This window comes from Salvelinus fontinalis, chromosome 23, assembly GCF_029448725.1.
Source record: "Salvelinus fontinalis isolate EN_2023a chromosome 23, ASM2944872v1, whole genome shotgun sequence".
NCBI lineage: Eukaryota > Metazoa > Chordata > Actinopteri > Salmoniformes > Salmonidae > Salvelinus > Salvelinus fontinalis.
The window spans coordinates 48,549,355-48,837,712 of NC_074687.1; the positions used below are offsets into that span (position 1 = coordinate 48,549,355).

Here is a 288,358-nt window from a genome sequence, read left to right on the forward strand (position 1 = left end):
GCGAAAACACAATAAATCGTTATATTAGCATACCACATATGCAAACGTTACCAGAGCATTGATTCAAGCCAAAGAGAGCGATAACGTAATCATCGCCAAAATATATAAATTTTTTCACTAACCTTCTCAGAATTCTTCCGATGACACTCCTGTAACATCATATTACAACATACATATAGAGTTTGTTCGAAAATGTGCATATTTAGCCACCAAAATCATGGTTAGACAATGACAAAAGTAGCCCAGCTGGTCAGAAAATGTCGTGCGCCATATTAGACAGTGATCTAGTCTTATACATAAATACTCATAAACGTGACTAAAAAAATATAGGGTGGACAGCGATTGATAGACAATTTAATTCTTAATACAATCGCTGAATTACATTTTTTAAATTATCCTTACTTTTCAATACAGGTTGCGCCAAGGAAGCTACATCTAAAGAAAATGGCGGCATAAGCGATTAACATTTTTCGACAGAAACACGATTTATCATAATAAATTGTTCTTACTTTGAGCTGTTCTTCCATCAGAATCTTGGGTCTAATCGTCTTTTGGTCGAAAGCTGTCCTCTTGCCATGTGGAAATGCCCACTGCGTTCGGCATGAACTGGAAACGTGCCCAGAGGTTCAAAGTGTCTCAGAAAGCAATGCCTCAAAATCGCACTAAACGGATATAAATTGCTATAAAACGGTTTAAATTAACTACCTTATGATGTTTTTAACACCTATAACGAGCAAAAACATGACCGGAGAAATATTACTGGCTAAACTAAAGCTTGGAAAAAGAGCAGGTCCGTGTCCACCTTGCATCAGGCGCAGCTGGAAAAGGGACACTACCTACACGTTGTGCTGTTTTATAGAGGCTCTGATTGCGCAATCGACTCCATTCAAAGCGTCACCACGTAATGACATCCAGGGGAAGACGTAAGCAGTGTTTGTATCCTCATAGCATTCACAGGGACCTTTAAACTGACTCCAGATCAGGGGCCAAGATGTCTGAAATCTGACTCCATGTCAGGGAAAGTGCTGTAGAATGAGTTCTGTTCCACTCAGAGACAACATTTCAACATCTATAGAAACTAGAGAGTGTTTTCTATCCAATAATAACAATAATATGCATATTGTACGAGCAAGAATTGAGTACGAGGCCGTTTGAAATGGGCACCTATTATCTGGCTACTCAATACTGCCCCTGCAGCCATAAAAAGTTAAACCATTTAAGCAATCAATGCCAAGCTAACATCAAGATGTTCAGACTGACCCAACCTATATTGCTTGCATTCACATGTTTGTTACAATACCGTACAATACAATAAATGTGCATTCGGAAAGTATTTAGACCCCTTCCCTTTCCCACATTTTCTTACAATACAGCCTTATTCTAAAATTGATTAAATAAAATATTTTCCTCATCAATCTACACACAGGTGCATCCTGTTCCCCATAATGACAATAACATTTTTTGCAAATGTTTTAAAAATAAAAACAGAAATACCTCATTTACATAAGTATTCAGACCCTTTGCTATGAGGCTCGAAATTGTGCTCAGGTGCAACCTGTTTCCATTGATCATCCTTGAGTGTCACACCCTGGCCTCTGTTGTATTGATTTTCTTTATTAGTTTAGTTAGATCAGGGTGTGACATGGGATGTTTGTGTGTTTTGTCTAGTTTAGGGTGTGTGTATTGTTTAGGGGGTTGTGTATAGTGTATGGGGTTGTGTTCAGTAGAGAGGTTTAGGAAAGTCTATGGTTGCCTGGTTTGGTTCTCAATCAGAGACAGCTGTTTATTGTTGTCTCTGATTGGGAGCCATATTTAAGGCAGCGATAGGCTTTAGGTGATTGACTTAGTTCGTTTTAGCTTCACGATCGTTTGTTTTTGTTCGTTTAATAAGTGTTTGTTTTTCTTCATTAAAAGAAGATGTCTTTTTTCCACGCTGCGCCTTGGTCCACTCATTCGTCTCATAACGATCGTGACAGAATTACCCACCAAAAAAGGACCAAGCAGCGTGTCAAGCAGCAGCAGGAGCTTTATACACAGGATTCTTGGACTTGGGAGGAGATACTGGATGGTAAGGGACCTTGGGCACAACCGGGAGAATATCGCCTCCCTCGTGAAGAGCTGGAGGCAGCTAAAGCCGAGAGGAGGTGATATGAGGAGGCAGCACGGAAGCAAGGCTGGAAGCCCGTGAGTAAAACCCAAAAATTTCACGGGGGGGCTACAAGGGAGTGTGGCGAAGTCAGATAGGAGACCTGTGCCAACTCCCTATGCTTACCGTGGAGTGCGAGAGTACGGGCAGACACCGTGTTATGCGGTAGAGCGCATGGTGTCTCCTGTACGTGTGCATAGCCCGGTGCGGGTTATTCCACCTCCCCGCACTGGCAGGGCTAGATTGAGTATTGAGCCAGGTGCCATGAAGCCGGCTCAACGCGTCTGGTCTCCAGTGCGTCTCCTCGGGCCGGCATACATGGCACCAGCCTTACGCATTGTGTCCCCGGTTCGCCTACACAGCCCAGTGCGGGTTATTCCACCTCCCCGCATTGGTCGGGCGACGGGGAGCATACAACCAGGTAAGGTTGGGCAGGCTCAGTGCTCAAGGGAGCCAGTACGCCTGCATGGTCCGGTATATCCGGCGCCACCTCCCCGCCCCAGCCCAGTACCACCAGTGCCAACACCACGCACCAGGCTTCCAGTGTGTCTCCAGAGCCCTGTTCCTCCTCCACGCACTCGCCCTATGGTGCGTGTCTCCAGCCCGGTACCACAAGTTCCGGCACCACGCACCAAGCCTCCTGTGCGTCTCCAGAGTCCTGTGCGTCCTGTTGCTGCTCCCCGCACTAGCCTTGAGGTGCGTGTCCCCAGCCCGGTACCACCAGTTCCGGCACCACGCACTAGGCCTAATGTGCGTCTCCAGGGTCCAGTATGCCCTGTTCCTTTCTCCCCGCACTAGCCCTGAGAGGCGTGTCCCCAGCCCGGTACCACCAGTTCCGGCACCACACACTAGGCCTAATGTACGTCTCCAGGGTCCAGTATGCCCTGTTCCTTCGCCCCGCACTAGCCTTGAGGTGCGTGTCTCCAGTCCGGTACCACCAGTTCCGGCACTACGCACCAGGCCTACTGTGCGCCTCAGCAGGTCAGAGTCGGCCGTCTGCCCAACGCCGCCTGCACTGCTCGTCTGCCCAGCGCCATCTGAGCCATCCGTCTGCCCAGCGCCATCTGAGCCATCCGTCTGCCCAGCGCCATCTGAGCCATCCGTCTGCCCAGCGCCATCTGAGCCATCCGTCTGCCCAGCGCCATCTGAGCCATCCGTCTGCCCAGCGCCATCTGAGCCATCCGTCTGCGCAGCGCCATCTGAGCCATCCGTCTGTCCCGAGCCATTAGAGCCGCCCGTCTGTCCCGAGCCGTCAGAGTCGTTCGTCAGTCAGGAGCCGCTAGAGCCGCCAGTCAGCCAGGATCCGCCAGAGCCGCCAGTCAGCCAGGATCTTCCAGAGCCGCCAGTCAGCCAGGATCTGCCAGAGCCGCCAGCCAGCCAGGATCTGCCAGAGTCGCCAGCCAGCCAGGATCTGCCAGAGTCGCCAGCCAGCCAGCCATGAGCAGGCAGAGTCGCCAGCCAGCCAGCCATGAGCAGCCAGAGTCGCCAGCCAGCCATGAGCAGCCAGAGTCGCCAGCCAGCCATGAGCAGCCAGAGTCGCCAGCCAGCCATGAGCAGCCAGAGTCGCCAGCCAGCCAGAATCCGCCAGAGCGGGTAGTGACTATGGTGGAGGGGGGTCCACGTCCCGCACCCGAGCCGCCGCCATAGGAAGGCCCACCCGGACCCTCCCCTTCTGTGTCAGGTTTTGCGGACGGTTTTAAGGTCCCCAAAAAGACAGTGGCCTCCATCATTCTTAAATGGAAGAAGTTTGGAACCACGAAGACTCTTCCTAGAGCTGGCCCGCCCGGCCAGACTGAGCAATCAGGGGAGAAGGGGCTTGGTCAAGGAGGTGAACAAGAACCCGATGGTCACTCTGACAGAGCTCCAGAGTTCCTCTGTGGAAATGGGAGAACCCATTTGGGTGGCCACTCCTCAGTAAAAGGCACTTGACACCCCCGCTTGGAGTATGCCAAAAGGCATAAAGGAATCTCAGACCATGAGAAACAAGATTCGCTGGTATGGTGAAACAAGGAATGAATTATTTGGCCTGAATGCCAAGCTTCACATCTGTAAGAAACCTGGCACCATCCCTACGGTAAAGCATAGTGGTGGCTGCATCATGCTAGGGGATGTTTGTCAGTGGCAGGGACTGGGTGACTAGTCAGGATCAAGGGAAAGATGAACTTCCAACAGGACAACGACCCTAAGCACACAACCAAGACGAAAGATGCAAGATGGCACCGACAGAGATGGTCGCCTAGCTTCAGGTCCTTAGGAAACTATGCAGATATTTGTTTTTTTATGTATTGTTTTTTTGTATTATTTCTCACATTGTTGGCCCAGGAAATTTCAAGTGTTAATACATACAGCCGCGAATATGACCCCTCCTGTCTCAGCCTCCAGTATTTATGCTAGTTTATGTGTCGGGGGGCTAGGGTCAGTTGGTTATATCTGGAGTACTTCTCCTGTCTTATCCAGTGTCCTGTGTGAATTTAAGTATGCTCTCTCTAATTCTCTCCTTCTCTCGTTCTTTCTCTCTCTCGGAGGACCTGAGCCCTAGGACCATGCGTCAGGACGACCGGGCATGATGACTCCTTGCTGTCCCCAGTCCACCTGGCCTTGCTGCTGTTCCAGTTTCAACTGTTCTGCCTGCGGTTATGGAACCCTGACCTGTCCACCGGACGTGCTACCTGTCCTAGACCTGCTGTTTTCAACTCTTAATGATCGGCTATGAAAAGCCAACTGACATTTATTCCTGATTATTATTTGACCATGCTGGTCATTTCTGAACATTTTGAACATCTTGGCCATGTTCTGTTATAATCTCCAACCGGCACAGCCAGAAGAGGACTGGCCACCCCTCATAGACTGGTTCCTCTCTAGGTTTCTTCCTAGGTTTTGGCCTTTCTAGCGAGTTTTTCCAGCCACCGTGCTTCTACACCTGCATTGCTTGCTGTTTGGGGTTTTAGGCTGGGTTTCTGTACAGCACTTCGAGATATTAGCTGATGTATGAAGGGCTATATAAAATAAACTTGATTTGAAACTTGATTTGAATAACTATTGGATATAAAAGCGATGACAACTTACCAACATTACGATCAGGAATACGTCTTTCCCGAAGCGGATCCTTTGTTCGGACCTCCACCCTGGACATCCGATCCAAAACAACGCGCCGCAGGAGAGGTAGACGGAGCGGCCTAGTGGTCAGACTCAGAACGCGAGCACACCATCCACCGCTTCCGAGCATATTACTCACCAATGTCCAATCTCTCGATAACAAGGTGGACGAAATTAGGGAACGAGTTGCCACCCAGAGAGACATCAGAGATTGTAACATTCTCTGTTTCACGGAAACATGACTCACTCGGGATAAAGCTAACCTGAGAACGAGACTTCCTAAATTCTATCACCATATCGAATGCACGACACGGGCTGCTGGCATTCTGGATCATTGCTACTCTAACTTCCCTCCCCCGCCAAAACTGACCATGACTCCATTTTGTTTCTCCCAGCCTATAAACAGAAACAGGAAACACCCATGCTCAGGTCTGTCCAATGCTGGTCTGACCAATCAGATTCCACGATACAGGAAGATGAACCATTGGATATAAAAGCATTGACAACTTACCAACAGGAATGCATGGACCAGGATATATTCCAGATAGCCTCAGACAACAACATTGATATATACACTGACTCGGTGAGCAAGTTTATTAGCAAGTGCATCAGAGATTTATACATTTTTTACCTTTATTTAACTAGGCAAATCAGTTAAGAACAAATTCTTATTTTTAATGACGGCAGCTCGGGGATTCGATCTTGCAACCTTTCGGTTACAAGTCCAACACTCTAACCACTAGGCTACCTGCCGCCCCACAGTCATACCAACTGTGACTATTAAAACATTTCCTTACCAGAAATGGCAGCGTTCGCGTAAAACTAAAAGTGTGAACCACCTTTTTTAATCATGGCAAGGTAATTTGAAACATGACCAAATACAAACAGTGCAGCAATTCCCTCCATAAGGCAATCAAACAAGCAAAACGTCAGTATAGAGACAAATTATAGTCGCAATTCAATGGCTCAGACACGAGACGTATATGGCAGGGTCTACAGCCAATCACGGATTACAAAAAGAAAACCAGCCACGTCGCGGACATCGATGTCTTGCTCCCAGACAAATTAAACTACTTCTTTGCTCGCTTTGAGGACAATACAGTGCCACTGACATGGCCCGCTACCAAAGCCTGTGGGCTCTCCTTCTCTTTGGCCAAAGTGAGTAAAACATTTAAATGTGTTAACCCTCGCAAGGCTGCCGGCCCAGACGGCATCCCTAGCCGCGTCCTCAGAGCATGCGCAGACCAGCTGGCTGGTGTATTTACGGACATATTCAATCAATCCTATTCCCAGTCTCTTGTCCCCACATTCTTCAAGATGGCCACCATTGTTCCTGTTCCCAAGAAAGCTAAGGTAACTGAACTAAATGACTATCGCCCTGTTGCACTCACTTCTGTCATCATGAAGTGCTTTGAGAGACTAGTTAAGGAGTATATCACCTTCACCCTACCTGATACCCTAGAACCACTACAATTTGCTTCCCGCCCCTATAAGTCCACTGACGATGCAGTCACCATCACATTGTACACTGCCCTATCCCATCTGGACAAGAGGAACACCTATGTAAGAATGCTGTTCATTGACTACAGCCAAGCTTGTAGCATCATACCCAAGAAGACTCGAGGCTGTAATCGCTGCCAAAGGTGCTTCAACACAGTACTGAGTAAAGGGTCTGAATACTTATGTAAATGTTGTATTTCCGTTTACATTTTTTCATAAATTAGCAAAAATATAATAACACTTGTTTTTGCTTTATCATTATGGAGTTATTGTGTGTTGTGATTGATGAGGGAAAAAAACTATTGAATCCATTTTAGAATAAGGCTGTAACCAAACAAAATTTGGAAAAAGTCAAGGGGTCTGAATATTTTCCAAATGCACTGTATATATTTTAAACTATAAGCATTTAAAAATGTGCCGAAATTAACATGCGTTTGAATTAGAACCACAGTAATACAGTGGTAGCTATTTAAAATGTTCCCGCTCCATATAAGCTACAAAACCATTCAGGCTAACTTCAAATTCTTTAAGATCTCTCTCAACTATAACTATACTGAACAAAAATATAAGTGCAATATGCAACAATTTCAATGATTTTACTGAGTTACAGTTCAAATAAGGAAATCAGTAAATTGAAATAAATTCATTAGGCCCTAATCTGTTTCACCTGTCTTGTGCTTGTCTCGTCAAGCCTACCAGCGTGTTTTTCCATACTCCTGTTCTCTTTAGTCCCTGTTCTCTAGTTCTTACGGTTTTGACCATTCTGTCTGCCCTGACAGGTGGCGCCCCTAGGGGGGGCGGGGGTAACTGTCACGTCTGCTCCTGCTCCCCCGCTCTGGAACTCGAGGTCGCCCGGCTGCTCATCATTACTCACACCTGTCACCATTGTTATGCGCACCAGTGCTTCATCGGACTCACCTGGACTCCATCACGTCATTGATTGCGTCCCCTATATCTGTCACTTCCTCAGTTTCATTCCCCTGTCTGCATTGATGTTGTTATGTTTCTCTTGGCCAGACTCTGTTCTTGTTTAGTTTCATGTCTATTTATTATTAAACCCTCACCCTGTATTTGCTTCCCGTCTCTCGGTGTCTGTAGTTATCGAACCGTTACAGATGTTTAGACTGATCCAATTTAGATAGCTTGCGTTCAAAATTTGGATAATATTTATGATTTAAAAATTATAACCATTTTAAATGTGCATAAATTAACATGGGTTTGAAGTATATACATAGGAATTCAGTGGTAGATATTAAAAATGATCCTACTCCTTGGCCAATTAAGCGATCAGACCAACTTTAAAACATTCAGGCTATCCTAACCTCCAAATTCTTAAACTTTTAGCAACTATAATTATATAAATTAACTATCATTATATAAATGTGCACACATTTGCATAAAATAACCAACCCATAATAGCTCTTGATCCGTTCAAGCTAGAGACAACTTTCACATGTTCAGACTATTTTAGCTTCCAATAAAAAAAAATACCTCTATATATTTGCATACACTTGCATAGAATAATCTACCAATAGTAATTCTTAAACCGTTCAAGCTAGACACCAAACAAGTTCAGGCTATCCATAACTATATATATTTGCATAAAAAAACGTATCTTCAAAACTTCCAATTCTTAAAAGTGTTTATCAGTTACACTGAACAAAAATATGAACGTAACATGTAATTTCATGAGTTGAAATTAAAGATTCCAGAGTTCCATATGCACAAAAAGCATATTTCTCTCAAATTGTGTGCACAGATTTGTTTACATCCCTGTTAGTGAGCATTTCTCCTTTGCCAAGATAATCCATCCCCCTGACAGGTGTGGCATATCAAGAAGCTGATTAATTTGAACAGCATGATCAATACACAGGTACACCTTGTGCTGTCACAAAACACATATAGTTTTGAGGGAGTGTGCAGTTGGCATGCTGCCTGCGGGAATGTCCACCACAACTGTTGCCAGAGAATTGAATGTTCATTTCTCTAACATGTCGTTTTAGAGTTCAAATAAGGAAATCGTCCAACTGGCCTCACAACCGCAAACCACGTGTAACCATATCAGCCCAGGACCTCGACATCCGGGTTCTTCACATGTGGGATCGTCTAAGAAACTAGCCACCCGGACAGCTGATGAAACTGTGGGTTTGCAAAACTGAAGAATTTCTGCACAAACTGTCAGAAACCGTCTCAGCTCATCTGCATGCTCGTTATCCTCACCATGGTCTTGACCTGACTGCAATTTGGCCTTCATGGGGTTATGGCATTGTTATGCATAAGCTACGGACAACGAACAAAATTGCATTTTATCGATGGCAATTTGAATGCACAGCAATACCTTCACGAGATCCTGAGGCCCATTGTCGTGCCATTCGTGCCATTTATTTACACAATTCCTGGAAGCTGAAGATGTCCCAATTCTTCCATGGCCTACATACACACCAGACATGTCACCCATTGAGCATGTTTGGGATGCTCTGGATCGATGTGTACAACAGCGTGTTCCAGTTCCCGCCAATATTGAGCAACTTTGCACAGCCATCAAAGAGGAGTGGGACAACATTCCACAGGCCACAATCAACAGCCTGTTCAACTCTATGTGAAGGAGATGTGTTGTGCTGCATTAGGCAAATGGTGGTCACACCAGATAGTGACTGGTTTTCTGATCCACGCCACTACCGTTCACCACTGTTCAAGATAGAGACCCCAAACCAACTTTCACGTGTTATTCTATTCTTCATGGAAATTTACTTCTCTCATTTAAATTATCTTTCTCCAATACATTTGTAAATTGTCCCATACAATAATCTGTACTGTACATTTTTTCTATAATTTAAAAAAAAAATATATATATTTTTTTAATATATTTGGCATTCCCACTGCAATCCTGCCTCGAACCCGACCCCGACTTTGAATACAACTGCCTATGTGGACACTTGGACAGATGATTGAATGCCCAACAAAGACCATGGCCCATTTTATCATTACATTCAAGGACATACTGTATTACAATTTTGACGATAAAATTAGCTCTGATAGCTGTGCACAACTTTTTATAGCTATCATTCGGGAATGACTCTCCTAATACTGAACTTAGGTTTCTGAATGCCAGCAAAGGTGAGTAGCGCACTCAAATGTCCTAGCGAAATCAACACCACCCGCTAACCACAACACAGCCTCAAGTCTAAATGAGTTCTGATACGACCGTGTTACATACAAAATGTAACTTTATTAACCTTCATGCCTCCATTCATATTAATAAACATTATGTTGGAACTCGGTTTCATTTCACAGCTCCGTCCATATGAAGACTATTGACAGAATATTTAGACAACTTTTGAAGAACAGAAAATAATAAAACAGAAGAAAGAAAAAGAAATGAGAAAAACACTTGTTATTTCTACCTTTGAAAAACATTGGGTTTCCGAATCTGTTCATAGAATTCCTTGAGCTAGGGTCTCCCTTTGAAACATTGCAGGGCAATATCACAACTTTACTGTAAGAATGAAAAACTCTGAATAAATGTACAATACAGGCACTATACATAAATACAGGAACAACAATTACTGTACATAATAGCAGTAAGCTTGAAACAAAGGCATTCGCATCACTAAATAATTATTCAAAAGCAGAGATAAAAGAAACGCATAATTTAAAACAGAAATTAAATTAATATTGAACGGATACAGATATAAGTGTAATCAAATTGATTTCACAGGGTGCTCCCCAAGGGTTGGTATTCTGGCTTTTACACATTCAATAGAGCTTTCCCTGTGAACCACAATACATTCAACACTGTGTAAAATCAGTTATATCAAATGGCTCTTCTGTGCTTTTGTATGCAGAAATATGATTATGAAAAATGAAAGTATTTGCACAAATAACCAGTATCGGAGAGGTCAAAACCCAAATGATACGATGACGATAAAACAATTAAATTATTTTAAGCGAAGTTTTCAGCAAAATACATCCATGCAAATCATATTCAGCTTCCATGGGAGATTCATACAGCATGTAAAAGGCTGGTATGAGGATACTGTATTGAAACAATGTGGTAAGGCTCAGTGCATTGAATATAAACTGAAAAATGGGAGGTGGCCTGTTTGCATAATGATTTCAGAGTTGATGTGCTTTTATTTTTTTACGAATACTTCTCTGGCTGAGTATCAATTCAAAAGTCTATTATTTTGAATTAATGTGATACATGTTAGTTGTGAAATAGTTTAAGTGGATGCTTTTCAGAGATTTGCTGTGATAGGAGGCACTATTCATTATTGCATAAGTTTGACCCTGCTTACCATTACTTGGATGCTTGTAAAAAGTTTTCATAATGCTAAAGGGGAATGATAATGCATGCATACAATAAGCCTATGTGTACACATGCAAAATATTAGTTAACTTTCAAGTGAAGTTAAAAAAAATTAACAACAATGCTATTGTGAATGAAACCCTGAATTAAATAGTTTGATATAATGTTGATATGAATCTGCACTTCTACTTGTAAGATTGTTCAATTGAACGTGGGTGGGTGGAGAATAACGTATTTGGGTTTGATCTATACAGCAATTATCTGATCAAATGTTTGACAATATTTATATGGAAACTTTCTCTTGTTTTGAGAAAGAAGACAATCACAAACCAAAATGCTAAATGGCAAATTTTTGACATCACATTTGATCATTTATATGAGTATTTTAGATAACAAATTGTTTATTATCAATAGCTCCATTGTACTGTATATCAAATCAGATAAATGAGTGTCTCTGAAAAAGACTTTACATGTATAAATGTATTTCCTGTTGTCTAATAATTAAAAGGCCTATTTCTTTTATGTATATACAGACTGTAGAACTGAGTAATACTTTTTATTTATTTCCACTATCACATATTTTACAACATTTCAAAATATATATATTTTTTTACAGAAAATTGTTATATGCAAGATGAAGTGCCCCTCATTTCAGAAAAGTACAGTATATGAATAATAAAATATGTTGATAATTATTAATATGTATCAATGGATTTAACATTTCAAATGAATTCATTTAAAAACTATACTTCATAACAAACAAGGTGCTGATGATATGCATGAGCCAAAAAAGGCAATACAATTGGAAATATTCACATGTACACAAACATATACCGTAGCAACATAATATGACATATATTATAATACTTCATAATACCAAAAGGGAAAGAGACAAATTGGGCATGTTTCTGCAAAATATAGTTTTGTTTCAGGTAATGATGTGGTTTTGAACTCTAGTACAGGACCACTACGCTGGTGTGTCTGTGTGTGTTATTAAAGTCACTGAGCATATGCTGGCCTTCTGAAATGTGCTTCTGAAACTGTAAGCGGGGATCCAGCGAAAACCTCTGTGTATAAAATGCAAGTTGTAAAAATACTTTGAACAAATACAGTTATCATACATGTGGGATTCTGTTATGAACGGCTTTGATAATGATAAACACCATCAGATCTGTGTCACATAATTGCAAAAAAGTGAAATCTGATAACTTCGCTGATAGGAAAAGCTTACAATATTGCTTTCATGTGTCTCAGAAAGATTTATGTAGTGTTATTTGTATGTCCATAGGCATCTATTTCCAACCGGCTGGATAAATTGGAAATTTAAAGTTGACGTCAAACAACCTGCAAAACATAAGTGGTTGACGTCATAGCTAAGACTAAATGGAAGTTGAGCCATATTATTATTTTTAGAATAACCCAGTTACAGTGCCTTTCAAAAGTATTGAGATGCCTTGGATTTCTTCACATTTTATTGTGTTACAAAGTGGGATTAAATTTGATTTAATTGTATTTCTTTTCTCAACAATCTACACAAAATACTCTGTATTCAAAAGAAATAAAGGAAATATAGTCGTAGGAAATATAGTCGAGTCCATACATGTTAAAAAACACATTTGACCGCAATTACAGCTGTGAGTCTTCTTGGGTAAGTCTCTAAGAGCTTTGCACACCTTGATTGTGCAATATTTGCCAATTATTATGTTCAAAATGCTAGTCAGAAATTTTCAAGTCATGCCTTACTTTTTCAAGCAGATTAAAGTCAAAACTGTAACTTGGCCACTTATGAACAAACACTATTTTCTTGGTAAGCAACTCCAGTGTAGATTTGGCCTTGTGTTGTAGGTTTTTGTCCTGCTGAAAGATGAATTCCAGTGTCTGGTGTAAAGCAGACTGAAGAAGGTTTTGCTCCAGGAGTTTGACTGTGTATAGCCCTATCCCATTTCTTTTTATCCATTAAAATCTCCCCAGTATTTGCTGATGTCAAGCATCCATGATTCAGCCACCACCAAGCTTGAAAATAAGGAGACCGTTACTCAGTGATGTGTTGTGTTGGATTTGCCCCAAAATAGGGCTTTGCATTTAGGCCAAAAGTAATTAACACAAATATACAAAATAATATAATACTGCAAAAAAACATGGCAAATGAATACACTATTCATTTGCCATGTTTTTTTGCAGTATTATATTATTTTGTATATTTGTGTTATTCTTTTGACTATCATTTAGGTCATTCTTTTGGAGTCACTACAATGTTGGTGATCATCTGCTAAATATGTGTATGTGATCCATCCTTTTTTGAGGATGGATCAATCCTCAGTTCTCTCCCATCACAGCCATTAAACTCCGCAGCTGGTTTAAAATCCTCAGTGGTCTGATGGTTAGATACCTGAGTAGTTTCATTCCCGTCCTGCTGCTCAGTTCAGAAGAACGACTGTTTCTTTGAGGTGCCTAGGTGGTTTAATATATGATGCACAGCATAATTATTAACTAGACCATGCTTAAAGAGATAGTCCATGTCCATGTCTGATTCGAAAATCTCCCTGGACTTTGTAGTTGAATATGTGCTTTAAATACAATACTTGTCTGAGGGACCTTACAGATGTTGTATGGGGGACAGAGGAAGGGTTAGTCCTTTAGAAATCATGTCAAACCCTATTATTTCACATAGAGTGAGTCCATGTACATGTGATTTGTGGGATTTGTTAAGCCAAACTTCACTCCTGAACTAATTTAGGCTTGCCTAAACAAATGGGGCTGAATACTTATGCAATGACTATTTTATTTTATTAATTAAAAAAAATGACATTACAGAGTTTTGTATGTACATGGTTGACAAAAAATGACAATTTAATTCCACTTTGTAACACAATAAATTTGAAAAATTCAAGGGGTCTGAATACTTTTGTAAGGCAGCCTATAGCTGTGAAAACATCTCTATTTTGCCGTAGATCTCTTTTTGATCCATGTACAGAGACTGATCAAAATGTGGTTTTACTGTGTTGAATAACCCTTTACTCTGAGATATGGTAGATGAGACAGTAGAAACCGCAGTATGGATATCTGTCATTGAGGGACATGCAAGACAAATTGCAAGAAAAGGTAGACCTGAAGCTGGATCTGAAGACCTCTGTATGACTAAAAAAGACATCGCTCTCTCGCAAACCCCCAGACAAAGCTACAGGGCCAACTGTCTGTGTGCATCGTGTACTACGATGTAGAAAAGAGAAGGGGAGATTTTGTTCCAAGTTCGACAAACATGTAGGTCTGTTCATGAATACATTTTGAAAAAACCTGTTCCTCCTCAACCACCCATCATTAATGTGACATTTTCCAAACTGTTTACAGTGAGCTTGCCTAGAACCTTGTGCTGTAGCTACAAACCCAGTAGAAATATAGAAATGTGTAGTATAGAGTACGAAGTGGCACTGGTAGAAATATATCTGTAACAGAGGGATTTAGGGTCATTTTGGGTATCAGCAACCAGAACATTTCCCTGTTCTGAACGTATTGCCTTCCAATTGAACTAGAGCAACTGAGTTCCCGGGTTAGCCCTCTGAACTGAAGCCAATATGCTTTACCTATAGACTACTAACACACAAATGATCACAATGCCAATCCCTTCCACTGAAAATACCAGGGATATGAAACAAAATCCTTGAATATTATGGAATCATCATATGTGTGAATCTGTAAGGTGCTTCAAAGTTGTTTTCACATACCGGATATGTTCATTCGATTTTTCATTGTACATTGGGGGTGCGGATTGATGTTTCTTTGTGAAAATGTATCAAAAACAGGCATACACAGCAAGATACAATAAAAGTCTCCATATTAAAACTCTATTTACCCAATGAGATTGCACTTTACTGATTGCTAATCACTGCACAAAATGCACCAATCAAGTTTTTTTTTAAAGAAAAAGTTTAGAAGAGGCTCAAGGTGATGAGCCTCAATGTGGTTGAGTCGATCTCGTGTGTTAACAAGATCCATTGAATGAAAAACAAAACAAATAGCAAAAACAACTCTGCATCTACATCACTGGTCCATTGCGATGCTCCGGATGCTTCTTAATCTAGAACACTGGTACTAGAACTTATTCTACAATACTGATTCTAGAACACTCAAACCAGTTTTTATAGGTACAATCTATGTGTGGATGGCACCCTCTGGTGCCGGGTTGTCCTGAAACACAGAGATTCAGGAAGCTGCTGTACGGCGGGAACTGTGCAACAATACTTTCCATAGGCAAATTGGAATCTGTGTCTTTTTATTCCATTGTCCAATCCAAGGCCCTATACTTCAAAACACATGCATACAGCCCTTCCATCCATTCATCCAGCCATCCAATCCATAGAGTTCTTTCACATTATAGACGCTAGAAAAGCAGCCATTTTGAACAATATAACTAAAACAAAGACAACAAGAACAAAATGGTTGCGATTCAAGTTTCCTTCCAAATGAACGAAGAACATCCCTCCAAAAAAACTCAGAAGTGAAACCATTTAAGAACAGTGCTAGGAAAAAAGACAGATTGTCGTAAAAACTCCAAACTCCAAAATGACAACAAAAGAGCCTTCTCCGGTTCCAACCCTCCTCAGTCAGTGAGGATCCAGAACCGACCCTGTTTTTTTTTTGCTCTGTGGACAGACAAACACCATTCTGTGCTTTTCGCTCTCTTTTCCCACTGCCTCACGGATAGACAACAGTGTGTGTTCAGTCCAGCTGAACCACATTGAGGGAGAGACCCCGCTCCCCCCCTGCGACGATGTGTGTGTGTGTGTGTAAATGTGTGCTTCTGCTTCGTCTGATGACATCATCACCCTGAAACTGTTTCACACCAGCATGTGTCTCCGTCGATGCAGAGCCAGGTGGTCTGAACGGGAGAAGCTGCGGTCACAGTCTGCACACTTGAAGGGCTTGATGCCTGTGTGTTTCCGGTAATGGCGAGTCAGCTCGTCAGAGCGGGCGAACTTCCACGTGCAGCCGTCCCAGGTGCATTTGTATGGCTTCTCACCTGGACAGGTCAACACAAACAGACAGAAACAGAGACTGGGTGAAACAGTGACTTTCACAACATACAATTTGTGTGCATTCGCTAGTGTATTGGCTATTTTTTTCCCCATTTTCTACTTAAACAGTCTTATAATATGCTTGGAAAGTGTAGACATCACAAGCATCAAAAAGTAAACAGTTTTGGAAACAGTTGGCAGGTTTCCATTGACCCAGGTTTATTCAACAAAAGTTTAAAAAAACAACAACATTGAAAGAAGTAATGGACATGGCAGCTATGGGAGAAATGTTCTAATGATTGACAACAATTTTATCTGCTGGACAGGGGTGGATTTTTCTTTTGTCTATCTTTCTTCATCGTGACAAATCATGACGGAAATTGTGTTTTTCAAATCAATGATACTCTCTGAATAATTTTTAAGGTGTATGTCATCACGTAAATAAACCTCCAATCCAAATGTAATTCTAAACGCAACTTCTTGCTAAAAATCTATGTCTTTGCAGGATAAGGATTGTCCTGATTTTCAAGAATGCCTGAATTGCATTGCTTTGCTTTTCTGGTTGGCTTGATGAACTTTTCACCATCCAATTATTTCAGATATACAGGAGTACAAGTTTCACCATGGAAAGGACCATGGTGATACACTGACATGTGAACATGTTTAGAAAATGGCAAATACAAGTAAATACTTGCCTTCTATCCATACTGGCTTCTGGGAGCTATCTCCCTGGTACATGATAGGAGCAAAGGCCTATAGGCTGTCGCACAATTTTTCTAAACTGATAATGGAAAAACTTCAACCACCTAATCTTCTAGTGATTCTTTTTTTTAGGTGTGACCTCCCTACTTCCAGCTGTTTTTATCAACACAAGACAGTTCAATGTAAATCAGTGATGTGTATAAACCCTGGATGACTAACAGGGGGAGCTGTAATGAAGCCACCGCACAGCCATCTTGTTACTTCTCCTCCATTGTAAAAACAGATTTTGGAAGCTGTAGAAATGCAGTTATGAATGTCTAGAATTGGTTTTGACACATTTATTCTATTACAGACACCTTAGTGCATATGTTTAAATTATATTATGTTAGCTAAACATACAAATAGTAAATTAAAGCATTTTCCTTAAAGTGTATATTTTTTGTACTAATGTTATTTTTCACACTACAACCAAAAGAATGCTTAAATACATATAATGCTGTCCTTGAAACGTTTCATTAAAATACTGTGGAATTCCATTCATTCCTATGGATTCCTTCTCTTACTGGGGAGTGGCAATATGGTCGACCAGTGGCTTCAAAGCCTCTCAATGGCCTATACATAGCATCAGCAATCCAAGGTTTGTATACATCATTGATGGAAACTCAACATAGAAGGCAATTGTGACATCTATTTTCTATGCTAAACTACCTAAATGTATTGAAAAAAATCACTGGACAACTTCCCACCTCAGAGGAAGTTGCCGCACCTATTTTGAGTAATTTGGAAATTCTCGTTTAGGTTCCACTTCGAAGACTGGCACAGGCTGCTAATACATATTCAGGAATTGGGGGTGGGAACGTTGTGGTGATTTCCACATTCAGCAGAGAAACAACAACAAATAGGGAACTGACGGACAGCTGTCAGTGTAACTAGCTAGCATGCTAACTTTAGCAAGCTAATGACAGTTATGTATGCACCCTTCCAGTTAAGATAGTCATACTGTAAGAAGTCAGGTGAAAATAATTCTTTCAGAAAAAGACTACCAGCCTACCTGTCAAGAAATGAGTCTCAGCTAAACCGTTTCCATACAAGTTGTTGACATGTTGACGGTTGACATGTGTCTGATTCTTGCTGTTTGATTATTCTATTTGATTCCCGACGCCATTCAATTTTGGACATGCACACTTTCAGCATGCTAGCTAGCTACAGTACATATATATCAATGCATTATCTAAATCGTGGCAGTGAATCTGCTGTAGAAATAGAAAGAATATAAGCTCCGGTAATGTGGATAGCCTAGCTTTTGAACGTTTGGAGCATGTATTGAAATGATGGCCGAGTTTGTTTTGCATTGCCCTGTGCCCTGTGTGTGTGGAGATTTTCTTTAGGATCAATGGAAAGGTTCTAAAATGCAATCATATCATGAAATTTCAACATGTATAAAATATATATACACTGCTCAAAAAAATAAAGGGAACACTTAAACAACACAATGTAACTCCAAGTCAATCACACTTCTGTGAAATCAAACTGTCCACTTAGGACGCAACACTGATTGACAATAAATTGCACATGCTGTTGTGCAAATGGAATAGACAAAAGGTGGAAATTATAGGCAATTAGCAAGACACCCCCAATAAAGGAGTGATTCTGCAGGTGGTGACCACAGACCACTTCTCAGTTCCTATGCTTCCTGGCTGATGTTTTGGTCACTTTTGAATGCTGGCGGTGCTCTCACTCTAGTGGTAGCATGAGATGGAGTCTACAACCCACACAAGTGGCTCAGGTAGTGCAGCTCATCCAGGATGGCACATCAATACGAGCTGTGGCAAGAAGGTTTGCTGTGTCTGTCAGCGTAGTGTCCAGAGCATGGAGGCGCTACCAGGAGACAGGCCAGTACATCAGGAGACGTAGAGGCGGCCATAGGAGGGCAACAACCCAGCAGCAGGACTGCTACCTCCGCCTTTGTGCAAGGAATAGCACTGCCAGAGCGATGCAAAATCACCTCCAGCAGGCCACAAATGCGCATGTGTATGTGCATGTGCATTTTGCAGGGCTCTGGCAGTGCTACTCCTTGCACAAAGGCGGAGGTAGCGGTCCTGCTGCTGGGTTGTTGCCCTCCTATGGCCTCCTCCACGTCTCCTGATGTACTGGCCTGTCTCCTGGTAGCGCCTCCATGACGCTCTGTCTCCATTGTGGTCAAGGAGGGCACCAGCTCCAGCAGTGTCCGGTACGTCCCAACTCGGGATCCACAAGAGCAGCGGGATGGTCACGTGATCTTCCACCTCCTGGGGCAGGTGTGAGTATCCCCTCTTCATCACTGTCTGCCAAACCCTTTTTGGTGTCGATCACAGTAGTTGATTGTCCCTTGTACTGTTTCTACAGCGTGCCAGTGCCGCAGGGAACTTCATTGACAAGAACCTTGCCTCCTCTCTTAACATCACCTCATACCCGCTCTCCTCTTCTTTCCCGGTTCAAGCCCTCGATAATCATTCACCAGGTTCCGGGACCATCACCAACATCACCGAACCACTCACCCTCACCTCACCATCCATCCATCAGAAGAACATTGCATTTTATTTAACCTGTTGAGGATGGGGGCGCTGTTGTGACTATTTATGCTAATCGTGTAATTTTTGAAACGGCTTCCCACAAAATCCTTGATCGTACAATATGCATATTATTATTATTATTGGATAGAAAACAGTCTATAGTTTCTATAGGAGTTGAAATTTTGTCTCTAAGTGGAACAGAGCCCATTCTACAGCAATTTCCCTGACATGGAGTCAGATTTCAGAAATTTTGGCCCCTGATCTGGAGTCAGTTAAAAGGGCACTGTTATTGCTATGAGTATACGGACACTGCTTACGTCTTCCCCTGGATGCCTTTACGTGATGACGATTTCAACGGGGTCGATTGCGCGTTCACAGGCACTACAAATTAAAAAACCCTGAGGCTAGTCACTCTTTTCTTGGTGCGTCATGCGCCTAGAGGACACCGACCCGCACCTGTTCCAAGCATTAGTGGAGGGAGTAATATTACTCGGGTCATGTTTCTACTCGTTATGGGAGTTAAAAACATCCTAAGGTAGTTAATTTAAAGCGTTTTATAGCAATTTATATCCGTTTAGTACGATTTTGGGACATTTATTTCTGAAACGCTGTGAATTGCTGGGCACGCTTCCAGTTCATCCCGAACGCAGTTGGCATTTCCACATGGCAAGAGGACAGCTTTCCACCAAAAGACGATTACTCCCAAGAAAGGATCCTTTGCCCAAGATACTGATGGAAGAACAGCTCAAAGTAGGACATTTTTATTATGATAAATCGTGTTTCTGTCGAAAAATGTTAGTGGCTTAGGACGCCATGTTTTTTGACGTAGCTTCGCTTGGCGCAAACTGTATTGAAAAGTAAGGATAAATTTAAAAAATGTAATTCCGCGATTGTATTAAGAATTAAATTGTCTATCAATCCCTGTCCACCCTATATTTTTTAGTCACGTTTATGAGTATTTATGTATAAGAGTAGATCACTGTCTAAGTGGCGCACGGACATTTTCTCACCAGCTTGGCTACATTTCACATTGTCTAACCATGATTTTGGTGGCTAAATATGCACATTTTCGAACAAACTGTATATGTATGTTGTAATGTGATGTTACAGGGGTGTCATCTGAAGAATTCTGAGAAGGTTAGTGAAAAAAATAATATATTTTGGCGATGTTGACGTTATCGCTCACTTTGGCTAGAATCAATGCTGGGCTGCTATGTGCTATGTGCTATGCTAATATAACGATTTATTGTGTTTTCGCTGTAAGACACTTAGAAAATCTGAAATATTGTCTGTATTCACAGGATCTGTGTCTTTCGATTAGTGTATGCTGTGTATTTTTACGAAATGTTTGATGATTAGTAAGTAGGTAAACACGTTGCTCTATGTAGTTATTCTAGTCCATTTGTGACGGTGGGTGCAATTGTAACCTATGCCATCTACCTGAAATATGCACATTTTTCTAACAAAACCTATCCCATACCATAAATATGTTATCAGACTGTCATCTGATGAGTTTTTTTCTTGGTTAGGGGCTATAAATATCTTAGTTTAGCCGAATTGGTGATAGCTACTGGTGGACAAATAAAAGATGGTGGATTATGCTAATGTGTTTTTAGGTAATAGATGTACATCTTTACATATTGTGTCTTCCCTGTAAAACATTTTAAAAATCGGACATGTTGGCTGGATTCACAAGATCTGTGTCTTTCATTAGCTGTATTGGACTTTAACCTGTCTAGGATCAGCGTGGCGCTAGCGGCACACCCCCCCCCCCCCCACTGAAAAACCAGTGCCGCGAAATTCAAAAAAAATATTTTTTTTAAATATTTAACTTTCACACATTAAAGTCCAATACAGCTAATGAAAGACACAGATCTTATGAATCCAGTCAACATTTCCGATTTTTAAAATGTTTTACAGGGAAGACACAATATGTAAAGATGTACATCTATTACCTAAAAACACATTAGCATAATCCACCATCTTTTATTTGTCCACCAACACCAGTAGCCATCACCAATTCGGCTAAACTAAGATATTTATAGCCCCTAACCAACAAAAAAACTCATTAGATGACAGTCTGATAACATATTTATGGTATGGGATAGGTTTTGTTAGAAAAAAGTGCATATTTCAGGTATATGGCATAGTTTACAATTGCACCCACCATCACAAATGGACTAGAATAATTACAATGAGCAACGTGTTTACCTAACTACTAATCATCAAACATTTCGTAAAAATACACAGCATACACGAATCGAAAGACACAGATCCTGTGAATACAGACAATATTTCAGATTTTCTAAGTGTCTTACAGCGAAAACACAATAAATCGTTATATTAGCTTAGCACATAGCAATTAGCAGCCCAGCATTGATTCTAGCCAAAGTGAGCGATAAAAGTCAACATCGCCAAAAGATATTAATTTTTTCACTAACCTTCTCAGAATTCTTCCGATGACACTCCTGTAACATCACATTACAACATGCATATACAGTTTGATCGAAAATGTTTATATTTAGCCACCAAAATCATGGTTAGACAATGTGAAATGTAGACAAGCTGGTAAAGAAAACGTCCTTGCGCCACTTAGACAGTGATCTACTCTTATACATAAATACTCATAAACGTGACTAAAAAATATAGGGTGGACAGGGATTGATAGACAATTTAATTCTTAATACAATTGCGTTATTACATTTTTTAATTTATCCTTACTTTTCAATACAGTTTGCGCCAAGCGAAGCTACGTCAAAAAACATGGCGTCCTAAGCCACTAAAATGTTTCGACAGAAACACGATTTATCATAATAAAAATGTCCTACCTTGAGCTGTTCTTCCATCAGTATCTTGGGCAAAGGATCCTTTCTTGGGAGAAATCGTCTTTTGGTGGAAAGCTGTCCTCTTGCCATGTGGAAATGTCAACTACGTTCGGGATGAACTGAAAAGCGTGCCCAACTTTTCACATCGTTGCAAAAATAAATGTCCCAAAATCGCACTAAACGGATATAAATTGCTATAAAACGCTTTAAATTAACTACTTTGTGATGTTTGTAACTCCTATAACGAGTGAAAAGATGACCGGAGAAATATAACAGGCTAAACTAACGCTTGGAACAGGAGAGGGTCGGTGTCTTCCACGCGCGTTACGCAGCAAGAAAAGACTTGCTAGCTAAAGGTTTTTTTCATTTGTAGGGCCTGTGAACGAGCAATCGAGCCCGTTGGAATCGTCATCACGTAAAGGCATCCAGGGGAAGACGTAAGAAGTGTCCGTATAGTCATAGCAACGACAGAGCCCTTTTAAATGACTTCAGAAAAGTGGCCAACGTTTCTCAAATCTGACTCCATGTCAGGGAAATTGCTGTAGAATGGGCTCTGTTCCACTTAGAGACAAAATTTCAACTCCTATAGAAACTATAGACTGTTTTCTATCCAATAATAATAATAATATGCATATTGTACGATCAAGGATTTTGTGGGAAGCCGTTTAAAAAATTAGCCACATTAGCATAAATAGTCTAAACAGCGCCCCCATCCCCAACAGGTTAATGTGTGAAAGTTAAATATTTAAAAAAATATTTTTTTTGAATTTCGCGGCTCTGCCTTTACAGTGGGGGGGGGGGGAGTGCCGCTAGCGGCACCCTCATCCTAGACAGGTTAACTAGGCAAGTCAGTTAATTAAGAGCAAATTATTATTTACAATGATATCCTACCCCGGCCAAACCATAACCCGGACGACGCGTCTGTAGTGGCGCCTCTAGCACTGAAATGCATTGCTTTAGACCGTTGCGCCACTCGGGAGCTCATCACCAGTGCACCAACTCACTAGATCATCCTCAGCCTCCCTTGGCTTCAACGCCATAAGTCCAACATCTCAAGGTTAAGAATGAAAATCACGGACTAGGCACCCGAATGCTTGAGGACCTTCTTTCCCGTCCCTTGTGGTTCCACTTCGTTTGAGAGTCCTGTGGTTGCCCTTCAGCCCAACATCCAGGAGGTATACCAGGACCTGCGGGAGGTATTTTCCAATACCTCCCGCAGGAGCGCCACCTGAGCGCCACCTGTCTCCCTCTTCATCGCCCCTGGGACAGTGCCATCGACCTGCTGGCAGGTCCTGCGCCCCTGCGCAGACGCATCTACCCTCTGTCGGTGGCTGAAACCAAGGCCATGGAGGAGTACATCCATGAGGCGCTCCAACAAGGTTTCATCCGCATGTCCACATGTCTCCTGCGTCTGCAGGCTTCTTTGTCGTCAAGGAAGATGGAAGATTACGCCCGTGTATTGATTAGCGAGGACTCAATGAGATGACCACCAAGTACCGTTACCCTCTCCCGTTGGTGTCGGCAGCCATCGAATAGCTCCGCAGGGCCCGGTTCTTTACCAAATCGGACTTGCGGAGTGCATACAATCTCTTCTGAAAGGGGGATGAATGGAAGACAGCTTTTAACACGATGTCTGGTCACTACGAGTACTTGGTGATGCCATTTGGCTTAGCCAATGCTCTGTCAGTATTCCAGGCATTCATCAACAAGGTGTTCCGGGACATGCTCGGATGCCAGGTGGTCATGTATATCGGCGACATCCTGGTCTACTAGGCTACCTTGGAGGATCACATCGCTCATGTTCGAGTAGTCCTGGAATGCCTCCTGGCTAACCAACTGTTTGTCAAGGCAGAGTAGTGCCAGTTTCATCAGGAGGCTGTCTCCTTCCTAGGCTACTGGCATTATGGCCTTTCTGAGGACATTGTCTCCAACCGTGGCCCCCAATCACATCACAAGTATGGAGAGCCTGTAGGGAGAAGCTCGGGGTCACGGTCAGCCTCACTTCCAGGTATAGGCCTCAGTATAACAGGCAGGTGGAGAGGATGAACCAGGAGCTGGGGAGGTTCCAGAGGATTCACTGCCAGGACCGGCAGGGAGAGTGGGCCCGATTCCGTCCATGGGCGGAGAACTCCCATAATTCATTACGTTACTCCTCGACCGGGCTGACTCCCTTCCAATGTGTTCAGCCGGCCATGGCTGTGCCAGACCGAAGCTCCTGCGGTGGATGAGTGGATGAGCACGGAGGAGAATTGTGGAGCGATGCAGACTCCAGCGTACCATCCACCATCAGAAGGAGGAGGCAGACTGCCACCGAAGTGAGACTCCCGTTTTCCATCCTGGGGATTGTGTCTGGCTCTCTACCAGGAAACTCTCACTCCGCCTACCTTGCAAGAAGCTGAGCCTCCGGTTTGTAGGGCCATTCAAGGTTCACCGGAGGGTCAACAAAGTGACGTATAGGTTACAGCTTCCCAATGACTACCGTATCTCATCTTCTTTTCATGTCTTCTTTTTCAGGCCAGTGGTTCCTGGTCCCCTGGCTGATGCTGTCCCCCACGACACCCATCCGCCTCCCTGGACGTCAAAAGGACATCCCACCTATATCGTCAGATCCCTACTCAACTCCCGACGTCATGGAGGTTGGCTCCAGTACCTGGTGGACTGGGAAGGGTACGGACCCGGTGTTGGGGAGCTGTGTTGGGTTCCGGTGGTGGACATTCAGGATCCCAACATCATCCGTGATATCCATCTTCGCCAGGACAGGCCCGCTCCTCATCCTCGGGGCCATCATGTTTTCTCCCATTCCTCCCATTAAATCAAATGAAATCAAATGGTATGGGTCACATACACATGGTTAGCAGATGTTAATCCGAGTTTAGCGAAATGCTTGTGCTTCTAGTTCCGACCGTGCAGTAATATCTAACAAGTAATCTAACAAATTCACAACAACTACCTGATACACACAAGTGTAAAGGAATGAATAAGAATATGTACATATAAATATATGGATGAACGATGGCCGAACGGCATAGGCAAGATGCAGTAGATGATATTGAGCACAGTATAAACATATGAGATGAGTAATGTAGGATATGTAAACATTATATAAAGTAGCATTGTTTAAAGTGATTAGTGATACATTTATTACATCCAATTTTTTATTATTAAAGTGGCTAGAGATTTGAGTCAGTATGTTGGCAGCAGCCACTCAATGTTAGTGATTGCTGTTTAACAGTCTGATGGGATAGGGATTGATTGAATATGTCCGTAAACACACCAGCCAGCTGGTCTGCGCATGCTCTGAGGATTCGGCTAGGGATGCCATCTGGGCCAGCAGCCTTGCGAGGGTTAACACGTTTAAATGTTTTCCTCGTTGGCTGCGGTGAAGGAGAGCCCACAGGTTTTGGTAGCGGGCTGTGCCAGTGGCACCATATTGTCCTCCACCATTATGTCTGGGAGCAAGACATCGGCGTCCGCGACAGGGCTGGTTTTCTTTTTGTAATCCGTGATTGACTGTACAGCCTGCCACATACGTCTCGTGTCTGAGCCGTTGAATTGCGACTCTACTTTGTCTCTATACTGACGCTTAGCTTGTTTGATTGCCTTGCGTAGGGAATAGCTACACTGTTTGTATTCGGTCACCTTGCCATGATTAAAAGCAGTGGTTCGCACTTTCAGTTTTGCGCAAATGCTGCCATCAATCCACGGTTTCTGGTTGGGGAAGGTTTTAATAGTTACCGTTGGTGCAACATCACCGATGTACTTGCTAATAAACTCGCTCACCGAATCAGCATATACGTACATCAGTGTTGTCTGAGGCTATCCGGAACATATCCCAGTCCACATGATCGAAGCAATCTTGAAGCGTGGAATCAGATTGGTCAGACCAGCGTTGAACAGACCAGAGCACAGGCGTTTCCTGTTTTAGTTTCTGTCTATAGGCTGGGAGCAACAACATGGGGTCGTGGTCAGATTTGCCGAAAGGAGGGCGAGGGAGGGCATCATGGAAGTTAGAGTAGCAGTGATCCAGAATTTTTCCAGCCCGGGTCGCGCATTCGATATGCTGATAAAATGTTGGGTTTTCAGATTAGCCTTGTTAAAATCACCAGCTACAATAAATGCAGCCCCAGGATATGTGGTTTCCAGTTTACATAGAGTCCAATGAAGTTATTTCAGGGCTGTCGAGGTGTCTGCTTGGGGAGGATATACACGTCTGTGATTATAATCGAAGAGAATTCTCTTGGTAGATAATGCGGTCAACATTTGATTGTGAGAAATTCTACGTCAGGTGAACAAAAGGACTAGAGTTCCTGTATGTTGTTATGATCACACCACAACTCGTTAATCATAAGGCATACACCCCCGCCCTTCTTTTTACCAGAGAGATGTTTGTTTCGGCGTTCAACTGCGCCAGTTTACTAACCACCGGTCCTGGCAACCATCATTATGTGCACCTGGCATCAATTATTTTGCGCACCTGCGCTTCATCATGAGGCACACCTGGACTCCATTACCTCACTCGTTAATTCCCTTTTATCTGGCACTCCCTTAGGTTCATTCCCCAGGCAGCATTGTTCATGTGTTTCATGTCAAGACGCTACTCCTGCTTCTCGACTCCCAGCGTTTACGTTACAGGTTTAATGAATGATTTGTCCCAAAAACAATGCGTTGAGTTGTAGAAATATTTAGGACAAATCTATTTATTGCCACCTATTCTGAAACTGACTGCAGCTCTTTGATGATTGATTTGACAATACCCAGTGAAATAGCAGCACGCCAAATTCAAAAACAGAAATACTCATAATAATAATTCATAAATCATACCAGTGTTATACATCGTTTTAAAGATGAACTTCTTGTTAAAACCTCTTGAGCCTATGGGGGGTGCTATTTCGATCTTGGAAAAATTGGTCTCCAAATTAAACTGCCTCGTACTCAATTCTTGCTCGTACAATATGCATATTATTATTACTATTGGATAGAAAACAATCTCTAGTTTCTAAAACCGTTTGAATTATGTCTGTGGGTGAACCAGAACTCTTTCTGCAGCGAAATCCATGACAGGAACTGCGAAGGTCTGAAAATTAGGCTCTGTTCTCAGATCAGTTTAAAGCTCTGTATGTATCCTATGGGTCGACATGAACTGCACCCGCCTTCCCCTGGATGTCAGTAACCAATGAGAAGTGGAATGGAGTGTCTACGTAATTCTCAGAGTTTATAAAAGGCCAAGGAACGAGGGGAGCTCTCTTTTCGACGTTCGTCATTGCGCAAAGCAGGACCTCAGAATGGCATTTTAAAACGCTCAGTTATCGACCTTAGATATATCCGTCTGTAATTTAATTCGATATAGGTGTTAGAAACATCATAACGAAGTTATTTTAAACCGAGTTATATCAGTTTATGCGAGTATATTGCTATTTTCGGAATTTCCTTAGTATTGCGTTTTGAGGATTTGGGCATGCTGTGGCCACATAGCTATTGTTAGCTGCTATTTCCCAAGTTGAAGACTACGTTTTACAACCAAGCAACGATTCTTTTGGACAACGGACCACTTGGCCAAGATTCTGATGGAAGCTCGTCCAAAAGTAAGAGCTATTTATGATGTTATTCCGTATTTATGTGGAAAAATGTAAACGGATTTGTCCGCCATTATTGCGGCACTAGTCTGGCTGTAACGCACACTGTACGTCTAGTAACGTTAATTTTAAAAATCTAACTCAGCGGTTGCATTAATAACTAATGCATCTTTCATTTGATGTCCAACCTGTATTTTTTAGTCAAGTTTACGATTATTTATTGATTAGATTAGGTGCCTTTCCAAGATGGCGCCGGCCAGAATGCATGACCTGTTGCCACTGATCACATTGTATAACCACAATTTGTGCTGCTAAATATTCACATTTTCGAACAAAACCTATATGGATTGTGTAATATGATGTTACAGGACTGTCATCTGAAGAATTCTGAGAAGGTTAGTGAAAAATTAATTTATTTTGGTGGTGAATACGTTATCGCTGTGTTTGGCTGGAATCAATGCTGTTGTCTGGTTTGCTATTGTGGTAAGCTAATATAACGATATATTGTGTTTTCGCTGTAAAACACTTAGAAAATCTGAAATATTGTCTTGATTCACAAGATCTGTGTCTTTCAATTGCTGTACGCTGTGTATTTTTAAGAAATGTTTTGTGATGACTAATTAGCTAATACACGATGGTCTCTGTAGTTATTCTAGTCATTTTAGTGAGAGTTGTGATGGGGGCTGCAATTGTAAACTATGATTTATACCTGAAATATGCACATTTTTCTAACAAAACATATGCTATACAATAAATATGTTATCAGACTGTCATCTGATGAAGTTTTTTCTTGGTTAGTGGCTATTTATATCTTTATTTGGTCGAATTGGTGATAGCTACTGGTGGAGTGAAAAAATAGTGGAGTAAGAAAAATGGTGTCTTTTGCTAACGTGGTTAGCTAATAGATTTACATATTGTGTCTTCCCTGTAAAACATTTTAAAAATCAGAAATGGTGGCTAGATTCACAAGAAGTGTATCTTTCATCTGGTGTCTTGGACTTGTGATTTAATGATATTTAGATGCTAGTATTTACTTGTGACGCTATGCTAGGCTATGCTAGTCAGCTTTTTTACTGGTGGGGGTGCTCCCGGATCCGGGTTTGGGAGGAACTAGAAGTTAATCCAGCCAAAGTGTCAGATTTCAAAAAGGCTTTACGGCGAAAGCAAACCATGCTATTATCTGAGGACAGCACCCCATCAAACAAACACTTGAAAATCATAATTCAACCTGCCAGGCACAACACAAAAGTCAGAAATAACGATATAATTCATGCCTTACCTTTGAAGATCTTCTTCTGTTGGCACTACAATTTGTCCATTAAACATCACAAATTGTCCTTTTGTTCGATAAATTCTGTCGTTATATCCCCAAAATGTCCATTTATTTGGCGCGTTTGATTCCGAAAATACACCTGTTACAATCGCACAACATGACTACAAAGTATCTAATATGTTACCTGTAAACTTGCTCCAAACATTTCAAACAACTTTCCTAATCCAACTTTAGTTTTTTTTAAACGTAAATAATCAATTACATTTAAGACGGAATAAACCTTGTTCAATACCGGACGAAAACAAAGTGGAGTGAGCTTCCAGGTCGCGCCCCAACCACAACAGTACACTTGGCTATCCACCCAGAAAGGAAATGGCCACTTCATTTCTCAAAAGGAAAAACATCAACCAATTTCTAAAGACTGTTGACATCTAGTGGACGCGATAGGAATTGCAAGCAAGTGCCTTAGAAATCTAGATCCACATAGAAAACCCATTGAAAAGAGAGTGACCTCAAAAAAAACATTCCTGGATGGTTTGTCCTCGGGGTTTCGCCTGCCAAATATGTTCTGTTATACTCACAGACATAATTTTAACAGTTTTAGAAACTTTAGAGTGTTGTCTATCCAAATCTACTATGCATTTCCTAGCTTCTGGGCCTGAGTAGCAGGCAGTTTACTTTGGGCACACTTTTCATCCGGACGTGAAAATAGTGCCCCCTAGCCTTAAGAAGTGTTGCAGTGATTTCTCTCGCTGTAGAGGCTTACATGTATGGTGTTGAGTCATCTGCATACATAGACACACTGGCTTTACCCAGAGGCAGGTAATTAGTATAGATTTTAAAAAGTAAAAGGCCTAGACAACTGCCCTGGGGAATGTCTGATATCACCTGGATTACGTTAAAGAAGCTTCCATTAAATAACACCCTCTGTATTCTCTTTATTCACAATATATCAGGGGCATTAAGCCAGAATACGTTTTTTCCAGCAGCAGACTATGATTGAAAATGTCAAAATACATTTTTCAAAGCTTTTCCAAAATGTCCAAAATTATGGAATATCTGTCGTGATGGATTTATGGGTCCTTGAGGCAAATTTGTTCATCATGAGGAAAGACACAAGTCTCTAGGTCAAACGGGGCGACAAATATGAGGGTTTAAGTAAGACTGCTTATAACAGCAGTCTCACTTAAGTCTTCTAGGACAATCTGTGCCATTCTTTTTGACCAAGTTACTCATGGCATCTAGTTTCTGTGTGCCAAATTAGTAAAAACGTTACCAATCTATGCTTCAGTTATTTAACCAAGTTAAGATTTTTGGGGGGTGAATTTATAGAATAACAATAGGTAGCAGCATCGTGTATAGTTAAATGTGTTTGTGCATGTGTGATGGTTTGTGTATGTATGTGTGGGGTCAACGTGTGTGTGTGTATGAATATGTGTGTGTGTGCGCGAGAGTAACAGTGTAAGTGGGTGTGAGTGTGTGAATAGAGTTTATGCTGCCTTGTCAATAACATGTCTCAAAAAATGTGCTATTGTGACCAGCAAAGTCACACTAGATCTAAGGCAATATTCAACGTTTGACTAGGTCCCCAGGATGTCGGGAGATGGCTTCAATATCGGTCACTAGAGGCAATGGTGAGTGCTATTACCATCAAGTAGGCTCGCGGCTTGCTATGGCGTAGTGGATGGAGATGGTAGATGGGTATAAGCTCAGAGAATCACAGGTTCAACCCCAGTGCTAGGCACTCTTTTTTGTTATTTTTGTTTTAAACCTATCCCAACCTTAACCCTACCTTAACTATTCAGAACTAATGCCTAAATTTAACAGTCAAATTGAAAGTTTACCGACAAGCGTGAATACTGCAGTCAGACCGTGAGATCTTGTTGATTGTGAAGAGGCTTACATGTGTATTCATTTTCCATGCGTATTAGAGCGAGGGAAATCATTTTATTCAGGAAGAAAGTGAGACATAGACTTTAATTGATGAAGACAACTGTAATGAGTTGGTGAAGCCACACACACACACAGTCTTGTACAGCTAACCTTGTGGGGACATACAATTCAGTCCCATTCAAAATCCTATTTTCCCTAACCCCTAACCCTAAACCTAACCCTAATCCTAACCCGTACTCTTACCCTAACCCTAACCCTAACCTTAACCCTAACCCTAACCCTAACCCAAAAACCTCAACTTTATCCTAACCCTAAACCTAACCCTAGCTCCTAACCCTAACCCTACAACTAACCCTAGCTCCTAACCTTAATATTTAACTTAATTCTAACCCTAAAACTAATTCTAACCTTAAACCTAAACCCCCTAGAAATAGCATTTGACCTTGTGGGGACTAACAAAATGTCCCCAGCTGGTCAACTTTTTGTTTGTTTACTATTCTTGTAGGGACTTCTGGTCCCCACAAGAATAGTTAAACACGTCCACACACACACACACACACACACACACACACACACACACACACACACTGACCTGTGTGCGTCCTCCGGTGTGCTTTTAGATGGGAGCTCTTGGTGTAGACCTTATTGCAGCCCTCAAAGTCACACCTGTGGATGCGTCTCTTCTTGGAGTCGGGCGACTCTGACCTCTGAGGGCGCCGTATGCTCTCAATACTGAATGGTGACATGGAACTGCAACGGGAGAGGAAGAGGTGGCTCATTAGAATTTAGCATCCTTAGCATTTTCAGCATCTTTCATTTACATTATTAGTTTGGATATCAACAACTGTATGGTCCATTCTTAATGAGCAAAACCCAACATGAGACTGTGTATGCATTGACTATTGTAATTCCATCAATGGTGTCATTCATGTATATTAATATTCCTTATAATACATATAGGAGTATATACTCAACATTTGGTGGAGAATGTGGACTCAACCATCTTTTGAAGTATGAAAATCACTAAAATAATATTTAGATTTTTCAAGCTCTTCTTTCTCTTGTAGGCTTCGTCATGTACACTTATACTACAACAGCATTGTACTATTATGTAATGTAATTATGTAACGTATGACATTTCAACATCCCCCAAGCTCCAAGTTCTTCACTAGAAATTCTAGGAAATAGATAAAATTTCACATTTTATGACATGTTCATTCTGAGATATTGTGAAAGAATTTAAATGGCCTTTAGATGGTGCTCTAGCAACATGGTAGAAACCGCTACAAGGCACAGGAAACTGGATGATGTAAGACTGTTATTTTTACCGTTCCCATTGATTTATCAATCATCAGAAGGCAATGTCAAAAAAAAAAATCTTCCATGCAGTTCAATGAACATCATTTCTGTTGAGTTGTTTATATTGTATCAATATAACTGATCATGACATTTCGTTTCAAATTAGTAGTACACGGTGGGGGGGGGGGGGGGGGGATACAGGAAAACGAGGAGCAGCCAAAGTCTATTTGGGGGCTAGGAAAAGGAAGGAGAAAAGGAACAAGAAAAGCAGTCTCAGTGGGATCTGTTTTTTTTCTGGAGGGGTGCATAACAGGGCTCTTTCGAGGTTGGAAATGAGAAGAGGTTACGGGTTGCAGACAGAAGAGAGAGGGGAGGAGAGAGGGGAGCAGCAGTCGTGGCTGCTGTGGACCGGGGTAGGTGTTTTTGGGTGGTGGAGGAGAGAGGAGGCGTGGCCAGAGAGGCCCTCCGGTGAACTGTCTCAACCACCCGCCTCCCACTTCCTGTCTCGCTGATCCACCCACACGCTCGCTCGCACACACAGGGATCACCTGTTGCTCTTGGCTAGTTGCCATGCTGGGGCCGTGGGGCTGAACAGGAAATGAGCGCATGGGTCAGATATGAGACTGAACTCCAGCCTCTCTCTCTCTCTCTCTCTCTCTCTCTCTCTCTCTCTCTCTCTCGCGCGCGCTCTCTCTCTCTCTCTCTCTCTCGCTCTCTCTCTCGCTCTCTCTCTCGCTCTCTCTCTCGCCCTCTCTCTCGCCCTCTCTCTCGCCCTCTCTCTCGCCCTCTCTCTCGCTCTCTCTCGCTTTCTCGCCCTCTCTCGCCCTCTCTCTCTCTCGCTCGCTCTCTTGCTCGCTCTCTTGCTCTCTCTGCACCTTTCTTTCTCATTCTCTCTCAGCCACAGAAGCTCAAACTAACTTCCCCTCGCTCTATTTCTCACTTTAGTTCCTCACCCTCTTTCTTTCTCCCCCAAATGTGCACTTCCTCTGAGCAAAGAGGAGACTCAGTGTAGCAAACAACAGCGCAACTATTGGCACAAATAAGGTTGAGACTTATTGGCAAACATACTGTACAATGTTTAAACTGTACAGTACATAAACATAGTCAACACATACTCAGTCAAAACTGATTAACCTACTCAAAATGATGTACACTGAGTATACTAAACATTAAGAATGCCTGCTCTTTCTATGACATGACCGGGTGAATCCAGGTGAAAGCTATGATACCTTATTTATGTCATTTGCTAAATCAACTTCAATCAGTGTAGATGAAGGGGATGAGACAGGTTGAATAATTATTTTTAAGCCCTGAGACAATTGAGACATGGATTGTGGATGTATGCCATTCAGAGGGTGAATGGGCAAGACAAAATATTTAAGTGCCTTTGAACGTGGTATGGTAGTAGGTGCCAGGTGCACTGGTTTGTGTCAAAAACTGCAACGCTGCTGTATCAAGTTTCCCCATGTGTATCTATAATGGTCCACCACCCAAAGGACATCCAGCCAACTTGACACAACTGTGGGAAGCTTTGGAGTTAACATGGGCCAACATCCCTGTGGATGGCTTTCGACATGTTGTGGAGTCCTTGCCCCGACAAATTGAGGCTGTTCTGAGGGTAAAAGGGAGGGGGGGCGACTCAATATTAGGAAGGTGTTCCTAATGTTCGGTCCACTCAGTGTATATGAACAACCTAAAGGAAAAGCGAGAAGCCTACTGTACTCCAAAAATGACAGCAACTAACGCGTTCAGAAAATACAGAGTGGAAGAGTGGCGAAAGGGAATGGCGATCTAGGGATGAGAGGTAAGAAGAGAAGCGAAGAGAAGGATTTGAGGATTCACAGTGCAAACACTAGGCTCAGGGACATCCAGCAGGAGAGAGGAGGAGGATGTGCACTTTCTGACTTCTTCCCAAAGTGATTCCATGATCATGATGTCATTTAGGACGTCGAATCAAACAGATTCTAAATCAAAAGGATGAAGGATGACTTCAGGTGGATCATAATCCTGTTAGATTACAGATTTTGCGGGAGCTTTCGTAGGCCTACTGCTGCTGCTACTTCCTTGAGTTATGACTGTTACTGATACTTTTATTCTGGTATTACAGTTTGTTTTTCAATCGCTTTGGTGCAATTTCACAAGTATGTGGTCCATTTTCAAAACGCGGAAAAACAGATGAACAAGGCAGCTGTTGCGAAACTCTAAACACATGTTCAATTGACTAAGTCCAGCACACAAAATCGTCACTTTTTCACCAAACTTAATCAGTGTTTCATCTAGAAATACGTGTTTCACATTGCAATTGCTCACATGAAGTGATTGCCTTTCACAATGCATTGCTTTTGATATGATTCTCTTCTAATTTGTTAAAATACATTTAACTGTTACTTAATCTGACATCTCTTAATTGACCCTCACTAAACCTAAAGATTTTAAACTGATCATTTAACTGTGACTGTATTCATGATACAGAACAACCTCGTGTGCCTTATTGCTTTTATTAAACTGTTCCCAACATATTAAAATAAAATAACAATGATTTACATATTTTCATTAAAATGTTATTTCATACAATTTCATTCTTCCGACAGAAGATATAGTCCGGACAGATCTTTTGGTCTAGAGACACGACCCACTCATTAATTATGTTTTCAAATTTGCTTCGCAAAAAGACTGGTCTTTCTTAACAAAATGGTTGATATGCAGCCTGGATAACGTTCTTGTCACTTGCTAGCTAGCTAGCCAACTTCAGCTCTCAGTCACGTCAAACATTGAACCTGGAATGACAGTACTTTCGTTTGTTTGAGTTTTTTTTTCTATTGGTATTTTCTTAGATATGTCCATGATAATGATAATGACGATTTCGACTGTCTCATAAAAAGTTGTCTCGTCTTGTCTGGGCACTGTTCACTCTATGTACTGTTCATTGTTCACTCAGAGATCGAAATTCAAAAGTGAAACATTGTTTCACATCATGCAAGCGGTCAGACAAGTGAAAATATTGGTCACTAAAGAAAACTTTAAGCTCGTCCCTCATTTAAAAAAAAAAACGTGTCAATACTTTGCCCCTTGATAACCAATGCACTTCTGTTTGTTGTAAAAGTGTTACATGGTCGCTGCCCATATCATTGCATAGTGCAGAAAGTCGTCAGGAGCAACTGCTTGCACGCTCGTTACCACTCCACTATGTCTCCCTGTCATGGCGCTTGTGCCATCAGTACACATACCAACATGAACAGCAGCAACGTTTGGCTACATACGAACCGTTAGTGGAATACCCACGAGAGAGAAACGGTTAATGTGATTGGATGTTAATTAGTTGACTTGGCTACCTCTATTTAACATTGTGTTGCTATTTCGCTGAACACTAGCTGGTTTAATTTAATTTTTTGGCAGTGAAACGAGGCTACTCAGGTGATGAGAAAAGAAACTCACCCAAATGTATAGCCCCGTTGGAAAATATAAATGGATTGTTTGAAAATGTGAAGAATGAAAAAAAAAAATATATATATATATATATATACAGTTGAAGTCTGAAGTTTACATACACCTCAGCCAAATACATTTAATCTCAGGTTTTCACAATTCCTGACATATAATCCTAGTAAAAATTAGGTCAGTTAGGTCAGTTAGGATCACCACTTTATTTTAAGAAAGTGAAATGTCAGAACAACAGCAGAGAGAATAATTTATTTCAGCTTTTATTTATTTCATTACATTCCCAGTGGGTCAGAAGTTTACATACACTCAATTAGTATTTGGTAGCATTGCCTTTAAATTGTTTAACTTGGGTCAAATGTTTCGGGAATCCTTCCACAAGCTTCCCACAATAAGTTGGGTGAATTTTGGCCCATTCCTTCTGACGGAGCTGGTGTAACTGAGTCAGGTTTGTAGGCCTCCTTGCTCGCACACACTTTTTCAATTCTGCCCACACATTTTCTATAGGATTGAGGTCAGGGCTTTGTGATGGCCACTCCAATACCTTGACTTTGTTGTCCTTAAGCCATTTTGCAACAACTTTGGAGGTATGCTTGGGGTTGTTGTCCATTTGGAAGACTCATTTGCGACCAAGCTTTAACTTCCTGAATGATGTGTTGAGAAGTTGCTTCAATATATCCACATACTTTTCATGGCGGTTTGGAGCAGTGGCTTGTTCCTTGCTGAGCAGCCTTTCAGGTTATGTCGATATAGGACTCGTTTTACTGTGGAAATAGATACGTTTGTACTTTTTTCCTCCAGCATCTTCACAAGGTCATTTGCTGTTGTTCTGGGATTGATTTGCACTTTTCGTACCAAAGTTCATTCATCTCTAGGAGACAGAACACGTCTCCTTCCTGAGCAGTATGACAGCTGAGTTGTCCCATGGTGTTTATACTTGCGTACTATTGTTTGTACAGATGAACGAGGTACCTTCAGGCATTTGGAAATTGCTCCCAAGGATGAACCAGACATGTGGAGGACTCCAATGTTTTTTCTGAGGTCTTGGCTGATTTCTTTTCATTTTCCCATGATGTCAAGCAAAGAGGCACTGAGTTTGAAGGTAGGCCTTGAAATACACCCATAAGTACACCTCCAATTGACTCAAATGATGTCAATTAGCCTATCAGAAGCTTCTAACACCATAACATAATTTTCTGGAATTTTCCAAGCTGTTTAAAGGCACAGTCAACTTGATGTATGTAAACTTCTGACCCACTGGAATTGTGATACAGTGAATTATAAGTGAAGTAATTTGTCTGTAAACAATTGTTGGAAAAATTACTTGTTTCATGCACAAAGTAGATGTCCTAACCGACTTGCCAAAACTATAGTTTGTTAACAAGAAATTGGTGCAGTGGTTGAAAAACTAGTTTTAATGACTCCAACCTAATTGTATGTAAGCTTCCGACTTCAACTGTATATCAAAATAAATAAATGTGAATCATCAGTTTGGGAACATCTGGTCTACTCTAATTGAAACCGATGCAAGCCTGCTGGCTCCGTGGCTAGCTAAAGGACCAGTGGTGGCACTGAGGTCCATATGAGACACTATGCTCTAGTGCCATCGTGCAGAAATAACAAAGAAAATCACTATTTGATGAGATAGCGGAGTTAGCTAGAAAGTTATACCAGTTATCAAATAGGATACTAGCTAGCTTTTCATGCATGGCAGTACCAGTGTTGTCAAAGCTGGTAGACCGTCTCTGGTGATGTCAACATTACAACCAGGATGGACTGTCAAATTGGATGAAAAAACGCTGTCACATACACAGATGGAGCTCTCATCTATGGGCGAGCATGTTGTTAACTGTAAAGTAGCTAGCTAGATGTGTCTCGATAATCTTGCTATTGCATAAAAAAATGCGTACATCAAAATATCTCTTAATACATATCTCTTAGTCGACAATTTCTCTAACATTTGACTCATGGCTCTTGCACAGGAAAGAGGTGGAGACCGTTTTCAAGGACCTACCAGATCACAAAAAACTGAACAGCAAGGGGGAGACAAAAAATGATGGTTAGGGCGAAATCAACCATATGACCACTAGGTGTCATCGTAAACCCACAGATCAAATTGATTTCAACAGTACGTGATGAAGTCCACTAGCTTGCTTCACTGTTGTAAAATAACACTATTGCATATTATTTGTATATTAACATATCTGGGAAATTTTGGAGAAAACATGGATTTGTTAGACACCAGTGGAGGGTCCTCAGAGGAAGAAGGGGAGGACCATCGTCCTTTGTAAAATTTCTATAAAAAAATAGTAAACACTAAAAAAGTTATCATTTTTAGATGAAAGTATACAAAATATATTCATGTCACCAACTAATTGATTAAAACACACTGTTTTACAATGAAGGTCATTAGTAACTTCAACAGCACTCTCTGAGGTAGCACCATGTTGTAGCCGGAGGACAGCTAGCTTCTGTCCTCCTCTGGGTACATTGACTTCAATACATAACCTAGGCTCGTAGGCCTCACCCACTTTCATAGACCTACATGGTAATTATGACCACTTCTGGAGGATGACCTGCAACCAGTCAAAGCTTTTGCAGTATGAACTGACATGTTGTCCAATCATAGGATTATAATCAGAGAATGAACACAGTGTGTTGTATTGGGGGTGTGCCAAAGAGAAGCTTGATGAGTTGGTGACATTATTGGATCGAGTTTGAAAAGTGATAGTTGAGCATTTTTTGGATATTATTCAATTAAAATTAGTTTAATCAAATTACTGGAGACGGAGGAGGTAAATAGTTTTCCTGGTTTTAGAGTTTTATTTATTTTTATGTCCAGTTAGTCCATTTTATTTCAATTTGCCTTGCTAAATTCAGTAGCAAGTAGCAGTAGCGAGCTAGCTAGCTACCAGCTCGAGTGTGTAGTTTTAACCGTAAATGCTACTGATAATGTTGTTGAATTTTTGTTGAATTTTTGTTGAAGAACCCCATTCTCTGGGAAACGTGGAAAAGGTGTGAAATAAAACCGAGGGTCAACCTCTGCCTGAGATCATTTTCATGAAGAAGGATGAAAAAGTGAGGGTGTTCAAAACCAATTGGTATCAAAAGTATAGCTGGTTAACAGGGAGCCTTTCATCAAGCCGCCTGTATTGCTGGCCTTGCCTGCTTTTTGGAAAGCCTGATTACAGTGACCGACATGGTGACCGATGAAACAAAAGCAGGGAGCATATGAATGCCCACATCAGTTTCAAGCTTCTGGGAAAAAGCTGCATCGATCATGACGAAGGTCTGCGTATTCAAACTACGCAACACAACGAGAAAGTAAGACGAAACCTGGATGTTCTCAAGCGGCTTATGAACACCACTCGGTTTTGGTTCATGCAAGAATGAGCTTTTAGAGGACGTGACGAGAGGGAGGTTCCGCTAAGAAGGGAAACTACAAGGAGCTCGCAGCGATAATTGCATGTGACGATGCTTTACTTGCTGCACATATGGAATTTTCAACTGTCTTTTCTGGCAATGTCAAAATCAATTCAGAATGATTTGATAGCTTCCATCGTCCATTAAAAGTTAGATTCAAGAGAGAGGTTGACGCACCATATTGTTTCGCGCGCGCACTCAAGTAGGCTTTCCACTTTCCACTCCTCCTGTATTTATTTAGCAAAGATGATGACACATAATCACTCCAGACGGACCCAAGCAAAAACTAATTGCATAAATGTTGCAGCAGCCTAGGCTACACCTAAACATGAGAGATCTGACATGCTGTATGGGATGAAAGGGAGACTATTTTTCAGTCTGATCAACTGTAGGCTCCCAATAAGAGCAGCTGCATACCATGTTCCCTGTCCATCTGGTCAGGGTAAACTAGTTGGTAACATTATGTATTCATAGTCCATTTCTGTGTCAGGAGAAAATGTGAATGTGATCAAATTTGGTTAAAATTCTAAATTGGGCTGGGTAGGCTGGATATACATATTCAATCCAAATGTATTAGCTGTAATTAATCAATCAACATAATAGTGATGACAGATGTGAGTACATTTTTTATAAAGCCTAAAGTTGCATGATGCAAACATGCATAAAGCAAGCTCAGCCTCGTGAGTTCTATTGTCTATGAGTTGTTGTCTCTGTGTCTGGGTAGAGGAAATCCCCTCCTAATCATGTCTAAATATAACTCATATGAACAAGTATAAGGTTGCTGCAGGTTGTCAACTCTCTCCTGACATGAACTGAAGCCACGTATCATGTGACCGCTCATCCACTGGCACATTGAATGTTTCCTCTCCAAGCAGTACCCCTATACATTTTCTCTCATTACTGTATGTAGAGTCAATCACACACACACACAAAAACAATCACATTATTACACATCAATGATTTTACTAACTGCGTAGTGTGTTGTTTTATAGTTTTTTTGTCTTCCCAGTCAAATTCTGTCCTGCACTGAAGTCAAGCCTCTGAACACCTCAACTCATGGCTCATAACCTCATTCAATCACTGCTGTGATCCCTTCCCAACACTGTAAGTAGCTCTCTCATTCCCATTCCCCATAACATTGTACTATAAATGTCTTTATTAAATGTTTTAGGTTAAAATAATTTGTCTTTGACGTTTTTGAAACACACTGTCGTCTCCGTGCCTATACCGTGGGTCTCCCATCCTCCTCCGTGTTTCAAGTCACCAGCCCCCACTGTTAGATACATACATACATACATACATACATACATACATACATACATACATACATACATACATACATACATACATACATACATACATACATACATACATACATACATACATACATACATCTATGTATTTTCTCTGTAAACTGATTTGACAACTGATTCTCATTTCTGGGGTGAGGTTGGGCTATTGGAATGAGAAATGGAAAACTGGAAATACAGCGTACTTTGTGATATCAAATGTCTTCTTACACTTTAAGATGGGGCATGCAACCAATCTCACATGAAACCATTCATGAAGATAAACGATCTGAAGTACTTAGGCCCCTAGTATAAAAAAGTATGATTATTACAGATACCCCGAAATATATTGAACGGCGATGTTATTTTATTTGGGATGCAGCATAATTAATCAGTTATACAATTTCAAAACAATACATTTCACTACAGATTTCGCAAAACACATTAAGTATGTTCCCTTCAAATACTTTTAGACTACTCTACTACCATATATCTACAACACAAAATCAATGTGTACTTGTGTGTATTTTATCGTGTGTATGCATGTATCTGTGCCTGTGCGTGTCTACTCAATCTAATTCTACTGCTTGTATTAGTTACCTAATGTGGAATAAAGTTCCACATAGTCATGGAACTATGTAGTAGTGCGCCTCCCATAGTCTGTTCTGGATGCGGGGGCTGTGAAGAGACCTCTGGTGGAATGTTTTGTGGGGTATGCATGGGTGGCCGAGTGGTGTGCTAGTCGTTTAAACAGACAGCTCGGTGCATTCAGCTTGTCAGTACTTCTTACAAAAACAAGTCAATCTCTCCTCTACTTTGGACCAGGAGAGATCGGGATGCATATTACTAATGTCAGCTCTCCGTGTACATTTAAGGGCCAGCTGTGCTTCCCTATTCTTGGCCAATTATAGTTTACCTAAGTCCCTCTTTGTGGCACCTGACCAAACTAGGGCCTGTAAGATCTGCCTGGTTGATGGCTTTGTTAAGAAGGCAGAGCAACACTTTATTATGAGCAGACCTTTCTCCATTTTAGCTACTGTTGCATCACTGTGTTTCATCCATGACAGTTTACAATCCAGGGTTACTCCAAGCAGTTTAGTCATTCACACAGTACTGATGAAAAATCAAGTGCATTTTATATAAATATGGGTATACGCGGGCCCGGCTCCACTACGGGGCTAAAGGGGGCTCAAACTTTAGCCCGCTCGGTTTTATTTTTATGACCTTATATAAAAATAGCTAAACATTTTAAATGATTGGTTGGCACCAAAAAAATCTATCTCCTCTGCGCTGGACAGGGCACACGTGTGTAGGGGGGCTATGGAAAGCCACTGGGTGGTTAGGTTTGGCTCCTTTGGGTGTCCATAAAAAGCAGGAAAAACACTTCTCATCTCTGTCGTAGTCTAAGTGAATAACGCGATATGCCTCCCCCTGTAGTATTTGATTTTGATTTCAAAGTTTACAGGTAAAGCTGCTTTACTCTTAGCTAGATAGCTGTTAAAAAACGTTTGTTATTAGCTTCAGCCTATTTAGCTCGATCGAAGCAGCTAATCTGCCACGATGGATATCAGAAATTGGCTTTGCCAAAGTACCCAAACATTGGAAAAGGAGAGTGATGAGCAGCAGCATCAAACAACAGAGGCCGCCGCCAAGCTCGACAGCGATGATGCTGCCGATCTCCAGCTAGCTCCGTGTGCAGAGCCTACCCACCCTTCCACAAGCGCTGCCAGGATAATGGCTCCACAGCGAACAGCTGAGCCAGCCCAGGTTAGCCTAGAATCCTAGCCTAGCCGTAGTGTTTCTGGAAAATAGCAACTGGTTCATAGGAAGAGAGTGGTTGGAATACTCTAGATGCTGCATTTTGCTTCCCATATCTAAAGTGCTGTGTTGGGTCCAATGCTAACGCAGACAAGGCCTTCACCCAAGCTGGGTATTCTAACTGGAAGAATGATATTGATAGTACCAAAGGATTCGCTAGGTATTCATGCAAAGAGTATTTGAAATGCACTGCACTGTGGGAAGAAAAACTATTTTGAAGTGCTTTGGGATTATCAGTGTCAACTGTTGTTAATGATGGGCAGCTGGCAAGAAATCGCAGGTATTTGTCAGCGATTGTGGACATTATTGAGTTCCTTGTTTCAAACCAGCAACCACTGAGGGGGACATTGTACTCGGTAGAGTCAAGAGGAGAGAAGGGCAGTGGACTCTTTCTGTCTATATAATATAACAGAAAAGGAACGTGCCATGGTGCTTAACACCATACCCCCCAATGCCACATACTGTACACGTCACGCGTATTCCAAATGTAATCATAACGCTCATGGGTGAGATTGTTACTGAGGAAATAGTGAAAGAAATCAGGGAGAATCTTGGTACACACTGAATGTAGACAGGACCAAGGATCCTACTGGATGTGAAAATATATCCATTGTCACTTGTTACCTGGATGAAACAATAATGTGTATGAGCGGTTGCTGCCAATGGAAACCACAATATACTCTGATGCTTTATCATTTTTATCATTGACAAAACTAGTTCTTAACGGGCAAACAAATGTTGGCTTTGGCACAGAAAGGATACTTAATCAATGTTATGATGGTGCTAGTGTCATGTCAGGTGAAAAGGGGGGCATGCAGAAAATATTGCAGGACAAAAAGTAAATAGAGAATTGGCATATGTTCATTGTTTCATGCAATGAGGAAAGGGAAAGGGGGATACCTGGTCAGTTGTACAACTGAATGCCTTCAACTGTGAATGCACCAATTTGTAAGTCGCTCTGGATAAGAGCGTCTGCTAAATGACTTAAATGTAAATGTAACTGATATGTGTCTTCCGCATAAACCCAACCATGTGGTCTGACAATGCGCTTGAGGACTTGTATTAATGTCGGTGACTCACTCTACAAGTTCTTTAAAAAAAACAACAGTGGCTGCCCTGTACACTGGAGAAACCTTGAAAGTCCAGTGGTGGAAAAAGTACTCAATTGTCATACTTGAGTCAAAGTAAAGATACCTTAATAGAAAATGACTCAAGTTTAAAGTGAAAGTCACCCAGTAAAAAATATGTGAGTAAAAGTCGAAAAGTATTTGGTTATCAAATTAGATGAAATTGCTCAAATGTAGTTAAGTATTAAAAGTAAATGTAGAACTCATTTCATATCCCTTATATTAAACAAACCATAATGGCACAATTTTATTTACATTTTCATTGACGGATAGCCAGGGGCACACTCCAACACTCAGGCATAATTTACAAACAAAGCATTTGTTTTTAATGAGTCTGCCAGATCAGAGGCAGTAGGGATGACCAGGGATGTTCTCTTGATAAGTGTGTGAATTGGACCATTTTCCTGTTAAAATGTACAGAGTCCTTTTGGGTGTCAGGGAAAATGTATGGAGTAAAAAGTACATTATTTTCTTTAGGAATGTAGTGAAGTAAAAGTAAAAGCTGGCAAAGATATGAATTAAAAAGTAAATTACAGATAACCCCCCAAAACGACTTAAGTAGTACTTTAAAGTAGTTTTAAGTACTTTACACCATTGGAAAAGGTCACTGGATCAAAGGTGGACCAGACACCTGCCTACTGTGTCAGTGGTTGTTAAAAGTTGGGACAGCACTGTGAAGTTCCTCTCTGACATCGAATGCATGCTGTCCTACAAAACAGAAGTACAATTTAAAGCTACAGGGCTATGATGGATGGAACCCGGCTTAAAGTTTACAGCCACTCTGGTGCACAGGATCCTCAGTTGTCTTGATACTCAAATCAAATGACACCAGGCAAAAGCAATGGATCGTTACACTGGAGTCAACGTGGTCCACAGTGCGTTGGAGTGCATCGAGAAGCTGAGGTGTGACATCGATTTCGAAGCCATTTGGGCACAGTGCAGACCCAGTGGCACTGATGCACCACCATGTTAGTACCACTGTCCAGCAATTGTGGACCACTGTTCAGCAATTGCTGTCCAGCAATACGTGGTGGACAGTACAGTAGGCCAGCAGGACAGAGGAGAACAGACTAAGTGTAAATGACTGTTCTTCAGCACGTTGGATGCTGTCATTGGTGAAAGGTCAAGACGATTGGTGGAGGCCCTGTGTGCTATTGGCCCAGAGAGCTATGACTTTCAATATGTCAAGAAGGTGAAACCACTGCTGGATCTAAGCAAAACAGATTTGATGGAAGCTGAGTTTAATGTGTCGCAAGCCAGTTTTTGCAGACTGAAATCGGCCTCTCTGGTTCCAATGAGGACAGATGGACCCCACTTGATATCCTGCAATGATTCTCTGGTGCGATCTCCACAATGCCGATGATGCCTACAGCACTGAACCATGGGCCACTTTGACTAACGTGTTCAGTCAGCACAGAAGATGCACGCTACACCCGAGGAATGCTCAACTAATCCAACTGGTATTTGAGTGGGATCTTACAATTTCGGGTAAGAATGGAATTATCGATTACTCAGGAAGTTCCACAGAGCATCAAGGAAGCTGCAACGCTTTTGAAAAGGTAAGATCTAGCTGGTTGGTTTTTTATCAAAATATTGCTTTAGTGTGTAGGCCGCTGTCCATAGTGGTGATAGAGCGTGGTGAGATTTTGTGCCACTTTTTGAACCTGTCACTTCTTGGTCAAATTCATTTTTGGAACTTTTATGTTTATTTTGGTATAGTGTGATATAAGAACAATTCACTATAAATCCAATGCAAGACCCCAAATGATTCCCCTGGGTGTACAGCTACATATCAGTATGTTTCATCATAGAAATAGATAACCATAATAGAATGTAGCCTTTCTTGGTAGCCTATAGGTTTCCGTTGCTGTAAATGGAACTGTAAGTATTGGAAACATGTTTATGGTCGGCTGGCATTGCATAATTGATTATTTGGGTTGAAATTGATTCGCATAAGTGTATTGTGCCGTATAACATCGTGTTGCTGAACTCATGAGCGAACGTCATGATTTTTCATGCTTGAAGCAGGCCTGTACAGGCCTATTTATTTGGCAAGACAGCATGTGCATGGCTGCATCTCACTGTAGTCGGCTGTAGGGTATGTTTTGGTTATTTGGCTCTCCATTTCCCTTTTGTTTACTGTTAATGTAACTAGCCTAAATATAGATTGTGTCATGCATTTATTAATCTGATATTTTGTTTACTAGGCCTACTACTTGGTACCGCTGTTTGGTTCCAGAGTGGGCTCTCTGCTAATTCTGAAGGTATGATCAATTTTATGAGCACCTCGAACACAATGAATGGGAAAATGGTTTCACAAAGGGAACTCCCTCTGCTGGTGACTTGCTGAATGTGCAATCCTAAAGGAGGGCTGTGATTGGTTGATGACCTATGACATCATGTCATTACAAGTGCTGGAGATCCCACTCCTGAAATCTGACGTGTTTGAAGTGGGTAGTTTTGAGATATTAATATGAATAACATGTTGAATAAATAAATGTGTACATTTTACAGCTGGATCTGCCAACTTCTGTCTGTAGCGTCCAAACAGTTTGGGATACACAGTAATATGACTCTCGCGAACACGTACATGTTGGTTGTTTTGCTCTAGGACACTCACAGGCCTCACAAGACTCATCTGAATGTCCGCCGGTACCAGTTGAAAAATGTATGGACGAATATATGGAGAATAGTAGCAAAAATAAGGGGTTAAATACTTGTAAAACAAATAACAAATGTTTCCTGATCTTTTCATATCTGTCTTATGTTGAATAAATACATTTGTAAATGTGTATTTCAGAGTACAGACATACTCCATATTTGAGAGAACACTATAAGAAGTATCATGGCACAAAGATTTTGTCTGTATCATGTACGGTTCACAGATCATAGGATCCTACACGAGGCATGTATACATCTAGAAAGGGCCTAAATTAAGTAAAACTACTGTAAAGTACTACTTAAGTTGTTTTTGGGGGGTTATCTGTACTTTACTTCATAATTTAGATCTTTGCCAGCTTTTACTTTTACTTCACTACATTCCTAATGAAAATAATGTACTTTTTACTCCATACATTTTCCCTGACACCCAAAAGTACTCTTTACATTTTAACAGGAAAATGGTCCAATTCACACACTTATCAAGAGAACATCCCTGGTCATCTGACCTGGCAAATTTGCCAATTTCATTGGGATTTTCAAAAAAAATGCTTTGTGATACAAAAAAAGATGTTAAACATCCTTCCTCCCAGTGAAGTTCCTATGTGAGAATTGCTGGAACAATCTGAGATGCCATCAAATATTTTCCACTCGCCTTAAGGTATTTTAATGGGAAATGGCTCGTTGAAAAAAGTGGATTATTATTGTTGATAGTGGATTTACTATACAGGCTGTAATCTGGTGGCCTATTCTGTATACAGTATAGATGTATGAAGCATTATATGGCTTGTTCGAGCCATACCGTTCAGTGTGTGAGTACCAACAGTAGAGGTGAAAGATGGGGGAGAGAGAGTGTCAGTGAGAGGGGAGAGCCTGCAGTTGAGCAGAGGGCTGTGTTTCAACATAAATACATGAGAGAGAGAGAAATTAAGAGAGATAAATAAAGAGGACTAGAGGGAGGGAAAAAGGAAGAGTGGGGGGGTGAAATGGAGAGCGAGCATGGTTAAGTAATGGGCTTCTTGGCCAGCCTCCTCTATATTCATGTGTTTCCTTGGGGAAATGGTGGATGGGCTATTGTTGGAAAGAGAGAATGAGAGAGAGATGGACAGAGGGAAAGAAGGAGGTGGAATATAAGGGAGAAGGGGAGAGAGGATGGAAGGGAGGGAGAGGTTGCAATGCTCTAGTGATTTCTGACCGGTCCCTGAGGGCCTGAGGCCGCAGAGCAGGTGAAGGGAGAGCGGGGAAGTGTGTGCGCGGGGAGACGGTGTGTGTGTGTGTGTGTCCGTACGCAGGCACAGAGATGCCCCTTGGGCTTTTGGAAGTCCTCACTACATTTTGTGTGTGTGTGTGTGTGTGTGTGTGTGTGTGTGTGTGTGTGTGTGTGTGTGTGTGTGTGTGTGTGTGTGTGTGTGTGTGTGTGTGTGTGTGTGTGTGTGTGTGTGTGTGTGTGTGCGTGTGTGTGCGTCTCTACGCTTCCTATGCCTCCATTCCACATGAGGACTTGCTGTTTGTTTTCTGTATCTTGTTGTTATGGTCCCGTTTCCTCTGAGAGATTCAGAACCAGACGAATGCACAGCCTCTGTCCTGCACAGAGAGTGTTCCGCAGAAAGCCCCTGTTACAGGTGACACACACACAGGAATGCACAAACACACCCACATCCCCCTCCCCTCACCCACAACCCCCACACGCGTACATACGGACAGATTAGGGCGAAGGGAAAAGAAGAAACAAAGGAAGAAAATCAGGAGAGCAGAGAGTTGAAACAGATCTCAGTTGTAAAAGTTTCCTCTCTGTCAGTGTGTTGGTGTGGGAAAGACGAACACGGAGTCTTTCACACAGGCAGTGGTGGCAGGGTTACACCGGGTGCAAGGCTGCCGCTCTGCCACGGCCCTCAGGAGATATTATTGCTTCATCTATTATTATTACTACTTCCACAAATACGTTTATAATACTATGATACGTGTAGGGGTAGAGTAGTAGTAATGCTATAAATGTCTTCATACTGTATTTAGTCAGTAGAAATGCAAATGTAGTAAAGGATGTGCTTTTGTAATAGAAGTAAGCCTTGCTTGTGTGACGAGTAGTGGCACCGGTATCGATAATTCAATATGATGCCGATGTCGTTTGATGTTGATATGAGCAAGTGTAACGGATGTGAAATGGCTAGCTAGTTAGCGGGTACGCGCTACTAGCATTTCAATCAGTTACGTCACTTGCTCTGAAACCTAGAAGTAGTGTTGCCCCTTGCTCTGCAAGGGCCGCGGCCTTTGTGGAGCGACGGGTAACGATGCTTCGTGGGCGACCGTTGTTGGTGTGTGCAGAGGGTCCCTGGTTCACGCCCGGGTCGGGGCGAGGGGACGTACTTAAGTTATACTGCTACATTGGTGCCGTGACCCGGATCACTGGTTGCTGCGGAAAAGGAGGAGGTTGAAAGGGGGGTGAGTGTAACGGATGTGAAATGGCTAGCTAGTTAGCGGGTACGCGCTACTAGAATTTCAATCAGTTACGTCACTTGCTCTGAAACCTAGAAGTAGTGTTGCCCCTTGCTCTGCAAGGGCCGTGGCCTTTGTGGAGCGACGGGTAACGATGCTTCATGGGCGACCGTTGTTGATGTGTGCAGCGGGTCCCTGGTTCGCGCCCGGGTCGGGGCGAGGGGACGTACTAAAGTTATACTGTTACACAAGGTATGTCGTGAAATCGGTTTATATAAAATACCATACATGATTTTTCTTGAAGGCACAAAACCCTCGTACAGACTCTAAACAGATCATACTTAACTGCCTGCTGATGTGCCAACAATGGGCTTTCCATTGTATTCAAACTGGCCCAATGGGCAATCAGCAAGCAGCTGTCGGAACTTTTGCAATGTTATTCATTCAGTTGCAATGTTATACTCTCAAACCGATATCAATTAGAACATTTTTAACCAGATTTTCCATATCAATGCTCATCACTAGTGATGAGTAATATTGCCTTAGAGTAATAGAGTCTCAAATACGACCCGGGTTTAACCCAGTTGGTCACATCTACAACTACTCGAACATCCACTGGCATTACCGTTTTGTAACTGCTTTGATGCTCTTTTCACAAGTAAGTGGTGATTTTTCTAAATGCTTAGTATAAAAACTCCAAACTGTTTGACCTTTATTTAAGGAGGGAGTAAAGTGGTTCCTCCTTTAAAAGTTGCGTCATACTGCGGCACACCTTGCGTGCTGCTGCAGCATTCTGTGGCACGTCATTTATTTCTCAACCATTTTTTCTGTTACTGCAAGTTATTGCTAGATTGACCACCAGAGGGCATCTTTGAGAAGCATGTGATAGTATTCAGTATTGGCATTACCAGAGAATTTAAGTTCACAGTTGACACCATCGAGGTGCGGATGTTTACTTTCTACCAAGTGTTTTTTTTTCCCAGTTTCGTCCGACGAACAGATTGTAGTGGTAAAATAAAAAGGTAGAATTTTTTTGTTGCCATGTAGGCTAGTGGGAATTCAAAGCATCACTCCAGTCAAAACAGGCTCTGCGAATGTTCGATTCCATTAATTTGCTATGGGCTCGCACTAGTGTTCCAGCTTAGCCAACGTTCTTAAGTCGTTTTTCAGCCTTGGGTGAATTTTGACTTGTACTATTGTCCAGCCTATAGATAGACAGAGCAAATTTACGAAAGCACCCATTGAGAATGTCCATTGAGAACGCACAACGACTATACCAGTTAGCTAAGCTAAGAATGACGGGAATAACCATGTCACTAAACGTTGGGTAGTTAGAGAGCCTATTGTTAATATACTGGCAAGATTGATGTATAACTACTAACGTTAGGTAGCTAACTAACATTCCGGTACATACTGCTGTAATGATATGCTATGTGGTTCGTAAGGACAGCGGAGCTAACAAATTGTCAGCCAACAGAATGTAAAAGGTAACTTATTTGAAAAGTCATTACTTTATTACATTGAGTAGCAAGCTACCCCTTGGTCGTTAGGGTAAATCTGGTCTGTGATAGGAGAGGGGGGTTTTCACACCTAGCTCGGCTATTAGACTATTCTTTAGTAAAGGTTGAATAGTCTATTGTTCAGCTATTAGTCCCCCTCCCCAACTTGCAACAAATTGTTGTTGTACCCATCTCATTCCTTTCCCTCTTCCACGTGTCATCATTCTGCGCCTGAGTGGCTCGCTTGTGGGCGTGCTGGCAGGATATGGCAGCATCTTCGGTTGTGCGTCAAGAATTCTGCATACAGTAGCACGTTTCTATGAAGGTGTGGTTATTCAGAGGCAAATTGTTAAACGCTATGGAGGTACATTTGTGTTTTTTGTCGAGAGCAAAACTTTTTTTATTTTAATCAATAAGAATTGTTCTGAAAGCAAATTTTTTCCAACACAGAGGAAGTCATAGCGGACAGCTACGAAGAAGGACTGTGTGATGATGTAAGCAGCATCGCAGGGAAGCATCACTGGACGTTCTTCCTGTCATGTTTTGTCTTTGATCTTCTTGTCTTGTCCCTGTGCTTCCCTCTGCTGGTCTTATTAGGTTCTGTCCCTCTTTCTATCCCTCTCTCTCCTCCTCCCTCTCTCCCTCTCCCGCTCTCTATCGTTCCGTTCCTGCTCCCAGCTGTTTCTCATTCTCCTAACGACCTCATTTACTCTTTCACACCTGTCCCCTATTTTGCCCTCTGATTAGAGTCCCTATTTCTCCCTCTGTTTTCCGCTTCTGTCTTTGTCGGATTCTTGTTTGAGGTTTGCTGCTCTGTGTCCTTGTTCCGCCCTGTCGTGTTTTTGCCTTTGTCAGATGCTGCGTGTGAGCAGGTGTCTATGTCAGCTACGGTCTGTGCCTTCCTGAAGCGACCTGCAGTCTGTGGTCGCGTCTCCAGTCGTTCCTCTCTACTGACGAGAGGTTTTCAGTTTCCTGTTTTGGATTTACCTTTGATAATATCCAGGAGAATCATTGTTTGTTTAAAACTGGAATAAAGACTCTGTTTCTATTACGTCGCTTTTGGGTCCTCCTTCATCAGCATAACACTTCCGTCCAACTTTTGCATAGCTAGTAGTTAGCTCCTACGATTCAGTCTCAGTTCATAACATTCTACTATATTACATACATACCGCAGAATGATAAATCATGCAATTATTATTCTAAAGCTAACCAAAAGCATTTAGCGTTCTCGCCATTTTCAGTTGAATGAATCTTACTTTCTTTCATGGCAACTCATAAGCAGGCCAAGTCATATTTGTTCATAGTCGATATATAATAATTTTTCATGACAGTGTAACGGTTAAAAAGAACACAATATGTCTGTCACGAAGAGTTAGGGAGTCTTTGCAGTGTGTAGATGGTGCAGTTATCATTGTGTATTTCCCATCACCTAATGAACAACCACATTACCAGTCTGGTGTTAAGCTTTCTGTGCTGTATTGACGTATCCTGAAAATGACATCTGATGCTTTAGATTGAACGGTCATATCTCAGTAATTGTTTTCATACCTACAAAAAATAAGCTATTTTCTTTACTTTCAGAGAGTGAGCTGATCAATGGGTTGAAAATGTAGATATTGCCAGATGATCAGGGCGTGGAACAGGCTGTGGAAGCTTTATTGCTGGCAAAAGTGTCCATAACCAGAGGTAATTAACTTCACTAGGGTAGGGGGCATTATTCGGAATTTTGGATGAAATGCATGCCCAAATTAAACTGCCTGCTTCTCGGGCCCAGAAGATATGATATGCATGTAACTGGTAAATTTGGATGGGAAAGACTCTAAAGTTTCCAAAACTGTTAAAATAGTGTCTGTGAGTATAACAGAACTGATTTGGCAGGCAAAAACCGGAGAAAAATCCATTCAGGAGTTTTTTTATTTATTCAATGCCATTACAGTATCCATTGACTTAGGACTCAAATTGTAGTTTCTATGCCTTCCACTAGATGTCAACAGTCTTTAGAAATTGTTTCAGGCTTGTATTCTGAAAAATGAAGAAGTAAGAGCAGCCAGAATGAGTGGACCCTAAAGTGTCACTGAGCTTTTTCATGCGCCAGACCGAGAGAGTGTGTTTCTTGTTACCTTGTTACCTTTTAAATTGACGACGTTATTGTCCGGTTGAAATATTATCGATTATTTAGGATAAAAACAACCTGAGGTTTGAATATAAACATCGTTTGACATGTTTCTATGAAATTGACGCATAAAATTTGGATTTTTTGTCTTCCTGTTTTGACTGCGTTTGAGCCTGTGGATTACTGAAGAAAACACGCGAACAAAACGGAGGTTCTTGGATATAAAGAGACTTTATCGAACAAAAGGAACATTCATTGAGTAAATTAATGTCTGCTGAGTGCAACCATATGAAGATCATCAAAGGTAAGGGATTAATTTTATCTCTATTTCTGACATGTGTAACTGTTCTACTTGGCTGGCTACTGTTTGTAATGATTTGTCTAGTGGGCTATGTTCTCAAATAATTGTAAGGTATGCTTTCGCCGTAAAGCATTTTTTAAATCTGACACCGTGGTTGGATTCACAAGAAGTTAATCTTTAAACCTATGTAAAATATATTTTGTTTTATGAATTTTATAATGAGTATTTCTGTATTTGAATTTGGCAACCAGCAGTTTCACTGGCTGTTGAAGAGGTGGGACGCTACCGTCTCACGTGCCCAAGAGAGGTTAAACTGTTCTGTGTTATTTTTCTCTCTTCCTCTCTGCCTGTCTTGTTGTACATGGAATCTGTCTCACATGCATTAATTAAAATGTCAGCTGCTAATTGTCAAATTTACACCACATAAACACAGCCATTTTCACTGGACTATCTGTTTCTATCTGTTGCTATCTGTTGCTGCAAAGTCATTATTTCTCTGGGGGTTAGCCTTGCAATAACCAAGTGGTGAGACATATAGCCCTCTTTATTTTAATGTTTCAGGTATACTCCGATAGGTGTCTGCGTCACATACAGTATCTTCTATTGTTTGTCCTCATGTGTCTGTTAAAGTACTCTGTAGCCACTTGATACCAGGTGAGACCACACACACACACACACACTAACAGTCTCTCTTCTTCACTTCATCCCTCTACCCCTTATCCCTAAATCCTCTAGGTTATATCAGCCATTTTGGTGAACCCCTCCCGCATCTGAACTGGCTGACACAGAGGGCACAGCATGATCACAGGTGAGAGGTCACTTGGTTGGGTCAACACAAAGTATTAATTAAAGATATGCTTTACATTAAAATACAGACAGAGATGTAGTAGTCCCAGAGTTAACGATCCAAGGTCAGTTTTGCATTTCACCTCCTGATGATTTGGATGACTGACCATGATATAATAAAAAAAAAACAGGCCTTAATCATGCTCTCTCTCTATCCATCTGTTTCTCATCTGCAGGTATGTTTTGTTGTGAGAGAGGAAGCCAGTCCTGTCATCGCCACCTCACCCGCTCTTAAGATAATCTTTGGACCAACTGGGGGCCCGAGGCTGGTTAGGAGACACCGCAATTGTGATGGACTTTGTTTCAGCGACAGTCTTAATCTTGCGACAAAACCGCTACTGACATGACTGCCGCTTATAGCTGCTGCTCAGAATCCAGGGGAGGCTGAAGAACTAACAATAATTGCTAATTGCCTAGCAGAGGTGGACAGCACACCTCCCTGTACTAATTGCTGATTGCCTAGGAGAGGTAACCCCCCCCCCCCCCCTTGATCCTGGTTGATGTGTCAAAATAGACTGGTAGGGACATAAAGCTCTCAGCATTTAAACAACATTTTGGCTGTGACTTACTTAGAATTAAATACCAAATTAAATGAAAAATGCCTCATTAGGCTCAGTCTACAGTGCCTTTGAATTCATTTTTAGAAACACAAGTTTGACCAGTCTGTTGCTTCAGGCTCATGCTATGGTGCCTGGAGAGCAGGCCATCCTCTCCACGCTTGCAGAGCCACTGGGGATGCTAAACAAAAGCTCCTTGAAAGTGGGACTAAGCCAGGCCTATTGTCATTTAGGCCAAAATCAAATATGGACTAAATGAAAATAGAACAAAAATGAATGAAACTTTTAAGAGATCATATTTTTTGTTTATAAATACTTTGCTACAATAACACACTGAGCTATCTACCCAACTAGTTTCTTGGCTACAAATGCGTGCTGGGCTGGGCATGCCCTGAGCTCATGAAGTGAGCGCTAATGGAGCGAAATTGGAGTGAGGGAGAAGGCCGACAATCCAGCCTTTGGGAAGGTCGCTCCTTGCTCCGTTCAAATTAGGCACACTCTGCTCCTCGCTCCGCTCCAGCTCCACTCCGCTCCGCTCACATACTCTTTTTTGGGATGCATTCAAAGTGAGGGAACGTTTGTTTGTGTGTGTGTGTGTGTGTGTGTGTGTGTGTGTGTGTGTGTGTGTGTGTGTGTGTGTGTGTGTGTGTGTGTGTGTGTGTGTGTGTGTGTGTGTGTGTGTGTGTGTGTGTGTGTGTGTGTGTGTGTGTGTGTGTGTGTGTGTGTGTGTGTGTGTGTGTGTAGGATGTGCGTCTGTGTGTGTGTGTGGGATATGCTGAGTCTGGAGGTTAAAGTATGAGTACTGGGTCTGGAGGTTTCTAGGTTTAGCGGTGATGAGAGCATACTGAAACCCTGATTCTGATTATATGACTGGGCTAGGATGGATGGGGAAGCCCTGACTCATCTTATTATATGCAGATGGACTAGAAACGTGAATAGGGTGGTATAAGGCTATACACAAGGATACATAATACTTAAACACACACACACACAAACGCACACACACAGAACACACAAAACAAACACGCACACACAGAGAACACACAACACACACGCTGGTACTTTTTTCTGTACGGCATCTGTTAAAGACAGAGTGGTAGATCACACAGACACACACACACTAGTACTTACTCCTGTACGGCGCGTGCTATAGACAGCGCGGTAGATCCGGTCTCGATGACACTGTCCAGGGTGACATTGGGCAGGTCATCATCGTCACTGTCACTCTTGATGTGCCGCGGCGACAAGCTGTTGTGGTCTGTGTATGCTGCCATGGAGACAGACAGAGAAGCGTTAGTCCCATATTCTATATTCTATACTGTAACATGTGATACTGTTGTAAGGTTACATGAAATAGACATATGATAAGGTTTATGTGTGCTGCCGTTAGACACAAACACAGAAGACAAAGACAGAAGTCCCATATTACATGATATACTGTACCATACAGACAAGCCAATGCACCACACAAGCCAAAAAGCTTCATGATACAATTTTTGTGTAACAACAACCACTCCTTAAAAATAAAAATAAATCATGCTAAATATCATATGATTCTACAGTATGTACAGTATCTAATAACAGTCCAAAATATCAGACAGAATCTCTTTGTTTTCTCTATTAGAATGTGTTCTTACTGCACATGGTTTCCAGTTACTGGGGGGGAGAAAAAAAAGATGTTGCTATTTTGGTATTATTCAAATAATATGGCTTCACAGAACACTGGCGCCTCTCATCAGCTGTAGCCCTTTTTTCCCCAAGTTCCTCAAACCACCGATGTCTCAGTCCTAGTCTTATTGATATGACATAACGTGGGGTTGAAATGATTGACACCCTTGATAAAGACGAGCAATAATGACTGTAAAATAATGATCTATATTATATGCTCAAAGAAATTGGGAAATTATATTATTTTATAATACAATTGCTCAGAGAAATAGATTGTGTTTTAACAAGTAATATGTTTTTTTTCTTGAAAAGGTAGGGGTAAAAGTGATCAAAGATCCCCTGTTACGGATTCTGGTGAGAGGTTAGAATGTCTTTGGGCTATGATCTCTCTGTAACTTTCTCACTCATCATTATTCACGATTCATTCAGGATTATCCGTAATCATGGTAGCGTCCACAATAATGTAAAAGTATTTAGAAACATATTTTATTCTTATTTACAATAAAAGTGACTCCGAAATGACACATGCCCTTTCACACCTGGACAAAAGGAACACCTATGTGAGAATGCTATTCATTGACTACAGCTCAGAGTTCAACACCATAGTGCCCTCAAAGCTCATCAATAAGCTAAGGACCATGGGACTAAACACCTCCCTCTGCAACTGGAATCTGGACGGGCCACCGCAGGTGGTAAGGGTAGGTAACAACACATCCGCCACATTGATCCTCAACACAGGGGCCCCTAAAATGTGCCTGCTCAGTCCCCTCCTGTACTCCCTGTTCACTTATGACTGCACAGCCAGGCACGACTCCAACACCATCGTTAAGTTTGCTGACGACGCAACAGTGGTAGGCCTGATCACCAACAACAATGAGACAGCCTATAGGGAGGAGGTCAGAGACCTGACCGTGTGGTGCCAGGGTAACTACCTCTCCCTCAACGTGATTAAGACAAAAGAGATGATTGTGGACTACAGAAAAAGGAGGGCAGAGAACGCCGCCATTCTCATCGACGGGGCTGTAGTGGAGCAGGTTGAGCTAACATGGTCCAAGCACACCAAGACAGTCTGTTACGTCCGTTGTTAAATGAAGACCAAGGTGCAGCGGGGTAGGCGTACATATTCTTTAATATAAATGTTCCACCAAAAACAATTAACAACTCAACGAACGTAAAACTAGGAGTGCAACACCTGCAACACAAAACAAACAAGATCCCACAACTGAAGGTGGGAAAAAGGGCTGCCTAAGTATGATCACCAATCAGAGACAACGACAGACAGCTACCTCTGATTGGGAACCATACACGGCCAACCAAGAAATATAAACATAGATTTCCCACCCTGGTCACACCCTGACCTACCAAATAGGGAATTAAAAGGATCTCTAAGGTCAGGGCGTGACACAGTCATGAAGAGGGCACGACAAAATCGATTTCCCCTCAGGAGAATGAAAAGATTTGGCATGGGTCCTCAGATCCTCAAAAGGTTTTACAGCTGCACCATCAGGGGCATCCTGACGGGTTGCATCACTGCATGGTATGGCAACTGCTCGGCCTCCGACCGCAAGGCACTACAGAGGGTAGTGTGTATGGCCCAGTACATCACCGGGGCCAAGCTTCCTGCCATCCAGGACCTCTATACCAGGCGGTGTCAGAGGAAGACCCTAGAAATTGTCAAGACTCCAGCCACTCTAGTCATAGACTGTTCTCTCTGCTACCGCACGGCAAGCGGTACCGGAACGCCAAGTCTAGATCCAAGAGGCTTCTAAACAACTTCTACCCCCAAGCCATAAGACCCCTGAATATCTAATCAAATTGCTACCCAGACTATTTGCATTGCCCCCCCACCCCCTCTTCTACGCTGCTGCTACTCTCTGTTATCATCTATGCATAGTCAATTTAATAAGTCTACCTACATGTATATAACTCTGTACCGGTACACCCCTGTATATAGCCTCGCTATTGTTATTTTACTGCTGCTCTTTAATTATTTGTTACTTTTATCTCTTATTTTTTTAGGTCATTTTTTGAGACTGCATTGCTGGTTAAGGGCTTGTAAGTAAGAATTTAACTGTAACACCTGTTGTATACGACGCACGTGACAAATACAATCTGAATTGATTGGATTATTTACCATTAATTGACTTTGGTTACAAAAAAATCTGAAACACAACCAAAATAAACTGCAAATGCATCCAACAAGTTTATAGAGTCACAAACTTGATGTAGTTATTATGTTATAGGAATGTGAGACCAAATACTAAACTTTTGACTACTTTATTTATAAGAATCTTTAAGGGTGTCAATAATTTTGTCCCATACCTTTTTAAGAAAAAAAAATATTACTTGTTAAACAAAATCTGTAAAATAATATAAATGGCCCATCTTTTTAAGCATACAATACACCACAGTATTTGAATTATATATTTTTATACAGTCATTTTTGCTCATCTTTATCAAGGGTGTCAATCATTTCAGACTCCACTGTACTTTATTTGAATTTCATTCATACTCATATTCAATACATTAAATTCCATTCATTGAAATTCATTTAAATGAAAGCTAGCTGAATGCCACATCACTTCACTCATAGAAAATGTGATAAATGTTTATCAGAGTCTGAATACTGCATCTAACAGCAATCAAAGCTGTCGCCCTCTTGCCCTCCACCCTGTCTGCAGACCACAATAGATTCTGAAAATACCCAGTACATCCTGTAGGGTAGACACTGTGTGTGTGTGTTTGTGTGTGTGTGTCTGTGTACATGCAAAGTGTCTGTGTCTGTGTACATTTCCGTGCTTATGTCCGTGTGTGTCCGTGTGTGTGTGTGTGTGTGTGTGTGTGTGTGTGTGTGTGTGTGTGTGTGTGTGTGTGTGTGTGTGTGTGTGTGTGTGTGTGTGTGTGTGTGTGTGTGTGTGTGTGTGTGGTAGCTATGCGCGGGTCAGTTGTTTGTTCACCAGCACCTGCCCGCAGTTGTTAATAACCCAGTTAGTAACCCGAAAAACGTATTTCTCTCAAATTCTATGCACAAAGTTGTTTACATCCCTGTTATTGAGCATTTCTCATTTTCCAAGATAATCCATCCACCTGACAGGTGTGGCATATCAAGAACCTGATTAAACAGCATGATCATTACCCAGGTGCATGTTGTGCTGGGGCCAATAAAAGGCCACTCTAAAATGTACAGTTTTGTCACACAACACAATGCCACAGATGTCTCAAGTTGAGGGAGCGTGCAAATGGAATGCTGACTGCAGGAATGTCCACCAGAGGCAAGAATTTAATTTAAATTTAATTAAAAACATTTCTACACAAACTGTCAGAAACCGTCTCAGGGATGCTTATCTGCATGCTTGTCTTCCTCACCAGGGTCTTGGCCTGACTGCCGTTTGGCATTATAACCAACTTCAGTGGGTAAATGCTCACCTTCGATGGCCACTGGCACGCTGGAAAAGTGTTCTCTTCACAGATAAATTTCAGTTTTAACTGTACCTGGCAGATGGTAGATAGCGTGTTTGGTGTCATGTGAGTGTGCGATTTTCTGACGTTAACATTGTGAACAGAGTTCCCCAATGTGGTGGTGAGGTTATGGTATCGGCAGACATAAGCTACGGACAATGAACACAATTACATTTTTTTTTTTTTTTTTTTTTTATCCCATTTTCTCCCCAATTTTCGTGGTATCCAATCGCTAGTAATTACTACCTTGTCTCATCGCTACAACTCCCGTACGGGCTCGGGAGAGACGAAGGTCGAAAGCCATGCGTCCTCCGAAGCACAACCCAACCAGCCGTACTGCTTCTTAACACAGCGCGCCTCCAACCCGGAAGCCAGCCGCACCAATGTGTCGGAGGAAACACCGTGTACCTGGCCCCCTTGGCTGGCGCGCACTGCGCCCGGCCCGCCACAGGAGTCACTGGAGCGCGATGAGACAAGGATATCCCTACCGGCCAAACCCTCCCTACCCCGGACGACGCTATGCCAATTGTGCGTCGCCCCACGGACCTCCCGGTCGCGGCCGGCTGCGACAGAGCCTGGGCGCGAACCCAGAGACTCTGGTGGCGCAGTTAGCACTGCGATGCAGTGCCCTAGACCACTGCGCCACCCGGGAGGCCCCACACAATTACATTTTATCAATGGCAATTTGAATGCACAGAGATACCGCGATGAGATCCTGAGGCCCATTGTCGTGCCATTCATCCGCCGCCTTCACCTCATTTTTCAGCATGATAATGAATGGCCCCATGTCGCAAGGATCTGTACACAATTCCTGGAAGCTGAAAGTGTCCCAGTTCTTCCATGGCCTGCATACTCACTCAACATGTCCCCCATTGAGCATGTTTGGGGTGCCCTGGATCGACATGTACGACAGCTTGCTCCAGTCCCCGCCAATATCCAGCAAATTCGCACAGCCATTGAAGCAGAGTGGGACAACATTCCTGCCTGATCAACTCTATGCAGTGGAGATGTGTCGCGCTGCATGAGGCAAATGGTGGTCACACCAGATACTGACTGGTTTTCTGATCCACACCCCACATTTGTTTTAAGGTATCTGTGACCAAGAGACTAAAGGAACACTTATAATGTCATAAATCAAAAGGAATGAATTCCTCAATCTATTTGACATCGGTAGAGTTTGTTTTCTCTTTCCTAATCTCTGCCTCTCTCACACAGACATTGCTAATACGTAAATGTAAAGACGGGGAGAACATGCAACAACAAAATAATTTACTGGAAAGATTTTCCATGAAAAATGTCCAAATGACATCAGAGTGAAATTAAAAGCTGCTAAAACGAACCAACATGGTTTTGATAAGATTCCAGTTTGCCTTGGATGTATATTTTATGTGGTTTGCGTACTATCAACGTTCATGATTTTGATAAAGATTGCACCTTTATAGACGGTCCCTAAACACACATTCATTCTCTCAAGATGCTAAAATAAATAAATCCTATTTCTCCAGTCCTACCAAATTTGACTCGGGAACAGAACAAAATATAATTTTACTGCAAGAAATGCTTAATTCTGCAGGAGTAAGTATTATGTTAGGCTATGTGAAAAGTTATAGAACTACAGTTAGTGTCCAGATTTCAGTTAGGCTACTATTCCATTTAACCCATCTGAACAGTACAGTTCCCATGACGTACCATTTTGAAGTCCCTGTCTTGTGAGTGTCAAAATTGTATAGTGCCTCACAGTCATCACACATAACATCCTCGTCCTCTTTTACAACTTCACCAAATCTTTTCCAGACATTAGAATACTGTTCTGGCCCTTCCTTCTATTTATTTTCAACTCTCCATTTCACAACTTTTCTCTTATTGAATTAAACTCCGACATTGTCCTTTTTGCCTCAGTGGATCAGGCCCTAAAGCTTAGGCTATGCACTAACGCCAGATACAAATAATGAAAGAAAAACCTCTGTGTAGCCTGTAGATATGAATTGCACAAATAATTCATATTTATGGACTTCATTCAACCCAAGCGACACTGCTCATGCCATGCTACAGGCTGTCTTGCCCTCAGGCCAGTTGTCCGTTTGATTGACAGCTCCTGACAGGAAGCTCCTGTTCGGTCTACAGTGAGGATGGGCCCACCCCAGAGACACACACACACACACACACACACACACACACACACACACACACACACACACACACACACACACACACACACACACACACACCTAATCAGCCACTATCGCCCTCGCCCTGTAGATAAGAAGCTGGGTGGTGCAGTGTATTTTGGCATTGTTGTTGTCTCTGAGCGGTGGGTGGGGCATGTCTTGATAATGATACCCGTCAAGTGTGTGTGTGTGTGTGTGTCAGTGGAGGCTGCTCAGGGGTGGATGGCTCATAATAATTGCTGGAACGGAGCGAATGGAATGGCATCAAACAGGGCTCCTGAGTGGCGCAGTGGTCAAAGGCACTGCATCTCAGTACTAGAGACGTCACTACAGACCCTGGTTTGATCCTGGGCTGTATCACAACCAGCCGTGATCAGGAGTCCCATAGGACGGCGCACAATTGGCCCAGTGTCGTCCGGGTTAAGGGAGGGTTTGGCCGGGGTAGCCCGTCATTGTAAAATAAGAATTTGTTCTTAACTGACTTGCCTAGTTAAATAAAGGTTAAAAATATGGAAACCATTTGATTTATGTTGTTGATACCTTACCGCTCCAGTTATTACCATATGTCCGTCTTCCCCAATTAAGGTGCCATCAACCTCCTGTGATATGTCTGCATATTATAGAGATGGAAACAGGTCTCGTCATTGTATCTGTGATATTATGGTGTCTGTGACAGCATTGGCAGTGCTATTCTCCATTTTAAAGTAGTCCATTTTCTTCTTCTTTTGAGTTTAAAACAAGTGTAAAGCTTATGATGGTTTTTTCCAGCCACCTGCAGTGCTGCACCTCCTGAACCAAATTTTGTGTCACTCAGTTATTGTGGCCACTAGATGGCGGTGTTCAAGCCATTTACAAACCATAACGCCTACATTTGAAAAAGAAGACCTCGAACAATCATGAACCTTAATTTCTATTACTTGTCAGTGTTCTGAACGGGCATTATTTGTCTTTTTACCTAAACATGTAAACACCATCGAATAGAATTCATAGCAAGCAGTGGACTGGGTTAGTCAGATTTGATGAAATATATAGTGATGGGTCGTTCGCGAACGAGTCGACTCTAAGAGCCAGCTCTTGTAGGTGAACGTTGGGAGTCGGCTCGCATATCAGAAGAACCGAATCTATTTATAAAAAATGTTTTAAAAATAAGATATGAATAATCAAACGATTTAAATAAATATAATGAACTAATTCAAAGAATGAAAAAGGAAATAAAATAATATAGGCCTAAATGCTCAGGCTGAGCTGGTGTAAGAATAAGGCCTCTAGTAAGCCGTGGGTAGACAAAGTCATGACAGGGAGACTCGGCATAGTGGCCACATCCGTTTCCTCTGAGAGGGTCTTCTCGAAAACGGGACAAATAATTACTGAGAGAAGAACCAGCCCCTCGTAAGTGAGGGAGCTTGCATTTCTGAATGTAAATCTCTCAAAGCAAAATATGGTCAGCATTGCTGTGTGCTGCTGGTTATAACATGGCAATAAAGAAGAGAGAAAAGAGGGCCAGTTGAATGTTTAAAGTGGGATGCTGCAGTTTTGCACATTGTTATTTATTTTTCTTTGATATGGTGCAATATTCTTTTATGCTGTTCAGACTGTATTCGTTTTGAATGGTTAGAATTATATGCACTTTGTTTATATACATTAAAAAGTTATACTTGAAATGCAAATGTTTAATAGCGTTCTTTTTCATAACAAACCAAGGCATTTTTAAATACATTGTGGTTAAGGTAGAGTATGTTTTCATTTAATCATTTAATTAGAATTGTTTTAACACCAATCATAGACACACTATCGCAAACTGTTTGACTTGAAAAAATACGAAACATATTTTTTTAAAGAGCCGATTGGCAGCCAAAAGAGCCGGCTATTTTTGGTGAGCTGAGCCGAACGAGCCGGCTCACTGAAAAGAGCCGGAGTGCCCATCACTAGAAATATAACATTACAGATAAACTGGAATGACATTCAGGCTCATGGGATGGGTGCCAAAAACAACTAACTGAAAGCGACACGCCCAATATGTCACGAATATGACTTCATTGAGGCATATGTCACTGTACTTTTATGGCTATATGCACCATGCCATTGCCAATTTCATTTAGCTAAAAATACATTTTATAATCCAGTGCCATTATCACACATCTATATTTGAGCTATAATTAGCTTTAAAAATCCGAAATCTTCTTTCAGCCTCATGGCAAGATGTGTAGTATAGCATGAGATGAGCTATCAAATTGCACATTTTTCTCTCTGCCCCATGGCAAAATGTGTAGATTTGCAGGAAATCTGCTTTAAATGGCAATACTTTCTCTTTGCCCCATGGCAAAATGTGTAAAATTGCAGGAAAGGAGCTGTTTTCCCACCAATGTTTCTGCAGGCTGGCTGACGTTCTAACAATGGAAATACATGTCCTCAATGAGTGAAGGCAAGTGAGATCATTCTAGCCAATGAGAAGGCAGATACGTGTGTGCATAATAGGCACAACTAAGTTGTTTTTCTCGAAGTTGCCGGAATGCCACGTGCATGCACTTATATAAGTACATTTGTAACAGCCCTAAATATTACTAAACTTATATTCGATCAAATAAGCCTTGTGTAATTCCATATTGTCTCATAGACCTCCATACAAAAAAGGGCTTCTCTCTCGCAGACAGATTTTGGCTGGAGTAAATCCTCTCACTTCACCTCTTCCTTTCTGTCCCAACCCATAGGAATCACACCCAGTTTACTTTAAAATGGTGGAAGCCCTCAATAACAATTTCCATGCTAGTACAGGTTACATCCAAGTTGAGTCCTCCATCTATCTCTATGGTGTGTCTACGGTACATGCACACAGTCCATGTGCGTTGAGGTTTACATAAAAAACACTGTCTATTTATTTCAAAGCACATCTCTCCGACAGCAGGCATCTCTCATGTTGAGACTGCGGTCTCTTTGCAGATAAACCCTGCATGAACACATCAATAAACAACAATGACACTATACATAGCTACACTGAGTATGCAAAACATTAAGAACAGATGCTCTTTCCATCGGTTTTTAATGCTCAACAGTTTCCCATGTGTATCAAGAATGGTCCACCACCCAAAGGGCATCCAGCGAAATTGACACAACTGTGGTAAGCATTAGAGTCAACATGGGCCAGCATCCCTGTGGAATCTTTTCGACAGTTTCTAGAGTCCATGCACCGATGAAATGAGGCTGTTCTGAGGGCAATGTACACTCATCAATTACACATGAAAAGCAAACATAAAAACACATAAAGCAAAACACAATCATATCAAACAAACACATTCTTCAGTAAAAAAAAAGGCCCTCTGACATCCCCCTGAATTGCCCAAGAGGGACCGACTTCATCAACTTTAAGGAGTTTTTTAAAGATAATTCCACATGAGAGTAGCAAAAAACTTCTATGTCTGAAGGTTAACAATGAGGTAAGGTATGGCGGAAGTTTTACCAAGAGGCCTTTGTAGACAAAAAAGACGGACAGCCTACTTCCTGACACAAAATGCAATGTTATGTACTGAACCGATCACCCGCAATAAAGTGCAACGCGTTATTATAAACTGCGTGCATTCCTATAAATGATATTGCCATCGTCAATAACCAGGATGAATTTTGGCTGAATTATTTGTTTTCTGCCATTTGACAAAAGAACACGGACCTGGGTTCTTTCTTATATTAAAAACAGGCTTACTTTTGAAAACCTGTGCTTTTCTCACTGTATAATCCTGTGGTGTGTAAGAGGGAACACAGTGTGTGCATGTCCTTCATTCTAGACCACGGTTAGTTGTTTTAGGCGCTGGGCTGGAACAAAGGCCTGCACACACTCCCTGCAATAGGAATGAAGTTGACCATCCCTGATCATGCACAGTTTAATTTTTCTCAATTCTATGTGACATCAATTTTCATTGGCCTGGTCAAATGTGACCCTTGACATCCAGCCAATGGGACTAATGCCCTCTTGCTGCTAATTTTCCATTGCTAGTGTCACATCTTCTACTGAAGTTGTCAACTTCTACAATTGGCAACTCATTGGACATATGACCAGGGCCTTCAGCCAATCTCTAGCTAAGCATTCTCCTGCTCGCTTACTAGTACCATAGACCCCTTGACATTTTCCACATTTTGTTACATTACATCCTTACTCTAAAATGGATTAAATAGTTTTTTCCACTCTAATCAATCTACACAAAAGTACCCCATAAAGAAAAAGAAAAAACAGGTTTCGACATTTTTGTAAATGCAAAACTTAAATATCATATTTACATAAGCTCTCAGATGCTTTACTCAGTACTTTGTTGCAGCACTTTTGACAGCGATTACAACCTCGAGTCTTCTTGGGTATGACGCTACATGCATGGCAAACCTGTATTTGGGGACTTTCTCCCATTCTTCTCTGCAGATCCTCTCAAGCTCTCTCAGGTTGGATGGGGAGCATCGCTGCACAGCTATTTTCAGGTCTCTCCGGGCTCTGGCTGGGCCACTCAAAGACTTGTCGCGAAGCCACTCCTGCATTGTCTTGGCTGTGTGCTTAGGGTCGTTGTCCTGTTGGAAGATGAACCTTCTCCCCAGTCTGAGGTCCTGAGCGCTCTGGAGCAGGTTTTCATCAAGGATCTCTCTGTACTTTGCTCTGTTCATCTTTCCCTCGATCCTGACTAGTCTCCCAGTCCCTGCAGCTGAAAAACATCCCCACAGCATGATACTGCCACAATCATGCTTCACATTAGGGATGGTGTCAGCTTTCCTCCAGACATGATGGTTGGCCTTCCCCAGATCTGCTGTCTCGGAGCTTTACAAACAATTCCTTCGACTTCATGGCTTGGCTTTTGCTCTGACATGCACTGTCAACTGTGGGACCTTATATAGACAGGTGTGTGCCTTTCCAAATCATGTCTAATCAATTGAATTTACCACAGGTGGACTCCAATCATGTTGTAAAAACATCTCAAGGATGATCAATGGAAACAGGATGCACCTGATCTCAATTTCGAGTCTCATTGCAAAAGTTCTGAATAGTTACATAAATAAGGAATTTCTGTTTTGTCCAGTGACAAAATGTGGAAAAAGTCAAGGAGTCTGAATACTTTCTAATTGTGCTGTATCTTGATGCTACTCTCTCTACTTCATATACTAGCTCAGCAGCTCTCAGAGCATATCAGACAGTGGCCATAATGGTCTCTAATAACACAGGTCTGGAGGGAGGAGACAGAGCTGGGAAAAAATATTAGTCAAACCATTTCAAATACTTTAACAGAATACTGCAAGAGTTGTTCTACTTACCCAGAGTCAGATTAACTCATGGATAAAAATGTTATGTCTTGGCTTGCAGTTTGGAGATAATTGTTGAAAATAAGTTAGCATATCGTTAGCGTAGCGCAATTTATGTAAGTCTCCAGCTACAATAGCCAGTTCCTCTCAAAAGCAGAGAACTGGACATTCTAACTATTACAAAGCGGGGTGTTTAGCACTTTGTACTCTATTGATACAAAAAACTATGTTTTAATTAAGGATCGTACCATTTTTTTTTTTTTTCACCTAAAATGACATACCCAAATCTCACTGCCTGTAGCTCAGAACCCAAAGCAAGGATATGCATACTCGGATACTATCTGAAAGTAAAAACTTTGACGTTTGTGGAAATGTGAAATTAATGATGGAGAATATTACACGTTAGATCTGGGAAAAGATAATACCAACAAAAAAACATGCTTTTTCTATTTTCTGGCCACCAGATGGCAGCAGTGTGTGTGAAAAGTTTCAGACTGATCCAGTGAAGAATTACATTACCGCAAACTATTTTGTATCAGGTCTGCCAGGAGTTTGTCTAAATGTGCCGAATTGGTCAATTGATACATTTTCAAGTACATAACTATAGAGAACATACAAAAATGCTATGGTAAAAAAAAAGAAAAGTTTACACACTCCAGGAATTTCTTACATGATGGATCATTAGCTCATACACTAACTTTCACATTTCGAAATGGTGGGCGGGATGGGTGCGGAGCCAGAGACACCAGTGGGGTCAAACTGAAGACCCCAGTTCCTACATTTGAACATAAAAATGTATTTTATCAAACAAAACTATGCTACATTTGATCTCTGGGACCCTCATGATGGCAAATCAGAGCAAGATTACTGGGGCGGCAGCGTAGCCTAGTGGTTAGAGCGTTGGACTAGTAACCGGAAGGTTGCAAGTTCAAATCCCCGAGCTGACAAGGTACAAATCTGTCGTTCTGCCCCTGAACAGGCAGTTAACCCACTGTTCCTAGGCCGTCATTGAAAATAAGAATTTGTTCTTAACTGACTTGCCTAGTTAAACTAAGGTAAAAAAATAAAATAAAAAAAATGTAAGCACATTATTTATCTTCAGAGGTGAATGTATCAAACCAGTTGCCGTGATAAATGTTTGTTGTTGAGCACTCTCCTCAAACAGTAGCATGGTATTTTTTTCACTGTAATAGATACAGTTAATTGGACACCACAGTTAGATTAACAATAATGTAAGCTTTCTTCCCATATAAGACATGTCTATGTCCCAGACAATTCCCTGTTGTATATAACGTAATTCCAGTCACATTAGCACATCCCGTCCCGGTTTATGTACACAGATCCCAAAGAGGTTGTTAAGTGAAATATTGGCTTTTGACTTAAACTGAAAAAGACTGGAAATTCAAAAGCTATTTTGACATATATACTAAAGGCTTTTCAGCATAAGCAGCTTGACTATTGTTAGAGAACTGTAGCTTTATTGATCAACTGTCCTTCAACAACAGATATACTTACATTGGATGGTTTGATTAGGATTCAAACCTTCTCTCAAACAGCCTAATACATACTCTTAGAGTAGGTTTACCCCATTAATGTACTTGGTTATGTAAATATGTTTTCATGTAAGACATCATCCCATTTCATTCAAACATTATGTTCAGGTTTCCCCAGACATGGATTAATCCTAGTCCTGGACTAAAAAGCAAGGTCAATGGAAAATCTCCAGCCAAAATGATTTCTAGTCCAGCACTATGTGTAATTTGTGTCCTCAAAACTACTCCTTACCCCTACATTTGACCGAGGCTAACACATAAGCCTAATCAGATGGGAAATAGACAAGGTTGTTGACAGCTTATGAACATATTTTGAAGCAATACATAGTTTTTGTTCCGGTTATGAACAATGGAGTAATGCAACATTATAATTTGGGTTATGATAGGGTAAGACAGTTACGCTATGCTCTTGAAACATTTATAAATGATAGTGTTTAAAAAAACCTTAAAGCGCCAATCCCGTTAGCGGGATAGATTTGACAACATCCGGTGAAATTTCAGAGCGCCAAATTCAAACTACAGAAATATAAATATTCAACATTCACGAAAATATAAGTGTAATACATCAAAATAAAGCTTAACTTCTTGTTAATCCAGCCACTCTGTCAGATTTCAAAAAGGCTTTAGGGTGAAAGCATACCATGCGATTATCTGAGGACAGCGCTCCGCATACAAAAACATGAAAATAATTTTTCAACCAGGCAGGTGCGACACAAAAGTCAGAAATAACGATATAATAAATGCCTTACCTTTGAAGATCTTCATCGTTTTACAATCCCAAATGTCTCAGTGACACAATGAATGGTCGTTTTGTTCGATATAGAAGAACTATTATTTATGACATCACTGCGGGAAACACTTAATTTCCCCTTTTTCGGTTACACAATTAAATGTACAATATCAAACAAGAATAATATAAATCATAAGATAGTTAAGTATATTCTTCTTTATATCCCCAAAATGTCCATTTATTTGGCGCATTTGATTCAGAAATACACCGGTTACAACTCGCCCAACATGACTACAAAGTATCTAATAAGTTACCTGTAAACTTGGTCCAAACATTTCAAACAATATTTTTAATCCAACCTCAGGTACCCTAAAATGTAAATAATCGATAAAATTTAAGACGGGATAAACAGTTTCTAATACCGAAGAAAAACAACACGGCGCAGGCGCTTGTTCACACGCACCAAAAGACTAGAGACCTTCTGAATGACACATGGAATGAATAGGACTACTTCTTCATTTCTCAAAAGAAAAACATCGCACAATTTCTAAAGCCTGTTGACATCTAGTGGAAGCCATAGGAACTGCCATCTGGGCCCTAATAAATCAGGTTTCCCATAGAAAAGCATTGGAATACACAATGACCTCAAACATTTTTTCCCCTTGATGGATTGTGCTCGGGGTTTCACTTGCCAAATCAGTTCTGTTACACTCACAGACATTATTTTAACAGTTTAGAAACGTTAGAGTGTTTTCTATCCAATACTACCATGCATATGCATATCTTAGCTTCTGGGCATAGTAACAGGCAGTTTACTTTGGGCACGCTTTTTATCCGGACACGAAAATACTTCCCCCTATCCCAAAATAAGTTTTAAAGCAGAGGCGGCACCACAGGTTCAAAAATGGTGTGTCAAATTTGAACGCGTCTATCTTGGGGCCTGGAGTTTTTCCTGATCTCATGACCTGGTCAGGTAAAACTCTGGATTCTATTTGTAGGCTATGACAGGGTCCAACGCTAACTTTTTTCACAGGCAAGACCGGGTCAGTTGGCCAAAAATCTACTAGCCCGGACATTGTGTAGTTTTTATTGCATCGGGGTTTTGCAGGGTCTATAGGTTGGCATGCTTTCTCACTATATGCAGATATTAATAGTTTATATTTGTAATAAATAAAAAATGCTTAAATTTGTCCTATTTCCTTTTCAATTCACACACAAGTATTAATACACAGGTGTACTTGTGTGTGAATTGAAAATGTGTTTTTGCATGTCCCAACTCTCCCTGAGACACCCTCGAAGAGCGGGGTCACAGCCAGGGTCTGACATTATTAATGGCAACCCTGTAGCAATTAAGGTTATGTGCCTTGCTCAAGGGCACATCGACAGATGTTTCACCTTGTCGGCTTATGGATTTAAAAAAAAGTAACCTTTTGGTTACTGGCCCAACGCTCTAACTGCTAGGCTACTGTACCTGCTACTACCTTTGCTTCTTCTGAAGCTGTTTAATAGAATTTAGCAATGTAAGTCATTACTCAATCTTAAGAATTGCATTGTACTAATTGCATTCCTTATTGTTTCTAAAGTGCACTATATATGCAAAAGTATGTGGACACCCGTTCAAATGAGTGGATTTGGCTATTTCAGCCACACCCGTTGCTGACAGGTGTGAAAGCTTTAGCACACAGCCATGCCATTTTCATAGACAAACATTCACAGTTGAATGGCCTTACTGAAGAGCTCAGTGACTTTCAACGTGGCACAGTCATAGGATGCCACTTTTCCAACAAGACAGTTCCGCGACTCCTCGACGGACACAGACGATTTATGCATTTCACCACTGGGAAGTGTGGAAATGGACTTGCTAAAGTCGATAAATGATAAACTGGGCATACTTGAAATAGTCAGTAAAGATGTAGAAGTTGAAGGCGAGCCTCGAGTTAAGTGACGAAAATGGATGATCTGTACTGAATGATCAGTTCCCGAAGGAAATTGCAGAATGGCGCAAAGTTCGGTATCCATGAAAAGTGTAACGTGTAGTTCTTGCCGTCGATAAACTGTAAACTGGACTGAATTGAAAAGCAATTGTTCAGAAACACCCTGGCTATTCTAAAAAGTATAAAGTTCCCATAAAGGAGTCAAATAACGGAACACCCAATACTACACAGGGTAGGGGTTGTAATGAAGAAAAAAATAGGAAATCAATATAATACAATAATTGCTAAAGAAATAAACTGCAAATACACTATTCCATTCAAGATAGGGTATGTTGTAAAATAATTAGTATTCGACTTTCTATTTATAGTAATTACAGTACAAATAGACAAGACAGCATTAGAAGAAGGGATCATTATTGAAATACTATATTTTCAAGTATAAGAAACTGGAACAAAAAAGTACTCAAAAGTCTGAAATGAGGTAGGAATCAACATGGTAGGGATAAAAACACAGCAAACAGAGGACATGGAAGGCACAGTATGTGGATTTGTGTGGGTGTATTGCGATGGAAGGTAGGGTGTGTTTTTGTGCTTGGAAAAGCGTCGAGTAAAGTGAGTGAAAAAGGAAAATGGTTGCAAATATCGGAGCCCATGTATCTGCGAGCAGGAGCTGTGACAGAGAGAACATTCATATAAGGAACATATCATTTATTTTAAAATGAAAAATATTGTTTATTTATTGTCCTATCATGATGGAACGGTCCCACAACTCTACACCCTAGACACCCATCTGAGTGACCCATACACTAAGGAGAAGTCCTTATCTTTTTTATAGGCCTACCGCAAGTAGCCTATACACAGCCAAGACATAAAGATAAATGCAATTAGAGACCCACTAAAGCAGCACCACCCAATCAAGATTCTGAGCCTGCCTGGCAGGGTTGGTCTTACAAAGCCAAAGCCCCCGGATGGTTAAGCACAATATACAAGGAATTTCTCAAAGCTGCTAATGAGAACCTTGACGACCTTGTACGTAGCCAGTGGGGATTCCGGTGGGGTGCCCCCACCCAGGTGGTGGGAGTGCTGGCACTGGGGGGGGGGTCACACTCGGACAAAGAGAGGGGGCAAATTATTGTGGCCCTGGTGGCACAAAATAATCAAAGGTCTCACTGCACAGAGATGCTTAGGAAAATGATCACAATGGGGGACCAGCGTGTGTGTGTTTCAGGGGAAACGGGTGTATCTGAGCTCCATCAGCTAGGACTTGACGGTGGATAGGGGGCAGTATTCGGAAGTTTGGATGACTGAGGTGCCCAAAGTAAACTGCCTGCTACTCAGGCCTAGAAGCTAGGATATGCATATAATTGGTCGATTTGGATAGAAAACACTCAGAACTGATATGGCAGGCGAAAACCTGAGGAAAATCTATCCAGGAAGTGCTATTATTTTGAAATGGCTGTTTTTCCATTGAAAGCCTATCCACCATACAAAAACTTATGACGCAGTTCATGATCCCAATGATCCCAGTATTTAGGCATTGTTTCAGGCATTTACTCTGAAAAATGAGGGAGAAACACCACTTTCAATGAGAGGCCAGTGGATGTATGATGTGTAACTATTTGTCATATTAAAGTGTTTTTCATGGTTGCAAAGGATGCCACATGTGTGTGTTGTACGTGCCTATCGCAGTGCCTACAATTTCTATAATATAATGTTTACAAGTATATATGAAACTAGAATATCTGACGCTGGGTAAGTTGAAAAATGACCTAGATCTAAAAAGGTCCCAGTATCCCTTTAACTGTAATTGATTGAGCTTGCTTGGCACAATTAAATCAATGACATAGTCTACCAAAGTGCCAAACCCCACCCATCTGGCACTCCCATTGAAACTCCAGACAGACTCAAGTAAACACTCATAGTATTTTGTAAGATTTCAGTCACTATTTGAAACCAGGTCTGACTATTACAGCAGGAAGAAAACACAGCCAATGCTAAAACTACAACTCTGTCTCTCCTTTATAGGGTCTTCCTTCCCCCAAGACTGATAATCTACATTTTCAGCAAGCCTCCTAATTGCACAGGGTGATTAGTAGAGACGTTAGTTTGAAAATGTGTATTTTGAGCAAGGGAAGGGGACACAAAAGAGGAGTGCATGGTGGAGAGGTGGGCTGAGCCCCAGCGTGTTTCGCCTTTTGTTTCCATGGCAACCTCCTGCTGGAGACAGTGCAGGAGTGCAACTGAAAGAGAATGGCCAACCTGAGTGTGTGAATATATGAGAGAGAGAGAGAGAGAGAGAGAGAGAGAGAGAGAGGCAGATAGAGGCAGAGACTCTGGAGGACTGATCATTTGGTACAAATCCGAACTACAACATCTAATTGACCCCCTCAAAATTGGCAAATATCACATTTGGTTAAAACTGAAAAAAGAACTTGTACTGACAGAAAAAGATGTGTTCCTTTGCGCAATTTATGTCCCCCCCTCAGAATCCCCATATTACTCAGAGGAGATCTTCCCTACCCTTGAGGAAGAGACGTGCCATTTCCAGGCCCAGGGAAATGTGCTCATCTGTGGGGACACAAATGCGCGCACAGGAACACTACCTGATCTAACGAGCACACGAGGGGACAGCTTTATTACAGGCCATACTGTTTCTAACTGCCTTAATCTCCCCCATAGAAACAACAGTGACAGCACCGTCAACAAAAACGGAAGGGATCTTTTGCAGCTCTGTAGAAGCCTGGGTCTGTACTTTGTCAATGGTAGGTTACGGGGGGACTCTTTGGGGAGATTCACCTACTGCTCACCTCTTGGCCACAGTACAGTAGACTATATGATCACAGACATTGACCCTTTCTCTCTCAGCTCATTCACTGTCAAGCCACTAACACCTCTGTCTGATCACAGCCAAATTACATTGTTCCTCAAAAGAACAGACATGGAAACAACCACACATTCACAGCCCAGTAAGCTGTACAACATCAGAAATTCATACAGATGGGCCCAAAACAGCACAGAAGAATACCAGAAAGCAACCTGGAACCAAAATATCCAAACACTCTTAGATAACTTTCTGGATACCACATTCACTCACAGTAAAGAAGGCATCAATCTAGCAGTACAAAACATCAACTATATATTCAGGCAAACGGCAAAAGAAGCACAATTGAAATTGATAAAAAACAAAACAAAAAAGATCACAGATGACAACTGGTTTGATGCAGATTGTAAAATTATAAGAAAAAAAATTAGAACACTATCCAACCAAAAGCACAGAGACCCAAATAATGGTGAATTACGCCTTCATTACTGTGAGACTTTAAAACTCTATAAACGTACACTCAGAACCAAAAAAGCCCAGTACAACAGAAAGCAGCTGATGCTAATTGAGGAGTCCATAAACACAAACAACTTCTGGCAAAATTGGAAAAAATTCAAGAAATCTAAACAAAAGGAATTAGCGATACAAAATGGTGACATATGGACAACCCATTTTAAAACACTCTACAACACCGTTCAAATTGACACAAACGCAGAACAACGCCAAATTCATGAGAAGTTGAATGGATTAGAAAAAGCTATAAAGGACAACCAAAATCCACTGGACTCCCCAATTACTGACCAGGAGCTCTATAAGAAACTTCAGGCTCTCAAATTTAAAAAGGCATGCGGACCTGATGGCATCCTAAATGAGATGCTCAAACTCACTAGTGCAAAATTTCAATTGGCCATATTAAAACTGTTTAATTTGATCCTGAGTGTAGGTTATTTCCCTGACATCTGGAATCAAGGACTCATAACCCCAATCTTTAAAAACGGAGACAAATTTGACCCTAACAATTACAGAGGCATTTGTGTGAACAGTAACCTGGGGAAGGTTTTCTGTAGTATTATAAATGTAAGAGTTCTAAACTTCCTTAATAAGCACAATGTCTTGAGTAAAAGCCAAATTGGATTTATACCAAAACATCGCACGACCGATCATATTTACACCCTACACACCCTGATAGGTAAACATGTCCACCAAAATAATACCAAAATATACGCTTGCTTTATCGACTTCCAAAAAGCATTTGATTCTATTTGGCACACAGGACTGTTCTACAAAGTTATTGAAAGTGGTGTAGGGGGTAAAACATATGACATAATTAAATCAATGTATACTGGCAATACGTGCAGCATTAAAATTGGCAAGAAAAGAACAGAATTCTTTAACCAGGGGCGGGGCCTTCGTCAGGGTTGTAATCTGAGCCCTGCACTCTTCAATATTTACATCAACGAATTGGCCACTATTCTAGATAAATCCTCAGCCCCTGGTGTTAGTCTCCATAATTCAGAGGTTAAATGCCTACTCTTCGCAGATGACCTATGCCTGTTGTCACCCACAGCACATGGCCTACAGCAGAGCCTGGATCTGCTAGAGCAGTACTGCCAGACCTGGGCCCTGGCAGTAAACCCCAAAAAGACTAAAATAATGATTTTCCAGAGAAGATCCAGATCTCAGGGAATTAGACCAAAGTTCTCAATTGGTACAAAATATATAGAGTACTGCACACACTACAATTACTTAGGTTTAAAAATAAGCTCAACTGGACACCTTAATGAGGCAGTGAATGAACTGAGAGAGAAAGCACGCAGGGCATTCTACGCAATTAAAAAGCAATTTCAAATTGAAATACCTATTAAAATCTGGCTAAAACTAATTGAATATGTCATTGAACCAATTGCACTTTATGGCAGCGAGGTGTGGGGTCCACTTGCAAAACAAGATTTCATCAAATGGGACAAACATCCCATTGAAACCCTGCATGCAGAGTTCTGTAAGATTCTCCTACATGTCCAGAGGAAAACTACAAACAATGCATGCAGGGCAGAATTAGGCAAATATCCACTAATAATAAAAACTCAAAAAAGAGCAATTAAGTTTTGGAAACATCTAAAATACAGTGACCCCCTCTCATATCACTACCAAGCCCTGCAATACCAAGAGCTGAGCAAAGAAAAGAGTCCCCTCATCCAGCTGGTCCTGGGGCTGAGTTCACAAACCTGTTCTACTAACACACTGAAGCCTCAGGACCAGAACATCCAATCAATCAGAATAAACCAAATTACAACACAGTCAAAACAAAACTACATTGCTTATTGGGAAACACAAGCACAAGCACAGAGCAAAATGCAGTGCTATCTGGCCCTAAATCGACAGTACACCATGGCTAACTATTTGACTATGGTTACTGATCAAAACCTTAGAAAAACCTTGACAAAGTACAGGCTCAGTGAGCACAGCCTTGCCATTGAGAAGGGTAGACACAGGAAAACCTGGCTCCCTGTAGAGGAAAGGCTGTGCAACCACTGCACAACAGCAGAACTTGAGACGGAGCTGCATTTCCTGACAAAATGTCAAAAATATAAAACAATTAGAGAGTGTCATTTCCCCAAATTTGAAACTCTTATTCAAGGTTTCAAAGACCTCTCTGATGAGGATAGGCTACCCGTCCTGTTGGGGGAGGACGCAGAGAGCTGTGGGTTGGCAGCGCACTACATTGCTGCCTGCCATAAGTTGAGGGACAGTGTCTGACAGACCAATCAACCTGCACATGTACTCTACTGTATGTTTATTGTTATTGTTGAATGTATGGTTATTTTGACACTTAGTTATTGTTGTCCCGTTGACCATTTTGATTCTCATTTTTATATTGTAAATAAGCTTTGGCAATATGTACATTGTTACGTCATGCCAATAAAGCAAATTGAATTGAATTGAATTGAGAGAGAGAGAGAGAGAGAGAGAGAGAGAGAGAGAGAGAGAGAGAGAGAGAGAGAGAGAGAGAGAGAGACACAGAGACAGAGAGACAGAGAGACAGAGAGACACAGAGACACAGAGACACAGAGACACAGAGACACAGAGACACAGAGACACAGAGACACAGAGACACAGAGACACAGAGACACAGAGACACAGAGACAGAGAGACAGAGAGACAGAGAGACAGAGAGAGTTATCCCATCATTCTCCTGATCCTACCCTTCAAGACAGTGTAGTACAGATAATGTATACAGGAATAGATCCCAAAGAGACATTATGAAGAAGACTTCCTGAGCCCATCCATCTACGAACTTGAAGAGCCTAACCAAACCAAGTAAACCAACAAGTATACAAATAAGATCAAGACTAATAATTAATTAAACACATTTCACCTAATACAGTAACACTTAGGTACTTTTATGTCTCTGCAACACAGTATTGATACATAAAGAATAAATGTCACATTCTACAAAGAAGCACAAAAGTGTGGAGCTGTTGTCCAGTGGTAACACTCCAGGCTCTATGCACATGTGTGACCCCTGCAGGAGACTGGTGTTCAATCTACAGTTGCGCTGTGTCTCTTCCTCATCTATCCCCCACTGTTTTTAATCTGTCTGTCAGCAAAGCATAAAAAATACAAAAGGACTGTGACTCTCCATGACAAAAGAAGAACAATAATGAGGTTGTGTAATCCTCCAAAGAATTACAGTTGTAGTCGGAAGTTTACATACACTTAGGTTGGAGTCATTAAAACTCGTTTTTCAACCACTCCACAAATTTCTTGTGAAAAAACTATCGTTTTGGCAAGTCGGTTAGGACATCTACTTTGTGCATGACACAAGTCATGTTAAAATAAAGTGGTGATCCTAACTGACCTAAAACAGGGAATTTATACTGTGATTAAATGTCAGGAATTGTGAAAAACTGCATTTAAATGTATTTGGCTAAGGTGTACGCAAACTTCCGACTTCAACTGTACATGTGTGTGCATTCCACTATATGATAGTGTGCCTGAAGTGAAAGGATAGTACAGTACTTTGGCTTGCTCTGCATTGCTTTTCAAATCAGAAAAAACTGTTTGTTTAGATACTATTGCATAAGTACTACCAAACCCAATGACTCTACATTACAGTGCTGTGTTCTGTCTGTATCACACATAAAACACACACACACACACACACACACACACACACACACACACACACACACACACACACACACACACACACACACACACACACACACACACACACACACACACACACACACACACACACACACACACTACAATGCAATGCTCTGTGTGCCTCATGTTTTGGCTGTATCACTACAGTGACTGTGTCTGCCCCACCCAAAGCTGACCCCGATTCCACTGATCTCTTCTCACACACTGGGTGGAGCTGTTGATGTTGCTGTGTGTGCGCGTGTTCTCAATGTACACTGCCAGCCATTTTCAATATCGGTCTCCACCCTATTACGCAAGCCTTGTTTTTACTCTCATTCGTCCTCTCTCCTCTTCCAGAGAGCAGACACCCAGTGTTTAAAACGTCTGTGTGTGTCTGTGTTTGTGTGTGCGTGCGTGCACCAATCCGAGAGGGAGTGAGAGACAGCCACCTCAGATCAACAAGGTTCTTTGACAAAAAACTGCTCCCCGGTATACAGCTCCAGTCCACTTGACAGAAACACCCAAAGTCACTAGTGGTTTAAACACGCTGACTGTAAAATCACACCCTGTAGCAAGCCTGCCTGCTTCAAAACAGAAGGTTCAGGCAGGGCCAACCACACACATACAAGCATGCACACAGGCATACATGCACGCACGCACCCACTCATGAACATAAATTATACGCAAATGCTCTCTCCCTCTTGCTCTCTTTCCCCCATTTAACCTGAACACATCTCTCCTGCCTCTTTCTCCCTCCTAAACAAAACAATTAGAAGACCACATTTGTTAAACAGCAATAACAGTTGCAAGGTATAAACGTTTCGGTTTTTCATTACGTCCAGCAGGTGATTAGCACAGCATTACAATTCAGTCATTCAACAGACGATCTTATCCAGAGCAACTTACAGTAGTGAGGGCATACATTATCATATTTTCTCGCTCTGGTCCCCTGGGGGACCCCACCACCCTGGCGTAGCAAGTGCCATGCTCAACCAACTGAACCACACGGGACCAACAGCATGTCGCGGGTAGCATTGGACCTTTGGGATGGGGGCGGCCAAGGTGGGGTTGGTGGGGCTACTTAGACCAGCTATGGGTTCAGTCCGACCCGGTAAGGTGCCACTCTGGTCAGCAGAGGATGGACCAGGTTGAGTGAGTGGTTGGGAGACTTGCTTAAAGTGGGAGATGTTCCTTGTCACCATGTGCTGTCCACGTTGTGCTGTGATCATGGTGCCTTTGATTGCAGTTACTTGGTGTGGGTCTGGATGGAAAGGTGACTGGAATTTGTTGGCTGGTCGCAGCTGTCTGAAGAGCACGAAGTGTCCAATGTCAAGTGGCGAGGCATGACAGAAGGATCTTTCATGATGCTCTTTCATTGTTAGCTTTACCTGTGTGTCTGTGGCTCTCAGCAGGTTAGGGTCCATGGAAGGAAGGCTGAATTTGTTGATTGAACACGAGTGTAACGGGAGGTTTTCCAGTGGAGCACTGTGGGGTCGCTCTGTAGGCTCTTAGAGAATGTCTTTGCTCTCGCTGAATGTCTTTGTGGTGCAGCGTAGCAATGCAAAGGGTCTTTTTCAGAGTCTGCATGAATCGTTCCACTTCTGCGTTGGCCTGTGGCCAATGTCGTGTCATTCTTCTGTGATTGAATCCCAGGTAGGTAGGGAAAGAGGAAAAACCCTGGGAATTGAAAGGTGCTCCATTGTTACTCTTAACAACTGCAGGGTTGTCAAGGAAGAGAAGTACTTCTCCAGCTTTGGAATGACTGCCATAGCAGATGTTCCTGACTTCCTGACTGATGTCTGAGATGTTGCTTCAATATATCCAAATAATTTCCTCCCTCATGATGCCATCTAGTTTTGTGAAGTGCACCAGTCACTCCTTCAGAAAAGCACCACCATAACATGATGCTGCCACCCCCGTGCTTCTCGGTTGGGATGGTGTTCTTCGGCTTGCAAGCCTCCCCCTTATTCCTCCAAACATAATGATGGTTAATATGGCCAAACAGTTCTATTTTTGTTTCATCAGACGAGAGGACATTTCTCCAAAAAGTAAAATCTTTGTCCCCATGTGCAGTTGCAAACCGTAGTCTGGCTTTTTTTACGGCGGTTTTGGAGCAGTGGCTTCTTCCTTGCTGAGCGGCCTTTCAGGTTATGTTGATATAGGACTCGTTTTACTGTAGATATAGATACTTTTGTACCTTTTTCCTCCAGGATCTTCACAAGGTCCTTTTCTGTTGTTCTGGGATTGATTTACACAACAGAGTACGTTAATCTCCAGGAGACAGAACGCGTCTCCTTCCTGAGCAGTATGACGGCTGCGTGGTCCCTTGGTGTTTATACTTGCGTACTATTGTTTGTACAGATGAACGAAGTACCTTCAGGTGTTTGGAAATTGCTCTCAAGGATGAACCAGGCTTGTGGAGGTCTACAATATTTTTTCTGAGGTCTTGGCTGATTTCTTTTGATTTTCCCCTGATGTCAAGCAAAGAGGCAGTGAGTTTGAAGGTAGGCCTTGAGATACATCCACAGGTACACCTCCAATTGAGTCAAATTATGTAAATTAGCCTATCAGACGCTTCTAAAGCCATGACATCATTTTCTGGAATTTTCCAAGGTGTTTAAAAGGCACAGTCAACTTAGTGTATGTGACCCACTGGAATAATTTCATTATTAAGTGAAATAATCTGTCTGTAAACACTTGTTGGAAAAATTACTGGTGTCATGCACAAAATAGATGTCCTAACCGACTTGCCAAACGTATAGTTTGTTAACAAGAAATGTGTGGAGTGGTTGAAAAACGAGTTATAATGACTCCAACCTAAGTGTATGTAAACGTCCAACTTCAACTGTAGGTCAGCTGTGTGTTCCAGAAGGGTGTGCCATTGTTCTGTTCTAACACCATTGATTACTCTGAGTAGACATGGTTCAGACTGTGTTGCTGCTTGGATTTCAGCCAGTGCCATAGCACGTGGAACATTGTGATTGACCACATAGCGAACCTGAGCTTCTGCTAGCTCTGAGGCATGAATGTCGTTGGGCCCCTGTTCTGGGACTGAGCGTCTGGAGAAGATATCAGCTGGGTTGCCAGATTCCGCCTTGTAGACAACAGAGAACGTGAAGTTTTGAAGTTTCAGCAACAATATTTCTATTTTTGGTGAAGGGGAGGGTTTCTTGAAAGATACGCACAAGCTGTTTGTTGTCAGTAATCACAGTGAAGATGTGTCCGACTATGTAGAGCTGAAAATGAAGGCAACCCCAGATTATTACCAGTGCCTCCCTATCCATCTGTGAATATCGTTGCTCCACATATGTGCATTTTTCCACCCGAGCCAATCTGGGTTAAGACTGTGCCAAGACCCACTGGGCTGGCATCCACCACCATATCAGTGGTGGCAGCATTGACAGTCCCGTAGCCATGTGAGGACTTTCTCCAAATGCTCATCATGTTCTAGTTTAGTTGAGACAAAAACCAGCATGTCATCGCTAACGTTCAGGACACCTGAGATCATGTTTTGAAATATTTCCGCAATTGAGGATATCCCGAAGTTGAGGTGTTAGTAGCGCCACAGGCCACCATGAGTTGTGAAAGTGGTGATGTAGCAGATCCAGGTCAAGTTGGTGGTACCCCACTGTCAGGTCGAGTTTTGAGGAGACTTTTGCACAATTTAGGTCTGCTATCATGTCGTTAACCATTGGCGTGAGGTGCCTCTCACGTTTGACAGCCTCATTTGGACGTCTCATATCCACACACACACTCTCATTTTGCCAGGATGCTTTGGTTTGGGAACTACAACTATGGGTGAGACCTAGGGCATGGTACCTTCAACCCAATCGATGTCCACTCTTTTGAGCTCCTCCAGTTCCTTCTCCACTAGTTTTCTAATGTGGAATGGGATGCGTCCGTGTTGTCGCACTATAAGTTGCACAGACTTTCAATGTGGAGCTTACCTTTGCGACCCTTTAACTATCCAATGCCATGTAAAACATCAGGGTATGTGTCATAGAAGTGTCTATCTACACTGTTGACCAGGAGTACTAAGTCAGACGCAATTGCAGCCTGGAAATTTATGACAGGAACTGCTGTCTTGTCAGCAACATAGAAAGTATTTGTGAGTGTCTTGCCTCTGAAGCAGATTTGTCTGAAACTGTTCACGCATGGGCAAATCTGTGTTTGAGACATAGGTAAAGATCTTGATTGATGCATTTTGTATAACTGGTGGCCCTGGCAAAGGCTAACATGTGAAAAGGTCCATGACATTCACAGAGGCGCCTGTGTCTTCCAAGACACCCGACAGTGATCCAGTAGGGTTCTGCAGTAGGAACAGCAATGGTTGGATCCACCAGTGTAAATAGTGTAAATAGATAGTTGGGCTTTCATCATCAGGGTTAAGTGTGTTTTTTTGGTATCTTCAGGCACAAGTGAATGTGCAGTTTGTCTGTGGTGCGATCTACTTTTGCAAAATCATTTATTTTCCCACAGTTGTAGCATGTGTGGCCATTTGCAGGGCACTCTCCTTGGTGAGGGAACGAACCGCCACAGTTCAAAGCACGTGCACCAACGTGCAGTAGTGGGTGCAGCCCTGGATTGTTGAGCTTGCTGGCCCTTGCGATCTATTCTGGGTAGTACCAGGATTTTTTTCCATTTCCTGTGCTTGTATTTCCGATACTTCATTTATTCAAGCTATTTCCAGGAGCTTTGTGAGAGTAATTTTATGGTCTGTGAGAGCATGTCTCCTCAGTTTGTTGGATGAGAAACTTTGAACAATCTGCCGTCTAATTTCTGAGTCATTCACCAATCATTTCAGTCTCGGATTGAACAATTTGTCTGAATTTGTAGACCTCAAAATATAAATTTGTCATTGGTGAAAAACATTGAGTCAGCACAGTTTTAGATTTGTCAGACTTATCATCTCCTGTGTCTGGAAGTGTAGAACAAATATAAAAAAGTTGCTCCCCACAATAGTGGAGTAGCATGGCACGTTCCCATGCATTTTATTTGATGTTCAATGCTAACAGGATATTTTCTTAATGTTTCAGCCACTTCTCCCAGTTTGTGGCTAATATGTTATTAGCTTGATAGCTAGCTGGAAAAGTTTGTGGCAAGCTGACATTCCCATAATTTGTCAGAATAAACTCATAGAAAACAATGTAAGGGTTCAAACTAAATCCACAAAATCCTTGTCGCCATTTGTGGTGTAGCTGTTCCTAGTACTAAGAGGGGAATCCTAGTGTAAGGAATATGTAAACCTTGGTCTCATTTATTTTCCTTCTGTCCCGTACTATTACATTGTATATCCTGTTTCTCTCTCTGGGTATCACTCCCATAGCCCATAACTCGTGTGCTCTTAAGGCCAAAATCATATTTTTGCATCTACCTATACCGAGATTTGTTGGTATTTTTGCTCATTAAAATTAGCAATTTTAAAAAAGTAAACATAAACGTGTAAAACTTAACCACTTTAAAATGGACATACATAATTTCAAAGCCTACATTATTTTAAATTACGCTTATTTTAAAATCAATTTCATGAAGAATGTTACAAACTGGACTATATTTATTAACTTATTTTGAAGAGAAGTGGATTGGGTCTATATAGGCATTTGGCAGTCTTGGAACCAGCTGGCCGCCCGGCCAGACTGAGCAATCGGGGGAGAAGGGCCTTGATCAGGGAGGTGACCAAGAACCTGATGGTCACTCTGACAGAGTTCTATAGTTCTTCTGTGGAGATGGGAGAACCTTGAATAAGGACAACCATCTCTGCATCACTCCAATAATCAAGCCTTTATGGTAGACTGGCCAGAAGGAAGCCACCCCTCAGTAAAAGGCACATGACAGCCCGCTTGGAATTTGCCAAAAGGCACCTAAAGGACTTAGACCATGAGAAGCAAGATTATCTGGTCTGATGAAACCAAGATTGAACTCTCTGAATGCCAAGCTACACGTCTGGAGGAAACCTGGCACCATCCCTACGGTGAAGCATGGTGGTGGCAGCATCATGTTGTGGGGATGTTTTTCAGAGGCAGGGACTGGGATAATAGTCAGGATCGAGGCAAAGATGAACAGAGCAAAGTACAGAGAGATCCTTGATGAAAACCTGCCAATAACACTCAGGACCACAGACTGGGGTGAAGTCTCAACTTCCAAACAGGTCAACGACCATTAGTACACAGTCAAGACAACGCAGGAGTGGCTTCGGAACAAGTCTCTGAATGTTCTTGAGTGGCCCAGCCAGAGCCTGGACTTGAACCTGATCAAACATCTCTGGAGAGACCTGAAAACATCTGTGCAGCAACGCTCCCCATTCAATCTGACAGAGCATGAAAGGATCTGCAGAGAGGAATGGGACAAATTCCCCAAATACAGGTGTACCAAGCTTCTAGCGTCATACCCAGGAAGACTCGAGGCTGTATTCGCTGCCAAAGGTGCTTCAACAAAGTACTGAGTAAAGGGTCTGAATACTTATGTAAATGTAATATTTCTGTAGTTTTCTTTATACATTTGCTAAAATATCTAATATGGGGTATTGTGTATAGATTGATGAGGGGGGAAAAAACAATATAATCCATTTTAGAATAAGGGTGTAATGTAACAAAAAGTGGAAAATGTCAAGAGGTCTGAATCCTTTCCGATGGCACTATATATATGTGTATATATGTATATATATATACAGTGCCTTCGGAAAGTATTCAGACCTCTTGACATATATATATTCACGAGTATATAGACAGTGCCAGTCAAATGTTTGGACACACCTACTCATTCAAGGGGTTCCCTTTATTTTTACTATTTTACTATCAAAACTATGAAATAACAGACGGAATCATGTAGCTACTAAAAAAGTGTTAAACAAATCAAAATATATTTTATTTTTGAGATTCTTAAAAGTAGCCTCCCTTTGCTTTGATGACAGCTTTGCAAGAAACACGAGCAATGGACATTAGACCGGCGGAAATCTGTCCTTTGGTCTGATGAGTCCAAATGTGAGATTTCTTTTCCAACCGCCATGTCTTTGTGAGACGCAGAGTAGGTGAACGGATGATCGCTGCATGTGTAGTTCCCACCCTGAAGCATGGAAGAGGAAGTGTGATGGCGGGGAGGTGCTTTTCTGGTGACTCAAGGCACACTTAACCCGAATTTAAGGCACACTTAACCAGCATGGCTTCTACAACGATATGCCATCCCATCTGGTTTGTGCTTAATGGGACTATCATTTGTTTTTCAACAGAACAATGACCCAAAACACCTCCATGCTGTGTTAGGGCTAATTGACCAAGAAGGAGAGTGATGGAGTGCTGCATTAGATGACCTGGCCTCCACAATCGTGAAAAGAGTGGCTACATTGAAGAATATAAAATATATGTGGATTTGTTTAACACTTTCTTGGTTACTACATGACTCCATATGTATTGTTTTGATGTCTTCACTATTATTCTACAATGTAGAAAAGAGTAAAAAATAAACAAGAACCCTTGAATGAGTAGGTGTGTCCAAACCTTTGACTGGTACTGTGTTTGGATTTTTCATCACTGAACAAAAATATAAACGCAACATCTAAAGTGATGGTCCCCATGTTTCATTAGCAGAAATAAAATATCCCAGAAATTGTCCATATGCACAAGAAGCTCATTTCCCTCAAATTCTGTGCACACATTTGATTACATCCCTGTTAGTGAGCATTTCTCCTTTGCCAAGATAATTCATCCACCTGACAGGTGTGGCATATCAAGAAGCTCAAGAAGCTGACACTCAAAAACACAATGCCACAGATATCTCAAGTTTTGAGGGAGCATGCAATATGCATGCTGACTGCAGGAATGTCCACCAGAGCTGTTGTCAGAGAATTGCATGTTACTTGCTCTACAATAAGCTGCCTCCAACGTTGTTTTAGAGAATTTGGCAATACGTCCAACCGGGCTCACAACCGCAGACCCCGTGTAACCACGTCAGGCAAAGACCTCCACATCCGTGTTCTTCACCTACGGGGTGGTGTGAGGCCAGCCACCATCCTTTGGTTTGCACAACCTAAAGAATTTCTGCACAAACTCTCAGAAACCATCTTTGAAAAGCTCATCTGAGTGCTCGTCATCCTCACCAGGGTCTTGACCTGACTGCTGTTCAGCGTCATAACCCACTTCAGTGGGCAAATGCTCACCTCCGATGGTCACTGGCACAGCGTGTATGGCTGTTTGCTGATGTCAACGTTGTGAACAGTGGTGGGTTTTGATATGGGCAGGCATAAGCTACGGACAACGAGCACAGTTGCATTTTATCAATTGCAATTTGAATGCACAGAGATACCGTGACGAGGTCCTGAGGCCCATTGTCGTGCCATTCATCCGCCGCCATCACCTCATGTTTCAGCATGATAATGCACAGCCCATTGTCGCAAGGATATGTACACAAGTCCTGAAAGCTGAAAATATGCCAGTTTTCCCATGGCCTGCATACTCACCAGACATGTCACCCATTGAGCATGTTTGGAATGCTCTGGATGTGTACAGCATCGTGATGCAGTTCCCGACAATATCCAGCAACTTTCACACAGCCATTGAAGAGGTGTGGGAGAACATTCCTCAGGCCACAATCAACAGCCTGATCAACTCTATGTGAAGGAGATGTGCCGCGTTGCATGAGGCAAATGGTGGTCACACCAGATACTGGCTGCTTTTTTTTATTCACGCCCCTACTTTAAAAAAAAAAGTAATCTGTGACCAACAGATGCATATCTGCATTCCCAGTCATGTGATATCCATAGATCAGGGCCTAATGAATTCATTTCAATTGACTGATTTCCTTACAGGAACTGTAACTCAGTAGTCTTTGACATTTTTGCATGTTGCGTTCATAATTTTGTTCAGTGTATGCAGTATAGAAAGAGAGAGAGAAAAGAGGAAAAGACACAGACAGACCAAGCCTGCTTTTTGTCTCACCTTTGCTATGGTGGCTCTTATGATTGTCCAGCAGAGGTAGCATGATGGCATTGTTGTGGAGGCTGGAGGGTGAGCGCACGGCCGTGGTGTACATGAGGGGCAGGGACTGTACCACTACAGGGATACGATGCAGGTGGTGGCCCCCCATCTTTCCCCCTACTCCTCCTCCTATGCCCTGTACCCCTCCCAGGTTCAAGGGGCTGGAGGGTGGCGGCGGCACAGGGTGCAGGATGTGCAAAAACTGCTGCTGATGATGATGATGATGATGATGATGATGACCCTGGACACCGGCTCCAGGGGCCACCAGGGGCCCGGGTGTGAGCACAGATGAGGCAGATGTGATGACAGACGGAGAGGAGGAGGATGATGATAAAGAAGACATGGAGGACGGAGAGAAAGCGGAAGTGACAGGAGAAGCGGTGGAGGTGACGGACGGGGGGGAGGGGCGCGGCTTGTTGATTGACAGGTCGACGGGCTCGGTCTGCGTCTGGAAGTGGGGGTCGTGGGAGAGCAGGTCCTCAGGAGGTTCAGATTTGACTTTGCTCAGGAGGAGGGGGACGGCGTCCATCGTGGGGTAGCGGTGTACTTTGGGGGACTAGAGAGGAGAAGAGAGACACAAATCAGATCAATTATTCAACGTCTATATTAGTCAGGTGATGTCCGTGGCTTTGGCGTGCATACCATAAAACTCTGCCAAGAGACACACTTTTGATCTTTGGGGGATTGAAGGAGGAAAAGAAACCTGTCAAAACATCCATGTTCTCTATGATATACATATCATTATTTTGGATTTGTATATGCAGCAATACACTGCCTTCAGAAAGTATTCATCCCCACGGACTTATTCCACATTTTGTTGTGTTTAGGAATGCACATTTCAGTAAATTCTGCTCCCGACGAAACCAACCCTAATTCACCGGTCATCAAATGGTTACATCTTTTCCAAACAGTAAAATGAAGTGGCCAACAGAAAATACTATTAGAGATCTGTATATAATGACACAATGCTTATTTTTATGCCCGCACAGGGCGGGAAGGCAGGAGGCCAGCTTAGTCCCACAATATGCCCATAGAAATGTATTGAGCTCATTTTGAACAGATTTCGGTGAGAGTGAAACCTCTCGCTTTGCCTACTCCTCTCTGATACTATGCATGCACCGGACATTTTTCATCAAGCGCTTAATGGAAACCTGCACCAATAGCACGCCTATCGTCTTACAGTCCTAAAGTCTACAGCCTATTATTGAACATGCTACTCCTGTTATGAAGCAGCTAATAAAACATCATTTTCAAACATTCGCCGAAATGCAATTCGCGGAAAACACCATTATTAACCTAATGCGAGCAGCTGTGTTCGAAATTTAGAAAGAGGGGGAATCTAATACCAACAACTATGATGGGTGGCGACTATTACAAAGATTGTGCATTTGGCTTGTGGACAACAAAAGAAAGTTGATATGAAAACCAATAGAACAGGAGAGAAATGCTGGTTAATGGCATGAGGAAGTTGTATCAAATAATTGCCTCCGTGTTTCTACAGATATATTTTCGCAAGACTACTTCAAAGCAAGGTAAGACGTGCCTCATTATTTGAAGGTAAAACACTCCTTACGGTGTGTGAAACCATCATTTGACAGCCAGCCAAACTCCAATCAAGAACCAGAGTCAGGGATATGCTTTCCATAAACCTCCAGTTCATAGTTGAAATGGTATAAAACTGTAACGATACAGAAAAATGAAATTATTGGAGCAGCACAGACTGAAAGGCAATATAAATGCACAACTTAACCAATGTTTCATAGTCCATAGTGAACAATACAATACTTGACCAACACTGTACATAGAAAACATACGTATCATGCTTGAATATAGTTCCAAACAGGATTAGTATCGAAATAACATGTATGCTAACTTAAGTGTGAAGAGAAATCACATGTCGAGAGAAGCTAGCTCCAAAACAGCACTTAACAGGCAGGCTAGGCTAGCGAGGGAACATGAAAAACATGACCTGCAGAAAAGACTTACAATACTAAAAGATGAACATCTCAGAAATGATTTGTACTTACAGGCAATGCTTTACGAAGGCTTAACAAGAGGTTTCCAACAAAGAAGACTGAACTGCATAATTTCCTGTTTTACCACCAACAAAGAAGTAGCACAGCATAGCACACGTTAGCTGCAGCTACACAAAACAGCCACTGTATGGCACCAGAAGGCAGAATTCTCCCCGTCTGGCGTCGGAAAGAAGCCACTGTTGATTAACGTTACACACATAACTCAAAGACTAGCAAACCCCCGGTCTTCTTTGGCTAAAAGGAGTATGACCTCAGACGGATCTCAGGAACTTCTTGGTGGTCCCCTGAGCAGTAATCTTGAGTTCCACTTTGCGCACCTGAACGATGCCAACCTCTACATTTGTTCAGCTGGCCCATCGTGTCTGGCTTGAGAGAGCGAGCAACATGAATGAAGAATGCAACAGCTCTCAGTAGGGATTTCCAGGTGGAGAAGAGCTTGAAGGGCTCTGAGGTGAGTGGTTTGTCTTTGACTTGAGTGATGCAGCATGGCACCTGGGGGCGGATTTCAACATCCAAGTCTGGACTGACCAGCTTGAGGGAAACTTGTGTCTCTGGTGAGCTAGGTTAGCTTTGTCCAAGAACGCTGGTCCCGTGAACCATGATGTACTGGTGAGGCGTGGTCGGTGGGATTGTATTCTGTGGGCATGTAGTGCCACTGCTCCGGGTGTGTTGATTGACAGACTATGTTGTGCACATACACATAGAAGTGTTTAGTCTCATTGTATATGTATCCCAAGACTAATTTACTGTCGCAGTAGAAGTTAACAATGTTTGGTTAGAGGTCTATTTCATCGAGGATGAGCTCTGCCATTTCTACTCCCAACACTTCTCCACATAGTTAGAGGCGGGGTATGGTAGGCTCAGATTGGGGGGTTAACATGGCTTTTCCCAAAACAAAGTCCACTTCACTTTGTACATCTTCATCAGCGGCTCTGATGTACGCCACTGCACCGATGGCTTTGCTGGATCTGAAAACATGCACATTGAGAGGGAGTTCTTAGTGTATGTGCGTGGAAAATGCTGCATCAGATCCTGTAGTGAGTTGCTCCATGCTTCCCATTCTTTCAGCTTTTCTTTGGGGAATCCAAATCACAAGTGTCTGAGGAGAGTTCCCGCAGTATGGCTCTGCCCTGCCCAGGCCGAGAGGGTCGAAGAGGCTGTTTACCTTTGACAGGACTCCACGTTGTGTGAATGGTTTGCTGTTCACTGATACATCAAATGTGAAAGTTCCCAGCATAAATCAAGACTGCGTTGCAAGGGCGTGGTTTCTCCTCCGAGGCCTAAATATTTTACGCCCTTGGCGTGGTCTTCTGGGGGAAATGCCTCCATTACAGTCACACTGTTTGATAAAATGTTGGGCAGTTGTAGGTTTGACTACGCGAGTGATGCTTGTGTTCTCTGTAGCAGGTCGATGGGCAGAGACTTGAGCCCATCAGCCACATAGAAATGTCTCTCCACGAACTGTCGAGTGTCTTCTACGTGGTCTTGCTCACCTTCTTGAGCGGCTCACCTGAGCCTGTAGATGGCGACATCAGGAGATGGGATGTTGGCGAAGATGTGGAGCTTCATCCTGTAACGATTACGTATTTTGTGACGTCATTGTCTCTGTACCATATAATCTCAGGTAGATTCTGTGATCTTCACTCACAACGAAACATGAATCATCTGTTGGATATCTGCCATTATTGCTACAGCTTCTATTCTAAAGTGGATGAGAACTCCCAGAGGACTGTTGTTTAGTTCTGGGCCTGTGAGCAACACGTTGTTGAGGGAGAGACCATACTGCTGCGGACTGAAGTCGAAAACCACCATGATCTGACCTGTGTTTTGTGGATGGTAGACCCCTGTCAGTGGAGGTGCTGGCTCTGCATGGTTGTTTACGAATATCTTCCCCATGAAGGTGACAAACTGCTCTTTCATCTATGGCTTATTGTCCAGGCTATGGCGTACAGAGGTGAGACGGGTGAGCGCCTGTGTGGGGTTGTTTGAGAGAGGTGGCCTGGGTACTCTGAACGGGAGACGAGCTACCCAGCTGTGTGTCTTGTATTTGTAGAACTCTTTGTCCATAGTCTTTAAAAAGACTGTGTCCTCAATGTATTTCTCTGTCCTGTCAAACACTGTGAGTCCAAGTTGTCTTCAGATGCTTTGTGAATAGGGCATTTCTTGAATGTATGGGAGAAACGATCCTGTTGATCCGCAATGTAGCTCACCTTTTCTTTTAGATGAATGTAGCTCTGACACAGAGTGAGGGCCGTCTGTTCTCCAACACATTCGTTTTGAAGTTGTTCACGATTGGCTTGTGTGCGTTTCCCAGGCGTATTCACCCACTAGGACCCAGTCGAGTCGAGTCCATTGATTTGTTATCTCTGACGATGTCTGTCCCAAGCAAAAGAAGGATCTGGGCACTTTGATCAAGCTCGGGAATGTGGGTGGCCACAGAATTTGAGGTGGGGGTGGTGAAGGGCTGCCTCTGGGGTTGGTATTTCTGATCTGTTATTGAGGATCTCATTGCATTCGATGAGTGAAAGAAAGTCTTGCGCCTTCATTCACTGCCTCGATCTGGAAGGCGCCCGCCTCTCTTCCTGCAGTTTCCATGACTCCAGCGTAATTCCTCTGAGATTTGGTAGATGGGTTACCCAGAATACTGAGCAGATTGAAGAAGTCTGATATTGCCAATGAGCGGTTGCTCTGGTCGATATAGAGGTTCTCGTGTTCCTCATGGCTGGGTATTCGCTTCTCACAGATCCACTGCCACCACTATTAGAAAGGGCAAAGCTCGGGTCGTTTATAGTTCCTGCTTCTTCGCAAATGAACTATGTGAAGAAGAAGAATGGAGGAATACACTGGTTGTTTTCATTGTTGTACCTTGAACCATGGGAAATCCATCTATCCTGAAGAGAGCTAATACCACGGGCGGTGTCCAGGTAAGTTAGAGCAGGTAAGTCTCCATCTTCTTTTTCAGGCCTTCTATTAGCTTGTAGTCTTTGCTAGAATAGTCTTTGCTAGAAATTCTGGAGAGGCTTTCCAACTTCTTGAAGAGTGCCATTTTTATGACTACTGATGAGCCAAAACACTGCTTCACTCTGTCCCAGGCCTTTTTCAGGGCTGCACTTGGGTCGTTGAGGTGCACTGAGAGGACCCTCTTTACATGTTGTGATGATTCCTTACCCAGCCATTTTGTTAGCAGAGCCAGCTCATCATTGCCATGTTAGGAGCTTGAGTCTGGTCTACTAGAGTTGTGTGTTTCTGAGGGATGTCATTGTCCGATCTAATCGTCCGACATAATCGTACGATGTGGTTTCAATAGGCCTTTGCGTTGCAATGTCGACGAAGGCCCATCTCTCCCGCTCGCCTAGTGTAGTAGCAACTACAAAACGGCTCCCTCACTCACCTATTGCTGCTCATTGGGCCCTATGATCCCTCGCCTACACAGCTGATGCCTGCTGGACTGTTCATTAACACTGCACCTCTTTTTATTAATCTGTCAGCCCCAGCCTCGAACTGTAGGCCCTGTGTGTACCTACAGTTGAAGTCAGAAGTTTACATACATCTTAGCCAAATTCCCTAAGTTTGTTTTATTCACTGCTTTAGCACACTCTGCCAACCCAGATGTCTTAGCCGTGTCTGAATCCTGGCTTAGGAAGACCACCAAAAACCCTGACATTTCCATTCCTAACTATAACATTTGATGACAAGATAGAACTGCCAAATGGGGCGGTGTTGCAAACTACTGCAGAGATCGCCTGCAGAGTTCTGTCTTATTATGCAGGTCTGTACTCAAACAATTCAGCTTCTACTTTAAAAAATCCACCTTTCCAGAAACAAGTCTCTCACCGTTGCCGCCTGCTATAAACCACCCTGTGCCCCAGCTGGGCCTTTGACATCATATGTGAAATGATTGCCCCCCATCTATCTTCAGAGCTCGTGCTGCTAGGTGACCTAAACTGGGACATGCTTAACACCCCGGCCATCCTACAATCTAAGCTTGATGCCCTCAATCTCACACAAATTATCAATGAACCCACCAGGTACAACCCCAAATCCGTAAACACGGGCACCCTCATAGATGTCATCCTAACCAACTTGCTCTCCAAATACACCTCTGCTGTTTTCAACCAATATCTCAGCGATCACTGCCTCATTTCCTGCATCCGTAATGGGACTGCGGTCAAACGACCACTTCAGCGAGCAGGCCTATCTAATTGACCTGGCCTGGGTATCCTGGAAGGATATTGACCTCATCCCGTCAGTAGAGGATGCCTGGTTATTCTTTAAAAGTGGCTTCCTCACCATCTTAAATAAACATGCCCCATTAACCTGACTGCCCTTGACCTGACTGCCCTTGACCAGATCAAAAACATCCTGTAGCATTCTGCATTAGCATCGAATAGCCTCCATGATATGCAACTTTTCAGGGACGTTAGGAACCAATATACAGACACAGTTAGGAAAGCTAAGGCTAGCTTTTTCTAGCAGAAATTTGCATCCTGTAACTCAAACTCAAACTCAATGTAAAGTCCATGGAGAATAAGAGCACCTCCTCCCAGCTGCCCACTGCACTGAGGCTAGGAAACACTGTCACCACCGATAAATCCAATATAATTGAGAATTTCAATAAGCATTTTTCTACGTCTGGCCATGCTTTCCACCTGGCTACCACTACCCCGATCAACAGACCTGCACCCCCCACAGCAACTCACCCATGCCTCCCCCATTTCTCCTTCACCCAAATCCAGATAGATGTTCTGAAAGAGCTGCAACATCTGGACCCCTACAAATCAGCCTGGCAAGACGATCTGGAACTCTCTCTTTCTAAAAAATATCTGCTGAAATTGTTGCAACCACTATTACTAGCTTGTTCAACCTCTTTCGTATCATCTGAGATCCCCAAAGATTGGAAAGCTGCCGCGGTCATCCCCCTCTTCAAAGGGGGAGACACTCTAGACCCAAACTGCTACAGACCTATATCTATCCTACCCTGCCTTTCTAAGGTCTTCGAAAGCAAAGTTAATTAACAGATTACTGAACATTTTGAATCCCACTGTACCTTCTCCGCTATGCAATCTGGTTTCAGAGCTGGTCATGGGTGCACCTCAGCCACGCTCAAGGTCCTAAACGATATCATAACCGCCATCGATAAGAGACATTACTGTGCAGCCGTATTCATCGACCTGGCCAAGGCTTTCGACTCTGTCAATCACCACATTCTTATCGGCAACATCATGAGTTGGGATAATGGTTCATTTTGAACCCAGGTTCAATATGACTTAACAAAAGACTCCACTATGCAAGTAACCATTTGGGGTGTGTTCGTAAATTCAATCTGGCCATCTACTCCAATTTCAGAGCACTCTTGCCTAAGTTTGCCGGAGCGCAGCACAATGGATGAACTTATGAACGCTCAACACCCGTTGAATATGGCCAGTGTCAGTAAAAAATAGTAATTCAATTGTTGCTAGCAGCACAGTTACAGTCACCAATGCCCTGGATAACATGAAAACTGCCTAACCAGCTCTGCTAGGGTGAGTAAAATGGTCAGAGTTTGGGTGGGGGCTAAAGCATAAGTGTGTGTGAATGATGCTGAATGGGTGTAGAGAAAGAAGAGCTCTCCAGTAGGTACCAAAACATTCAAAGGCCCTTTTCTCAAAAGTGATGTTACAAGTTGATCAACTTTCAAAGCAGAATTACTTTCCTTTTCTTCCTCAAATGCAGCGTATGATATACTATTTTGTAACACTTTGTCTCTGCTTTTATCCAAAGTAAAACATATAATTTCAGATGTTTCTACATAAGACCGAATCAAGGCGGTCGGTCACATATGGTGTTGGTCCCCCCTTTCCTGCTATAACAAGTTCCACTCTTCTGGGCTTTCCAATAGATGTTGGGACATTGCTTTGGGGTTTGCTCCATTCAGCCACAAGAGCAATAGTGAGGTCGGGCAGTGATGTTGGGCGATTAGGCCCACCAAACCCAGATTCGTCCGTCGGACTGCAAGATTGTGAAGCGTGATTCATCACTCCAGAGAATGCGTTTCCACTGCTCCAGAGTCCAATGGCGGTGAGATTTACACCACTCCAGCCGACGCTTGGCATTGCGCATGGTGATCTTAGGCTTGTGTGCTGCTGCTCGGCCATGGAACCCATGCTCCCAATGAACAGTTATTGAGCGGACATTGCTTCCAGAGGCAGTTTGGAACTCTTAGTGAGTGAGTAAACTGAGGACAGACGATTTCTACCACTTTTGCGCTCCAGAACTCGGCGGTCCCGTTCTGTGAGCTTGTGTGGCCTACCGCTTCGCGTCTGAGCCGTTGTTGCTCCTAGATGGCCCCCCTTCACAATAACAGCACTTACAGTTGACCGGGGCAGCTCTAGCAGGTCAGAAACTTTACGGACTGACTTATTGGAAAGGTGGCATCCTATGATGTTTCCCTGTTGAAAGTCACTGAGCTCTTCAGTAAGACCATTCTACTGTCAATGTTTGTGTATGGAGATCGCATGGCTGAGCGCTTGATTTTATACAAAAGTCAGCAACGGGTGTGGCTGAAATAGCCAAATCACCTCATTTGAAGAAGTGTCCACAAACACTTTTAGACGTATATAGTGTATGTGTTACAAGCAGTTCGCTACACCCGCAACATCTGCTAAATAAACTCAGCAAAAAAAGAGACGTCCCTTTTTCAGGATGCTGTCTTTCAAAGATATTTCGTAAAATTACTTCACAGATCTTCATTGTAAAGGGTTTAAACACTGTTTCCCATGTTAATGAACATGCACCTGTGGAACGGTCGTTAAGACACTAACAGCTTGCAGACGGTGGGAAATTAAGGTCACAATTATGAAAACTTAGGACACTAGAGGCCTTTCTACTGACTCTGAAAAACACCAAAAGAAAGATGCCCAGGGTCCCTGCTCATCTGCGTGAATGTGCCTTAGGCATGCTGCAAGGAGGCATGAGGACTGCAGATAAATTGCAATGTCCGTACTAAGACAGCGCTACAGGGAGACATGACGGACAGCTGATTGTCCTCGCAGTGGCAGACCACGTGTAACAACACCTGCATGGGATCGGAACATCCAAACATCACACCTGCGGGACAGGTACAGGATGGGAACAACAACTGCCCGAGTTACACCATGAACGCACAATCCCTCCATCAGCACTCAGACTGCCAGCAATAGGCTGAGAGAAGCTGGACTGAGGGCCTGTTGTGAGGCAATCAGAATCAAGGTGATTTGGAGTAGTCCAACCTGAGACCCCCACAACATGATGCTGCCACTCTAGTACTTCACGGTTGGGATGGTGTTCTTCAGCTTGCAAGCCTCCTGTCATGTTCGTTATAGCGATGAGACCAAAGTGTAGCGTGATTTGAATGCATCTTCTTTTAATACAAAAACAACAAAGCGAACGTGAAGCTATATAATCATAGTGCTGTCACAAGCAACTAAACATAGACATAGATAATCACCCACAAAATACTCAAGGAATATGGCTGCCTAAATAAGGTTCCCAATCAGAGACAACGATAAATCTCCCTCTAATTGAGAACCAATCTAGGCAACCATAGACATACAAAACCCCAAGACAGGTAACAACCCCATAAACATACAAAAACCTTAGACAGGAAAAAAACATATAAATCACCCATGTCACACCCTGATCTAACCAAAATAATAAAGAAAACAAAGAATACTAAGGTCAGGGCGTGACACCTCCCCCTTTTCCTCCAAACATAACGATGGTCATTATGGCCATTTTTGTTTCATCAGACAAGAGGACATTTCTCCAAAACGTATGATCTTTGTCCCCATCTGCAGTTGCAAACTGTAGTCTGGCTTTTTTATGGCGGTTGTGGAGCAGTGCCTTCTTCCTTGCTGAGTGGCCTTTCAGGTTATGTCGATATAGAACTTGTTTTACTGTGGGTATAGATACTTTTGTACCTGTTTCCTCCAGTATCTTCACAAGGTCCTTTGCTGTTGTTCTGGGTTTGTTTTGCCCTTTTCGCACCAAAGTACGTTCATCTCTAGGAGACAGAACGCGTATCCTTCCTGAGCGGTATTGCTTGTACAGATGAGCGTGGTACCTTCAGGCATTTGGAAATTGCTCCCAAGGATGAACCAGGCTTGTGGAGGTCTACCATTTTTTTCTGAGGTCTTGGCTGATTTCTTTAGATTTTTCCATGATGTCAAGCAAAGATTTTGAAGGTAGGCCTTGAAATACATCCACTGCTACACCTCCAATTGACTCAAATGATGTCAATTAGCCTATCAGAAGCTTCTAAAGCCTAGACATAATTTTCTGGAATTTTCCAAGCTGTTTAACTTAGGCACAGTCAACTTAGTGAATGTAAACTTCTGAACCACTGGAATTGTGATACAGTGAATCATAAGTGAAATAATCTGTCTATAAACAATTGTTGGAAAAATTACGCGTGTCATGCACAAAGTAGAAGTCCTAACCGACTTGCCCAAACTATAGTTTGTTAACTTCTTTGGGATTGTGGGCGGTATTTTGACATCCGGATGAGAAGCGTGCCCAAAGTAAACTGCCTGTTACTCAGGCCCAGAAGCTAGGATTTGCATATAATTGGTAGATTTGGATAGAAAACACTCTAAAGTTTCTAAAACTGTTATAATAATGTCTGTGAATAAAACCTAACTGAAATGGCAGGCAAAACCTTGAGGACAAACCATCACCCCCCCCCCAAAAATTAATCCTTCCTCTGATTTCAATGGCTGGCACTTTTATAATAGGGCAAAATCGTGCCTGATTGCAGTTCCCACGGCTTCCACTAGATGTCAACAGTCTTTAGAAAGAGGCTGGTTTTTGGAAAAATTAGCCAGAAATTGTAGTTTTTCTAGGTGGCTCCCATTTTGGCTGTAGTATTTCCAAGCTCGTGAATGAGAGCGCGTTCTTTGGTATTTTTCTCCGGTAAAGACAATAAAGATTCTCCGTCTTAAATTTGCGTATTAGGGTACCTAAGGTTTGATTATAAATGTTGATTGACTTGTTTGGATAAGTTTATTGGTAACGTCTGGGATTCATTTTGTATGCATTTTGAAGGAGGGAAACCGAGTGGATTATTGACTGAAGCGCGCCAGCTAAACTGAGTTTTTATGGATATAAAGAAGGACATTATCGAACAAAAGGACCATTTGTAATGTAACTGGGACCTTTTGGAGTGCCAACAGAAGAAGATCTTCAAAGGTAAGGCATATATTATAGCACTATTTCTGACTTTCGTGTTGCAACTCCCTGGTTGAAAATTATTTGTTATGCATTTGTGTGCTGGGCGCTGTCCTCAGATAAATCGCATGGTTTGCTTTCGCCGTAAATTCTTTTTGAAATCTGACATGGCGCCTGGATTAACAACAAGTTAAGCTTTATTTTGATGTATTGCACTTGTGATTTCATGAAAGTTTAATATTTATAGTAATTTAATTAGAATGTAATTTCACCGGAAGTTGTCCGCTATAGACCTGCTATTAACATAGTAATATCCTCTGGCTCATGGAAGCCGTCAACTCCCCAAATGATTAATTTGCTGTAAATATGATGCCATAGACAGAGATGTCTCTTCTCTCTTTTTACTGGCATTTGTCACTTTCTCTCTCTGCCCTGGCTCTTATCGTCTCTTTTTGTGATTATCTCTCATTCGCTCTTCTGGACCCTCTTTCTCCTGACTATTTCCAACACCCCATTCTCTCCCCCTCTTCCTCCACCTTTCCCTCTCACCTAGCGTTTGTGTCTCTCTCCCTCCTGGTTTCTATACCTCCCGCAGCAACACAGCTCTGTTAGCTCCTATCATATCTCTCCTAAAGCTCCTTTTGTGATGGTGGAAAAACAACATATTGGCCCAATTTCCTGCTCTCTCTCTCCCTCTTTCCCTCTGTCCCAGCCCTCTTAAGGCCAATGCTGGTGGTTCAGTGTGTCCCTCCACGCACCCCATACTTAACACATCCCAGGCCTCTAAGACACGCTGTTCTGTTGGTCCAGAAGCATTTCATAACACTGTTTATCTTAACGTAACTATCCATCTCCACTGTCGCCTGCTGCTGTCAATAGACAAGACTCTCTGAACTTGGCTGCATGAAAGGCACTCTTGGATGCATAACTTGTAAAAAAAAAAGTAAATCTACCAAAAAAACATGTGCATGAATAATTTTGATTGTAATTATCAGTCACCTGTTACCAATAAGGTTACACTTTACTGCTCTAAGCTAGTGGTTAGAGCATTGGGCCAGTAACCAAAACGTTGCTGGATCGAATCCCCGAGCTGACAAGGTAAAAATCTGTCGTTCTGCCCCTGAGCAAGGCAGTTAACCCACTGTTCCCCGGGCACCAGAGACGTGGGTGTCGATTAAGGCAGCCTCCCGCACCTCTCTGATTCAGAGAAGTTGGGTTAAATGCGTGAGACACATTTCAGCTGAAGGCATTCAGATGTTCAACTGACCCCTTTCCCTAAAGCATTAATAGAACCTTTATAACAGCTATATAACACATTATAACATTCGTCATTTAAAGTTAGTAATAATTATGATCAACGGCAAATTATGCAGGTGTTAAAAAGGCTTTATGAATGCAAACATAGGACACCAACAGGAAAAAATGATCTCATAAATTAGGCTTGTGTGGATAACATACACTGGTATAGAAGTCTACTTGGTTACACTGTATAATAACTTTAATGAACAAGCTATTATAAATGCTATTTTATTATGTTCATAATTAATCCATTTGTTCACTGAATTTTTCCCGGACATGCCACCATGCAAATCTCATGCCATTAGTAACCCTAACATGTAATCCCTATGACTTTTTAAAAAATATAAAAGATTATGTAAAAAAGTTTTATTTACAGTCACAATTGTGACCGGTGAACATACAGTGCTCTGCCTATAATACAATTAACAGACGTTCCTATTCCTCAGCCCCAATATCTATGTGCCCACTGACACATACACATGTACACACAATTACCCACATACCCCAGCCCTGTTACCCCCATGCCCTAACTTTAACACCCACACCCTAATATTGATAAAATCAAGAACGAGTGCACTCATATCCTAACCCTAAATGCCCTATTCCTTTGTCAATAGACCTCATCCAAGTTCCTTGCCTATCTCAGTCCTGATTTCCTTAGGCCTGTATCCCTCAAGTCACCAACAATATCCTATTTCCAGCTATTCGCTGCACACCCCAACCCTGTTAATTGCTTATCTTAGTCCTGTGACCTCTGGCCTGTGTACACTAATACTTTCATAGATAAACTCATAGTACAGTAGTATTACACATGTGCCCCAGACCCATTCATTTTTGTTCCGACCACAAACTTGCCAGGAAGGAATTTAATTGGCAATATACATCCATTTAGGACACTTTTACCTGTATGAGTCTTGTGCACCCACTCTCCATTACTCATATAAACAAGGTAAATCCATGAGCATACTCATATAAAACAACCCCAGTGCCCAAGCCTCAGAATTCAGACAAACCAGGTTTGTGCTTCAGCTACACTTGTACTTCAGCGAAATATTCTTACAGACCAGGTGTACACCTGCAAGTCTAAGCCAATATTGATACAAAATAAATCAAAATTGTTTTCACCCCCCCTTGGCATTTTTCCTATTTTGTTGCCTTACATATGTTGCCTCTCTGATTAATGCCCTCCTTGCCTGGTCCATGAGTTTTGGTGAGCGGCCCTCTCTTGGCAGGTTTGCTGCGGTGCCATATTCTTTCACTTTTTTTATAATGGATTTAATGGTGCTCTGTGGGATGTTCAAAGTTTCAGATATTTTTTTATAACCCAACCCTGATCTGTACTTCTCTACAACGTTGTACCTGAGCTGTTTGGAGAGCTCCTTGGTCTCATGGTGCCGCTTGCTTGGTGGTGGCCCTTGCTTGGTGGTGTTGCAGACTCTTGGGCCTTTCAGAACAGGTGTATCTATACACTGAGATCATGTGACAGATCATGTGACACTTACATTGCACACAGTTGGACTTTATTTAACTAATTATGTGACTTATGAAGGTAATTGGTTGCACCAAATCTTATTTAGGGGCTTCATAGCAAAGGGGCTGAATACAAATGCATGCACCACTTTTCCGTTTACATTTTTTGGGAAATCTTTTAAACAAGTTATTTTCTTCATTTCACTTCACCAATTTGTCCATTACATGAAATCCCAAAATAAAATACATTTAAATTGCAGGTGGTAATGCAACAAAAAAGAAAAACACCAAGGGAGACGAATACTTTTGCAAGGCTTTGTAAACATTTTGTAATGTAGATATGTACAGTAGTCGTGTAATAATGTTAATGTTATATGATGCACTGTTTTATCTTTTGTTTTATATGTAATGTAAGTGCTTTAATATGTTTGGACCCCTGGAATAGTAGCTGCTGCTTTGGCAGGATGCCTAAAAAATACTAATACAAAGTACAACATAAATTATTTTTCACTTTTGTGACCGATTGGATTAAATGGGTTAATGACCTGTATTATAATTCATATAATTTGTTGTGCATTAATGCATTTTCATGACAGTTATGATTAAACTTGTATTGTATACTTAAATAGATTACTTATGTATAGTAAGTGTGTAAGTATACTGTAGCTTGTCTATGCAACATACACACCAACCAGAGTCCTAATATAGTATACACAACAACAGAGCCAGTCTCTCTGGTAGCTAATTGTATCGTGTTCAGGAGTCTCTGGCTGGGACTCAGCCAATCCATCAGGGGGAGAGGGAACTGCTGGACACGCTCTACTAATCATGAAGAAACAGATCATTAAGTCTGAGGGAAGAGTTGCTCCTCTGCGCTGCACTTCTTTCACTACCTGTAATGTTGTGGATCTATAGTGAATTACTGTTGGGAGGGGAGATGGTAATGTTTTTAATCCAGACTAAGTACAATCATTTTCAGCCCGACAGGAAATGTTACAACCTAGTAAATCAGCAGCAGAGAGGAGCTTCTCCACGTGGAACTCAGCTTGGGGTCAGACAGCAGCCCTCCCCCGAGCCATGAGATACACTGACCTCTGACCTCTCAACTCTGGCAGGGGTCAGCTGGGGGTCAGGAGTGTAAGGTCAGAGTTCAACTATTCAGGGCCAGATGACTACACGTATTGGTGTATTACCATAACGTCTACCAAGCAATTCGGAAAGGAATGTGTACGTCCATGTCTAATAGGGAGCATGACAGTTTAACGTCGATAACCAGTTGTAAACAATGCATTACATCACGTACTGACGTCGATGCATCAAGTCATATCAGGAAGTTCTTGACCTTGCGTGAATCATGACATGAATATTGCCTACACCACAAGACAAAGTCGATGTACTGCAATTTCCAATTAACAGAGGGATTTAACTATGATTATAGTTGACAAATGATCTTACTCTATGAATATGATTACGAGGACAACAGAAAGATATCTGCGGGTCAAACATGAATTAAACTGATGACTGTGGAACATTAGGCTCACCTTTCTCTTCCTTGATAGAATAAAAAATACAGGTATATCTAATACAGCCATCAGGGTTGGGGTCAATTCCTTTTAAATTCAGTCAATTCAGAAAGTAAACAGAAATTCCAAATAAATTCCAATTTTCCTCATTGCCTCCTATGTAGTGCGGGGGGTGACGAGTTACAAAAGTTACGTGTTACACAATCAGATAACTTTTCATGAGTAATTAGTAATATAACACATTACTTTTTAAAACTGGGTAATATAATGTAATATATAGTTACTTTGTCAAGTAACGCGCGCGTTACTTTCAGAATCATGTCTCTACCGGGCGCCTGTTTCCACGATCCAATCTCGACTTGTCTCCTCATTTAGTTGTCGAGCGAGCAGAGAAAGGCTGTTTAGAGAAATGTCATGACAGCTGCTGTCCATAAAAATGGTTAGAGGGCGCACCACTGATCTCTGCCATTGAACGCTTCTGTGGTAGCGAAGCCAATAGAGGGCTTCACCATCTAGTAACAAGTTATTGACCTCTATACATCTCTATGGGTCTGTGCACGTGTGGTATAACCAGAACTGGTGGTACAAGAGAAAGCTTGGCACGCCTGTGTTTGGGGAGTTTCTCCCATTCTTCTCTGCAGATCCTCTCAAGCTCTGACAGGTTGGATGGGGAGCGTCGCAGAACAGTTATTTTCAGGTCTCTCCAGAGATGTTCGATCAGGTTCAAGTCCGGGCTTCTTGCTGGGCCACTCAAGGACATTCAGAGACTTGTCCCGAAGCTACTACTGCATTGTCTTGGCTGTGTGCTTAGGGTCATTGTCCTGTTGGAAGGTGAACCATCGCCACAGTGTAAGATCCTGAGTGCTCTGGAGCAGTCTTTTATCAATGATCTCTCTGTACTTTGCTCTGTTCATCTTTCCCTCAATATTGACTAGTCTCCCAGTCCCACAGCATGATGCTGCCACCACCATGCTTCACTGTAGGGATGGTGCCAGGTTTCCTCCAGACTTGACGCTTTTTCATTCAGGCCAAGAGTTCAATCTTGGTTTCATCAGACCAGAGAATCTTGTTTCCCATGCTCTGATAGTCTTCAGGTGCATTTTAGCAAACTCCCAGTGGCTCTTCCTGTGCTTTTTACTAAGGAGTGGCTTACTTCTGGCCACTCTACCATAAAGGCCTGTTTGGTGGAGTGATGCAGAGATGGTTGTCCTTCTGAAAGGTTTTCCCATCTCTACAGAGGAACTCTCACCTCTCTGACCAAGGCCCTTGTCCCCTGATTGCTCAGTTTGGCCGGGCGGCAAGCTCTAGGAAGAGTCTTGGTGGTTCGAAACCTCTCCCATTTCAGAATGATGGAGGCCACTGTGTTCTTGGGGACCTTCAATGCTGCAGAAATGTTTTGGTATGCTTCCTCAGATCTGTGCCTCGGCACAATCCTGTTTCGGAGCTCTACGGACATTTCCTTCAAGCTCATGGCTTGGTTTTTGCTCTGACATCCATTGTCAACTGTGGGAAAATATATAGACAGGTGTGTGCCTTTCCAAATCATGTCCAGTCAATTGAATTTACCACAGGTGGACTCCAATGAAGTTGTAGAAACAATGGAAACAGGATGCACCTTCAAGTCTCATAACAAAGGGTCTGAATAATTATGTAAATAAGGTATTTCTGTTTTTAATTTTTAATACATTTGCAAAAATTTCTTTACACATGTTTTCACTTTGTCATTATGGGGTATTATGTGTAAGCTGGTGAGGGAATTATTTAAATCCTTTTTTGAATAAGGCTGAAATGTCACAAAATCTTGAAAAAGTCAAGGGGTCTGAATACTTTCCGAAAGCAATATATATATATATATATATATATATATATATATACAAACACAGTGCCTGTCAAAAGAATGGACACACCTACTCATTCCAGGATTTTTCTTTATTTTTACTATTTCATTGTAGAGTAATAGCAAATACAACAAAATTATGAAATAACACATATGGAAACATGTAGTAACCAAAAAAGTGTTAAACAAAAAAATATATATTTTGGATTTTAGATTGTTCAAAGTAGCCACCATTTACCTTGATGATATCTTTGCACACTCTTGGCATTCTCTCAACAAGCTTGATGAGATAGTCACCTGGAATGCATTTCAATTAACAGGTCTTTTTAAATGCCTTGTTAAATGTTAATTTGTGGAATTTCTTTCCTTCTTAATGCGTTTTAGCTAATCAGTTGTGTTGTGACAAGGTAGGGGTGGTATACAGAAGATAGCCGTATTTGGTAAAATACCAAGTCCAAGTTATGGCAAGAACAGGTCAAATAAACAAAGAAACACAACAGTCCATCATTACTTTTAAGACATGAAGGTCAGTCAGTCCGGAACATTTCAAGAACGTTTCAAGTTTCTTCAAGTGCGGTCGCAAAAACATCAAGCGCAATGATGAAACTGGCTCTCATGAAGACCGCCACAGGAAAGGAAGACCCAGAGTTACCTCTGCTGCAGAGGATACGTTTATTAGAGTTACCAGCCTCAGAAATTGCAGCCCAAATAAATGCTTCACAGAGTTCAAGTAACAGGCACATCTCAACATCAACTATTCATAGGAGACTGTGTGAATAAAGCCTTCATGCTCAAATTTCTGCAAAGAAACTACTACTGAAGGAAACCAATAAGAAGAACAGACTTGCTTGGGCCAAGAAACAGGAGCAATGGACATCAGTCCTATGGTCTGTTGAGTCTAAATTTGAGATTTTTGGTTCCAACCTCCGTGTCTTTGTGAGATGCAGAGAAGGTGTACCGATGATCTCCGCATGTGTGGTTCCCACCGTAAAGCATGGAGGAGGAGGTGTGGGGGTGCTATGCTGTTGACACTGTCTGTGATGTATTTAGAATTGAAGGCACACTAAACCAGCATGGCTCCCACAGCATTCAGCAGCGATACGCCATCCCATCTGGTTTGCGCTTAGTGGGACTATCATTTGTTTTTCAAAAGGACAATGACCCAACACACCTCCAGGCTGTGTAAGGGCTATTTGACCAATAAAGAGTGTGATGGAGGGCTGCATCAGATGACCTGGCCTCCACAATGACCCGACCTCAACCCAATTGATATAGTTTTGAATGAGTTGGACCGTAGAGTGAAGGAAAAGCAAAGGCTGGCTGCTTTGAAGAATCTCAAATATAAAATATATTTAGATTTGTTTAACCTGTTGGGGATGGGGGCGCTGTTTAGACTATTTATGCTAATTTGGCTAATTTTTGAAACGGCTTCCCACAAAATCCTTTATCGTACAATATGCATATTATTATTATTATTGGATAGAAAACAGTCTATAGTTTCTATAGGAGTTGAAATTTTGTCTCTAAGTGGAACAGAGCCCATTCTACAGCAATTTCCCTGACATGGATTCAGATTTCAGAAATGTTGGCCACTGTTCTGAAGTCAGTTAAAACGGCACTGATATTGCTATGACTATACGGACACTTCTTACGTCTTCCCCTGGATGCCTTTACGTGATGACGATTCCAATGGGGTCGATTGCGCGTTCACAGGCCCTATAAATCAAAAAACCCTGTAGCTAGCAAGTCTTTCCTTGCTGCGTAACGCGCGTGCTGGACACCGACCCGCTCCTGTTCCAAGCGTTAGTTTAGCCTGTTATATTTCTCCGGTCATCTTTTCACTCGTTATAGGAGTTAAAAACATCATAAGGTAGTTAATTTAAAGCGTTTTATAGCAATTTATATCCGTTTAGTGCGATTTTGGGACATTTATTTCTTTAACGCTGTGAATAGGTGGGCACGCTTTCAGTTCATCCCGAACGCAGTTGGCATTTTCACATGGCAAGAGGACAGCTTTCCACCAAAAGACGATTCCTCCCAAGAAAGGATCCTTTGCCCAAGATACTGATGGAAGAACAGCTCAAGGTAGGACATTTTTATTATGATAAATCGTGTTTCTGTCGAAACATTTTAGTGGCTTAGGACGCCATGTTTTTTGACGTAGCTTCGCTTGGCGCAAACTGTATTGAAAAGTAAGGATAAATTAAAAAATGTAATAACGCAATTGTATTAAGAATTAAATTGTCTATCAATCCCTGTCCACCCTATATTTTTTAGTCACGTTTATGAGTATTTATGTATAAGAGTAGATCACTGTCTAAGTGGCGCAAGGACTTTTTCTTTACCAGCTTGTCTACATTTCACATTGTCTAACCATGATTTTGGTGGCTAAATATAAACATTTTCGATCAAACTGTATATGCATGTTGTAATGTGATGTTACAGGAGTGTCATCGGAAGAATTCTGAGAAGGTTAGTGAGAAAATTAATATCTTTTGGCGATGTTGACTTTTATCGCTCACTTTGGCTAGAATCAATGCTGGGCTGCTAATTGCTATGTGCTAAGCTAATATAACGATTTATTGTGTTTTCGCTGTAAGACACTTAGAAAATCTGAAATATTGTCTGTATTCACAGGATCTGTGTCTTTCGATTCGTGTATGCTGTGTATTTTTACGAAATGTTTGATGATTAGTAAGTAGGTAAACACGTTGCTCTAAGTAGTTTTTCTATTCCATTTGTGACGGTGGGTGCAATTGTAACCTATGCCATCTACCTGAAATATGCACTTTTTTCTAACAAAACCTATCCCATACCATAAATATGTTATCAGACTGTCATCTGATGAGTTTTTTTGTTGGTTAGGGGCTATAAATATCTTAGTTTAGTCGAATTGGTGATGGCTACTGGTGTTGGTGGACAAATAAAAGATGGTGGATTATGCTAATGTGTTTTTAGGTAATAGATGTACATCTTTACATATTGTGTCTTCCCTGTAAAACATTTTAAAAATCGGACAAGTTGACTGGATTCACAAGATCTGTGTCTTTCATTAGCTGTATTGGACTTTAATGTGTGAAAGTTAAATATTTTAAAAAAATATTTTTTTTGAATTTCGCGGCACTGGTTTTTCAGTGGGGGGGGGGGGGGGTGTGCCGCTAGCGCCACGCTGATCCTAGACAGGTTAACACTTTTTTGGTTACTACATGATTCCATATGTGTTATATCATAGTTTTGATGTCTTCGCTATTATTCTAAAGTAAACTTGAAGAAAAACCTTCAAATGAGTAGGTGCACTAAAAGATTTGACTGGTAGAGTATATGGTTTATTACACTTGTGAAAATTGGCCATATAGGGCCACATTTGAATGTTTCTAACAAAATAAATTGTGAAATTATCAGATCACAGGTGAGGACACAACAGTTCACCTGACAGGAAGTAGAAGTTTTCGCCGGTGTATTTCTCCCTGTGTTTCCTGTCTCTGTGCCAGTTAGCCTTGCATGTTTCCAAGTTAACCAGCGTTTTCCCGTTCTCCTGCATTTTGCATTCTTCTTTTTCTAGTCTTCCCGGTTTTGACCCTTGCCTGTTTCTGGACTTTTACCTGCCTGCCTGACCATTCTGCCTGCCTTGACCACGAGCCTGTCTGCAACTTTGTACCTCCTGGACTCTGATCTGGTTTTGACCTTTTTGCCTGTCCACGACCATTCTCTGGCAGCCATTTCCCCATTGTGCTTAGTGGGATCTTGTCTAGGTATAGTTGCCTGCGAACACTACTTTGAGCTTCACGTTTCGGTTTTTTCCTCTTTAATGTTTTTTTCTTTGAGTTTCTATTCCAAAATAAAAGGATGGAAACATTCCACGCTGCATCTTGGTCCACTCCTTATAACGACCGTGACATCTACACACTGAATGACACACAAATACTGCAAATGAGGTAGACTACATTTCAATTTGAAGTACTTTTGGTTTGAAGTGTGAAATGCATCAAAAAGGCAATAATTGTGTCAATGGCAAATAAAAATATGGCAAATAAAAATCCGAAATGGATGATGTTGGAAGATAGATGGGAAAGGTTGAGTGGAGCTGAAGGGTGGGACTAATAACAAGATAAACAATGTAGGGCATACGGGATCTGTGAAATGTGTATAGGTGCGGAGCTATTGTGAAATAGCACAGTTACTAGTGGAAATCAAACTGGATGGACAACAGAAATAGAGGAAGGACTAAGAACAAACAAGAGAGAACTATTATAAAGTAGACTGTGTCTGTAAAATGTGTATAAGATGTATAAATTGAAGGTAAAAACAGAAATGTTTATCAGTTTACTCCAATTGGGGGATCGGTGGTAGGGTTTGCGGGGAATAATAATAAAGGTATACTCTTTAAAAAAAGTATGTATGTCTATGTAGGTATGTGTATGTATATATGTGTATATGTATGCATACGTGAATGGATATATATATTTACCCAAAAAAATATGGGGGATTGGAAATGATGCAGACAATTACATTGGAAGCAACATTCTTTCCGCAATATTAAGCTGATCCACCCCCCCAAAAAAAAAAATAATAATAATAATAATAATAATAATAATTGTTTCTCATTTTTTCTATTGCGTTCCATTAATTTTACCAGACAGCCACCTTGTGCAAATTTGAGCCCAGTGCCGACCTTCCCTTCTAACGAGTCCTGCACGGCCTGTGAGGGAAACAGGGAATTGTGCGTGTTCAGGAGAGACTTAGCTTCTCTAAATGGGGTCATGATAGCTTTCAGCGCACACCATTCAGACTTTATAGCCAAATTCATAAGAACAAGTGCTCTAAAAATTCTTCCTCGTCTTGAAAAAAAAAACACTGTACCTCAACCTCCTTTCACCGCAGCAGCTTATAGCAGGTATAAGCAGATTCAGTGGATGGAGACGGATCCCATCCAAGTAACCCCCCCCCCAAATGCACTGTATAGCCCCTCGGGCTATTGTTGTGTGTTTTCTGAATGACAGAAGCGCCAAAGTACCCTGAGGCATCGGACCTTGAAATCTTGTCTCTCCTCTCTTTCCCAATGCAAGCTAATTCAGCTTTGGATGGCTACTGTGTAAGCATTTGTTCCTTTCAATATTACCATATTTCCTACGAGTGGCCGGACAAAATGAAAATGTGAGATAGCCAAAGATATTCTATTTCAAATGAATAGGAGGTGTTTTGGTTTGAATAATCATTATCATTAATCTGTCAAAGCAATGTACTTTACTACGTTCAGAACAATGTACTTTATGCACATTGGAGCACTGAAAATCAGATCTGGGTTCAAATACTATTTAAAATCATTACTTCAGATGGGATTGATTGAGGTTGCCTGGCACAATGGATAGAACCCATAGAATATTTGCAAAACTGCAAACCAAATCTGTCAATCCAGGCAGACTAAATCAAACGCTGAAAGAATTTAAAAGATTTTAAATAGTATTTGAAGCCACGTCTGCATCGGAGTTGTGAAAACCAATAGTTGCTCCAGTCAAAAGGCAATGACAGGGGTTCCTTCATTATTACTCAGAGAAGGGGAAACATTGCTGTGGTTTAAAAAGGTCAAAATAACAGAGTGGATAAGGTTTCACCGAAGTGAAAAACAGAAACTGAAATATTGATGTAGGCTTTTGTATGGATCTCAACCCAACCCATCTGAGATGGAAAATGTTTGAAAACCTCAGCCACCCCCAGTTTCTCTCACAAAAACACACATAGTTCAACACACACACGCGCGCACACACACACACACACACACACACACACACACACACACACACACACACACACACACACGCACACACACGCACGCACACACACACACGCACACAAAAACACTCCTCCAGGACCCACCTGCTCTGTCCTAATCTCATTGTCTTTATGGGGGATACTGGTTAGGCTGGGCTGATTTTCTTGCCCCTTGCGGGTGAATTCTCTAACGAGGCAGACCATTTCCAGCAAAGCCTTGGCCCCACGCCACCCAAATCAAGACCATGTTTCTGCAGTCTAAATGATCTGCCTGCCTGCCTGCCTGCCTGCCAGCCTGCCTGTTTGTGTTGAATTGTGTGTGTGTGTGTTTACATGTGTGCGTGCGGCCTTGTATGCATATGCCTGAATGATTGAGTTTGTGTGTTAAAAGGGAAGCTCAGTCAGTTAGGGCGAGATATCAGAACATTTCAAAGCCAGTGTGGGTTGTTCACATCCTTGGTTTTTGCTCTGATATGCACTGTCAACTGTGGGACCTTAAATAGACAGGTGTGTGCCTTTCCAAATCAAGTCCAATCAATTGAATTTACCCCAGGTGGACTCCAATCAAGTTGTAGAAACAAAACAAGGATGATCAATGGAAACAGGATGCACCTGAGCTCAATTTCGAGTCTAATAACAAAGGGTCTGTATACTTATGAACAAAAGTATTTTTTTTAACCTGTTTTCGCTTTGTCATTATGGGGTATTGTGTTAGATTAATGAGGAAAATTGATTATTTATCTTTAGAATATGGCTGTAAAGTAACAAAATGTGGAAAAAGGGAAGGGTTCTGAAAACCTTCCAAATGCACTGTAACTCACTCAGATCACTTAGGTACATCCAAGTGATCTGAGTCACAATTGCATATTCCTCACATCCTCTCTCCTCTCTCGTCTCCTTCTCAAATCCCATTGGAGGAGAAGGTCAGAAGGGAGGGATCTCTGGATTTCTCATCCAATGTGTGGAGAGAGGAGAGAGGACATGAGGACTATTACATTGAGATCTTCCCAAAGTCTCTACTAAAGCCCTTTCCTTTATGTATTTCCTCTCGATTGTGATGGACTGGACAGGTGTATGCAACTATGGTTATAGCTTCACTTCACATCCTGGCTAGCTGGATTGTTCGCCTCACTTATCGAATCTGTTCAGATCTATATAAAGCCACAATGGCTAAAGGGGATTGGAGGTTATGTTGGGACAATATTTTAGCTATGCTCATTTTTTCAATTGTTTTTATTGAACCTTTATTTAGCCAGGGGGTCATCCTGAGACCATGGTTTATTTTGCAGAACACATCAACAAACAACAACTACACTATACATATCTATATAAACATCAATCACACAATACATGAAAAGCAAACACAAAACAGGAAAAGCAAAAAAACAAACACATGAAACACATTCTCCATTAAAAAGGCCTGGTGATACCAACTCCACCAAATGTAAGGAGTTTTAGAGATTGAATGGGATCTCCAGGGTTAGCCATCCCTGAGTCCAGGTCTGGTAACTTATACATATGAAGGTTAACAATGAGGTAAGATGGACGTTTATGCAAGAGGGCTTATTTTACAAAAATAGTGCAATGCATCGATAAGTTCATCTTTTTTAAAGGAAAACCAATGTTGTTCATGTAAATAGGGAAAAGAACCAGATCAAGAATCGATCCCTGTGGGACACCTTTTGTTTTGTCCAGATGATCTGATTTAACACCATCAGTAAATACACACTGTGTTCTGCCCTTTATATATTTTTTAAACCAGCTACACGCAGCATAGTCTGAGTACAAGCCTTTTTGGCTAGCATTCCACTCCTTGCCACTCCTGTCATTTGCCAAAGAGACTGGTCAACGTTCAATATGTAGCCGGATTTACTGCTCAGTTGCTGAATGGTATTTGGAAAAACATTCATATTTTCCCATGACAACTTTATGGAACATGGTGTGTTTTTTGCAAATTTGGTTCAATACAGAATTATAAGAACAAAAACAAACAATACAGTTAGGACCTGTTGCGGTAATTTCCTTGTGAGAAGGCAATGTCAATGCAAGATCATATTGTTCAAAGTGGGTAGAGAGGACTCTATAATGAGAGAAATAATGATGTGGAAAATATTAGCCTACTAGATTCAATTAAGTTTGTTTCAGTTGCATCCAAGTAAGGAGAGGAAAGAAAAGCAAAACGACACACATGCTGATCGTCATGTCTTGCTTACATTTTTACATTTACATTTCAGTTATATTATTTGTCCATCCTCTCTTATTAATCTCTAATAGTTTCATATTTGGCCTTGACTTTTTAGCCCATAGAAACGCATTGAATAACACATTCATGAATGGGGAAAAAGACAGTCAAATAATACTTCATAAGGAATACGTTTTTGATGCGTCTGTCCTATATCTAGGAGATGTAAAGAAAGCTCAAGAAATATGTGTTTTTTGGACACATTTAACCCCTTTTTTTTGTTGGCACAAAACTACCTCCATACTTACATACATTTGTATTGGTTAGCTTCAGACATGTCCCGTGACACTTGCGGGGGTCGTAAAGCAAAACGTATAACACCATCCTGTTTTTGAGAGTATCCCCTTTCCATTGAGTGGTTAGTTGGCCAAACTGTTAGGATTCTACAGACATTTTTCGTGAGAATAAGGATTTTCGGGATGTCTCCTGGTCTGACAAACAGCACTGTAGCTCTGCCACTTTCCACCGCAGATGCAGAAGACATAGGCAGATGTGGTGGATTGAGACGCCGCCATAAACTGATGGATGTAGATAGGGATCGTTTTTTTATCACGTTATTTAGATTGACGCACAGGTGCTTCAATAGACTCTTAAGGAGTTTTAAGGAATGGAGTCCAGACAGGCTACTTTAGGAAACTTTCTGCATGGACATATAGAATAAGCAAACTCTCTCACACACACAAACACACACACAAACACCAACACACACACAAAGCCTAGAAAGGCCCATCAATCAAAGCCACCACCGCACCTCAGACACACACGAAACACATTTCTCCTATTTAAAACTGAGACACACCTTCAAATCTTGGCCGTAGTCCATCAGAAAGTAGGCCTAGGCTACATTATAGCATAATGCTAAAATAATGTAGCCTATCAAATGAATTGACCAGGAAGGTTTAAAGGGGGGAGAGAGAGACAGCTATAATATTACTAGAGAAGTTGGTTATGTAATTATTGTCCCAGCAAATGCCTTATTCCAGAGGAAGATATGCACAGCATTAGTTTTCTTTCACACTAAGATTGAAGGTACTTCAACATCATGTCTCGACGATAAAATGCTACAGTGATCACTCATGCTTGGCTGCCAAATGTATCGGTGTCCCCCCTACGGTAGGTCTAAAATGTAAATTGAGGAAATGTGATCATAGTGTTTTGTGCGATCCACTTTAGGCGTCCCTCCAAATTGAAAAGACAACCCCATCCTGCTGTGAGCTGCTGGACAGCACACTTGCACTTGATATGCATTTATTGATGATAAAGTGAACTTGCCATTTCCAAGAAGGAACTCAGTGGGGAATCGGGGATTCCCTGCTTTGTGATCTGTTGCCGACATCAACAGCCAAGGTTTCATTAAATAGACCTAGGCTCTATACTTTTTTGTTGCACATTTAATCAAACTGACCATTTGGCAATGCTCAACTTCAATTCATTGGCACAAGATGTGCATCAGACAAAACTAATTGTTTGTCTCTGGCTTGCTTAGTGGTCGCCTAATTCACTGTAGTAGGCTAGGCCTAATATATAGGCCAGCATACGAATTATGGATTAATATCCCAGCCTATTAATTAACTTCTAACTCACACATCTCTGTCTTCACTGTTCCCTTCTTGTGCAATTCCCTTCTTGAGCAACTGTTCCCTTCTTGCATCTCTGCTGGAATCTAGACTGGCCTCTCTCCCTTCCATCCTCTCTGTATTCCTCTTATAGCTCTTGAACCAGTAGCCTAGCCCAATGTGTGTCCCAGAAGTAGCAATATAGCTTAGTCACTTATTTTGAGCAATTAAAACTGTATACTGAATTAAAATATGAACACAACATGTAAAGTGTTGGTCCCATGTTTCATAAAGTGAAATATAAATCACAGAAAAGTTCCATATGCACAAAAAGCTTATTTCTCTCCAGTTTTGTGCACACATTTGTTTACATCCCTGCCAGTGAGCATTTCTCCTCTGCCAAGATAACCCATCCACCTGACAGGTGTGGCACATCAAGAAGCTGATTAAAGAGCATGGTCATTACACAGGTGCACCTTGTGCTGGGGACAACAAAATGCCACTCTAAAATGTGCAGTTGTCAGGAATGTCCACCAGAGCTGTTGCCAGAGAATTGAATGTTTATTTCTCTCCAGCTCCAATGTCATTTTAGAGAATATGGCAGTATGTTCAACCAGCCTCACAGCTGCAGACCACGTATAGCCACACCAGCCCAGGACCTCCACATCTGGTTTCTTCACCAACTCTTTCTAATTGGCTGGGCCTGGCTTCCCAGTAAGTGGGCCTATGCCCTTGTGCAGTCATGTGAAATCCATAGATTAGGGCCTAATGAATTTATTTCAATTGACTGATTTCCTTATATTAACTAACTCGCCCATTGTTGCATGTTGAATTTGTATTTTTCTTCAGTATATATTCGAGGAAGGAAACACCTTGCTCTTGAATGCACTATATAAAATAGTCTATAGGTTTCGCAATGAATTGGCGGGGAAGTTTGGTGAGAGCTTATCTCGTGTGATCTGATAAAAATGCAATACAAACGGAAATCCTGTTCTCCCACACTCAATGTTTATGTTTACAATGAAATGTTTTACGTCAAAATGCCCAATGCTAGAATGTTTCCAATTAAGTTCATGAATTAAGTTAGAATGTTTGCCTATCAGTTCAATTTACATCCACATTGTGATTATATGATAGCTGTGAGGATTATCGAATCAGGATTATATAATCTGACCTCCTCAATCTCATTAATGATAGAATGTTCATATTTGAAGATTGCCGAAAGGCCCTTCTCTTTGGCAAATGACAGGAGTGACGAGGAGTGTAGCTGAAAAGCTACACGCAGCCTGGTCTAGACCAATTGATGAAAGCCTCTGAATAATTAATGAGTAGTCCACAGTGTAGAATGATTTAGACCGGTGAATATAAACGTGTTTCTTCTTACTGTAAATTTCTAAGAAGTAATCCTTAAAATCTACAGTTTATATATCACACACCAGGGTTTGAGTCAATTCGGAATTTCTGAATTGAATTCAATTGGCCATGCCCAGTGGTGTAAAGTACTTAAGTAAAATACTTTAAAGTACTACGTAAGTAGATTTTTTGGGGTATTTGTAATTTACTTTACTATTTATATTTTTGCCAACTTTTACTTCACTACATTCCCAAAGAAAATAATGTACATTTTCCCTGACACCCAACAGAACTCGTTACATTTTGACAGGAAAATGGTCAAATTCACACTTATCAACAGAACATCCCTGGTCATCCCTACTGCCTCTAATCTGGCGGACGCACTAAACACAAATGCTTTGTTTGTAAATTATGTCTGAAAGTTGGAATGTGCCCCTGGCTATCTGTCCCTCCCCCCAGAAATAAGAAAATTGTGCCATCTGGTTTGCTTAATATACGGAATTTGAAGTGGTTTATACTTTTACTTTTGATACTTAAGTACATTTAAAACCAAATACTTTTAGACTTTTACTCAAGTAGTATTTTACTGGGTGACTTTCACTTGAGTCATTTTCTATCAAGGTATCTTTACTTTTAATCATGTATGACAATTGACTACTTTTTCCACCACTGGCCACACCAGAATTTGAATTGAATTTGAATCAAAGTAAGTAGAATTTAACCATTTCATAGAAATTCAACTGAGACATTAAACATAAGTCTCATTCTTTTGACAAATATTTTTGACTAAAGCATCCACCACATCTTTCTAACGAATCCAGATAAGATTTCAAATATGTCAAATAGTATTTTGTGTGCACGTTTGTCATAATATGTTAGGTTGTTCCCATCCATTCTGGAGTGTTTGATATAATGCTTTCTGGGAAATCAATTTTTTCATCATATTTAATTACATGTTAGTGAACTTAAAATGATTATAGACAAAATACGAAATACATTTTACATTTAAAGTCATTTAGCAGACGCTCTTATCCAGAGCGACTTACAAATTGGAAAGTTCATACATATTCATCCTGGTCCCCCCGTGGGAAATGAACCCACAACCCTGGCGTTGCAAGCGCCATGCTCTACCAACTGCTCTACCAACTGAGCCACACGGGACCTAATAATCTTGCAGTATTTCCAGACCACTGTCATTATTTAAAACTATGTTAAGGAGGATTCATTTTTTTAAATTAACATTTTCAAAACATGGAAGGATCAGACCCTTTTTTTTCAGCTTTCACCTAAAATGACATACCCAAATCTAACTGCCTTTAGCTCAGGACCTGAAGCAAGGACATGCATATTCTTGATACCATTTGAAAGGAAACACTTTGAAGTTTGTGAAAATTTGAAATTAATGTCGGAGAATATCACACATTAGATCGGGTAAAAGATAATACAAACAAAACCTAATGCATCTTTTGGATTTGTTTTGTTCCATCTTTGAAATGCAAGAGAAAGGCCATAATTTATTATTGCAGTTAAGGCGCAATTTAGATTTTGCCCACTAGACGGCAGCAGTGTGTGTGCAAAGTTTCAGATTGATCCAGTGAAGCATTTCAGAAAGGTCTGCCCAAATGTGCCGGATTGGTCAATTGATACATTTTCAAGTACATAACTATAGAAAACATATTATCTGGTAATACAAAATTTAAGTTTACACACTGCCAGGAATGTCATACATGATGGATCATTAGCTTATACACTAACTTTCACACATCTAGATGGCTGGGCGGGGTGGGTGTGGAGCCAGGGACAGCAGGGGTTCAAACTGTGGAACCCAGTTCCTACATTTGAACATAAAAATGTATTTTATCAAACAAAACTATGCTACATATATCTCTGGGACACGGATGGATGACAAATCAGAGCAAGATTACTGAATGTAAGTACATTATTTATCTTCAGAGGTCAATGTATCAAACCAGTTGCCGTGATAAAAATTTTTGATTTTGCACACTCTCCTCAAACAATAGCATGGTCTTTTTTCACTGTAATAGCTACTGTAAACTGGACAGTGCAGTTTGAATCAGAAGAATGTAATCATTCTGCCCTTATAAGACATGTCTATGTCTGGGTAAATGTTCTTGTTACTTACAATTTCATGCTAATCACATTAGCGCACGTTAGCTCAACCTTCTCGGTGGAGGGACACCGATCCCGTAGAGGTTAAACATAACCATAGACAGGTAGGTGCATGATGATGTATGGAATAAATTAGCCATTTGAATGTCAATTAATTTCATTTCATCAATTTCTACTTCCTTGAATTGAAAGTCAATTCCAATTCTGCTTCCTGTGGGGTGTGGCCAATTCAAATTCATGAATTGAATTGGAATTAAAGACCAATTCCCAACCTAATTCAGAATTGACCCCTAACCCTATCACGGACATTATGTCTGCTATTACAAAATGTATTAGAATCAACAAGTTATTGACAACACATGAACGAAAACAAATCATAGCTGGATATACTGACGACAGCCATCACTAAAAATAAAACATGGGCCGGACTCTTATGCACATACACACAGCTGTAACCACTACACAAAGCTCTGTTGTAACCTAGCAACAGCTTCTGCACAGCAGAAGACCAATTCATGTCTCTACTTTAGCGGACTCATTTTTAGACAAAAGAGAATTTAACTTTTGTTTGGGCAAAAACAATAATATAACATAACGTTGGACTCCTGTAGTAGTACACAAAGACTTGACCCAGCGGCCAAAGCGAATTGCAATGACAAAATTACAAACTGCTATGCCTGCTGCAAAGAGGAATGGCACAAGACCACTGTATGTAGGCGTGTGAGAGATGGACAGAGAGATGGAGGGATGATAGTGTGTTTGTATAGGGGAAAGACAGTTGGTTGGTTTTAGGCATAGGGCTGAGAAAGATACATATTCCAGCATACAGCAAATTAGGGAGAGACTGAGACTCAGTGGCGCACTGAAGTTTTGTGGTTTTGCCATAAGGCAAAGAGAAAAATGTGAAGTTTAATAGCTAATCTCATACTATTCTACATGTTTTGCCAGAGGCTGAGAGAATATGCTGCTTTTTTAAAGCTAACTTCCTGCAATTCTACACATATTGCCATGGGGCAGAGAGAAAATGTGCAGTTGTATAGCTAATCTCATGCAATTCTACACATTTTGCATTGAGGCTGAGAGAGTTTGGCAATTTCAAAGCTAGCTTCATGTTATTCTACACATTTTTCCATGAGGCTGAGAGAAAAATGTTGCAGTTTTACAGCAACCGGAGCCCGTGGGCTATGTGGGGTTGCAGGGATTTTAGTACGCAAGTGGTGAGACTGTGGTGTGTGTGTGTGTATGCGTGCATGTGTGTGTTTTGGTTTTCAATTGGAGGGAGAAAGAGAGAGCAAGAGAGAGCAAAACTATGTACATAGTTTTAGGAGTTTTCCTTGTGTCTCTCCCTGAAGCAGTGACTCTGGGAGAATCTTAAATTGCGTCCTCTCTCCTCTCCCCTTGCCTCCTTCTCAAAACCCATTGGAGGAGAAGGTCAGAGGGGAGGGACGTCTGGCCTTCTCATCCAATGGGTTTTGAGAGACGAGGAGAGAGGACAGAGACGTGAGGAGTATGCAATTGAAATCTTCCCTCTGCCCCCCTGTCAACATGGACTCCCTGATGGCTACAGCAACCTCACAGCAAGTCTTCTATACATTCCTACCCCAGCTGCTTTGGCCCTCTCCTCCTCACCACCACACTCTCCAACCACTCCTCCAAGTCCTTGCACTCTCTTCCCTCGTTCTCTTTCTCTACTTCCCTCCCTCTTTCTGTCACTCAATCTCACTCTCCCTCTCCCTCTCTCCCACTCTCCCCCTGTCCCTCCCTCTCTCTCTCTTTCTCTCTCTCTCCCTCTCTGTCTCGCTCTCTCTCCCTCTCTGTCTCTCCCTCGCTCTCCCTCTCTGTCTCTCCCTCGCTCTCCCTCTCTGTCTCTCCCTCGCTCTCCCTCTCAAGCCTGAGAGTAATTATAGGGCTATTGCAGGGAGGGGGAAAGAAAAGAAAAGGAGAAAGGAAAAAAAGGGAATTGTCTGGAAAACAACTGCTCTCTTACCCCTTGTTCCGATTCCAGGGGCTCGGCTTTGACTCGGACTGCAGGCATTCCGTCAAGCATTAACATCCTGTTCTCGGGCCGTCTGTGGAGAAATAGAGGAAGGGGGAGGAGGTGTAAGACAGACGCTGAGTTTGACCATGACTAAGCATCTTAGTTTGACACACATAGAAATACAGTAAAAAGCATGAGCTGACGTACGGTGCTGACCAAAAGAACAGTAAACTGTGTAAAAATAAAGGAAATGGCACACTTACACATGCTTAGGGCTTAAATGCTTACAATTTGATAAATAGTCAGGCATTGTGCTGTACATCCTGTATGTGCACTGACAAACATAAATGTAAGCACAGCGACATATACAAAGAAACAGTCACATATAAGAACACAGACACAGTCCACTCTCGCTCTCTGTCTGAACAAGCCACAGCTTTCTGTTTGTAACTACTGTGTTCACTCACTTGTCTGCATGATTGTTCCGGTATGTTTACAAATAATCCATTTGTAATAGACATACAGTATAGTGACCATATCTATATTCCCATAAAACTCATACACAAAGCACAACCATGGAGATCCTTTTAATTTATATTGGCACAAACATGCAATATGACTGCATTCCAAATAACACCATATCCCATAAATAGTGCACTACTGTTGACTAGAGCGATATACAGTGAGTGTACAAAACATTAGGAACACCTTCCTAATATTGAATTGCTGCCCTTTTGCCCTCAGAACATCCTCAATTCGTCTGGACTCTACAAGTAATTCATGCAGGCAGTAAAATCAGATTTTTTTAAATAAATAAAAATACACCGACACAAAAGAGGGATTGTGGAGAGACGTACACACAGGCGCAGATGTACGCAATATACACACATGTACACATGGATTTTGTGTTGTACGTGGTAGTGGAGTAGTGGCCTGAGGGCACACACTTAATGTGTTTTGAAATGTAATGTCATGTTTTTAATTGTATATACATGGAACTACCTTCATTTTGCTGGACCCCAGGATGGGGATCCATAATAAATAGAAAGTTTTCAGATAAAATCAATTTTTATTTGTCACATGAGTCAAATACAACAGGTAGAGCTTACAGTGAAATGCTTACTTACAAGCCCTTAACCAACAATGCAGTTTTAAGAAAATTAAGTGTTAAGTAAAAAATAGACAACACATTTTTTTTAATAACAAATAACAAAAAATTAAAGAGCAGCAGTAAAATAACAATAGCGAGGCTACATACAGGGGGTACCGGTACAGAGTCAATGTGCGGGGGCACAGGTTAGTCGAGGTAATTGAGGTAATATGTACATGTAGGTGGAGTTTAAGTGACTATGCATAGACAATACACAGAGAGTAGCAGCAGCGTAAAAGAGGGGGGTCTTTTTGAGGATCTTGCCAAATCTTTTCAGTCTCCTGAGGGGGAATAGGCTTTGTCGTGCCCTCTTCACGACTGTCTTGGTGTGTTTGGACCATGAAAGTTTGTTGGTGATGTGGACACCAAGGAACTTGAAGCTCTCAACCTGCTTCACTACAGCCCTGTCGATGAGATTGGGGGTTTGCTCGGTCCTCCTTTCCTGTAGTCCACAATCATCTCCTTTGTCTTGGTCACGTTGAGGGAGAGGTTGGTATCCTGGCACCACACTGCCAGGTCTCTGACCTCCTCCCTATAGGCTGTCTCATCATTGTCGGTAATCAGGCCTACCACTGGTGTGTCGTCGGGAATAGTCGTGCTTGGCCGTGCAGTCATGGGTGACCACGGATTACAGGAGGGGACTGAGCACGCACCCCTGAGGGGCCTCTGTGTTGAGGATCAGTGTGGCAGTTGTGTTGTTACCTACCCTTACCACCTGGGGGCGGCCCATCAGGAAGTCCAGGATTCAGTTGCAGAGGGAGGTGTTTAGTCCCAGGGTACTTAGGTTAGTGATGATATTTCACGGCACTATGGTGTTGAACGCTGAGCTGTAGTCAATGAATAGCATTCTCACGTAGGTGTTAATTTTGTCCAGGTGGGAAAGGGCAGTGTGTAGTACAATAGAGATTGCATCATCTGTGGATCTGTTGGTTAAGGTATGCAAATTGGAGTGGGTCTAGGGTTTCTAGGATAATGGTGTTGATGTGAGCCATGACCAGCCGTTGCACTTCATGGCTACCGACGTGAGTGCTACGGGTTGGTAATCATTTAGGCAGGTTACCTTGGTGTTTTTGGGCATAGGGACTATGGTGGTCTGCTTGAAAAATTGGTATTACAGACTCGGTCAGGGACAGGTTGAAAATGTCAGTGAAGACAATTGGCAGATGGTCAGCGCATGCTCGGAGTACACGTCCTGGTAGTCCGTCAGGCCCTGCCGTCTTGTGAATGTTGACCTGTTTAAAGGTCTAACTCACATCAGCTTTTTATAAAAGGCAATTTTTTTCTCTGACATGCAAATATGATGGTAATTTCATGCAATGCTTTTAACATAAAGGAGATCTTTCCACCCCTACTCTTGTCCATGGTGGTCTGCAAACCCACAAACTTCTGGCCCGTAGTCCTGTGCTCTATCAGAATTCTGGCATTACCATGTAATGCTTACAAGACGAACAGTTTCTAAAAACGGCATATTTAAAGGGCTCTGGTCTGTCCAAGAAGTGAGAGTAAACAGTAGACATGTTCTCTGCTATCCACTTTTTTGTGCATAGGGTTTTATTTTTTATTTTTGCATTCAGGGAGAGTTTAGGTAAAATATGTTTTGCTAAAGGGAGAACCATCCATTTATATTTCAGAGAGGTCTGATGTTCTCAAAGTAACCCTTATTATAAATAATGTTCACTCCCTAAAGCATATTTGAAACAAGAAAGTACTATGTATGTGTTACTAAATCGGAATCGTACTATATCCTTCACAGTCACGTAAGCATACAGTACAAACACACCATACATCCATATCACCAATCAGCCATCCCTCTGCCCCACAGAAACCTCTCACAATAACAGATACACAAAGAACACTCATCCAATAATGTGGGCAGCTCCTCAGCATTAGCAGTAGTATGGAGACGTGTGTGTCTGTGTGTGTGTGTGTGTGTGTGTGTGCGTGCGTGTGTGTGTACATGTGTGTAAAACACCAGGGTAAATTGCTAGTGGCAACACGCCATCAGCGCTCTATTTTGCTCCCCTCTCCTCCTCCTCACATTGCTAAAGGCTGGAGTGAGGCTCCACCCATGATTGCCATAGCAACGCTATCTAGGCCCAAGACCTAAAGCCGAAGGACATCCTGGACAACAATACAATAGCTACAAAGCCAGGACTACTTGGGGGATTCAGACCCACACACACACACACACACACACACACACACACACACACACACACACACACACACACACACACACACACACACACACACACACACACACACACACACACACACACACACACACACACACACACACACACACACACACGTCGTCATGTCTCATGCAAGGTTACTCATGACGTATGAAGCGTGTTTCCGTGTGGTTTGTGTGTGTGCACATACATGCGTGCATGTGGTTATCCGGGTATTCAGGCTGATAGCCTAAAGGCTCAGACTTTTCTGTTTCCGTCTACTGTTCTGGGCCATGGCTTCGGTGGACCTGCTCTAACTTGGGGCCAAGCCCAGGCCACTGGTACTTTTCAGCCTCCATTTACATACTGTTTCAATGGCCAACTGTGAACTTTAATGATCCTGATGGAAACACAATAACACTAGAGCTGACATTAACATAAAACACTGGCGACACCCTAGTGTGAGGGGCTGCCCTAGTGGAAATGTACCATGAGAGAGGTTTTTTCTCTCTTTTCAATTGATCACCTCACAGACCTGCACCATGTTTAACTCTACAGCTGCTAAAGCAGTCATTTTGACTGCTCATGAATAAAACAAATATGTATTACTTCATTGTTAAAGTCATGCCCCCCTCCGTTCTTGACTTGTTCTAAATAAGTCTATATAACACGGTCAGTGTTAGAATCTTAATATCACAAACAGAACTGGAGTTCTAACCAGTTGAAGGTTTTCCCCTGTTAATGGTTTTCCCCTGTTGCACCCTCCTCCCAATCACACCAATAACTGCCTCGAAACTGAACCAAACTATACGGAAATTAATTTGACACATACAGCAACGGATAAGTAAATAAATTAAGTAAAGTATGATGGGGAGAAAGTAGGTGAATGGGTGAGTTGATGAGCGACAGGAAGTGAATGATGCATAATTATGTAATCACCAATCGTGATTAAAGAACAGGAACTCAGTTTTGACTGTATTGATCGGTTCTATTGATTATCTCAAAATGGTATGTACCCTACATCAGTCCATCAAATCCAAAACAGTTTTATCAGTCTACTCTGAGTGCGCATAATTGTACCCGCTGAACGGCTTTCAATATCTGGGAAAATATCCACATCAGGCAACAGGTGAGCGAGTGTCAGAACGTGTGGTAATGAGGCTTGTGGAACCTTACAATGGCAAGGGGAGAAATGTCACCGCGGACAATTTCTTCACTTCACTGTAATTGGCCTGCACCATGAACAAAGTGAGACGGGAGATCCCTCCCTCTGCGCAAAATACCTGCACCTGCACAGCCGTCGTACTCCACAACGGTTCTGAAGAACGACAAGATGACAAGGACACGATAAAATCCAATGAAATTCTATCTGTCACACGCGCCTGAATGCAACAGATGTAGACCTTACCATGAAATGCTTACTTACAAGCCCTTGAACAAAGAAAATGCAGTTTTAAGAAAATAGAGTTAAGAAAATATTTACTAAATATTAAACAAATAAATAACAATAATGAGGCTATATGGAGGGGTCAATGTGCAGGGGTACAGGTTAGTCGAGGTAATTTTGTACATGTAGTTAGGGGTAAAGTGACTCTGCATAGATAATAAACAGTGAGTAGCAGAAGTACAAAAACTAAGTGCGGGGGGTGGGGGGGGGGGTGTCAATGCAAATTTTCCAGGTGGCCATTTGATTAATTGTCAAGCAGGCTTATGGCTTGGGGGTAGGAGCTGTTAAGGATCCTTTTGGACCTAGACTTGGCGCTCCGGTACTGTAGCAGAGAGAACAGTCTATGACTTGGGTGACTGGAGTCTTTGACGATTTTTAGCGCCTTCTTCTGACACAGCCTAATACAGTTGAAGTCACACGTTTACATACACTTAGGTTGGAGTCATTAAAACTCATTTTTCAACCACTCCACACATTTCTTATTAATAACAAACTATAGTTTTGGCAAGTGGGTTACAACATCTACTTTGTGCATGACACAAGTCATTTTTCCAACAATTGTTTACAGACAGATTATTTCACTTATAATTCACTGTATCACAAATCCAGTGGGTCAGAAGTTTATATACACTACGTTGACTGTGCCTTTCAACAGCTTGGAAAGATCCAGAAAATGATGTCATGGCGTGAGAAGCTTCTGATAGGCTTTGTTTGAGTCAATTGGAGGTGTACCTGTGGATGTATTTCAAGGCCTACCTTCAATCTCAGTGCCTCTTTGCTTGACATTGTAGGAAAATCAAAAGAAATCATCCAAGACCTCAGAAAAAAATTGTAGACCTCCACAAGTCTAGTTCATTCTTGGGAGAAATTTACAAATGCCTGAAGGTACCACGTTCATCTGTACAAACAAAAATACGCAAATATAAAAACCATGGGACCACGCAGCCGTCATACCGCTCAGGAAGAAGATGCGTTCTGTCGCCTAGAGATTAACGTACTTTTGTGCGAAAAGTGCGAATCAATCCCAGAACAGCAAAGGACCTTGTGAAGATGCTGGAGGAAACAGGTATCTATTTCTACAGTAAAACGAGTCCTATATCGACATAACCTGAAAGGCCGCTCAGCAAGGAGGAAGCCACTGCTCCAAAACCGCCATAAAAAAGCCAGACTATGTTTTGCAACTGCACATGGGGACAAAGCTTGTACTTTTTGGAGAAATTTCCCCTGGTCTGATGAAACAAACATAGAACTGTTTGGCCATAATGACCATCGTTATGTTTGGAGAAAAATAGGGACGCTTGCAAGCTGAAGAACACCATCCCAACCGTGAAGCAAGGGGTTGGCAGCATCATGTAGTGGGGTGCTTTGCTGCAGGAGGGACTGATGCACTTCACAAAATAGATGGCATCATGAGGAATGTAAAATATGTGGATATTTTGAAGCAACATCTCAAGACAGGAAGTTAAAGCTTGGTCGCAAATGGGTCTTCCAAATTGACAATGACCCCGAGCATACTTTTAAAGTTGTTGCAAAATGGCTTAAGGACAACAAAGTCAAGGTATTGGAGTGTCCATCACAAAGCCCTGACCTCAATCCCATAGAGAATATGTGGGCAGACCTGAAAAAGCAGTGCGGGCATGGAGGCCTACGAACCTGACTCAGTTACACTAGATGTGTCAGGATGAATGTGCCAAAATTCACCCAACTTATTGTGGGAAGCTTGTGGAAGGCTACCTGAAACGTTAACCCAAGTTAAACAATTTAAAGGCAATGCTACCAAATACGACTTGAGTGTATGTATACTTCTGACCCACTGGGAATGTGATGAAAGATATAAAAGCTGTAAAATATATCATTCTCTCTACTATTATTCTGATATTTCACATTCTTAAAATAAAGTGGTGATCCTAACTGACCTAAGAAAGGGATTTTTTTTACAAGGATTAAATGTCAGGAATTGTGAATAACTGAGTTTAAATGAGGACAGGGGGTGCTGTTTTCACTTTTGGGGAAAAACGTGCCCAATTTAAACGGCCTCGTACTCAATTCTTGCTCGTACAATATGCATATTATTATTACTATTGGATAGAAAACACTCTCTAGTTTCTAAAACCGTTTGAATTTTGTCTGTGGGTAAAACAGAACTCATTTGGCAGCACACTTTGTGACCAGGAAGTGGAAAGTCTGAAATCTATGTTCTGTTCAAGTGACTGCCTATAAATGGGCATGATACGTATGACTATACGTGCACGTCATACACCTTCACCCGGATGTCAAGAGGAAGTGAGAGGAAAAATGAGTTGATTATCTCTGTCTGACGTTGAATAAGCCCTCTTGGAACAACGTGTCCCCCATTTTCTGTTTTCTGCAAGGCGCGTGTTGGGACCTGTTATTGCCTACTGGAAACCAGTCGTTATGGACGAATATGATCTCCGGCTTTGATTTTATTTGATACATGTTACAATATCATCCTAAAGTATGTTTTTTCAATATAGTTTCATTAGATTATTGAAATTTATTCGGGACGTTAGTTGTGTTGCGTTGTTTGACTTTGTTGACGTTGGAGAGCTTAGCGCCGCATGGCCAGTGTGCTTGCTAATTCAAGAGGGAAAAAGAACGTTCTGAATCCAAACAAAGACGGTTCTGGACAAAGGACCAAAGGTACAACATTCTGATAGAAGATCAGCAAAAGTAGGAACCATTTTGTGATGTTATTTCATATATCTGTCGAACTGTGTACTAGTAGCTTTGCGCTCAGGTTTTGGTTATTCCCTTACCATAACTAAGTCTTATGTCGTAATGAAGACATTTTTAGAATTCTAACACTGCGATTGCATTAAGAACTAATGGATCTATCATTTCCTATACAACATGTATTTTTTTGTAATGTTTATGAATAGCTATTTGGTCAGAATGGGTGAGAGTCTAATAGAAATATCGGCACATTCTGGGAAAAAGATGCACGTTATGCTACGTTATGCTACGTTGTATAACCACGGATTTCAGCTCTAAATATGCACATTTTCGAACAAAACATAAGTGTATGTATAACCTGATGTTATAGGACTGTCATCTGAGGAAGGTTTATGAAGGTTAGTGAAATTTAATATCTTTTGCTGGTTTATTCGCTAACGCTAACGTGCCTATTGCTATCGCTAACGTGCCTTGATGAATGAATGCGGTACTGTAGTAGGCTATTGTAGTAAGCTAATATAATGCTATATTATGTTTTCGCTGTAAAACACTTACAAAATCGGAAATATTGTCTGTATTCACAAGATCTTTGTCTTTCATTTGCTATACACCATGTATTTTTCATAAATGTTTTATGATGAGTATTTCGGTATGTCACGTTGGTATCTGTAATTATTCTGTCTGCTTTCGGTGCAATTTCTGATTGTAGCCGCAATGTAAACTATGATTTATACCTGAAATATGCACATTTTTCGAACAAAACATAGATTTATTGAATACCATGTTATAAGACTGTCATCTGATGAAGTTGTTTCTTGGTTTCTTTGGTTTGTTCTAGGTTAGTTTGGTTGATTTTGTTCATGCTACCTGTGCTGTGAAAAATGTCTGTGCTTTTTTCTATTTGTTGGTGAGCTAACATAAATATATATTGTGTTTTCCCTGTAAAACATTTTAAAAATCGGACATGTTGGCTGGATTCACAAGATGTGTATCTTTCATTAGCTGTATTGGACTTGTTAATGTGTGAAAGTTAAATATTTCAAAAAAATATTTTTTGAATTTCGCGCTCTGCCTTTTCAGTGGAATGTGGGAGGAGTTCCGCTAGCGGAACCCCGGGGCTAGACAGGTTAATCGCATTAGCCTAGATTAGCTCAACCGTCCCATGGAAGGGACACCGATCCCAAAGAAGTTTTAATGAACTGTCCGAGAGCAGCTTCCCCATAGGAAATCAATTGGCAGAGCAGGGCAATGGTGGTCTATGTAATGACCACCCAGATAACAGCAGAGAGGGAGAGTTAACACTGAGTAATGAAGTGACTATCTCTCTAAAGGAGGTCACATTGGAAAACTTTAACTGGATTTAATTGTGTTGATTGATTCCGCTCTTTTCTTTTGAAAGACTTGTAGCTTTCCCTATGTGTGATCGAATGACAGAATGCATCATAAGATGATGGAACATATCGACTGCCATAACGTAAACTATCATATCACTTTAGCTCAAGGTAAAAAATCATGGATTTAACCACACCCAAAAATAGAATGTTTGGATTGAGGTGACCAGCTAGAATTTGCAGCATGCAACGAAGGGTTGCAAAATGTGACGAAATAATTAGATTACAGAGTTTAATAGTCACATGTACAGGGTTACAGATGTAATTACAGGGTACAATGGCATTCATGAGCTCCGAGCTCCAACAATCAAATCAAAGTTTATTTGTCACGTGCGCCGAATACAACAGTGAAATGCTTACTTACAGGCTCTAACCAATAGTGCAAAAAAAATGTATGTATGTGTGTGTGTGTGTAGGTAAGTAAAGAAATTAAACAACAGTAAAAAGACATTTGAAAATAAGAGTAGCAAGGCTATATACAGAAACCGGTTAGTCAGGCTTATTGAGTTAATATGTACATGTAGGTATGGTTAATAAAGTGACTATGCATATATGATTAACAAAGAGTAGCAGTAGTGTAAAAAGAGGGGTTGGCGGGTGGTGGGACACAATGCAGATAGCCCTGTTAGCCAATGTGCGGGAGCACTGGTTGTTCGGGCCAATTGAGGTAGTATGTACATGAACGTATAGTTAAAGTGACTATGCATATAAGATAAACAGAGAGTAGCAGCAGCGTAAAAGAGGGGTTGGGGGGGGGGGGGGGCACACAATGCAAATAGTCCGGGTACCTGTTCAGGAGTCTTATGGCTTGGGAAATAAAACAATACAAATATAATAAAAATAGACAATGTAAAAATATAAATAATAATATGCACATATTATTAACAAATGTGGCAATGATAAAGGTCCATCGGGGAGGGAGCAGGGTAAAATGTCAATTGAAGTGTGGGGGGGAAATGTCCATAGGGGGAGCAGCATCTGGGGGTGGGGGCAGGTTTTTATTTAAACATTTTTTATTTAACCTTTATTTAACTAGGCAAGTCAGTTAAGAACAAATTCTTATTTACAGTGACGGCCTACCCCGGGTAGAACCCTCCCCTCACCCGGACAATGCTGGGTCAATTGCGCGCACACCCCGGGATCAAACCAGGGTGTGTAGTGACGCCTCTAGCACTGAGATGCAGTGCCTTAGACTGCTGCACCACTCAGGAGCCCCTGAGTGGTGCAGCGGTGGTGGCTATTCAGCAGCCTAATGGTCTGGGGGTAGAAGCTATTGGCCAGTCTAACAGTTTTTGCCATGATGCTCCTATACTGCCCCGTCTGAGTGATGGAAACAAGGAAAACAGGCCATGGCTTTTGCTACTATCTCCAGACTAGGTAAGCCAGTGCTGTTGTAGTCCATCAGCAATATACAACTCTGTGTGTGGGAGAGATGGAAAGATAGGGAGAGATAAAGAAGAGGAGATTAAGATCATCTTTCCATTTGCTCTGCTCCAAAATGAAATGATCATCCCAGGTGTGAGGGAGACTGGGTGGGAGTTGAAGTGGGCTGTGGACTGTGGAGTATTGAGGCATTTACAACCCCCTCCCCCTTCCCTCCCTCCCCCTTCTCTCCCTCCACTTACCCACACTTAATCCCCAGAGAGGAACCAGGCTAGAATAAGGCCAAGTCTACCCTACAAAAATGAAGGGGGTGGGGACAAAGGTATGTCAGAGTGTGTGTGTGTCAGACAGAGAAAGTGTGTGTGTGTGCTCGTGCATGCATGCATGCATGTTTGCATGACTGTGTATGTTTTACTATTTTGCGTGTGTGTGTCCAACTTCCATCCACCACCCTCCTCCCTCCTCCTCTTCCCCTTCCATCTTCCATCTCCCCTCCTAACTCTCTGATGGCTATCAGCTCTATGGTGACTGGGCCAATCAGCTGGTGTAAAGGGATAAGGCCCAACCAGGCACAGCCAGACAGTATGACTAACGGATCAATAGGAAGTGACAGGCCTCCGAAGAAAACACTGAACTTCAGGGACTCATGGTGACCCCATATTCACACACACACACACACGCACACGCACACGCACACGCACACGCACACACACGTCCAGTCCAGTCCAGTCCAGTCCAGTCCAGTCATTGTGCAACTGAAACACTTTTTTTTTTTGTACGTAATTCTTGGGGCTGGGGGGGGTTCTAAGCTGACATATGGAATTGTTTTAAATGGTCACACATTCATTCGGCTATTTGATTTTGAGTTTTAGGACCCCTTTAGATATCGAAATAAAAATAAATATTGACGCCCATAGAAACGCAAAAACGACAGTCAAAAAAATAACTCTTAAGAAACAAGGATTTGAAGTTTCTGCCCTAAATATAGGCGATATTAAAAAAACTCTGGAAATATATATTTTTTAAATTACACATATTTAACCCCTTTTTGGAGTAGATGCAAAACTACCTTCCTACTCCATTCGTTATTTTTTTGAACCTGTACCGGTTACCTTCAGGCGAGTCCCGTGACACCATTGTGTTCGTGAGAATCTCCCCTTTCCAAAGAGGGGTCATAGAAGTGAGCCAAACCATTCGGACGCAACAGACGTTTACAAAACAGAATTTGGCACGTCGACAGTACCGACTTTGGACAAGTCTCCTGACACTTGTGGGGGTCGTAGAGCAAAACGGAGAACACCAGCATGTTCGAGGGTGTCTCCCATTTCCTTAGAGGGGTCATAGTAGTGGGCCATTCAGATGCTACAGACGTTTACCTGAGAACACGGATTTTTAGGATATCTCATGGTCTGATAAACACTACTCTAATTCTGCCACCTTTCATCGCATATGCTGAAGTGCGACACTGGCGGATGCGGTAGATTGAGATGCATCCAATGCAAAAAAATATCTAGCTTAATTAACATCTCATCTCATCATCTTGCTAGTAACCTGTTTTCAGTATATTAAGTATCCAGTCAATAACCAGTGGAGCGTGTGTTTGTGTTTATCCTGTGTTCCCATTGAAGTAGCTACTAAATAAATAATTAAACCAATTTGTGTACTACTGAACCATAAGTAAGGCTCTGTTTTTTTCAGATGCAAGGAGGTTAAGACTGTTCAGAATGGTGATATGATACAATGTTATGATGAATAAGTTGACTGTTTAAAGATGTGATAGGTAAAGACCTTTCTGGAGCTTATTTCGGGAGATGGTAACTTTAAAGAACCACTCTCGTGGTGCCCCAGATTTCGGTTTTGGATTATCGTGGTCAGTCATGACACATGGATGGACGTTTAATACAGACTTGTATCACAGGTGACCTGGCTGGTGGGTGAGCGTGTGCATGTGTGTGCATTACTGCATCATAGTCCGATTGGAAATATTTTCCAAGATCACAATACAAGAAAATGTAGCAACTTAGACTTGAACAATGGGAGCTCTGGCACCTAGTAGATCTGGAATGATGTATATTGGACCTCAACTATTCAGTAGTTTTGGATCTAGAATAGGATGATATCTTAAACCCGAAAGGATATGGAAAATTTTCTCCTATGCTCTCTTTGGTTATCTGCTTAGACAGTATTTTCAGAAGAGGAGTAAACACACACTCTCTCTCGCTTGCTCACTCTCTCTCTATCTCTCAATTCAATTCAAAGTGGCTTTATTGGTATGGGAAACATGTGTGTATATTGCCAAAGAAAAAAAAAGAAAAAGAAAACAACATCACCAATGCTTTGTTCCCATGTTGAGCGCGCCCAAAGCAACTGTGTGTGTGCGTGAGCGCATGCGTGTGTCCGAGAGAGAGAGAGAGAGAGAGAGAGAGAGAGAGAGAGAGAGAGAGAGAGAGAGAGAGAGAGAGAGAGAGAGAGAGAGAGAGAGAGAGAGAGAGAGAGAGAGAGAGGAACAAGGGGGTGAGGGAGGGTGACAGAAGTTTGAATAAGGGAAAGAACAGAGGAGCTGTTTGCTAGGGGGGGTGGTTGGGAAAGCACAGTGGAGAAGTGGAGTAGGAGAGAGGAGGGTGAATGAGGAGAGAGGATGGTAGATTGAAGCCAATGCGCCAGCCAAGCTCAGAGCACAGAGAAGAAGCATGCCAACAGACCCTCCACCACCACAGCCACAGGGGGGGAAGAGAGGGAAAGAGAGAGACAGAGAGACTGCTACGAGACTGCTACCATAGTAAAAAATAACACACTCGACATAAACAGTATTTCAACATCTACGGTATCAAAAGATTTCAGCTACTATTGTGTCATGCTTAAAACCCCAGCTATTACATCCACTGTGTAAAATAAAAGACAAATGAGCTTGATTAGGAATCAGTGCTAAGTGGAAAATTGAAGCACATTAGCTAATAGTTCCAATGAAAATGCAAAACCTGGCCCAAACTGTGCTTGATTATACATTTTTCTGTATCAAAAATAATGATTCTTATGTGTTAATTGAGTTGAAACCACATTTGATGTGTGATCATGACAAAATAACAGAAAGTATATACTGTATATAAAAAAAGTGCTCTGATCTGAGAATGTAACAGTAGCACATTGTGATATGTGAGTAGAGAGAGATAGAGGGCTTCTTGTGCTCTGCTCCTATTATGTCGCTGTTTGTTCTTCACTCTGCGTTTAGTTCCCTTTTCTCAAACAGACCAGTGTGACAAGTCAGCCACCACAAGCTCAGACAGACAGACGAAGGAACAGACATACGGACGGATGGGTGACGGACGGGCGGACGGACTGGCAGATAGGAAACAGACAGTCAGACACTCCACCACCAGACAAGACATTAGCCCTTCAACTGACTAACACGAACCATAAAGTTGCATGACGAAATGGAAGACCTGTTAAATGGAAGTATGGCCACGTCCGAAAAATGGCTTGCCTACTACTTTCTAAAACTACAACTCTGTACTAATTGTAATACAAACCACTTAGAACATACTATTTAGTAAAAACATATGCATTAAGCGAAAAATATCAACATACTAGACTCATCCATTCTGAGAAGCTGTCTTCTAATGTGCAATCACGCTTGTTCCCAGCCGTTCATTCAATTTGGGTCAGCCGGGCCCCATACCTATCAGCTGTTGACCAACACACGTGGGTCTGTAAAAATGATTCTCTTTCTCAATAGTTTGCAGCGAATTCTACTGGTTTGCGATTAAAGCGAACTCATCTATTTACTACGCAACTATGGATATCCAGACAAGTCCTGTCTCAAATCAAATCGTATTTGTCACATGCGCCGAATAAAACAGGTGTAGACCTTCCCATGAAATTCTTACTTACAAGCCCTTAACCAACAATTCAGTTCAAGAAATAGAGTTGAGAAAAGATTGACTAAATAAATAAATAATAATAAATAAAAAGTAACACAATAAATGAACAACAACAATGTTATTTACAAGGGGTACCGGTACCGAGTCAATGTGCGGGGGTACAGTTTAGTCGAGGCAATTTGTACATGTAGGTAGGGTGTCACGCCCTGGCCTTAATATCTTTGTTTTCATTATTATTTTAGTTAGGTCAGGGGGTGACATGGGGAAGTTTGTGTGTTTTTTGTATTGTCTATGTCAGTGTGTAGTGGTCAGTGTCAGCACCATTTTCTGTTTATATAGCTTCACGGTCGTCTGTTTGTTATTTTGTTGGTTTAGTTGTATAGTGTTCATTTCGTGTTTTTTTCCCTCTTCTTAATAAAGAGAAGATGTATTTTTCACACGCCGCGCCTTGGTCCTCTCTCTCTCCTAAAGACGATCGTGACAGAATTACCCACCGATGCGGGATCAAGCGGCGTGTCAAGCGGCAACAGGATCCACCTACACAGGATTCATGGACATGGGAGGAAATACTGGATGGTAAGGGGCCTTGGGCACAACCGGGAGAATATTGCCTCCCTCGTGAAGAGCTGGAGGCAGCTAAAGCCGAGAGGAGGCGATATGAGGAGGCAGCACGGAAACAAGGCTGGAAGCCCGTGAGTGCAACCCAAAAATTTCTTGGGGGGGGCCTTAAAGGGAGTGTGGCGAAGTCAGGTAGGAGACCTGCGCCTACTCCCTGTACTTACCGTGGAGAGCGAGAGTACGGGCAGACACCGTGTTACGCAGTAGAGCGCATGGTGTCTCCTGTACGCGTGCATAGCCCGGTTAGGTACATTCCAGCTCCACGTATCGGCCGGGCTAGATTGAGCGTTGAGCCGGATGTCATGAAGCCGACCCAACGCATCTGGTCACCAGTGCGTCTCCTCGGGCCGGCTTACATGGCACCAGCCTTACGCATGGTGTCCCCGGTTCGCCTACATAGCCCGGTGCGGGTTATTCCACCTCCCCGCACTGGTCGGGCGACGGGGAGCATACAACCAGGTAAGGTTGGGCAGGCTCAGTGCTCAAGGGAGCCAGTACGCCTGGACGGTCCGGTATTTCCGGCGCCACCTCCCCGCCCCAACCCAGTACTACCAGTGCCTCCTCCACGCACTAGCCCTATGGTACGTGTCTCCAGCCCTTTACCACCAGTGCCTAAACCACGCACCAAGCCTCCTGTGTGTTCCCAGAGTACTGTGCGTCCTGTTGCTGCTCCCTGCACTAGCCCTGAGATGCGTGTCCCCAGCCCGGTACCACCAGTTCCGGCACCACGCACTAGGCCTAATGTGCGTCCCCAGGGTCCAGTATGCCCTGTTCCTTCTCCCCGCACTAGCCCTGAGATGCGTGTCCCCAGCCCGGTACCACCAGTTCCGGCACCACGCACCAGGCCACGCACCAGTGCACCTCAGCTGGCCAGAGTCTGCAGTCTGCACAGCAATGCCTGAACTGCCAGTCTACCCAGCGCCATCTGAGCCATCCGTCTACCCAGCGCCATCTGAGCCATCCGTCTACCCAGCGCCATCTGAGCCATCCGTCTACCCAGCGCCATCTGAGCCATCCGTCTACCCAGCGCCATCTGAGCCATCCGTCTACCCAGCGCCATCTGAGCCATCCGTCTACCCAGCGCCATCTGAGCCATCCGTCTACCCAGCGCCATCTGAGCCATCCATCTGCCCCGAGCCATTAGAGCCGCCCGTCTGTCCCGAGCCGTCAGAGCCGTTCGTCAGTCAGGAGCCGCTAGAGCCATTCGTCAGACAGGATCTGCCAGAGCCGCCAACCAGACAGGATCTGCCAGAGCCGCCAACCAGACAGGATCTGCCAGAGCCGCCAACCAGACAGGATCTGCCAGAGCCGCCAACCAGACAGGATCTGCCAGAGCCGCCAACCAGACAGGATCTGCCAGAGCCGCCAACCAGACAGGATCTGCCAGAGCCGCCAACCAGACAGGATCTGCCAGATCCGCCAGCCAGCCATGTGCAGCCAGATCCGTCAGCCAGCCATGAGCAGCCAGATCCGTCAGCCAGCCATGAGCAGCCAGATCCGTCAGCCAGCCCTGAGCAGCCAGATCCGTCAGCCAGCCATGAGCAGCCAGATCCGTCAGCCAGCCATGAGCAGCCAGATCCGTCAGCCAGCCATGAGCAGCCAGATCCGTCAGCCAGCCATGAGCAGCCAGATCCGTCAGCCAGCCATGAGCAGCCAGATCCGTCAGCCAGCCATGAGCAGCCAGATCCGTGAGCCAGCCATGAGCAACCAGATCCGTCAGCCAACCATGAGCCGTCCAGCCAGGTTCCGCCAGAGCCGTCATCCAGCCAGGGTCCGTTCCTCAGTCCGGAGCTGTCGTCCCTCAGTCCGGAGCTGCCCCTTATCCTGGTGCTACCCCTTATCCTGGTGCTGCCCCTTAGTCCGGAGCTGCCCCTTAGTCCGGAGCTGCCCCTTAGTCCGGAGCTGCCCCTTAGTCCGGAGCTGCCCCTTAGTCCGGAGCTGCCCCTTAGTCCGGAGCTGCCCCTTAGTCCGGAACTGCCCCTTAATCCAGTGGGGTTAATGTGGAGAGTAGCCATTTGGAGGAAGCTACGGAGGCGGGTAGTGACTGTGGTGGGGTGGGGACCACGACCAGTGCCGGAGCCGCCACCGTGGACGGAAGCCCACCCAGACCCTTCCCTAGACTGTGTGCTGGTGCGCCCGGAGTTCGCACCTTAAGGGGGGGGGGGGGTTATGTCACGCCCTGGCCTTAATATCTTTGTTTTCATTATTATTTTAGTTAGGTCAGGGGGTGACATGGGGAAGTTTGTGTGTTTTTTGTATTGTCTATGTCAGTGTGTAGTGGTCAGTGTCAGCACCATTTTCTGTTTATATAGCTTCACGGTCGTCTGTTTGTTATTTTGTTGGTTTAGTTGTATAGTGTTCATTTCGTGTTTTTTTCCCTCTTCTTAATAAAGAGAAGATGTATTTTTCACACGCCGCGCCTTGGTCCTCTCTCTCTCCTAAAGACGATCGTGACATAGGGGTAAAGTGACTATGCATAGATAATAAACAGCGAGTAGCAGAAGTGTAAAAAACAAATGCGGGTGGCCATTTCATTAATTATTTAGCATTCTTATGGCTTGGGGGTAGAAGCTGTGAATGAACCTTTTGGACCTAGACTTGGAGCTCCTAATAGTAGCCGTGCGGTAGCAGAGAGAACAGTCTATGACTTGGGTGACAATTTTTGGAGCCTTCCTCTGTCATAGTTCGGTGTCTATGCGATGACTTAATCAATCCCACCTGGTTCTTATTCCAGCCTAAAGTGTCCATCTAACTAGCACCCTGTCGATGATCATATTCCAGGAGTACATCAACATCACCAAAAATGGCTGTCGAAAAGCTCTCTCTATCTATCTTCCATTCTCACACTGGCAAAAAAAACTGAACTCCCAACAACCTGTGTGTGTGTGTGTGGACTCTTTCCTCAGGCCTGGATGTACTCAGAAGAACAGTTTTTTTGGAGTAGGGGGGGGGTAATATTTTTTGGCACTCTGTGAATGGCCTCAGAATTTCCATTTCATAAGGCGTATTTTCCTTGGCAGGCGCGGCCGGCAAAGTCTTTTGGATGCTTCTGGGACATTTTTGAACTGGACTCAAAAAAGTAGAGTGCTGCTGCCTCAATGCCCAGCAGCATCTATTCGATTTTTTTTACCATTTCAGGAGCACAAGCAGCCTTTTTCTTGATGCTATGAAAGCAATTGTCAGGAGCAGAAAACAACAGTCCCAATTTACAATGCATAGTTCTTGTTCCATAGTAATGAATTGAATAACATCCACGATACATAATACAATAATGGTATACACATAGTACGTAGTACTTACAACTGTTATGGATCACCAGGTATCAATACATGACATATTTTCTCTCCTAGTGTACGTCTTTCAATAGATGATATCACAATTGGCTGGTTATCATTTGTGGAATTGTACACTGAGTAAAACAATAAAAGTGATCGCCACAGGCTTCAAATGGAGACTGAGTATTGAGCTATACTGTATGTTAACACCCATTGGGGCGTTAGGGGCGGCAACCCACTTTAGATTGGTAAAAAAACAACACTTGTGATGTCTACAAAAACATAATATTACACACATAAAAGATATTATAAAATGAATGAGTTAGGTTTTAAATGCTCATAAAAGTGTGGTAAATTTGTAAATGATCCTGTCAAAAAAAATATTTTTCTAAACAAGCTGTTCAGTTACTTACTACTCTGCCCCTCATTGACTGGCAGCAGCTCTACCTCCACAGGCGCATAGGCCATGGGAACATTTCTTTGATTGCTTTGCCAGCTATTTGCTATGAGGGGAACTGCCCCAATGAAATCTGTGATTTCATAGCATACATAATAACAGCACATAGGAAAATAACCAACCTGGGGCACTCAAATGTGCATTCAGTTAGAACTTCTGGGTTTGCTCTAGTCTCCCTCCCAACATGTCTCTCTCGCCGTACGGCTGGCTTACTTCTGCATGTGAGACTAGGTCTGCTCTATCAGGTACAGATTGTGCTAAAGCAAAAGGCAAATTGTAATTAACTAGTAAATAAATGATCATAGCAGTTATGAGAGCCTGGGATCTGATAAACCGGATGTCTACATCCAACAAGAGGGATACACTAGCTACAACCTTCTCATCGCGGATCAGGTAGTACAAAAAAGCATGAAGAAACATTGAGAAATTATTTGGTCGATTTTTTTGGGTCAAATTAACCAGTTATCTACCTTTGATAAGCAGCTATCTACTGTAGCTATAGCTAGCTGGTAGCTTGCCAGCAAGTTAACTCCCATGCCAATTTCAAGTCATTCTGACTAACTCGGAAATATTAAGTTATTTCAGAATGAAAGTCAACTGGCTATCACATCATGCTTCCTGACATTACATTAGCTAGGTATCCCCAGTTAGATAGTGCTCTCGCTCTGATTTGTGAGCTGGCTGTTTATTCTCAATGGTATAATCTAATCTGTTCAAAACAGTGGCAGCATGTGCAGCGGTGGTCATTCGGGTTTTTTGACACGCAAAAGTGAATGGTGTATTTATGCTGACATTCAAATGTGCACATCCCTTTATATATCCTCTCAAACTACATGCTGCTTTTGTTGACAACTCCAACCACCTCACGCCCCTGGGTTTTAGCCAATCAGCGGCCGCCACTACTCTCACCATTGGCCTTTACGTCTCCCCTTGGTCCAAGTGTCTGCTTTACCTGAGTTGTTGTTCATTATTGGTAAAAGCTCTCTCACATACCAGAGGAGGACATAGGTGTGAAGACTGTTTCTGATATGCTTCTTTGCTGATTGGAGGCTGGGTAAGTCAGGATGACACTTGAAGTGAGAGTACAGCACATTAACCTAGTCACTTCATATGCACACTCGCTCCGGAATGGGAAAAATATCCTCTCTAATTTATTCAGCTAAGTTCAGTTATAATCTTCTCACTATAAAATAATGGCACGGGACTTATAAGCATATATTGTCAGCTAAATGAACAAGCATACAGCCTATGGCATGGAGCATAGCCAGATACAGTAGGCTAACTCATATTCTGTTCTTCCGAAATACATTTTCTTCATATCATAATATTTCTTTAGACCTGACTAAATTACATCACTAATTCATTGTGATGGTGTATATTAAATAGATGTGTGACTTTTAAAATGTAAATGTTCCAAGGCACACATCAGCAGATTGTTTTTGTGGAGACCTGGAGATGCTAAACACGTTTATGTTAATTACCAGTCAATTACCATGAGACCGGAAAAAAAAGATGACAATAACCGTCTGACAAAATGTCATGACTGCCACAGCTCTACGCTGCCACAGACATGGTGGTGTAGCGACAAGATAGGAATGCCATAAACCAAGAGGTTGTGAGGGAGGTCAGATTTAATAATATTACTGTATAAATGAACACGCACAATGTAATAATGTATGTCAAAGTGTGTCAGATATGTAAGTTTAAAGCACTGTGTGTGGGTGTCCCTAACTTTGCCAACACACAAAGATCTGTGAATGGATCAGTGGTTCATCGATTAAGGCCTTGATGGGCTTGGCCACAGTAACAACGTGTGATGTGTAATGAAACAAGTTTTCGTTTTTTGGAGAACGTTTATTTAGGATTATCAGCAGACATCCTAAAAACGTCTTTAGGGACGTCCCGGAACAAGCTACACAACAACCTCCAGGAGACCATGACATGTTTTAAACATTCTTGGAAACAGAAATTCTGACAATGAAAGGCGTCTAGAACATTAATATCTAATATTCTGAGAACATGGCAACCATGTTCTGTGTATGTTTGGTGTGACGTTGATGGAATATTCTCCAAATCCGCAGAATACTGGACAAATGAATGTTCTTGCAACATCCCATGAAACGTGTCTAGAAAATTATTTTTTATTTATTTATTTTTATTTAACCTTTATTTAAGGCTCCTTTTTTCTCAATTTCCGCCTGACTGAAATGCCCAAAGTAAACTGCCTGTTGCTCAGGCCTTGAAGCCAGGATATGCATATAATTGGTAACATTGGAAAGAAAACACATTGACGTTTGTAGAAATGTTAAGATATTGTAGGAGAATATAACAGATAGTAGATATGGTAGGAGAAAATCCAAAGAAAAAACAACCAGGATTTTTCTTTTTTATTGAGAGACCATCATCTTAGAAAGGCAAGTAAAAGGTCATTTTGAATTTTGATTTTCACTTTTCGCACCAAAGTATGTTCATCTCTAAGAGACAGAATGCGTCTCCTTCCTGAGCGGTATGATGGCTGCGTGGTCCCATGGTGTTTATACTTGCACACTATTGTTTGTACAGATGTACGTGGTACCTTCAGGTGTTTGGAAATTGCTCCCAAGGATGGACCAGACTTGTGGAGGTCTACATTTTTGTTGGAAGTCTACACAATTGTTTTTCTGAGGTCTTGGCTGATTTCTTTTGATTTTCCCATGATATCAAGCAAAGAGGCACTGAGTTTGAAGGTAGGCCTTGAAATACATCCACAGGTACACCTCCAATTGACTCAAAAAATGTCTATTAGCCTATCAGAAACTTAAAAAGCCATGATCATTTTCTGGAATTTTCCAAGCTGTTTAAAGCCACAGTCAACTTAGTATATGTAAACTTCTGACCCACTGGAATTGTGATTGCTCTCCAGTACTACCAAAACATTCAAAGACCATTTACTCAAAAGTGAGTTTAAAAGTTAATCAACTTTCAAAGCAAAATAACTTTCCCATTGTTCTTCAACTGTAGTGTATGGTATACCATTTTGTAGCTCTGAGTCTTTACATTTATCAAATGTAAAAAACACAATTTAAAATGTTTGCTACATAAGAATGATTTGAACCAGTCGGTCACAAATAAAGAAAAACCCTTCAATGAGTAGGTGTGTCCAACCTTTTGACTGGTTCTGTACATACAAAAACACACACACACGCACACACGCACACACACACACACACACACACACACACACACACACACACACACACACACACACACACACACACACAGTGAGAAACTCGTGTCCTCAACGCTCCTTAGTGCCTGGTCTATTTCTGCAAAGGGGATCCTGTGTCAGTAATGCTGCCAGGATGGGGTTGATGAGGTCGCCGGATGCAGCTCAAGTCAAATGAGTGTTCATACAGACAGACACACAACCACACACATGCAGGCACACACAAGCACACACACATACACATGCTTCTAAACATAACTCACATACTGTAAATTCAAGCCAAGGGTCTGCTGTTGCCATTGTTATACAAGTGTAGTAACGTTGTCATCACAATGTAACAACGCATTATCTATAAGCTGTTTTTAAATGTTGATCGCCTTTTCATTGTATGCTACTACTCACAACACCACAGCCGCTGTATTTTCAGCCATATTCTGTCCTTTACTGTCTGCAACATAAGGTATCCATGCATCAAAACACTTACGTGCCTGGTAAGAATAGAATAACACCAATTCTCTTTCACTTTCAAAGGTCAGACTGTTTAGCAGCAGTGCAGCCTTTACAACAGCCTATGGATATCTAACCACCTCTGCCTCTCATGTCTTGTTAGACGGTTGGAAATAGAGAACTCCTCTTCAGATTTGAGGGTAACAGGGTCGTTCCACGAAATGGATGCCTTTTTGGAGAAATCGACTTTCAGCATTCAATTGCATGGAGGATATGTTTAGGGTAAAGGTTAGGGTTAACCATTCGTAACTGTTATTTAAAAGCATGTTTGAGATAAATATAACATTTTCTCGTTGTTTAAGTATCCCTTGTACAAATAAACCCACATACTGTATAATATCAAACAGATCAAGTTTGGGCCCATTGGGCCTCTAACATGGTTGACGCTAACAGGGTTGAGGTTTTAAGTGAAGATCGGCCATTACTCCTCATGTGGTGAAGAGCATTGGACCACATGGTGTTCATGAAATTAGGAATTATACATAATTAGTTCCACACATAATGAAAGTTTAATCAAATTCAAGTGTTGCTAAGATGAATTGAGCGAACATACAAAATTGAGCGAACAATACAAAATAGAACCTGGTTGTTTTCACCCACACTAAAACAGTTTATTTTTTAAACATATCGAGCTCAACAACCTCAGTTAAAGATTTGCAAAAGACCCAAACAATGTCACCTGCCGTGTATCATTTAACTTGGGCAATGGTACATTAATTTGAAAGAGGTAAATTGTTTGCATAACAGGATTGACCTTAAAACCTCTTGAAGCTAGGGGGCAGAATTTTTTTGTTTGGAAAAATAACGTTCCCAATGTAAGCTGCCTATTTCTCAGGCCCAGATGCTAGAATATAGATATAATTGACAGATTAGGATAGAAAACTCTCTAGAGTTTCCAAAACTGTCAAAATATTGTCTGTGAGTATAACAGAACTGATTTTGCAGGCGAAAACCTGAGGAAATCCATCTCGGAAGTGCCTCTTATTTTGAAAAATCCATGTTCCATTGCCTGCCTTTCCTCCATTTAAAGGTATATCAACCAGATTCCTTTTCCAATGGCTTCCACAGGTTGTGAACAGTCTTTAGACATAGTTTCAAGCTTTTATTCTGAAAATTGAGCGAGATTTATCAAATCGCGTCAGTGGATAGCCAGATGTCCTTTGGTTAGTTCCTGCGAGCGAAAGTGGTAGCTCAACATTTTCTTTATCTCTTGTATTGAATAGTTTACCGTCCGGTTGAAATATTATCGATTATTTATGTTAAAAACAACCTGGGGATTGATTATAAAGAATGTTTGACATGTTTCTACGAACTTTACGGATACTATTTGTAATTTTCATCTGCCCTTCATGACCACTCGAGCGTGTGGATATCTGAACATAACGCGCCAACGAAAAGGAGGTTTTTGGATATAAAAATTATCTTTATCGAACAAAAGGAACATTTATTGTGTAACTGGGAGTCTCGTGAGTGCAAACATCCGAAGATCATCAAAGGTAAGCGATTAATTTTATTGCTTTTCTGACTTTCGTGACAAATCTACATTGCTGCTAGCTGTTCGTAATGTTTTGTCTAGTGATCGACAAACTCACAAACGCTTGGATTGCTTTCGCTGTAAAGCATATTTTCCAAATCTGACACGACAGGTGGATTAACAACAAGCTAAGCTGTGTTTTGGTATATTGCACTTGTGATTTCATGAAATTAAATATTTTTTGTAATTTTGGGAGAATTTGGCGCTCTGCAATTCAGCGGATGTTTACGAAAATGATCCCGCTAAAGGGATCTGTGCGCCAAGAGGTGACCTTAACCTGTTGGGGATGGGGGCGCTGTTTAGACTATTTATGCTAATGTGGCTAATTTTTTAAACGGCTTCCCACAAAATCCTTGATCGTACAATATGCATATTATTATTATTATTGGATAGAAAACAGTCTATCGTTTCTATAGGAGTTGAAATTTTGTCTCTAAGTGGAACAGAGCCCATTCTACAGCAATTTCCCTGACATGGAGTCAGATTTGAGAAATGTTGGGCACTTTTCTGAAGTCAGTTAAAAGGGCACTGTCGTTGCTATGACTATACGGACACTTCTTACGTCTTCCCCTGGATGCCTTTACGTGATGACGATTCCAACGGGCTCGATTGCTCGTTCACAGGCCCTACAAATGAAAAAAACCTTTAGCTAGCAAGTCTTTTCTTGCTGCGTAACGCGCGTGGAAGACACCGACCCTCTCCTGTTCCAAGCGTTAGTTTAGCCTGTTATATTTCTCCGGTCATCTTTTCACTCGTTATAGGAGTTACAAACATCACAAAGTAGTTAATTTAAAGCGTTTTATAGCAATTTATATCCGTTTAGTGCGATTTTGGGACATTTATTTTTGCAACGATGTGAAAAGTTGGGCACGCTTTTCAGTTCATCCCGAACGTAGTTGACATTTCCACATGGCAAGAGGACAGCTTTCCACCAAAAGACGATTTCTCCCAAGAAAGGATCCTTTGCCCAAGATACTGATGGAAGAACAGCTCAAGGTAGGACATTTTTATTATGATAAATCGTGTTTCTGTCGAAACATTTTAGTGGCTTAGGACGCCATGTTTTTTGACGTAGCTTCGCTTGGCGCAAACTGTATTGAAAAGTAAGGATAAATTAAAAAATGTAATAACGCAATTGTATTAAGAATTAAATTGTCTATCAATCCCTGTCCACCCTATATTTTTTAGTCACGTTTATGAGTATTTATGTATAAGAGTAGATCACTGTCTAAGTGGCGCAAGGACAAATTCTGACCAGCCGAGTTACATTTCACATTGTCTAACCATGATTTTGGTGGCTAAATATAAACATTTTCGATCAAACTGTATATGCATGTTGTAATGTGATGTTACAGGAGTGTCATCGGAAGAATTCTGAGAAGGTTAGTGAAAAAATTAATATCTTTTGGCGATGTTGACTTTTATCGCTCACTTTGGCTAGAATCAATGCTGGGCTGCTAATTGCTATGTGCTAAGCTAATATAACGATTTATTGTGTTTTCGCTGTAAGACACTTAGAAAATCTGAAATATTGTCTGTATTCACAGGATCTGTGTCTTTCGATTCGTGTATGCTGTGTATTTTTACGAAATGTTTGATGATTAGTAGTTAGGTAAACACGTTGCTCATTGTAATTATTCTAGTCCATTTGTGATGGTGGGTGCAATTGTAAACTATGCCATATACCTGAAATATGCACTTTTTTCTAACAAAACCTATCCCATACCATAAATATGTTATCAGACTGTCATCTAATGAGTTTTTTTGTTGGTTAGGGGCTATAAATATCTTAGTTTAGCCGAATTGGTGATGGCTACTGGTGTTGGTGGACAAATAAAAGATGGTGGATTATGCTAATGTGTTTTTAGGTAATAGATGTACATCTTTACATATTGTGTCTTCCCTGTAAAACATTTTAAAAATCGGAAATGTTGACTGGATTCATAAGATCTGTGTCTTTCATTAGCTGTATTGGACTTTAATGTGTGAAAGTTAAATATTTTAAAAAAATATTTTTTTTGAATTTCGCGGCACTGGTTTTTCAGTGGGGGGGGGGGGGGTGTGCCGCTAGCGCCACGCTGATCCTAGACAGGTTAACATGAGGGAAAGATTTAAATGTCTCACTAATCACATGAATATAAATAATAAAAGAAGCAAATTAACTAGGCCTTCATAATGATGGTGAAATTTAGATCTTTTTTTTTTTTTTTTTAAGTGGGTTGAAATCTTCCTAGAAGTGACATGGGGTTGATGGAGGGACAAGACAAAAGGCTGAATTTTGGCACTTTAGCAAGCCTTTATTCATATTAAAAATCTGATTTATTGATGCTCCATGTGGTATATATGAAAGTGCACTTCATTTAATACAACAGGCTTTTAAAATCAATATTGGTTCATAACTTCTACTTAAAATATCAAAGGGCACCCATTTCATAGAACAACCCAACAAAGTCAGACTGAAAGTAGGAGTCAAGTGTTTTTCTGTCCTGTGTGTGTGTGTGTGTGTGTGTGTGTGTGTGTGTGTGTGTGTGTGTGTGTGTGTGTGTGTGTGTGTGTGTGTGTGTGTGTGTGTGTGTGTGTGTGTGTGTGTGTGTGTGTGTGTGTGTGTGTGTGTGTGTGTGTGTGTGTGTGTGTGTGTGTGTGTGTGTGTGTGTGTGTGTGTGTGTGCGTGTGTGTGTGTGTGTGTGCGTTTGCTGTCACATCTAGATGTATGTGTTGTAGGTTTACCCACTTCTTGTTAAGTCAGTCTGGCTTCCTGGGCCCCACTCTTCAGTTCCCCGTCTAAATCTGTCTGCTACAGTATACACACACTCCTGTGACCTCTGCCTGCACCCACCCTGCCCTGTGCTGCGCTGCACTCATACACATACATGCATGCTGCTGTCTCTAGACATCAGAGTTCCCTGGGTGAGTAGAACAATGTACACTACACTTAACACACACATACACACACGCACATATGCTGTACACACACACACCAAGTAGCACCAAGGGAAACCCCTGTTTAACCACTAAGTGAATACTCTCAACACACAGACACACACACACAGCACTCCTGAAAGAGGTTGCAGCCTGATGTCTGATTGCATCATGTGCCTCAGATCTGGAGGCAAAAAAAACTGTGCTCATGGCAGTGCCGTTTTAAGTGTTCACCATTGGAAAAAGCATACTTAAGATTCACAGACCCAGTCAAAGAAGTATTGAAGTGATTTTGAAAGACTACCGATTTGAGTTGTCATGATTGTAGATGAGATGTGCACAGCTCACAGGTTTCAGTTCCATAGAAAGCATGGAGTTCCGTTTCAATCCTTAACCACGACTGAATGGTCGGACATGTTGAAAAACAGAATAGGATGGCCTCTGTGGAACCCCCCAACACAGACACGCAGACACACACACATGCATACGCACACACACAAAACACACACACACACACACACACACACACACACACACACACACACACACACACACACACACACACGCACACGCACACGCACACACACACAGGCACACACCCTTCCCCCCACATAAACGTGCAGTGGTGTCAGCAGCTGTGTTAAAAAAAATCTATAAAAAAATTACTCAGTTGCTCTGTCTCTCTCTCTCTTCAATTAAAAAAATGCTTTTTTGGCACGAATGAGTGGTTGCCACTGTTGCCAAAGCAATGTATATGAAGTATTATATAAATGAACAATATGTTTGAGCAACAATTATATATATCAACAAAAACAAGGATACATGGAAAATAAGACACAAAAAAGTAAACAAACAGCAACAATTGAGAAATTACATCTAAATGTACTCACGTGTATGACATGGCGGGAGCTATTGTCTCTATTATATTACGGCAGGCCAGGACATCATCTGCAGCAATATCTACTTTCTGTAGGTTTTCTGCTAATAAAATGAAGATTTTCTCTCCACAGGCAGTTCAAGAAATAATGCAATTCTTTCTTAAAATTAGTAGTAGGAAGTGTTGCTCATTCTCTACTTCACCCGACCCACAGTGCTTACATAGACTTTCTTCTCTGACCTTCCATGTTTTTCTATGGCGTCCTGTTTTTATTGCTATTTTGTGTGTTTTTTGTGCTGATCTCAACTTTTTCTGTAGATTTCCTATGACCGAAAAGAGCTTCTGGACATCAGAACAGCCATCACTAACCTCAATTTGGATGAAGATTTCTACTTTAACGAGTCGGTGACGCAGGACATACTGCTCACCCCGGATCAGGCCCTAATCCCAGAGACTACTAAAAATTAAAGACTGCGCAAGAGAGGCCGATAAAATAATCAGAACAAATAATCCGCCTCTACTCTCCGTTACATTGGGGAACATACAATCACTGGAGAACAAACTGGACGAGCATCATCTGAAACTAACCTATCAACGGGGCCTGGAGTATTGTAATATTATATGTTTCATGGAGACGTGGCCGAACAAGGATAATATACATCTAGCTGGTTTATCTACCCATCGGCAGGGTCAAACGGCAGCGTCGGGTAAGATCAAGGGAGGAGGTGTGTTTCTTTGTTAATTAACAACAGCTGGTGCGTGATCTCTAATGTTAAGGAAGTCTCGAGGTTCTGCTCACCTGAGTTAGTACACCTCATGATAAGCTGTGGAACATACTATTTAACACGATTGTGAAGAAAACTGAGGTTGGTGGCAGTTCAACTGGGGAGAATGGGCTCGTGGTAAGGGCTGGAGCGGAATTAGTGGAATGGTATCCATGTGCTTGATGCCATTCCATTGGCTCCATTCTAGCCATTATTATGAGCCATCCTCAGATTTTTCACCTAGTCAGCTCGGGGATTCGAACTAGCGATTTTTCAGTTACCGACCCAAAGCTTTTAACCGCTAGGCTACCTGACACTTAGGGTACTGGGCCATAAGGAAACAAGAAAATGCTCACCTAGTGGCGGCACTACTAGTGGCCGGTGATTTTAACCTCTACCGAGTACCTAACCCGGATTCGGGAGCACCCCCCACCCCCCCCCACACTGATTAGCATCGTTAGCATAGCGTCACAAATAAATAGTAGCATCTAAATATCATTAAATCACAAGTCCAAGACACCCAATGAAAGACACAGATCTTGTGAATAAAGCCACCATTTCAGATTTTTTAAATGTTTTACAGGGAAGACACAATATGTAAATCTATTAGCTAAACACGTTAGCAAAAGACACCATTTTTTTACTCCAACAGTTTTTTCCTGCGTCAGTAGCTATCACTAATTCGACTAAATGAAAATATATATAGCCACTAACCAACAAACAAATTCATAAGATGACAGTCTGATAACATATTTATGGTATAGCATAGTTTTTTTTTTTTAAATGTGCATTTTTCAGGTATAAATCACAGTTCTACATTGCAGCTGCAATCTGATATAGTGCTGATGCAGCCAGAACAATTACAGAGACCAACGTCATATAACTAATTACTTGTCTTAAAACATTTCAGAAAAAATACACAGCGTACAGATATTGAAAGCCCAACATCTGGTGAATCCAAATAATATTTCAGATTTATTAAATGTTTTATAGCGAAAACAAAATGTAGCGCTAAATTAGCATAGCCACGCCAGCCAGAACCAGCTGGGCGCGCCCGACCAGTTCACATGCACGACAGATATATGAAATAACATCGTAAATTGGGTCTTACTATTGCTGATCTTTCATCAGAATGTTGATAAAGGTGTCCTTAGTCCTGATGAGTCGTTCAATCCATTCACAATGGCAACTTTCCCTCTTCATTTAGCATAGGTACTGGTCGACTAGCACGGTTCTGTCCAAAGTTAAAAAACTCACAGAACGGAACACGGCAAAACTCCCGAAAAAATTCAAATAATCTGATTAAACTATATTGAAAAAACATACATTAAGATGATATGGTCACATGTATCAAACAAACTTCGAGACGGAGATAGTTTTCATCCGTAACGGCAGCATAACAAAAGACAATTGCACCTCTAAAACGCGCGTTTCAGAGAACCGGAAGTTGTCGGTCACGCTAAAGAAATAGGTCTTATTTCACGTCAGTACAAGATAAACAAAACATTTCTCCTCTGACGTCTTCCTGACACCCAGAGGAAGACGAATGAAGTGTGTTTCGGGTCATAGGTGGCGTGACCATATATAGGCAGAGCGTTGAAGCGAGCATACACATCTTGCAATCTTCTTCTTGCTCAGGGAAAGTGCTGTCAAATGACTTCTGTTTCACTCAGAGACAAAATTGAAACGGTTTTAGAAACCATAGCTTGTTTTCTATCCAATGGTATATGGTTATATGCATATAGTAACAGCAATAATTGAATAAGAGGCAGTTTAATCTGTAGAGGAAATTATGCTAATGCAAAAACAGCACCCCCTGTATTCTCAAGAAGTTAATGCAGGGCAACTGAACTCCGTCTTAACTCATTTCTACCAGCATGTCACCTGTGCAGCGAGAGTAAACAAAACTCTGATCACCTTTACTCCACACACAGAAACGCATACAAAGCTCTCAATTTTGCCCTCAATTTGGCAAATCTGACCATAACTCTATCCTCATGATTCCTGCTTACATGCAACAACTCAAACAGGAAGTACTGGTGACGTGTTCAATACGGAAGTGGTCCGATGAAGTGAGACTGTTTTGTCCCCAGAGAAGCCATGGATTATAGGAAACAGCCATGAAATGGTTTGAAAGGCTGGCCCTGGACCCACTCCAATTTGCAGACCACACAAACAGATTATGCAATTGCACTCCAAAAACTGCCCTCTCCCACCTGGACAAGATGAACACCTTCATGAGAATGCTGTTCATTTACTTTAGCTCAACATCTTAGTGCCCTCCAAGCTCATCACTAAGCTCAGTAACCTGGGACTGACCATCTCCCTCTGCAACTGGATCCTGGACTTCCTGACAGGCCGCCCCCAGGTGGTGAGGGTAGGAAACAACACATCCGACACGCTGGTCATGAACATGGGGGCCCCTCATGGGTGCATGCTCAGTCCCCTCCTCTACTCCCTGTTCACTCATGACTGCATGGCCAGGCACGACTCCAACACCATCATCAAGTTTGCCGATGACACAACAGTGGTAGGCCTGGTCATTTTTTTATTTATTTTTTCACCTTGATTTAACCAGTTAGGCCAGGCAAAAACAAGTTCTAATTTACAACTGCAACATGGCCAAGATAAAGCAAAGCAGTGCGACAAAAACAACAACACAGAGTTACACATGGTGATAAACAAACGTACAGTCAATAACACAAAATAAAAATATATATACAGTGTGTGCAAATGTAGTTCGATTAGGGAGATAAGACAATAAATTAGCCATAGTGGAGAAAAAATTACAATTTTGCATTAACACTGGAGTGATAGATGTGCAGATGATGATGTGCAAGTAAAGATACTGGGGTGCAAAAGAGCAAGAAAAATAAATAACAATATAGGGATGAGGGAGTTGGGAGGGCTATATACAGATGTGCTGTGTACGGTGCAGTGATCGGTAAGCTGCTCTGACAGCTGATGCTTAAAATTAGTGAGGGAGATAAGTCTCCAGCTAGAGTGATTTTTGCAATTCGTTCCAGTCATTGGCAGCAGCGAATTGGAAGGAAAGGGGGCCAAAGAAGGTGTAGGCTTTGGGGATCACAAGTGAAATATACCTGCTGGAGCGAGTGCTATGGGTGAGTGTTGATATGGTGATCAGTGAGCTGAGATAAGGTGGGGCTTAACCTAGCAGAGACTTGTAGATGACCTGGAGCCAGTGGGTTTGGCAATGAATATGTAGCGAGGGCCAGCCAACGAGAGCATACAGATCGCAGTGGCGGGTAGTATATGGGGCTTTGGTGACAAAACGGATGGCACTGTGATAGACTATCATACAATTTGCTGAGTAGAGTGTTGGAGGCTATTTTGTAAATGACATCGCCAAAGTCAAGGATCGGTAGGATAGTCAGTTTTACGAAGGTATGTTTGGCAGCATGAGCGAAGGAGGCTTTGGTGCGAAGGAGGCTTTGGGCGTCTTTTACCAAATAGGGTTATCTTCTGTATACCACCCCTACTTTGTTACAACAAACACATTAATAACCTGTTTGGGCTGCAAGCCCGACGTCGGAACGAATATGACAACAGCTGCAGGGCGCGAAATTCAAAATCTATTTTTTAAAAATATTTAACTGTTCACACATTAACAAGTCCAATACAGCATTTGAAAGATAAACATCTTGTCAATCCAGCCAACATGTCCGATTTTTTTAATGTTTTACAGAGAAAACACCACATATATTTATGTTAGCTCACCACCAAATAAAAAAGTGGACAGACACGTATGATTATGATTATGATGTATGAATTATGATTCAAGTAGCATGCACAAGCCAACCGAAATAACCTAGAACCAACCTGAAGAACCTAGAAAAAACTACCTCAGATGACAGTCCTATAACATGTTACACAATTAATCTATGTTTTGTTCATAAAATGTGCATATTTTAGCTATAAATCAGTTTTACATTACTGCTCCCATCATTGCTACAGCGTAGCTACAGTCTGAAATCACACGGGAGTAGCCAGAGAAAATACAGACACCAACGTCAACTACTAATTACACCTCATAAAACATTTCAGAAAAACATATGGTGGATAGCTAATGAAAGACAAATATCGTGTGAATAGAGCCAATATTTCCGATTTTTGAAGTGTTTTACAGCGAAAACACAATATATCGTTATATTAGCTAACAACATAAGCTAGCATACGGCAGCATTGATTCTAGTCAAGCGCTAGCATAGCACAGTTAGCATAGCACAGTTCGACAGATATATGAAAAAGCATCCCAAATTGGGTTCTTATCTTTGTTGATATTCCATCAGAATGTTGTAACGGGGTCCATTGTCCAGTACAGTCTTTAGTTGGGTTCCAGAACGAAATATTTCCCTCTTTGGTTAGCAAGCACAATGGCCGTGCGGCGCTAACCTCTCCTTCTTCAAAAAATTCTTCCAAAGCATCACGTCTAAAGTCCAGAATAAATTGCAATAATATAATTAAAGTATATTGAAAAAACATACTTTAGGATGATTTTGTGACATGTATCAAATAATATCGTAGCCAGAGATCATATTCACCTTTATCGAGCGTCTTCCAGAAGCCGAGTCCAGATTCTGCCTCCCGCCCGGAAAAAAAATTAAACTGCGCAGGTCTCACAAGAAGATGTACTATTCAGTCCCTGGAAGAGATATTCGACTCCTTTCAACTCTCACTTCCGCATTACACCCAGATGAAGGCGTATGACGTGTTTCTACGGTCCTAAGTGTCATGACCTTTTATAGACAAGGTCTTAAAGAGAGACATCGCATTTTGGAAATCTCAATTCTGGATAGGAAATGGGCTGTAAAAATAGTTCTGTTCAAATTCGAGAAATAATTCAAACGTTTTTAGAAACTATAGACTGTTTTCTATCCAATAATAGTAAATATATTCATATTGGAATATCAAAAATTTCTTAAGAGGCCGTTTGAAAATGTGCGCATATTTTCCATTTTTTTCAATATTCACCCTGCAGCCTGAAGAAGTTTTTAAGAAGGATAAAATTTCACAAATAAACTTAACAAGGCACACCTGTTGATTGAAATACATTCCAGGTGACTACCTCATGAAGCTGGTTGAGAGAATGCCAAGAGTGTGCAGAGCTGTCATCAAGGCAAAGGGTGGCTACTTTGAAGAATCTCAAATATAACATTTATTTGGATTTGTTTGACACTTTTTTGGTTACTACATTATTCCATATGTGTTATTTCATTGTTTTGATGTCTTCACTACAATGTAGAAAATAGTAAAGATAAAGAAAAACCTTGAATGAGTAGGTTTTGTCCAAAGTTTTGACTGGTACTGTATACACACATGCCACCAGACTTATACACTCAAACGCTTACTCAAGTTAGCACATTCACTCCAACACACACACACACACACACACACACACACACACACACACACACACACACACACACACACACACACACACACACACACACACACACACACAAACACACACACACACTGACTGCATGAAAACAGACAATACCGTACCAAGGAAAACATTCCTAATCACTGACTCTCATTATATGAAATCTTACTATGCCTATTTTTAAAAAGGGGGGAAAATCACTTCCCCTAAGTTTGACTCATTCCAGTAATCATACTTCACTTAAGAAAACTAGCAGCTGTGTTTACTTCAGTTACTTATGTACTCTTTCTCTCTCTCATTATATCACTCTCTCTTTCTCGCTCACCAAGTAAAGCCCTATTCCCTCTCTCCCTCGTCCCTCCACACACAACACACACGCACAGTTTCTCTTAAACCGCTGTTATTCTCATTTCATTTTCAGCTAATACAGTCTCTGTGGTTTAGCGACTTAATTGAAGGAGTTATGGTCCATAACGTGAACATACATTAACATGGCTGTGGCCTTGTTAAAACTAAACCAGGGCTACGTCCCAATGGTACCCTATTCCCTTTATAGTGCACTACATGTTACACTGCACCATATAGGGAATAGGGTACCATTTGGGATGTACACAAGCTCTGGAATGCCAAAGGCTCTTCAAATGGATTCCACATGTTGTTTGCATAATTCCCCCCCCGTAACACTTGACCTACAACTGGAATGAAAGTTCACACTGATCTGTACGGCATCCTGCAGTATGTATGTAGCTGGTTTTCTGAAATATTCAACAGAGTGACAAGCAGTTTCGTAGAATGAACATGGATAACTAGGCAGGTAACACCTTGGACCTGTTTGATTAATCTTCAAAATGGTGTCTTTCTTTCTTTCTCTCTTTCTTTTTCTCTCTGTCATTCTTTATTTTTCTATCTCTCTTTCTCTTGCTCTCTTTCTTTCTTTTTCCTTTCTTACCCTTCCTTCCTTCCTCCCTCCCTATCTTCCTCACTTAATCGTCAGTTTTACAGAGTCTGATTAGTAAAGGGAAGCCGTGGCCTCCCAAGTGGTTCAGCGGTCTAAGGCAATGCATCGCAGTGTTGTGGCGTCACTACAGCCTGGGGTTCGATCCCAGGCTGTGTCACAACTGGCTGTGACTGGGAGTCCCATAGGGTGGTGAACAATTGATGCAGCATCATCCGGGTTTGGCCGAGGGGGCTTTACTTGGCTCATCGTGCTCTACCAACTCCATGTGGCGGGCTGGGCGGCTGGATGGTGTTTCCTCTGACACAGTTGTGTAACTGGCGGGCTGGTGTTAAGGACACGTGACTCGACCTTTGCCTCTCCTGAGCCCTTTGGGAGTTGGATATTTGATATCATGAAATATGGGATAAAAGGAAGAGATCCATTCATATAATTTTGACCAATATAGTCATGTCAGATCTGTGATTACTTCCACAGTATAGGAACTGTGGGTGTCATCCTTCCTAGTGAGTCACCTCATGTTATCACTCAGGGACAGGTTTCCCAAAAGCATCTTCAGGCTAAGTTTGGGAAAACGTGTTGGGAAACTGGGCCCAAGCCAGGCCGAGGATCGTATTAACCAGTAAGCCCCTAACTTTTAAACCCAAACAATGAGGATTTTGGGGGAATGTATGAGAACGTAATGTTTTTCACCCAGTTTTTCTCAGAGGGTGGCTGAGTATCTGTTGTAGAAGTTGTTTTCTTTTTATTCCATGCACCATGGCTAGACTGTGACGTAACAATGTTTGCACTGTCGCTCAATGTCTGCTCTGTTGTTTGTCCTTGCTTGTCACTTAGCTGCTATCTGTTGCAGAGTCCCAAAATGCATTTTCTGTCTTTCCTCAAGAAAGACAGGCTTGTCTATGTCTGATTGCACAAAAAGTGGGCTAGCACTCTCACTCTTCCTCAGTCCAGTCCATAGATAACCACACTGGCCCAGAAAATTTGAGGATTTCACACTTATTTGACAAGAGAATCTGAGGATGACGCTAATGTTTCTGCCTGTGTCAACAAATATAGCCAGACCCTTTCTCCCCTTCCTCTACTCCAACCCCCCCCCCCCCCCCCCCCACACACACACACACAGTGGTGTAAAGTACTTAAGTAAAAATACTTTAAAGTACTACGTAAGTAGGTTTTGGCGTATCTGTACTTCACTTGATTATGTATATGTTTGACAACTTTTACTTCACTACATTCCTAAAGAATCATTTTTTTACTTTTTATTCCATACATGTTACATGACACCCCAAAGTACTGGTTACAATTTGAATACTTAGCAGGGCAGGAAAATTTTCCAATTCACACACTTATCAAGACAACACATTGTCATCCCTTCTGCCTCTGATCTAGTGGACTCACTAAACACAAATGATCTTTTGTAAATGATGTCTGAGTGTTGGAGTGTGCCCCTGGCTATCCATAAATCTTTTAAACAAGAAAATGGTGCTGTCTGCTTTGCTTAATACAAGGAATTTGAAATGATTTATACTTTAACTTTAACTTTTGATACATAAGTATATTTTAGACACATACAACGCCCTCTGTGCTCAGGGGCCATCACATACACAGATGGAAACAGGCCAGGGCTATCCCGCAATGCACACTGTGTGAGGGGGGAGCACTCCCCTCTTGCCTCTCCCCTTACGCCTCTGCCCTTCGCTCAACGTAGCCGGATTCTTGCATCCACCAGATGAGATAATCTACGACATACTGTGCTCGACAGTATACAAACATGAATTAATCCAGATTACATTCATTGACAGGTGTCTGCTATTGGATGAGGTTAGTTAACCCCTTTTACTGTCTATTCAGGAGTAGGGCTAAAATATGGGTTAGAACGAACTTGTTTAAGGGATAGACCTAGGGATAGGGTTTAAGGTTTGTTTGTTTTTCTGCAAAAAAAAACCAGAATGGGTTTATAGCTCTCCCGCTCTTTTAAGCCTCGCTGTGGCCATCTGTGGGTACTACATACCTTGCTGGGCTCATAATCTGGGATAGCAACTGCGTCAGATCTACAAATCACCATTAGCTGCTAAGCAATGAGCTAGACCCATTCATGTGGTTTGCAACTCAGTGAACCTGTGCAACATATGCTCAGTTCATAGCATACAAAATGAACAGAGGTCACATGTATCAAAATACCCAGCAGCCATTTAGAAAGAACAAAATAATGTTTTTGAAAAACATAAATGTTATTATTGAAATGAATCTGTTCCATGAAAATGTGCAAAAATAAGCATAACTGGCATGCAGAGCAGTTTAAATTGTATGTTAAACTGTAAGCTTCCCCAAACTTGAAACTCACGAGCTGCCTATGGTCTTTACTATTACACCCATTAAAAAAAATTGTGACCCCACAAGCGTGCACGCACATAGGAGGTGCTCACCAAGTAGCCATAACCTTGTTAATATCAAGTTACCTGAGGTAACGCTAGCTCATTGCTAACACCAGTGAAGCTTGCATTGTGATACAGAACAATGGGCTGGGAATAGAACGTTCAGAAGGAGAGAAGGTGCTCAATAGAACTAATAGGAGCCCACAGGGTGAAAACTGCCTAAAATAAGGCCTGTTTTTACACTATTACTTCAAAACTACGGCAAGCAGCTGGAACACATGTCAATATTATAAAACTGAACTCCATGGCGGGTGCAATGAAGTAATTTATCAGAAAAAAGCTTTGTTAAAAACTGAATCTGTCCAACCTATTATGACAATGTACACAGAACAATAATATAAATGCAACATGCAACAATGTCCAACATTTTACTGAGGTACAGTTCATATAAGGAAATCAGTATATTGAAATACATTCATTAGGCCCTTATTTATGTATTTTACATGCCTTGGTCAAATATTTACCTTCAAAAAAAGTAGGGGCGTAGGATACAAAAAAACAGTCAATATCTGGTGTGACCACCATTTGCCTCATGCAGCGCGACACATCTCCTTTGCGTAGAGTTGATCAGACTGCTGATTGTGGCCTGTGGAATGTTGTCCCACTTCCTCTTCAATGGCTGTGCGAAGTTGCTGGATATTGGTGGGAACTAGAACACGTTATCTTACACGTCAATCCAGAGCATCCCACACATGCTCAATGGGTGACATATGTGGTGAGTATGCAGGCCCTGGAAGAACTGGGACATTTTCAGCTTCCAGGAATTGTGCACAGATCCTTGCGACATGGGGCTGTGCATTATCATGCTGGAACATGAGGTGATGGTGGCAGATGAATGGCACGACAATGGGCCTCAGGATCCCATCACGGTATCTCTGTGCATTCAAATTGCCATCGATAAAAATACATTGTTTTTGTTTTTGTTGTCCGTAGCTTATGCCTGCCCATACCATAACCCCACCACCACCATGGGGCACTCTGTTCACAAAGTTGACATCAGCAAAACCCCATGCCCACATGACTCCATACACACTGTCATCTGCCCAGTACAGTTGAAAGCAGGATTCATCCATGAAGAGCACAGTTCTCCAGCGTGCTAGTGGCCATCGAAGGTGAGCAGTTTGCCCACTAAAGTCGGTTACGATGCCAAACTGCAGTCAGGTGAAGACCCTGGTGAGGATGACGAGCACGCAGATACGCTTCCCTGAGACAGTTTCTGACAGTTTGTTCGGAAATAATTAGGTGGTGCCAACCCACAGTTTTAGCAGCAGTTAAGGTGGCTGGTCTCAGATGATCCCGCAGGCGAAGAAGCCGGATGTGGAGGTCCTGGGCTGGCGTGGTTACACATGGTCTGTGGTTGTGTGGCCGGTTGGACGTAATGCCAAATGCTCTAAAACAATGTTGGAGGCAGCTTATGGTAGAGAAATGACAATTCAGTTGTCTGGCAACATCTCTGGTGGATATTCCTGCAGTCAGCATGTCAATTCCACGCTCCCTCAAAACTTGAGACATCTGTGGCATTGTATCAGCTCCTTGATATGCCACACCTGTCAGGTGGACGGATTTTCTTGGCAAAGGAGAAATGCTGGCTAACAGGGATGTAAGCCAATTTGTGCACAACGTTCCAGAGCAATAAGTGTTGTGTGCGAATGTAAAATTTCTATGATCTTATATTTCAGCTCATGAAACATGTGACCGACACTTTACTTGTAATGTTTCTATTTTAGTTCAGTGTGTGTTGTCTTAGAATACTGTACGTGTAGCATTCCATAAGATTACATCTGTCAACAACGGTTCCAATTTGTGTCACTGTTATTACACTGTGTCAGGCAGATGATGCCATAGGTGGCAGGATCCTGTAGAGCAATTATAATTGGACTGGAATGAACCCTGTAGACTGGTACACTGTTGCTGGCTTCGTGTGCTAGTGGGACACAGGACACCGGGAACTGGTAAGTCTGATATGATTGTGTTCAAGTGCTTTTGAAGTTGGAACAATTCTTCAACCAATAACATTTTCAGCTAGCTCGATAAGCATGCTAACATTGTTAATTATAACGTTCGCTAGCTCGCTTAACGTTGACAATTACGAACAGACTAGCTACGTTATCCATATTGATAAGGGTGTCATTTAAAAAAATGTTTAAAAGGTGAAAGGTCAGTGGTGAAACATTCCAACTCTGCAATTTGGGTATCAAAATGTACTCAAGAGTTTCCCACTTGTAATTCTGACTTTGGAGGGTCATTGTAGTAAATTGGCCCACTGGGAAGTAAGAGCTTTCGATAACTCCGATAGCACGTGAACTCAGAAAATGTCTGTTACTGATTGGACAAGTAGACTGGCTGATTAATCAGATGTGGCTGTGTCAATTGCTGATAGGTGCTTTTTAATTGATTAGACAGATAGACTAGGTCCACTGGTGATTGGACAGATAGACTGTGTTTCTTGCTGATTGGTCATTTTTAATTGACTATCTAGGCTGATCTCTATATATATCTATTTGGTGTGGAACTACTAATAGCAGCCTAGAAAGGAAATCGAAATATACTGAAAGTAATAGTTTGATAGCGGTGGCGGGATTACACGCTTGGTCAAATGGTCAGAAACCTAATTTCAACCTATTCTCATCATCTTCAATTTGTATTCTATTATGTTTTCTCCAAATCATTGAACGTGATCTACAGGATGTCTTTGTTCCATAAAATTCAGTAACCTATGTGAAGTACATTGCTGACTGAAAGGGGCCCATGGTAAATGGATTTAAAGTGAGAGTTGAATTGAGCACTAATCTGGCTCCATGAATACCCTTGAGCAGCACACACACACACACACACACACCCCGTGGCTGTCACAGTGTTGAAGGCAGGGACGGGGTCTCTCTCCAGCACAGGGGTAAAGTCACGCAGGTCAGTACTCAGTTTCCACATCAGACCCAGGAACAGGGGCCAGAGTCTCCAACTCCCTCTCTCCCCAGTCCCTTGGGGGGCCCCTCCCCTCCTTGCCTCTCCCCGACCCCCAACCCCCAGTGTACAAATGCCTTTGCTGACAGCTCTGGCACAGTCCTCTGTAATTGAAAAAAACAGGCCAGGGCCAGCCCCCAGCCACCCCACCACACAGCCCCCACTCAGCCACCCTCCCATTCCCCTGCCTGGGTTGAGTTGAGCCTCTGAGCCCAGTGACAGACACCCATCAATACCAATGATTATTACCCCTCTAGAAGTCAGAGCCACTGCCGATGACATCCAAGACACCAGCCATGCAACACCCGCCCAACGCATATACACACACACACGTACACACACACACACATACTAAACGCACACACACACCTCCCCCTCAGTGTCCTTCCTCTGCTACCCGAGCTTCTGAATGTTTAACCCATTGGTAACAGCCCTGTCTCTCTCTGTGGTTCTGCTGCTTCTTTACAGGAGGCAAACAAGGCCGTCATACACACACACAAACACACTTACTCACAGAAACACACAAGCAGCTATCACATGCACAAACAGCTGTGACAACCAGCAAACTTTTTCGTCAATTCCTAAGGAGTTTGGATCCTGCACTATTTCTCCTGACAGACTCCTACTATACTGTACTCTCACCCAAATCTTCACCAGCTAATTTAGTAAAAACTGTTTCTCAAACACAGAAGAAAAAACAATGACTTCAAACTATACACCACTCCTGGTGTTAAAACAAGCTAAAGCACTGCCAAGAACACATGACAGAGGTGGAAGCAGGATTTAAAGGCATCCCAACCTAACGCTATGGTGATGTCTACAGTCACTCCTCATTATAATCATCTCACCGCTTGTGCGTTCACATCGAAAATAGGTCCAGTGAGTCCAGTGCTACACTGATTCAGTTTCCTTCTGACAGCAACCCGACACAATGGCATGCATGGTCTGCCAGCCAGCCAGTGTGCGGTAGGTACCTAGGTAACAAGGAGTTGTCATACGTGGTTCAGCTATGACAGCTGAACCAGACACACACACACACACACACACACACACACACACACACACACACACACACACACACACACTTAGGCACAATCCCACAAACATGACCAATGAGAACCACGGCATGAGAAGAACAGGAGGAAAAATTTGCACGGACCTTGTCAGAAGCTGCAGAGCCGTAGGAAACAGTTCTCTTCTCCAGTCCTCTCTCTCGCTCTCTCGTTCCCCTTTCTCGCTCTCTCTCGCTCTCTCTCTCTCACTCTCTCTCTCTCCCTCTCTGTGTGCACAGCTCCCTCCCCTTCTGTCGCTCAGCTGCTGAGCTCTCGCAGTTCTCAGGAAATGAATGGGGAGCTGCACAGAGAACTGTTGTACTTGCAAATGACTTAGCCTGCCCGCCCATGTCACGTGATCAGCTAAATGTAGGGTGGGCCAGTGGGTGGAGGCTTCATAAGCAATGGGAAGACAATATACTCTAAGCTTGAACAGCATGCATCGAATTACACAAGGCCCCTCGTGGGAGGTTTCCAACGCTTCCGTGGTCCACTCAGGCAGCCAGGCAGGCAGCGTTCTCTCTCTCAATTTAATTCCATTGAAATGGCTTTATTGGCATTGGAAACATATGTTTACATTGCCAAAGCAAGTGAAATAGATCATAAAGAAATGTGAAATAAACTATCAGAAATTATAATTACACAGTACACTCACAAACGTTTCAAAAGAATAGAGACAATTCAAATGTTATATTAATCAGGGAGATCGTTCAAGATTGACGTCTAAATTGGACGAAATTGGAAATGTCTTCAAAAACCTGCCACTAGGGGAAACATGGAGTGCTTTTACCATCAAGTAGGCTTGGGTAATCCCATGACTCTGGATCAGAAGGTTGTGTTTTCAATCCCAGTCGTGGACACTGGTTTTGTATTTTTTGTTGTAACCCTATCCCAAACCTTAACCATTTGGAATGAGTGTCTAACCTTAGTGTTTTAACCCTATCCCAAAACTTAACCCATACCTTAACCATTCGGAATGAGTGACTAAACGTAATATTTTAACCCTATCCCAAACTTTAAGCTTTACCTTTTGGAATGATTGTCTAAATGTAACTCTTAACTTTCTCAATTTGACGTTTAGAGAAATAGAATGTATAAAGTGCAGTAGGATGAACGATACAGAACAGCAGGAGCAACAAAAACACTTTGAAATTTGACATTTGGAGAACATTGATGAATTCTGCAGTGAGAGTTGGTTGATATTATGGCTATGGACAGTGTTGTAAAAATGTGCAAATAGTTGAAGTACAAAAGGGAAAATGAATAAATAATAAATATGGTTTGTATTTACAATGGCGTTTGTGCTTCACTGGTTGTCCTTTTCTTGCTGCAACAGGTCACACATCTTGGTGATGTGCTGGCACACTGTGGGATGTCACCTAATAGATATGGGAGTTTATCAAAATTGGATTTGCTTTCAAATTCTTTGTGGGTCTGTGTAATCTGAGGAAACAGTGCATTCAGAAAGTATTCTGACCCCTTCGCTTTTTCCACATTTTGTTATTCTAAAATGGATTAAAGGAATTGTTTTCCTCATCACAGCTACACACAATATCCCAAAATGAAAAAATGAAAGCAGGTTTTAAGACATTTTTGCAAATGTGTTACAAATAAAAATCAGAAATAGCTTATTTACGTAATTCAGACCCTTTGCTATGAGTATAAAATTAAGCTCAGGTGCATCCGGTTTCCATTGATCATCCTTGAGATGTTTATACAACTTGATTGGAGTCCAACTGTGGTATATTCAATTGATTGGACATATATGTCTATATAAGGTCCCACAGTTGACAGTGGGTGTCAGAGCAAAAACCAAGCCATTAGATCGACGGAATTGTCCATAGAGCTCTGAGACAGGATTGTGTCGAGGCACATATCCGGGGAAGGGTACCTAAACATTTCTGCAGCATTGAAAGTGCCCAAGAACACAGTGGCCTCCATCATTCTTAAATGGAAAAACTTTGGAACCACCAAAACTCTTCCTAGAGCTGGCTGCCCAGCCAAACTGAGCAATTGGGGGAGAAGGGCCTTGGTCATGGAGGTGACTAAAAACCCGATGGTCACTCTAACAGAGCTCCATAGTTTCTCTGTGGAAATGGGAGAACCTTCCAGAAGGACAACCATCTCTGCAGCACTCCACCAATCAGGCCTTTATGCTAGACGGAAGCCACTCCCCAGTAAAAGGCACATGATAGCCCACTTGAAAAAAGCTGTGCAGCAACGCTCCCCATCCAACCTGAGAGAGCTTGAGAGGATCTGAAGAGAAGAATGGGAGAAACTCCCCAAATACAGGTATGCCAAGCTTGTAGCGTCAAACCAAAGAAAACTCAAGGCTGTAATCGCTGCCAAAAGTGCTTCAACAAAGTACTGAGTAAACGGTCAGAATACTTATGTAAATGTGATTTTAACATTTATTTTTTAATACATTTGCAAAAATGTATAAAAACTTGTTTTTGCATTGTCATTATGGGGTATTGTGTGTAGATTGATGAGTAAAAAAAATACATTTTAGACTTAAGGCTGTAACGTAACAAAAATTCAAGGGGTCTGAATACTTTCTGAATACACTGTATGTGTCTCTATTATGGTCATACATTTGGCTGGGGGTTAGGAAGTGCAGCTCAGTTACCAACTTATTTTGTGGGCAGTGTGCACATATCCTGTTTTCTGTCGAGTGTCAGGTCTGCCTACAGCGGCCTCTCTTCATAGCAAGGCTATGCTCACTGAGTCTCGACATACTCATACTCAAAGTGTTTTTTCTGTCAGTCACAGTGGTCAGCTACTCTGCCATTGTGTACCCTCTGTTAAGGGTCAAATAGCATTCCAGTTTGCTCAGTATTTTAGTTTAATTCTTTCAAATGTGTCAAATCTTTTTTTTTCTCATGATTCGGTTTGATCTAACAGTGTTGCTGTCCTGGGGCTCTGTGGATTCTGATTGTGTTTGTGAACAGAGCCCCATTACTGAGGGGACTCTTCTCTAGGCTCATTGCTCTGTAGCTGATGGCTTTGTTATGGAAAGTTTAGGAATCACTTCATTTTAGGTGGTTGTAGAATTTAATGGCTCTTTCCTGGATTTTGATCATTAGCGGGTGTCGTCCTAATTCGTCTCTGCATGCATTATTTGGTGTTTTACGTTGTACACGGAGGATGTTTTTGCAAAATTCTGCATGCAGAGTCTCAATTTGGTGTGAATTCTTGGTTGGTGAGCGGAAGGCAGACCTCAACCATAAAGGGCAATGGGTTCTATAACTAATTCAAGTATTTTTAGCCAGATCCTAATTGTGATGTCGAATTTTATGTTCCTTTTGATGGCATTTTTGATGGCATAGAAGGCCCTTCTTGCTTTGTCTCTCATATTGTTAACAGCTTTGTGGAAGTTACCTGTGGTGCTGATGCTTAGGCCGAGGTAGGTATAGTTTGTTGTGTGCTCTTGAGCAACAGAGTCTACATGGAATTTGTATTTGTGGTCCTTGCAGCTGGACCTTTTTTGGATTATTTTGCTGAGTTTCTGTTACGATCGATGAGGAAAATGTGTGAGGAGTCAGGCGCAGAGAGCAAAGATATGGGAGAAAAAAACACACTTTAATGTCCAACCAGAAGTACAACTGGTAACGTCAAAACATTGGCGTAAAATCCACTCGAATACAGTACACACTGGGAAAAATAAATCCAGACAGTGGAAAACCCCAATAATACGAACAACCTCATACAAAAACAGAAAGACAAGCCCGCACAAACAGAAGCGGGCTAAACGAACTTAAATAGCACCACCCTAACAACCAAACAATAAACAGGTAAAAACAATTAGACAAAACCAAACGAAAAGGGAAAAAGGGATCGGTGGCAGCTAGTAGACCGGCGACGACGACCGCCGAGCGCCACTCGAACAGGAAGGGGAGCCACCTTCGGTAATGCTCTTTACAGTTTCACTGTCAGGGCCCAGGTCTGACAGAATCTGTGCAGAAGATATAGGTGCTGCTATATGCCTACCTTGGTTGGGGACAGAAGCACCAGATCATCAGCAAACAGTAGACATTTGACTTCAGATTTTAGTAGGGTGAGACCAGGTGCTGCAGACTGTTCTGGTGCTTTCATAAATTTATATAGCAGACCCTGATAACAAATTGAGTCAAAGCTTTGTTTTTATCAGCAAAGAATGAGAAGACTTTGCTTTTATTTTGGTTTATTTATCTCTCTCTCTCTCTCTCTCTCTCTCTCTCTCTCTCTCTCTCTCTCTCTCTCTCTCTCTCTCTCTCTCTCTCTCTCTCTCTCTCTCTCTCTCTCTCTCTCTCTCTCTCTCTCTCTCTCTCTGCCTCTCTCTCTCTCTGCCTCTCTGCCTCTCTGCCTCTCTGCCTCTCTGCCTCTCGTGGTTGGGGAAGAACACTGGAGACCTCCTACCCCATTCAAAAGGAAAAGAGAATAGGTAAAATTCAAAAAGAGATATATTGCAGGAAATGTGGAATAAAATTCCTTAATCAAAGTAGAAATTAAGCTCCTGAGCTACCAATAACAGGTAGTTGTAGGATACTGATTACATTTTTGTGAAAATTTGCAGGAGTAAGTGCTCTGCAATGCCTGTCACTGGAGACTGGAAAGTGGAGAGCGGAGGAGAGGAGAGCTCATGTTATTCACCACACTGTCCCCTGGGACTGTTAATTAAGGTAAAGGAACCAGGGCTCATTTGCATGGCTGATAGACCCTGGAGCTAGCTAGCACTATAGGATCACAGACTACCCTGATGATTCACAAACACGCACACAGACACAAACATAGACACACAGACACACTCATACACACACACTGATTCACAAATACACTTGCACACACACACACACAGATTATTATACACTGTAGTGAGAGAGAGAGATGATTGTAATGTAGTAGTGTAGGGAGCTTGGCCCACCTGCTCCGTATTTAATATCCCCCCTGTTTTACTGTGGATATCTGGTCTTTTCACTTAACACTCTCCTCGTCACGGAATAATGATCTCCACATGAATAGAGGGAATGGACGGATACAGCGAATGGAAGTAGGGGAATAATGGCTGAAAAAGGAGGGATGGGGGATGGATGAAAGGATGAGGCTGGATGGAGGGAAACGCTGGATGGATTGAAAGAGGGAAGAGATTTATAGATGGATGGATAGAGTTGCAGGGAGAGATGTCAAGGGATGGATAGAAGGAGGTGACAGACGGAGGGAGAGGGGACGGTAGGATGCTTTCTGTGAGTCGTGTTAATTGTAATGGGTTATAATTACAGGCATTTACTGCTGCATGGGCTGCTTGGATAAATGTAGCCTACAACATGTATCCTACAACAACACCTCAAATACATGGAGACGGTGACAAGAGTAATGACTACACCTAATGATTGGATATTAGATGAAGATGAATAAGTGACTAGTAGTGCTTAGCAATGAACCAAAATGTCTCTTATTTTTCAGGTTTTAAACAACTAATTGACTGCCATTGGACGCTACAGACATAAGTTGGCAGATCGGCTTTACCAACTTCAGACGAGTCCAAAGACACATGTGGTGGTCGTGAAGCAAAACAAACGGAGAAAACTATAGTGTTTATGAGAGTCTAATCTTTCCATAAAGGGGTCATAGTAGTTTTCTAGGCCAAACCTTTCAGACCCTATTGCGACCATCGATGGCACTAGATTATCACCAGTTGATGTCTCATTAAACCATCAATAAGTACTAAATTCAACCGCACAGCCAAACTCAATTGCAGCCATTATTGGTCACCTCATTACTGCCCCCGAAAAGATGATGTCGGTGTTACCTTAGTGATGCTTGCAACCAGTCTTTCAAGATATGTTCGCCTTCTGGTTGGTATTATCATCGGATCAATTTAGTCCTTTATGACCAGACTAAGGGCGATTAGTCTATTTCACAAGCATTCCATATAATATAAATAAAGTATTTCCTCATTTACAACATCAAATCTACTGTACCAATCAGGGTTGGGGAGTAAGGGATTTGATCCATTACATTTAACTGATTACAAAAACATCTGCAACTGTGATCTGTTGTTACCAGCAAAAATGTTGTGATTAAATGAACACTTCTCGAATTACTTTAAAATTGTGCAAAAATTATTTGACATCTTTCTGTTTTCTCAATGGCATTCGGCACAAGTTTAAATGTGTTCTGTCTGAGTGAGTCTGACCACAAGTCATTGACCAAGTGTTTTGATTTGATTGATCGCAGGAATAGGCTTTTGTACGCCAAGCTAAGTATTTCTTCCAATGGTGCGACTGCTGGCGGCATCCAAAGATTATTCGACTGGAATTAACACTTGGAGGTAAGGACGACAGCATTGGTGTAGCCTACAGGTGATATGGATATCACTCGTTATTGATACAGTATCTACATAGCGCATTGATGTGAATCACACTGATGCTCTCTCATTGTCTATTTGAGCCTTACGGATTGTGGTTATTCACAAATGTATATGTGTACTTTAACGCAGTAACGGTTTAATTGAAGATGTTTAAGCTGCCTTTTGTGTTTGTGACCAGCGGACAGCCATTGAAAAATTAGCTGTTGCAACAGCTGAATATAGTGCGGATCCCAGACTCTGGAATACAAGTCTGAGGGAGTTCTTCCCTTCTAAATCCTTCCATGGTAATGTGTACCATACTATCAAAAATGAAAAAATTTAAGAAAACCACAAGTGGGCCTTCATTGCTCAATCTAATTCATGCTAGACATAGCCTAAACAGCTGCAAGTTACAGATATCAAAGTGTCTTAAACTTGTCTTTATAGCAACATTAGGTTACTTCTACATGTCTAAACAAAAGACTATACTTCACCAGATGATTACAAGACCCATCAAGTTAGACAGGTGTGTCTTGGGGTGATTACGGCCATCTATTGTATTTCATGAACATGTGTACACGTCTAGACAATAGTAACCCATACACTTAGCTGGATGTGGCTGGGGGTGGTTATAACATTTCTTTCACATGATCCATTTGTAATGTAGTCTGTGTGTAGCTGGTGTAGAGGAGTCAGGCGCAGGACAGCAGATATGAGTAAATAAACGTATTTGACTCAAAAAGAGAAATACAATACAAAATATGCGAGGCCACATAAACGGACCGTATTACGTAAAAACAATCACTCACAAACAAACGGGAACAGAGGGTTAAATAATGAACAAGTAATTGGGGAATTGAAACCAGGTGTGTAAGACAAAGACAAAACAAATGGAAAATGAAAAGTGGATCGGCGATGGCTAGAAGGCCGGTGACGTCGCCGCCCGAACAAGGAGAGGGACCGACTTCGGCGGAAGTCGTGACATCATCAAAGTATGTCTGGGTAAACATCATCTAATAATTTTAAATATTTTTTATCTTGACACTTTCTATTTTTAATATTGCTAATTTGCAAGTATGAAAGTAACCATTTCACTGTACCGTTTACACCTTATGTATCCTGTGCATGTGACAAATACATGTTGATATAGCCTCTGTTAACCTCTACCGAGCACCTACCCCGGGTCCGGGAGCACCCCCCACCCCACCCCACACTGATTAGCATCGCTAGCATAGCGTCACAATTAAATAGTAGCATCTAAATATCATTAAATCACAAGTCCAAGACACCTAATGAAAGATACAGATCCTGTGAATAAAGCCACCATTTCAGATTTTTATAATGTTTTACAGGGAAGACACAATATGTAAATCTATTAGCTAAACACGTTAGCAAAAGACACAATTTTTTTACTCCAACAGTTTTTTCCTGCGTCAGTAGCTATCACTAATTCGACTAAATAAAAATATATATAGCCACTAACCAAGAAACAACTTCATAAGATGACAGTCTGATAACATATTTATGGTATAGCATAGTTTTTTTGGGAAAAATGTGCATTTTTCAGGTATAAATCACAGTTCTACATTGCAGCTGCAATCTGAAATAGTGCCGACGCAGCCAGAACAATTACAGAGACCAAGGTCATATAACTAATTACTTATCTTAAAACATTTCAGAAAAAATACACAGCGTACAGATATTGAAAGCCCAACATCTGGTGAATCCAAACAATATTTCAGATTTATTAAATGTTTAATAGCGAAAACAAAATGTAGCGCTAAATTAGCATAGCCACGCCAGCCAGAACCAGCTGGGCGCCCACGACCAGTTCACATGCACGACAGATATATGAAATAACATCGTAAATTGGGTCTTACTATTGCTGATCTTTCATCAGAATGTTGATCAAGGTGTCCTTAGTCCTGATGAGTCGTTCAATCCATTTATAATGGCAACTTTCCCTCTTCATTTAGCATATGTACTGGTCGACTGGCCAAAGTAAAAAAAAGTCACAGAACGGAACACGGCAGAACTCCCGAAAAAATTCAAATAATCTGATTAAACTATATTGAAAAAACATACATTAGGATGATATGGTCACATGTATCAAACAAACTTCGAGACGGAGATAGTTTTCATCCGTAACGGCAGCAAAACAGAAGACAATCGCACCTCCAAATCGCGCGATTCAGAGAACCGGAAGTTGTCGGTCACGCCAAAGAAATAGGTCTTATTTCACGTCAGTACAAGATAAACAAAAATATTCTCCTCTGACGTCCTCTTGACACCCAGAGGAAGACGAATGAAGTGTGTTTCAGGTCATAGGTGGCGTGACCATATATAGGCAGAGCGTTGAAGCGAGCATACACATCTTGCATTCTTCTTCTTGGTCAGGGAAAGTGCTGTCAAATGACTTCTGTTTCACTCAGAGACAAAATTGAAACGGTTTTAGAAACTATAGATTGTTTTCTATCCAATGGTATTAATTATATGCATATAGTAAGAGCAATAATTGAATAAGAGGCAGTTTAATCTGTAGAGAAAATTATGCTAATGCGAAAACAGCACCCCCTGTATTCTCAAGAAGTTAACCATAGACGGTAATATGAAGAACAACATGACCTGCACCAAAGCCATTAGGATATTAACTTCTTATGGCTGGATGGCAGTATTGAGTAGCTTGGATGAAAAGGTGCCCAGAGTAAACTGCCTGCTACTGAGGCTCAGAGGCTAAGATATGCATATTATTAGTAAAACACTCTGAAGTTTCTAGAACTGTTTGAATGATGTCAGTGAGTATAACAGAACTCATATGGCGGGCAAAAACCTGAGAAAAAATCCAACCAGGAAGTGGGAAATCTGAGGTTTGTAGGTTTGCCTATCCGATATACAGTGGGATATTGGTCATTTTGCACTTCCGCGGGGCTTCCACTAGATGTCAAGTCTTTAAAACCTTGTTTGATGCTTCTACTATGAAGAATGAGGGAAGGAGAGATCTTTGAGTCAGGTGTCTGGCACGAGCTTAACACGCGAGGTCACGTGAGAGCGACCTGCTTTCCATTGCATTTCTGAAGACAAAGGAATTCTCCGGTTGAAACGTTATTGAAGATTTATGTTAAAAACATCCTAAAGATTGATTCTATACATCGTTTGACATGCTTCTACGAACTGTAATGGAATTGTTTGACTTTCGTCTGAACTGCGCGTCATGAATGTGGATTACTGGACTGAACGCGCGAACAAAATTAAGGTATTTGGACCTAAATGATGGACTATATCGAACAAAACAAACATTTATTGTGAACCTGCGATTCCTGGGAGTGCATTCTGATGAAGATCATCAAAGGTAAGTGAATATTTATTATACTATTTCTGACTTCTGTTGACTCCAAAAAATGGCGGATATCTTTATGGCTTATTTGGGCTCTGAGCGCTGTACTCAGATTATTGCATGGTGTGCTTTTTCCAATAAAGTTTTTTGGAAATCTGACACAGCAGTTGCATTAAGGAGAAGTTTATCTAAAGTTCCATGTTTATACTTCTATCTTTTATCAATGTTTATTATGAGTATTTCTGTAAATTGATGTGGCTCTCTGCAAAATCACCGGATGTTTTGGAGGCAAAACATTACTGAACATAACGCGCCAAAGTAAACTGAGATTTTTTTATATAAATATGAACTTTACCGAACAAAACATACATGTATTGTGTAACATGAAGTTCTATGAGTGTCATCTGATGAAGATCATCAAAGGTTAGCGATTAATTCTATCTCTATTTCTGATTTTTGTGACTCCTCTCTTTGGCCTGAAAAATGGCTGTGTTTTTCTGTGAATAGGTGCTGACCTAACATAATCGTTTCTGGTGCTTTCGCCGAAAAGCCTACTTGAAATCGGACACTGTGGTGGGATTAACAAGAAGTGTATCTTTAAAATGGTGTAAAATACTTGTATGTCTGAGGAATTTTAATTATGAGATTTCTGTTGTTTTGAATTTGGCGCCCTGCACGGGATCTCAGCCGTAAGAAGGTAACCACAAAGAGATACACTCAGCATGGAGTGAGATGATTAGCACATCCCTGGCCAGTCATATCCCTTAATTAACTCAGGTGACTTCCTCGGGTCTTCTCTACACTCCAGAGAGGGTTATAATTCTCTATATTGATCCCCCTATCATATCATGTGAAATATATTTCATTGGTTAGAATTTGAGAATTTGAGGTCATTGCATGATATAAAGAATCATTCCACAGGATCAGCTTCAACTAAAGAGAAATAGAATATATACTTTACACATGGTTGAGGCTCACCAAAACTGTGTGAGGCTACAACATTTATCAGCATTGTTTTGTGTAAAGATATGATGAATTTTAACTAAATAATCACCCTATTACTCAGTGGATCTATTACATTTAAATAAAAAATGTTGAGTAATATCTTGTCTCGGTTGTCATGTTCTTCATGTCCGTGCCCTAATGTAGCAACTGTCGTCGAAATTGTTTCAAAGATTTACGAAATCATATGTGAGCCACCTCGATTCAGTCTTATTTAGCAACATTTTAAATTGTGTTTTTTACATTGGATAAAAATTTAGAAAGGTAAAGCTAGAAAATAATATATCATACACTGCAGATGGAAAGTAATTTTGCTTTGAAAGTTAATTAACTTGAAACCCCACTTTTGAGAAAATGGCCCTTCAATTTTTGGTACACCTTCTGGAGAGCTCTTCTTTGTCTACACCCGTTACTTATCCAAGGTTTGTGTCTGGAACTTCAATGGACCAGATTTATGTACTTGAGGCTCATTGATTGGTCCAGGCCTAAGATGAGTGAATCATCTGGCTCTATGCTGGGTGTATCCCTATGTCGTTCCTTATTCAAGGTTTGTGTCTATAACTCTATTGGGACTATAATTACATATTTTAGGCAGGTTATCAGATGTACACTACCGTTCAAAAGGTGGGGTCATTTAGAAATGTACTTTTTTTTTTTTTTAAAGCACATTTTTTGTCCCTTAAAAAAACAATAAAATCGATCAGAAATACAGTGTAGACATTGTTAATGTTGTAAATGACTATTGTAGCTGGAAACAGCTGATTTTTAATGGAATATCTACATAGGCGTACAGAGGCCCATTATCAACAACCATCACTCATGTGTACCAATGGCACATTGTTTTAGCTAATCCAAGTTTATAATTTTAAAAGGATGATTGATCATTAGAAAATGCTTTTGCAATTATGTTAGCATAGCTGAAAACTGTTGTTCTGATGAAAGAAGCAATTCAACTGGCTTTCTTTAGACAAGTTGAGTATCTGGAGCATCAGCATTTGTGAGTTCGATTACAGGCTCAAAATGGCTACAAACAAAGAACTTTCTACTGAAACTCGTCAGTCTATTCTTGTTCTGAGAAATTGAGGCTATTCCATGTGAGAATTGCCAAGAAACTGAAGATCTCGTACAACGCTGCGTACTATTCCCTTCACAGAACAGCTCAAACTTGCTCTAACCAGAATACAAAGAGGAGTGGGAGGCCCCGGTGCACAACTGAGCAAGAGGACAAGTACATTAGAGTGTCTAGTTTGAGAAACAGACGCCTCGCCTCACAAGTCCTCAACTGGCAGCTTTATTAAATAGTACCCGTAAAACACCAGTCTCAACGTCAACAGTGAAGAGGCAACTCCGGTATGCTGGCCTTCAAGGCAGAGTTGCAAAGAAAAAGCCATATCTCAGACTGGCCAATACAAATAAAAGATGGGCAAAAGAACACAAGACACTGGACAGAGGAACTGTGCTGATGGTTGCTGATAATGGACCTCTGTACGCCTATGTGGATATTCCATAAACGATCTGTCGTTTCCAGCTACAATAGTCATTTACAACATTAACAATGTCTACACTGTATTTCTGATCAATTTTATGTTATTGTAATGGGCAAAAATATGCTTTTCTTTCAAAAACATGGACATTTCTAAGTGACCCCAAACTTTTGAACGGTAGTGCTCTACCTAGTGAGTTGTTAGAGTGTAAGTATAGGTATATTTATTTCTGCATGTAAATCTGTTATTGCCTATGGTAATCATATACGCTGAGTGTACAAAACATTGAGGACACTTTCCTAATATTGATTTGCACCTGCCCCTTTTGCCCTCAGACCAGCCTCAATTCGTTGGGGCATGGACTCTACAAGGTTTCACAAACGTTCCACAGGGATGCTGGCCCATGTTAACTGCAATGCTTCCCACAGTTGTGTCAAGTTGGCTTGCTGTCCTTTGGGTGGTGGACCATTCTTGATTCAGTACACACAGGAAACTGTTGAGCATGAAAAACTCAGCAGTGTTGCAGTTCTTGAAACAAACCAGTGCGCCTACTCCCATACCCCGTTCTAGGGGTTCACCGTTCACCCTCTGAATGACACACGTACACAATCCATGTCTCAATTGTCTCAAGGCTTAAAAATCTTTCTATTGCCTGTCTACTCCCCGTCATCTACACTGATTGAAGTTGATTTAACAAGTGACATCAATAAGGGATCATAGCTTTAACTTGGATTCACTTGGTCAGTCTATGTCATGGAAAGAGCAGGTGTTCTTAATGTTATGTACACTCAGTGTATGCATACATACCTTCTTTTAGTCCATACCACTTCAATATTTCTCCCAAGGAATATTGAAAGACGTACTTGAAATGTCCTTGCAATTAAAACACAAGACCTGAATGCTACGTGATTTGACCAATCTTCTACTTATGTTCTGACAATGTAATTTGTTTTCAGTAAGTTAAAAGGGAGAGAAAGGGAGGCAATGCAAAGACCTGCAGAGAAAGAAAGAAAAATACAGAGGGGAAGAGAAGAGGAGGAAAAGTGAGTGACATTGGAGCAGAAAGAGAGAGAGAGAATGGGATAAGAACAAAATAGTGAGAGATAGAGGAATCAAGAGGTGAAAAAATTAAAAAGAGAAAAAAAAATCAGAAAGAGAGGGAAAAGAGAAACAGAGAGCGAGAGAGAGAGAGACAGGACATCTGCTAGCTTGGGGGGGCTCCCCTGGTCCAAGGGCTGTGTGTGCGTGCAAGTGCATTCTGTGTGTGTGCCTGTTCTGTGTGTCTGTTCTCTGCGTGTGCCTGTCCATGTGTACACATGTGTCTGTATTTCTGTTGTGTGTGTGTGTGTGTGTGTGTGTGTGTGTGTGTGTGTGTGTGTGTGTGTGTGTGTGTGTGTGTGTGTGTGTGTGTGTGTGTGTGTGTGTGTGTGTGTGTGTGTTTCCAGGCATCAGTAAACCTGCACTGGCTGAGTAGGTTGGTTCAGTGGGCTGATGTGGAGCTCCCCCCCGCCCCCCCCCCCATCAGGCCCCGCCAAGGTCAGGCTCTAGCTGGAGGCTGGAGAGGGAAAGAGCGGGGGCGAAGGCGGGGGTGAAGGCTCCAACATGACCACCAGGGCCTCTGCGTGCAGTGTCCAATAGCAACTGCATCTGGAGAGACAAAGCGTTTCAGACACATAGAAAGAGGCAAGTGGAGAGTAGACCACTCATAGACAAACAATCATACACACAGGCCACAGCACACATACAGTGTCTTCGGAAAGTATTCAGACCCCTTGATTTTTTCCAGAATGTTGTTACGTTACAGCCTTCTTATAAAATTGATTATGACAAAGCAAAAACAAGTTTGTTGATATTTTTGCAAATCTACGACAAATAAAAACCAGAAATGCCTTATTTACACAAGTATTCAGACCCTTTGCTATGACACCTGAAATTTAGCTCAAAAGAATCAAATTGCATTAGTCACATGCGCCGAATACAACAGGTGTAGACCTTACAGTAAAATGCTTACTTACGAGCCCCTAACCAACAATGCAGTTATAAAAAATACAATTAAAAAAAATACAGACAAGAATAAGAAATAAAAGTAATAAGTAATAAGACTATATACAAGTAAGACTATATACAGGGGGGTACCGGTACAGAGTCAATGTGCAGGGGCACCGGCTAGTTGAGGTAAAATGTACATGTAGGTAGAGGTATTAAAGTGACTATGCATAGATGATAACAACAGAGAGTAGCAACAGAGTAAGGGGGGCGGGGGGCAATGCAAATAGTCTGGGTAGCCATTTGATTAGATGTTCAGGAGTCTTATGGCTTGGGGGTAGAAGCTGTTTAGAAGCCTCTTGGACCTAGACTTGGTGCTCCAGTACCGCTTGCCGTGCGGTAGCAGAGAGAACAGTCTATGACTAGGGTGGCTGGAGTCTTTGATCATTTTTTTGGCCTTCTTCTGACCGCCTGGTATAGAGGTCCTGGATGGCAGGAAGCTTGGCCCCAGTGATGTACTGGGCCGTTCGCACTACCCTCTGTAGTGGCTTTCAGTCAGAGGCCGAGCAGTTGCCATACCAGGCAGTGATGCAACCAGTCAGGATGCTCTCGATGGTGCAGGTGATGAACCTTTTGAGGATCTGAGGACCCAAGCCAAATATTTTCAGTCTCCTGAGGGGGAATAGGTGTTGTCATGCCCTCTTCACGACTGTCTTGGTGTGCTTGGACCATGTTAGTTTGTTGGTGGTGTGGACACCAAGGAACTTGAAGGTCTCAACCTGCTCCACTGCAACCCCGTTGATGAGAATGGGGAAGTGCTCAGTGCTCTTTTTCCTGTAGTCCACAATCATCTCCTTTGTCTTGATCGCGTTGAGGGAGAGGTTGTTGTCCTGGCACCACACGGCCAGGTCTCTGACCTCCTCCCTATACGCTGTCAGATGCATCCTGTTTCCATTGATCATCCTTGTTATGTTTCTACAACTTGATTGGAGTCAACCTGGGATAAACGTAATTGATTGGACATGATTTGGAAAGGCACACACCTGTCTACATAAGGTCACACTGTTGACAGTGCATGTCAGAGCAAAACCCAAGCCATTAGGTCGAAGGAATTGTCCATAGAGCTCCAAGACAGGATTGTGTCGAGGCACAGATCTGGGGAAGGGCACTAAAGATTGTTTGCTGTGTTGAAGGTCCCCAAGGACCAAGTGGCCTCCATCATTCTTAAATGGAAGAAGTTTGGAACCACCAAGACTCTTCCTAGAGCTGGCCGCCCGCCAAACTGAGCAATCGGGGGAGAAGGCCTTGGTCAGGAAGGTGACCAAGATCCCGAAGGTTCCTCCGTGGTGATGGGAGAACCTTCCAGAATGACAACCATCGTTGCTGCACTCCACCAATCAAACATTTGTTATAGAGTGGCCAAAACGAAGCCATTCCTCAGAAAAGATGCACATGACAGCATTGTGGGGCATTGTGTGTAGATTGATGAATAAGGCTGTAAAGTAACAAGTTAAGGGGTCTGAATACTTTCCGAATACTTCAATCAATCAATCAAATGTATTTATTAAACCCTTCTTACATCAGTTGATGTCATAAAGTGCTGTACAGAAACCCAGCCTATAACCCCAAACAGCAAGCAATTCAGGTGTAGAAGCACAATGACTAGGAAAAACTCCCTAGAAAGGCCAGAAACTAGGAAGAGAAGGGCGGCGCCAACCCGGACAGGAAGATCACGTCAGTGACTCAACCCACTCAAGTGACGCATCCCTCCTAGGGACGGCATGGAAGAGCACCAGTAAGCCAGTGACTCAGCCCCTGTAATAGGGTTAGAGGCAGAGAATCCCAGTGGAGAGAGGTGAACCGGCCAGGCAGAGACAGCAAAGGCTGTTCATTGCTCCAGTGCCTTTCTGTTCACCTTCACACTCCTGGGCCAGACTACACTCAATCATGGGACCTGCTGGAGAGATGAGTCTTCAATAAAGACTTAAAGACCGAGTCTGCAATAAAGACTTAAAGACCGAGTCTGCATCTCTCACACGGGTAGGCAGACCATTCCATAAAAATTGAGCTCTATAGGAGAAGGCCATGCCTCCAGCTGTTTGCTTAGAAATTCTAGGGACAGTTAAGAGGCCTGTATCTTGTGACCGTAGCGAACGTGTAGGTATGTACGGCAGGACCATATCGGAAAGATAGATAGGAGCAAGCCCATGTCATACTTTGTAGTTTAGCAGTAAAATCTTGAAATCAGCCCTTGCCTTAACAGGAAGCCAGTGTAGAGAGGCTAGCACTGGAGTAATATGATCACAATTATTGGTTCTAGTCATGTTTCTAGCAGCCGTGTTTAGCACTAACTGAAGTTTATTTAGTGCTTTATCTGGGGAGCCGGAAAGTAGAGCATTGCAGTGGTCTAACCTAGAAGTGACAAAAGCATGAATTAAGTTTTCTGCATCATTTTTGGACAGAAAGTTTCAGATTTTTGCAATGTTACGTAGATGGAAAAAAGCTGTTGTTGAAACAGTCTTGATATGTTTGTCAAAAGAGAGATCAGGGTCCAGAGTAACACCGAGGTCCTTCAGTTTTATTTGAGATGACTGTACAACCATCAAGATTAATTGTCAGATTCAACGGAAGATCTCTTTGTTTCTTGGGACCTAGAACAAGCATCTCTGTTTTGTCCGAGTTTAGAAGTAGAACATTTGCCGCCATCCACTTCCTTATGTCTGAAACATAGGCCTCCAGGGAGGGCAATTTTGGGGCTTCACCATGTTTCATCGAAATGTACAGCAGTGTGTCATCCGCATAGCAGTGAAAGTTAACATTATGTTTCCAAATGACATCACCAAGAGGTAAAATACAGTATATAGCGAAAATAGTGGTCCTAAAACGGAGCCTTGAGGAACACCGAAATATACAGTTGATTTGTCAGAGGACAAACCATCCACAGAGACAGACTGATATCTTTCCGACAGATAAGAACTAGGCCGGAACTTGTCCGTGTAGACCAATTTGGGTTTCCAATCTCTCCAAATGAATGTGGTAACCTATGGCATCAAAAGCAGCACTAAGGTCTAGGAGCACGAGGACAGATGCAGAGCCTCGGTCTGACGCCATTAAAAGGTAATTTACCACCTTCACAAGTGCAGTCTCAGTGCTAGGATGGGGTCTAAAACCAGACTGAAGCATTTTGTATACATTGTTTGTCTTCAGGAAGGCAGTGAGTTGCTGCAAAAACAGCTTTTTCTAAAATGCTTGAGAGGAATGGAAGACTCAATTAAGGCTAATAGTTTTTTATATTTTCTGGGTCAAGGTTTGGCTTTTTCAAGAGAGGCTTTATTACTGCCACTTTTAGTGAGTTTGGTACACATCCGGTGGATAGAGAGCCGTTTATTATGTTCAACATAGGAGGGCCAAGCACAGGAAGCAGCTCTTTCAGTAGTTTAGTTGGAATAGAGTCCAGTATGCACCTTGAAGGTTTAGAGGCCATGATTATTTTCATCAATGTGTCAAGAGATATAATACTACAATACTTGAGTGTCTCCCTTGATCCTAGAGTTGAGAGAGTTGTACAGACTCAGGACAACTGAGCTTTGGAGGAAGACGTAGATTTAAAGAGGAGTCCGTAATTTGCTTTTTAATGATCAGGATCTTATCCTCAAAGAAGTTCATGAACTTATCACTGCTGAAGTGAAAGCCATCCTCTCTTGGGGAATGCTGCTTTTTAGTTAGCTTTGCGACAGTATCAAAAATACATTTTTGGATTGTTCTTATTTTTCACAATTAAGTTGGAAAAATAGGATGATCGTGCAGCAGTGAGCGCTCTTCGATACTGCCCGGTACTGTCTTTCCAAGCTAGTTGGTAGACTTCCAGTTTGATGTGGCGCCATTTCCGTTCCAATTTTCTGGAAGCTTGGGTATTTTCTGTATACCAGGGAGCTATATTCTTATGGCAAATGTGTTTTGTTTCTAGGGTTGTGACTACATCTAGGGTATTGTGCAAACCTGTTGAGGCTAGGGGGTGCTGTTGTCACTATTTATGTAAATCGTGTAATTTTTGAAACGGCTTCCTACTAAATTCTTGATCGTACAATATGCATATTATTATTATTATTGGATAGAAAACAGTCTCTAGTTTCTATAGCCGTTGAAATTTTGTCTCTGAGTGGAACAGAACTCATTCTACAGCAATTTCCCTGACATGGAGTCAGATTTCACACATTTTGGCCCCTGATCTGGAGTCAGTTAAAAGGCCACTGTTATTGCTATGAGTATACAGACACTGCTTACGTCTTCCTCTGGATGCCTTTACGTGATGACGATTTGAATGGTATCGATTGCCCAATCACAGCCACTATAAAACAAAAACACGTGTAGGTAGGAACTCTTTTCCAGCTGCGTCAGGCGCGCGGAGGACACTGACCTGCACTTTTTCCAAGCACTAGTGAAGCCAGTTATATTTCTCCGGTCATGTTTCTACTCGTTATAGGAGTTAAAAACATCATAAGGTAGTTAATTTAAACCGTTTTATAGCAATTTATTTCCGTTTAGTGCGATTTTGGGACATTTATTTCTGAGACACTGTGAATCTCTGGGCACGGTTCCAGTTCATGCCGAACGCAATGGGCATTTCTACATGGCAAGAGGACAGCTTTCGACCAAAAGACGATTAGACCCAAGAAAGGATTCTTTGCCCAAGATTCTGATGGAAGAACAGCTCAAAGTAGGAACAATTTATTATGATAAATCGTGTTTCTGTCGAGAAATGTTAATCGCTTAGGACGCCATCTTGTTTGACGTAGCTTCGCTTGGCGCAAACTGTATTGAAAAGTAAGGATAATTTAAAAAATGTAAATCAGCGATTGTATTAAGAATTAAATTGTCTATCAATCGCTGTCCACCCTATATTTTTTAGTCACATTTATGAGTATTTATGTATACGACTAGATCACTGTCTAATATGGCGCACGACATTCTGACCAGCTGGGCAACTTTTGTCATTGTCTAACCATGATTTTGGTGGCTAAATATGCACATTTTCGAACAAACTGTATATGTATGTTGTAATGTGATGTTACAGGAGTGTCATCTGAAGATTTCTGAGAAGGTTAGTGAAAAAATTAATATATTTTGGCGATGTTCACGTTATCGCTCTCTTTGGCTAGAATCAATGCTCTGGTAACGTTTGCATATGTGGTATGCTAATATAACGATTTATTGTGTTTTCGCTGTAAGACACTTAGAAAATCTGAAATGTTGTCTGTATTCACAGGATCTGTGTCTTTCAATTAGTGTATGCTGTGTATTTTTACGAAATGTTTGATGATTAGTAATTGGGTAAACACGTTGCTCTATATATTTATTCTAGTCCATTTGTGACGGTGGGTGCAATTGTAAACTATGCCATCTACCTGAAATATGCACATTTTTCTAACAAAACCTATCCTATACCATAAATATGTTATCAGACTGTCATCTGATGAGTTTTTTTCTTGGTTAGTGGCTATCAATATCTTAGTTTAGCCGAATTGGTGATAGCTACTGGTGTTGGTGGACAAATAAAAGATGGTGTCTTATGCTAATGAGTTTAGCTAATAGATTTATATCTTTACATATTGTTTCTTCCCTGTAAAACATTTTAAAAATCGGACATGTTGGCTGGATTCACACGATCTGTGTCTTTCATTAGCTGTATTGGACTTTAATGTGTGAAAGTCTGGGGTGCTAGCGGCACCCCAGTCCTAGACAGGTTAAATTGAGTTCCTCAGTTAGGTGGTTAACTGATGTTTGTACTCTGACGTCCTTGAGTAGGTGGAGGGAGTCTGGAAGGGCATCTAGGAATCTTTGGGTTGTCCGAGAATTTATAGCACGACTTTTGATTATCCTTGGTTGGGGTCTGAGCAGATTATTTGTTGCGATTACAAACATAATAAAATGATTGTCCGATAGTCCAGGATTATGAGGAAAAACATTAAGATGTTTTCCACGGGACAAAACTAGGTCCAGATTATTAGTCGATGATGGCTCCGAAAGCTTTTTGGAGCGGGTCTGTGGACTTTTCCATGTGAATATTAACCTGTCTAGGATCAGCGTGGCGCTAGCGGCACCCCCCCCCCCCCCCCCACTGAAAAACCACTGCCGCGAAATTCAAAAAAAATATTTTTTTAAAATATTTAACTTTCACACATTAAAGTCCAATACAGCTAATGAAAGACACAGATCTTATGAATCCAGTCAACATTTCCGATTTTTAAAATGTTTTACAGGGAAGACACAATATGTAAAGATGTACATCTATTACCTAAAAACACATTAGCATAATCCACCATCTTTTATTTGTCCACCAACACCAGTAGCCATCACCAATTCGGCTAAACTAAGATATTTATAGCCCCTAACCAACAAAAAAACTCATTAGATGACAGTCTGATAACATATTTATGGTATGGGATAGGTTTTGTTAGAAAAAAGTGCATATTTCAGGTATATGGCATAGTTTACAATTGCACCCACCATCACAAATGGACTAGAATAATTACAATGAGCAACGTGTTTACCTAACTACTAATCATCAAACATTTCGTAAAAATACACAGCATACACGAATCGAAAGACACAGATCCTGTGAATACAGACAATATTTCAGATTTTCTAAGTGTCTTACAGCGAAAACACAATAAATCGTTATATTAGCTTAGCACATAGCAATTAGCAGCCCAGCATTGATTCTAGCCAAAGTGAGCGATAAAAGTCAACATCGCCAAAAGATATTAATTTTTTCACTAACCTTCTCAGAATTCTTCCGATGACACTCCTGTAACATCACATTACAACATGCATATACAGTTTGATCGAAAATGTTTATATTTAGCCACCAAAATCATGGTTAGACAATGTGAAATGTAGACAAGCTGGTAAAGAAAACGTCCTTGCGCCACTTAGACAGTGATCTACTCTTATACATAAATACTCATAAACGTGACTAAAAAATATAGGGTGGACAGGGATTGATAGACAATTTAATTCTTAATACAATTGCGTTATTACATTTTTTAATTTATCCTTACTTTTCAATACAGTTTGCGCCAAGCGAAGCTACGTCAAAAAACATGGCGTCCTAAGCCACTAAAATGTTTCGACAGAAACACGATTTATCATAATAAAAATGTCCTACCTTGAGCTGTTCTTCCATCAGTATCTTGGGCAAAGGATCCTTTCTTGGGAGAAATCGTCTTTTGGTGGAAAGCTGTCCTCTTGCCATGTGGAAATGTCAACTACGTTCGGGATGAACTGAAAAGCGTGTCCAACTTTTCACATCGTTGCAAAAATAATAGTCCCAAAATCGCACTAAACGGATATAAATTGCTATAAAACGCTTTAAATTAACTACTTTGTGATGTTTGTAACTCCTATAACGAGTGAAAAGATGACCGGAGAAATATAACAGGCTAAACTAACGCTTGGAACAGGAGAGGGTCGGTGTCTTCCACGCGCGTTACGCAGCAAGAAAAGACTTGCTAGCTAAAGGTTTTTTTCATTTGTAGGGCCTGTGAACGAGCAATCGAGCCCGTTGGAATCGTCATCACGTAAAGGCATCCAGGGGAAGACGTAAGAAGTGTCCGTATAGTCATAGCAACGACAGAGCCCTTTTAAATGACTTCAGAAAAGTGGCCAACGTTTCTCAAATCTGACTCCATGTCAGGGAAATTGCTGTAGAATGGGCTCTGTTCCACTTAGAGACAAAATTTCAACTCCTATAGAAACTATAGACTGTTTTCTATCCAATAATAATAATAATATGCATATTGTACGATCAAGGATTTTGTGGGAAGCCGTTTAAAAAATTAGCCACATTAGCATAAATAGTCTAAACAGCGCCCCCATCCCCAACAGGTTAAAGTCACCAAAAATTTGAATTTTATCTGCCATGACTACAAGGTCCAATAGGAATTCAGGGAACTCAGTGTGGAACACTGTATATGGCCCAGGAGGCCTGTAAACAGTAGCTATAAAAAGTGATTGAATAGGCTGCATAGATTTCATGACTAGAAGCTCAAAAGATGAAAATTGAAATTTGCTATCATAAATGTTAACAACACCTCCGCCTTTGCGGGTTGCGCGGGGGATATGGTCACTAGTGTAACCAGGAGGTGAGGCCTCATTTAACACAGTAAATTCATCCAGGTTTAAGCCATGTTTTAGTCAGGCCAATCACATCAAGATTATGATCAGTGATTAGTTAACTGACTATAACTGCCTTGGAAGTGAGAGATCTAACATTAGGTAGCCCTATTTTGAGATGTGAGGTGTCACAATCTCTTTCAGTAATTGCAGGAATGGAGGAGGTTTTTATTCCAGTGAGATTGCTAAACCGAACACTGCCATGTTTAGTTTTGCCCAACCTAGGTTTGAGGCACAGACACGATCTCAATGGGGACAGCTGTGCTGACTACACTAACTGTGCTAGTGTGGCAGACTCCACTAAGCTGGCAGGCTGACTAACAGCCTGCACCCTATCTCATTGTGGAGCTAGGGGAGTTAGAGCCCTGTACTTTTCTGAATACACACACACACGCGCACACACACACACTTCTCGCATACAATAGAACAGAACAAAAGGCCAATACAATGATTCGGAAATGATGTGGATTCTCAGACAAAGGAACTACACCCTGAGTATTTAAGACGAGTAGCTAGACAGCAAGGAAGGTAATAAGGAGACCTGTAAAACTGTTAGCTGGTGTATTATGTCCATTCCACCTGTATCCATTACCCCTAGATCATCTTACCTACACACGCACACACCGTTATTCTGAAATACCTGAGTCACCTGTGTACACACACTAAAAGCTACAGGGGATTACAATAAAACCATGAAATTCAGATCGTTAAGGTAATATCCAGCGTGAAATAGAGGAGCCATATGGAACAAGTTAGTACAAGTTACTATAAGTGGCACTTTAGAATGTGAAAAATGATACTGGCTTGATAAAGGAGTAGTAGTGAAGTAGGGGAATTGTCTATGTCAGTCTTGTGGATGCATCTTAGCTGTATCACCAATATTATAATATCCCTTATTGGGAGCCCCAAAAAGTGAGTAAACATCACTTTTTTTCTCCTCAATCATGTGGGCGCAACCATAATCTCAAAAACTGAATACAGTAACAAACTGTGGAGATAGTAATGCTTTGAAAATAATGATTTGCAATAATAAAGTACTTCTCAAACTCATAGACATTGCATCACTCAAAGACGTTGTACCACTAGAATGCCACCACTTGTAACACCCTGATCTGTTTCACCTGTCTTTGTGCTTGTCTCCACCCCCCTCCAGGTGTCACCTATCTTCCCTTTTATCCCCAGTGTACTTATACCTGTGTTCTCTGTTTGTCTGTTGCCAGTTTGTTTTGTTCGTCAATCCAACCAGGGTTTTTATCTAGTTCCTGTTTTCTAGGTTTCCCGGTTTGACCATTCTGCCTGTCGTGACCCTGAGTCTACCTGCCATTCTGTACCTTGTCACACCACTCTGGATTATTGGCCTATGCCTGCCCTGACCCACAGACTGCCTGCCGTTCTGTATGTTATGGACTCTGATCTGGATTACTGACCTCTGCCTGCCCTTGACCTGTCGTTTTGCCTGCCCCCTGTTCTAGTAATAAACTTTGGTTACTTCGACACTGTCTGCATCTGGGTCTTCTGAAACGTGATAGTATGAACTGGCCATGACTGACCCAGCAGACTCGGACCAGCTCCTTAACGCCATCTCCTCCCAAGGAGCCACCATTGGAAGAAACGAGGAGTTGCTTCGTGGTCTAATGGAAGGGTTCCAGACCTTGGCCGAATGCCATGACCGAGCTTTGAACACATTGCTGGAGCAATTCTGCAGGTCGTCTGTTAACTTCTCTAGGGTAGGGTGCAGCATTTCGAATTTTGGATGAAATGCATGCCCAAATTATACTGCCTGCTTCTCAGGCCCAGAAGATATGATATGCATATAACTGGTAGATTTGGAAATAAAACACTCTAAAGTTTCCAAAACTGTTAAAAAAGTGTCTGTGGGTATAACAGAACTGATTTGGCAGGCGAAAACCTGAGAAAAATCCATTCAGGAAGTAGTTTTTTTTGTTGGTTTTGTAGTTTTCTATTCAATGCCATTACAGTATCCATTGACTTAGGACTTAAATTGCAGTTTCTATGCCTTCCACTAGATGTCAACAGTCTTTAGAAATTGTTTCAGGCTTGTATTCTGAAAAATGAGGAAGTAAGAGCAGTCTGAATGAGTGGACCCTAAAGTGTCACAGAGCTTTTTCATGCGCGAGATGGAGAGAGTGCGTTTCTTGTTTACCTTTTAAATTGACGACGTTATTGTCTGGTTGAAATATTATCGATTATTTAGCCTAAAAACAACCTGATGATTGAATATAAACATTGTTTGACATGTTTCTATGACCTTATACGCAAAAAAACGGAGGTTTTTGGATATAAAGAGACTTTATCGAACAAAAGGAACATTTATTGAGTAAATGAATGTCTGCTGAGTGCAACCATATGAAGATCATCAAAGGTAAGGGATTAATTGTATCTCTATTTCTGACTTGTGTAACTGTTCTACTTGGCTGGCTACTGTTGGTAATGATTTGTCTAGTGGGCTATGTTCTCAAATAATCGTAAGGTATGCTTTCGCCGTAAAGCATTTTTTAAATCTGACACCGTGGTTGGATTAACAAGAAGTTAATCTTTAAACCTATGTAAAATATGTTTTGTTTTCTGAATTTTAATAATTAGTATTTCTGTATTTGAATTTGGCGGCCAGCAGTTTCACTGGCTGTTGAAGAGGTGGGACGCTAACGTCTCACGAACCCAAGAGAGGTTAGGCAGCCTATCATGATGGTAACGTCCCAGCCCCTCAATAACCCGGCTGTTAGCAGCGCTGCCTCTCCGGCTACCCTGGTTTCCCGGGAACCCCGCAAACCTCCCCCGGAATGCTTCGATGGAGACTCAGGCACCTGTTGGGCGTTTCTCACTCAGTGTTCCTTCATCATCGAGCTGCAGCCCTCCTCCTTCCCCTCACCCGCTCTAAAATGTTCTCCATGCTGGACCTACGGAGCACCTACCACCTGGTGCGGATAAGGGAAGGGGATGAGTGGAAGACTGCCTTCATCACGGCCAGCGGTCACTACAAGTATCTGGTCATGCCATTTGGCCTTACCAACGCCCCAGCTGTGTTCCAGGTTCTGGTTAATGATGTTCTCCGTGACATGTTGAACCGCTAATTCGTGGTGGAGGCCGGTGCTTCAGAAGTCAGAGTGGGGGCTGTCCTGTCCCAACGTTCTGCCCTGGACCTCAAGTTACATCCCTGCACCTTCTTTTCCCATCGCCTCAACGCCACGGAGAGGAATTACGATGTGGGGAATCGTGAGCTTCTCACGGTGAAGATGGCGTTGGAGGAGTGGAGGCACTGGCTGGAGGCGGCGGAACATCCGTTCATCGTGTGGACTGACCACAAGAACCTGGAATATCTCCACACCACCAAGCATCTCAATTCTAGGCAAGCTATGTGGGCCATGCTTTTCACCCGGTTCATCTTCTCATACCGATTGGGATCCAATAATGTCACGCCGGATGCGGTATCACGCCGCTATAGCCCCGCTTTTACACCACCGGAACCCAAGACCATCCTTCCCACCTTACTCCAGTGCTAGCTTCCCTACACTGGCTTCCTGTTAAGGCAAGAGCTGATTTCAAGGTTTTACTGTTAACCTACAAAGCGTTAATCCGTCCTTCTGCCTCCCCCACTGGTGCAAGGGTCTTCTTTGTGGAGAAGAAGGACAAAACCCTGCACAAAACCCTGCACCCCAAGACCATCCTTCCCACCTTACTCCAGTGCTAGCTTCCCTACACTGGCTTCCTGTTAAGGCAAGGGCTGATTTAAAGGTTTTACTGAACTTCTTGCCACTAGAGGAGTGCCATTTCGACATAGTACAAATTCGTTTCCAAATTAAACTGCCTCGTACTCAATTCTTGCTCGTACAATATGCATATTATTATTACTATTGGATAGAAAACACTCTCTAGTTTCTAAAACCGTTTGAATTATATCTGTGGGTGAAACAGAACTCGACTTAGAGCAATTTTCCTATGTGTATGTCAGAATGCAGAATTTTGCTGGCTGTTCTGAGACCTGTGTATTAATTTGCCTGTCCTCTATTGGTTGAGATGCACTGCATACGCCTTCCCCTGGTTGTTAGCGAATAGGGAGAATTGAAATGGAGTTTCTACGTAGTTCCCAAAGTTTATAAATTGCTTGGGAAATAGGTGGCTCTTTCTTTTCACCTTCGCTCTGGCGCACAAAGGACCTTGGGACGTTCTTTTGGAAACATCGGTTATAGGTCTTTGACATTTCCGGCTGTGTTTTTATTCGATATAGGCTTTAAAGAAATCATAATCTTGTTATTTTGAACCGAATTATATCAGTTTATGTCAGTATATTGCGATTTTCGGGTATTTATTTCCTTGGCGCTGTAGGAATTTGGGTCTCTCTCTCTTTCGTGCTAATGTTTACTGCTAATTGCAACTCTGAAGACGACGTTCTCCAACCTAGCAACGATTCTTTTGGACAAAGGACACCTATCCCAAGATTCTGATGAGAGTTCATCGAAAAGTAAGAACTATTTATGCTGATAATTCATTGTTCTGTTGAAAAAAGTAAAATGCATGAGATGCCATTTCTGGCAGTGTAGCCTTGCGTTATCGCAGCCTGTATTGCGCAGTAAGGTTAATTTTAAAAATGTAATTCAGCGATTGCATTAAGAACTAATTTGTCTTTCAATTGCTGTCCAACCTGTATTTTTTTAGTCAAGTTTATGAATAGTTTTTGATAAGAATAGGTGCCGTTCCAAGATGGCGCCGGACAGATTGCTTGATATTTTGGACACTATTCTCAATGTATAAGCACGATTTGTGCCTCTAAATATGCACATTTTCGAACAATCTCTATATGAATTGTGTAATATGATGTTACAGGACTGTCATCTAAAGAATTCTGAGAAGGTTAGTGAAAAAATTAATATATTTTGGTGGTTTATATGTTATAGCTATTTTTGCCTTGAATCAATGCTGGTGTGATGTTCGCTATTGTGCTAAGCTAATATAACGCTATATTGTGTTTTCGCTGTAAAACACTTAGAAAATCTGAAATATTGTCTTGATTCACAAGATCTGTGTCTTTCATCTGCTGCACGCTGTGTATTTTTAAGAAATGTTTTATGATGAGTAATTAGCTAATACACGATGGTCTCTGTAGTTATTCTAGTCGTTTTAGTGAGAGTTGTGATGGGGGCTGCAATGGTAAACTATGATTTATACCTGAAATATGCAAATTTTTCTAACAAAACCTATGCTATACAATAAATATGTTATCAGACTGTCATCTGATGAGGTTGTTTCTTGGTTAGTGGCTATTTATATCTTTATTTGGTCGAATTTGTGATAGCTGCTGATGGAGTAACAAAAAATGGTGGAGTATGGAACTGGTGTCTTTTGCTAACGTGGTTAGCTAATAGATTTACATATTGTGTCTTCCCTGTAAAACATTTTCAAAATCAGAAATGATGGCTTTATTCACAAGATGTGTATCTTTCATTTGGTGTCTTGGACTTGTGATTTCATGAACATTTTATTATATGATATCCCTGTGGCTTTAGGCTAGGCTATGCTAGTCAGCTTTTGTGATGGGGGGGGATCCCGGATCTGGGTTTGGTAGGCGTTAGAGGTTAACCTACAAAGCGTTACATGGGCTTGCTCCTACCTATCTTTCCGAGTTGGTCCTGCCGTACATACCTACACGTACGCTACGGTCACAAGACGCAGGCCTCCTAATTGTCCCTAGAAATTCTAAGCAAACAGCTGGAGGCAGGGCTTTCTCCTATAGATCTCCATTTTTATGGAATGGTCTGCCTACCCATGTGAGAGACGCAGACTCGGTCTCAACCTTTAAGTCTTTACTGAAGACTCATCTCTTCAGTAGGTCATATGATTGAGTGTAGTCTGCCCAGGAGTGTGAAGGTGAACAGAAAGGCTCTGGAGCAACGAACCGCCCTTGCTGTCTCTGCCTGGCCGGTTCCCCTCTCTCCACTGGGATTCTCTGCCCCTAATCCTATTACAGAGGCTGAGTCACTGGCTTACTGGTGCTCTTTCATGCCGTCCCTAGGAGGGGTGCGTCACTTGAGTGGGTTGAGTCACTGACGTGATCTTCCTGTCTGGGTTGGCGACCACCCTTGGTTTGTGCCGTGGCGGAGATCTTTGTGGGCTATACTCGGCCTTGTCTCAGGATGGTAAGTTGGTGGTTGAAGATTTCCCTCTAGTGGTGTGGGGGCTGTGCTTTGGCAAAGTGGGTGGGGTTATATCCTTCCTGTTTGGCCTTGTCCGGGGGTATCATCGGATGGGGCCACAGTGTCTCCTGACCCCTCCTGTCTCAGCCTCCAGTATTTATGATGCAGTAGTTTATGTGTCGGGGTGCTAGGGTCAGTTTGTTATATCTGGAGGACTTCTCCTGTCTTATCCGGTGTCCTGTGTGAATTTAAGTATGCTCTCTCTAATTCTCTCCTTCTCTCTTTCTTTCTCTCTCTCGGAGGACCTGAGCCCTAGGACCATGCGTCAGGACTACCTGGCATGATGACTCCTTGCTGTCCCCAGTCCAACTGGCCTTGCTGCTGCTCCAGTTTCAACTGTTCTGCCTGCGGCTATGGAACCCTGACCTGTTCACCGGACGTGCTAAAAAAGCCAACTGACATTTACTCCTGAGGTGCTGACTTGCTGCACCCTCGATAACTACTGTGATTATTATTATTTGACCATGCTGTTCATTTATGAACATTTGAACATCTTGGCCATGTTCTGGTATAATCTCCACCCGGCACAGCCAGCAGAGGACTGGCCACCCCTCATAGCCTGGTTCCTCTCTAGGTTTCTTCCTAGATTTTGGCCTTTCTAGGGAGTTTTTCCTAGCCACCATGCTTCTACACCTGCATTGCTTGCTGTTTGGGGTTTTAGGCTGGGTTTCTGTACAGCACTTTGAGATATCAGCTGATGTACGAAGGGCGACGGTACTCAGATTGGGAATAAGGAAGCATGTTCGTGAGGCGCAGCGTTCCCAGCCGAACCAAACCCCTGGAGGGTGGGCCCAGATTACTGGATGTTTGTTCCTGACGCTGTCCACTCCTTGGTTCTGGAGTGGGCCCACTCCTCAAAGGTTGCTTGCCACCCGGGGTCCTGTCGGACCCTGGCCTTGTGCGATAACGATTTTGGTGGCCTACCATGGTTCCTGACATTTCCGTGTTCGTCGCCACATACACGATCTTTGAGCAGAACAAGACTCCCCAGCAAGCTCTGGCTGGTCTCCTTCAACCTCTGCCTGTTCCTCACCATCCCTGGTCTCACTTCCCGGGACTTTGTCACGAGTCTCCCCTCGTCTGATAGCAACACCACCATCCTGACAGTAGTGGGCAGGTTTTCCAAAGTCGCCCACTTCATTCCTCTCCCCAAGCTACCCTCTGCCAAAGAGATGGCTCAGCTCATGGTGCAGCCTGTCTTCCGGATCCATGGACTCCCAATTGATATTGTCTCTGATTTATGGGGAAAACGCAGATTAGAACTTTCTCGTTCTCAACTCCTATGGCAAGACGCGGCCCGGGCCTAATGGTTGTTTTCCCGCCTGTCCCAATCCGAATGGCCTGTGCTACCTGGAACTTCTCTTCCAAGGAAGTCGTCTCCATCTATTTCTCCTCCTCCATCCTGTAGTGAAGTAGACGGAGAACAACAACAAAAGTGTTCCAATCAGCACTGGTCCAATGTCACAAGTCGTGGAAACCGAAGGCAGCAGCATGCTGCTAGGTGGACGGGAGTGACTGCGAGCGGTTCGAAGCAGGTTGACATGAGGTATAGCTTCACTGCACTGGTGCCTGATCTACCTGCGCCTTCACCGCTGGGACTTCCTTTGACTGCGACAGCGGTGCTAACTCCAACCATGCTGACTCCAGCAGTGGCTTTGTTGTCGAGATTTGCTCCTTTCACTCTCTCTGAATCTGAGAGGGCACTGCTTGCTGTGGGATGTCTAGACCTATCACCAGGAGCAGCAGGCGTACACTATCCTGCTTCTCGTGGGCCTGTGAAAGGCTCAAAAAATTGTGTGAAGGGTGGGAGTGTGCAGATTTCTCAATTCCCATTTCTGGCCGTTATATCGGGCAGTTCAATGGTGAGAGATGTCTCAGTCTCTGTAGCAAAAACATTGTGCTATCCAGGAGCACGAGTACAGGACATCAATAAGCTACTCCCAAACATTTTAAACAAGCATCACGAAATTGAGTCTATGCTAGTTAATGTGGGATTCAATGACATTATGAAGGGCAGCTCAGAACAGCTGAAGATGGATTTTAAAGAAATGATTGGGTCACTACTTGACATCAGCAGACGCCCCGTAATACCTGGCCTTCTGTCCTCCATAAATCGTGGCATTGAATGATTCAGCAGTCTTTTAGCTCTCCATAACTGACTACAAGACTATTGCAGCTATGTAGGTGTAAAATTTATTGACAATTTTGATACCTTCTGGAGACCTAGCTTGTAATATAAGGAGGATGGGTTCCTGGATTCTTTCACAGCATTAGAATGCTGCATTGAGACAATGATTTATCAATGACCCAAGCCCAGCTCATTTAATCTCTACCATTGTGTTGCTGAGTTGTCATAATGCTTCAGCAAATGTACATTATCACAGGGGAACTGGAAGACACAATGTAAGAAACCTAATTTATGTCCCTCTTACTGCCATGAATGCCTCTGCTGATCCTAACGCTATTGTATGCAGTAATCATGAGGCGGTGTGCCCTAGCAGGAAGTCCACTGTGTGCAGCTCACCCTGCACTAACTGTCACGATCGTTAGAATAACTGGACCAAAGCGCTGCGTGATCTGGACCGTGGATCGTCGCCAGAGGAACCGGACAGTGGGACGTCGCCGGAGGCTCCGGACCGTGGATCGTCGCCGGAGGAACCGGACAGTGGGACGTCGCCAGAGGCTCCAGACCGTGGATCGTCGCCGGAGGAACCGGACAGTGGGACGTCGCCGGAGGCTCTGGACCATGGATCGTCGCCGGAGGAACCGGGCCGTGGTTCGTCGCCAGGGACTCCGGACCGTAGATCGTCGCCGGGGACTCCGGACCGTGGTTCGTCGACGGGGACTCCGGAGCATAGATCGTCGCCGGAGGCTCCGGACTGAGAACCCTCGCAGGAGGCTCCGGACTGGGAACCCTCGCAGGAGGTGTCGTCGCTGTTGTTCCCTCGCTGCCTCCGTCTGCTTCCATGGCAGGCTTTTGTCTCCTGCCACAATCTCTTCCCACATCCAGGATGTCTTTCACTCCTGGCTTTCCTCCTGGGCACGCTGCTTGGTCCGTTGTCGGTGGGATCTTCTGTCACAATCGTTAGAATAACTGGACCAAAGCGCTGCGTGATCTGGGTTTCACATCTTTTTATTTCTAAGTGAAACTCACAGCAAAACCAAAACAATAAATCTCAAACCGAAACGTGAAGCTAATAATAGTGCTAACAGGCAACTATCCATAGTCAAGATCCCACAAAGCACAAAGGGGAAATGGCTATCTAAATATGATCCCCAATCAGAGACAACGACAAACAGCTGCCTCTGATTGGGAACCATACCTGGCCCACATAGAAACATAATCCCCTAGGTGACCCACCCTAGTCACACCCCGACCTAACCAACATAGAGATTAAAAAGCTCTCTATGGTCAGGGCGTGACACTAACATAAATTACCTGAGCATGTCTACCACTGCTATGCTTCCCAGTAAAGCAATAAAAACAATCAAACATCCTCGACAAATGCTAAAAAAACTGCCCACATTAACATACGTATTTTAAGAAACAAGATTCATGTGTGTATGTAAACTTCTGACCCACTGGGAATGTGATGAAATAAATAAAAGCTGAAATAAATCATTCTCTCTACAATTATTCTGACATTTCACATTCTTAAAATAAAGTGGTAATCCTAACTGACCTAAAACAGGGAAATTTTACCAGGATTAAATGTCAGGAATTTTGAAAAACTGAGTTTAAATGTATTTGGCTAAGGTGTATGTAAACATCTGACTTAAAATGTATATATTCTGGGTGATTTAATGGCTTTCACCAAGCTACCAAATCAAGAGAAAGCTTCAAACCGCAACTAGTGCCTGGTTCAGGTTATCAGTCAACCTACCAGGGTAGCTACAAACAGCACAGGAATGAAATCGACACGTTATCACATCTTTACTAATGCTGCATAAATTTGCTTCAAAGCAGTATCCAAATCTATTGGATGTAGTGATCACAATATAGTAGCCATATCTAGGAAAATCACAGTTCCAAAGGCTGGGCCTCATATCATTTATAAGAGGTCATACAATATGTTTTGTAGTGATTCCTATGTTGTTGATGTAAAGAATATTTGTTGGTCCGTGATGTGTGTAATGAGAAGCAACTAGACGCTGCACTTGACACATTTATGAAATTGCTTATCCCAGTTACTAAAAAGTATGCACCCATTAAGAAAATGACTTTAAAAACTGTTAAATCCCCATGCATTGATGAGGAATTGAAAAATTGTATGGATGAGATGGATGAGGCAAAACAAATGACAAATAAGTCTGGCTGCATAACTAATTGGCAAACATACTGCAAACTGAGGAATCGTGTCAATAAACTGAACAAAAAGAAGAAACTACACTATGAAACAAAGATAAATTACATAAAGTATAATAGTAAAAAGCATTAGAGCACCGTCAATGACATTTTGGGTAAAAAGCCAAACTCCGCTCCATCATTCATGAATAAGATGGCTCATTCATCACAAAACCCAATGATATTGCAAACTACTTTCATGACTTTTTCATTGGCAAGATTAGCAAACTTCAGCATGAAATGCTAGCAACAAACGCTGACACTACACATCCAAGTGTATATCAAATTATGAAAGATGAGCATTGAAATGTTGAATGCCATAAAGTGAGTGTGGAAGAGGTGAATCAATTATTGTTGTCTATCAACAATGACAAGCCGCCGGGGTCTGACAACTTGGATGGAAAATTACTGAGGATAATAGCAGACTATATTGCCATATCTTCAATTTAAGCCTACTAGAAAGTGTGTGCACTCAGGCCTGGAGGGAAGCAAAAGTCCTTCCCCTACCTAAGAATAATAAATTCCCCTTTATTGGCTCAAATAGTCGACCAATCAACCAACCAACCCTTAGTAAACTTTTGGAAAAAATTGTGTTTGACCAGATACAATGCTATTTTACAGTAAACAAATTTACAACAGGCTTTCAGCATGCTTATAGACAAGGACATTCAACAAGCACTTACACAAATGACTGATGATTGGCTGTTTCGTTAGAATTCAGTTTGGCTTTTGACGTTACCAATCATAGTCTGCTGCTGGAAAAATATATGTGGTATGCATTTTATGATGAGGGAGGATGATTATTTTTTTCATACGCATTACCTTATTTCTATTACAGCATATTGGATGACTCTCATTCATATTCCATTCATCCAGTTCAATGTAACAGCAACAGGTGTAGGCCACTACATGATAAACACATTTTCCCAATACCCATCATGAGGTTGCAACAACCTAGCCAATGAATGAAAGTTTACAACGTAGGTGCACACATATTGAGTTACATTCAATACCGCCTTGCACACTCTTTCCTGCATGTAGCAAATGAGAGTTTCTGTTCCCCCCCGTTTTGTTCCATTCGCTTCCGTTTTAGAAACGTTTTTCAACAGAATAGGTGGATTGAATACACCCCGAATCAAGCGTAAACAGAGTTCACTCTCATAACAGCCAAGTTGTATTCCTTCTCTTCCCTTCATTTGTGGACTTCAATGCACAAAACATCAGCTGTATGTGACCAGGCGAAAAAACCTTTCCAAGCCAAACCACTACACACAGCCTACATCGTTGTCACCATATTAGGTGAAGTAAAGTCATAGTCAGCATAGGTAATAGAACTAACGCGTTAGTAAATCCGCTACAATCATGCAGTAACGTTAGTGTACAGTCAGTAAGCAGTTACACAATTCACTGAGGAGGATGGTCCTCCCCTTCCTCCTCCGAGAAGCTTCCATTGGTGTTATGGCTTTACACACCGCGCTATATTGTGGATTAAGAGTTACATGTCTAACAGAACACAGAGGGTGTTCTTTCATGCATTTGTATTTGTATTTATTATGGATCCCCATTAGCTGCTGCCACTCTTCCTTGGGTTCAGCAAAATCTAGGCAGTTATACAAGTTTTAAAACATTACAATACATTCATAACAGATTTCACAACAAACTAAGTGTATGCCCTCAGGCCCCTACTCCACTACCACATACAGTATCTACAACTCGAAAACTATTTGTACGTTTGTGTATAGTGTATATGTTATCGTACGTTTGTATGCATGCGTCTGTGCCTAAGTTTGTGTTGCTTCACAGTCCCAGATGTTCCATAAATCGCATTTTATCTGTTTTTTTAGCCTGAAGCTAGCCCGGCCAGTGCTCCTGTGCTTTCACCGAAGCCCACTCCTGGGCTACAATATCCGGACCCGTTCTACTGCCGGTACAGGGCACGGAACCCCACCAATCCTCTACGACTGGAATACCGACATAATCTGCCCGAGGACTCCAACAGGCCCCTCAGGCGCGATGCCCGCTGAAGGCCAATTCTGCTAACCTGCTAGGCCTGCTAGCTACCTAGAGCTACTTGGAACCCTACTAATTCCACGACTGGTCTATCGACCTCACCGCACGAAGAGGCAAAAACAGACTTACCCCCATTTGCTAACTGCTTGCTCGCTCCGGTCTGCTAACTGCTAGCCCCTCCTAACTGCTTGCTTGCTAACCCGGTCTGCGAACTGCTAGCTTGCCAGTGCCGGTCTGCTAACTGCTAGCTTGTTTAGCCACGGCCTACTAACTGTTAGCTTGTTAGCATCGGCCTGCTAACTATCTGAATCGCCGTGTCCCCATATGTTCACTTGGCTACGCATGCCTCTCTCTAAAATCAATATGCCTCGTCCATTACTGTCCTGGTTAGTGATTACTGTCTTATTTCACTGTGAGCCTCAAGCCCTGCTCAATATGCCTTAACCGACCATGTTGTTCCACCTCCTACATATAGAATGACATCACCTGGTTTAACTTCTTTGGTATAGGGGTCAGCATTTTCACTTTTGGATGAATTACGTGCCCATAGTGAACTGCTTCCTACTCTGTCCCAGATGCTAATGTATGCATATTATTATTACTATTGGATATAAAACACTCTGAAGTTTCTAAAACTGTTTGAATTATGTCTGTGAGTATAACAGAACTCACATGGCATGCAAAAACCTGAGAAAAAATTCAAACAGGAAGTGAGAATTCTGAGGGTGGTCGATGGTTAAAGTCATCGCCTATTCAATTCCCTGTAATATATGGATCTGTTTGCACTTCCTACGCCTTCCACTAGATGTCAACAGTCAGTAGAACGTGGAATGAAGCTTATGCTGTGTTGTGGGACCGGATGGGAGGTGTTTGAGTCAGTGGTCTGGCAGAGTGCCAGTTCTTGGTCATGCACTTTCCTCATGATATCGTCATGCATTCCATTACTTATAGAGACCGAAAAGAATGCTCCGGTTGGAACGTTATTGGATATATATGATAACAACATCCTGAAGATTGATTCTCTACTAAGTTTGACAATTACAAGTTTTCGTCCGACGTTTTCCTGCATCTGCGCGAGCGTTTGGACATGTGTACTACACATGCTAGCAAAATTAGCTAATTGGACATAAGTAATGGACATTATCGAACAAAACAACGATTTATTGTGAAACTAGGATTCCTGGCACTGCATTCTGATGAAGATAATCAAAGGCAAGGGAATATTTATGATGTAATTTTGTATTTCTGTTGACTCCAACATGGCGGAGAAATGTTGTTAAATCTGAGCGCCTACTCAGATTATTGCATGGTGTGCTTTTGACACAGCGGTTGCATTAAGAACAAGTGTATCTTTAATTATATGTAAAACATGTATCTTTCATCAAAGTTTATGATGAGTATTTCTGTTATTTGACGTGGCTCTCTGTAATTACTCCGGATATTTTGGAGGCATTTCTGAACATGGCACCAATGTAAACTGAGATTTGTGGATATAAATATGCACATTATCGAACAAAACATAAATGTATTGTGTAACAAGGTGTCATATGAGTGTCATCTGATGAAGATGTTTAAAGGTTAGTGATTAATTTTATCTCTATTTCTGCTTTTTGTTACTACTATATTTTGCTGGGAAAATGGCTGTGTTTTTCTGTGGATATGTACTGAGCTAACATAATTGTGTGGTGTGCTTTCCCCGTGAATCCTTTTTGAAATCAGACATGTTGGCTGGATTCACAACATGTGTAGCTTTAATTTGGTGTCTTTCATGTGTGATTTCATGAAAGATTGATTTGTATAGTAATATATTTGAATTTGGCGCGCTACATTTTTTCTGGATTTTGGTCAAGTGGGACGCTACCATCCCACCTATCCTAGAGAAGTTAACTTCTCTAGGATAGGGGGCAGCATTTTCACATTTGGATGAAAAGCATACCCAAATTAAACTGCCAGCTACTCAGCCCCAGAAGATAAGATATGCATTTTGTTGGTAGATTTGGATAGAAAACACTCTGAAGATTCTAAAACTGTTTGAATCATGTCTGTGAGTATAACTTATTTAGCAGGCGAAACCCCGAGGACAAACCATTGAGATAATTTTTGTTGTTGAGGTCACTCTCTTTTCAATGGATATTCATTGGGAATACAGATTTCTAATTGACCTTCTTGCAGTTCCTACCGCTTCCACTGGATGTCAACAGTCTTTAGAAATTGGTTGAGGGTTTTTCCTTTGTGTAATGAAGAAGTACGGCCATTTTGAATCAGGGTCACTTGTGTGTCCTGTTTGTTAGAGGCACATGACCAGAAGGCTAGCTACAGTTTGTTTTAATCCTGTATTGAATACAGATCATCCCGTCTTCAATTTAGCGATTATTTACGTAACAAAATACCTAAAGTTTTATTACAAAAGTAGTTTGAAATGTTTTGGCAAAGTTTCCAGGTAACTTTTGTGATATTTTGTAGTGACGTTTCACAATTTGGAACCAGTGTTTTTCTGGATCAAACGGGCCAAATAAATGGACATTTTGGAAATATATCGACAGAATTAATCGAACAAAAGGACATTTTGTGATGTTTATGGGACATATTGGAGTGCCAACAACAGAAGCTCGTCAAAGGTAAGGCATGAATTATATTTTTATTTCTGCGTTTTGTGTCGCCCCTGCAGGGTTGAAATATGCTTCTCTCTCTTTGTTTACTATGATGCTATCCTCAGATAATATCATCGTTTGCTTTCGCCGAAAAGCCTATTTGAAATCTGACATGTTGGCTGGATTCACAAGCAGTGTAGCTTTAATTTGGTATCTTTCATGTGTGATTTAATGAAAGTTTGATTTTTATACTAATTTATTTGAATTTGGCGCTCTGCATTTTTTCTGGCTTTTGGCCAAGTGGGACGTTAGCGTCCCACATATCCCAGAGAAGTTAAACGTCTCTAGAGACTATATCTCTCTCATCATTACTCAATGCCTAGGTTTACCTCCAATGTACTCACATCCTACCATACCTTTGTCTGTACACTATGCCTTGAATCTATGCCTTGAATCTATGCTATGGTGCCCAGAAACTTGTTCCAAACGTGCTAGACGGCCAGTTCGTATAGCATTTAGCCGTACCCTTATCCTACTTCTCCTATTTTCCTCTGGTGATGTAGAGGTTAATCCAGGTCCTGCAGTGCCTAGCTCAACTCCCACTCCCCAGGTCCTCTCCTTTGTTGACTTCTGTAACTGTAAAAGCCTTAGTTTCATGCATGTTAACATTAGAAGCCTACTCCCTAAGTTTGTTTTACTAACTGCTTTAGCACACTCTGCCAACCCGGATGTCTTAGCTGTGTATGAATCCTGACTTAGGAAAACCACCAAAAACACTGAAATCTCCATCGCTAACTATAACATTTTCCGCCAAGATAGAACTGCCAAAGGGGGCGAAAGGGGGCGATAGAACTGCCAAATCTATTGCAAAGCTAGCCTGCAGAGTTCTGTATTACTATCCAAGTCTGTACCCAAACAATTCGAGCTTCCACTTCTAAAAATTCACCTTTCCAGAAACAAGTTTGTCACTGTTGCTGCTTGCTATAGACCTCCCTCTGTCCCCAGCTGTGCCCTAAATACCATATGTGAATTGATTGCTCCCCATCTATCTTCTGAGCTCGTGCTACTAGGTGACCTAAACTGGGACATGCTTAACACCCTGGCCATCCTACAATCTAAGCTTGATGCCCTCAATTTCACACACACACACGCACAAACACACACACACATTCACTCACACACACACACACACACACACACACACACACACACACACACACACACACACACACACACACACACACACACACACACACACACACACACACACACACACACACACACACAATGAACCTACCAGGTACAACTCCAAATCCATAAACACAGGCACCCTCATAGATGTCATCCTAACTAACTCAACCTCTAAATACACCTCTGCTGTGTTCAATCAAGATCTCAGCGATCAGTGCCTCATTGCCTGCATCCGTAATGGGTCTGCGACCAAACCACCACCCCTCATCACTGTCAAATGCTCCCTAAAACACTTCTGCGAACAGGCCTTTCTAATCGACCTGGCCGGGGTATCCTGGAATGACATTGACCTCATCCCGTCAGTAGATGATGCCTGGCTATTCTTGAAAAGTGCCTTCCTCACCATTTTAAAAAGCATACCCCATTCAAAAAATGTGGATCTCGGAATAGATATAGTCCTTGGTTCACTCCAGACCTGTCTGCCCTTGACCAGCACAAAAACATCCTGTGGCGTTCTGCATTAGCATTGAATAGCCCCCGTGATATGCAACTTTTCAGGGAAGTTAGGAACAAATATACACAGGCAGTTACGAAATCTAAGGCTAGCTTTTTCAAACAGAAATTTGCATCTTGTAGTACTAAATCAAAAAAGTTCTGGGACACTGTAAAGTCCATGGAGAATAAGAGCACCTCCTCCCAGCTGCCCACTGCTCTGAGGCTAGGAAACACTGTCACCACCGATAAATCCACTATAATTCAGAATTTCAATAAGCATTTCTCTACGGCTGGCGATGCTTTCCACCTGGCTACCCCTACCCCGGCCAACTGCCCGGCATCCTCCATGGCAACCCGCCAAAGCCCCCACCATTTCTCCCTGACCCAAATCCAGATAGCTGATGTTCTGAAAGAGCTGCAAAATCTGGACCCCTACAAATCAGCCGGGCTGGACAATCTGGACCCTCTCTTTCTAAAATGATCTGCCGAAATTGTTGCAACCCCTATTACTAGCCTGTTCAACCTCTCTTTCGTGTCGTCCGAGATTCCCAAAGATTGGAAAGCTGCCGAGGTCATCCGCCTCTTCAAAGGGTGTGACACTCTTCACCCAAACTGCTACAGACATATATGTATCCTACCCTGTCTTTCTAATGTCTCGGAAAGCCAAGTTAACAAACAGATTACCGACCATTTCAAATCCCACCGTACCTTCTCCACTATGCAATCTGGTTTCAAAGCTGGTCATGGGTGCACCTCAGCTACGCTCAAGGTCCTAAACGACATCATAACCGCCAACGATAAGAGACATTACTCTGCAGCCGTATTCATCGACCTGGCCAAGGCTTTCGACTCTGTCAATCACCACATTCTTATTGGCAGACTCGACAGCCTTGGTTTCTCAAACGATTGCCTCGCCTGGTTTACCAACTACTTCTCTGATAGAGTTCAGTATGTCAAATCGGAGGGCCTGTTGTCCGGACCTCTGGCAGTCTCTATGGGGGTGCCTCAGGGTTCAAACCTAGGGCAGACTCTCTCTCCTGTATACATAAATGATGTTGCTCTTGCTGCTGGTGATTCTCTGATACACCTCTACGCTGACGACACCATTCTGTATACTTCTGGCCCCTCTTTGGACACTGTGTTAACTAACCTCCAGACGAGCTTCAATGCCATACAACTCTCCTTCCGTGGCCTCCAACTGCTCTTTAACGCAAGTAAAACTAAATGCATGCTATTCAACTGATCACTGCCTGCACCTGCTCGCCCATCCAGCATCACTACTCTGGATGGCTCTGACTTAGAACACGTGGACAACTACAAATACCTAGGTGTCTGGTTAGATTGTAAACTCTCCTTCCAGACTCACATTAAGCATCTCCAATCCAAAATTAAATCTAGAATCGGCTTCCTACATCGCAACAAAGCATCCTTCACTCATGCTGCCAAACATACCCTCGTAAAACTGACCATCCTATCGATCCTCGACTTTGGTGATGTCATCTATAAAATAGCCTCCAACACTCTACTCAACAAACTGGATGCAGTCTATCACAGTGCCACCCGTTTTGTCACCAAAGCCCCATACACTACCCACCCTTGCGACCTGTACACTCTCGTTGGTTGGCCCTCGCTTCATACTCGTCGCCAAACTCACTGGCTTTTCAACATTAACAACAGTATCCAAACAGTGTTTTAGCTGCATTCGCAGTTTGCGAAAATTTTGCGCAATCAAGAAGCATTTTCTTTCCATATACTCAGAGACAGAGTGAATGTGCACTGTAAATAGGCTACAGAGCACCAAGCAGCAACTCTACTCTTTGTACTGTAGCTATGGGTTGGGATTACGGTTCATTGTTTAGCAAGTTAGCTAAACAAAATACCCCACTTTGCCAGATCAAGTTAGCCAGGTGTGTCTGGGCATGATTACGGCCATCTATTGTATTTCATGAACGTATCTAGACAATCTTGACTCATCCACTTAGCTGGGGGGTGGTTATAGCATTTCTTTCACATGACCCATTCATTTAGACAAGTGTGTCTCGGTAAGCATAATCTAATATTTACAAAATATGTTTTATCTGAACACTTTCTATGTTTGATATTGCTACTATAAATAACCATGCAATTGTACTGTTTACAGCTTCTGTATCCTGTGCATGTGACAAATAAACATTTGATTTTATTTGATACAGTATGTGTTTACCAGGTAACGTGAAGAACAACTATCACGGATTCCTCTGGAACTTTCATCACGCACACCTGGCCCATATTCCGACTGATTGTATTTGTATATATTTGCCCTTTGGTTTCCATTGGGGGGCCGATTATTGTTAATATGTCCGTTGGTGCGTGTGAGTACCTGTGCTATGTGTTTTGGCTTTCGTGCCAGTGTGGATTGCGCAGATGATTACGGGTCTCGTCCCGTGTGTTAATCATTGTGCGCGTGTGTTATTTATTCAAGGTACTCCTCGCTCTTTTGTTTTGGGTTTCTACCCTGTGTTTTGTTACGTGTTTGTTTGGTCTTCGCCTCCGTGCCTTTACACGGCACGCCGTAATTTGGGTACAATAAAAAAAACGATTACACATTCCTGCGTCTGTCTCCCGAATAATTTATACCAGTGTGAAAACAATATGATTAAAATATATGCCAAGGACAAGATGAAGTGTACTTTTACTACTACTTTATGCTTCTACTTTCACCACTTGTAGTCTTGAAATCTTTGGTTGTTTACTACACTCCCTTACTCACTCTGTTTAGCACACGGCCTCACGTGTGAATCCTTAAAGAGGTGTGTTGCGGTTAAGGCTTAAAAGGGTGTGTACGATGCTGAATAGGTGTAGACAAAGAAGAGCTCTCCAGTAGATGTACTAAAACATTCAAGTGCTATTTTCTCAAAAGTCGGGTTACAAATTGATCAACTTTCATGGAGGAATTACTTGCCCATTGCTCCTCAACTGCAGTGTATGATATACAGGTTTGTAGCTCTGAGTCTGAAATGTTATCCAATGTAAAAAACACAATTTTAAATGTTGCCACTTAAGACAGAATTGAGGTGGTGGGTCACAAATGGTTTGGCAGCCTTACCTATTCATTCAAACAATTGGAATACAAAAGAAGCCATCCATGGGCTATCAGGAAGACAATAGAATCTTGCCGTGTTGAGAGCATGTGAGAAGTGTTGAGTGTGTGCAAAATGACAGCAATGCTGACACATTTTTATCAAATGTTTCGATTGATATTAGATTAAGTAACCCTAAATGTAATCAGCTGTTTATGGGCTATTACTTCATTTTTGTAATTGGATTAAATAATTCCTGTTACATGTAAACCGTTACTACCCAACCCTGTGTGTATAGATAATATGTATATGCCGCATGTAGTGGCAACCACCTACAATCTCTCAACTAAAACTGTAAAAGCACCAAATACTGAAGATTTTCTCTGAGAGCGCCGGAGCCACCAGCCACCTGAATCCTATAGCAGCATTGAACCAATTATCCCTTGTCACTCCCCAACCTCCTCCCACCACCTCCTCCCCCTTCGGCTGGCAGGGTCTACCGGGGATGCTGGGCTGTATGGGCCGTGGGCTGATCTGACATCGGAGCCCCTGTTGTTCCTCTTTTGTTGCTCTTTTCCCAGCCGGCAACCCTTCAGTTTTGTGGAAGAGAGACCTCTCCTTGTTCCCTTCAGCAGCTCCACCCCTCCCCTCCCCTCCCCTCCCCTCCCCTCCCTCCATACCTTCCCTCTCACTCCCAGGCGTTGGGTAGAGAGGGAACAGCCAGTGCTCTAGGAACACACGGGGAGAGAAGTTGCCAGCGGGTAGTCATGGCAGCAGCTTCTCTCTCGCCCGCCACTTCCCCCGGCCTCGCTCTCTAGAAAAAAAGGGAGTGTGGAGAATTGCAGGGCTCCTCAAACACTCTCTCTCTCTTTCTTCTCTCTCTCTCTCTCTCAATTCAATTTCAGTTTCAATTTAAGGGCTTTATTGGCATGGCAAACATATGTTAACATTGCCAAAGCAAGTGAACTAGATCTCTCTCTCTCTATCTCTAATTCTTTATCTTTATTTGTCTCTCTTTTTCTCTCAATTCAATTGAATTCGAAAGGCTTTATTGGCATGGAAAGCGTTACTACATACATTGACAAAGCAAACCTTTTGACACATATCAAATCAATGACGACGCAGATAGATAATTATAATAGGAAAAATAATTATACTCAATGAATAATAACAAATAACAGCACAACAGAGTAAGACATTAATGAGGACATTAATTAAATAGTGAGAAAGACACAGGTAGTAATGTTTTTGTCCTGGTTGGTCGTTCATCTGGATGCCCCTAACGGTGTGGCAGGAAGCTACATATTTTGCAGCTAAAATGGCACAAAGGGATTAGATCTTGGATTTTCTCCTTTGCTGTTTTAAAATCTTTGTATTTGTTTTCAATTTTGGGGGAGAAAATTGCCCATAAGTCGGCATGGTTCAGTGTATGAAAAATGCAGTTTTGTCTTGACCTCTCTGAGGGCAGAGTGAGCAAACCCTGCCCTCTGTGGGTAGCCGGATCTGCCTATGATGGAATGCTTCTATGGCCACGCTGAGTCTGTACATAGTCAGTGTTTTTCTCAGTTTTGTAGTTGTGGCCAGATAGTCTGTTTAGAGCGGGGATTATGAACTAGATTCAGCCGCGGGCCAATGTTTTTCTTGAGCGGTTGGTCAGGGGGCCAGAATATAATTACAAATCATTTGTAGACTACCAATTGACCACATGAACTTATATGACCACTCTATGGACAGATGAGACTCTCACAAACATGATGGTGTTACGTTTTGCTCTACAACCCCCAGAACTGTCACGGGACTCGTCGGAAGGTAACTCAGTACCTGTTAATAAAATGAATGGAATTATGGACGTAGTTTCATTGCAACAAAAAAAGGGGTTAAATACTGTATGTATCCTGAGCTTTTTTATATCTCCTAGATCTCCTATATATCTCCGATATAGGACAGACACTTCAAAACCTTATTCCTATAGATTTTTTCTTTCTGTTTCTCCATTTATTTAATGCATTTCTATGGGCTATAGTAGTAAAACCTAAATTCAATATTTTATTCCCAAATATATATATATATATATATATATGTTGATACCTACAAGGGTCCTAAAATCAAATAGCTAAAAGATCCATGGTATGACCATCTTAAAAAATGTCCCCCTGTGATGTAGTGAACATTATGCCATAATCCAGTCCGTGTATTCGTACTGTGGGATTCCAGTTCCATGTTTTACAGTAGCCAGACAGTGGGCGTGATATGCCATGTGAACCATATAATGCCCTTATACTTCTGAGTAAAGTTAAACGGAAGTATACGAACGCCTCGACCTCACTTCTTATAAACATAAGCAATCTTAACAGTGGGACGTCACAACTGGCGACGAGTGAAACGCACAAGAGAAGAATGCAAATTACCAGATGAACTGCGTGCCTATTACAGTAAATGCAGATTGCAACAACAGCCTAGCTAACGTTGGAATCAGCTAGCTAGCATTGTGCATTATGGTACAATACCACGATGGCTAGTTTAGCACATTTTCTGATGTTTGATGTGCACACAGAACCCAGCTCAATCAACTCAAGGTGTAAAAAATGGATCAACAGATTCAACAGTTTTCTAGTGGCATTAGACATTGAGGATAACACACAGAAAAGTGCATTTGTTACTCTACGCATGGCCGGATTTGTATGATATATTTGACACACTGCTAGATACCACAAAAACAAGACACATCACCAAGGTCGGATGATGATGATTATGTGTATATTGTGTGGACACTACAGAAACCAATCGCAACCACACATCCAAATTACCATTATGAACACAACTGTGGATGTTATTGTTGATTCGGGAGCAAGCGTTAACATTGTTGATGATGTCACGTGACAAGTTAAAGCCCAGCTTTCTATTAAAGCAGGTTACGGCAAACATCTTTGCTTATGGCTCATCCGAACCACTTCCACCGAGTGGAAAATTCACAGCACCAGTCTGCTCCAAGACTAAGATGGAGGATACCAATTTCTATATAATAGAATATTACTCTGGTTCACTGCTTAGCTGTCAGACAGCAACAGACATTGGACTTCTGAAAATAATTAACTCTCTGTCCATTACAAATGGACCAGTTGATGATTCATTCTTAAAGATACTCACCTTGTGTCCCTTGTTCTTGTGAAGAAGATTTGAGTTTTCCTTGGGATATTGTTCTTGATTGTGTCGGAGTGTTTGAGAAGGAAAAATGACCTCAATAAAGAACTTTGTTCAATTAAGAACTACCTGCTCCTGACTCGTTTATTCCACCTTTCCGCTTTAGAGCAACCTCCAAGTACTTGGTCCGCTCACATAGATCTCAAGATGAACACAACGCAAGTCTCAAAGCTGTTTTCAGAGATTGAGAGAGAGAAATCTCACGTTGAACAAAGAAAAATGCGAATACAGCAAAACAAAACTTGAGTTTTACGGCTATGTTTTCTCAGAGAGAGGCATTTCGACGGATCCAAAGAATATCAAATCCATACCATATCTGCCAGCACCTCAAAATTTTGCAGAAGTTCGTGGTCTGCTGTGTATGATACAATACTGCTCACGGTTCATACCAGACTTTGCAACAACCGCACAGCTTCTTCATGAGCTCACAAGAAAAGATCACACCTGGTCATGGGGACCACAGCACCAGTCTGCGATTAAAAAAATAAGAGCATGTCTGATGCAGCACACAACGACAGCCTACATTGACCCAGCCAAGAGGTCGATACTGTTAGTTGATGCCAGCCCAGTTGGTTTAGATGCCATAGTAAGTCAGCACACCCTACAAGTGACAAATATGCCTATATCATACATATGCCAGCCAAGCGCTTTCAGAGGTTGAACAGCACTACTCACAAACCGAGAGAGAAGCTCTGGTGATCATCTAGGCATGTGAACACTTTCACTTGTATCTCTACGGAGCTCACTTCACAGTCATCACAGACCATAAACCACTAGAGCTTATCTTCAGCAACCCAAAAGCCACACCCCCAGCACGACGTGAGCGATGGAGACTGACTATAACCCTACATATACACTTTGAATTACAAAGCCGGTAAAGACAACCCTGCCAACTACATGTCAAGACATCCCATCACAGGGGAAACAACACAAAGAATCTCTCGCACGACAGAGGAATATGTGAACCTTATCTTTGACAACACAGTACCCAAAGCGATGACTATAGAAGCGGTGCAAGAAGAGACAAAGAAAGACTCAGCTCTACAGAAGGTGATGCACCTGTTGTCCACAGGAACCTGGCAAAATTCACAACATGACACAACATATGCTGATTTCAATACATTAAAAGCACTCTTTCGCATGAGACATGAACTCACAAGCAAACGTCATTCTGAGAGGTACATGGCTCGTTCTTCCAGCCTCTCGCCATCTTCCAGCCTCTCGCCATGGATAAATGAACAACGAACTTCCCTTCAATGGACAGTCTTTCACAGATTTCAGCCACTATCTTGGATTTAAGTATAGAAAGATAACACCTTACTACCTGCGAGCTAATGCCAAAGCAGAACGCTTCATGAGACCACTCAAGAAAACTATCACAGCCACAAACTCTGAAGGACAACTACTCAACAAACCCCAGCAGAGCTGATGTTTGGAAGAAAACTCTGCACTACACTGTCCACAATGCCTCACCTCGCACCAAACACCAAGCTACGCGACACTGACCAATGTGCAAAGCAACGCATAAAAGAGACTGCTGACTACAAGAACTGAGTACGACCCTTCACGCTCAAACCAGGAGCCACGGTACTCTACTGTCAGCATGTCAAAGGAAAACTCATGACTCCCTATGATCCTAAACCTTACAAAGTTGTGAGAATCAAAGGATTGATGATAATGGTGACACACTTTTGACGTCTGGTAACCAGAAACTCATCCTTCTTCAAAAAGCTCCCACCATCAATAACTGTGTACTTTGACCCCAAGCTGTCGGAAGAAGAGTTTAGATGCCGTAGTAAGTCACATGCCGTTGAACAACCAGATCGAGACCCAGATCCAGAACCAAACCCTCTATATTCTATTTGAACCAATAGAAGACCTCCAAGATGTCTCATTGAAGAGATGTAATCAATCAAGACTGTGACATAGTTCAAAACCTTAATGTTGTATCCCAAGTGAAATTACTACTGACCCGTAGTGATAACCTAAGTGTATCTTTATTTTGAAATAAGGGAGGGATGTAATGTAGTGAACATTATGCCATAATCCATTACGTGCATTCGTACTGCGGGATTCGAGTACCATGTTTTTCAGTAGCCATACAGTGGGAGTGAAATGCCATGTGTACCCTGTAATGCCAGCATACTTCTGAGTAAAGTTAAACTAAAGTGCACGAATGCCTCGACCTCAGTTCTTATAAATGTAAGCAATCTTAACTTCTCTAGGGTAGGGGGCAGCATTCGGAATTTGATGAAATGCATGCCCAAATTAAACTGCCTGCATCTCGGGCCCAGAATATATGATATACATATAACCGGTGGATTTGGATAGCAAACACTCTAAAGTTTCCAAAACTGTTAAAATAGTGTCTGTGAGTATAACAGAACTGATTTGGCAGGTGAAAACCTGAGAAAAATCCATTCAGGAAGTAGTTTTATTTTTGGTTTTGTAGTTTTCTATTCAATGCCAATACAGTATCCATTGACTTAGAACTCAAATTGCAGTTTCTATGCCTTCCACTAGATGTCAACAGTCTTCAGAATTTGTTTCAGGCTTGTATTCTGAAAAATGAAGAAGTAAGAGCAGTCTGAATGAGTGGACCTTGCCGTGTCACAGAGCTTTTTCCTGCACCAGACCGAGAGAGTGCGTTTCTTGTTTACCTTTTAAATTGACGACGTTATTGTCCGGTTGAAACATTATCGATTATTGAGGCTAAAAACAACCTGAGGTTTGAATATAAACATCGTTCGACATGTTTCTATGAACTTTACGGATACAATTTAGATTTTTTTGTCTTCCTGTTTTGACTGCGTTTGAGCCTGTGGATTACTGAAGAAAACGCGCTAACAAAACAAAGGGGTTGGGTATAAAGAGACTTTATCGAACAAAAATATCATTTATTGAGTAAATTAATGTCTGCTGAGTGCAATCATATGAAGATCATCAAAGGTAAGGGATTAATTTTATCTCTATTTCTAAATTGTGTAACTGTTCTACCTGGCTGGCTACTGTTTGTAATCATTTGTCTAGTGGGCTATGTTCTCAAATAATCGTAAGGTATGCTTTCGCCGTAAAGCATTTTTTAAATCTGACACCGTGGTTGGATTCACAAGCAGTTAATCTTTAAACCTATGTAAAATATGCTTTGTTTTCTGAATTTTTATAATGAGTATTTCTGTATTTGAATTTAGCGCCAAGCAGTTTCACTGGCTGTTGAAGAGGTGGGACGCTACCGTCTCACGTGCCCAAGAGAGGTTAACAGTGGGAAGTCCCCCCGATGCAATGTACACTGTACATTGCCCTATCCTAACAGGACAAGAGAAATACCTATGTAATAATGCTGTCCCTCAACTACAGCTCTGCCTTCAACATCATAGTGCCCTCCAAGCTCATCACTAAGCTCAGGGCCTTGGGTCTGAACCCCTCCCTGTGCAACTGGGTCCTGAACTTCCTGACGTGCCGACCCTAAGTGTTGAAGGTTTTTCAACATCACATCTGCCGTGCTGATCCTCAACACGGGGGACCCACAGGGGTGCGTGCTCAGCCCCCTTCTGTACTCCTGTTCACCCATGACTTCGTGACCACGCATGTCTCCAACTCAATCATCAAGTTGCTGACTACACAACAGTGGTAGGCCTGATTACCAATAACGATGAGACAGCCTACAGGTGAATGCCCTAGTAGATGAAAGCCCTGGTGGAGTGGTGCCAGGAAAACAACGTCTCTCTCAACAACAAAACGAAGGAGCTGATCATGGACTACAAAAGACAGCAGAGAGAGCACGTCTCCATCCACATGGACAGGGCCGCAATAAAGAGGGTCAAAGCCTCAAGTTCTTCAGCGTGCACATCACTGACAACCTGAAATTGTTCCTTCACACAGAAAGCGTGGTGAAGAAAGGCTGGATAAATTCAGCATGGCCCTAAGACTCTCACAAACTTCTACAGATGCACCATTGAGAGCATCCTGTCGGGCTGTATCACCACCTGGTATGCAATTGCACCGTCCGCAACCTCAGGGCTCTCCAGAGGGTGGTGCGGTCCGCCCAACGCATCACCAGCAGCACACTCCCTGCCCTCCAGGACATCTACAGCACCTGTTCACCCGATACCATTTCGAAGGAGGAGACAGTACAGATGCATCAAAGCTGGGTACCGAGAGACTGAGAAACAGCTTGTATCTCCAGGCCATCAGGCTGTTAAACAGTGACCACTTGCCGGCCTCTGCCCATTACCCTAACATGAACCTTAGTCAATGTTCTAGCCGGCTACCAACTGATACTCTACATTGCACCTTAGAAACTGCTGGATGCTCTTACAGAATTCGGCATGCAGAGTTTCAATTGCGTATTTGTCCCATTTTGTCAAATTAATGCTTTGTAAGCGAACCCCACACTTCACTGCCATATAGTGCAATTGGTTCTATTATTGATTTGAATAATTTGAGCCAGATCCTAATTGTTATGTTTAATTTGATATACATTTTATTGGCATAGAAAGCCCTCCTTGCTTTGTCTTTAAATTAATGAATGGCCAGTTTGAATTTCCCAAAGCTTTACTCCCAAGTAAGTTTAGGTGTGTGTGTTTTATATGAGTGGGGCCCAGTAAAAAAGTATATTGGTTTCCTTGACATCTGGACCCTTTCTGGAAAATCATAATGTTTATCTTTTTGAGATTGACTGTCAGTACCAAAGTCTGACATAAATGTTACATATTATCTAATTGTTGCTAACCCCTCTTTTGTGAAAGACAGCAGTAACATATGTGGCTTGTTTCAGGAAACTAGCCATATGTCACTACTTCATAGGATAGCCATTTGAAAGTGAACTTTTTTTAAAAAATCTAAATGTTTTTTTTTGCAGAAACGCCTTCTGAAACGTGCTATTTCATGAGCCTTAATAACAAACTTGTATACCATCTGTAAATATGAATGTTTTTTATTTTTATTATTACAAGCCTTGTTGGTTTAACCATGGAAAAAGCGAGCAACCTTCCCGCTAGCCATGATTGGCTGAGATAATGAGTGGGCTGGACATGCCCACAGAGATGAGTTCGGATTGGTCTGCCGTGTAGCTCACTTCTATCTATAATATGAGATGGACAGTATGTGTAAGTAATCCTCTCAAACGTGGATTTTTCACTTAGTAGAACTGCATGTGTTGCTCTCCACTTTCTGGAGGACAAAGTTTTGAAATCAGCGGAATTAGAGTATGATAGCTAAGGAGATGGAGAAAATGCTGGAGTTTAATTGCAAATATGGAGATGGAGTCGAAAAGAGAATGCACAGAAGGCTGTTGCATAAAACATCTGTCTCTGGATTACATTTACAAACTAAGGGCAACCATGGCATCTGTGACAGAGAGGGAGAAGCGTCCATCCATGTATATGGGTAAGAGAGTCTAGCTAGCGACATTTTCAGATATTACACGTTTCTAATTTTGTCAGAAAGTCGTTTTCATTTCAAATGAAAGTGTACTGTTAGCTACCTAGCTAAAATTAGCTGGCTTGCTAGCTAGCTAACGTTACGTGTATGATCTGTGTAGTAATATTATTTGTATCTCAGAGCCATTTGCATTGCTAGTTATAGACTAATGTCAGCTAGCTAACATTGAACCTGGTTGGTTAGCTACCTGCAGATTCATGTAGAGTAGTAAAGTTATGAGTTGGGATTATGATGAATTGTTTAAAGAGACGGGTGGGGCTAAAACTTAAAATGTTGTGAATGACACTGAATGGATGTAGACAAAAAAGAGCTCTCCAGTTTGTACCAAAACATTCAAGGACCATTGTGTCAAAAGTGAGGTTGCAAGTTTATCAACTTCCACAGCATAATTACTTTCCTATTGTTCCTCAACTGTAGCGTATGATATTCAAGTTTTTGTGTCTGGAAGTAGCTAGCAAGCTAACCAATGTTAGCCAGTTGACTGCTGTTATTAGGTCAGAACGCTCAAATCAGCACTACTCTTCGGCCAGAGCGTCCAGTGTGAGCTCTGAATGCTCCGAGAGCGAAATGCTCTGAATTTACGAACAGCCAATCTGACAACACTCTCAGTTTACGAATGCCCAGGGCACACTCTAGTACTCCAGATAAAATTTACTACGGGGGCTGTTGATTGCTCAAGCAATTTGGCCAATTAATTTATATAGATATTAAATCATCTTGAGCTCAAGTTGTTCCCCTGTTTCACCTCACTCTCGTGGGTAAATAAATCAGTATGTGTATCTTAAATTTTGATTGCAAATACAGTGATTTACATAAGTATTGAGACACACATACCCCTTGATTTTTTCCACATGTTGTTACGTTACAGCATTATTCTAAAATGGATGAAATAGTTTTCCCCTCAATCTACACAAAATACCCCATAAAGACAAAGCAAAAACAGGTTCAGACATTTTTCCAAATGTATTACAAATAAAAAATGGAAATATCACATTTGAATAAGTACTGAGACCGTTTACTCAACACTTTGTTGAAGCACCTTTGGCAGCAATTACAGCCTCGGGTCTTCTTGTGTAGGACGCTACAAGCTTGGCACACCTGTATTTGGGGAGTTTCTCCATTCTACTCTGCAGATCCACTCAAGCTCTGTTAGTTTGGTTGGGGAGCGTCACTGCACAGCTATTTTCAGGTCTCTCCAGAGATGTTCAATCGGGTTCAAGTCCAATGTCTGGCTGGGACACTAAGACATTCAGAGACTTGTCCCGAAGCAACTCCTGCATTGTCTTGGCTGTGTGCTTAGGGTTGTTGTCCTGCTGGAAGGTGAACCTTCACCCCAGTCTGAGGTCCAGAGCACTCTGGTGCAGGTTTTCATTAAGGATCTCTCTGTACTTTGCTCTGTTCATCTTTCCCTCGATCCTGACAAGTCTCCCAGTCCCTGCCGCTGAAAAACATCCCCACACTATGATGCTGCCACCACCATGCTGTACCATAGGGATGGTGCCAGTTTTCGTCCAGATATGACGCTTGGCATTCAGTTCAAAGAGTTGGTTAGTTTCATCAGGCCAAGTGCCTTTTACTGAGGAATGGCTTCCATCTGGCCACTCCATCATAAAGGCCTGAATGGTGGAGTGCTGCAGAGATGGTTGTCCTTCTGCAAGGTTCTCCCATCTCCACAGAGGAACTCTGGAGCTCTGTCAGAGCGATCAATGGGTTCTTGGTCACCTTCCTGACCAAGGCATTTATCCCCTGCTTTCTCGGTTTGGCCGTGCAGCCAGCTCTAGGAAGAGTCTTAGTGGTTCCAACCTTCTTTCATTTGATAATGATGGAGGCCACTGTGTTCTTGGGGACCTTCAATGCTGCACAGACAACTGTGGGACCTTAGAGTGGCTTGCGAAAGTATTCACCCCCTTGGCATTTTCCTGATTTTGTTGCCTTACAACCTGGAACTAAAATTGATTTTCGGGGGGGTTGTATCATTTGATTTACACAACATGCCTACCACTTTGAAGATGCAAAATATTTTTTATTGTGAAACAAACAAGAAATAAGACAAAAGAACAGAAAACTTGAGCGTGCATAACTTTTCACCCCACCCAAAGTCAATGCTTTGTAGAGCCACCTTTTGCAGCAATTACAGCTGCACGTCTCTTAGGGTATGTCTCTATAAGCTTGGCATATCTAGCCACTGGGATTTTTACCCATTCTTCAAGGCAAAACTGCTCCAGCTCCTTCAAGTTGGATGGCTTCCGCTGGTGTACAGCAATATTTATTTCATGCCACAGATTCTCAATTGGATTGAGGTTTGAGCTTTGAGTAGGCCATTCCAAGACATGTAAATGTTTCCCCTTAAACCACTCGAGTGTTGCTTTAGCAGTATGCTTATGGTCATTGTCCTGCTGAAAGGTGAACCTCCGTCCCAGCCTCAAATCTCTGGAAGACTGAAACAGGTTTCCCTCAAGAAACAGGTTTCCCTCAAGAATGTCCATGTATTTAGCACCATCCATCATTCCTTCAATTCTGACCAGTTTCCCAGTCCTTGCCATTGAAAACATCCCCACAGCATGATGCTGCCACCACCATGCTTCACTTTGGGGATGCTGTTCTTGGGGTGATAAGAGGTGTTGGGTTTGCGCCAGACATTAGCATTTTCCTTGATGGCCAAAAAGCTAAATTTTAGTCTCATCTGACCAGAATACCTTCTTCCATATGTTTGGGGAGTCCCCCACATGCATTTTTTTCTTTAAAGCAATTGCTTTTTTCTGGCCACTCTTCCGTAAAGACTTGCTCTGTGGAGTGTATGGCTTAAAGTGGTCCTATGGACAGATACTCCAATCTCTGCTGTGGAGCTTTGCAGCTCCGTCAGGGTTATCTTTGGTCTCTTTGTTACCTCTTTGATTAATGCCCTCCTTGCCTGGTCCGTGAGTTTTGGTGGGCGGCCCTCTCTTGGCAGGTTTGTTGTGGTGCCATATTCCTTCAATGTTTTAATAACGGATTTAATGGTGCTCCGTGGGATGTTTAAAGTTTCAGATATTTTTTTATAACCCAACCCTGATCTGTACTTCTCCACAATTTTGTCCTGACCTGTTTGGCAAGCTCCTTGGTCTTCATGGTGCCGCTTGCTTGGTGAAGTCCGTTGCTTAGTGGTGTTGTAGACTCTGGGGCTTTTCAGAACAGGTGTATATATACCGAAATCATGTGACAGATCATGTGACACTTAAATAAAGTCCACCTGTGTGCAATCTAACTAACTATGTGACTTCTGAAGCTAATTGGTTGCACCAGATCATATTTAGGAACTTCATAGCAATTTTTCCATTTTTTTTTTTTATTTTTTTTTTTTAAACAAGTTATTATTTTCATTTCACTTCATTAATTTGGACTATTTTATGTATGTCCATTACATGAAATCCAAATAAAAATCAATTGAAATTACAGGTTGTAATGCAAAAAAAAGGAAAAACGCAAAGGGGGATGAGCACTTTTACAAGGCACTTGGGCAGCAGGTTGCCAAGTGGTTAGAGGTTGCAAGATTGAATCCCCGAGCTGACAATGTAACGATCTTCTTCATCTGATGAACAGGATAGATCGGACCAAAACGCAGCGTGGTAAGTGTCCATGTTAATTTATTACAACTGAACACGAAAAATACAAAATAACAAAGTGAATGAAAGAAACGAAAATCGAAACAGTCCTGAAAGGTGACACAACACAAAACAGGAAACAACTACCCACAAACACCAGGTGGGAAAAGGATACCTAAGTATGGTTCTCAATCAGAGACAACGATAGACAGCTGCCTCTGATGGGGAACCATACCAGGCCAAACACATAGAAATACAAAACATAGAATGAAAAACATAGAATGCCCACCCCAACTCACGCCCTGACCAAACCAAAATAGAGACATAAAAAGGAACTAAGGTCAGGACGTTATAGACAAGGTAACAAAAATGTAATAATCTGTAATTCTGCCCCTGAACAAGGCAGGTAACCCACTGTTCCTAGGTCGTCATTGAAAATAAGTATTTGTTCTTTACTGACTTGCCTAGTTAAATAAAGGTAAAATAAAAAATATATATATATATATAGACAGGTATGTGCCTTTCCAAATCATGTCCAATCAATTGAATTTACCACAGGTGGACTCGAATTAAGTTGAAGAAACATCTCAAGGATGATCAATGGAAACAGGATTCCCCTGAGATCAATTTGGAGTGTCAGAGCAAAGGGGTATGAATACTTTTGTAAAGTAGTTGTATTTTTGTTTAACAAGGTGTAAGTACTTTTTTGACGGGGCACAGCTATCAATGAAACAAACAACTGCCCTACTGTGCACATCAGTTTATCAACAAAACAAAACAAATCACCCAAAATTGACATGTAATTTTTCAGCTGCAATATTCCTGTCAGCAAGAGGGCACTCCACACTCATTTTAGTTCTAAAGATTTTTTTTCACACAGTCTCCTTCGCATCACTACATGGCCGTGGGAAGTAGGGGTGCTAAGGGTGCTGCAATACCCCCTGAAAAAAAAAAAAAAAAAAAAAAATGAAATAATAATGAAAACATTAAAACAAAAAATACATATACACTACCGGACAAAAGTTTTAGAACACCTACTCATTCAAGGGTTTTTCTTTATTTTTACTATTTTCCAAATTGTAGAATAAAAGTGGAGACATCAAAACTATGAAAGAACACATATGCAATCATGTAGTAACCAAGAAAGTTACTACATGATTTCATATGTGTTATTTCATTGTTTTGATGTCTCCACTTTTATTCTAAAATAAATAAAAGTGAAGACATCAAAACTATGAAAGAACACATATGCAATCATGTAGTAACCAAGAAAGTTACTACATGATTCCATATGTGTTATTTCATTGTTTTGATGTCTCCACTTTTATTCTACAATTTAGAAAATAGTCAAAATGAGTATGTGTGTCCAAACTTTTGACTGGTACTGTACATATTAAAACATCTTGCATATCTTAATTTATTTCTACAATTAACGAATAATATGTTTGATAATGTAGGTAGTGCAGGCAACGGGTTGTTACCTCTAACTAGGATTACCATTAAAAAATATATTTTTTGGCAAGCAATTATTATTTTTGCAAACAATTATTGTGATTCATCCTATATTGTTGTCCCTAACATTATTACCCCATAGCAGCAAATGTGGGATACATACAGGGGCGAAAATCTGATATCAACCTTGGAGGGGACAATTACATTAAATTTTCTCAAGAGCAATTCCTGAGGGGAACACCAAAAGTAGTGCTGTAACACATAGCCTATGTTGTAATATGTTAAATGTATATTGAGGAACCATAATTCCTACAACTGGATAATTGATAGGTACAGTAGTTAACTGAAGGGTTTTCCCAACTTGTTCAAATGTTTAAATCATTATAATTCTACTACTAATAATAGTTATAGCAGTGCTCCTTACCAGTCCAGTATGTATGCAGGTATTCGTACTTACAACCAGCAATATCAAGAAAGGTCAGTAGGTGACAATGGTACTGTACACTGTATGGGTGTAGTTTTCATAAATACAATGAACATGGTGTGATCACATCTAAAAGAATCTCCATTGAGACCCATCACAAAGTTGGTCTCCGTATTGAATTGACCTTTTAATTTGACTTTTTCTGATACATTTATATAGTCATTAAATATGTGCACCTGGCCTGAGTCTACTACAATATCTTTGCAAGAACAAAAAGCTTAAAATAAGTACAGTTCTAAAAGCAAGATAACTACTTCAATGAAAAACCCAAACAAATCAAACAAAATATCCTTCAGTCAGTGTCTCAACTCTTCAAACAGCAGCTATGGACAAGTATGTCGCACAAACTATGCAATTTTAAATAAAATAACATGAAATAAATAATTTGTAAGTGTACTGAAAACTACTAAACAAAAGAACAAATATCAATTACACCAAGGGTTCTCAAACAGGGGTCCATGGACTAATTGCAAGGGGTCCATGAAATAAAAAAGTGTAATGAATGTAGTCAGTACCACAAGGTTTCCAGTAAGTTTACATATAATATAGAGGGGGTGGAGGTCCCTGAGGACCGCTCAAAACCTTGCCTGCCTTGCCTTGCCTCAAAATATGCAGGGGTTCCAGTACCCCAAAAAGGTTGAGAACCACTGCTATACACACTACTGAACAAAAGAACCGAGCATATGTTTGCGGGTTTCCTCAACAACACATCAGTTGCCACTTTCGCAATGCCCTCGCCTGTTGTCTCCGACACCCTGTATAGCCCAATAAACTCCTCGTGAGAGACAAGGTCATGGTCAACATAACGCAGACAGACACTCTCCTGTTCAGCACCAGAGACATCTTGAGTACCATCAACAATTAATGAAAATTGTACAATCGGAAGAGACCTAATCTCAGCTGCAATGCCTCAAATGACTATTGGCCATGATGTTTAGAATTTCATTCCGTGCTTTGGGGCCTGTGTACATTGTGGTACGCTCTGTTAACCACTTCAGTAAAATCCTCTTCTGCCCTAAGTTTCAAAATCTGGTATAAATTCCCACTGTCATCCGTGTGGCCTCTAAAGGCTTGTCCCTGTCTTACTACATGCCGCACCGAACTAACAATTTTCATCAAGCAATGCCTTGCGTCATCCTGCTGTTTACCCCACGCGCTGGATAACTGGACACTGATTGGATTTAGCTGGTGTGCTGTTACAATTACAAAGTGGCGGTGGGTTTGGCAGTTTTGATGTGCTGTGAATTTTTCAATGGCTTTTCTCCAGTTCCTAAATCCTGCACTAATGAAGGCAGCATCTGCTCTTTGGCCAAAAGATGGCTGGCTTGAAAACCCTTGGCTACAGTGAAAACACAACACTCCTTTTATTGATTGATAATAATGTAGCCAGGGGAAATCGCGAAACCATCTCTCTTGAAACGTCAACACTCTGTTGGCAAGAGTTTGCGGTTCTATAAATTGTGGGTGTGGCTGATATGGTTTTGTGCCATCACTGTGGTAACTGGACAATGCTGTGCCACTGTCCCCTATACTGGTGCTGCTGGCAACAAGGGTGACACTTGGTCCTGCCGTGGCTGTGACACTGTCCTCTGAAGTCTCTCTCCCTGGCTCTTTCCCTTTCACCACCCTAACTGACTCACAGTCTGTCTCCAAGAAAATAAATAAGGTGTTTGCCGTAACTACCGGTACCCAAAACTACACAATTAATCACAACAGCAATACCATTGCCGTAAACAAATCTTAGTTTAGTCACCAGTTTAAGTTGAGAGTGGGGGTATCCATGGCATTTTCCAATTATGTCCCTATTTTACAAGTCAAAAAAATTGAGAACCTTTCATAATGTTGCCAAACAAAGACTCAACAAACTTACCTGAGACTCCCTGTCTCTGCCAATCTGTCCCTGCATATCTGTCCCCAGCTCTGCTGTCTGTGTCCCATCTGTTGCCTGCTCTGCCTAATGACATCATTGTGAAACATTTCCATTAGCATTTCACTTCTTTCTTATGAACATTTTATCAACTAGTCTTTGAGATATTAGGCTACTAGAGTTCTTACTATGCGTTTTAGTGTACTGACAAATACTCTGATGTCCGTCTTCTTACTTTTTTCTGCCATTTTTCTACCTGGCTGGCTGGCCTAGCTGCACACACACACATTTACACAACACATGCTGCAACCTTTTGTAATTTTAACATAGTTTGTTTCATATTGGCTGGCTTCCAACAATAGCTGAATTTGTAAAGCTAGCGAGCACCAATTCCGTTTCTGAGTGTTTGCTATAATCTTTGCTACCTGGTTAAATAAAGGTGAAATAAAATAAAATAAAAAAAGTTCACTAGCGACAATTTATCTTTTGCAACGAGACCATTATATATATTTAAGACAATGGTAGAAGAGAGTGTAGTTCTGTTCTGTTCAATTTGGACTTCAGTTTGTCGCTAACCTTATCACAGGGACGTCGAAGCACTACAGCTGCATGCTGATCTTGGAATAAACTGACGATAGCAAAGATTCCATCTTTGACGACGCCACATAAATGGAATAGGTACTAACTAGCTTGATAGTTAATGTTTGCTTTAGTTTGCGCGCTAGCTCTGCAAATTCAGCTAGTGTGTGAACCCTGCCAACATAAAATAAGTAAATAACATTGCTATGGACCTGCTATGGATTGACTGGATTACCTCACGTCAGTTACGTACATGTGCCTTTCGGACAGTAGATACGAACCCTCATTTACCTTGCCAGCTAAAGAACTGGCAGTGGATCAAACCATCGTGAGGCAAAGGGAGGGGGAGGTCGCAATCTTTTGAAACTTAAAAACGCGCTATTAAGTGTCTATAATCAGCACAAGTGCTTTCATTGCGTATTATTAATATTATTGAAATTACATAGTTATGTTTACAGTGATATATTGGGGGGGGACAAATCATATTTTTCCCAAGATGGGGGGGTCGTGTCCCCCCCGTCCCCCCTGGGATTTCCGCCTATGGATACATACTGTTAAGTTCCCCCAGTTTCTGTGTTGTGGGTTTAATGTGTGTGTATTTCAGGAAATGGCTTCCTGAATTCCTAAAGCAGCTGATTGGTCGGCCCCATCGTTGATGGGAGCTCTGACCCCTCCCTCTCATCAGGAGATACTGCTGATTCTTCAAATACCAACTTCTTCTCCAGCTTGATAAAAGCCAGTGTTCCTTTGTCAGAGAAAATAGATTATTTTTTTATGTACTGTGTTGGTTGTTGTGGTGGTCAGTGAAAGTTTTGTTGACATTATTTTGTAGACGCTCCTTGCGTTGTGTATGACAATAGGACTTAGTGTTTTTGGTTATTTAAAAGTTTCACTTAAATTATTGGTAAATTATTCTGTTTCATTTCTTCCCAGAGGGGAAGGGGAACGCACCTTGGGAGTGTTTAGGCAAGAGGCCTGCGGGCATACATAACCTGTAGTATTTAATCTGTCTATGCACACTTGGTAATACCTGGGCGGACCGCCCCCTATATTTTGGTTAGTGCGCCAGGTGGAACTTAAGGTTAGGTGGGAAGGCAGGCAAGGTAGAAGAGGGGACTCTTAATAACTTTAACTTTCTTTGCTTTGGTTCCATCCAGCCCCTTTTCCCCACTTAACTGTGATCAGGAATAATATTCCCTGTAAACTGTATTTTTCTCTGCCTCTGTCGTCCTTCCCCGCACCTACTCTCACATACTTTTTCACTACGAGGGGAGCTGAGATGTAGCAGGGTGTTGCATTCCCTCCTCCAAGATGCGTACGTCACACACACACACACACTCACACTCCCCACCCTTCCCCCACAAACAACCACAAGCTCAGATGTTCAAAATTGTTCCATACCAAGCCCAAATCAAGAAAATACTTGATGTGCGAATGCATATACAGTTGTAGCTGTTTGAGAAGGTCTGCAAAATTGATTAAGGATGGGGAGATTGCCGATGACGCTCAGATACACTCCCTTTCCCCTGAAACACGCTGGTCCCCCCGTTGTGACCATTTCCCCAAGCATCGCTGTGCAGTCAGTCATTTGATTATTATTTGCCCCCTCTCTGATTGTCCTAGTGTTACCACCTCCCCATGGGTTACTGCAGCTAGCGTTGCCAGCACTGCCACACCCAAGCATCTCTGCAGTCAGACCTTTGATAATTTTGAGCCACTAGGGCCACAATAATTTGCACCCTCTCTGATTGTCCTAAAGTGTTACCCCCTCCCCATGGGTTACTGCACTACCTGGGTGGGGGTACCCCACTGGAATTCCCACCGGCTAGGTACACGTTTGTCAAGGTTCTCATTAGCAGCTTTGAGAAATGGATTTATTGTTACAGAGAAAATGGTATTCAAAAAAGAAAATCGGGGTTTAAACTTTGATCATTGGTGAACCAATTTCCTGATGTGTGTATGTCATAGTTTTGAATTGTCTATGCTTTTAAGATTTAGGATATTTTGTATAATTTTTTTTGTGAAGATCTCTGCTAGGTACCATTTGCTAATTGTATCGGGTAACTCTAATCAATCGGATTACATTTAAATGGATACGAACCGTAGTCCTCACATCTTTGAGTAATATTCCTTGAATTATTATTTGGTGAAATGTCAAATGGAAAATGCTATTGACAATACGCATACACTGCATGAACAAAAATATGTGGACACCTGCTCGTAGAACATCTCATTCCAGAATCATGGGCATTAATATGGAGTTCCGCCCTGCCTTTGCCGCTATAACAGCCTTCACTCCTCTGGGAAGGCTTTCCACTAGAATGTAATGAAAATGTTATTTCCGTGTCAAATTGCCAATTGGCAACCCCTCCCTTATGGGATTATTGACACATAAACAGACATTACAATAATTCACGAGGGTAATTAAATAAAAATTCTTCTTCTGGCATTCTCTGCATTGTGCATCATCACATACAGAGTGAAAAAATTAAAAGTAAATAAATACATAATAGTAAATAAGGTTATTCAAACAATAGTTACATCCATACAACAGTAAAATAATATACATACATATATACATTAACTCAACAAAAAAAATCGTTGTTCAAAAATAATTTGTAAAAATCCAAATAACTTCACAGATCTTAATTGTAAAGGGTTTAAACACTGTTTCCCATGCTTGTTCAATGAACCATAAACAATTGATGACGGTCGTTAAGACACAGTTTTACGGAAGGTAGGCAATTAAGGTCACAGTTATGAAAACGTAGGACACTAAAGAGGCCTTTCTACTGACTCTAAAAAACACCAAAAGAAAGATGCCCAGGGTCCCTGCTCATCTGCTTGAACGTGCCTTAGGCATGCTGCAAGGAGGCATGAAGACTGCAGATATGGCCAGGGCAATAAATTGCAATGTCCGTACTGTGAGACACCTAAGACAGCTCTACAGGGATACAGGATGGACAGCTGATCATCCTCGCAGTGGATGAATGCACAATCCCTCCATCAGTGCACAGACTGTCCGCAATAGGCTGAGAGGGGCTGGACTGAGGGCTTGTAGGCCTGTTGTAAGGCAGGCACAAACCCACCGTCGCTGGACCAGACAGGACTGGCAAAAAGTGCTCTTCACTGATGAGTTGCGGTTTTGTCCCACCAGGGGTGATGGTCAGATTTGCGTTTCTCGTCGAAGGAATGAGCGTTACACCGAGGCTTGTACTCTGGAGCTGGATCAATTTGGAGGTGGAGGGTCTGTCATGGTCTGGGCCGGTGTGTCACAGCATCATCGGACTGAGCTTGTTGTCAATGCAGGCAATCTCAATGCTGTGTGTTACAGGGGAGACGTCCTCCTCCCTCATGTGGTACCCTTCCTGCAGGCTCATCCTGACATGACCCTGCAGCATGACAATGCCACCAGCCATACTGCTCGTTCTGTGCGTGATTTCCTGCAAGACAGAAATGTCAGTGTTCTGCCATGGCCAGTGAAGAGCCCGGATCTCAATCCCATTGAGCATGTCTGCGACCTGTTGGATCGGAGGGTGAGGGCTATTGCCATTCCCCCCAGAAATGTCCAGGAACTTGCAGGTGCCTTGGTGAAAGTGTGGGCTAACATCTCACAGCAAGAACTGTCAAATCTGGTGCAGTCCAAGAGGAGGAGATGCACTGCAGTACTTAATGCAGCTGGTGGCCACACCATATACTGACTGTTACTTTTGATTTTGACCCCCCCCCCCCCCCCTCTTTGATCAGGGACACATTATTCCATTTCTGTTAGTCACATGTCTGTGGAACTTGTTCAGTTTATGTCTCATTTGTTGAATCTTGTTATGTTCATACAAATATTTACACATGTTAAGTTTGCTGTAAATAAACTAAGTTGACAGTGAGAGGACATTTATTTTTTTGCTGAGTATATTTAGGACGCAGGTATGGGTATTCTGACACGGCAGTGTGTCAAAGAGGAGGATGTTAGCAGACAGTGAGCGTCTGACAGGTCTGTGACAGGCTTTTCAGGTACTGGCCCTGGCCTTCCTGAAACTGTGTGTGTGCATGTGCTTGACTTCCCCACATTGACACTAGATGGCCCTTCCCATCATGGCCGATGGAGGAACTCAGCTGTCAGGGTCTCCTCCCGTCTGTGGTCAGTGTGTGTGGGTTCCACTGCCCCTGCTCTCCCTCACTGACCTATTTGTATTCTGGGCAGAGCAGATGAGGCTCAAGGCGGAGTGCCTTGCTCCCCTCATGGGAGGGCATCTGTGGGGCTGCGCTTGGCAGATAGGGCCAGACCCTGTATGGCATGAGTTTAAACAGTGGAGCTCACCCACACACAACCTCAACAGCCCACAGAGAACAAGTCTGTGTAGGGGGGTTGGGGTGGGCGATGGGGTGCATGTGTGCACACATGGGGTGAGTATGCTTGTTCCCTGTGAAGGTGTAAATGACCTATGCCTGCCTATTCATTCACTCTAACATCTGTATTTGTATTGAATAAATTACACTGAAAATGTATTTATCAGTTCTGTACAACACATGTATCATAACCCACCAGTCTCTCTCTCTCTCTCTTTGTCCAGTGGCAGATAGAGAAGCTGAACAGACAAGATAACGATAAAGATGAAGAGATGAGTAAAAAAGAAGGTGCAAGTCACAGAGGCTCTCCATGTAGTCTGATTAGACAGAGTACCTCTCCTACTTCTGTGATTGAGACTGCTGTTTGAGTGGTCAGCCTATGTGTGTGTGTGTGTGCGTGTGTGCTCGTGCATGCGTGTGTGTGTGACAGAGCAACAAGATCTCACAGTCTCACATCGGAATTAGACGTTCATCCATGTTTCTCAAATGTGTGTTTAAGGTTAAGATAGGTTTTAACTCCAAATTTTTAGGGTTATGGTTAAGGTTAGGTTTTTGGGTTAAGGTTAGGGTTAAGGTTAGAGTAAGGTTAAGGGAAAATAGGATTTTGAATGTGTGTGTGTGTGTGCGCGAAAGGAGAGAGTGAGTGAGCGAAGATAGAGCCAGCAGCACTCCTGGGCCGTGTGAAGTTGTGACTGAACTATGAGTATGAAGGCTACCCTGACTGCATTTACAGTATATCTGTAGGTCTCTATTCCTTTTGTTGTAGACTGTTGGCCAATTTTTTAGCTCCATTTTTACAAACATATAACGAGCTCATCTATGATTTAATGACCTTTATTGTAACAATCTTGAGATAGCTTTTCCACATTATTTTAAAAGAGAAAATGGTGTTGGTGCATCTATTTTTGGACTTTTAAAATAATGATACACTAAATATACAAAAGTATGTGGACACCCATTCAAATTAGTGGAATCGGCTATTACAGTATACTATGACATTCTAGACGATTCTGTGTTTCCAACTTTGTGACAAAAGCTTGTAGAAGGCCCTTTCCTGTTTCATCATGACAATGCCCCCATTTACAAAGTGAGGTCCACACAGAAATGGTTTGTTTGAAATCGGTGTAGAAGAACTTGACTCTCCTGCACAGAGCCCTGACCTCAACACCATCGAACACCTTTGGGATGAATTGGAACGCCGACTGCGAGCTAGGCCTAATCGCCCAACATCAGTGCCCGACCTCACTAATGCTCTTGTGGCTGAATAGAAGTCCCTGCAGCAATGCCCCAACATCTAGTGGAAAGCTTTCCCAGCAGCAAAGGGGGGACCAACTCCATATGAATGGCCATAATTTTGGAATGAGATGTTAGACAAGCAGGTGTCCACATACTTTTGGTCATGTAGTGTATACTATAGATAAAATTAAAAGTTGTGGTTTTAACTGCAGATTGCCCTTTTAACACAATGCACAATATGGTAAACACTCCAGTGTAGTATACTGTACCGTACAGCATGTTTCAGTGCTTAACTGAGGGATTGTGTTACTGGAGGGTTATCTGAGCTGACTCGTTGAGTGTTACACACTCTACTGCGTGAAAGGATCTACACACAACAGATCAGAACAAGGCTGTGTGAGAGTGTGCGAGAGAGTCTGTGGTTGGGGCAGCGTGCAGTACTTAGGAGGTTCATTTAAAACCACTCAGGAATTTCTGACAGACACACATTTTTTTTACCCCCTCTCCATCTCTCTCATTCCCTTCTCCTCATTCTCTCCCTCCATCCATTATTTGCAGCCACATGCACATACAAGGATGCACACAAACATGCACACACACACGCTCTCTCTCTCACACACATTATTTGTCACCGAATACAACCGGTGTAGACTTTACCTTGAAAGGCTTTATATCATTTTTATTTAACCTTAAAATAAAACCTTGAAATGCTTGCTTACGGGCCCTTCCCAATGATTAAAAAAATATATATATATATATATACACACATATAGTAACACCAGTACCAGATCAATGTGCTGGTGTATGTGTGTGTGTGTGTCAGAAACCCTCAAGTATTTGGACATAAATGATGGACTTTATCGAACTAAACAAACATTTATTGTGGAACTGGGATTCCTGGGAGTGCATTCTGATGAAGATCTTTAAAGGTAAGGGAATATTTATAATGCTATTTCTGACTTCTGTTGACTCCGCAACATGGCGGGTATATGTTTGGCTTGTTTTGGTCTCTGAGCGCTGTACTCAGATTATTGCATGGTTTGCTTTTTCTGTAAAGCTTTTTTGAAATCTGACAAAGCGGTTGCATTAAGAACAAGTGTATCTTTAATTCTATGTAAAACATGTATCTTTCATCAAAGTTTATGATGAGTATTTATGTTATTTGACGTGGCTCTCTGCAATTTCTCTGGATATTTTGGAGGCATTTCTGAACATGGCGCCAATGTAAACTGAGGCTTTTGGATATAAATATTAACTTTATCGAACAAAACATATATGTATTGTGTAACATGAAGGCCTATGAGTGTCATCTGATGACGATCATCAAAGGTTAGTGATTCATTTTATCTCTATTTCTGCTTTTTGTGACTCCTGTCTTTGGCTGGGAAAATGACTGTGTTTGTCTGTGATTTTGCGGTGACCTAACATAATCATTTGTGGTGCTTTTGCTGTAAAGCCTATTTGAAATCGAACACTTTGGTGGGATTAACAACAAGATTAACTTGAAAATGGTATAAGATACATGTATGTTTGAGGAATTTTAATTATGAGATTTATGTTGTTTGAATTTGGCGCCCTGCACTTTCACTGGGTGTAGTCATATCATCCCGTTAATGGAATTGCAGCCATAAGAAGTTTTAACATAAATCTTCAATAATGTTTAAACCGGAGAATTCCTTTGTCTGTATAAAAGCTATGGAACAGAGCTCGCTCTCACGTGAACGAGCGTCACGAGTGTAACGGATGTGAAATGGCTAACTAGTTAGCGGTGGTGCGCGCTAATAGCCTTTCAATCGGTGACGTCACTTGCTCAAGACCTTGAAGTAGTGGTTCCCCTTGCTCTGCAAGGGCCGCGGCTTTTGTGGAGCGATGGGTAACGATGCCTCGTGGGTGACTGTTGTTTTTGTGTGTAGAGGGTCCCTGGTTCGCACCCGGGTCGGGGCGGGGGGACGGACTAAAGTTAAACTGTTACACGAGCTCAAAGCATTCTGCCAGACCTCTGACTCATTCCCCTCTCATTCGGCCCCACTTCACAGTAGAAGCATCAGACAAGGTTCTAAAGACTGTTGACATCTAGCCTTAGGAAGTGCAACATGACCGTATCCCACTGTATCTTCAATAGGAAATGAGTTGAACAACGACCAACCTCAGATTTCCCACTTCCTGGTTGGATTTTTTCTCAGGTTTTGCCTGCCATATGAGTTCTGATATACTCACAGACATAATTCAAACAGTTTTAGAAACTTGTTAGAAACTTGAGTGTTTTCTATCCAAATCTACTAATTTCATGCATATATTAGCAACTGGGCACTGAGTAGCAGGCAGTTTACTCTGGGCACGCTTTTCGTCCAAACGTGAAAATGCTTCCCCATATCCATAACAATTTTTAAACAGGTCACTGTTTAAATTATGTCTCTAAAAGGATGCATTATGAAAGGAAAATTACATGCGCAAGAGACAGTGTTAATATTTTTCCTTTTATAGACTATAATACATGGCATCCAGGTCAGGATAACCAATAATATACACAAAGCACTAACCCTGACTCTCGTTTTTTAATTGTTCGTAGGTCTAAGTATATATTCCTGTTGTTTTTTTTACTTCTTAAGGAATGGCCCCTTTTTAAATTTTCGCCTAAAATGTCATACCCAAATCTAACTGCCTGTAGCTCAGGCCCTGAAGCAAGGATATGCATATTACTGGTACCATTTGAAAGGAAACACTTTGAAGTTTGTGGAAATTGTAAAGGAATGTAGGAGAATATAACACATTAGATCTGGTAAAAGATAATACAAAGAAAAATCAACTATTTTTTTGTATTTTTTTGTACCATCATCTTTGAAATGCAAGAGAAAGGTCATAATGTATTATTCCAGCCAAAGTGCAATATAGGTGTTGGGCAGTAGATGGCAGCAGTGTATGTGCAACGTTTTAGACTGATCCAAGGAACCATTGCATTTCTGTTCAAAATGTTGTATCAAGACTGCCCAAATGTGCCTAATTTGTTTATTAATAACTTTTCATGTTCAAAACTGTGCACTCTCCTCAAACAATAGCATGGTATTATTTCACTGTAATAGCTACAGTAATTTGGACAGTGCAGTTAGATTAACAAGAATTTAAAATGTCTACCGATATCAGATATGTCTATGTCCTGGGAAATGTTCTTGTTACTTACAACCTCATGGTAATCGCATTAGCCTACATTAGCTCAACCGTCCCGCAGGGGACCCACCAATCCTGAAGAAGTTTTAACAAACATTGCTTATTTTAGTTAAACGCTCTTCAAAGACTGTGCTTATTTGAGACCAAAACAAGCGAGCAATTGTAGAATCATGACTTTTTATAATCACTTCTGTTTTCTATTCTTCACCTCTAGACTATCAGAAAGAATGTTGGTACTTATTTATTTTGATCCAAAGCCATGAATGAGTGAGTCACTCAGCTTTATGTAGGTGCCAAGGCTATATATTTGAAATGATGAACCATTGTATGTGTGTGTGTATTATAGGTCTTTACGGATCCACCTGTACCCGAAGACTCGAAATCCAATCCGGGACCCGAGTGGGTCCGGATCTAGAAATCAAAATCCGACCAGGTCTAGTTGTCCTCGGGTCCATTCAGAACGGGTCTCCATATTTGAAAAATGCATTTATGCATATCGGGTTCGGGTGGGAAAGCCCCAACTTCTTGGACCCGTGAATACCTCAATGTGTGTGTGCGTGTGTGTCATGTGTGTATGTAGTGTATGTGAATATGTGACGGTTTTGTGTGAGAGTGTCAGTGTAGTGTGTGTGTGTGAGTGAGTGAGTAAGTAAGTGAGTGAGTGGATGTGTATACAGTGTGTATATATAGTCTTGTGAGTGTGCATAGAGTCAGCGTAATAAAGGGTCAATGCTGATAGTCCGTGTAACCATTTAATTAACTATTTTGTGTTCTTATGGCTATTTAGCATTCATATGGCTTGGGGGTAGAAGCTGTCTCGGAGTCTGTTTGTCCAAGAGCCGATGCTCCGGTACCGTTTGCCAGAGTGACTGAAGTCTTCAGCAATTTTTCGGGCCTTCCTCTGACACCCCAGATATAGAGGTCCTGGATGGCAGTGATGTACTGGGCCGTCCCCACCACCCTCTGTAGCGTTTTGTGGTTAAGGGTGGTACTTTTGCCATACCAAAGGGTGATGCAGCCAGTCAAGATGCTCTCGATGGTGCAGAAACACACGCACGCACAAACTCACAATCACATACACTCTCTCTCTTTTACTCTCTCTAATCATCACCCTCAGCAAACACATTGCTGCACACACTCATTCACACACACTCACTCACACGCACTCACTCATACACACAGTGTTGGGGCCATAGCAGAATGCATAGCAGAGTAATCACAGCATCATCAGCTCCGTCCTCTGAGGGTGAGGCCAATAATACCTCCCTAATTGAATAACTTATCCACAACTATTTCCCAAGGGACCAGCCAAGCAATGAGGCAGGGCTTGTGTGAAAGAGAGAGGGGTGAGTGGGGGCAGATGGTGCTGATGAACAGAGCAGATCAGCAGTACCATGATGAAAAGTGGTGGAAATATGTACGGCATGCATGCACACAGACCCAAAAATCCATATGAACATCTATCTATCTATCTATCTATCAATCTATCACTCACACACACACGCATGCACAGACACAGAAACACAAATGTGATCGCCGTCCTCCAACCTCAATCAACCACCACTCTCCCTCTTAATGCTCAATCTTTGTATTTCTTTGTCTTGTCTTGTCATAGTAATTCAGCGCTGTTGACATTTTTTCCACCTCCAGATCAGAGTGGGTCCGCTTTTCCTATGTAAGGCTGAAAAGCCTGTACTATCCCTGGGCCCGGGGAGGGATAATTACCCCTACAACCCCTTCCTCTGGCTTCCTCTAACCTTAACTCCTAACCATGACCTTAACTCCTAGCCATAATCTTAATTCTAACCCTAACCCTAATTGTAACCCTAACCCTAAACCTCACCCCTAATCTTAAAATAGCATTTTTCCTCCTGGGGAGCTGCAAAATGTCCCCACTTGTCTGAATTTTCCTTGTTTTACTGTCCTTGTGAGGACCTCTGGTATCCACAAGGACAGTTTTGGAAATAAAAGCCCCGTTTATACCTGGTGCTAACATGAATCCTTTGTCCTGATCTTGTGTAAATTCTGATTGTACCCATATTGTACCCACCTCTAGAGGTAGTCAGGCACACATTATGTCTGGATATCTTACAATTGTAGATGGATCTGGACAGTGAAACCATTTAAATATAAATGATTCTGCCCTCTAAAATTGTTGACAGGTACTACCATTGACATGGCATCAATATGTGTCTTGAAATAAATAAGTATTATTTCGAAAGAATACCTGTCAAATAACTTGCATACAGGGAGGGACCAGGATATGTAGTTACAATGCCGGATAAGACACAAATCAGAATGTGGACAAGATCAGGACAAGGGATGCATGTTAATGTCAGGTATAAATGTGGCTAAAGACACACAGACACTTAATAATACACACACGCGCATCTTAACACACGAACATACACACGTGTGCACACACACACCCACCCACACATGTTTGAGTGAGTAAGAGGATAATGAGGAATGCCCAAAGATGATTTTTGATTAGGGAAGGGTTCGTTTCAACCATTTATTTAGTTGCCTACCGTGCGGTGCTGAATAAACTGTTTCTACAAAAGATTTTCAGTCACTCTTGGAGGAAAATGAAGAACAAGTTTGTGAAAAGCTGGAGTGATGGATTTCTTGCAGTAAAGTTAGCCTTCGTCTAGGTGCCATGGTGAAGGAAGAAAAGGGAGGTGTGTCTGTGTTGATTGCTCCGTGCCATCATACTTCTCCCATCACATAGGCCATGGCCACAGTGCATGCTCAGATTTTGTGTTTAAAATCACCCTTGGAGTACGGTCTACTGTAGCGGTTGTGCAGCCGACTCCAAACCACAACACCCAGAAAAGCTGGTTTCATCTTTGGATTCACCCCTGACCATTTTATTCTCTGTATCCCAGTCACACCTGTCTCATTATTCGCGTTTTGTTTAAAAAAAACTCTACTACACAAGCTTTCGACTTACCTAACGTCACTGTTCAAATATAAAAACATGAGACACCCGTTCAGAAGGTTGGTTAACTCTTAAGTTTCCCTTGGTCTCCACCAAACTACTTAAATCCGCTCTAGCAACTCATTGCTAGAAACAACTACAAAATACATTACAATTGGATGTTCTGCTGCCGCTCTGGCAATTTAAAATATTGATTCGGGACCTTCTTACTGAGGAATGTAATTGTTTTCGTGTGCTGCATTTTACTTGTCTTATGGAATTGTAAATGCAGGGCTCCCTTGTGAAAGAGACCCTGGTCTCAATGGTGACGCCCAGTTCAATTGATTTATTTTCTTATCTTAAAATATAAATCTAATATTTAAGACACGAAAAGCAAAACACAATCATAAAAAACAGACTCATTCTTCACTAAAAATATCCCTTAAAAACCATCTGAAATGCTCTACTGGCCCCAATCCTTCCAATTTAAAAGTGTATCGTGGATCATTCCATACAAAGAAATGACACGCTGATTTACCTAACTCTATCCCCACCCTTATGGAGTGGTAGCACAAGAGCTGATTTCCATACTTTTAAAATATTTCCTGATAGTGTTAAATAGAAAATGTGAGTTATGATGGGCGCTGCACACTTAAGCAGGCCGGGATCCAATTAGTCGACCCCTGTGGATTTCTTGTTGTCTACTGCTACCAAAGCATCCAGGACTTAATTTTCTGTAAATAGCCGGAAATAAAAGCTTTGACAATCAATTCTCTGATCATTCAGAAAGTTTCCCCTATCAGCATCCAGACCAATATCATTGTGAATAGGCTTCGAAGTTCCACACACAATACACCATAATGACAAAGTGAAAACATTGGTTTAAGATTTTTTTTGCAAATGTATTGAAAATTAAATATAGATTAATCTCATCTACAAAAGTATTCACACCACTGAGTCAATACTTTGTAGGAGCACCTTTGGCAAAGATTACTGCTGTGAGTCTTTCTGGGTAGGTCTGAGAGATTTTCATTCCTGGATTGTGAAACATTTTCACATTATTATGAGAAAAAAATATTCAAGCACAAATTGGTTATTCATCATCAACTCAACCATTTTCAGGTCTTGCCATTGATGTTCAAGTAGATTTAAGTCAAAAGTGTAACTCAGCCACTCAGGAACATTCACTGTCTTCTTGGTAAGCAACTCGAGCGTAGATTTGACCATGTGTTTTAGGTTATTGTCCTCCTGAAAGGTGAATTTATCTCCCAGTATCTGGTGGAAAGCAGACTGAACCAGGTTTTCCTCTAGGGTTTTGCCTGTGCTTAACTCCATTCTGTTTACTATTTATCCTGAAAAACTCCCCAGTCCTTAACGATTACAAGCGTACCCATAACATGATGCAGACACCACTATTCTTGAAAATATGTAGAGTGGTACTCAGTAATGTGTTGTATTGGACATCCGAAAATTAGACTTCTCACAAAATCATCTGTAGTGTCAGAACGGGTTTGGCCTACAATTTTTTTTTGCCCCAATTTGGAAAGATGACTCTCACGAACATGATAGTGTTCTCCGTTTTCCTCTACAACCCCCACAGTTGTCTTGGGACTCGTCTGAATTTGGTACAGCCGATCTGCCAACTTCTGTCTGTAGAGTCCGAAAAGTTTGGGCACCCACAAGCCTAAGTATACAGTATATGGAGGCTGTTTAGTGCCAAGGTTTTAAATACATGTAAAAATATATATATATATATCCTGATCTTTCTTATATCTCTCAGATATAGGATAGGACAGACACTTCTGAAGGCACTGTACATTTTCAGTAATTCAAATGATCTAATGTTTACCAAATAACTACTTGGTGAGATCAATAAGCTTTATCAAGGCATGTATATATTATTTTTGTACATACAGTAACATCTGCACAGGTCCATACCTTTACGCACCTCCACAAACCACATCTTCAGCTTCAGTTAATGGTCTACTCAGTAGAAAATAAGAATGAGTGAGAGAGAGAGATGTGTAATGAGAGAGAGAGAGGTGTAGAGAGAGAGGGAGGGAGAGCTGCCAGAGAAAGAGGGAGAGAGCAAAAGAAAGGGGGAGCGAGATAGGTGTAGAGTGAGAGAGAGAGAGAGAGAGAGAGAGAGGTGCTGAGAAAGAGAGAAAGAAGAAGGAGAGGTGTAGACGGAGTGACAGAGGAGACAGAAATAAAGAGATGTGTAGTTAGAGAGGGAGGGAGAAAGTGGGGTAGGGAGAGAAAGAGGTGTGGAGAGAGGTAGTGCATTGATTTACCCTTCATAGTTGGTTGCACTACATCTCCCCGGCAGAGTGCTCTGATTAATTCCCTACAGCTCTCTCCAAATTCATTTCTACAGAGATGAGGTGTAAAGCCACTCAATAGCCTTATTAACTCTTCCTCTCTCCATCAATCTCACTCCATCTCTCTCTTCCTCTCTCCTACTCTTTCTCTCCCTCTCCATCCATCTCTCCTGCTCAACTTCTCTCCATCCATCCTTCCATCTATCTGTCCCTTTAATCTCTCTTCCCCTCTGCCTCTTCTTTTCCCTCTCTCCTTTTCCCTCTCTCCCCTCCAAACCCATATGGGAGGTAGCAGCTCAACCACAGCCCCATTACATGTATCTCCGTGGACTGCAGATGAAGCTGTGATAAACTCATCCTGCTGATTGAGAATAATGTAGTTTCTCCCTGAGGAAAATGTCATCTTTGTCAAGTCTGTCTTTTGACTAACTGCGACGTAGCTACATGTAATTGTAACGGTCATGGTGTAACACCATGTCATTTGTAACTAATATGGCAATAGCAGAAAAGACAAGTGTAGATTTTGAAAGATTATGTGAACACCCCATCAAATTAGTGGATTTGACTATTTCAGCCACACCGGTTGCTGACAGGTGTATACAATCGAGCACACAGCCATGCAATCTCCATAGACAAACATTGGCAGTAGAATGGCCCATACAGAAAAGCACAGTGACTTCCAACGTGGCACCATCATAGGATTCCATCTTTCCAACAATTCAGTTTGTCAAATTTCCACCCTGGTAGAGGTGCCCCGGTCAACTGTATGTGATGTTAATGTGAAGTAGAAACATCTAGGAGCAAAAATGGCTCAGCCGAGAAGTGGTAGGCCACACAAGCTCAGAGAACGGGAACGCCGAGTGCTGAAGCATGTAGTGCGTAAAGACGTCTGTTTTCGGTTGCAACACTCACTACTGAATTCCAAACTGCCTCAGGAAGCAATGTCAGCACAATAACTGTTCGTTGTGAACTTTATAAAATGAGTTTCCATGGCAGAGAAGCTGCACACAAGCCTAAGATCACCATGTGCAATAGCAAGCGTTGGCTGCCCCAATGCACAGTGCCCACTGAAAAGTTTGGTGAAGGAGGAATAATGGTCTGGGGCTGTTTTTCATGGTTCAGGCTAGGCCCCTTAGTTCCAGTGAAGGGTCATCTTAACGCTACGGCATACAATGACATTCTAGACGATTCTGTACTTCCAACGTAGTGGCACAACTTTGGGGAAGGCCCTATCCTGTTTCAACATGACAATGCCCAAGTGCTCAAAGCGAGATTCATACAGAAATGGTTTGTCGAGCTCGGTGTGGAAGAACTTGACTGACCTGCACAGAGCCCTGACCTCAACTCCATCAAACACCTTTGGGATGAATTTGAGTCAGGGCTAATTGCCCAACATCAGTGACTGATCTCATCAAAGCTCTTGTGGCTGAATGGGAGCAAGTCCCAGCAGCAACGTTCCAACATCTAGCGGAAAGCCTACCCAGAGGAGAGGAAGCTGTTATAGCAGAAAAGGGCGGACCAGCTCCATATTAATGCCCATGATTTTGGAATGAGATGTTCGATGAGCAGGTGTCCACATACTTTTGGCCATGTAGTGCATTTGTACTACTCTAGGTTAAGGATTAGGATTGTGAGCGAGTGAGAAAGAGACAGAGCTCTTAGAGACTCTTGGCTGCGACATGGTGTCCATGGGTGACACTCTCTGCCCCAGCAACCGCCCCAGCAACCACACCAGCGCTGTTGCCATGACTAATTTCACTGGGTAGCCGATAGCAACCAATTGGATATGGTCACTCAAAGTAGAATACGTTTGCAGAGTCTCATCAAAACCATACACTGCGCAGTGACAGTCCACTATGTTGCTCCACCAACACTGGCAGATGATAAGATATTATCAAATCAAATCAAATTGTATTGGTCACATACACATGGTTAGCAGATATTATTGTGAGTGTAGCGAAATGCTTCTAGTTCCGATAGTGCAGCAAAATTAACAAGTAATCTAACAATTCCATAGCAACTACCTAATACACGCAAATCTAAGTAAAGGGATGGAATAAGAATATGTACATATAAATATATGGATGTGCAATGACCGAGCGGCATAGGTAATATGCAATAGATGTAAACATCATTATTAAAGTGGCATTAATAAAGTGACTAGATATCCATTTGTTAAAGTGGCCATTGATTTCAAGTCTGTATGTGAGTATCAGCCTCTCTGTATTAGTGATGGCTGTTTAACAGTCTGATGGCCTTGAGATATAAACTTTTTTCGGTCTCTCGGTCCCAGCTTTGATGCACATGTACTGACCTTGCTTCTGGATGGTAGCAGGGTGAACAGGCAGTGGCTCGGGTGGTTGTTGTCCTTGATGATCTTTTTGGCATTCCTGTGACATCGGGTGGTGTAGGTGTCCTGGAGGGTAGGTAGCTTGCCCCAGGTGATGCGTTGTGCAGACCTCACTGCCCTCTGGAGAGCCTTACAGTTGTGGGTGGTGCAGTTGCCGTACCAGGCGGTGATACAGCCCGACAGGATGCTCTCAATAGTGCATCTGTAAAAGTTTGTTTGGGTTTTAGGTGACAAGCCAAATTTCTTCAGCCTCCTGAGGTTGAAGAGGCACTGTTGTGGTTTCTTCACATACTGTCTGTGTGGGTGAACCATTTCAGTTTGTCTGTGATGGTTACGCCGAGGAACTTAAAACTTTCCGCCTTTTCCACTGCTGTCCCATCGATGTGGATTAGGGTTGCTCCCTCTGCTGTTTCCTGAAGTCCACGATCATCTGCTTTGTTTTGGTGACGTTGAGTGTGAGGTTATTTTCCTGACACCACACTCCGAGTGCCCTCACCTCCTCCCTATAGGCTGTCTCATCGCTGTTGGTGATCAAGCCCACCACTGTTGTGTCGTCTGCAAACTTGATGATTGAGTTGGAGGTGTGCATGGCCACTCAGTCATGGGTGAACAGGGAGTACAGGAGGGGGCTGAGCACACACCCTTGTGGGTCCACAGTGTTGAGCATCAGCGAAGTGGAGATGTTGTTTCCTACATTCACCACCTGGGGGCGGCCCGTCAGGAAGTCCAGGACCTAATCGCACAGGGCAGGGTTGAGACCCAGGGCTTCCAGCTTAATGATGAGCTTGGAGGCTACTATGGTGTTGAATGCTGAGCTGTAGTCAATGAACAGCATTCTTACATAGGTATTCCGATCCGAGGGAATCAATGCACAAATGCCCTGGAAGACGCAAACCGGTAAAACAGTTGTAAGAACTGTAAGTACTAACTAAATGTAGTGCTCTTGCAATGTAGTTATACTGAACATGCCTATGGGATTACTTGGTAAATATAATGTTTTTCTCATAATGTAAAGTGGCACTGACTTTCCTTAGCTCAACACCAAAATACATGTCAACAGTCAACGCTTCCCATTGGTAACAGTTGAATAAAAAGTGCTTCATGAAATACATGTGATTGATGTAAGGAACCTGTTTGGTAATGAATTTACTATCAACATGTAGGTCGGACCTGATTCCTTTACCGATTACAGAACTATCCCATTACCGATTACAGAACTATCCCAAACACTTACCACTAGCCAGACAGTCACTGGGACATACAGCCTTTACCCTGTACAATGTAAACACCTTTCCCTCTCTGTCCCTCACTACTTCTATCTTCCCCCTCTCCCCCTAGATATCCACCCCCCAACGTCTATCTGGGTGAAATGTCAGGCCATAGTACCTCCCTCTCTCAGCATGACGTAACAATGTACACATTGCCAAAGCTGACTTTGGAGATTTACAATATTAACATATTTAATCATAAATAATCAATATTGTCAACGGGACAACAGTAACAACAATATCCAAGGGTCAAAATAACCATACATTGAACAATGGCATAGAGGACATGTGCAGGTTGGTTGGTCTGTCAGACACTGTCCCTCATCTTATGGCAGGCAGCAATGTAATGCGCTGCCAACCCACAGCTCTCTGCGTCCCCCCCCAACAGAACGGTTAATCTATCCTCATCAGAGAGGTCGTTGAAACCTTGAGTAAGGGTTTCAAATTTGGGGAAATTACACTCTAATTGTTTTATATTTTTTACATTTTGTCAGGAAATGCAGCTCTGTCACGGGTTCTGCTGTGGTGCAGTGTTTGCCCAGCCTTTCCTCTACAGGGAGCTATGGTTTCCTGTGTCTACCTTCTCAATGGCTTTTTCTAAGGTTTTGATCGGTAACCATGGTCAGATAGCTCTGCATTTTGCTTTGTGCTTGTGTTCCCAATAAGTAATGTAGTTTTGTTTTGACTGTGTTGTAATTTGTTATGACCTGACTAATTGGATGTTCTGGTCCTGAGGCTTCAGTGTGTTAGCAGAACAGGTTTGTGAACTCAGCCCCAGAACCAGCTGGATGAGGGGACTCTTTTCTTTGCTCAGCTATTGGTATTGCAGGGCTTGCTAACGATATGAGAGGCGGTCACTGTATTTTAGTTGTTTCCAAAACTTAATTGCTCTTTTTTGAGTTTGGCCTAATTCTGCACTGCATGCATTGCTTGTAGTTTTCCTCTGGACATGTAGGAGAATCTTTTAGAACTCTGCATGCAGGGTTTTAATGGGGTGTTTGTCCCATTGGGTGAAATCTTGTTTTGCAAGTGGGACCCCACATCTCACTGCCATAAAGTGCAATTGGTTAAATGACACATTCAATTAGTTTAGGTAGGTATTTCAATTTGAATTCGTTTTTGAATGGCGTAGAATTACCTTCGTGGTTTCACTCTCAGTTCATTCACTGCGTCATTAAGGTGTCCAGTTGAGCTTATTTTTAAACCTAAGTCATTGTAAAGCTTCTGGGTGGCACATCGGTCTAAGGCACTGCATCTCAGTGCTAGAGGAATCACTACAGACCCTGGTTTGATTCCAGGCTGTTACGGTATTCCTCCTCCTCTACAACCGAAGAGGAGGAGTAGTGATTGAACCAAGGCGCAGCGGGTTGTGATGACATAATTTTAATAAAACAAGACGGGAAAAACACGAAACGAAACCACTTGAAATAATTAACAAAATAACAAAACAAATGTAGACAAACCTGAACTATACGAACTTACATATAACACTAAGAACGCACGAACAGGGAAAATAGACTACACAAAAGGAACGATGTACAAACAAACCGAACAGTCCCGTATGGTGCGACAAACACTGACACAGGAGACAACCACCCACAACAACACTGTGAAACAACCTACCTAAATATGACTCTCAATTAGAGGAAACGCCAAACACTTGCCTCTAATTGAGAGCCATACCAGGCAACCCTTAAACCAACATAGAAACAGAAAACATAGAATGCCCACCCAAACTCACGTCCTGACCAACTAACACATACAACAAACTAACAGAAATAGGTCAGGAACGTGACACAGGCTTTATCACAACCGGCTGTGATTGTAAATAAGAAATAAGAATTTGTTCTTAACTGACTTGCCTGGTTAAATAAAAAAATAATTAAAGTCTGTGCAGTACTCTGTATAAACTCAACAAAAAAAGAAACGTCCTCTCACTGTCAACTTTGTTAATTTTCAGCAAACTTAACATGTGTAAATGTTTGTATGAATATAAGATTCAACAACTGAGACAAAAACTGAACAAGTTCCACAGACATGTGACTAACACAAATTGAATAATGTGTCCCTGAACAAAGGGGAGGTCAAAATCAAAAGTAATAGTCAGTATCTGGTGTGGCCACCAGCTGCATTATGTACTGCAGTTCATCTCCTCCTCATGGACTGCACCAGATTTGCCAGTTCTTGCTGTGAGATGTTACCCCACTCTTCCACCAAGGCACCTGCAAGTTCCCGGACATTTCTGGGGGGAATGGCCCTAGCACTCACCCTCCGATCCAACAGGTCCCAGACGTGCTCAATGGTATTGAGATCCGGGCTTTCGCTGGCCATGGCAGAACACTGACATTCCTGTCTTGCAGGAAATCACACACAGAACGAGCAGTATGGCTGGTGGCATTGTCATCCTGGAGGGTCATGTCAGGATGAGCCTGCAGGAAGGGTACCACATGAGGAAGGAGGACGTTTCCCCTGTAACACACAGCATTGAGATTGCCTGCAATGACAACAAGATTAGTCTGATGATGCTGTGACACACCGCCCCAGACCATGATGGACACTCCACCTCCAAATCGATCCAGCTCCAGAGTACAGGCCTCGGTGTAACGCTCATTCCTTCGACGATAAACGCGAATCTGACCATCACCCCTGGTTAGACAAAACCGCGACTCGTCAGTGAAGAGCACTTTTGCCAATCCTGTCTTGTCCAGCGACGGTGGGTTTGTGCCCATAGGCGATGTTGTTGCTGGTGATGTCTTGTGAGGACATCCTGCCTTACAACAGACCTACAAGCCCTCAGTCCAGCCTCTCTCAGCCTATTGCGGGCAGTCTGAGCACTGATGGAGGGATTGTGCGTTCCTGGTGTAACTCGGGCAGTTGTCATCCTGTACCTGTCTCGCAGGTGTGATGTTCGGATGCACTGATACAGCGCATATGTTGTTACATGTGGTCCGCCACCGCGAGGAGAATCAGCTGTCTGTCCTGTCCCCCTGTAGAGCTGTCTTAGGCGTCTCACAGTACGGACAGTGCAATTTATTGCCACATTTGCAGTCCTCATGCCTCCTTGCAGCATGTCTAAGGCACGTTCACGCAGATGAGCAGGGACCCTGGGCATCTTTCTTTTGGTGTTTTTCAGAGTCAGTAGAAAGGCCTCTTTAGTGTCCTAAGTTTTCATAACTGTGACCTTCATTGTCTACCGTCGGTAAGCTGTTAGTGTCTTAACGACCGTTCCACGGGTCGTATGTTCATTAATTGTTTATGGTTCATTGAAAAAGCATGGGAAACAGTGTTTAAATCCTTTACAATGAAGATCTGTGAAGTTATTTTGATTTTTACGAATTATCCTTAAAAATGTAGAGTTTATTTCGTACCGATTGAGAACTTTGGTCTAGTTCCCTGAGATCTGGATCTTCTCTGGAAAATCATTATTTTAGTCTTTTTGGGGTTTACTGTCAGGGCCCAGGTCTGGCAGTGCTGCTCTAGCAGGTCCAAGCTCTGCTGTAGGCCATGTGCTGTGGGTGACAGCAGGCATAGGTAATCTGCGAAGAGCATGCATTTAACCTCTGAATTGTGGAGACTAACACCAGGGGCTGAGGAGTTTTCTAGAAGAGTGGTCAATTCGTTGATGTAAATATTGAAGAGTGCATGGCTCAGACTGCAACCCTGGCAAAGGCCCCGCCGCTAGTAAAATAATGATGTTCTTTTCTTGCCAATATTTATGCTGCATGTATTGCCAGTACACATTGTCATATGTTTTACCCCCTACACTTTCAATAACTTGGAAGAACAGTCCTGTGTGCCAAATACAATCACATGCTTTTTGGAAGTCGATAAAGAAAGTGTACTTTTTGGTATTATTTTGGTGAACATGTTTATCTTCCAGGGTGTGTGGGGTGTAAATATGATTGGATGTTCCGATGTTTTTTTCCAATTTGATTAGTCTCTCTCTCTCTCTCAGCAAACAAAAGGCATCCTGTCTGTCCCAGATGTTCCTTATTAATCCATCTGTGGATTTGGTAGAATGTAACCTCTCACTTTCATGGCCATTTCAGGGAAGAAGAGTGCAAGGGAACTGAACATAAAGAGAGAGAGGTATACCAACAAAGCTGGTAGAGTATTACAGTGTAAATGTTACCACTCCGGAATGTGAATAGAATTTGTTTAATGTTCTGTCTGTGGTGTAAAGAAATGCAGTGCTGTGTGGGGTGAGGTGGATTCAGGTCTGTTGCTGATTAAAATTTGTATTCAGGTAAAAAAGGATTATAGTGTGACACAAAAAACAGATCAACAGTGTATCATTTGGCGAGGGGGGGATGGGTATGAAGTTGAATGTTAAGGTACACATTCTATACATGTTTCAGAAACGTCTTCCAAAACGGGTCACTGACTTTTTTAGCTGCACATAGTTTTCTCAGTGGAAGGAAGCACATGGTTTTCTCGGTTGAAGGAAGCACATAGTTTTCTCGGTTGAAGGAAGCACATAGTTTTCTCAGTGGAAGGAAGCACATGGTTTTCTCGGTTGAAGGAAGCACATGGTTTTCTCGGTTGAAGGAAGCACATGGTTTTCTCAGTGGAAGGAAGCACGTGGTTTTCTCGGTTGAAGGAAGCACATGGTTTTCTCAGTGGAAGGAAGCACATGGTTTTCTCGGTTGAAGGAAGCACATGGTTTTCTCAGTGGAAGGAAGCACATGGTTTTCTCAGTGGAAGGAAGCACATGGTTTTCTCAGTGGAAGGAAGCACATGGTTTTCTCGGTTGAAGGAAGCACATGGTTTTCTCGGTTGAAGGAAGCACATGGTTTTCTCGGTTGAAGGAAGCACATGGTTTTCTCGGTTGAAGGTACTTAAACAACAGAGAACTGTTTTGCGTTAGACAGCTGTTCTTTTGACAGTAATGAAAATAAGTATGTATGAGAGCAAACACACACACACACACACAGAGAGACAGAGACAGAGACAGAGACAGAGACAGAGAGAGAGACAGAGAGAGAGAGAGAGAGAGAGAGAGAGAGAGAGAGAGAGAGAGAGACAGAGAGAGAGAGAGAGAGAGAGAGAGAGAGAGAGAGAGAGAGAGAGAGAGAGAGAGAGAGAGAGAGAGAGAGACAGAGACAGAGACCACTGGAACCACTAAGCCATATTACAGTGTGAACACTAAAACATGAATAACATAGCCATAGTCTGCACTCAATGCTCTCCCATTACGATTCAGCACTACAGTAGTGCATCTAACTCCAGCTCAATGCTAACTTCAAGGCCAACACAGTTATCACAGAGGCATTGTCAGAGATGTCTTGTCACTAGTCCTCACTCATCTCTGCAGCTGGCTAGCTCAAACATCAATGAGATGTGCCTTTATCAGACTGGTTGCAGCTAGGGCTTGTGTTGTGCCCTCTATGTACAGGGGCTATGGTGTGGGAGGAGAGTGGTGGGCGAAGGTGCATGGCGTTCGGCCTAATGCACAACGCCTGAAGAGAAAACACCAACACTTCATGTTCTCACACACATGCATACACACACAAACACAGAGAGAGAGAGACTCAAATACACATAAGCATACAAACACACTACCACATCAGCTCTCAAGTGGAGGAAAAAGGAGATTAAAACCACTTAACATTTCAATGAATGAATCATTTGGTTAACGAGAGGTTTTGTAGAATGTTTCCCCACTCCTTTGGTTTAGGAATTGATAGTCAGTAAGCAGAACATACATTTTCACAAGGGTTAAAATATTTAGCCTTTTTGATTGCCTCGGGACCGCAGAAGCATGTATATTTTCAGTTGTTTATGTGAATATGATTTTCGCCTTCTCTAATCTTTGACAAGCAGCATTTTCTAAGGATCACTTAGTGACCCGTTTGTTTTAGATAACTACACAACTAGGACTGGTACATAATTACCTTGATTTTAGGTGATGACGATGGTGATGATGGTGTCTAGCATGTACCACGTTTCCCAAGGTTCACGCTTGTACCATGAAGAGCGTGATTTGTTTTGTGGCTCCTATCTGCTGGAATATTGGAAGTGTGGCAATACAGGACTACCGAGAGTAGCCAATCTGGCTACTTTTCTGCATTGTGCTCTGGTGTATTGGTGTCCGAAAAGAACTCTCGTTGATGTTTTTTTTTCAATTATCTTGATTGGATGAAATAAATACAATGAAATCAATGCTGCACACCATGCACAACTCTCCTCGGTAGAATCAAAACAGACCGATGGATAATTCAACAGATACAAATATTTCATTGACATAGTACGATTACTCAAAAGTAATAATAGTCTTACAATATGTAGAAAAGTGAAATAGTTCAGATAAAAGCTCTGTATTCTATACTATACACAGTGACAAACTAGAAATATGTAATTGCAGTAGACATAACATGACATAACAATTCAACTGTAGACCAACATACCAAGACTGGATGACATGAATGCAATGAAATCAATGGTGAGTTTCTCAATGCTGCAACCAGTACACACCTAACGTATGGAAAAGCAAAGTTAGTGAGTGCCTGCACAAGGGAAGCTACAAACATGTAATGTGGCATGTACTGTAGCTAGCTAGCTTAACATTACACCACTGGGCAGAACTCTTTCAACAGAAAAATATTTCATCACCAAAAGGTTCGCTAGCAACACAACGTTGGAATGCATTCTATCAAATGTACATGAAGTTTGGACTTGTATATCATATTTACATTTGCCTACATGTGAACGACACTTCTCATCAGTAGAATCAAAACAAACTGAGGAGGCGAAACTCACGCTGCTGACTTGACGGTACGGCAGGCCAGAGTAGTACATCACAGATGGGTGTCCCTAGCATTGCCAAAAGACAAACATCTGTGAATGTCTTCCCTATTAAAATAAAGGTTAAAACTATTTAATGGCTCAGTGGTTCACCAATTAGGGCCTTGATGGGCTTGGCAACAGTTACAAGGGGTGATGTGTAATAAAATTAGTTGGGGGACGGGCATGTTTCTTGGTTACCATAAGGTGACGTCCCGAGGACAACTTGGGAACTAGACAAAAACCTCCAGGGGAACCATGACACAATGTCCTAAAAACGTCCCCGGGACCAACCGGGAACTAGACAAAACCTCCAGGGGACACGACATCCTGACCACTTTACACGACCATTTAGTGATGTTCCAGGGACGTCCTAACGACTCATGGGGGGTAGGTACCTTACCAAAAAGTTGGAATTTGTGTCATTTAACTGATGGAAAACACAGCTTGAACACTTCTGACCTAAAGCTTTCCTACCCTAAACCACCCTAAATGCTTTGTCTTTGACTCAGGATATTCCCTGCTGTACCACATTCCAGTGTTGTTCCGTTATTCTGGCCGGCATTCCCAGCTCTTCCTGCCAAAACGCTCCAATAAACACACGTCCAAGCCTGAAGTCCAGGCTCTGCAGGGGGCATTCCAGAGGTGTTAACTTTCCAAAAGCACACACACGCATAAGTACACACGCACACAACACACACACAAACACACACACACACACATACAATAATTCTCAAACAGTGTCCCTTGCCATGACATTGATACTGTGGGTTCCACTAATCTAACATTTGGAATTGTTTTAAGATGGTCAAACCATGGATCATTTAGCTATTTGATTTAGAAATGTAGGACCCCTGTAGGTATGTGTAAAAAAATCTTAAAAAAATCTTTAAAAAAATATTGAATTTGGCCTTTACTATAGCCCATAGAAACACATTGAATAGGACATGCAAAAATGGCAAAAGAAACAGTCAAAAAATGTATTATAAGGAGTAAGGTTTTGATGTGTCTGTCCTATATCTAGGAGACATAAGACAGCTCAGGAAATATACATTTTTTGTTGACACAAACTACATCCATGCTTCAATTTTTTTAAACCGGTATCAGGTTATCTTCTTTTGACATTTATGGGGGTAGGAGAGCAAAACTGAGAATAACATCTGCTAACCTTGTGTATGTGACCAATAAAGTTTTATTTGATATACAATTTTTTTTATTAACTCACTAAATGACACATTTACATGAAAGTAATATCCTACTTCTATTCATTGTACAACTTTGGTTCATGTCAGGCCTTTAGCATGCTGTAAACCTCCCGGAGGCACACTTGCCTTGCACACATGCACGCGCACATGCACGAGCACACGCTTATGCACACACTTCAAACCCTGTTGGTCAAACATGTCATAAGAGAGTGGCCTTACGTTATGATAACGTCTAATTAACCCTTGGCCTACAATGGTCACGCTCCCGCAGAAATCTAAGTACCATAATAAACAGATCCCCATCAAAATCTGTAGGTTTAACCTACAGATATGTGTTATTTCGCAATGGCTGAGTCTCATCCGCTGGTATCGCCCGTCTGTATTTGCGGTGAAAGGTGGCCAAGTTACAAGAGGGCAATCTTTGTCAGACCTTGAGACATCCCGAAATATGGTCTTCTCACAAAAACGTCTGTAGTGTCCGAACGGTTTGGCCGACAAAGTAGTATGAACACTCTATTGAACGCTGAGACTCTCACGAACATGATGGTCTTCCACAAGCCTCACAAGACTCATCTGAAGGTCCCCGGTACCAGTTTAAACAATGAATGGAAATATATCTATGGAGATAGTACCTAAAATAAAGGGATACATATTTTACTTATATTTCTCAGATATAGGACAGACACTTCAGAACAAACTTCCTATTGATTTGTTTTACTATCTGTTGTTCGTGCATCTGTTATTCAATGGGTTTCTGTTGGCTAATAGCAGTAATGCCCTAACAATGTTTCTTCCAATAAAACATTTTTAAATTCCAAATCAAATAGCTAAATGATCCTTCCGTATGACCATCTTTAAACAATTAATCAATTAAACATCTTTAATGCCCCCCAACCCCCGGCTTAGACAGGTCTTAGACTAGAGGGTCAATTGGGATATATATTATGGGATGTCAAATTTGCATTTATCTACGTTTTACAGTAAATGTGTCCCTACCTATCATTAAAATCTTTGGGAACATTTCTTAGCTAGTAGGGATAAACCGTAGGCCTACGTGTTACAATCATAATCTGAAGGTTTCTTTAGAGTTCTTTTACTGACCAGTTGAATGAAAAATCTCAGAGATAGTGATACTATTTTATAAAACGAAGATGTATTATTAAAGCAAAATAATACTACAGTACACATGATAAATGAATGAGTGACAGATTTTGGCAAAATGATAAGCAAATATGAATTAGTTAGCAAGGGGAAAGGAGAGAGGAAAGGAGAGGAGTGTTTCTTTTAACTCACAAGGATAGGACAAGCAATTTTTTCATTATGATTCTAAACAAGACAAAGCAGGGAATTTAAGAGAGATATCCTAAGCAGTATTTAGGTACACACAGTTTTACACACTCACACCGATAGGGATTAAAGGAGGCCGCATTGAATGAATGGGCATACATTAAATTCTGTAGTTGAATCTCGGGTCAGATTACCAAACATCCCTTCTATGCGAAAAAGGGAGAAAGTCCCTGTTCAATCAGTTCTGGGTTGGTGTCTTTGTCCTACTGAGATTGAAGCGAGAGCAGAGGATAATCGTTCAAATTCCAATAATGGTGTTTGGACTCCACTCACTGAGATCGGAGGGGGATCAATAAGCAAGGGAGCTTTCCAGTTACTAACTACGCTGAAGTCGGAGCAGCAGAAGGATTTCAGATGGTGAGGAAGGCACTTTTAAAGAATAACCAGGCATCCTCTACTGACGGGATGAGGTCACTATCCTTCCAGGATATCCGGGCCAGGTTGATTAGAAAGGCCTGTTCGCTGAAGTGTTTTAGGGAGCGTTTGACAGTGACGAGGGGTGTTTGTTTGACCTCAGACCCATTACGGATGCAGGCAATAAGGCAGTGATCACTGAGATCTTGGTTGAAAACAGCAGAGGTGTATTTGGAAGGCAAGTTGGTCAGGATGAAATCTATGAGGGTGCCCGTGTTTACAGATTTGGGGTTGTACCTGGTGGGTTCATTGATAATTTGTGTGAGATTGAGGGCATCAAGCTTAGATTGGAGGATGGCCAGGGTGTTAAGCATGTCACAGTTTAGATTGCAACCCCGCCCCCTTTGGCAGTTCTATCTTGTCAGAAAATGTTATAGTTAGGGACGGAAATTTCAGGGTTTTTAGTGGTCTTCCTAAGTCAGGATTCAGACACGGCTAGGACATCCGGGTTGGCAGAGTGTGCTAAAGCAGTGAATAAGGCATATTGAGCAGGGCTAGAGGCTCTACAGTGAAATAAGACAGTAATGACTAACCAGGACAGTAATGGACAAGGCATATTGATATTAGGGAGAGGTATGCGTAGCCGGGTGACCAATAGGGGTCCTGGCAGGAGACACGGCGATTCAGACAGCTAGCAGGCCAGGGCTAGCAGAGGGCCTTAGAGAGACGTCTCGATGGAGGAAAGTCTGTTTTAGCCTCCGCGTGCGGTGACGTCAATAGACCAGTTGTGATGGATTAGTAGGGTTCCGAGTAGCAGAGGGGTCCAGGTCCAATTGGCAAAATAGGTATAGTGGCCCAAGAAATTGGCCGATGGATCTATACAGCTAACAGTCCAATATGCTCTAGACAGCTAGCGGGCCACGGCAAGCAGCTAGTGGGCCGCGGCAAGCAGATGGACATTTGAGGGACATCGCGATGTAGAGGCCAGTTGAGTACCCACTCGAGCAGATTACGTCATAGTCCAGTCGTGAAGGATCGGCGGGGTTCCGTGCCCCATACCGGCAGTAGAAGGGGTCCAGGTATTATAGCCCAGGAGTGGCTGATGGGCTTCTTTAGCTAGCCGGGAGAAAGGGCCTAGCATGGGCTAGCTCCAGGCTAATTTGTGCTTACTTCGGTACCGACATTAACTGGAGTAGTCACTCGGATAGCAGCTAGCTAGCTGCGATGATCCAGGTGAAAATGTCCAGAGCTTGCAGTAGGAATCCGGGGATATGGAGAGTCAGTAGAAAGGCCTCTTTAGTGTCCTAAATTTTCATAACTGTGACCTTAATTGTCTCCCGTCTGTGAGCTGTTGTTGTCTTAACGACCGTTCCACAGGTGCATGTTCATTAATTGTTTATGGCTCATTGAAGAAGCATGGAAAACAGTGTTTACAATGAAGATCTGTGAAGTTATTTGGCTTTTTACGAATTATCTTTGAAAGACAGGTTCCTGAAAAAGGGCCATTTATTTTTTGCTGAGTTTAGTTAGCTAACTATATACATCTGAACACTGAAACATTTTCCATGAGTCAGAGAGCAATTCAAGTCAGAATCTCAGGAGTAAATGTCAGTTGGCTTTTCATAGCCGATCATTGAGAGTATCTCTACCGCTCCTGCTGTCTCTAGAGAGTTGAAAACAGCAGGTCTGGGACAGGTAGCACGTCCGGTGAACAGGTTGGGGTTCCATAGCCGCAGGCAGTACAGTTGAAACTGGAGCATCAGCACGGCCAGGTGGACTGGGGACAGCAAGGAGTCATCATGTCAGGTAGTCCTGAGGCATGGTCCTAGGGCTCAGGTCCTCCGAGAGAGAGAACGAAAGAAAGAGAGGAAGAGAGAATTAGAGAGAGCATACTTAAATTCACACAGGACACCGGATAAGACAGGAGAAGTACTCCAGATATAACAGACTGACCCTAGCCCCCCGACACATAAACTACTGCAGCATAAATACTGGAGGCTGAGACAGGAGGGGTCAGGAGACACGGTGGCCCCATCCGATGATACCCCCGGAAAGGGCCAAACAAGCAGGATATAACCCCACCCACTTTGCCAAAGCACAGCCCCCACACCACTAGAGGGATATCTTCAACCACCAACTTACCATCCTGAGACAAGGCCGAGTATAGCCCACAAAGATCTCCGCCATGGCGCAAAACAAGGTTGGGGTGCCAACCCAAACAGGAAGATCACATCAGCGACTCAACCCATTCAAGTGACACACCCCTCCTAGGGACGGCATGGAAGAGCACCAGTAAGCCAGTGACTCAGCCCCTGTAATAGTGTTAGAGGCAGATAATCCCAGTGGAGAGAGGGGAACAGGCCAGGCAGAGACAGCAAGGGCGGTTCGTTGCTCCAGAGCCTTTCTGTTCACCTTCACACTCCTGGGCCAGACTACACTCAATCATATGACCTACTGAAGAGATGAGTCTTCAGTAAAGACTTAAAGATTGAGACCGAGTCTGCGTCTCTCACATGTGTAGGCAGACCATTCAATAAAAATGGAGATTGACAGGAGAAAGCCCTGCCTCCAGCTGTTTGCTTAGATATTTTAGGGACAATTAGAAGGCCTGCGTCTTGTGACCGTAGCGTACGTGTAAGTACTGTATGCACGGCAGGAACAAATCGGAAAGATACTGGTTAAAGCCAGTTTGTGCTGTTCTGTGAAATGAGTAGTACACAGCGTTGTACAAGATCTTCAGTTTCTTGGCAATTTCTCACATGGAATAGCCTTCATTTCTCAGAACAAGAATGGACTGACGAGTTTCCGAATACAGTTCTTTGTTTGTGGCCATTTTGAGCCTGTAATCGAACTCACAAATGCTGATGCTCCAGATACTCAACTAGTCTAAAGAAGGACAGTTTAGTTTTTTCTTTAATCAGAACAACAGTTTTCAGCTGTGCTAACATAATTGCAAAAGGGTTTTCTAATGATCAATTTGCCTTTTAAAATGATAAACTTGGATTAGCTAACACAGCGTGCCATTGGAACACAGGAGTGATGTTTGCTGATAATGGGCCTCTGTATGCCTAGGTAGATATTCCATAAATAATCTGCCATTTCCAGCTACAATAGTCATTTACATTAACCTGTTTGGGCTGCAGGGGCAGTATTGAGTAGCCAGATAAAAGGTGCCCATTTCAAATGTCCTCGTACTCAATTCTTGCTCGTACAATATGCATATTATTATTACTATTGGATAGAAAACACTCTCTAGTTTCTAAAACCATTTGAATTATATCTGTAAAACAGAACTCCTTTTCCGATTTTAAAATGTTTTACAGCGAAAACACAATATGTATTTATATTAGCTAACCACAATAGCCAAATACTCAACCGCATATTTTCACCATGTTTCTACCGCATAGGTAGCTATCAAAAAACCGACCAAATAGAGATATAATTAGTCACTAACCAAGAAACAACTTCAACAGTTGACAGTCTTATAACATGTATACAATACATTTATGTTTTGTTCGAAAAATTTGCATATTTGAGGTATAAATCATAGTTTTACATTGCAGCTACCATCAGAAATATTACCTAAGCAGCCAGAATAATTACAGAGAGCAACGTGAAATACCTAAATACTCATCATAAAACATTTATGAAAAATACATGGTGTACAGCAAATGAAAGATAAACATCTTGTGAATCCAGCCAATATTTCCGATTTTTTAAGTGTTTTACAGCGAAAACACAATATAGAATTATATTAGCTTACCACAATAGCCAAACACACAAATGCATTTATTCACCACAAAAGGTAGCTATCGCAAAAACCAGCAAAAGATATAAAATGAATCACTAACCTTGAACAACTTCATCAGATGACAGTCTTATAACATCAGGTTATCTTCTTATGGCTGCAGGGTGAATATTGAAAAAACTGGAAAATATGCGCACATTTTCAAACGGCCTCTTAAGAAATTTTTGATCTTCCAATATGCATATATTTACTACTATTAGATAGAAAACAGTCTATAGTTTCTAAAAACGTTTGAATTATTTCTCTAAGTTGAACAGAACTATTTTTACAGCCCATTTCCTATCCAGAATTGAGATTTCCAAAATGCTATGTCTCTCTTTAAGACCTTGTCTATACAAGGACATGTCACTTAGGACCGTAGAAACACGTCACACGCCTTCATCTGGGTGTAATGCGGAAGTGAGAGAAGAAAGGAGTCGAATATCTCTTCCAGGGGCTGAACACCACATCATCTAGTGAGACCTACGCAGTTTAATTTTTTTTCCGGGCGCGAGGCAGAACCTGGACTCGGCTCCTGGAATACGCTCGTTAAAGGTGAATATGACCTCTGCCTACGATATTATTTGATACATGTCACAAAATCATCCTAAAGTATGTTTTTTCAATATACTTTAATTATATTATTGCAATTTATTCTGGACTTTAGATGTGATGCGACGGAAGAATTTTTTGAAGAAAGACAGATTAGCGCCGCACGGCCATTGTGCTTGCTAACCAAAGAGGGAAATAGTTCGTTCTGGAACCCAACTAAAGACTTTACTGGACAATGGACCCCGTTACAACATTCTGATGGAATATCAACAAAGATAAGGACCCAATTTGGGATGCTTTTTCATATATCTGTCGAACTGTGCTATGCTAGCGCTTGACTAGAATCAATGCTGCCGTATGCTAGCTAATGTTGTAAGCTAATATAACGATATATTGTGTTTTCGCTGTAAAACACTTCAAAAATCGGAAATATTGGCTCTATTCACACGATATTTGTCTTTCATTAGCTATCCACCATATGTTTTTCTGAAATGTTTTATGAGGTGTAATTAGTAGTTGACGTTGGTGTCTGTATTTTCTCTGGCTACTCCCGTGTGATTTCAGACTGTAGCTATGATGTAGCAATGATGGGAGCAGTAATGTAAAACTGATTTATAGCTAAAATATGCACATTTTATGAACAAAACATAGATTTATTGTGTAACGTGTTATAGGACTGTCATCTGAGGTAGTTTTTTCTAGGTTGTTTAGGTTGGTTCTGGGTTATTTAGGTTGGCTTGTGCATGCTACTTCAATCATAATTCATACATCATAATCATAATCATACGTGTCTGTCCACTTTTTTATTTGGTGGTGAGCTAACATAAATATATGTGGTGTTTTCTCTGTAAAACATTTAAAAAATCGGACATGTTGGCTGGATTGACAAGATGTTTATCTTTCAAATGCTGTATTGGACTTGTTAATGTGTGAAAGTTAAATATGAAAAAAAAATAGATTTTGAATTTCGCGCCCTGCAGCTGAGCTGGATGTTGTCATATTTGTACCGACGTCGGGCTTGCAGCCCAAACAGGTTAAAGAATACACTTATGTTTTGTTCGAAAATGTGCATATTTAGAGCTGCAAACCGTGGTTATACATTGTGAATATGTAGCAACATTTCCCCAGAATGTCCGGAGCTATTTTGGACACTCACCTAATCTGCCCAAGAGCTCATCATAAACTTTACATAAAAATACTTGTTTTATGGCAAATGAAAGATACACTGGTTCTTAATAATTAATAAACTGGCGACGTCAAGCACCGGAGAGGGGGAGCGGGAGTAGACGTGACACTTGGTGGCATAGCAGGAAGATCGGAATGCTGTGAATCGAGAGGTTGTCAGATCAAATCCCAAGTGTGTCAATCACTTGCTTTTTTTGCATTGTCAAAAGACAAAGAGCTGTGAATGGATCAGTGGTTGCTACCATCAGGTGATGCCCTTGGGAAAAGCTGGGAACTAGTCAAAAACTTCCAGGGGACCATGACAGAACGTCTTGACCACTTTGGGGACCATTTCATTCCAAGAACTTCCTAATGACTCGTCTTTGTTTGTAGGGTAGCTAACTAGCGGTTACAGAATCCCTTAGCCGAGTGCGCTGGAGGACTAATATCCAGCGTGTGTGTTGTTTGTTTATATCTGGCTGGTGCCTCATAGTCTGGTTGTCCCCCTCCTGTTGTTATTATTGCGGTATGTGCTGGAATAGCAGTATTCTATGTAGTTCTCATTCGTGTTATTATTATGTTACAAATTATATTGTCTGCAATGATATAATGAATAATCACCTTTTACAACTTCCTATGTCCTATATTTAAGCAATAAGGCACTGGGGGGTGTGGTAGAGTATATGGCAACGCGGAGTGCCTGGAAACAGCCCCTAGCCATGGTATATTGGCCATATACCACAAACCTCAGAGGTGCCTTATTTCTATTATAGACTGGTTAGAAACATAAATATAACAGTAAAAATAAATGTTTTGTCACACCTGTGGTTCATGGTCTCATATGTGACGGCTTTCAGCAAATCAGCATTCAGGGCTTGAACCACCTAGTTTATACATTTAGAGTGCTTGCTCTGTGTGTTGCTGTGCAACAGCTTACAATTTGTATAATATACAGTCCTCTGCTCTGGTTGCTGCAGTTGCCACTTGCCATCTTCCCTGTTGCATATAATAATTTAGCATTTATATATACATTCCTTGCAATTATTCTTACTGTGCTATTGCCATGATATACATGAATCTGGTATTACTATGTAATACATGGTTATTAAGTTATTAGCTGAATCCCAAACTGAACACTGAGAACTTCGAGCCCTCGATCACTCGATATGTGCGTTCATGAGTCAATCGAGTCAATCTCGGGAAGCCTCTTTATTGAGTGGGCATCCTATGCCATTGGCAGCAACTTCTTCCCATGAACCTTAGCATGCTACCTAGCAACAACAGTCAACACTACGTTACCCTAAAAAAATTGTCTCAATAAATCAATAAATCTGTAAATCATTTTGAAGTTTAATTTCGAGGTCTTAGTGGCACGATTTTACATCTAGCTAAGGAGCGTATTTCTGATGTTTGATACACAAAAACATATCCATTATTATTAACTTGCTAGCTAAGCCTGAGTCAGCAACTTCATATGAAACGAAAGAGAAGCTAACCAACCAGCTAGTGCAACACTAAAGGCAATGCTCCTTCCATATGCAAGGTTAGCTACTGTAGTAACATTATTTTTTCACAATTAACACATTTTAATGAAGCAGCAAACATCCTGATCTGCCCCGAGTCAGTCAGGTATCAAGCCTGCTTCTGCGCGTTTAGCTGACCCAACGTTACAACGTAGCGATTGGTGCTTGGAAACATGCTGAAGTACGGACTGACTGAAGACGGGAACATGGCTACAACTTCATCAGCAAGCTGTCAAACTAATGTAAATAAGTGTCAAACTACACATTGTTTATCAATGCAGTGCCCATCATCCTTAGCTAGTGATAGCTACAATTCCATCCCTGTTTGTCAATGAAGCTAGCTAGCAGCAGGCAGGCTACACCAAGCTAAAACCAGCTGATGAAATCACTAGCGACCGTTATACTTGTACATATTTTGTGCAGGAGTAGAGTCATTTTTACTATCGAAGTAGGCGTCTGTGTCTGCCGCCGGGTCCCATAGCTAGTGTGTCATGTTTGAGAGCTTCATGTTCCTTGGTGTCCACATCACCAACAAACTAACATGGTCCAAGCACACCAAGACAGTCATGAAGAGGGCACGACAAAACCTATTCCCCCTCAGGAGCCTGAAAAGATTTGACATGGGTCCCCAGATCCTCAAAAGGTTCTATAGCTGCACAATCGCGAGCATCCTGACTGGTTGCATCTCTGCCTGATACGGCAACTGCTCGGCCTCCGACCACAAGGCACTACAGAGGGTAGTGCGTACGGCCCAGCACATCACTGGGGCCAAGTTTCCTGCCATCCAGGACCTCTATACCAGGCGGTGTCAGAGTAAGGCCCCAGGCGATGTCAAAGACTCCAGCCACCATAGTCATAGACTGTTCTCTCTGCTACCGCATGGCAAGCGGTACCGGAGCTCAAAATCTAGGTCCAAGAGGCTTCTAAACAGCTTCTACCCCCAATCCATAAGACTCCTGGATATCTAATCAAATGGCTACCCAGACTATTTGCATTGCCCCCCCTTTTACGCTGCTGCTCTAAAATAAGTTTGTTCTAAAGTGACTGTCTTATATAAGAAAGATCATACAACATAAAGATATTTTTATCTTGTATTTAACCCCTTAGTTTTGGAAGTAAACAGTATCCATATACTGTATTTTTTTTTTTTTTTTTAAGTTTTTACTTACAAATCTTGTGAGGCCTGTGGGCGTCCTAGAGGTAAACAACTGACATGTTCGTGTTCATGAGAGTCTCTTTCCATAGAGGGGTCAAATCATTCGGACGCTACAGACGATTTTTGAGAAGACCGATTTTCAGGATGTCTCATGGTCTGACAAACACCGCTATAGCTCTATCACCTTTCACCGCAGATGCAGAAGTGCGACATCGGTGGATGCGCTGGATTGAGGCGCATCCAATGCAAATTGATAAGTCTTGCTTGAACTGCTAGATTTTTAGGGGGATTTTTTGTTTTGCTAATTAGATTTCCGCAGGGACCCAGACATCAACTCTAAGGGGTTAAAAAGAATAATGGACAAATATTGTACAGTCCAGGTATGCAAAGCTCTTAGAGACTAACACCAAACACTTACAGGATATAATCTCTGCCAAAAGGGGATTCTAACATGGATCGAATCCAGGGTTTAAAAACACGTATAATCATACAAGTTTTCTTTCACTTTGATATTACAGAGTATTGTGTGATAACACATTTTTATCTGGGGGGGCAGGGGGGGCTTGCTCAGACCTTGCGGAGGGGGACTGCGAAACGGCCCTGCTTTCTAGGACACCCACAAACTCATTTTTACACATATTAACCAGCTAGCTAGCACTGTATCCTGTTAAACTGTTCAATTAGTAGCAAGCAAGCTACAACTTATGCCAAATAACAGACATGATGTCTTCTTCAGTAGCACTTCTTCAGTAGCACGTTGCATTGTGTAGAATGCAAACAGCACCGCGCTAAAAACTGACAAACTTCAGGGGTGATTTTCTCTGAACAGCTGATCATGGATACCTCTGTTATAACTAGCTGCACTGAGCTCAATTTAGAGAGCTGATACACAAGCTATATATTGAATGGCAACTGAAAATGAGGGAGCAAGTCACATGAGACAAAAAAAGTTGTACTTATTATTTTTTAGTTGATTTCCTCATGTTTCTTGGCTCCCTTATGACAGAACTGCCCATGAGTCATATGGGGGCTTTACCTGCCATTTTTGTGAACCATTCTGTGCCATTGTAACCAACTAGTAATTAATCCTGGTGATTGATACGGGTTCATCACTCTTCAACTATATGTCAATGGAACAAACCGTCCAACTAGACCTATAAACTAAGTAATGGACTTTTAGGTAAGGCAAGGTTATTAGCGCTCCACGTATGTTTCACACTATACAGTAACAGAACAGCTAACTCTACATTGACTAACCAAATCTTTACCCCCATCTCCACTGAGCCTACTGTGTGTGTCTGGCGGGTCCTTTAGGCTGTACCTCTCTCTTAATCAGATGAGGAGAAGGGCCGGATGGGTGGCTGGGTACTGTCACTGAATAATTGATGAGTGGAGTAGAGTAGAGTTCATTTATCAAGTGTTACACCTCAGATATGGGTGTGTGTGTGTGTGTGTGTGTGTGTGTGTGTGTGTGTGTGTGTGTGTGTGTGTGTGTGTGTGTGTGTGTGTGTGTGTGAGAAGGGTTAGGACAGGAGTATTCATTAAAAACCACCCAGACACACACACACACACACACACACACACACACACACACACACACACACACACACACACACACACACACACACACACACACACACACACACACACACACACACACACACACACACACACACACACACACACACGTGCGCTCAGAGGAGAGAGGATAACAAGACCCAAGGGTGACAAGTGTGTGCCCTCACTCCTCAAATACCCTCAATGTATTCTCCTTCATCCAGACATGCCTGTACATTATCTATAGACTCAGCAAAAACACCTTCACCATCCATTAGGAACCTGGACACTTAGCTAGCTAGTTTTAACTTTTTGTAAGACTGTACAGATGTCGTATCGTAAATTGAGCAAGTTTCACACAGCAGAAAAGGAATCCTCCAGCAACAGGAAATGTGAATTGTTTTGTGGTTTATAGTATGTTGACATTTTTTGAAGGGGTTCAGAAATGTATCGTTAGGGCAAATCAAGTCTGAAATGTTAAAGTGGAAAATATACATTTTAGAAGCCTTTTTAAACCTTGAATGCATTACGAGTTTGAATTTACTGCAACAACAGGATGATCACATGAAGATACGGCATCTGTACATCTGTACATCTGGCAGGTATTTGCCTGCCCTCTGTACATCTGTACTCAAGGATTTTTGGGGGGCTCGAGCTTTCCTATGGTAGCATCCACTGTACCCATGTTTACTGTTCCAATACACTTGATCAAATTTTGCTTCAGCCCTCCATTTTTCCTCAATTTCTCTCAAAGCTCATTGGAGGAGGAGGTCCGAAGGAAGGACATAGGATCCTCTCTTCTAATGCGCTTTAAAAATAATTAAGGCAACAAGGATGGAGGAAGCAAGGATTTGACGGCTAGTAGAATTTTCAGACACAGTCCATGTGTTATTACGATTTAGTACTCAATATACACTAGTAATATATCACCACAAGACACTGGAAAAGAGAATACATTAACCACTTAACTCATAATTTATAATTAGCTTGCCATACTGAGTTATTGTCTGCAATAATTTCTCACTAAGTGTTTTTTCAGCGAACACAAAAAAACTGTAATGGTCTGGGTGTAGCTGGTGCAGAGGAGTCAGGTGCAGGACAGCAGAGATGAGTAACACAAGTAACTTTACTCAATTATTCCAATAACATGTCGTAATAACGAGCCCACAATAACGGACTGAACATACATAAAACAATCACGCACAAAACCCATGGGGAAAACAGAGGGTTAAATAATGAACATGTAATTGGGGAATTGAAACCAGGTGTGTAAAACAAAGACAAAACAAATTGAAAATTAAAAGTGGATCTGCGGTGGCTAGAAGGCCGGTGACGTCGACCGCCAAACGTCGCCAGAACAAGGAGAGGGACCGACTTCGGCTGAAGTCGTGACAAAACCTCGGAAACCAAAACCTGTTTGATGAGTTTCTGAGTCCAGTCCAGTCATTGATAGGTGGTTATCCAATATATCTTACCACTACGTAATGAAATGAGGTGGAGAGCAGTCTTTAAAGACCCATAACTAATCTAATCACACATGTTCGAGTCTTTTCTGACTGATGTATGTTTTCCTTTGGGTCTTGCTTCTAAGTGTAGAAGTTGTTGTCTGCCTGGCTCGGGTTTGCTCAGGTTGGGCGGTGTGTGTGTGTGCGCGTGCATGCATTCGTACATCCTATCGTCTATGACTATAAGTCTATGCCTGTGAGTATGTGTGTGTGTGTGTGCGCGCATGCATTTGTAAATCCTTTCGTCTATGCCTATAAATCTATGCCAGTGAATGTGTGTGAGCATGTATTTTGTCTATGCCTATATATCTATGCCTTTATGTGTCTATGCCTCAACAATCTCTCACAGTCTGTGTGTGCATGAACATGTGTCTGCCTGGCTAGCTGTTAGGGTCTCTGAAAGACCCCCTAGAGGAGCTGGGCTGAGCAGTGAGGTGAAATTAAAGCTGCTTCACTGCGGTTAGTTAAATAGTTGGACAGTGAGAACATAGTCTTGTCTCCAGGCCACCCTAAGACTGTCTGGGCCAGTGAGTGGAAACTTGAAAAACAGGGGGAGGGAGTGGAGTGTGTGAGTGTGTGAGAGAGAGAGAGGATGAAGATGACAGGGGGAGAGAGAGAGGGGTGGTTTGAAGACAGGGGGAGAGAGAGAGAGAGGATGAACATAATGGATAAGGGGAAACTCACTGTGACCTGGTTTGAGTTTGAGGGTTTTTGGTGAAGACAGACAGGTGTGTAGTGTATAATAGTCTGGTCATTTTTGTGTCAGAAAGCTCCTATGAAAGAACAAGAAGGCCCGCACACTGGTAAAGCTCCCAATTCGCCACTTTATTGACAATGTTTCAATCCAAAACGAATCTTCCTCAGGTCAAACAAACAAACTGAGTGCATACCCATTTCACCTCCCTTCACCATTACTGTAAGGCTTCTAAGTGTAGCAGGTAAGGCGGAGTCAGCCGCAGGACACAGAGATGAGTAATTCACACGTAACTTTACTCAAAACAACAAATATTCCAAGAAGGAAAATAATCAAGCTCACAAATACAGACTGACTTACAACGAACAAACACGCACAAAACCATGGGGGAACCAGAGGGTTAAATAAGGAACATATAATTATGGGAATGGAAACCAGGTGTGTACAATGAAGACAAAACAAATGGAAAATGAAAAGTGGATCGGTGGCGGCTAGAAAACCGGTGACGTCGACCGCCGAACGCCGCCCGAACAAGGAGAGGGACCAACTTTGGCGGAAGTAGTGACAATTATGAATATGGCGCATGGTGGGGCAAAAACTATTTGTGTATCTCAATAATTTGGTATTAATGAGATGGGCACATGTACAGTGGTTCCTCGATTAACCTGATGAGGATAGAGGGCGCTATTTACACTTTGGGGGAAAAACGTGCCCAATTTAATCAGCCTCGTACTCTATTCTTGCTCTTACAATATGCATATTATTATTACTATTGGATAGAAAACACTCTCTAGTTTCTAAAACCGTTTGAATTTTGTCTGTGAGTAAAACAGAACTCATTTGGCAGCACACTTTCTGACCAGGAAGTGGAAAGTCTGAAAATTATGCTCTGTTCAAGGGCCTGTCTATAAATGGGCATGATACGTATGAGTATACATGCACGTCATACACCTTCCCCTGGATGTCAAGAGGAAGTGAGAGAAAAAAGGAAGTGTTTATCTTGGTCTGACGTGGAATATATCCTCTTGGCACGACGAGTCATCCATTTCCTGTTTTCTGGAGAGCGCGCAGATGGACCTGGAATTGCCTTTTGAAAAGCCGTCGTTATAGGCGACTACTGTCTCCGGCTTTGATTTTATTTGATACATGTCACAATATCATCGTAAAGTATGTTTTTTCAATATAGTTTTATTCGAATTTTGAAATTTATTCGGGACGTTAGGCGTGTTGCGTTGTGTGCCTTTTTTCAGAAAGGAGAGCTTAGCGCCACTTAGCCAGTGTGCTTGCTAATTCAAGAGGGAAAAACGATGTTCTAAATCCAAACAACGACTGTTCTGGACAAAGGACCCCTTGTCCAACATTCTGATGGAAGATCACCAAAAGTAAGAAACATTTTATGATGCTATTTCATATATCTGTCGAACTGTATACTAGTAGTTTTGCACCCAGGTTTTGGCCACTCTCTTGCTATAACATAAGCCTTATGTCTTAACCTCTACCGAGCACCTACCCCGGGTCCGGGAGCACCCCCCAACCCCCCCCCACACTGATTAGCATCGCTAGCATAGCGTCACAATTAAATAGTAGCATCTAAATATCATTAAATCACAAGTCCAAGACACCTAATGAAAGATACAGATCCTGTGAATAAAGCCACCATTTCAGATTTTTATAATGTTTTACAGGGAAGACACAATATGTAAATCTATTAGCTAAACACGTTAGCAAAAGACCCAATTTTTTTACTCCAACAGTTTTTTCCTGCGTCAGTAGCTATCACTAATTCGACTAAATAAAAATATATATAGCCACTAACCAAGAAACAACTTCATAAGATGACAGTCTGATAACATATTTATGGTATAGCATAGTTTTTTTTGAAAAATGTGAATTTTTCAGGTATAAATCACAGTTCTACGTTGCAGCTGCAATCTGAAATAGTGCCGACGCAGCCAGAACAATTACAGAGACCAACGTTATATAACTAATTACTTGTCTTAAAACATTTCAGAAAAAATACACAGCGTACAGATATTGTAAGCCCAACATCTGGTGAATCCAAACAATATTTCTGATTTATTAAATGTTTTATAGCGAAAACAAAATGTAGCGCTAAATTAGCATAGCCACGCCAGCCAGAACCAGCTGGGCGCCCCCGACCAGTTCACATGCACGACAGATATATGAAATAACATCGTAAATTGGGTCTTACTATTGCTGATCTTTCATCAGAATGTTGATCAAGGTGTCCTTAGTCCTGATGAGTCGTTCAATCCATTCATAATGGCAACTTTCCCTCTTCATTTAGCATAGGTACTGGTCGACTGGCCAAAGTAAAAAAAGTCACAGAACGGAACACGGCAAAACTCCCGAAAAAATTCAAATAATCTGATTAAACTATATTGAAAAAACATACATTAAGATGATATGGTCACATGTATCAAACAAACTTCGAGACGGAGATAGTTTTCATCCGTAACGGCAGCAAAACAGTAGACAATCGCACCTACAAATCGCGCGATTCAGAGAACCGGAAGTTGTCGGTCACGCCAAAGAAATAGGTCTTATTTCACGTCAGTACAAGATAAACAAAAAAATTCTCCTCTGACGTCCTCTTGACACCCAGAGGAAGACGAATGAAGTGTGTTTCGGGTCATAGGTGGCGTGACCATATATAGGCAGAGCGTTGAAGCGAGCATACACATCTTGCATTCTTCTTCTTGGTCAGGGAAAGTGCTGTCAAATGACTTCTGTTTCACTCAGAGACAAAATTGAAACGGTTTTTGAAACTAGAGATTGTTTTCTATCCAATGGTATTAATTATATGCGTATAGTAAGAGCAATAATTGAATAAGAGGCAGTTTAATCTGTAGAGCAAATTATGCTAATGCAAAAACAGCACCCCCTGTATTATAGAGGTCCGCCATAAAAAAAAATTCTCGAAGGTGCGAAGTTGGACCTTGTATTGCCTCCTGGAAAACCGTCGTTATAGGTGAATATAATCTCCGGCTTCGATTTTACTTGACACATGTCACAATATCATCCTGAAGTATGTTTTTTCAATATAGTTTAATTATATTATTGAAATTTATTTGGGACTTTAGACGTGATGCGTCTGAAGAATTTTTTCAAGAAGGAGAGGTTAGCGCCGCACGGCCAGTGTGCTTGCTAATTCAAGAGGGAAATAGTTAGTTCTGGATCCAAACAAAGACCGTTCTGGACAATGGACCCCTTTACAACATTCTGATGGAAGATCAACAAAGATAAGGACCCAATTTGGGATGCTATTTCATATATCTGTCGAACTGTGCTATCGCTACCGATTACTTGGAATCAATGCTGTTGTGTGTTAGCCATTGCAGTAAGCTAATATAACGATATATTGTGTTTTCGCTGTAAAACACTTAGAAAATCGGAAATATTGTCTGTATTCACAAGATCTTTGTCTTTCATTTTGCTATACACCATATATTTTTCTGAAATGTTTTATGATGAGTAATTAGGTAGTTGACGTTGGTGTCTGTATTTACTCTGGCTACGCCCGTGCTATTTCTGACTGTAGCTATGATGGTAGCATCAATGTAAAACTGATTTATACCTCAAATATGCACATTTTTCGAACAAAATATAGATTTATTGTGTAACATGTTATAGGACTGTGTTCTGAGGAAGTTGTTTCTAGGTTTGTTTGGTTGGATCTTGGTTAGTTAGGTTGTCTTTGTGCATGCTACCTGTGCTGTGAAAAATGTCTGTCCTCTTTTGTATTTGGTGGTGAACTAACATAAATATACGTGGTGTTTTTGCTGTAAAACATTTTAAAAATCGGACCCGTTGGCTGGATTAACAAGATGTTTATGTTTCAAATGCTGTATTGGACTTGGCGCGAAATTCAAAATATATTTTTTTAGAAATATTTAACTTTCACACATTAACAAGTCCAATACAGCAAATGAAATGTACACATCTTGTGAATCCAGCCAACATGTCCGATTTTTAAAATGTTTTACAGCGAAAACACCACGTATATTTATGTTAGCTCACCACCAAATACAAAAAAGGACAGACATTTTTCACAGCACAGGTAGCATGCACAAAGCCAACCTAACTAACCAAGAACCAACCAAACTAACCAACAAACAACTTCATCAGATGACAGTCTTATAACATGTTATTCAATAAATCGATGTTTTGTTCGAAAAATTTGCATATTTCAGGTATAAATCATAGTTTACATTGCAGCTACAATCAGAAATTGCACCGAAAGCAGACAGAATAATTACAGACACCAACGTCAAATACATGAATACTCATCATAAAACATTTCTGAAAAATACATAGGGTACAGCAAATGAAAGACAGGCATCTTGTGATTCCAGCCAATATTTCCGATTTCTTAAGTGTTTTGCAGCGAAAACACAATATAGCGTTATATTAGCTTACCACAATAGCCAGAAACACAAGCCATTTACCAGCAGCAAAAGTTAGCGATCGTAACAAACCAGCAAAAGATATATAATTTTTGACTAACCTTGATAAGCTTCATCAGATGACAGTCCTATAACATCAGTGTCACGTTCCTGACCTGTTTTCTGTTATTTTTGTATGTGTTTAGTTGGTCAGGACGTGAGTTGGGGTGGGCATTCTATGTTTTGTGTTTCTATGTTTAGGTCGTTTGTAATTAGCCTTATATGGTTCTCAATCAGGGACAGGTGTTTGGCGTTTTCCTCTGATTGGGAACCATATAATGGTAGGTTGTTCACACTGTTTGTTTGTGGGTGGTTGTCTCCTGTGTCTGTGTATGTGCACCACATGGGACTGTTTCGTTTTGTCGTTCGTGTATGTAGTCTGTTCCTGTTCGTGAGTTCTTCGTGTATTTATGTAAGTTCCATGTTCAGGTCTGTCTACATCGTTTTGTTATTTTGGTAATCCTTTGAAGTGTTTATCGTGTTTCGTCTTTTCTTTAATAAATTTGTTATGTCAAACTTTCCTGCTGCGCTTTGGTCCAATCCCTACTCCTCCTCTTCGGACGAAGAGGAGGAGGACGATTGTTACAGAACCACCCAACAACCATGGATCAAGCAGCATGAGAGGAACCAGCAGCAGCGGCCAAAGAACCAGGACTCATGGACTTGGGAAGAAATATTGGACGGAAAGGGACCCTGGGCTCAACCAGGAGGATATCGCCGCCCCAAAGCTGAGCTGGAGGCAGCGAAAGCAGAGAGGCGGCGATATGAGGAGGCAGCATGGAAACAAGGCTGGAAGCCCGTAAGTAAAACCCAAAAATTTCTTGGGGGGGGGGGGGATCTCGGGGAGTTTAGTTGGGTCAGTCGGGAGACGTGAGCCAACTCCTCCTGCTTACCGTAAGGAGCCGGTGAGGGCGGATTTGGAGGTGAGTGACACAGAGACAGTAAAAGAGTTAATGGAGAAATTGGAGGAGAGAGTTATGAGGGATGTACTGGTTTGGTGCATGAGGCACGGCATCCGTCCGAATGAACGTGTTGGTGAGTTAATGTCACCGGGAACAGCTCTCCATACTCGTCCTGAGGTGCGTGCTAGCCGTCTGGTTAAGACAGTGCCTACAGTATGCACAAAGCCTCCTGTGTGTCTCCAGAGTCCTGTGCGTCCCGTTACTGCTCCTCGCACTAGCCCTGTGGTGCGTGTCCCCAGCCCAGTACCACCAGTGCTGACACCACGCACTAAGCCTCCTGTGTCTCTCCAGAGCCCTGTTCCTCCTCCACGCACTCTCCCTATGGTGCGTGTATCCAGCCCAGTGCCTCCAGTTCCGGCACCACGCACCAAGCCTCATGTGCGTATCCAGAGCCCTGTACGCACTGATCTTTCTCCCCGTACTCGCCCTGATGTGCGTGCCCTCAGCCCGGTACCACCAGTCCCGGTACCACGCACCAGTCCTACAGTGCGCCTTGAGAACTCAGTGTGTCTTGTTCCTGCTCCCCGCACTAGCCTTGAGGTGCGTGTCTCCAGTCCGGTACCTCCAGTTCCGGCACCACGCACCAGGCCTACAGTGGTCTCAGCCGGCCAGAGTCTGCCGTCTGCCCAACAGCGCCTGAACTGCCCGTCTGCCCAACGGCACCTAAACTGCCGGTCTGCCCAACGGCGCCTAAACTGCCCGTCTGCCCAACGGCGCCTAAACTGCCCGTCTGCCCAACGGCGCCTAAACTGCCCGTCTGCCCAACGGCGCCTAAACTGCCCGTCTGCCCAACGCCGTCTGAACTGCCCGTCTGCCCAACGGCACCTGAACTGCCCGTCTGCCCAACGCCGTCTGAACTGTCCGCCTGCCAGGCGCCGCATGAACTGCCCGTCTGTACTGAGCCTTCAAAGCCGCCCGTCTGTACTGAGCCTGCAAAGCCGCCCGTCTGCCAGGAGCCTTCAGAGCCGTCCGCCAGACAGGAGCCGCTAGAGCCTTCCGCCAGACAGGAGCTGCCAGAGCCTTCCGCAAGACAGGAGCAGCCAAAGCCTTCCGCCAGACAGGATCAGCCCGAGCCTTCCGCCAGACAGGATCAGCCCGAGCCTTCCGCCAGACAGGATCAGCCCGAGCCTTCCGCCAGACAGGATCAGCCCGAGCCTTCCGCCAGACAGGATTAGCCAGAGCCTTCCGCCAGACAGGATCAGCCAGAGCCTTCCGCCAGACAGGATCAGCCAGAGCCTTCCGCCAGACAGGATCAGCCAGAGCCTTCCGCCAGACACGATCAGCCAGAGCCTTCCGCCAGACACGATCAGCCAGAGCCTTCCGCCAGACAGGATCAGCCAGAGCCTTCAGCCAGCCATGACCAGCCAGAGCCGTCATCCAGCCAGAGCCGTCATCCAGCCAGGATCTGCCAGAGCCAGCCAGCCAGGATCTGCCAGAGCCAACCAGCCAGGATCCGCCAGAGCCAGCCAGCCAGGATCCGCCAGTCAATCCGGTGTTGCCCCTCATTCTGATGTTGCCCCTCATTCTGATGTTGCCCCTCATTCTGATTTTGCCACTCAGTCCGGTGCTGCCCCTCAGTCCAGTGCTGCCCCTTAATCCAGTGGGGTTAATTTGGAGGGTGGTCATTGGGAGGAGGCTAAAAAAGCGGGGATTTATTATGGTGGGATGGGGACCACGCCCAGAGCCTGAGCCGCCACCGTGGACAGATGCCCACCCAGACCCTCCCCTAGACTTTTGGTGGTGCGTCCGGAGTTCGCACCTTGAGGGGGGGATTCTGACCTGTTTTCTGTTATTTTTGTATGTGTTTAGTTGGTCAGGACGTGAGTTGGGGTGGACATTCTATGTTTTGTGTTTCTATGTTTAGGTCGTTTGTAATTAGCCTTATATGGTTCTCAATCAGGGACAGGTGTTTGACGTTTTCCTCTGATTGGGAACCATATAATGGTAGGTTGTTCACACTGTTTGTTTGTGGGTGGTTGTCGTCTGTGTATGTGCACCACACGGGACTGTTTCGTTTTGTCGTTCGTGTATGTAGTCTGTTCCTGTTCGTGAGTTCTTCGTGTATTTATGTAAGTTCCATGTTCAGGTCTGTCTACGTCGTTTTGTTATTTTGGTAATCCTTTGAAGTGTTTATCGTATTTCGTCTTTTCTTTAATAAATTCGTTATGTCAAACTTTCCTGCTGCGCTTTGGTCCAATCCCTACTCCTCCTCTTCAGACGAAGAGGAGGAGGACGATCGTTACAATCAGGTTATACATACACTTATGTTTTGTTCGAAAATGTGCATATTTAGAGCTGAAATCAGTGGTTATATATTGTGCTAACGTAGCATATTTTTCCCACAACGTTCGGATATTTTTCTGACACTTTTTCTGACACACATATTCTGACCAAATAGCTATTCATAAACATAACTAAAAAATACATGTTGTATAGTAAATGATAGATACACTAGTTCTTAATGCAACCGCCGTGTTAGAATTCTAAAAATAACTTCATTACGACATCCAGCTTAGGTATAGCGAGAGAGTACCCAAAAGCTGGGCGCAAACGACTAGCACAACATGTTCGACAGATATATGAAATAGCATCATAAAATGGGTCCTACTTTTGCTGATCTTTCATCAGAATGTTGTACAAGGGGTCCTTTGTCGGGAACAATTGTTGTTTGGATTTAGAACGGCCTTTTTCCCTCTTGATTTAGCAAGCACACTTGCCCAGTGGCACGAATCTCTCCATGTCAACAAACGGAAGAGAACGGAACACGGCAAAACTCCTGAAAAAATTTCAATAATCTGATTAACCTCTAACGCCTACCAAACCCGGATCCGGGAGCACCCCCATCACAAAAGCTGACTAGCCTAGCCTAAAGCCACAGGGATATCATATAATAAAATGTTCATGAAATCACAAGTCCAAGACACCAAATGAAAGATACACATCTTGTGAATAAAGCTATCATTTCTGATTTTTTAAATGTTTTACAGGGAAGACAAAATATGTAAATCTATTAGCTAACCACGTTAGCAAAAGACACCACTCCCATACTCCACCATTTTGTACTCCATCAGCAGCTCTCACAAATTCGACCAAATAAAGATATAAATAGCCACTAACCAAGAAACAACCTCATCAGATGACAGTCTGATAGCATAGGTTTTGTTAGAAAAATGTGCATATTTCAGGTATAAATCAGAGTTTACCATTGCAGCCACCATTACAACTCTCACCAAAGCCACTAGATAACTACAGAGACCGTCGTGTATTAGCTAATTACTCATCATAAAACATTTCTTAAATACACAGCGTGCAGCAGATGAAAGACACAGATCTTGTGAATCAAGACAATATTTCAGATTTTCTAAGTGTTTTACAGCGATAACACAATATAGCGTTATATTAGCTTAGCACAATAGCAAACATTACAACAGCATTGATTCAAGCCAAACATAGCAATAACGTATAAACCACCAAATATATTAATTTCTTCACTAACCTTCTCAGAATTCTTCAGATGACAGTCCTGTAATATCATATTACACAATGCATATAGAGTTTGTTCGAAAATGTGCATATTTAGCGGCACAAATCGTGTTATACAATGAGAAAAGTAGCAAAGCTGCCAGGAAAATGGCAGGAGAAATCTTTGAAGAGGCACCTAATCTAATCAGTAACTATTCCAAAACTTGACAAAAAAATACAGGTTGGACAGCAATTGAAAGACAAATTAGTTCTTAATGCAATCGCTGAATTACATTTTTAAAATTATCGTTACTGCGCAATACAGGCTGCGATAACGCAATGCTATACTGCAAGAAATGGCGTCTCATGCATTTTACTTTTAACAACAGAACAATTAATTAACAGCATAAAGACTGCTTACTATTAGCTGAGCTTCAATCAGAATCTTGGGCAAGGTGTCCTTTCTTCAAAACAATCGTCTTTTGGCTGAAAGATGTCCTCTTGTCCAGTCGAATTAGCCGCTAAACGTTAGCCACCCACTGGAGAGGTGCCCAACAAATGGAAGCGCGTGGCAAAGAAATCCCAGAAAATCGCAATAAACTGCCATAAGTCGGTTTAAATTAACTACCTTATGATGTCTTTAACACCTACAACGAATAAAAACATGACCGGAGATATAGAACTACTAAAACGAAAGCGTTTGCAGGACGCCATTCTGATGTCTTCATGCGTCAAGCGCACTGTTGAAAAGGACAGTCCTTCCGTTCCACGGTGCTATATAAGGTCCCAGATTGCGCAATCGACTCCATTCAAAGTCTCACCGCTTACTGACATCTAGAGGAAGGCTTATAAACTGATCTCAGAACAGGGACCTCGATTTCTGAAATCTCACTCCCTGACAGGAAAAGTGCTGCAGAATGAGTTCTGTTTCACTCAGAGAAATAATTCAAACGGTTTTAGAAACTAGAGAGTGTTTCCTATCCAATAGTAATAATAATATGCATATTGTACGAGCAGGAATTGAGTACGAGGCAGTTTAATTTGGCCACTATTTTTTCCACTGGTGAAACAGCGCCCCCATATTGACAAGTTAAACTATATTGAAAAAACATACTTTACGATGATATTGTCACATGTATCAAATAAAATCAAAGCCGGAGATATTACTCGTCCATAACGACAGCTTATCAGAAGGCAAATCCAGGTCCCTTGACGCACTCTCCAGAAAACAGGTCCTTTGATGCGCTCTCTTCTCTCACTCCTTGTCGACATCTAGTGGAAGACGTATGAAGTGCATCTAAATGAATAAATATCAAGGACTTTAATAGGCAGCCCCTAGAAGAGAGCATCGATTTCAGATTTTCCACTTCCTGTCAGGAAGTTTGCTGCAAAAGGAGTTCTGTTTTACTCACAGATATAATTCAAATGGTTTTAGAAACTAGAGAATGTTTTCTATCCAATAGTAATGATAATATGCATATTGTACGAGCAAGAATTGAGTACGAGGCCGTTTGAAATGGGTACCTTTTATCCGGCTACTAAATACTGCCCCTGCAGCCCAAAAAGGTTAAGTAAAGCATGTGTGTCCATGTATTCTGATGATTCAACCATATACGCATCAGCAACCACAGCTAATGAAGTCACTGAAACCCTTAACCTCTCTGGGGTAGGTGGGACGCAATCGTCCTACTATAAAAATCTAACTTTCATTAAATCACACATGTAAGATACCAAATTAAAGCTACACTCGTTGTGATTAAAGCCAACATGTCAGATTTCAAAAAGGCTTTTCGGCGAAAGCATAATATGTTGTTATCTGATGATAGCACAACAGTAAACAAAGAGAGTAGCATATTTCAACACTGCCGGCACGACACAAAACGCAGAAAAATATATATAATTCATGCCTTACCTTTGACGAACGTCTTTTGTTGGCACTCCAATATGTCCCATAAACATCACAAATGGTCCTTTTGTTCGATTAATTCCGTCGATATACAGTGGGGAGAACAAGTATTTGATACACTGCCGATTTTGCAGGTTTTCCTACTTACAAACCATGTAGAGGCCTGTAATTTTTATCATAGGTACACTTCAACTGTGAGAGACGGAATCTAAAACAAAAATCCAGAAAATCACATTGTATGATTTTTAAGTAACTAATTCGCATTTTATTGCAGGACATAAGTATTTGATCACCTACCAACCAGTAAGAATTCCATCTCTCACAGACCTGTTAGTTTTTCTTTAAGAAGCCCACCTGTTCTCCACTCATTACCTGTATTAACTGCACCTGTTTGAACTCGTTACCTGTATAAAAGACACCTGTCCACACACTCAATCAAACAGACTCCAACCTCTCCACAATGGCCAAGACCAGAGAGCTGTGTAAGGACATCAGGGAAAAATTGTAGACCTGCACAAGGCTGGGATGGGCTACAGGACAATAGGCAAGCAGCTTGGTGAGAAGGCAACAACTGTTGGCGCAATTATTAGAAAATGGAAGAAGTTCAAGATGACGGTCAATCACCCTCGGTCTGGGGCTCCATGCAAGATCTCACCTCGTGGGGTATCAATGATCATGAGGAAGGTGAGGGATCAGCCCAGAACTACACGGCAGGACCTGGTCAATGACCTGAAGAGAGCTGGGACCACAGTCTCAAAGAAAACCATTAGTAACACACTACGCCGTCATGGATTAAAATCCTGCAGCGCACGCAAGGTCCCCCTGCTCAAGCCAGCGCATGTCCAGGCCTGTCTGAAGTTTGCCAATGACCATCTGGATGATCCAGAGGAGGAATGGGAGAAGGTCATGTGGTCTGATGAGACAAAAATAGAGCTTTTTGGTCTAAACTCCTCTCGCCGTGTTTGTAGGAAGAAGAACGATGAGTACAACCCTAAGAACACCATCCCAACCGTGAAGCATGGAGGTGGAAACATCATTCTTTGGGGATGCTTTTCTGCAAAGGGGACAGGACGACTGCACCGTATTGAGGGGAGGATGGATGGGGCCATGTATCGCAAGATCTTGGCCAACAACCTCCTTCCCTCAAGAGCATTGAAGATGGGTCGTGGCTGGGTCTTCCAGCATGACAACGACCCGAAACACACAGCCAGGGCAACTAAGGAGTGGCTCCGTAAGACGCATCTCAAGGTCCTGGAGTGGTTTAGCCAGTCTCCAGACCTGAACCCAATAGAAAATCTTTGGCGGGAGCTGAAAGTCCGTATTGCCCAGCGACAGCCACAAAACCTGAAGGATCTGGAGAAGGTCTGTATGGAAAAGTGGGCCAAAATCCCTGCTGCAGTGTGGTTAGGTTAGGTATTTAGGTATTGAAAAGGTTTGCTGTGTCTGTCAGCGTAGTGTCCAGAGCATGGAGGCGCTACCAGGAGACAGGCCAGTACATCAGGAGACGTGGAGGAGGCCGTAGGAGGGCAACAACCCAGCAGCAGGACCGGTACCTCCGCCTTAGTGCAAGGAGGTGCACTGCCAGAGCCCTGCAAAATGACCTCGAGCAGGCCACAGCCAGGAAGCATAGGAACTGAGAAGTGGTCTGTGGTCACCACCTGCAGAATCACTCCTGGTTTGGGGGGTGTCTTGCTAATTGCCTATAATTTCCACCTTTTGCACAACAGCATGTGAAATGTATTGTCAATCAGTGTTGCTTCCTAAGTGGACAGTTTGATTTCACAGAAGTGTGATTGACTTGGAGTTACATTGTGTTGTTTAAGTGTTCCCTTTATTTTGTTGAGCAGTGTATATATTGTAAATACACTTGATTGTAAAAGTTTTGGATATTTTGGTTTGGTCCATCGTGGGGTACCTGTGTTACTGTACTCTCCTATTGTTCTCTCTTGCATGACCTTCAGCTAGTGAGGTATGTTGTCCTTGGCTCTGTTATTTTTCAATACAAAACTGTGGTAATTTTACTGAATGTGCATTAATGCAACCATAAGCTCTGTTACAATATGTACAATATAAATATTTATGTTAACAAGTTTTACCGAGCTCGCTAGCTAGGGTACATAATGTAACTTGTGGGTACTTGGGACAGTGTTTGAGTGAGTTTCCATGTGCTCTCGCAGGTGCCTGAGAGCTGTTACTGCTCCAAGGGCTAACATATTGTGCGTTGTCTCATCGTGCGCAGGTATGTCTTTTATTTTGTCCGAATTATGTTCTATATAATTTTACTTGTATTGTATTGTGCACCTGTTATTTCATTTTGGTCGCTCTCTTGCCTGGCCTTCAGCTAGCGAGGTGCCTGAGAGCTGTGACTGCGCCAAGCGCTAAAATGTTGCACGTTGTCTCTTTCGTGCGCAGGGCAAATAAAAATCCAATGAGCAGACCTCCAGTTGTGACAGTGTCCTCATTAAATTACACAACGCAGAACGAACCACGCTACACATGCTTATTAGTAACTGGGATAAGCAATTTTATAAATGTCAAGTGCATGGTAGAATAGTAGAAAACACAAGGTGCAATTTCAAAAATTGGTTATGCATCAGCAGTTTTCCTCAATTATTAGCCTGTTAGATAAAATGTATTTTGTTGGTATATTAGTTTAGTTAGTCTAGCCAGCTATCTAAACTTGTAGTAATCATTACCAAATTACCGTCTGGGCACGCAGGGCAGGTGCTCAGGGGCTCTGACCTCCAGTGGACCCCCATTGATTTTGTTCATCACGCTCACTCAGATATTATATTAACATGGCAAGAAATGTGCTTTAAAACGTCTCCCCACCCCATGGCAAAATGTGTGGAATTGCAAGAAAATGTCTGTAAAACTGACCACTGTTTGGATCCTATGTACATTGGGATGTCTGGTTCCAGATGTGGAACCTCCTTGTCAACTACTAGCCTTACAGTATATGGACACACACAGATATGGATAAACGAATCCAACCAAAATGTAAATTGAGTTGACTTGTATTTCTCAATCAATCATAAACGTATAATTGTCTGATGCATATGAATTGTCTGATGATGATCCATGTGAAAAATGATGCGTGTGGTATGTTCTGTCCAGCTGGCCCTCAGCAACAAAGCTGGGAGTGTTTATTGAATTACATAACTGTACAGGCAGGGATCTGGGTTAAGGAGCAAGAGGCGGGGCTCTACCATGGCTCTGCCCCCCGCGATTCGCTAGCCCTCACCACAAAGCCCACCCACATTCTTAAGCCTCTGCTCACTGTTTCGGAGTGGTGTTGTGTATTTTTCAGGGCTGGGGACAGTGTGTGTGTGTGTGTGTGTGTGTGTGTGTGTGTGTGTGTGTGTGTGTGTGTGTGTGTGTGTGTGTGTGTGTTTAAGGGGTCTCGTTCCTCATTCCAACATAAATAACAAACTACTACACCACATTCATCACAGGTGAATTTCCCTCACAAGTGATTTAATCTATTGCCATAAGACTAAACTTTTAAGTGTGTGTTTTCAATCAGGCCAGTTAGTCATATTATTGATTCAGATTTTTGAGTGCAGATCATACTATTTTTTATGCAAGTTGGATGCTCTACAAGAGAAAGATTGACTCTCATATTTCTAAGCTACAGCTGTCTGTACGTACACACTGGGGATTTTTCAAATCCAAATGTATTAAAGTCGATGGGGGGCAAGGCAACAGCGGGGATATGTGTTCCAGGACAAAGACGAGCCAAGACATTTGCATGGTTAACAGGGAGAGATCCTCAACATGAACTGGAAAACTGAAAACAAAAAACACTGGAAAACCAAAATGGGGTCAATGAATAGATAGAGTTACTGAAACTGTATTTATTTAAAATATGATTGGGTAACACTTCAGGTGAATACCTTACATCTAGTCTTGACGTTTGAAGCTATGACGGTGTTTTTTTTTTTACATTGAATTCAATGTGAAATAAACTAAATATGTCACAATGTCATTGGATTTAGGTTAGAAGCTTGGTAAAAAAAAAAATCCTTTACAGTGATTAATATTTTTTCAAATACATTCACTTCTCCATGTTGATTCAACATCATCACATTTATTTTTTGTTGTTGAAATGACATGGTAACATTGTTGATTCAATCAGTTTTTGCCAGTGGGTAGTGGGTCCCTGGTACCTTCAGTGTACAAAAAGCAGCATCTTCCTGTTTCACAATTGGTTCTCCTTCTCAGAGCATGAAAACAAAATGATATAACGCCACATCACGTAAAACTGAAACTAACCTCGAGGAATAAGTTTAGGTATTCATTCCGATTGGTTAAGGTTAAGTTTAAGGTTTGAGATAAGTTTAGGCGTTAATTTCGAGTGAGGTTAGGGTTAACTTCTTGTGAATAGTGGGCGCTGTTTTCACTTTAGGAAAAAATTGTGCCCAATTTAAAAGGCCTCGTGCTCTATTCTAGATCGTACAATATGCATATTATTATTACTATTGGATAGAAAACACTCAAGTTTCTAAAACTTTTTGAATTATATCTGTGAGTAAAACAGAACTCATTTTGCAGCAAACTTCCAGACAGGAAGTGAAAAATCTGAAAACGATGCTCTGTTCCAGGGCCTGCCTATTCAATTGCCTAATATTTATGGATATGCATGCACTGCATACGCCTTCCACTAGATATCAACAGGCAGTGGAAGGTGGAATGGGGTGTCTAGCTTGATCTGAGGTCGAACAAGAGCTCTTGGAATGACGTGACCAGAATTTCCATTCTCTACCTAGGCCGCAAAGTGCCTCCATGTTGTCTTATGATAAGCGTTCGGAATACACGGCTAATATCTCCGGCTCTGTTTTTATTTGATAGATATTAGAAAAACATCATAAAGTAGGTTTTTTCAACCGAGTTTCATCAGTTTATTCAACGTTTAACCTGTCTGGCACCGGGGTTCCGCGAGCGGAACTCCTCCCACATTCCACTGAAAAGGCAGAGCGCGAAATTCAAAAGATATTTTTTTGAAATATTTAAATTTCACACATTAACAAGTCCAATACAGCAAATGAAAGATACACATCTTGTGAATCCAGTCAACATGTCCGATTTTTTAAATGTTTTACAGCGAAAACACCACATATATTTATGTTAGCTCACCACCAAATACACAAAAGGACAGACATTTTTCACAGCACAGGTAGCATGCACAACGCCAACCTAACTAACCAAGAACCAACCAAACTAACCAAGAAACAACTTCATCAGATGACAGTCTTATAACATGTTATACTATATCGCCAGCAGCATACCACCCTGCATACCACTGCTGGCTTGCTTCTGAAGCTAAGCAGGGTTGGTCCTGGTCAGTCCCTGGATGGGAGACCAGATGCTGCTGGAAGTGGTGTTGGAGGGCCAGTAGGAGGCACTCTTTCCTCTGGTCTAAAAAAATATCCCAATGCCCCAGGGCAGTGATTGGGGACACTGTCCTGTATAGGGTGCCGTCTTTCGGATGGGACGTTAAACGGGTGTCCTGACTCTCTGAGGTCATTAAAGATCCAATGGCACTTATCGTAAGAGTAGGGGTGTTAACCCCGGTGTCCTGGCTAAATTCCCAATCTGGCCCTCAAACCATCATGGTCACCTAATAATCCCCAGTTTACAATTGGCTCATTCATCCCCCTCCTCTCCCCTGTAACTATTCCCCAGGTCGTTGCTGCAAATGAGAACGTGTTCTCAGTCAACTTACCTGGTAAAATAACGGTAAAAAAATAAATAAATGTATGTTTTGTTTGAAAAATGTGCATATTTGAGGTATAAATCAGTTTTGCATTGCAGCTACCATCACAGCTACCGTCACAAATAGGACCGAAGCAGCCAGAGTAATTACAGACACCAACTTCAAATACCCAAATACTCATCATAAAACATTTCTGAAAAATCGATGGTGTACAGCAAATTAAAGACAAACATCTTGTGAATCCAGCCAATATTTCCGATTTTTTTAAGTGTTTTACAGTGAAAACACAATATAGCATTATATTAGCTTACTACAATAGCCTACCACACTACCGCATTCATTCATCAAGGCACGTTAGCGATAGCAATAGGCACGTTAGCGATAGTGAATAAACCAGCAAAAGATATTAATTTTCACTAACCTTCATAAACCTTCATCAGATGACAGTCCTATAACATCAGGTTACACATATACTTATGTTTTGTTCGAAAATGTGCATATTTAGAGCTGAAATCAGTGGTTATACATTGTGCTAACGTAGCATCTTATTCCAAGAATGTGCGGATATTTTTATGACACTCAACTATTCTGACCAAATAACTATACATAAACGTTACTAAAAAATACATGTTGTATAGGAAATGATAGATACACTAGTTCTTAATGCAATCGCCGTGTTAGAATTCTAAAAATAACTTCATTACGACATCCAGCTTAGTTATAGCGAGAGAGTACCCAAAATCTGGGCGCAAACGACTATTTCACATGTTCGACAGATATATGAAATAGCATCATAAAATGGGTCCTACTTTTGACGATCTTCCATCAGAATGTTGTACAAGGGGTCCTTTGTCCAGAACAATCGTTGTTTGGATTTGGAATGTCCTCTTCTCCAGTCAATTAGCACGGAAAGCTAGCAAAGTAGCGCGGAGCTCTCCTTCCTGAACAAAGGCACACAACGCAACACGCCTAACATCCCGAATAAATTTCAATAATCTAATAAAACTATATTGAAAAAACATACTTTACGATGATATTGTCACATGTATCAAATAAAATCAAAGCCGGAGATATTAGTCATCTATAACGACAGCCTTTCAGAAGGCAAAACCAGGTCCTTTCACGCGCTCTCCAGAAAACAGGAAACTGGTGACACGTCATGCCGAGAGCTTTTATTCGACCCCAGATCAAGTTACACACTCCATTTCTTCTCTCACTGCCTGTCGACATCTAGTGGAAGACGTATGAAGTGCATGTATACTGATATATATGAAGCCCATTTATAGGCAGGCCCTAGAACAGAGCATTGATTTCAGATTTTCCACTTCCTGTCAGGAAGTTTGCTGCAAAATGAGTTCTGTTTTACTCACAGATATAATTCAAACGGTTTTAGAAACTAGAGAGTGTTTTCTATCCAATAGTAATAATAATATGCATATTGTACGAGCAAGAATTGAGTACGAGGCCGTTTGAAATGGGCACCTTTTATCCGGCTACTCAATACTGCCCCTGCAGCCCAAACAGGTAAAATCATGGAAAATGACCACACTGCACATTGATCCTCAGATCCTTCTCGCCTCTCCTCGTCTGAGGAGGAGGACGACTTAGACTGCCGTTACAGTGGCAAGGTTATTATAGTTTTGTGTTTTTATATTTGTTTTTCTTTCTATTAGTTAAGGTTAGTTTTCAGATCTGTTTTAAAAAAACGTTTATATTTTGTTTTGATATTATTTCATTTCAGTTTTAGTGTTATGGACATCAAGTAGCCTGTCCGTGGGAGGCGAGGAGACATTTATGTGTTGTGTAGTTTTTGTGTTTTTTGGGATGTCACTTTTTGCCACTGTGGGTGAGGGGTCAGGTCATAGGTTAGGTTAGGTTTAATAAAGGTACTCCGCGAGATGACGAAAATGCATCAAGTTAACAGTAGTAGTGGGTAAGGTTTCTCAACAACCAGGAGCGTTAAAGAGCAAGGCTAAACTTCTCCGCCGTTTTGGTCCCGTAGCTACCACATTGTCGCAGCGTGAAGAACACCCATGCAAATATGCAAATATTTTCTGTGACTGTGAGAGCAAAGTTCCTCTGCTCAGATGTTGCTGAAGCCTGCCAGATCTTACAATACCTGGATAGGTACTTTATGTATCAGCTAACCACATCACGGTCACGTTCCCCTGCTCAGATGTTGCATTGATCAATCAATGGTTGCGTGCCACGTCATCGACTGTGCGGTAGGGCACCAGACTGCTATACCATATGATATGGTTATCTGATATGTAAATATCCATCTACAATTAATAAGATCTGGCATGTGTCAGCAACGTCTGAGAAGAGGAACACGGCCGACATGTTATAGCAATCTGGTGCCCGAAAGCACAGTCAATGACGTGGTACGCAACCATCGGTTGACAAATGCAAAGTCTGAGCAGGGGAACGTGACCGTGATGTGGTTAGCTGATACATAAAGTACCTATCCAGGTATTGTAAGATGAGCAGGGGAAATGTCTGAGCAGGGGAAATGTACCAATATCTGCGGTGCTGCTCATGGCAACATTTCACGGCCTACTTTTAAGTTAAAGTAAATCTCAATGTGACCTGCCAGATTCAGAAGCTTGAAAACCCCATTTCAAATAACATTTGAAAACCCCATAAATGTTTTGGTCCAAGCAAAAAAAAAATCTATAAAATAATACAGACCATGATTCATATGTTTTTTATTTTATTTAGTTTTGGAGTCAAGCATAGTAGTTTGTTATTTTATTTCAGTTTACTAAATCGTTTTTTGATGATTAGTTTTAGTTTACTATAATAGCCTTGGTCTGTGGCGAGTGTATACAGAGGGTGGTGAACTGTTTGACTGTAGTTTTGTTGGCACACAATGTATGTACAGTATGTCGGTAAATGTATGCACGAGGTGGATCTGTGTTTGAGTGTAGGGCAAACTCCTTACCTTGTGTTCGTACATTTGTGCACCTCTGCTTTCACACATGCAACCTCCCATGTGCCAGAATGTCGCGCTCCACTCCATATCCTTGTGGGGATCTAAAATTCTTGTTTACAAAATCCTATTTTCCATAACTCTTAACCCTAACCCTTAACCTAACTCCTAACCCCAGCACAAACAGAAACCCTCTTTAACCTAACCCCTTAACCTAATCCCAAAGATTAAAATAGTGGGGACTATATATAAAAATATTTTAAAAATTATATTAAATAAATGTCCCCACGAGGGAGAATTTCCCTTGTTTTACTATCCTTGTGGGGACTTTTGGGGATTTCAGGTACCCACTAGGATAGTAATACAAGCCCACACAAACAGAGGGGTCAAATTGCCAGAGCTACACAACTCCCACCCATTAGTGGCAGGATTCCAACATAACCATGGCAACCAGTCTTTCACCCCCGGGGAGACGAGCAGTAGAAGTGAAAGGCTCCATTCAATTTCCACATCCACCAAGCACACGCACACACCGTTATGCAGACACCTCACTTAACACAGACACACACTCAGACCACGCATTACGCACACACACAGAGAAACTCACACACACACACACACACACATGCAGCACACTCTGACAGTCCAGTCTTCCAGTCGTCCTCACATTGCCTCCACTGGGTTGGGCTGAAAGTGTTTGTTGGGGAGAGCGAACACACAACTATTACACTTTTAAGCATTGCACACAGAGGAACCTTGTATTATACACACACCTCGCATTGCACACACATTGCACACACACTCCGACCACCAATTACTCACTTACACACACCACAACCGCCACGATTACCTTGCTGATTAGACACGCATTCGATTATCTTACTCTATTTAGTTGGCTCATATGCATAAATGATTGTACCAACTAGACATTAATAGGCTATTTCACCTGGAATATGAATGTGCATCAAGTAACTAATATAGTCCTTTGCCACAGTAGGACATTATGTCCCAATAATATCACATTTTTCCTGAAGTGGGCGCTCCTTCACTACTTCACACAAATCTGAAAGCATTGGATTGGTGGAGGCAAGGGGCTAGTGGGAGTTTCCACCAAGAATTCTACCGATCTTATACCAGTCATTTCCTCTGAAATCAGTGAAGGGTAGTGAACAAGTGCATACTTTGGGCGGAAGGAGCGATAACTTGGTCATTGCCCTGGTCACATAAACATACATTACAAGTAAGGATGTTAGTTAAAAACATATTTTCTCTCTCCCTCGTCCATCTGTGTTCAAACAAATAACACATTTACAGTGCAACTCAAAGCTGCCGGAAAATGTATGACGAGACAGCATTTGCCCCAGCATTTGCATTTGCCCCAGTGCAGTACCACTTTCAAAGCAGCAGCACCGAACGCGTTTACCAGACGTATTCATTAGTTCACGTCATAGAAATACGTAGTAAAGGTTTTGCAACGGAAAAGGAAGCAGACGTTTCTTATTGGACAAGTTGACATAGGAACTCCCACAATTTCAGCCCTTCTACCTTTGTTGGTCTAGTGAATACAACACTGTCCCTGGGAATTCACGCGATAACCACCACGTTAGATGCGACAGGTGGATTCATCTGTCACACACAGTGGATAGGGTCAAAAGCTTCAAGTTCATTGTTCCTCACTGACTACGTGAAAAAGTCCCTTCACACAGACAGCGTGGTGAAGGCGCAACAGCACCTCTTCAACCTTAACCTGTCTGGCACCGGGGTTCCGCTAGCGGAACTCCTCCCACATTCCACTGAAAAGGCAGAGCGAGAAATTCAAAAGATATTTTTTTGAAATATTTAACTTTCACACATTAACAAGTCCAATACAGCAAATGAAAGATACACATCTTGTGAATCCAGTCAACATGTCCGATTTTTAAAATGTTTTACAGCGAAAACACCACATATATTTATGTTAGCTCACCACCGAATACAAAAAAAGGACAGACATTTTTCACAGCACAGGTAGCATGCACAAAGCCAACCTAACTAACCAAGAACCAACCAAACTAACCAAGAAACAACTTCATCAGATGACAGTCTTATAACATGTTATACAATAAATCTATGTTTTGTTTCAAAAAATGTGCATATTTGAGCTATAAATCAGTTTTACATTGCAGCTACCATCACAGCTACCATCACAAATAGGACCGAAGCAGCCAGAGTAATTACAGACACCAACGTCAAATACCTAAATACTCATCATAAAACATTTCTGAAAAATCGATGGTGTACAGCAAATTAAAGACAAACATCTTGTGAATCCAGACAATATTTCAGATTTTTTAAGTGTTTTACAGCGAAAACACAATATAGCATTATATTAGCTTACTACAATAGCCTACCACACTACCACACGCATTCATTCATCAAGGCACGTTAGCGATAGCAATAGGCACGTTAGCGATAGCGAATAAACCAGCAAAATATATTAATTTTCACTAACCTTCATAAACCTTCATCAGATGACAGTCCTATAACATCAGGTTATACATACACTTATGTTTTGTTCGAAAATGTGCATATTTAGAGCTGAAATCAGTGGTTATACATTGTGCTAACGTAGCATCTTTTTCCCAGAATGTGCGGATATTTTTATGACACTCAACTATTCTGACCAAATAACTATTCATAAACGTTACTAGAAAATACATGTTGTATAGGAAATGATAGATACACTAGTTCTTAATGCAATCGCCGTGTTAGTATTCAAAAAATAACTTCATTACGACATCCAGCTTAGTTATAGCGACAGAGTACCCAAAATCTGGGCGCAAACGACTATTTCACATGTTCGACAGATATATGAAATAGCATCATAAAATGGGTCCTACTTTTGACGATCTTCCATCAGAATGTTGTACAAGGGGTCCTTTGTCCAGAACAATCGTTGTTTGGTTTTAGAATGTCGTCTTCTCCAGTCAATTAGCACGGAGAGCTAGCAAAGTAGCACGAAGCTCTCCTTCCTGAACAAAGGCACACAACGCAACACGCCTAACGTCCCGAATACATTTCAATAATCTAATAATACTATATTGAAAAAACATACGATGATTTACGATGATATTGTCACATGTATCAAATAAAATCAAAGCCGGAGATATTAAGTCATCTATAATGACAGCTTTTCAGAAGGCAAAACCAGGTCCCTTCACGCGCTCTCCAGAAAACAGGAAACTGGTGACACGTCATACAAAGAGCTTTTATTCGACCCCAGATCAAGTTATACACTCCATTTTTTCTCTCACTAACTGTCGATATCTAGTGGAAGACATATGAAGTACATGTATACTAATAAATATCAAGGACATTTATAGGCAGGGCCTAGAACAGAGCCTCGATTTCAGATTTTTCACATTCTGACAGGAAGTTTGCTGCAAAATGAGTTCCGATTTACTCACAGATATATTTCAAACGGTTTTAGAAACTTGAGAGTATTTTCTATCCAATAGTAATAATAATGTGCATATTGTACGAGCAAGAATTGAGTACGAGGCCGTTTGAAATGGGCACCTTTTATCTGGCTACTCAATACTGCCCCTGCAGCCATAAGAAGTTAAAGTGGTTTGAACCCTGATTACCAACACAAGGTGGAGAAGAAAACTCCCCTCTCGGACAATCACTGGTATGGCTGATTAGCTGTCCTAAGAAAGTGTCTAGAAAAGCTAATTTAAGTGGGACCACTCTACTACTCTTTTCAAATCACTGTAGTACGCTACTCTCATCACCCAACGGGAACCATCGACACGGCTGTCTAGCCTATCTTCGGAAGCCACGTTTCAAGAATGTTTTGATCACGCGGACTGGAATATGTTCAGGTCAGCCTCAGAGAACAACATTGACCTATACGCTGATGTGGTGAATGAGTTTATAAAGAAGTGCATTGGAGATGTTGTACCCACTGTGACTATTAAAACCTACCCTAACCAGAAACTGTGGAAACACCGCATTTAACCATTGAAAGAGGTCTGGAAACATGGCTGAATTTTAACAGTGTAGTTATTCCTTCCGCAAGGCAATCAAACAAGCAAAATGCCGGTACAGGGAAAAGGTGGAGTAGCAATTCAATGGCTCAGACACGAGACGTATGTGGCAGGGTCTACAGGAAATCACGGACTACAAAAATAAAAACAGCCACATCATGGACACCGACGTCACGCTTCCAGACAAACTAAACACCTTCTTTGCACGCTTTGAGGATAATACAGTACCACCGTCAAGGCTCGCTAGCAAGGACTGTCCCCCCCCCCCTCCTTCTCCGTGGCCGACGTGAGTAAAACATTTTAACGTGTTTACCCTTGCATACCTTCTTGCCCAGACGGCATCCCTAGCCACGTCCTCAGAGCATGTGCAGACCAGTTGGCTGGTGTGTTTACGGACATTGTAATCACTCCCTATCCCATTCTGTTTTCCCCACATGCTTCAAGATGGCTACCATTGTTCCTGTACCCAAGAAGGCAAAGATAACTGAACTAAATGACTACTGCCCGGTAGCACTCACTTCTGTCATTATGAAGTGCTTTGAGAGGCTAGTCAAGGATCATATCACCTCCAACGTACCGGCCAACCTAGACCCACTTCAGTGTGCATACCGCCCCAACAAGTCCTCAGATGACGCAATCGCCATCACACTACCCTATACTATCTGGACAAAAATAATACCTATGTAAGAATGCTGTTCATTGACTACAACTCAGCATTCAACACCATAGTACCCTCCAAGCTCATCATCAAGCTGGAGGCCCTGGGTCTCAACCTCGCCTTGTGCAATTGGTCCTGGACTTTCTGACGGGCCGCTCCCCAGGTAGGTAACAACATCTCCACTTAGCTGACCCTCAACACTGGGGCCCCACAAGGGTGCGTGCTCAGCCTTCTCCTGTACTACCTGTTCACCCACGACTGTGTGGCCATGCACGCCTCCAACAGACAACACAACAGTAGTGGGCTTGATTACCATCAATGATTACCTACAGGGAGGAGGTGAGGGCACTCGGAGTGTGGTGTCAGGAAAACAACCTCTCACTCAACGTCAATAAAACAACGGTGATGATCATGGACTTTAGGAAACAGCAGAGGGAGCACCCTCCTATCCACATCGAAGGGAAAGCAGTGGAGAAGGTGGGAAGTTTTAAGTTCCTCGGCATACACATCACTGACAAACTGAAATGGTCCACCCACACAGACAGCGTGGTGAAGAAGGCGCAACAGGGCCTCTTCAACCTCAGAAGGCTGAAGAAATTTGGGCTGTCACCCAAAACCCTGACAAACTTTTATAGATGCACAATCGAGAGCAACCTGTCGGGCTGTGTCACAGCCTGGTACGGCAACTGCACCGCCCTCAACTGCAAGGCTCTCCAGAGGGTGGTGCGGTCTGCACAACGCATCACCGGGGCAAACTACTCCATGACACCTACAGCACCCGATGTCACAAGAAGGACAGAAAGATCATCAAGGACAACAACCACCCGAGCCACAGCCTGTTTACACCCCTATCATTCAGAAGGCGAGATGAGAACAGGTGCATCAAAGCTGGGACCGAGAGATTGAAAAACACCTTCTATCTCAAGGCCTTCAGACTGCTAAACAGCAATCACTAACTCAGAGAGGCTGCTGCCTACATTGAGACCCAATCACTGGACACTTTAATAAATTGATCACTAGTCACTTTAAACTATGCCACTATAAATAATGCCACTTTAATAATGTTTACATATCTTACATTACTCATATCACATGTATATACTGTATTTTCTACCATCTATTGCACCTTGCCTATGTCGCTTGGCCATCGCTCATCCAGATACTTATATGTACATATTCTCATTCACCCCTTTAGATTTGTGTGAATTAGGTAGTTGTTGGGGAATTGTTAGATTACTTGTTAGATATCACTGCACTGTCAGAACTAGAAGCACAAGCATTTCACTACACTCGCATTAACATCAGCTAACAATGTGACCAATAACATTTGATTTGACTTGTTTTAATGTATTAAGTGTTTATGTTCATCCTGTTATCATTTAGTTAGCAAGTAAGTAAATAATTAAACCAATTTGTGTAATACTGAATCATAAGGAAGGCCGGGTTTTTTTCCAGATGCAGGAGGTTACGACTGTTCAGAATGAGGTTATAATTAATACTTTGACTGTTTTATGGATGTGATAGGTAAAGACCTTTAGAGTTTAATTGCGGCGGTGGTAACTTTTAAACAACCACTCGTGGTGCCCCAAATTCCTAATGAGTTAACTGTTACATGATTAATTTAAATCGGGTAACAATTATTAAACATAGTTAGTTGATTCGATAAATAACAGTCATTAGATTAATGAAAGTACAGTCACATGCTACTCCTACACCAGTTAAGCTAACAAATGCTGTTCAAACTTAAAAACACGCAGAATGGTCATGTATACAACTTTTTAATATATTTTATACTTTATTTAAAAATAAACTTTCTGCCCTTTTATTTGTCCTCCATCGCGATTCTAAAAGGCCCCACCGTGACATCTACACATCCAACTTCCATTCACTGTAAATGCAATAATGCTACTTTTGACACAAATCAGATACTTCGACCACTTTGCAACACCTTAGACAAAAAAGTTTGAGCGTTTACATTAAAGCGCCCAAAAAAGTAATACCTCCGGGTCAACTGTTATATGAATACCATTGTAAAGCACAATTTCTCCCCTTTCCAGAAAAATCATTGACGAGACATTCATGCTGCTCGTCTCTGCATGATTGAAGAAGGAAAAATGGCAGGTGGGGAAGCGAAACTTACTGCCTGATAGTGAAAGGGGGAGATATGTCGTGGGGGGAAACTCCATTTTCCAACAAATCTGTCCAATTTATCACCTCTAAAATGTAAATCAAATACTATAAGGAGTATATAATGTGTCATTACATACCTATTTGAAGGTTTGTGTTGATTTGGATTCTGGTTTTCAGGGCGGCGCTTAAGATCTTCAGAAGTATACAACGGCTGTCATGGCTTGCAGTGACGACGCAAAAAATGAATCCATTCAGTTGTACAATTGACTAGGTATCCCCCTCACCCTTTACCCTGTCCCTTGTTTTATAAACTGCGAGAGAAGCGCTACACCTGGTGGAAAGAGTCTGTACGACACATAATGTGTGCCATACGTTACGTCATGACACATCATAATTTAACGTACAGAGTCAGAGGGGTCCGTTGTTCAACTTTTCTCCAACACGATTGATCCATTACCATGTCAATTAACGCTTGAACGTAATCGTAGTTCAACACCCCGGATTTTGATGCCAACACAGTTGCTACGCTCCCATTCGTTTTCATTGCAGCCTCGTTTTGAATTCCGCAGTTGCGCAAATTTGGACGGGATGGGGTTAGTCACTGTTACATCTCTGCTATTCATATATATTATTGCAACAAACAAATTCACTATGGATCTTACGGTACAGCTGTTTGGTAACTGCATTACCACATATTCTCCCAACTTTTTCCAAACAACTGACATTTTGACAGCTCCCCCAACAAGTCAGACAAAAACACAGAGGGTATGAAATATTCCCTTATTTCTTTGCTTTTCAAAACAGATTGGGTGTAGTGTCTACCAATCTGTAGACGAGTGGTTGTAGAACCCATCAACTACCATCTTTGTAGCTGCAGTAAATTATGTAAGAAGCTAGCAGATTAATTATTTAACAACAGCTGCAAATTCCAATGAAACTACGAAAATGTTTTGAAATTAATTTTCCTTGCTTTGTTTAGCAATACTATCATGAACCTAGAAAATAGGTTTTGTGGGTCAGAGTGAAGTATTTAGTTAATGTTAAAGCACAAACTTACTGTATGTGTCACGATCGTGTACTGGAGAGAATGAGGACCAAGGCGCAGCTGGATATGAATACATCTTCTCTTTTTTTATTTAAAAGACGAAGATGAACACGACACGAAACACTTTAACAAAACTATACAAAACAACAAAACGACCGTGAAGCTACAAACGTTGTGCACATACAAACAGGCTACAAACGTTCTTACATAGACAATTACTCACCATCAATGAGAGCCTATGGCTACCCTAAATAAGGCTCCCAATCAGAGACAACCGAAATCAGCTGTCTCTAATTGGGAACTCATTCAGGTAACCATAGACTCTCCTAGATGACTAACCAACATAGACAACGCTAGACATCTACACTCAACACAAAACCATATACTTCACCCCATAACCCCTTTACCAAATAAACACCCAAAACCAACAAAACATAAACATTCCCCATGTCACACCCTGACCTAACTAAAATAATAAAGAAAACAAAGAATAATAAGGCCAGGGCGTGACATAACCCCCCCCTTGAGGCGCGAACTCCGGGCGCACCATACACAGTCTAGGGGAGGGTCTGGGTGGGCTCCCCTCCACGGTGGCGGCTCCGGCTCTGGTCGTAGTCCCCACGTCACCACAGTACCTAACCACCTCCTAGGCTTCCTCCAAACGACCCCCCTCCACATTAACCCCATTGCATTAAGGGGGAGTTCCGGACTAAGGGACAGCTCCGGACTAAGGACCAGTACCAGGGTAAGGGGCAGTACCAGGGTCAGGGGCAGTACCAGGATAAGGGGCAGTACCAGGGTAAGGGGCAGCACCAGGGTAAGGGGCAGCACCAGGGGAAGGGGCAGCTCCAGGGTAAGGGGCAGCTCCGGACTGAGGAATGGCAGCTCCGGACTGAGGGACTGCAGCTCCGGACTGAGGGACTGCAGCTCCGGACTGAGGGACTGCAGCTCCGGACTGAGGGACGGCCCATGGCTGGCTGACAGATCTGGCTGCTCATGGCTGGCTAACGGATCTGGCTGCTCATGGCTGGCTAACTGATCTGGCTGCTCATGGCTGGCTGACGGATCTGGCTGCTCATGGCTAGCTGACGGATCTGGCTGCTCATGGCTAGCTGACGGATCTGGCTGCTCATGGCTAGCTGACGGATCTGGCTGCTCATGGCTAGCTGACGGATCTGGCTGCTCATGGCTAGCTGACGGATCTGGCTGCTCATGGCTAGCTGACGGATCTGGCTGCTCATGGCTAGCTGACGGATCTGGCTGCTCATGGCTAGCTGACGGATCTGGCTGCTCATGGCTAGCTGACGGATCTGGCTGCTCATGGCTAGCTGACGGATCTGGCTGCTCATGGCTAGCTGACGGATCTGGCTGCTCATGGCTAGCTGACGGATCTGGCTGCTCATGGCTAGCTGACGGATCTGGCTGCTCATGGCTAGCTGACGGATCTGGCTGCTCATGGCTAGCTGACGGATCTGGCTGCTCATGGCTAGCTGACGGATCTGGCTGCTCATGGCTGGCTGACGGATCTGGCTGCTCATGGCTGGCTGACGGATCTGGCTGCTCATGGCTGGCTGACTGATCTGGCTGCTCCTGTCTGGTTGGCGGCTCTGGCAGATCCTGTCTGGTTGGCGGTTCTGGCAGATCCTGTCTGGTTAGCGGCTCTGGCAGATCCTGCCTGGTTGGCGGCTCTGGCAGATCCTGTCTGGTTGGCGGCTCTGGCAGATCCTGTCTGACGGACGGCTCTAGCGGCTCCTGTCTGGCTGGCGGCTCTAGCGGCTCCTGTCTGGCGGACGGCTCAGTGGGCTCATGGCAGACGGGCGGCTTTGCAGGCTCATGGCAGACGGGCGGCTTTGCAGGCTCATTGCAGACGGATGGCTCAGATGGCGCTGGGGAGACGGATGGCTCAGATGGCGCTGGGGAGACGGATGGCTCAGATGGCGCTTGGCAGACGGGCAGTTCAGTCATCGCTGTGCAGACGGCAGACTCCTGCCGGCTGAGGCGCACTGTAGGCCTGGTGCGTGGTGCCGGGACTGGTGGCACCGGGCTGGGGACACGCATCTCAGGGCTAGTGCGGGGAGCAGGAACAGGGCATACTGAACCCTGGGGACGCACATTAGGCCTAGTGCGTGGGGCCGGAACTGGTGGTACCGGACTGGGGACACGCATCTCAGGGCTAATGCGGGGAGCAGCAACAGGGCACACTGGACTCTCAAGGCGTACTATAGGCCTTGTGCGTGGTACCGGTACTGGTGGTACCGGGCTGAGGACCCGCACATCAGGGCGAGTACGGGGAGAAGGAACAGTGCGTACAGGACTCTGGAAACACACAGAGGGCTTGGTGCGTGGTGTAGGCACTGGTGGTAATGTGCTGGAGACACGCACCACAGGGCTAGTACGTGGAGGAACAACAGGGCTCTGGAGACACCCAGGAAGCTTGATGCGTGGTGTAGGCACTGGTGGTAATGGGCTGGAAACACGCACCTCAAAGCTAGTACAGGGAGCAGGAACAGTGCGTAAAGGGCTCTGGGGACGCACCTTAGACCTAGTGCTTGGTGCCGGAACTAGTGGTACAGGGCTGGGGACATGCATCTCAGGATGAGTGCACAAAGTAGAAACAGGACACACCGGGTTGTGAAGGTGTACTGGAGACCTGGTGTGTATAGCCGGCATCAAATCTTCCGGAACTTTAACACGAGTTTCAGGCTGAGTACGAGGAACTGACACAGGTGGCATCGGACAGCTAATACGCTCCTCAGGAAGAATGCATTGCATACTCTGCCAAACCAACAGCTCTCTCTCTTCACTCTCCTCCAATTTCGTCAACAACTCTTCGAATGTCACATAATCTCCCCTTCGTTCACTCTCCTCCAATCTGTCCAATAATTCCTCGACACACTCAGACTCACCCCTCAACTTCGCCGACTGCTCCAAGTGCCCCCCTCCAAAATTTTTTTGGTGCTGTCTCTTGGGCTTCCTCCCGTGTCGCCTTGCTGCCTCTATCCCTGCCTTGGGGCAGTGATATTCCCCTGGCTGTGACCAGGGTCCTCTCCCGTCTAGAATTTCCTCCCAACTCCAGAAATCCTTTGGTGGTAGGTCCTGTTGCCGCCTTCCATGCCGCTTGGTCCTATGGTGGGTAATTCTGTC

At 42.2% G+C, this 288,358-nt stretch overlaps 1 protein-coding gene across 1 annotated transcript; it reads right to left on the reverse strand.

Annotated features, from left to right (window-relative positions):
• Positions 1 to 9,951: 9,951 nt before the first annotated feature.
• On the reverse strand, positions 9,952 to 160,191 carry LOC129821425 (Krueppel-like factor 12). The gene is made up of 6 exons (XM_055879065.1): positions 159,968 to 160,191; positions 118,787 to 118,868; positions 86,363 to 86,957; positions 54,814 to 54,949; positions 31,474 to 31,631; positions 9,952 to 16,068 (listed from the first exon to the last, which is right to left on the reverse strand). Exons 2-6 carry the CDS (start codon positions 118,850 to 118,852, stop codon positions 15,887 to 15,889), a joined length of 1,137 nt encoding a protein of 378 aa, XP_055735040.1. The 5' UTR covers positions 118,853 to 118,868; positions 159,968 to 160,191; the 3' UTR covers positions 9,952 to 15,886.
• Between the last annotated feature and the right edge of the window lie 128,167 nt (positions 160,192 to 288,358).

Coding starts and splice junctions, on each gene's coding strand:
- LOC129821425 (XM_055879065.1), bottom strand. CDS start 118,852: ATGTTAATGCTTGACGGAATGCCTGCAGTCCGAGTCAAAGCCGAGCCC. Junction 86,958..118,786: donor CCCTGGAATCGGAACAAGGG/GTAAGAGAGCAG, acceptor TCTCCTCTCTAG/TCCCCCAAAGTACACCGCTA. Junction 54,950..86,362: donor TAAGAGCCACCATAGCAAAG/GTGAGACAAAAA, acceptor TCTCCATGGCAG/CATACACAGACCACAACAGC.